At 36.5% G+C, this 288,358-nt stretch overlaps 1 protein-coding gene across 6 annotated transcripts; it reads left to right on the plus strand.

The window, feature by feature from the left end:
• Window positions 1-12,483: 12,483 nt before the first annotated feature.
• LOC144369072 (inactive N-acetylated-alpha-linked acidic dipeptidase-like protein 2) lies at window positions 12,484-238,725 on the plus strand. Of its 6 annotated transcripts, XM_078028135.1 has the most exons (5): window positions 12,484-12,606; window positions 90,327-90,422; window positions 193,056-193,149; window positions 207,184-207,382; window positions 238,484-238,725. In XM_078028135.1, exons 1-5 carry the CDS (start codon window positions 12,511-12,513, stop codon window positions 238,680-238,682), a joined length of 684 nt encoding a protein of 227 aa, XP_077884261.1. In that variant the 5' UTR covers window positions 12,484-12,510; the 3' UTR covers window positions 238,683-238,725. The 6 variants fall into 6 exon arrangements, 1 of the variants encoding a protein (XP_077884261.1); XR_013428527.1 differs by lacking the exons at window positions 90,327-90,422; window positions 193,056-193,149; window positions 207,184-207,382; window positions 238,484-238,725 and adding exons at window positions 16,419-16,478; window positions 16,952-18,205; window positions 18,317-18,637 and having other exon boundaries at window positions 12,528-12,606; XR_013428528.1 differs by lacking the exons at window positions 90,327-90,422; window positions 193,056-193,149; window positions 207,184-207,382; window positions 238,484-238,725 and adding exons at window positions 16,952-18,205; window positions 18,317-18,637 and having other exon boundaries at window positions 12,488-12,606.
• The last annotated feature ends 49,633 nt before the right edge of the window (window positions 238,726-288,358 follow it).

Consider the following 288,358-nt stretch of genomic DNA (forward strand, 5'->3'; position numbering starts at 1 on the left):
GAGCATGGGAGGAATAGATGAATTCTAGATAGGAAAGAGGGGTAAAAAGGAAAGGAAGGGGGCAGGGGATTAGCAAGGATGGTGGAATATGATGGACATCATTAATCAAAGTACATGTATGAAGACACAAATTGGGTGTCAATATACTTTATATACAAACAGAGATGTGAAAAATTGTGATATATATGTGTAATAAGAATTGTACTATATAAAGACATGAATTGGTGTGAAAAAATTCTGATATTGCACAGTAGAGTGAGTATAGATAATGTATTAGATATTTCTAAAAGGTTGGAAGAAAGGACTTTGGATGGTTTTTCCCCACAAAGCAATAATACATGTTTGAGGAGATAGATACTGATTTGAACATTACACAATATGTGTGTGTATCAAAGCACCATATGGTAGGTGTACCATAAATATGTACAATTTTTATATGTTTGTTAAAATAAGTACATACATATCATGCCTATATAATAGGGTTTGGTTTTCTCATTTGTATAGTGGATGAATCAATGGTCCTTAGTCCCAGTAGGGTAATGAGGATTAAAGGAACAATCTAGCACATAGCTTAATAGAATATAAGATCTTGCTTAAGATTACCCATTATTATTGTTAATATGCCTTTTATCACAAAGGCAGAATTATAATTATGGTAGCCAAAACTTAGCATTAACACAAGTATGATAAAATTGGAGTTGTCATCATTCATAAACCTGTGTGGCCTTTCACTGGACGCTACCAGTCTGAAGCTATGGCATTCCCCCATGTCAGCCACCCCTCAGCCTTCCTCTCTGCCTTCACTCAGATGGAGTGGCCAGTCTGCCTGCCCCTCAGAACCTCTCTGTGAACTCAACCAACATGAAGCATCTCTTGACATGGAGCCCAGTGATCCTGCCTGGAGAAACAGTACACTATTCTGTTGAGTATCAGGGGTGAGTGATTGGTTTTTGTTTGAATAATTTTTCCTCCCTCAGACAGCAATTAGTTCCTGGAGACACAGCCCCTTCCTTCTTGGCTCAAGGAGGCCTTGTGAGCCCAGGGATGGATTATCTCCAATGATCTGCCCCCTCTGTGTGAGTGGGCATTGAAAGAGTCAAGGAAGCAAGGAACCGCCCTTTGGTTTTGACAGTGAACTCTCTAGAAACATGAATGTGTAGACATACATTTTGTTGTGGCTTCTTTTCAACAGTGAGTCAGCTGTCCAAAGAGTTTGACCCTGACTTGAGATGGACAAATCATTGGAGACCCAGATCCTTTGGGAGGAGAGAGAGATCTCAGTTTTCTTGACTATATATAGTCTTGTACTTAGAAGCCAAAACAAATATTCACCCTAAAGATCAGCTGGCCCTGGGGCCTACCAGGCTCTAGTCTTCTCCAGGAATTTGCAACTGTTGAGTAGTGACAGCAGCAGAGAAAGTGCTCAATGTATTTCATTGGCAGTAAATACAAACTGATCACATTATTTAGAAGTGTGTAAGTATTGTAGGCTCAAGACACAGCTGACAACATTTCTGGATATAGGGAACTTAATATATGAAGGAGGAGATGGGCAGAAAATATACTAGGTCCATTCTTTTTCAATATGTATCCTTTAGCTACAGGGAGTTATTTAAGTTTAAATTAATTTAAATTAAACTCAAATATCTGCTTCCCAGTCACACCGGTCACATTTTGGATGCTCCAGGGCCATATGTGGCTAGTGGCTGCCATATTGAGCACTACCAGTACTGAACATTTCCATCAATTCAGAAAGTTCTACTGGGTAGCAATGCTTGAGGCAATTTTAGAGAGTGATTTGTGCTAGAACAACTGTAAGGCTGAGGCAAAAGGGCTGACTCTGCAGCTGCTTTATAATAGGTGGTTGGAAAGGCCTCTCTGAGGTGGTGATCCTTACATCAGATCTGCAAGGAACCATCCCTGTGAACAGCAGGGACAGATCATTTGAGAGAGTGAACAGCTGGTCAAAGGTCCTTTGGAATTAAGAGATCACCATTCTGGGAGAAATGACCAGGAGGTCAGTGTGGCAAGAATATCTCTCTTCTGAGCAGGGTGAGAGAGAAGGCTAGAATCTTATAGCAATGGGGATGAGTTTGGATTCCATTCTAAGTGCTGTAAAAAGCCATGGAAGACAGAAATGTCATGGTATGCTGAGGGTGGTGAATGGCTTGAAGAACAGCAAGAGTGGAGGCTGGGAGACCTCAGCAAGGCAGGACATGAGGGTGGCTGAGATAAGGGTGCTGATTGTGGACATGGAGAGAAATACACAGATTGGGGTTCATGCCTAGGTTTCCCTTGGCTGGTGACAAAAGGAGTGAAGAATGGATGGTTGGTGAGGGAAGAGAGTGGAAGAGCTGGGGGTGGGGAGCAAATGCTGACTATGAAGAGTGGGAGAATGGAGACAGTTCCCATCACCTTTGCGCCTGGGTCAAGGGGTTGGTGTGACGCTGCATCTTCTTTTCTTTGGCCAGAGAGTACGAGAGCCTGTACATAAGCTGGATCTGGATCCCCACCAGCTGGTGCACAGTCATTGAAGAACCCAAGTGTGACGTCACGGATGACATCACTGCCACAGTCCCTTACAAACTCCGCGTCAGGGCCACATTGGGCTCCCAGACTTCTGCCTGGAGCACCCTGAAGCACCCCTTTAATCAAAACTCAAGTAAGGCACTTTTTTTCCTTACTCTCTGCTCTACCATGTTCCCCTTCTCATGTTCACCAAGACTTTCAGGATCCTTTTTATCATCAAAATAATCTTGCAAAGCTAGAGTATGGTGGATGTAAACCACTCTTACTGATACATTTTTGAAAAATATTTTTAGTTATAGATGGACATGATACCTTTGTTTTTATTTGTTTGTTGATTTATTTAATGAGGTGCTGAGGATCAAACCCAGTGCCTCACATGGGCTAGGCAAGTGCGCGACCACTGAGCTAAACCCCCAGCTCGCTGATATATTTTTAAAATTGCTGATCACTTCCCTCTCTTTGGTTCTTTGACTTTGGATGTCGTTGCTGACTGTCTTGGTCAGGGTTTGTGGATGGTGGAGACCCTGGCATTGGGAACCTGGCTATTCCGGAAATAGGGAGATAGCTCTAAGATTGCCTCTGACTACACCACTCGTACCTCCATAAATCTTATACTTCCTCCCTTCTGGTGCCTCCTGAATTCCATATTTACTGACTGTCAGCAACTTTGTTGTTTAAAAAGATCTATTTCTTTAATGGCCATGAGAAATAGTACCCTTCTGTGGTTGCTGGGAAATGACTCTTCTAATTGCTATAGTACCTGGAAAATGATTGAAAAAGAAGACAAGAATCTGGGTAGGTGTTCACATATAGCTGAGTGCAAGCAATGGCCAGAGCATGACAGGATGTGCAGAGGTGGAAAACAGTAGAAGCCAGGACTTGATGGATGGCAGGGTGTAGAGAAGCAGCTATCCATGTGGCTTTGATATGAAGCTTGTCAAGTCAACAGAAGGTAGCCATGGAAGAGAGAGTGTCTAGGCAAGGTCTGTCTCACAGCACAATCCTTCTGGCTGCTGTGTGGAAAGTGACCTGGAATGGGCAAGCCTGTCCAGAGCAGCGGAAGAGTGAGGAGAGGGTTGTAACACTCCAGCTGATTCAAGATGGAGCCCAGTCCCAAGCGTGGAGGAGAAGGAGGAGGAGGAAAGGATGAATTCAAGAGACATGATGAGTTAGAAAGGACGGGGCTTGGAGACCAGTTATTAGGGGATAGGGCTGGGAGAAATGGTGATGGTGTCCAGCTTCTGATTAGAGTCAGAGAGAATGTCATCCAAAGAAGAGACACTGGGAGAAGCAACTGGTCTTGAGCAATGAGAGACATCTGTGTCTCTGTGCCCTTTGTGATGGAAGTTCCAGCAGAATAACATGCCATGGATGCCTGACTGGCAGCTGGACATCAGGATCTGGGCCTCAGAGAGGTCAAAGCCAGAGACACACAACACCAGAGTTGGTAGCTAAAGATTTGGGAGAGTATAAGATTATCCAGGGAGAAGATATGGGAGACAAAGAGATCCTGGGGTCTTGGGGAACCTCAGGGTTTAACATGTCTATGGAGAGAAGATAGATGGGCTGGAAGGTCATGGAGGGAGAAAAGGCTGAAGGAGGCCCCTGCACGGGTCCTCAAGAAAGTGACCTCATGGAATGGAGGGGATGACAGTGTGGTTGCCGGGGTGGAAGACTGATGGAGGTGGGAAGCAACAGGGCAGCTCTTCCCCTAAGCAGGTGTGGGTGAGAATGCAGATGGTTGGGAGCTGCAGGAAGAACAAGGGCAAGGGCCTTTGGTAGCCTTTTATTCAGAGGTGGCAGAAGATTCTCTGCTGTGAGTGAGGGCAGAGGAAGTAATGGGACAAGGTCAGGGTGGTTAAGGAACTTGTGACATTGGGTGGACCTTAGAAGGTGGGGGCTTAGAAGGTGGGGGCGCCCAAGCAAGAGGCTGAGGAAGATGAAGAAAGCTTTGAAAGGGAAGTTGGCTCCGTGGAACTTGAGGGATGTGGTTCAAATCCCAGTTCAGTCACTTGATGCTTGGGTCCCTGCCTTTTCCTCTGTAAAAGGGGCAACAGGTTGCTTCACTGGATAGTTGTAGGGACCACATGAGAAGAAATGTGTAAATTACTCAGCGGAGTGCTATCCTACCATAGCACTCAACTGTGGGTAGGTGTTATCACTTTTTGCTCTAGGGATGCCTGGAGTCGAGAGCCAGAGAACAGAGGAGTGGAGGGGTGGGGCAGGAACAGGATTGTTGGAATGAAATACCAGTAGGAATTGTGGTGCCAAAAATGGATTCCTCCCTCTGGCCTCCTTCCCAGGCAATGGGAGGACTTAGTGGAAATGGCAGGATCCTAGGCACTGGGGGAGGGCACTGCAGCTCTGCCTCTGCCTGCAGTACCCAGGTAGCACCCAGCACCACCTCCCTCTGGCACCTGGGAGATGCCAAGACTATTGCTGGGGATTGGCAGCTGTTGGAAGGAAGACTGGGGTCAAATAGATAAGGGAGTGCCTTCCAAACTATGTGGGCAGGGCTGTGCTGTCAAACATGGGCTGAGAAGGCCAGAATAAACAGGAAAAGGTCTTGCTGCAGGGGGAGCTGAAGAAAGGAGCCCGTACTTGCATCAGAAGGTTGAAGATGTGTTCTTGAGCTATCCCTGCACAGTTGAATCAGCAACTGGGCTGGGTGGCTTGGTGATCTCTTAAAGGCATTCCGTCTGTCCTTTTCTGTTTGTAAAAGGCCACTCTGACTTTCCCCCAGGAATGTGAAAGATCCTTCTTTAAGGCTCCCCTATAGAGGATCTTCTGCCCTTAACCTTGTTGGGAGCAAAGGTTCTTAGCCTCAACTGCATGTTGGAGTCGAGGAGGAGCTTGAGAACCACACTCCTGGGGCCCATTCCTGGAGGGTCTGATTTGACTGATTTGTGTGCATCCTGGTCATTGGGAGTTCAAAATTCTTCCTAGTTATTTTAATTATAGCTGGACTTGGGATTGCCTGGTACAAAGAATAAACACCCCTCATGGGGGAGCTAGAAACATAGACATGGGCTCAAATTCTGGTCATTAACTGTGATTCTGGGAAAGTCCCTTAACATTTCCATACAAACAGAATAATATTTACCCTCTTAGGTTTCCTGGGTGGATTAAATGAGACAAGTATGCAGAATGCTTAGGACAGAGGTTCCTGGCCCAACACTGACAAAAAATTCTTCTATGAACTTTGGGTCATTTTCTCTAATAATATCTATCCTCCATAAAGATGGAGGTCAGAGGACCTGGATCTGCAAGGCACATATGGATTTATCATCAATAGCGAGGGGGTGGGAGCTGCCTCTGTGACCCCTTCTGTTCTTGGCCTGCTGGTGGGGATTCCTCTCTCTTTGGGATCCAAGTAATGTAAAAGATGATATTTATATTTAAATTGTAATTTCTAGAGTCAATGTTCAAATTTGTAAAAAGCCTTTGACTTGCCAATAATATCCCTCTGTCAGGATGTGAGATGAGGCCTAGAACAGAATAGCTAACCTATCCAAAGGCCTCTGGTGGTTTGCAGATGTCTGAAAGTATTCAGATGCCTGTACATGCCACTGTCTATGAGAACTATAGGGATGCACATGCCCTGCTAGGTATGTTCATTCCTAAGGGGAAAAGATGGGGCCCAGCTATGCTCCACATAGATCCAAGTTCAGGCAGGTGTTTGGCAAGCATTAAGAAACGACATCTGCTCATTAGATGAGCCAAGGTGAAGAGCAATGTCTACTAAAATATTAGGTTAGTGGAACCTGGAGCACACAATTTTAGAAGGGAAAGTAATAATGTCTACTTGAGTATGTAATCCCTTTTTTCTCTTTTCTTGAGTATATATATTTCTGGAAAAGAATAAAAGACTTTATCGAAGTTAAGAGGCAAAAAAACCAAAACAAAAAAAAACAACAACAACAACAAAAAAAACCCAGAATCATAGTAAATCTTTGCCATTTGGGTTTCATTCATTCATCATTAAAAAAGTGGTCCTGCCTGGGACTGGCTTTGATTCTGCCCTTGTCTTGCCAACAACCATCCTCACCCCACCCAGGATGGAGGTGTCCAAGGATGGCTTCCACCTGGTAATTGAACTGGAAGACCTGGGGCCACAGTTTGAGTTCCTCGTGGCCTACTGGAGGAGGGAGCCTGGTGCCAAGGTGAGTCGGGCTTTGCGGGGAGATGGCACAGCTCTCTGAGGGTGGGTGAGGAGAGCCAGGTCCTGCAGTGCTCACTGTCTGGGCAGCCTGAGAATGAGCAGCTCTGGGTGAAGCCTGTGGAGGGAGAGATGACTAGATGCTGACCATTCCGTGGGGCTCTTTAAAAAATAAAAATGCCTTAGTCCACTTTGGTCTTGGCTGGGAACATTTTCAGGCAGATCTGCTGAAGTTTGGGGGACAGCCTCATGCCCCAAACTAAGCTAGATTGACCTGGAACATCTTTTGAATGGACTTTTCCCCTCTCTCATCAGCTGATCTCCTCAGCCAGTTAAGGGAAGCAGGCCAGGGTGTTCCAGATCAACTGGATGATTTCAAGAGCCTACGAGGCTGGTACAAGCCTCTTGAGGGTGTGGATCTTGGCAGGGAAGAGAAGGGGGCAGCCAGCCAGGAGCTGGCTTATGAATAAGCACATTTAATTAGGAGCAGGTAGGCCATGCAGAAAGCCCGGGAGGGAGCTGCCCCTCCCCGTGGGAAGGCTGCTGTAGTCCAGGTGAGTGGAGTCCAGCCCTCACAAAACAGCAGCAGCAGAAGGGGTGGGGCACCAATAGAAAGTGAGGGGACACTCAAATCCATGGAGCCCCTGTCCAAGCTGAGAGGGAGACAGGGCCTAGAGGCCCGCTCCCATCAGCACCAGGAAGTAATGGGCTTTCTCAGAGTATTAATATGGGCTCTCACAGAATCCCTGAGCAGAGCTGGCAGAGTCTCCTTTCTCCAGGGACCCCTACCTGTGGTGGCCTTGCTTCCTTCCACTGAGTCCTCTTCCTGTGGCTCCCTGCCCAGCTTACTCGCAGGCCCTGCCCTTCATCACACCTTCCAACATACGCCTATGATGGTGCCTCCCAGCCACTCAAGGCCTCTGAGCCTGAGGCCTCTCACAGTATCCTCTCCCCTTTATCCCTACTTCCAGATCTAGGTATTCAGTTTCCCAAGACCAAAGTCTTTGGAGAGGAATCCCATTGTTCATGCTCATCGGGCCAAGCTTAGTGGTTGCAGGGAGCTAGTTGGTCTCTGATAGGACCCTTCTCAGACCAGAGGTATCCCAGATCACTTAGTGGTGTCTGAGGGCAGTGCATATGCCCTGCCACACACTCAATAGGGGCTTTAGGTTGGGAAGTGTCCCCTGGAAGGTGGGTGGGGGCAGGTAGGGCAGGCAATAATACCAGCCCTTATCCCCATGAGGTCAGAGCCAACTGATAGGACATGGCATTGCCAACCAGACAGGTGGAGTGGTTCTGGGGACAGGGTCAGCACCTGGCAGGAGGCAGCACACAGCTCCCTCAGATTCTTTGGGACAGAGTGGCTCCCCACCCTTGTAACTGGCAGGGCCAGTGCTGAAAGAGAAGTATGTGCCCTGAGTCACCTAGGCTCAGCCTACACAAGCCTCTGGAGGCTCAGATGCAGAGCATAGGCCTGGGGCAGGCGGTGGATGTGGAAAGGTGGACAGCGGAGTACATAGACAGAGGGATGGATGGGCAAGTGGGGAGGCATGGCCCACCAGCTCTCTGATTTTATGCACTGATCTCTGTGGCAGCAGTGACCATGCCAAATCCTTGCCCAGTCAGATTTCCAAATTTCCAGTCTCTGCTCAAGTATCATCCTTTCAGAAAGGTTTCCACTAACCACATTGTCTAAACTAGTGCCTCCCTGTCACTCTCTAGCCCCTTGCCTTTTCTCTGCACAGCTTTTATGGCCACCTGACATGTATGTATATATTGTTGGTCTTCCCCACGACAGCTCTACAACAGCAGACTTTGCCTCATTCGTTATATGCTCTGTCCCTGTTCCTGGAACAGTGCCTGATACTTATTAGGTGCCTAATTAACGTGAGTGGATAAACGAGCAAGTGAGTGCAAACATGCGTGAGTAACAGGGAACATTCTGTATGTTCCCCAGATAGGAAATTTCTGCAGTGTTCCCTTCCTGGCTCTCCTCAACCTTTCCAGTCCTGCTACCCTCAGAGAATAACTGTGTTTTCTATTCTCCCAAAGGAACAGACCAAAGTGGTGAGGAGTAGGGGCGTTCCTGTGCACCTGGAAACCATGGACCCAGGAGCCACATACTGTGTGAAGGCCCAGTCTCTGGTGAAGGTCATCGGGAGGCACAGTGCCTTCAACCAGGCAGAGTGTGTGGAGGTGCAAGGTAAAGAAGATCTGCCTGTGCCTTGGGCCCCTGCAGAGGTGACAGCCCCTCTTGGTGCATGCTCAGGTGCCTTTGATTCTGAGCCTTCCCTTGATTTCACAGACCTGGGTGGGTTCCGGTGGTGAATGTGTGCAGGAGGCCATCCTAGTGCTGGGTGGGGATCTTTAGGCAGCTGTCACTCTCCCCGTGAGAGCTTCCTCCTCCCTGGGCCAGATGTGTCAAGGCTGATGAATACTGCCTGTGATTAGAGGTGGCTGCAGGAGAGGCCACCAGGTTTCTTGGCAAGCCTGGGAAGGAGGTCATACACCATACAATGCCACAATTTCTTTTATTGGAAGGGGCTTTATGGAGTGTCTCCAGAAGCCTCTTTTTTCCCCCCTTGACATTAAAAAAATCTTTTTTTTTTAGTTGTAGATGGACACAATACCTTTAATTAATTAATTAATTTTTTTATGTGGTGCTAAGGATTGAACTCATTGTCTCACAGTTGCAAGGCAAGTTTTCTACCACTGAGCTACACCTCCAGACCCCCCTTGAAATGTTATGGTCTAAAAACTTGAATAACTTGAAAACCCTTTTGGAAAAAATAAACCCAACAAAATTCTACATCCTATGATCCTACCATTCAAATATCACCACTTGTGTGTGTGTGTGAGTGATCTTTTAGCCTTGAATATATAGTACATTCATATATGCAAAAAATATAAGAGACACATGGAAATTTTATTTTCCATATCCATTTTTTCCACCCATAAAATTCCTATACCCTCTACCATAGATACGGACTTCTTGCATATACTTCTGAAGACTTTTTAATGCATATACAAGTAAATGAGAATATGTTTACATATATGGCCTTTCCTTTTCTTTGTGGGGTGGGTACTAGGGATTGAACTCAGGGGCACTTGACCCCTGAGCCACATCCCTAGCCCTATTTTGTATTTTATTTAGAGACAGGGGTCTGTCTGAGTTGCTTAGCATCGCTCTGTTGCTGAGGCTAGCAAAAATGGTGGCATGTTCTATACATTTTTCTGGATCTTGTCTTTTTCATTTTATGTATCTTATAGATTTTGCCGTATTAATGAAGTAGTTCCTTTATCCTTCTTTATTGCTACATACTATTTCATTATATGTATATGAAATAACTGATTTAACTAGTCCCCTATTAATGGGCACTTAGTTTTTCCCAAAATATTTTGCTATTATAGCCAATGCTCTAATTAATTTCCGCTAATACATTGATTATTTTGCCAGGGATGGGTGTGTAGCTCAGTGGTAGAGAGCTTGTCTAGCATGCACAAGACCTTAAGTTTGACCCTCCCAACATTGTGAGAAAAAAAAAGATAATTTTTCTGGTATACATTTATTTGAAGGATAAATTATTCGAGGTAGATTGACTTGGTTGAAGATATAGACCTTTAATTTTGATTGCTGTTTTCAAATTGCCCTCCAAAGGAGCGTAGCCCTCAGTCATTACCTACACGTCGGAGTTCTATAGCATATAAACACTGTGCCTATTTTTCTGTTTTTCCCCAATAACATATCTATAACTGTTCCCATGTAAATTTTCTGATTATTATTTTATTCACTTACAAAAAAATCATGTCTTGTTTAAAAAATTCAATCAACACAGAAATTTTAAAAAGGGTCAGAGTTAAATATTGTCCACTCTTCCCCATATACCACTCAGGAGGTTTCCTTTGGTGAGTCTGGCATTTAATCCTCCCAGTACTGTCTGTGTGATTCCAGTGCTCACACACACAAAGGGGCCTATCCCATACCTAGTGTTCTGTGCCTGGCTCGTCTTCACTTGGCAATATATCATGAGCATCATTTTATGTCAGTATCTTTGGGTCCACCTCAGTTTTTTTAAATGCTGCATAGTAAACCAGTATATTTACTATCTCCTTATTAATGAGAATATTTTGTGTTTTCTAGTCCTTTGCCACTATAAACCATGCTGTAGTAACCAAGTGTGTATCTGTCCCAATTCTCATTTTAATAGCTGAATGACTAGTCTACCATTCTGGTGAATCCCCTTTATTGGGTATTTGAATCACTTCTGTTTGCTTTTTGGGGGAGGGGAGGTACCAGGGATTGAACTTAGGGTCACTCAACCACTGAGTCATGTCTCCAGTCCTATTTTACATTTTACTTAGAGACAGGGTCTTACTGAGTTGCTTAGCACCTTGCTTTTACTGAGGCTGGCTTTGAACTTGTGATTCTCCTGCATCAGCCTCCCGATCTGCTGGGATTACAGGCAGGTGCCACCACACCCAGCTTTCATTTGCTTTTGAAGATGATATTCATTCTTTTATTAAATGAATATTTACTGAGTATTCACTGTGTGCCAAATCTTGGCCTGTGCACTTGGATACAGCAGGGAAATCCCTGCTCTCAAGAACCTCCCCTCTAGTGGAGACAGACTCCCAACAAGCAAAAGATGGGATGGTATCAGTGGGTTCCATGAGGAAAATTTACCAGAACATGCCTGGAGGGGTGGGAGGGGCAGGGACCACTCTGGGCAGAGAAGGGGGTTCTGTTGCTGTATTCCAGAAGTTTCCATGAACAGACTGATGCATATAATTGTTTCCTTTCTTGGAATTATTTTTTTGGAATTGAAATCACAGGAGTGGATTGAAAGGGTATGATGAACATTTGTGTATCTCTCAGTGTACACTGCTAAAATAATTTTCAAAATCTTTGAAACAATATGCATGGCCCCAGCCACTTGTGTGACTACCAGCTTCTCCACAACCTCCCTGGCTAAGTTACCCTTCACATTGTGAGCTAACTACCCGACCAGGGGGCGCTTAAATGAGCTACTCCAGGTTACACAGAACAGAGATGGGAAAATACTGCATTCCCCTTCTGCATCTCCAGATGCCCAGGTCTGGTCCTTTCTGCTACATTTACAATTACAATAATTATGGGCTTTGGAGCTAACCCTATCTGTGTGACCTGGGATAAATTGCCTAACCATTCTGAGCATAGAATCATCTTATAAAAGCAGAGAAACTCATGCCCATTGCAAAGAACAGGGGTTTACCACCCAGCCCCCAACATAGAGCTGGAAAGAGGAGCCACATAACAGGGGCTTGATATATCATAGTTATTATGTGACTGTTTTCCGGACTTAATATTCTCCTCCATAAGATGGATCAGTGCTAAGAGCAAATTGCGAAACACTTTGTTTTTGGTTACCACCAGCCAGTTCTGGGGCCTGGCCGGGTGCCTTCCTCTGGTAGCTGTGCCAGGTATGTGCTAACACCACTCTTGCCTTCACACACAATGCTCCTCCCTTCCCCTTCCTGAGAAAGAGATTTTAATCTTCTCTGGAGCTTTCTGGAAAGCATACCTTAATCTAGATTTTCTAGATTAAATCTAAAATTTAGATTTTAGAAAAATGGCGGCAATTTTGGTCACCAGGGCACATTATCAAATCTCAGGTTTCTGGCTTCTTCCGTCTTGATTGACATTCGGTGTCAACTCCAGGGGTCAGGGGAGGCCTGGGTTTGGAGGCTTCCCCTTCATTGTGGTTTCTAAGCGTCTTCTTGTCTTTCTGTCTCCAGAAGAGGCTCTCCTTCTGGCCCTGGCCCTGTTTGCCTTCCTTGGCTTCATGCTGATCCTCGTGGTTGTGCCGTTCTCCATCTGGAAAATGGGTCAGCTGCTCCAGTACTCCTGCTGCCCCGTGGTGGTCCTCCCAGACACCTTGGTAAATAAGCTTCCTCTTTCCTCAGCTGATCAGAGGGCTGTACCTTAGGCCTTAGGTGGGCATGGCATGCTTTTTGTGGGTTTTTTGGTTTTTAGAGAAGAGCACCTGTCTCAGTCTGTATTGCTAGAATAGAATATCACAGATTGGGTAATTCATAAACAATAGAAGTTCATTTGGTTCTGAGGAAAATATGACCTTTGACCTTTGGGTTTGACTTATTTTGCTTAACATAATATTCTTAAGTTCCATTCTTTATGACTGGCTGAAACTCCATTGTGTATATATACCACATTTTCTTTATCCATTCATCCATCGATGGACACCTAGGCTGGTTCCACAGTTTGGCTATTGTGAATTGTGCTGCTATAAACATGGATGTGCATGGATCACTATAGTATAACAACTAATTCTTCAGGATAAATACTGAGGAGTGGTATAGCTGGGTCATATGGTGGTTTTATTCTTAGTCTTTTGAGGAATCTCCGTGCTGATTTCCGTGGTGGCTGTAGTAATATACAATCCTACTAACAGTATAGAAGTGTTCCTTTCTCTCCATGTCCTCTTCAGCATTTATTATTGTTTGTGTGCTTGATGTTGCCATTCTAACTGGAGTGAGATGAAATCTCATTTTAGTTTTGGTTTGCATTTCTCCAATTGCTAATTATGTTGAACATTTTTTTAATGTATTTGTTGGCCATTTGCATTTCTTCTTTTGAGACATCTGTTTAATTCATTTGCTCATTAATAAATTGAGGGTTTTTTTTTGGGGGGGGAATACCAGGGATTTAACTCAGGGACACTCAACCACTGAGCCACATCCCCAGCCCTGTTTTGCATTTTATTTAGAGACAGGGTCTCACTGAGTTGCTTCACACCACGCTTTTGTTGAGCTGGCTTTAAACTTGGGATCCTTCTGCCTCAGCATTCCCAGCTGCTGGGATTATAGGAGTCCACCACAGAGCCTGGCTGAGTTTTTTTGATGCTGAATTTTTTGAGTTCTTTATATATTCTGGCTATTAATCCTCTGTCAGAAGAAGCAGCACAATTTTTCTCCTATTCTGTAGGTTCTTTCTTCCCATTCTCAAGTACTTTTACGATCCACATCAATCCATTGGTGAAAGTAGAGCCCTCAGCTAATCATCTCTCAAAGGTCCCACCTTAAGGCTGTTGTCTTGGGAATTCAGTTTGCAATACATGCTTTTGGGAGAACATATTCAAACCACAGCAATTTCTAATCAGAGGGTCTAGGAGAGATCTCCCTTCTCCAGGATATAGGCACCTCCCTGAGGCCACCTCTGCTTTCTCCCAGGACCTGGCATGAACACAACCTGGTGTTTGCCCAGCCCAGGATGCTTGCCATTTCAGGAGTCATACACAGTTTTTCTCTTCTGAACTGTCCTGCTGAACCTTCTTGGTCCCTTTCTACAGTTCCAACAGTGGCTACATTCAATAACATACTCCAACACAATATATTCAACTGATCCGCCAAGGGCATCAGGGTAAAGAGCATGTGTGGGAACATGGGAAGTCTGGACTATGCTTTGTCTTTGGTGGGGATGGCGTGGGGACATGGGGGGCAATTTGGACTTCATAGTGACTCCCAAAGACTAGGGGTCCCTGCCGGTGTTCCTAGCTCCGCACTAGCCTAGGATTCTTATTCTACTCCAGGGAACACAGAGCACAGGAGTGAGTGTGCCCGGGGCCATGGTGGGGAGAAGCAGAAGCCAGCAGTTCCCACACGGTGCATCTGGCCACCTCTCTAGATGCCTCCCTGGATATTCCAACTTCTATTCTGTTTTCTCCCCTGGATTTCTAAAGTGGACAAATTCTCTGAGTCAATGCATTTCCCGACGGTGCTGTGTGAGAGATAGATCATTAGTGTCCATTAAATCCCAAACACATTCTGGAGCTGGGCGTCACTACCACCATCCCCCTTCTCTCAGCAGAGCCTAGCTTCTCTGACAGTTGCATTGTTTATACATAATCCTCCAAACTGTTAAAAAAAAAAGCGATTTCCAGCCAGCCTTGCAAAATCCACTCATCTTGCCAATTAAACTGTAGAAAATTACCAATCTGAAATCCTTGGAAATTCTCCAAAATGTCCTTCCAGGTTTGTTCTTATTTTATCTGTGTGGGTAAAATGTTACATGTCTATATCTACAATTTTACAATTGGGATGGCTGCACTCTGAAATGTGCCATGAAGAATTCCTTTCCATTAAAGTTTATATCACCATGTAACAGTCAAAGCAAAAGTACCCATGCAAGGACAATCATGTTAATTCGGTCCAGTGTATATTCTCTATTTAAAAATATAATTTTCCCCATGTCTTTCATCCATAGTTGCTTCCCAGGGATGGGGCTTTGGTGCTAAAGGGTCTTTCTTTCCTTTCTGTGACTGACTTCATTCTTTCTTTTCTTGCTGTCATATTCTACTATAAGGTGGGTGGCAAGCATAGAGATGGCCCCAAGTTAGTAACAATGGACCACCCCAAATGTGGCCTTGTGTGCTTCACAGAAAGTGGCATTTGTGAGTTCAGATGCTTTTGGGGATCAAATAGGTACTGGAAAAAAATGTCAATGCAGTACAATGACCATCACTCAATAAGAAGAGGTGATGGACCCAGCGAAAATCATTCCATCTAAAGAAAGCAGCTGCTTTTTAGCTCCAGAAGGTTGCCACAAAGGTCTGAGCCAGTGCTGCCAGACCTCCAAGATTCATTTATTTATTTTTTGCAGTGCTGGCGATCAAACCCAACTAGACATGCATTTTCCCACCAAGCTACACCCCAGTCTGAGATCTCCAAGTTGTAAATAGGAAACCTCGAAGTCCAGATCCTTATGAGAAATCTCATGATTTTTAAATATTGAAAACATATTTTGGAGGGCCTGGGTTGTGGCTCAGTGATAGAGCACTCGCCTAGCATGCATGAGGCACTGGGTTTGATCTGGCACCACATAAAAATAAAAACAAATAAAATAAATAAACTACAATTAAATTTAAAAAAAAAATGATAACACATATTTTTAAAATATCATTGGAACCTTGCTTGAAAGTTAGTTCTAATTGTGCAACAATGTTTAAATTTTTTTTCAGGGGTACCGGAGACTGAACTCAGTGGCACTTGACCACTGAGCCACATCCCCAGCCCTATTTTGAATTTTATTTAGAGTCAGATTCTCCCTGAGTTGCTTAGCACACTGCTTTTGCTGAGGCTGGCCTTGAACTCGCAATCCTCCTGCTTCAGCCTTCTGAGCTGCTGGGATTATTTAATTTAAATGTTTTAGAATTGTGCTGTCCTTTAAAGTCATGTGTGATAGATTGGGAGGACAGTACAAAAGATTTGAAAAATTTTAGTAATTTTTTACTGCATGTTAAATGACAATATTTTGGTGTATCTGTTAAATAAAGTATATCACTAACAATAACTCCACCTATTTCTTTTTACTTTTTAAAATGTGCTTCTAGATTTTAAAAATTGCATATGCGGCTCTCATTGCTTTCACTGGACAGCACTGCTCTAGGATTTAAAAATAATCAAGCAAACCACTACAGGTTTGGCAGTCAGGGTCCTGAGAATCTGACTAGGACCAGCAGCAGTGAATTGATGGCTGCTCCAGGCTAACACTCCTGCTCAGAGAGCCCTTCTTGTATGATATCTTTTCTTATTGTCGGTTGGACACCAAGAGTAAACCCCTGAAGCTGCCTCTTTAGAAACAGGATCAAGAGTGATTGGCTGGATGATGCTGATGTCTAGGAGACCAAGGTGGTGGAAACCATCATGCCTGTTCATTTGTGTGCATGTACTTTAGGAGTGATGACCAGGAGGTCAGTGGAAGGTAACTATAGAAGAACACAGAGAATTTGTGGAGGTGAGCATACTAGCAATGAAGTCCCTTTGAATAAATGGGTATCTGCATGTTTGCAACTAGCAATGATTATGCACCAGGGTCTCAGGAAAAAAAATATGACTAAGAAAGAGATTGCATTTATGAGCACCTTCTCTGGACTTGGCACTGTGATAGTTGCTGTTCATGAAGCATCTTAGACTAGTTCATTGTTCTTCAGCTCTTGGTGGAAAATGGTTAGTTCCCCCCCACCCCTGCCCCCCGAATTCTGGAATTTTGGAGCACTGACGCATCAGGGCCTTGAGGGAATAGCTTGGCAGTGAACTGGGAGATGACCTCAGCAAATGCTGGAAGTCACTGATCTAGGGGTTGGAATTGTCTTTGGGATTTTTTTAACAGCTTGAAATTTCATCAAATAATTGGGATTTTTGTGACACTCTTTACTCTCACTACTTTCTATTAGTGACATCTAATCATCGATGAAAATTAATTTTCAGAAAGTAACCAATTCACCCCAGAAGTTAATCAGCTGCAGAAGGGAAGAGGTGGATGTCTGTGCCACAGCTGTGCTGTCTTCTGAGGAACTCTTCAAGGCCTGGATCTAGACCTGAGGAAGGGCCCACAGACTGGCCTGCAGGACACAGGACTCGTGAGGGGTGAGGCTGTGTTCCTGTTTTCCTCCACGGATGAAGGACAAGAGAAGTCTGAAGAGCCTGCCGTGTCCATGTGCGGGAGCAACTGTCAGAGGCTGAGTGTCGTGCCAATGGCACTGGTGAGAGTTCAGGAGATGTGACTTCCAGACCCAGAGCTGACATTTGCTAGCTGAATGACCCTGGGGAAAGTGACTTCATCCCTCTGGTTCTCAGGTTTCTCTTCTGCAATGGGGATTAACTACGCACCTGTCTCTGCTCTCTGTCTCTCTTTCTATGTATGTAAATACATTCAGCCCTTGCAGGTCTGCGGGTGGCATTCATGCTGGGAAAGGCCAGCGCTCCTGGAGAGCAGGATATAAATGTGGAGTAAGAAGGACCAAAGGCCATACGTGAGTTGGCTTGGGCTCCCCACTTTCCCAGAGGAAATGGAAGAGGAAAGGAAGGATGGGAGCAAGTATTGATCTCACTTCAAGCCAAATGCCTATGCAGAGGTGGAGGGCTCAGCTAGCCATGGTGGGTGACCTGGAAGGCCACAGCCCCCCAACGTAGGCAGTGCACCAGTGCTGGGGATCCACAGAACACCATCAAGTGTGGACTGAGTGCACATCCTGAGGACGGCCGGTAAAATGTGTGTGTGGTGTGATGAGAGGGCAGGAGGTGGTCGGTTCCAAGTGTAATGTTTGCAGCATCTGTTTTTCCTGTGGCATTGTCAAAGTGCAGAAGTAAAAATCAAAAGGGGTGGTCTTTTTGGTTCCTGCAAAAAAAAATGGGCTTTGGGGTTTTAGTTACATCACCAGCCTTGGGTCCAGAGAAGCGAAAAATACACACAGTTCTGGCTTCATGCTTCAGCCCATAGTCACAGGCTGCCTGCTTTGGGGACAGCTTCTACTGCACAAGAGCTCCAACTGACTCAGGTGTCAACAAGATCACCTGACCAGGGCACTCTTGGTTTTTCCCAGAGGCCCCTTTCCATAGGATTTATGTGGGGACTTCCTTTTCCTTTAGGCATTCCACTCAGAGATCCAGACTCTGCCTCTTCTACTCTGCTTTTCCTGTTCTCAACTCTGGAAGCCACTACTCTCTCCTCTCCCCAACCAGGTGAGAGAGAGCCTAAGACTAGAGAAGGAGTGGAGGGAGGAAGTTTCTTGAGGAGTGAAGGATTGATTGTTGATCAAGACCTGTACCTTTTTATTCCCCACTCCCTCCCAGGTCTGGAGCCTCTGAGTGGGTTCCTCTCTACCCCCACTTCCTGGCCCTTCCAGCCAACCTGTGGTGGGGACAGTCTAACTGCCTCAACTAGTTGTCTTCCCCTTTGTAACACCACCACCCCACCATCCTCTCTCCACCTGGCAGGGTCTCAAGTAGATTGGGCAGGGCTGTGTCCAAGAGTGAGATATCCTAAGTGCTTTGCCTTTATGTTCTTCTTGTTGGTTTGACTCCTTTATGTGTGAATTTTATACTGTGCCTGAACTGGAATCATGTTCATTTTATAAAAAATAAAGACCACATGACTACATGGGTCATACTTGATCCTTCCTCTTCCCTGCCTCTTTAATCTGTATCGTCCCTCCATCACCTGACCAAGCCCAGAACCAAGAAATGACCCCTGACCTCCTCTGCTTGAATCTCTCACAGGATTCCATCCATTTTTGCTAGTCTGTATAGGTACATGGAAATTTCTCTCAATTCTTTGTTGTCTCCCCATGTCCCCAACACATGTGTTTATTGAGCCCCAACCATGCACCAGGCACTGAACTAGTTCTTGATCATAGAGGGGCTGCCTCCTCTGTAGCTGAAGATTTCCTCCCTCCTGGAGCCTCTCCCTTCAACTAATTTATCCCTGTCACTTGGTCCTTTAAGTCAGGACGTTCTAATAAGTGGACGTGGGGTGCATTTAATGATAACAGGACAAGAGCTATCAACTGGGATTACTCTGGTGAGCCAGGAGTGAGGTCACCCTAGTTATAAGGCAGAGCTCTGACTTCATGCTTCTTCTGGAAGCTTTAGCCTTCCAGATGCTCAGTTACCAGGCCCAGGAGCAGGCTCAGCACTAATGCTGGCTTTCCTCTCACAGCTGTCATTGAGACCTACAGACTTCTGGGGAAGAGTTGGAGGGCACTGGGTGTCTGTGAGTAGCCCAGGGTGGCTTCTTTGGTTTCAGTGATGTCTCTTGCAGCTTTTGCCACTGCCCTCCTAGGAGCTGTCCCTAGGATGCCCCAGAGTCCAGCCCAGCTGTCCTGATTTTGCCTTCAGGGAACATCTCCCAGTGTCCAATGAAGAAACCCTATTCCATGAGGCTTATGTTCCAACAGGACAAGGGAAGAATACTAATAATGCGATAATAAAGAAGTATATTATTTAGTGAATTAGTATATTGGGAGTTTATGAGGCTTATGGAAAAATGAAAGGTAGAGTAGAAAATGGAGCCTGGCAGCCGGTTGAAGCTTTCTCAAAATGAAAGTGAACTCAAACAATGGAACCTAAGATATCTGTTGGGTAAGTTTTTTTCATAGCCATACAGTGTGACAAATTACCAGTGATTCAATAACAAAGCAATTTGGCAACAAATGTTTGGAGGTATGTAGACTAATGCAAAAATGTTGTTAAGTATTTGCATTGTTAATATTATTGATAGTTCATTTAAAAATGTTATTCTCCTAAATTATCAGTTAGAGCAAGAAATAATTGTTTATTTTGTTGGGAACCTAGCTTTCAGGATTAGTGAAAAGGAGGGCCAGTTGTTGATCTCACAGTTTGAATAAGAACTGTATGTGGTTATGACTGAATCAAAAAAGTTAATATGTAGTCATGCTTGCTTAAAACAGTAAATCAAACGTATTTTGGCTTTTTATTCCCCACTGAAACAGCCCGTTAGAAATGTCACTGCCAAAATGCACCCCGATTCCCAGATTTTTGGTTTCCGATGCTATTTTTCTACAAGTCTGGGGGCTGAAAGGTACAAGGTAATTCTAGAACACCTATAATTTGTTGGATCATAAAACAAAGCTTTAAATGATTGAGTCATTCAAACTTATCCACAACCCATCTATACAAAATGCTCCTACTAGCTAAAGGTTTGGCAGTGGGAACATCAGGAGAGGGTTGGCTGGCATCAATTGGTACAATACATTTGAATTCATCAGTCCCTAATGATATCCAACAAGAGCTGACAAGATGAATTTTCAAAAAATAATTGAATAGAATGTATTTCAGTTGGGTTGGGCTTATTAACTCATTTATTGTGTCAATAAAAAGTACTAGTAAATGTAAATGCACAATTCAGAACGTGTTTTCTCCTTCACCACCAATCTCTGGCCCCAGTCACTGCCCTCTTCCACCTGAAGGTCTGTACAGCCTCTCCAGAGGCCATCTCTAGTCTGCCCACGCCTACATCGTGTCCTGCCAAGAGGTTCTATGGCAAAGTTCTTTTGAGTTCCTTTTGTAGACACTCTCTGCCACTCCTCCCCATCTCTTTAAAAAGGGTGTCTTATTTCCTCCATGCCTTATTTCATCCTTTGGCCTTTGACTATGTAAGTGCTGATCTCTTTGAGTTTCCAGCGTCAGCTTCTGGGGCCACCTGGACGGGAGGACCTCATGACGTCCGTGGGTGTCTGGCGCCACCTTGTGGTGAGTCCTGGAAAATTCCTTCTGCTGTTTCCAAGCGCAGTGAAACTCCCTGGGCCTCCGGGATAAAGGAAGACTCTGACCATTTTTCCAAATGAGGACTCAGTTGGAAAACTCGCACGGGCTCTGCCTTTAACAAACTTCCATTGTCAGTTGTGGAGTCGAGACGTTAGTGGCCTATCTCTTCCCTCTGTGTCTGTGTTCTATCTGTCCCTGTCACATTGGTGGCTTCACAGAGTGCCTGGCTCGCCCTCTGTACTGTGACCATTCCCAACTTCTTAAAAAAAGAAGAAGAAGAAAGAAAAAAAAGACTTCTTTTGATGTCTTCCTTGCTGTGTGTCCTATTTCCAACCATCCTGGGCCAGACTGACTTTCTTGGGGGTGTTCCTCTGGCTACGGATCACTAGGGGGCGCCACTGTGACACCTAGTCTGTGAAATTGGGACCAGAAACATCAGAGCTGATCCCAAACTATGGCCTTCTTTTTCTGGCTCCTGGGACCTTCAGGTCCTCAAATCCTGGACAAACCAAGTGAGTCTGGAAAACCCACGCCTGCCTGAGGTGGAGAATGAGGCTCGCAACTGGAGGACAGCGCTTCCTCTCTGCCTCCTTCAGTGAGAGGCTGGAAAAACTGAGCAGGCTGCCCTCTCCCGCATCTAGGAGCGAAGTCCAGGCCCCCAGGCTGTGGAGGAGGTTCCTGGTCTCTCCACTGCACCCCATGGAGGACAAAAACAAACAATCCCCCCTCTCCCTTTTTTTAGTTTATTTTTCAGAATCAGCATTCTAACGTTTGAATCACATCGCAAGTTTGGAATAAAAATTCCAAACTTTTGCTTTGATGTTCACCTTACCTGTGCAAGTACCCATGGGCTTTTAATACTGGGTCAGGAGAATCACCTCTTAAGGCCTCCATACCCTGTCCGTGCTCTTCCTAAACCACAGATGGTCACGCCTGGGCACCAGTGTGGTCACTGCCACAAGGGCTGATCCTGATCCCTGCCAAAGTCTGGTCTTGGATGGGTAAATGCTTGTACTCTGCAGAGTGAATTGTCAGCTAGTGTCAATGTTATGTAAGCAGCTATTACTCTCAGAGCCCAGCACAAGCCCCAGCCAAGCACCCTGTTAGATTTAGTTCTCCCAAATCCTCAGACCCCAGATACTCTGTTGCAGCCTGAGTCCCCACCCCACCTTAGGCTTCCCTGCCTCCAGGCTTGTCTATCCTGACAGTTTTCCTAGCCTCAAGTCTGGATCTTAATAAACTTGTTACTCCTGCAAGGCTTGAGCTGCCCCTGCAAACTGTGTACCTCTTTTCTGAGCTCAGCAGTTCTAGGGGTCTCGGGCAGGAACATGTCTTCACAGCACGACAAAATCGTGTGACAGTCCTCCAGGGCATCAATGATAAGGGATTGTTCACCTTATGTCCCCGAGGGCCTCTGCATCATCTACTGAAATATATAAATATACATATTTACATAAAATGTGTAGCCTTTACTGGCATAACTAATAAGGATCTCCAAGGGTCCCAAGATGACATGCTATCCTTACCACATTGACAGTCAGCCAATATAATTTACTAGCTATTGGACTCACTTTTGGACCTACTTACAGTAAACTGCTTATCTTTGTGTTTGCAGACGCTCAAAGAAAAATCTCTAAACATTGGTTCTTTATTTGTTGATTTTTATGGAAAGGCACACAAGAGGCAATTGATGTTGGTTTTTAAATTCACAAATGCAGGGTGTTTTGTCTGTGCTCTGTAGAAGAACTGGCTGGCAGCTTGACAGGCTAGGTGGGCGGATGATGGTGCTCTTGTTAATCCTTTTCACCTCCTCCCACCATCTCTCCCTCTCATCCTTTGCCCTCTCTAAACCGGAGCATTCAGTCTGTTTGGGGGGCCTTTTTGTTGGGTTCCTTGTCCTGATTTCTTAGTGTTATTTGCTGCTACAATCAACAATGAAGAGGTCTTTAAACATATGTTGAGAAGAAGAATTGTCATTTGGGTCCAGAGCAAAACATGGGCACCCTGGCACAGTCTGCATGATACCATTTACTATGCTGCCAACAGCAGAGGGCTAGGAAGGGGATTTGTGGGTGTGTGTGTGGGGGGGGAATGCAGGAGCTTTTGACTGAATCATTTTATGCTCCATGTTCTGGAGAAGGCAACATAGCAACATAACTTAGGGTTCACCAGTGGGTGGAGAGTCAGCTGTGGATGGGAGCAGCAGAGGGCGGGGGATGGGGAGAGCTGGGAACACAAAGAGTTCTGGGCTGAGAAGAATTCTGTGGTCTGGATTGAGCTCTGGGAAGTGACTAAGACTCTCTCCTAGTGTCCACTCCTGTCTAGGACTCTAAAAACCGATCTCTGTTTATAGGGGGTCAAGTCTGGAGGTGGAGCACAGGAGGCCATTAGAGCGAAAGCCTAGTGCAGCCAGGAGAAGGACCCACAGAGAGAGAGAGAGCCCAGGGGAGGGAGTGGGGTGCTGAGTCTCCTCCCTTGGATTTCTGTTGTTTGAAATTTAAGCTGTCAGCTGCACCCTCTTGGGGCAAGTGATGAGCCAGAACACTCCCAGCCTCTACTGAGGCTTCCTGTTTCTTAGGTGGCTGGCCCTGCCAGTCTCACCACCTGTCCCGGTTTCCTAACATGTGCCTTGTGCTCTTTCCTCTCAGTATCAGTGCTCATCAGGCATTTGGGCTTTTCTCAGGCCAGAAGGGTCAGCCAGGGCTTGACTTTGGTCCCTGGCCAGCATTTCAGCTGCTTTCAAATGTATTAAGAGTGGCCATGAAGCCTGTCCAGGAGGATTGCGTGCATGCAGTCGGAATGTGGAAGTTGTCACTGGTCAGCTACTCCACTCCAGGACTCTCGCAGGTGAGGACACAGAGAAATGATATTCTCAACCTGCCTCTTCAGCCTCCATGAGCCTCTGGGCCTGGCTCTAGCTGCTTTGGTTGATTTCAGTATTGTTCATCTGCGTTCAAGTTTCTGCCTTCCTGGGTCCAGTAAAATGGGAAGCACAATTATTGTCCCACCACTGCCTGAACACCTTTAAAACTGGTGCTGGATTGTGGGTTACCGGCTATGCCTCTGAACCCCCAGGCAGATGGGAGTTTTCACCAGAGGGACATGACAGTTCCCCCAACATAATGTCATTGGGGCTCACACTGCTGAAGGCTGTCATTGGAACAGGCATGAGGTGGAACTGCCTCAGTTTCCCTGGGTGAGAAGTTAAAGAATAAATAGATGTTAAAGAATAAATAGCCCAGAGAAGATAGGAATATCTGCCCCTATTTTTCTACTCCCTGAGCTATTTCCTGAGCTAAAAGAGCTCATAACCAAATCCTCCTCTTCTTTTTTTTTTTTTTTTTTTTTGGAGGGGGGAACTGTGGGGGGCAGAAAACACCTCCACACATTTTAAAACAGTAATGACAGTCAGAATCATAACAGGAAGTACAGAGCAGTTCATTCAGCTAGTCACGCATCCTGGAAATACTGCTGAAGCACACCAACTGTAGAGAACTCCATTCTGAAAATCTCACAAATTTGACTAATGCCTGTTTGGTGTTCCAGTTTTATACATCAGGAATAATATGTGGTATGGGTTGAATCTGTAGCAAAACTTCTTCTTTTTTAAAAAAATGACATCCTGTGGTCTCTTTTGCTTTATTTATTTATTTATTTTTACCATGAGTACAATGTACACCGATAAAAAAGATGTACGTTGCATGTATCTGTGATAATAGCCATGGCAAAGGCAGTCTAGGCATATTAACAACAGACTTATCTATGGAGCAGCACCTTATGTAAGATGCATTTTCCTCTAGAGCCAAGCATCAAAAAATTCACCCACATGAGTAGATAAGTGGCCCTTAGGCTCACAGACAGTCCAGCACTGGGCCCTGAAGCAGGGGCTTCTCACCTACATAATTGGCTCAACAAGGGGAAGATTTCCATTTAACACCACAGAAGCTGACATGTAAATTGGGACCTGATGCTCCACAGTCTAGCTGTATTAATGTCACCCTTGAAACCCAAGTTAATTTCAGTGACATCTTTCTTTACTCTGGTGGCAAAATGTGCTTTCTGTCGGGGTCCATCTGACAAGCTTGGGTAAATATTTGCATGGCAAGTGGAGACATGTTTTTAGGTTTTGCTTGAATTTAGCCATTCAAGATGTCTTATAAAATTGTCCCCTTCGCTCCTCCTGAAAAACATAGAACAAAATAATGATGGAAACCTTGGAAAAAACTGATGGGATGACCTTTCCTTCCTGGTGGCCAGGGGCTTACTAGGCTGTGGCAAGCAAATCACAACTTCTTCCTCTGGCCTGATGACTCCTCAGATTACAGTGTTCTCCTCTTCTCCCATCGCTAGACTTCTCCAAGGAGAGGTCAGAATTTCTGCCTCCTTTTCTGTACCATCACACATACTCCTAATCTCTTGGCATTTAATTTTAACTCCTACTTTATTCAAGTGATGCTTTTGAAGAAAGCAGATCAGATGGTAGAGCCTAGACCTGGTGATTTTTCCACAGCCTCGTGGTAGGATTTAACCCATGTGATCATTGTATTTGTGTTGGGCCCTCTGTCCACGTCCTAACCTTGGAACCTGTGAATCTGTTGCCTTACATGGCAGGGACTTGGCAGGTGTGATTGAGTTAAGAATCTTGAGATGGGGAGATTATCCTGGATTATCTGAGGGGACCTAAGGTAACCACGAGGGTCCTTGTGAGAGAAAGAGGGAGACAGGAGAGTGTCACATCAGAGATGAGATAATAGAAAAAGAGGTAGAAATGATGCAAGGTCATGAAGCAGATGTGGGTGAGGCAGGCATCCCCCAAATGTGCCAAAGACAGTGGTATTCTTGGATATATAGACCTAATCTATGAATATTCATTGTGGAATAATAAGTGTGGGGCTATGTGCTAAGAAATGCTGGCAGCCTCTAGAAGCTGGGGAAGGTAAGGAGTGGATTTTCCACTGGACCTCCAAGTGGAACACAGCCCTGCTGATAGCTTTGTGTCTTTTTTGGGTACTAGAGAATGAACCCAGGGACACCTTACTACTACATCTCTAGTCCAGGATCTTACTAAGTTGCCCAGGCTGGCTTCAAACTTGCGATCCTCCTGCCTCAGCCTCCTGAGTTGCTGGGGTTACAGGTGTGTGCCACTTTACCTGCCTCTGTTGACATCTTGATTTTAGCCCCATAAGGCCCACGCAGACTTCAGACCTTTAGAACTATAAAGAATACATTTGCTTTGCTTTAAGCCACTAAGTATATGGTAATCTGTTAAAGCAGCAATAGGAGAAAACGACAGAGTGTTCAAACTTCTCCCAAGAGCGTCATAGCCAAACAATAGAAAATTTCTGCTTTTTCTGCTGTCCTTTTCATTCTGTCCTCCTAAACAGGGGAATTTTAAACCTCAACCCTCTTCTCTTGTCTTGCGTCTAGCACTTTCATAATGAATATTGACAGAATAAATCTAGATGTTTAAGAATATCACTGAATTTTGGACCCTTGGGGACACCCACATCACCTAAACCCCTCCTTTAGAGATTCTTTTTCTGTTCACAATCCCAGAGGAGTGAACAGCAGGCCACCTGGCCCCACATCAGTCACATCTGGCAGGTGTTAGGGTCTGCTCCATCCCTAAGGGAGCTCACTGAGAAGCTGGGCTGGCTCAGATGAGACGTGTTGGGCTGATCAGATCCCTATTCTGAGGATTCTATTAAGTGATCAAGATTTCCGGTTCATGGTTGGCACTGGAGCAGGAAAGCTGTGGTAGAGTCATGTCTGGAGTGGCAATTGAGGCTTACTGAAGTTAGAGAGAAGGGGACATTCAGAGCTGGCTGACGGGGAGGGTGGACAGGAACAGAGGGAACTGGAGAAGCTGAGGAGCCACTCAAGGGTGAAGAGGTGACAGTCTGTACTTTTATAGTGTGGGTTTTGTCTTCTCCTGGGCCCAGAGTTTTCTGTAAGTGGCTGAGATGGTTTAAGACCTCATAAAACCTTTGTCTAGTTTGCATGCATTTCTGTTGCTTGCAATCCAAAATTCCTGACTAGAATCTCTGTTTGTCCGTTGATGAAGCCAGAAACCTGGGGGTGGGGAGGGAGATTTGGCTTTGACTCTCCTTCCCTTCTCTCTTGTTCTGGGGGCTGAATACAGGAGAAGGGGGAGAACCCTAGGAGGTCCTAGGCCAAGTGGCTTTTGTTTCTATGTCAATAATAGTTTGGAGTGATTCGAGACATTAACTTTTTTTTTTTTTTTTAAGTTGGTAACTCAAAATAGGGAACCTAATGAGCATTTGGATAAAGGACACATAAGTCACCCTCCAGTGGAAGGCACGGAGATTCTTTATTAACACCAACTGCAAAATACATTCTTAATCATGATTTAAAAAAAAAAAAAGATGATGTGGGATTTAAAGTAGGTCTGGCCTAGATAGAGCTCCTCAGGGCAGAGTATGCAACTTATCCACCACCTACTTGTGGTACTTAGTTCAACACCTGGCATCTATTCATTTTTTTTTTTTTTTGCGGAGGGAGGAAGGTACCAGAGATTGAATTCAAGGGCACTCAATCTCTGAGCCACATCCTCAGCCCTATTTTCTATTTTATTTAGAGACAGGGTGTCACTGAGTTGCTTAGCACCTTGCTGTTGCTGGGGCTGGCTTTGAACTTGTGATCCTCCTGCCTCAGCCTCCTGAGCCATTGGCATTATAGGTGTGTACCACGGCACCTGCCTCTATTCATTTCTTCTACAACCTTTGTTGCATGCTGAGGCACTAAGCACATAAGCAGGCATTCAGTGTATACATATTGGATGAATTAAGCTGTCTATACATCATGTTCTGAAAATTGTTCATCTAAAAAGCTCCAGATTCGCTTGCCTGACAATTTTAGCTTGGGAAGAAGAGACAGTTTATTTAGAAGTACCACCATTTTCTATTTGCCCATGAAGAAATTCATATTTTGAGCAAGTCTTGAATTATGATAGTGATAATACTTAATAAAATTATTAATCTTAATAAAAACTCATAAAAATACTTAATAAAAATTGTTGTTATTGGATGGATCCATACAAATAAAATTGTCATCCTTGAGCAATTAAAAAAGGGATGTCCCTTAATCAATTTTTTTTTTTGCACTGCTGTGGATGGAACCCAGGGCCTTGCACATGCTAGGTAAATGTTTTGCCACTGAGCTACATCCCCAGTACCACCCCCCCCCACTTTTTAAAAAAAATTATATATGCTAGGCAAATACTCGACCACTGAGCTAAATCCCCAGCCCTCCTTAATCAAAATTTTAAGGATAAGTGCCATTTTAGTGTTGGGTTGTATGTGTTCTTTAGTGAAGGTACTACCCTTAATCTTCCCTATGGATTCCTTTGTCCTACGAGATGAGACTCAGTGGGGTCCTGGATCTTTGATAATGGGAAATAAACTCTCTCCTCTTTTTTGGCTCATTTCGGAAAAAAAAGAAGAGGAAATCTATGGTAAAATTGCTCCTTCTGGAGATTCTGGGAGCAGCGGGGTAGAAATCTTGCAGGTAGCCTGCTTGGGTTAGCACACAGCGGAGCATGCTGTCCATGGGATGCCCTCAGGTTGGCCGCAGCCTGGCTCTGTGAGAGCTGATTAGGATGTGGAGCGGAAATGCAGGCTTGTTCATAGAGCTTGTCTCACCTCTGCCCCTCAACTCTGCCTAGGCCCATTCCTAAGTGTGGAAGTTCCGATTGTTTTCTCGGTAACAGAATCCCATTCCTTGTCTGTTTTATTTTGCCCTTATCCTCACATTTCTTTGAATGTCCTTTCATGGGACGTCTTGATCTGCTCCCAAAGAAATGCAATTATCAGAAATCAACCTCTCTCACCCATTTCTGCCCTAAGCAGCTTTTGCCCACTGGTGAATTTCACATTGTACTGAGAAAGTCAGCAACTAATACTAATAACAATAAAATATGTTTGTATTTTTAGATGACTTTTTCCACTGGGGACTCCCTGGTGAGAGCCAGGCGCTGAGCAGAGTGAGGGTGTATATGAGCTGGAAATAGAGAGCTGAAGCCTTTTCTTGACAGCTAATTTCCATTTTTTTGTGTCAAGGGGTGTGTGCCAGTAATTGGCATGCAGATTGTGTCTGATGGGCCTGTTATACAGAATAAAGGAATCTGCTCCTTAGAATAAGCCAACCCCAGGCTGATGGATGGGGCATAAGGAGGTCATTGCGAAAGAGAAATTGTGTGTGTGTGTCCCTGTGCGTGTGTGTGTGTTTCACAAGAATTCCTACCCCCTCCTCTTTCCCTCTTTATCCAGCAAACTCTAATCTTTCAAATTGCATTGAGACAAATGTTGCTCCGTTTCTCTCCCTCTCTCTGTTTTTTTCCTTGAAGAGATATTTGATGGAACCCACTCTAGGTTTTAATAAAGTGTGGGGGCAAAGGAGAAATTAAAGCAGTGTCATGGTTTGTTAGCAGCCCAGGATCGTCCAGGATGGGCCCAGGCTACAAATTATACTCTGGAATTAATTGGCAGAAGGTAGCTCTCCTGTCCATCATCCTTAATCCAGCAGCCATGGGACAGCAACAGGAAAATGTGGCTGTTATCCATCTCTTTTTTTGCTTTGTCTAAGTCATTGGTCTGATTAGTTGGTTTTCCTTGGTCCCCACCTCACCCATCCATTAGCAGGTAACAGCTATCTGCTGTTACCTCTTAATGCTAGGCATCCTCTTAAGGGAGGCTGCTCCCAGTTCATCTGTCCACCTTGGGAGACAGGGGTCAGCAAGAAGGCTTCCCAGGGGCTGGGGTTGTGGCTCAGTGGTAGAGCATTCGCCTAGCACATGCGAGGCCCTGGGTTCCATCCTCAGCAACACAAAAGAATAAATAAGTAAAATAAAGGTATTGTGTCCAACTACTACAATATATATATATATTTTATTTATGTATATATATATATATATTTTTTTTTTAAAGAAGGCTTCCTATACCTATGGGAAGCTGCAAGAGAATTTAACTTTCTTTTTCATAGCTATGTTGAAATTGAAACCACTGCAGAGTTAACTCTTTAAAATTTTTTTTGTTGTTGTAGTTGGACACAATACCTTTATTTAATTAATTCATTTATTTTTATGTGGTGCTGAGGATTGAACCCAGCTCCTCGCATGTGCTAGGTGAGGGCTTCACCACTGAGCCACAACCCCAGCCCCAGAGTTATCTCTTATCAACACAACATATGTGGGTTAGACTACTATCTCTAGGATGAGTTTTAAAGAAATATAAAGAAGAAAATGGGAGAACCAGCCAGCTTGCCTGTCCATGGTTCCTACTCCCAGATGATAGTAGAGGATGTTGGCACTTTCTTGCTTGTTTGGGATGTGCCAGAACCTTGGTCTCAATGACATTTAGACAGTTTGGGGAGTTTCTTACTGTCAGCCCACACTTAGCTTCCCCCAAGAGCTCAGACCCCTGCCTCTTTGTACAAAGGAGAAGATGTGTTTGTATTCAGTAGATCTGACTCTGTCTTTCTTAAGCATTCTTGCATGTCTGACCCCAGAAATCTTTAGGATTGTACCGTTTCAAGTTAGAAAGGAGTAATCTTTTCCTGCCTGGTTCTTTTCTCTCTGAATACAAAAATTGAGTTTACCTTGATTATTAAGATGAAGTTTTGCATCTCACTCCAGTAAGATTGGCAGCCATTCTGAAGTCAAACAACAACAAGTGCTGGTGAGGATGTGGGGAAAAAAGTACACTTGTACATTGCTGGTGGGACTACAAATTGGTGCGGCCAATTTGGAAAGCAGTATGGAGATTCCTGGGAAAGCTGGAAATGGAACCACCATTTGACCGAGCTATTGCCCTTCTCGGACTATTCCCTGAAGGCCTTAAAAGAGTGTACTACAGGGATACTGCCACATCGATGTTCATAGCAGCACAATTCACAATAGCTAGACTGTGGAACCAACCCAGATGCCCTTCAATAGATGAATGGATTAAAAAAATGTGGCATTTATACACAATGGAGTATTACTCAGCACTGAAAAATGACAAAATCATGGAATTTGCAGGGAAATGGATGGCATTAGAGCAGATTATGCTAAGTGAAGCTAGCCAATCCCTAAAAAACAAATGCCAAATGTCTTCTTTGATATAAGGAGAGCAACTAAAAACAGAGCAGGGAGGAAGAGCATGACAAAAAGATTAATATTAAACAGGGACGAGAGGTGGGAGGGAAAGGGAGAGAGAAGGGAAATTGCATGGAAATGGAAGGACACCCTCATTGTTATACAAAATTACATATAAGAGGATGTGAGGGGAAAGGGAAAAAATCAAGGGAGAGAAATGAATTACAGTAGATGGGGTAGAGAGAGAAGATGGGAGGGGAGGGGAGGGAGGATAGTAGAGGGAGGATAGTAGAGATAGGAAAGATAGCAGAATACAACAGTCACTAGTATGGCAATATGTAAAAATGTGGATGTGTAACCAATGTGATTCTGCAATCTGTATTTGGGGTAAAAATGGGAGTTCATAACCCACTTGAATCAAATGTATGAAATATGATATGTCAAGAGCTTTGTAATGTTTTGAACAACCAATAAAAAAAGATGAAGTTTTGAACTTTTATTTACAGTATTTGTGGCCCTCCCAAAGCTTTATGTCCTTGTGTATGATAGGACTTTTGACAATAAGGTGTGGGAAGCTTTTATAAGGACCTTTCTTTAAAAATATTTGAACAGAATATTATAATATTTAAAAAATTATGGTAACTGATGCATAAAACATAAGAATCGTTCATATTAATGGGATACCATATACCATTTTGACACATGGATTCATTGCATAATGTTTAGATCAGGTTAAAATTTAAAAGAAAATAGATGAGTCTCTCATAGAAATTCTTTGCTTTCTTATATTCCATTAGATAATTCAATGTGTCATTGAGGTTCTAAAACCATCCTTTTGTCTTTTGATCCAGAAGGAGTTATCTCTTCAGGCAATCTTCCCCTAAGGATGCTGTAGGTGGTAATAGATGGATACAGAGGGCTCAAAGTCATCTTTGGCTTAGTCCTACTGCATTGCTTGGCTCTGCCATTACTTCTTGTATCGCTCACTCTCTGAGGTGTGGCCAGAGTCTGCTATTTCTTTTTTCACCTCCAACAGCATGTAGGAGAGATACTGCCCACAGTGGTTCTGGAGAGCAAGGAAGTAAGAGGGAGGTGGAGAAGAGCAAGGAATTGGAGGCTTAGGAATGGGAAGGAGAGGAGGTGAAATAAAGAGGAAGGGATGGAGATAGGACATGGAGAGGAAGACGGGAACAGAAAGAAAAGGGAGCTGCTCAGCTACCTGCTCCAGAGAGAGCTGGCCCCTCTCCAGACTCTCTGGGGAGTCCCTGCTGTCCTAGGATATTGCTGCTGAGCCACCTTTGGGGGTTTGGAGATCCATCAGAAGGAAATAGTTGTCTCTGCCATGATTTCTTTTCACTCTGACAGCCATCTGCTTTGCCTTTGCCTGCTGAGGAGAGCCACTTTCCTTTCTGCCAAGTACACCAGACAGTGCATCGTCGGATACTGAGTTCTCTCTGTTTCTCTCATTCAGACATACCAGCATCTGGGAGTGTTTGCTTTACCATTGGAAAAGCATAGAAATATTATTTTTTTTGTGAGAGGAGGAGGTAAAAGAAGAAGAGGAGGAGAACAGATGGGTACAGTTGTGTCTACCCAGGTCATTGTCCAGTTAGCTCAGGGGACTGGGAGTGAGGCCTCGTGGCTGGACTGGGGGTTCTGCAAGACAAGGGGATCCCTTCTGAAGCCTGGGTCTCTCTAGGCTGCTAGGCCCAGGGCTGAGGGGTGGAGTGGTCCATGAGTTGATGGAGATGCTCAATGAGGCTCTGGGTACCATCTAAGCTGCTTTGGGGACCTAGATGAGGAGGAGCGTCACAGAGTTGGTAAGGAGAATCACTTCTCCACTTCTACAAGGACCCCAGAACCTGGAGGGCATCTGAGGAAATTTGTCACCATTCTGAGGGATGGAAAGCCCAAGATCAGAGTTCTGGTGGATTTGGCCTATGACAAGACCTATCTCTTGGTTCACAGATGGCACCTTCTTGCTGTGTCCTCCCACAGTGGAAGTGGTGAGAAGCTTCCTTAGGCCTCTTTTATAAGAGCACTAATGTCATTCATGGAAGCTTCTCCCTCATCATGTGATCATCTCCCCAAGCTCTCACCTTCTAACGCCATTCCCTTAGGGGTTAGGATTTCAACATAATAATTTTGGAGCGACACAAACATTCAGATTACATTATCTGAGGAACAGGACACTTGTCAAAAGCATGGGGTCCCTTTCTAATGAGACCTCTTCCAGTGGACTACCATAGGCTTCTCAGAGGACAGACTCTGTGTTTGATGTTCAAACCCTGCTTCTGGATGGGGAGACGACTTCTTCTCCTTCTCCTTCTCCTTCTCCTTCTCCTTCTCCTTCTCCTTCTCCTTCTCCTCCTCCTCCTCCTCCTCCTCCTCCTCCTCCTCCTCTCCTCCTCCTCCTCTTCTTCTTCTTTTTGAGCCTCCTTCTTAAACATCCTTTCCCCTGTGTTCCTGTGAAATAAAAAATCTTGAACAAAGCTCTTCAGGGTTCAGGTTGGCAGCATTTTAGGCTCTGTTGTTATTTCATGTTCCTCTTCATCTTCCTCCTGGCTGCCATGACTATTGGAAACTCTGGATGGAGCCAAGACTAGCTCAAGGCTAGCCTGCGGGAATTCGAGGCAACTTTGAGGAATCTTTGGGCATGTAATAAAAGGAGCCTTTTCCTTGGGGGAATATCCCCACACAGGGTGCAAAGAAAAGTGAGGGGAACACAGGCTGAAATGACCCCCTCAATCCCCTGCCCAGGGGCCTTGTATAGAACCAACTTAAAGGGATGCCACCCTCTTCCACTTTCTTATTGTTAAGGGGACTGCCATTGTCGCATGATCACTATGTCTTATTTTCAATATGATCTTATTAACTACTTTGCATTGAAAATTTTCTACCTTTGTGTTTGCCATAAGCATGTGCTTTAAAACCTAACTTCCTAAGGGTATGAATTTATTATTGCTTTAGCCATATGGCAGTTGGGTTTTAACTGAGAAAAAAATACTTCAATTATTACAACAGAAAGACTTCAGTATAGGAAATTGTGTAAGCCAATGATAGAGGAGCAGAAAAGAAAAGCAGTGGATGAGGAAACCAGAAATTAACACCCCTAGTTTGGAGGAGAAAAACGGACAAGAGATGGTGTAACCAGCGACCATCATCATGCTAATGTGAGGCTGCAAATGTAAGAACCAAGAGCAACCACCCAGGATAGGAGCGTGGATGGAGAAAACTCTTGGTTCTCCTATAGCATAATTAGGCTGCATACTGACTCTAAAATCACCCTTTTCTTATCTTCTTATTTCCAAATCATAAATGTCTGCATATTTTGAACCTGTTAGTGATATTTTCTGTTACTTAGAGACAAATATGTCTGATGCAATATTTATCCAAGTCCTAGAAAAGTCTATTTATAATAATATTTGCATTACATTAAGTATCTGCACTTACAGTCAACCAATCCTTTGAAAGCTGAGGCCACAGTGACCTCTGGCCTGGCCTGTGGGTGCAGCTTCTGTTCCCAGGCCTGCAGGGGAAAGCTAGAAATGCTAGTCAGTGAGAGAAGCTGCTCTGTGGGGTGGAGCACACTGGGATTCAGTTCCAGGGTCTCTGCTGGACACCTTGATTGGGAGGCTCATTCAGCAAACCTAGCCTCTATATTCCTGCCAGGGGTCCCCAGGGATGTCACTTCCATTTTCTCTTGGCCTGCGTGCATGCAGGGCTCCCTGATTGACCCGCACAATATAAACACACAGTTATAGTATTTATCCTGGAAACTCCCCTGAGCCTTAAACTGAACAGTGCATTCAAAGATCTCCTCTCCTTTGTCTCTGGTTCTGTGATCTAAGAGAACCAGTTAATGAAAAGAGAGGTTCCTTGAGGCAAGGCCCCATGTCCTGTCTTTGCTGAGATTTGCCAATGGTGGTTGATTTTGCTTGTTTATTGGGAGCTCCTATGTGGTATCTGTGGGAAGTGTGTCTTGCAGATGTGATAGACATTCGTTAAAAGAATTATTTAAAGGTAAGTTCATTTTGCCCACCTCTTCAGTTTTGCTTTGCACAAAGTAGGCTGAAATGATTCTTAAACTTGTGGAAATTGGTCTGGCAATAACCAGAGAGTAAACACTTTTGGATGGATTCTGTATTCTCTTTCACGTTGTGTGTGTGTGTGTGTGTGTGTGTGTGTGTGTGTGTGTGTGTGTGTGTTTGGAGGGTACTAGGGATTGAATTCAGTGGCACTGAGCCACATCCCCAGGCCTATTCTGTGTTTATTTAGAGACAGGGGCTCAACAAGTTACTTAGTGCCTTGCTTTTGCTGAGGCTGGCTTTGAACTTGCCATCCTCCTGCCTCAGCCTCCGGAACCACTGAGATGACAGGTTTGTGCCACCGTACCCAGTCCCCTTTTGTGTTTTATGAAGTTTTTTTTTTTTATACTTTGTCTCACAGTCACTTAGTGATTACTCTTACTTTATTTTTATTTTTAAGTATAGGACATGAAAGTTAGGAAGTTTACATAATTGTCATCATTATCATTATAGAAAAATCTTTCCTATTTGCCTGGTACTGATCTAAACACTTTATAAGAACTAACTCATTTTAATCCACATAATAACCTTATGGGCAAGTGTGAGGGGTTGATTGTATTCCTAGTCCTAACCCTTAGAAAGTGACCCTGTTAGGAAGTAGGGTCTTCACAGAGGCTATCAAGTTAAAGTGAGGTTATTAGGGTGGGCCCTAACCCAATATGAATGGTGTCCTTGTATAAATGGAAACTGTAGTTATGAAGATATACATTCAGGGAAGATGATGTGAAGGGACACAGGGAGAAGGCAGCTATCTATACACCAAGGAGAGGGTTCTGGAAGAGGCTTCCCTCATGGCCCTTCAAAGGAACCGATGCTGCTAACACCTTGATTTAAACTGTCTGGAACCCTGAGACAATAACTCTCTGTTGTTAAAGGCACTCAGCTTTAGTACTTTGTAATGGCAGCTGTAGCAAATTAACATAGTAAATACACTATTATCACAATATTTAAATCTCATTTTAAGTCAAGGAAACCGAGGCAGAGAGGAGAAGCTATGGATCTAAATGTACAAAACCAAGTAGAAGACTGTGATTCCAGCCCTCTGGGTGGTAGTGGGGGGCAGGCTCTAGCTTCCCAGGCACCCAGATGTGTGGGAAGTAGTTAAATGGAGCAGCTGCCTGGCCACCAGGATTCCTTTATCCCAGGACTCTTCTCTTACTTGAGACTTTGGTTCATGTGTCAGTGGACATGTGTGGAGATGGAGCTGATGTTTGCTCAACTGAGCAACGGGGCTGTGTTTATGGTGAAATGTCATCCCACTGTGATCCAGGACCCTTGGAAACGTGTGAGCTCTGGGTTGTGGGGGTGTTCAGATGTTTCAAGCTGCCTCTTCCCTTGACCCCCCCCCCAGTGGGAGAGCAAGACACAGGTGTGAACATGTGTACACACACAACCACTTCCTCCCCCGCACCCTCCCCCCATACTTAGACCTGCATTTGCAGACAGAAACTCATACATCTGGACATACACACAAATGCAGGCAAACTCACAGCACACCTACACACGTCCACCCCTACACACAAACATGCCTGTTCTTATACTCCTTTCCACACAAATGTGCGTGTGCATGTGCATATACACGGCCAATGACACATATGTGGTGAACTGACCAACCCTCTGTCTCATCAGAGTGTAACAAGTAAGTGTGGTGCCTTAGATCAGGGTACCCAGGGGCAGATCTGAGATGGGGGGAGCAGGTGAGTGATTTATGAAGGCAGTGCTCCTGCGGGAGGCCAGGGAGGGAGTAGGGTGACCCCAGAAGAGAGAGAGAATGTGGCTTTGGGTGGAGCTGCAAACCTGCTGGATTATTGGTGCATTCAGGAGCCCAAGTCACCCCCATTTTGTTCCTCATCAAGGCGATGGAGCTGGTTTTGAGACCCTTGCCCCTGTCATGCATGGGCTTCAGGCAGAGCTGGGACTTACCCTCCGAGGTTCTTCTGTGTGTCAGTGTGGCTGGGGAAGGGCTCCAGCAGCCCAGGCATCATCCTGAGAAGACTGCAGGGTGAGAGCGCTCAGAAGCAAAGCACACTGGGGAAGAGGAACCCCGGGGACAGACACTCTGACCTGGCAAAGGGGGTCTGGGCAGAGATCAGTGTCTGTGTGTTGAGGAATGTAGGACTGGAGGTGTGGGGAGATTTCTTTCGAGGAGCAGAGGGATGATGCAGGGGCGTGGGGAGAAGAAGAGCCCTGGGTATTGGTTCTGGCCCAAGAAGACCAACTGAGCAGAAGCTTGAACAGGTAGATCAATGACAGTGGCCCACTGGGCAGAGGCTACTGCCCTCCAGGGTCTTCATGTTCTTTGCTAGATGTGAGGAGACCGAGGTCAGCCTTGGTGCCAACTGCTACTCTATGTGCTGGGGGAGAGGGACAGAGTGTGGGAAGATCTTCCCTATAATCTGTGAGGAGACATGCAAGCTGAGGATCTTGGCTCAGAGTCCCTGTCACCACCCTGTATCCCGGGCAGAGTTCCAGGCTGTCCCCACACTTGTTAAATCTCACTGCCTGCTAAGAACAGATTCTGCTGGTGTGTCCATTGGAAGGATGGGCAGGAATTTCTCTACTTCTAGCAGCTTAAAATATTAATTTTCCATATTTCAAGTCATTTACTTGAAGCTGGTGCCCCAGTTTCCAGGAAGTCTTCCAAGGACGACACCTGGGCTGCTGGAGCCTTTGCCCAGCCCTCTGATAGACTGGAGGGCAGCTTGTATGTACAGGATGGCAAACTCTCCAATCCAGGGCAGGGGCCCGGGAAAGAGAATAACTTTTGCTTGGCACCCCTCTAGTAAGTAACATTCCCCACCGCCTGTTTGCAGATGAGGAAACTTGAGACAGGAGAGGTAAAGTGAATTTCTCAAGGTCACACAGCTGCACCCTGGTGGAATTGAGGTTCAAATCTACATTTATTCTATTTGGATTGTTTCAGGGCCTGGGACTGCTGGGATGGAGGCAAAAATAGCAGAAGGGGCAGCGCCTCAAGTGTGGGGTCCCAGCTGGATAGGCCAAGGGAGCACTTGCTGAGCACAGCCCAGGTTCTGTCTCTGCATTGTGCCAAGGATATTAGGGCTTATGTTTCACCTGGCCAGGGCTGGTCTGGTAACCTTCTGGGAATAAGCATTGGTGACTTAAAAAAAAAGGAATTCTCTCATAAATAAGCAATAATTTTCATGGACCAGGACATTTAAATTCACATTTTAAAACAACTGATTTGTGAGGGCAGTCCTGTTGAGATATAAGCCAAATTTTCATGAGCGAAGAGAATACTTAACAATCTTTGTCCAAAGCACTGGCTGGTTCTGGGCTGTTCTCAGGAAAAAGAAGGAAGAAATTGCTTTATCAATCTGCATGGCTGAAAAGGTAAGCGGAGTGGGCCCTGACAGCAGAAAGGAAACCCGACCAAGGACAAATTCCTGCTGAAACTCAAGGATGCAAACCCCACTTGGTTACCCCAATGACAGCTACGCAGCTTCAAAAATTAAACTTCACCTGTAGCAGCTTAAAACATATTAATTTTCCCTGTTCCAAGTTGTTTACTTGACAGCTGGTGCCCCACTTTCAAACAAGATTGCTTGTTCTCTTTAATAAATATCTGGTAATTTGATAAAAACTAGCACTTCGAAACCTACCTTTGGCCTTAACATTGCAGCGTTGGAAGACGGATTCCTTAAATAATGGGAGGTTGAGGATAAAGACTTCACAACCTGGTGTCCCTTGCCTTGAGTGTCAGGCCTTTTATTGAGAGTCAGGGTATACTTTTGGAAATTTATATATTTAAGAGAAAACACTTTGCTAAATGTTCACATTAGCAAAATGTGTTTTTTTTTTCTCAAAATTTTCATTTTGAGGCAATTATAGATTCGCATGCAGTTGTAAGAAATAGTTCAGAAAGATATACAAAGTATGTGTGTGTGTGTGTGCGTGTGTGTGTGTGTGGTGTGCATTTATTTTTTAATCTTAGGATGCTTAAGTACCCCTCTACTTAGTCTTTCTGGTTACTAAGCACATTATCAACTCTTTGTCACTGTGATCAAAATACCTGACAAAAACAACTTAGAAGAGGAAAGATTGATCTTGTCTCTCAGTTTCAGAGGTTCCGCTCATGATCTGCTGCTCCAGGGTAGAAACATCATGGCAGAAGAATGTGGTGGAAGAAAGGTGCTCAGCACATGCAGCCAAGAATCAAAAAGAGGAGAGGAACAGGAAGGGGCCAGTGACAGATACAGTCCCCATGGCCACTTCTCCAGGGGCCTACATCCTCCAGCCATGTCCCCATCTGCCTGCAGCGGATACCCAGTAGTCCACTTAAATTATTAATCCTTCAAATGGATTAATTCATTACTGAGGTTATGTCCCCCATGATCCAATCATTTCCTAAAAGTTCTACCTTTGAACCTTGTCACATGGGGGACCATGCTTATAACCCACGAGCTTTTGGAGGGACCCTCAAGATCTGGACCACAACACTAAGGAATCATGCATATGGTACCACAGCATCCTGGACCCAGAGCTGCTCTGCACCAGCCTTCTCAGGGCAGAAACAAATAGCTGCATGCTCTTATTTGCAGGTTAATGTTATAAGGGAAAGGCTTAGCGATGCATTTCAGAAGTCCAGGAAGTAATGAAGTTTACCTCAGGTTTGCCATTACAAATGACCGTAACATAAACCATAAAAAAATCAAAAGAGGATGAAATAGAATAGTTATATCTACAGCGAAAGAGAAATATATTTGTGTTATTCAAGGTAATAGAAGATATCATCAGAAACAAGGTGAGTCGAATCAATCATTAAAAATTTTGACTTTTGAGAGTTAAAAAAAAGAAAGGACTGAGTGAAATGAAGAAATTAGAAAATTATTATAACTATTATGAATAAGGCTTACAGCCCAACATAGATAAAGAATTATATAGTCTTATAGTTAAGACCTGAATTCGGAATGATGACTTATCAAAGCTATGAAGACATTGCTTACATATAAAGAAATGCAGATGATATCTTTCACCTTTATAACTTATAATGTCACCAGATCATATAATAGATAGATTTGCTTTCTGGGCATGTGTTTTTTTATTTTATTGTTTTATAAATAGTAAATGAACATGAAGAAATGTTCAGCCTAAATAAGAATGAAAGAAATAGGGATTTGAACAGCTATGGAGCGTCAATGTTAAATTGGTAAAAACTAAATAAGATGGATAAAATCCACCGTATTAGACTCTGTGACAAAGACTACCCACATACATTGTTGGCCACCCTGCAAGGTGTCCCCATTTTTCTGGAGTGCAGGCTGGCAATTTGTAATAAGAACTATAAAAGCATTCATACCCTTTGACTTGGTAATCCTACTTCTGGGAATATGCCCTAAGGCAATAATCCAAATTGAAAAAAACAAGTCATCTGTACAAAGATATTTATGGCAGCATATTCATTCTAGGGGAAGATGGAAAGTGACCAAAATTCCCAGTGAATGGGAATGGTTAGGTGAACCATCGTGTATCAGAATTCTGTGTGATCACTAAAATTGACAAGTCCGTGAACCGTGCTCCTGGGTGAAAGTCTGTGTTCATCACCAGGCAAAGTGCAGAACAAGACACCCACTTCTACAGCTTCAAGGAAATGGTGTCTGTGCTTTCATGAGTCTTGGGGGGAAAATGTAGGTGAATGTAAAAATCTGGGAGTTTTAAATTCATGGGGGGGTACTTTTCCCTATAAATTTTATTTATTTAAACATTTATTGAACATCAATTAGATAAAGATGATAGGTTAGGGAAGAATAGACAAGTTCTTATCTTTTCTAGCACCTTGGTGTTTCCGGCTTCCTGTAGGGAACTGACCTCACTATCTCTATAGCTGGGTCATCCCTGTAGTAGAGCCTGAGGCTTGTTCAGGAAGCCATTTCAGGGAGGCTGCAAATACCTGGGATCTCCCTTCCTTCTCTGCTCCACACATTATTTCCTCATTTTTCCTCAAGTTAACATATCCTTTGAGTGCTGGGGAAGACTGATGTAATATTCGGCTGGGAAGCTAAGGGCCTGACCCTTGCTTCTGGTCTAGCAAACTTCTTGTCTTGCATGTACCTTATAGGACATGACTCTTAGGTACGTTTTGGCTGCAGGTTCCATAAATTCTTCTTCGTTGACTCAAAAATAGAAAAAAATGATGTCTCATCACAAGAAGCCCTGCACTCCAGACTGGTTTATTCCAGGGCTCCGGGTTCTATTTTTTTTTTCCCCATTCGCTCTGTGTCGGTGTTAGCTTTGTCCTCTGTGGGCTCAGATGGTGGCTGCACATGGCTGCTGGGGTCCCAGTCCACAGTGTGATGCACAGGACTGTCTTGTTCTCTTTCCTCATAAGAGCAAAGAAAATTTTACCAAAATCTGCCTTCTCTCCCTGCTTCTCAGAGCCTCTTTTCATTTCTCATTGGCCAGAATTGCATTCTAGGTTCATGCTTAAACCAATCCCAAGGTCCTCTGCTTCCGATCTTTTGGCTGGAAACCTCAGGTTTTAGTTTTCCCACTCTGCTACCTACTTACTGTGACCCTGTCTGCATCCGGAGCCATGGCGTGAGTGAATAGGTAGAGAAAAGCAAGCAAACGAAAAACCCGCGGGGTTCTCTTCATGACATGGAGAACCCAGTTTCTCTGTTCCTCCTCTTATGCAGGTTTTGGATTGGCTTTGAATCTAGGTTCAGAGATACTGAAGAATAAAACAAGGAAACTCATCTTTCTTTTCTTTTTAAAGATAGTTCCTTTACTCTGGTTTCCTTCCCTCATCTCTGCTCGCATTTACTTTTCAGAATCCTCAGATGATGGCTCCATGCCTTCTTTCCAGACAGATGTCATCCAGAGTCCTTGAGGGACAAATGGATTGTTTCTCAACCTCGATTTCCAAAGGAAACATCCATGTCTGTCCTGACTCATGTGACTGAGAAGTGGCAGAACCAGGAGCCATCCCCTAGTTGTCATACTACCTCCTGCTGCCTCTGAGTTCCGGTCAGGCTTGCTTCCTCCTCTTTCCTGTCTTCAGGGTTCTATTGCCTTGTGATATCCCTCTACAAAGAAATGTGCTTCTCTGCGGCTCTCATCACCTCTCTGGGATTTTCCACTGATGGGTCCATAAGATCTAAGGAGAAGGTTCTTTTTTAATTTTCCAGTTCTTTTTATTTGTTCTAATTAGCTGTACATAATAGTAGAATATATTTTGACATATTATACTTATATGGAATGTAACTTCTCATTCTTCCCCTTGTACATGATGTATAATCACATTGGTTATGTGATCATATATGCACACAGGATAGTAATGTCTAATTCATTCTACTCTCTTTTCCATTCCCATTCTGTCCCCCTTCCCTTCTTGACCCTTCTTCTAATGCAAAGTACTTTTATTCTTCCCTACCTGCCCACTTCATTGTGAAATTCACATCAGCATATCAAAGAAAACATTCAGCTTTTGTTTTTTTGGGGATTGGCTTATTTCACTTAGGATGATATTCTCCAGTTCCATCCATTTATAGGCAAATGCCATAATTTTGTTCTTTTGGGCTGGGGTTGTGGCTCAGTGGTGGAACATTTGCCTTGCACATGTGAGGCACTGAGTTCCATCCTCAGCACCACATAAAAATAAATAAACAAAATAAAAATATTGTGGCTATATGAAACTAAAAAGAAATTAAAAATATTTTTGTTCTTTTTTATGGCTGAGTAATATTCCATTGTGTACATATACTACATTTCCTTTATCCAATCTGTTGAAGGGCACTTAGGTGGGTTCATAGTTTAGCTATTATGAATTGAGCTGCAATAAACATTGATGTGGCTGAGTCACTGTAGTTTGCTGATATTAAGTCTTTTGGGTATAGGCTGAGGAATGCGATAAATTTTCTAAGGAAACTCCATATTACTTTCTAGAGTGGGTGTGCCAATTTGCAGTCCTACCAGCAATGTATGAGTGTGCCTTTTCCCCCACATCCTCCCCAACATTTATTATTACTTGTGTTCTTTATAATTGCCATTCTGATTGGAGTGAGATAGGATCTCAGTGTAGTTTTAATTTGCATTTCTCTAATTGCTAGGGATGTTGAATGTTTGTTCATATATTTTTTGATCATATTTCTTCTTCTGTGAAGTGTCTGTTCAGGTCCTAAGTTCATTTATTGATTGAGTTATTTGTTTTTTTTGGTGTTAAGTTTTTTTGAGTTCTTTATATATCCTGGGGATATATATCTGAGGTACAGGTGGCAAAGGTTTTCTCCCATTCTGTAGGTTCTTGCTTCACATTATGGATTGTTTCCTTTGCTATGAAGAAGCTTTTGAGTTTGATTCCAGGGAGGAAGTTCTTATAGAGCCATATGAGTGAGAGAACATCACCGGTCATTGTCCCAGCCCTTTGCATTTAGTAAGGCTCTCTCAAAAAGCGTATCTAGAAAACAGTTTGTGTTAGTGATTCATAAGCCTTAGGATATAAGCCTGGAGTATTCTCCCAGATAATTAAGTATATATTATGGGGTAGAATATAAGGATTGCATTACTTTCAGGCTTAAAGCATAAAAAAAGGTTGAACGTGAGGTAGGAAGGATGCTCCTGAGACCATCAAGTTTCCTGACTCCAGACCAGGCTCCAAGTATCAGCAATAATCATGGTAAAGGACTGACTTATTGAGGAATGTCAGGTGAATCATGGCTCTACAGTCAGTGTCCTTGTGCCTGAATTGAGGAGTTTGAATGGGAACCTTCTAGAAGCACTGCTGTCACTGCTATTCCTCACTGGACAGCTTTGCTTGCCTTCTATCCCATACACTGCTGCCATTTTCAGAGCCATCAACTTCATAAAGAGCACAGTACTTACTTCAGTGGCTGAGATTCCCACAGGAGACACCTCTAAGTAGGTGGCCCTTCACCTGCATTTGGTGTCATCTTGAATGCAGGGAAAGAAAGTTGAGTTGGTTCTTGTGTTGGGTTGAATGGTGACTTCAGAAAAGGTAGATGGAAACTCTGATCAACCATTGAATGTGACCTTATTTTGGAAATAGGATCTTTACAGAAGTGATCAAGTTCAAATGAGATCACTAGCATGGAGCCTAACCCAATATGACTGGTGTCCTGATAGAAAGGGGACGTTTGGCTACACAGAGACAGACATGGACAGAGAGAAGACAATGAAGGAGAAAATGGCGTAGGGTGAATACCAGGTGAAGATGGAGGCAGGGATGGGAGGGACGCATCACTGAACCAAAGATTCCCTGGAAACCACCAGAAACTAGGAGAGAGGCCTGCAGAGACCACCCCCCTCCCAGCCTGCGGAAGACACCAACTCTGCCAACACCTTGACTTTGGCCTTCCAGCCCCTCAGCTGTGAAAAGATAGATTTACGTTATTTTAAGCCATCTAGTTGTTGGTACTTTGTTATGGCGGTCCTAGGAAACTAATGTAGCTCGTAAAGGCTCAGGAGATGGAGGGCTTCTCAGATCCACACAGCGCAGAGTATTAAAATGCATGGAGGACTCCCCGTTAGAGAGGGTAGATTGAGGGAAAAGACACATATTTACCCCTGCTTCTTCCTGTAATCCCACTGACCAAAAAGTGATCCTTTTTTTGTTTTGAAATTCATAAATTCAACAAACACAAAGAAAGGAGAGTCAATCAGTTCATCCAACCAACCGAGCTTGGAAAGCAGATGGGCCAGTGATAGTGACTTTGTCAGACCCGAGGAAGCTGAATCTTAACCTAGTAATCGAGAAATCCAAGGAGCCACTTAACCCATAGTACAGGCCTCACCGCTCCTGTAGGAAACAGGAAGAAACTTCTCTGAGAAGTTTGATCAGGCTAAGGGGAAAGACTTAGGATCCTAATATCCGGGATGTTCTAATGAACAGTCCTAGTCCTCATCACCTGACTGTGAAGGGAACTGTTGAACTTCAGCCGCACATCCTTAGGACTTCTAGGGACCTTTTGAAAGTCACACTCTTAGGATAGCATAGGATCTCTATATTATTATTATTTTTTTTTCTAAACCTTTATCTATCTATCTATCTATCTATTTTTATGTGGTACTGAGAATTGAACCCAGGGCCTCACACATGCTAGGTGAGCGCTCTACCGCTGAGCTACAACCCCGGCCCAGGCTCTCTATATTATAAAGACATTTTCTTACATGTGTGAGAGAGACCAAAACAACAGATACAAAGACTTTTGCAATAAACAGTCTGCAGTAGGAAAAAGTGTGAAACCCAGCTATTTATAATATTTTCAGAGGTAAAAGAAGATATTTCATTCATGAGACAAGAAAAACGCTATGAATCTAAAACTATTGGAAATTTAAAAAGAGAGACAAAATTAAAAGCTCAATAGAAAGGGTAGGAGAAAAATTTGATAAATTTTCTCAAAAGGTAGAAGAGAAAGTCTGGTGATAGATGATAGGAGGATCCATATAAGAAAGTTATAGAACCAGTGCAGGAGGTCCAATACCCAAATAGTAAAAGTCAAAGAAAGAGAGAACAAGGACAATAAAGAAGACTACATCATTTAAGAAACAATTTGAAACTTTTTCAGAATTAAAAACTCAAGTATCCAAACTGAGAAGTCCCATCGAGTGTCAAACATGACACACCATGAAATTTTAGGACACTGGGGATGAGGAAAGATTTAAAAAGCTTTTAGAGACAAAATCCAGGCTCTCATTTCATTTCACCTCTAAACTTTCTTGCATTGTCTCACACATGAGCTTTGAGGGGGACACCTCATAACCAAACCATAACAATGGTAAAGGGAAATTTCAAGATCACAGTTGCACTGGATTTAGGCAGTAATTCAGACCATTGGAGAAGATCAGAAGACTAGGAGAGAAATATTCAAGAATGTAAAAATGATACACTGCCTAATGATTCTGAACATATTGAGAAGAGATTTCTGTATATAGTTGAATTAATGATAAGAATATAGAAAACTAAGCAGATGAAAGACCAAGACCATGTTAAAACTCCACGGAAAAGAAAATGTATTAGAAAATACAAGTAATCATAGCCTACAAACCTAAGGAATAAGTTGTGGATAGTATTTATATGATCATAATTATGTAAACATTGAGTTTATTGAATTTAACTAAAAATGAATGAACTTCATTAGGAGGTTGGGAATAGGAAGTAGCTGTGTGTGGAGGGGTTGGAAAGAATGGTGGAAAAGTCCAAGTAACACACAGTGTCAGTGTATTACTTACAGATAGGGACGAAAGCCCAAGACCAAAGTATCTTAAAGTTGAAAGTAGTTTTCTCTGCATGGTGAAATGGGGCCACGGGTACAACTCTTCTTTTTCATACCAGTCTTATAAGTTGCTTGGATTCTTGAAACTATACATGTAAAGAAAGTCTTAAAGCCAAGGATGGAAGAAACAAGAAGAAATGCAAGGCCATTTGGATATATTAGTTTATGTCTTCTCTCTCCCCAGTAGAAACCCAGTAGAGAACAATGCTAGCAAGAACACCTTGATCTTCAGGCTTTAGAAATAAAGAATCTTAGAACCTTAAAAAGCCTAACTCATGGAACCATAAGAATTTGAAATCTTTTATTCATAGAATCTGTTTTCTTCTTCACTGTGCTGGGGAACAAACACCTGCTAGGTAAGTGCTCCACCAGTGACCTACATCCCTAGTCCTTAACTCCTTCTTTAAACCTCAACTCAGGTGTCATTTCCTCCAGGAAACATTTACCAGCTCCTCCCCACATCCCAAGATACCTGCATTTCCAGCTATCCAAGCCCTCAGAAGCCTACAGTTCAGGATGTTTGGTTGTCCTCCTCCTCTATTGATGGCAAAACATGCAACTTAAGCATTTCCAAGTAAAGACGTTCAGCTCAGGTTTGAACATGATTGTTCAGGATCATCCCCTCAACTCCCACCGTCTCCCTGGAGTAGCATCAAGGCAGAGGAGTTGTAGATCCCTTGGCTTCATGGTAAGCTCTTGATCTCTGATCACAAGTCTATGCTAGCATCTGAGAGGTGTGCCTTCGACCTCTAGTTCAGTTTCTGGTATTGATCCTAGTGGCACCTGCTGAGATATCTGTGTCATTGGTCCAGGACGTCCTTGTCTTGACCACAGACCCTTCTTATCTTCTGTCCCTCCTCAGCTATGCCCTTTAGCTCTTTGGATGTACTCCTGAGCCTTGGCAAGGCTGACACAGACTTGGGGAAGTGATGTAGATACTATGGGCTCAAACATCTCCAACTGCCATTTTTTTTTCACTGTCCTATGTTGGACCTCACTTACCTTGCTGAATCTTAGCTGGAAGTGAAAGACATCCCATCTCCCACACATTTCTAAAACTAATCTGTATAATTTTCTATTTTTGCCTAATGACGTTACCACCAACATAGAGGCTCTCTTATCTCACGGTTTCCACAGGTTAGGAGTCTGGTCACTGCTTAGCTGGGTCTATTATAAGGCTGCAGTCAAGATTTCAGCCAGGACTGAGTTCTCATCTGGACCTCAACTGAGGAGAGATATTCCAAGCTCATATAGTGGTGACTGGCATTTAGTTCCTTGGAGGCTGCCAGATGGAGGTCCTCCTCATTTTCCTGTTGTCAGTTGGGGACTGCTCTCAGTTCCTTGCCACAAAAACTCACAATATGGCAGCTGGCTTTTTGTAGCCAACAAGATATTTTTTTCCTTGTCAATGGACACTACAATCATAGCAGCATATAATCACATATATGTAATCATGTTCTGTTGGAAAGTCTAAGAGTCCATCCATACTCAAGAGGAGGGGATTATGTGACAGCATGGACACCAGGAAGAGGGAGACCTTAGAGTCTGTCTCCTGGACCTAGTGCACCCACCTGGGGTGGGGGGCAGAACCTCCACTTTTATATTCCTTTTTTTTTAATTTCTCTGATTCCTCATGGCCAATGAAGTCTTCTTTGGGGGGAAATGACTTGCTCTTCCTCCAGTTATGTTCTACTGTTTGTACAATGCTGCCTTTTTTGTACTTAGAAACCAGGGTTTTGAGATTTTACAATATATTTTTTTTCTGCCAGAAGTTCCAAAATTTAAAAGCTTGAAATTAACTTTTTCATGTTTTAGTTTTTCCTTCCTTTCCAATGCAGTAAGTACAGACTGTCCTACCTGCTGCCTGAGGAGTGGGAAAAGGTCATGGGCAAAGGTGAATGACTGGGAATAACATCACTGTGCTTTGCTGTGATACCCACTGAAATGACCCGGGTGTTAGTCCCAGCTGTACACTACCAGCTCCTTGCTCTTGGGCAAATCTCTTATTTCCTATGAGCCTCAGTTTCTTTCCCTTTGAAATAGGGATACAATATCTATTCTTATGTTGTGAGAATAAGTAGTCATAAAGTTATTCAAAACACCTTTGTAAGTTTTAAAAGTACCATATGTGTATATGTTATTATAGTTACTGATTCTATATTGGGTGGTTGGAATTGGCCAAAGTGCACACATTGCCACTCTAATGGTGGTTAGAGATGGCGCTTGATTCTGATGAGTCTTCTTTGCATTCCTGGAATTGGCTGAGAGTTTCAGCACTTCTGCTGCAGGTTAAATGTGTGATAGCAGATGCTGACTGCAGATTCATTGCTGTGTCAAACTCTGATTTGACTTGAGACTTGACCAAATCAGTGTCACAATGCTAGATGTGTGTGGATGCCTCTGGTAAATCATACAAGTGCCATGAATGAACAGTTAGATTCTTAAACCCAGGCTTATCCACCCCTGGGACCGTTATTCCAAGATGCCATTTAGACAGAGTTTATTCATTCCCTGCACAATGTTCTTTCCATCACAACAGCATCATAACATATCCTGTTCTTGATCCCAGGCTTTGTGCAGGGAGAGTTATATTATGCACAGACTTGCAGAAAAATTTTCTTCACTTTTGACTCAAACAATATTATTTTTAGTAAGAATTTATGAAGGCCCTGCTGTCATTGGGTGGTACGGACAACATAGATAGGCTATAAAATTCCTTTAACTTTCTCCTGGAAATCTCATCTTCTGTTGCTTAGTAGCTCATCTTTTTCTAGAAGGAAAAATTGATGCACATTGCAGAACTGGCTGAAGGACTATAAAATGGGGGAAGCAGATGAATGCAATTAAGACCCTCAGGTGGTAGAGGACCTTCTAGACAGGACTGTCTCATTTTGGTCACAGAGGTTTTGAATTTGCCCTCCTGGAAGTTGATAGAAAGATATTCGTTCTCTTCAGTGGGACCTTTTCACACGTCTTTCTTTGAAGCAGGCTGTCTTGAACACTCCTTGCCAGAGTAAATGGCGTTACTAAATGTCGACAGCAGTGTGGCTGAGAGTTCACGTTGACTTGGGACAAAAGAAAGAGATAAGGTGCTCATTGGTCCTAAATGGTGGTGTTTTGGATCAACTGAGGACTCAAGCTTTGGTGGACAAAGGGACAGAATAAGTCACAGGAACCAGATCAAGAAGCCTAGCCTGCATGACTTCAGAGAAGGGATGTGGGTTTAGGGTGCCTGTGTCTATGAGGCTTCAGAGCCTGAGGAATATAGGTGGGTGGTGGGACTCCCAGCCTGGGAGTGTCTGCTCTCTGCAGGATTTCACATTCCTCGCTCTAGCCCATGGGTGTTAAGTCTGGAAGGAGGAGGGAAAGGCAGAGGGGCTACTAATATTTTTGAGTTTTTACTATGTGCCAAATCCAGGGACTTTGTAGATGGAGCCTCCTTTAGTCACAATAAAAACTATGTGAAGCAAGCACAATGACCATGACTTTAATAGTATAGTAGCCCATAAAACTCAGATGAGAAGAATCGAAATAAAAATTTTCTCATTGAACTCAGATGGCAAATCTCTATTTCTGCTCCTAGGAGAAAATGTAGTCTAATGATAGTTCAAGATTTCAATGCAACATGTGTATTTTCTTATCACTTCTGGCTCAAAACTTGACCATTTAAAGACATGCTGCTTGCTCCCTCATACTCCTGCATTTTGGTCAAGAGAGTCTTCAGAAACCAGTGGCCTTGGGGTGGGGGGCACCTGGCCTGTGGTCTCAGGGTATGCTGCTGACCTCCTCTTTATCCCATCTTAGTATGGCATGGTGCTCATCCTTGGAGCCTAGGTTTCTTCATCTGTTAGTTTAGCCCTACCTCTGCCCTGGTGTTACTGTGCTGTTGATACCCCAAATTCAATTTCAGAGAATGTCCCCCATTCTCAGCTCTCAGGTCCCCTTGCCTTGTACTGTCTGTGGTTACCTCCAGGATGGCTGGTGGTTCTTCTTCTCCTCCTCCTTCCTCCTCCTCCTCCTCCTCCTCCTCCTCCTCCTCCTCCTCCTCTTCCTCTTCCTCCTCCTCTCCCTCCTCCTCCTCTCCTCCTCTACCTCCTCCTTCTCTTTCTCCTCCTCCTCCTCCTCCTCCTCCTTCTTTTGGTACCAGTCCTTTTTTTATGTTTTGTTTTGAGACAGGGTCTTGCTAAGTCCTTAGGGCTTTGTTAAGCTGCTGAGGTTGGTCTTGAACTTTTGATCCTCCTGCCTCAGCCTTCCAAGTCCACTGGGATTGCAGGTGTGCACCACTGTGCCTGGCTCTAGACTGGTTCTTAGTGCTCATTCTCAGTGGCCTTCTGCCCTCTACTTGGGTCCATGCAAACTCTAGGAACTCCTACAGCCTCTCAATGTCATAACCGGTCACTGTCACTGTCACCCTCAAAGATCCAGGATGGGCAGTGTATCAGTCCTCTCCACTCTCAGAACCTCTCTGCCCACCCTGGGCTTGGCACAAGGATGAGGGACAGGGTGTTGGGCTCCAAAAAAGCATCTCCTTCCTTCTCCCCCAGCTTGGAAATCTTCCATTTGCTATAGAGTACAAGGACAAACCTGCTCTCTCTATTGGCATCTTCATTTCAAAGTTTTCCTGTCTCACACCTTTGGCCTCACAATATAAAGAATGCAGCCCCTCGATTCCCAGAGGTAACTAATACTGATAGAAGCTCAGTCAATTGGATGCCCTCTCCTGTTAAGAGTTGCAGAGCCTGGGTAGGACACCTGCTATCTAGCAGTACATCAGCAAAAGCTGTGAAATATTATTTCATGATTCTAATGTTATACCCATTTCACACTTGGAGAAATCAAGCCTTGGAGATGTTGAGGCCAAGTTGAGGTCCCAGCTGGGGCAAAACCCAGAGGTGTCTCAAAGCAGATGCTTCTCCCCACTGCCCCACCAAACCACGCTACTCTTCAGAGGAGATCGGTGCCAGGTTCTGAATAGCTGCAAAGAAGGCCCATATAATGAGTGACAGGCCTCCAAGCCACACTGAAATTGTTGGTCTTGAGTGCAACCGAGACAAGAGTCATCACTTGGAGACTTGGCTCTGCCAGGTGAGGCTGTGGGAACCATGGTAAGTGTGCAGGCAACAGACAGGCTCTGGCAGGCAGGACCTTGCTGCTTCAGCCAAAGCAGGAAGGAAAATCTGGTAAGTGAATTCCCAACTATTCAGACTGTGCTGTGCACTCAAGGAATCAGAAAACCCCCAGGAACTCCCAGTAGGTTCTGTCCAGTAACAGGGCTGCAGAGACAAACTAGGGAGAGACAAGGGGACATTGTAACTTCTGAGTGCTACCTCACTAGCAGGTATAGACACAATTGAGGGGCCCATAGACAGCACACAACCCCCCAATTTCCCAGAAAAAAACCATGAATTATCATAAATATAATAGAAGACCTGCAGCTCAGTGAGGTGGATTAAATCCATACACTTATTTCTTTTTCCTACTCATATTTCACTAAAATCATAGAAGGAATAAAAAGGTGTAACACCTCAAGGACAAGAGTACAAGAAAGAACAGACCTTCAGGTACTGCTATTGGAAACCCCACGCACAAAGTGGCTGTGTCACCATATGATCCTCTGCTGTGAAACCCATCAACCAAAAAACTCTAACCTGGCACAAGAACATTTTGGACTTCACTTTTAGATAGAAAACCAAAGAACCAAAGATCATCAGGCACTTGAGAAAAGTCTCCTATTGAAAAGATAGTGATCAGAACAAGCAAATAATACAAAGTAACTCCAAGGAAATGCCAACAGGAAATATATAAGAGAACTTCAAAACAAAACAAACAACCCTAAAACTACATAGCCTCAGAGAGATAATATTATATAAGGTACCTTTGCGGAGATAAAAGATGATACAGTACAGAAGTGCTTCTGAGAATTTAAAATATGATAAAATGATATATCCAATAAATGTGATGGGAGATAGCATTGAGGAAGAAAATGTGGAATATAATCCCTAAGAAGTAGAACAAAAAAGCTAGAGATAGAAAATAGTGGAAAAAAAGATAAGAAAACTGAAGAATGAGTCCAAAATGTCAACAGTTGACTGATAGAAGCTCAGAAGAGAGAACACTGAGGATAGAAAAGTATCACAGAAATAATACAAGAGAAATTTTCAGAAATACAGGACAGGAATTTCTGAATTTAAGCCCCAACAATGAATTAATGGGGTTTGGCTCTCTCTCATTCATCATCTTCATGTAATTTTAGAACACCAGGGATGTGGAGGAGAGTCCTAAACCTTCTACAGAGAATAAGCCTGTACATGTAGATAATCAGATATCAGAATGGCCATGGAGCTAATGCACAGCCTCAGGAGCTGGAAGACAATGAGTAATGCCTTCATAATCCTAGGAGAAGTTAATATTGACCTAGAATTTTATGTTCTACCAAACCATTGATCAAGTGTGAAGGTAGAATGACTTTTGAAAACATATGTGTTTTTAAACAAATATTTCTTTTGCCTGATATTCAGAAAGCTACGGAGTGTGTGTTCCACAAATGAGATTGCAAACCAAGAAAGAGAGCATGAAGACAATGTGAGGAAAGGGAAACAGGAAAGAATGGGAATTCCCAGGATGGAAGGAATAGAGGTTCCTGGATAGAAAAGTTAGCAGGTCTAGAGAGCCCCAGTTGAGATATTGTCTGAAACACAGACAATATCCAGCGTGCTTGGTGACATTGAGATGGTTCATGTCCCCCCGCCCCAGAAGCAAGTTCATATATAAAGTATAAAACAGAAATCTCAAGAAATAAGAACATAATATTATTATTATTTAGAAATAAGGAATCAGAAGAAATGGTTTAAACAATGAAAATGTTTCCCTCAGTGGAGTGTGATTCAGGGGTACAGAGGTCAGGGTTCCAAGAACCGATGTTTTAAGTCTATAGATCTATTTAAAAATATGTATATGCATTATTTTGAAATTTTCTAATATTTGGCAGTTTTAATCTATGAAAATTGCATTCTTCTATGGTTTAACAATAAAATTAAATAAAAGTGTGAGGAGTCCTTAGGTGTAAAGCAACGGAAAGACAAATACTGCTTGACCTCACTTATATGTGGAATCTAGAAAATCCAAATTTAGAGAGAGTAGAATAATGGTTGCTAGAGGCTGGGTAGAAGGGATTGTGGAGATATTAGTAAAAGGATAGAAAATTTCAATAGGAGGAATGAACTCAAGAGAGCTATTGTACAACATTGCAACTAAATTTAAGAATAATGTATCTTTGAAATTGCCAAGAGTAGATTTTTATGTGTTCTTACCACAAAATGATTAGTATATGAAGCAATGCATGTTAATTATCTCAATTTAGCCATCCCACAACATGTATGTATTTTAAGACATCATGTTTTATGCCACAAATCTACAAAAATATGTTAATGAAATAAAAATATAAAGGGCCTAAAGAATAAACCGAGCAATGCTATACATATTAAGATAGGTTTGTTACATGGAATTATAAAAGTCAAGAATTTCCCATCAAGATAGAAAAAGGAAAATAAAAGGAATTATAAACCGGTGAATGAGAACACTGCATTTCCGTCATCTTTGTCCTTCAGGTCAGGTGTGTTAATTGTTTTTCCATTATAATGTTGCAGTTCCCTTTACAATTTCTTCCATGGTTGTGGCTTCCTTCTTGATAAATCATTATTTAAAAGTAATTCCTTGGCAATCCCTTGATTTCCCTGCATGTTATCTCTCCATCTACCTATCTGTCTGTCTGTCTATCTTCACCTCTTGCATTCTTTTCACCTTCTCCTTCCTCACTTGGTTCAGATTTCCTGGGAGAGGTTGAACAGGACTCAGCACTGCTAGGGCTGGGAGAGGCATAATGGTGCTCTATACAGTGTTGGTTCAGGACCTCGGACAGCACAGGAACACCTGCTATCCTGGGAACTGCTTCTGGGTGCTCCAGGGAGGCCCTGAGCAGCGCCGTTGACACTGCAACGAGTGTGTTCCCTTAGCTGCAGCTGGGTGGAACAGAGACGATAAACTTTCACAGGCTGGGAAGGTCAGATTCCCTGCTCTGGGAATTCTGAAATAAATGCCAGTGTACCTCAATTATTTCATTTATTTGTGTAGCAACATGGTGTCTCAGGAACTCTGGGTAATGCCCCCTGTCCTGTGGACTGAAGATCAAGAAATGCCAGTCTGCAGTGACAGGACAGTGAAGCAGATATGCAAAGTGGGTCAGAGAGGATAGCTGGAATCAAAATCATGGTGATTTTCTAGTTCCACGTTTTGAATTCTTTCTTGAGAAAGGCTGCATTTTTCCTCTTGGGCTTTGTGATACAGCTTAGTGGTCTTGAAATAAATAAACATAATTCCCTTTCTCTGCTTAGGCTCGATGGAGTGGGCTTCTGTTACTTGCAGTTCTGAGAATTCTAATGGGCACATGTTAACCTCTAGATTTCTAGAATTTGGTGACATACAGGACTGCTGATGTTTTGGGGAGGTGGGGAGCGAGGGAACTGGCAGTTCTGGGCAAGGAGCTTTGCAGGGTACTTGGCATGGTTCTGTGAGGATGAATTGGACTGGATTTAGTGAATATGATCAGGAAGAGAGCCTAACTAGACTCAATCAATGTCATTTTTCCTTCAAGTTTTGACATCAGTATTTGAAGTGCTCAAAAGCCTAAATGAGCCCAGCTGGTATTTAGCTGTGGTGGGAGGAGATGCTTTTTTTATGATGAAGATCTTTCTTTCTGGTCTTCAGTGTATGCAGTATGGAATCCATTTTTAGGAAGTGCCTGTCTGTATTAATTTCTTCTCATGCTCAGTATTTTTCTTCCTTCCTCCTGCTCTTTCTGACCTGATGTGATGTCATTTGGGCTGTATTAAACATTTTTTTTAAAGAGTGAACATTATACATTTCATCCCCAAAAAGCTATTTCTGGGTCTACAATTCATCTCTGCCACGGCATTTTCCTGGTTCCTAAAGGACTCTGGTACAGGCGTTCCCTCTCCCCCTCCTCCCTTTCACCTTGGATTCAGCACTAAAAAATGTAAAAGATGTTAATAAGGCAGGAGGTGCTTTTATGCCACAGGGTATAGATGATACTACTGGAAATGATGAATCTTCTTCCTGAATGTTGTCAATTTGTTACTTTTTCCTGAGTCTGCTGGTAGCAGCTCAGCATGGGGCCCCCGTTATCTCCCGGCCCAAGCAGCTGGCTTTGGGCACAAGTCTGGACTGGGAGAGATTGCTTCATGGCCCCAGTGGGACATTTCACAATTTCCTTTTCCTGAGAAACTTAAAAAAGCCATCTAGGCTCTACCACCTGTGTACTTCATTTAGAGCTTTGACCATGTGACTCAGTTCAGGAAAAGTAGCAGCCAGATCCCCTGCTGTGGAGAGGGTGAAATATGGCACCCCGCTGTGAGCTTGTGCCTGGGACCTAGGGTGCAGTGGGTCTGGGAATCAGAACAGTTTGGCTCAACACTTAATTGACATCTTCTGTGTGTGAGCAATGATGCTAGGTCTAAAGATACAGAAGTCAATAAAAGGTGGTGCATGCCCTCCAAGAACTCACAGTTTACTGATGAAATAGAGAAATAAAGCATATATAATGGGTGGAGTTCAGGGAGAGAAAGTATTACAGGAGCAGGAGGAGAGTTATTGGAGACTGGTAGGTGTGGAAGGGTGAGAAATAGGTTCTGGAGTGAGGTGACTATCTGATTTGAGTCTCAAAGAGCCTGCTAGAGTATCCAGGACTAAAGATGGGGGAGAGGCAATCATGGCAGAGGGAACAGCATGGACAAACCATGGAGGTATGAGATGGAGTGGTCTTGTAGGTCAGTAGGCTGCTAGAGTGTTCAGGAGAGGAGGGCTGCAGAGGCAAGGGGGCCAGGCAGTTGGGTGCCATGTTGCACGGTAGAGGGTTTGGACTTTCTCTTGTAGGTTTTGGGGAATGACCAAAAGCAAGGGTGGGTCTTGCATAGACTGGGGAGCTATGCTGCAGGGGGAGCCTGAGGAGGGGAGACTTAGGCCCCTCAGGTGTTAAGAGTCTGAACAGTCTAGAGCAGGAGGGAGCCATAGGTGCACAGATAGGCAAGGAAGATCCCAATTGGGAACAAGGCCTTGAAATCCTGCATCTAAAGTCAGCACTGTGAGATTAAGTTTAAAGGTGGAGGCAGGGATTGAGTCAGAGCAAGCCTGAGGAGGGCAGAAGAGGTCAGAAGTCAGAGGCCAGCTCAGCAGTTGGAATAGGAAGGACCTGCAGGAATTGTGACCCCAGCCAATTCATCACCTTCCCCTAACCACTCCTCCCCTGACTACCCAATGTCAGGCAATGACAAAGTTCCACTAGCAAGTCCACATCTGCTGTGCTGCAGGGAACTAATAACAACATGCCTGATTATCAGATAGCTGAAGTGGTTCTAGTCAACAGATAATGGCCATGAGGTAGCAATGGAGGAGGAGAGAGGTGGACAGATTGAGATGTACTTTGTGGATTGACACACACACTTGGCTATGAGTTGGCGGTGGGATGGGTAAGATGTCTCAGGAATGACTCCCAGTTTTCTGGCTTTTAGCTACTAGATGTTGGTGGGGTTCTATGAGTTGTTTATATGGTGTATTCATTTTCTAGAGATGCAGTGAAAAAGTAGGTGGCTTATAAAACATGTTATTTTTTCTCATAGTTCTGCACACCAGAAGTTGAAGATCAATGTGTTGGAATGGGTGTATTCCCCATGAGGGATATAATGGAAGAATGTGTTCCTTGTCTCTCTCTCCTTGCCTTGCCGATGAGCAGCTTCTCCCGGGGTCTTCTCATTGTCTTTCTTCTGTACATGTCAATGTCCAATTTTTTCTTCTTGTAAGACACTACTCTTAACAGATTAGGGTCTACTGAAAGGGTCTTACTTAAGTTTGTCTTTAAAGATTCTATCTACAAATAAGGTCACATTTTGAGGTTTCGAGGGTTAGGAATTCAGCACGTGAGTTTTTGGAGGAGCACAGATCAACTTAGAACAATGGAGATGACCAAGAGGGGGAATAGTTTTGTGAAGAAACTGAGTTGTTTAGTATTTAACATATCAATTTCGAAATAACTTTCAGATATATAAGGACAATGTCAGGCTAGCAGTTGTGGATACAGAGTCTAGAGCTCTGAGGTGAAGTCTGGATTGGAGAAACAAACTTAGGAATGTTGGTGGACTTAAATTTTATGTAAAGCCATGGAAGTTGCCCCCATGTGTATATGTGGGGGGAAGGGCACTTGTACACCAGGAAGGGGATTCAAGTTTTTTTGCAACATAAGTCCACAGATGGTTCTTCTACCTACAAAGGACCCCTAATTTCCAGCATGCCACACAGTTGGTCCTGCAACTGTGACAGTAAGGTCAGTTACTAGTAGACATTGGCTTGGCAAGAATTGTGGAGTTTTTGGCAAAGGAATCTTTTATTGCAAATAGGTGTTTATTTAAAATGAAGGTTATATAGTATCTTTATAAATGTGACACATGCTGATTACAAAACATTCCAGCAAATTAAAGAGTATGATAAAAGTGAAAATTACTCCATACTGGACACTTTATATTCTGTTTGAGCCTTATCCCAGCCTCAGCTATGGCAAATGACTTTTTACAGGATTTGACCTTCTTACGTTAATAGCACATTGACTTAAGTTACTTGACCTAGGCCTTCTGTGACACCATGACATGGGATGCCAGTGGAAGCCTGCTTGGCACTCACACAGCCCAACACTGACAACTCAATCAGTGGGGATGGAAGCCAGCAGATACATAAAACTCCATGGTAATCATTGGGAGAGGGGAATAATTCTGAGAAAACTTCTGTTCATTTCCTCAGGAGAAACTGGCTCGATGGACCACCATTTGCTCATGGTGATGCTCAACTTGATAGCGTCCTCCTATTGACTTTTTCTCCTTCCCTGTTCCATTCTTCTTGGTTTCTAGAAATAACTTCTGGAATTAATTATCTGTTTATCATCTTTGTCCCAAGATGCATTTCAATCACTCAACCCAGAAATAATCTTCTTCAATATGAAAACCCTTCCAGAATCTATGTTCATACACAGAACTGTAGAGAGTTGAAATAAGTTTATAGATATTTTATATATCCCTGAATAGTATTTTTTTTAGAATGTCAAAAGGCAATCCTTAAAAAAAGCCAGGTCTGGGACTAGGATGAGGTAACAGGACTTGGAGGGTGCAAAAATTAAGGTGCCACTCATTCCTGGTGTCATATAGGTAGGTGCAGGGTCAGCCTCTCGTCTCACCTAGTCACAGCCCTAAGAGATTCAGTGGGTCTTTTGATGACTATCATTTCAAAAGCTTGTTCAAGAACAGGGCACAATGTTTGCCAGGTAGAGGAGAGCTTTGGGGACAGGATGTTCTCTTCCTTGTGCCATTTATGTGGGCAGATAAAGACAGCATAGTCGATGAGTCTCAAAGAGCACAGGTTTTAGAGCCAGAGTGGCTGAGCTCAAATCCTGGCTCTATCACTCACAAGACCTCATGCATCTACGTGAGAATTTATCTGTTCACAGTGGGCAAAGCCTGCCACCCCGTATTGTTGGGAGCTGGGTCTGCTTTACTGAAGGTCTGATTATGGCCTTCTCTCATGAGGTGGATATTCTGGGAATCCCAGGATGGTAAGAATTCCTCTGTCCTGGAGAACTGGATAAAAATACTGTATGTTAAAGGAGAGTACTTCTAAGTGCATTTTAATTCAATAAATAATCATTAAGGAACACAGTGTAGGATGCATTGAGCTGTAGAGGACGTAAGGACAGAGGTGTAGTTAAGGCAGTGGACATCCTTACGATCTCTTGTAGGGCTGTGCCTGCTCTTGCTGCTGTGGTGTCCTATGGGGGGTGGTGGGCCAGAACCTTCTACCCCTCAACTGTAAAGGAGACCAATACTGGATCCAGGGAGAAGGTTATTAGTGGAGGTGAAGAGGGGATGGGGGGAGAGAGAATAAATGTGAAGAGGGTCATGGCTGAATACTTTGGAGAGAAGCTGCTCCCCAGGCCCTGCTTCTACCTTCATGGCGTGCCTATGGTGAAGTAATGAGGCAGGTGCCCATCACCTAATATAGCAATCATCTTCCTTCTTCCTTCTCTAGGCTTAAGTATTCTTGAGGAGGCATGAGGACATTTCGTGGGGGCACAGTGGGGCTGAGTTTGGAAGTAGCCTTAAAATGACTACTCTTCATTTTACTAAAATATCAGCATAGTTTGGGAATCAAGCCAAATTTCTACCCTCCACTGCTTCAGATCAACTTTTTATTATTCTTGACTTTGCTGTGACTGACATCAAGTATTCAGCCGTGACCCTCTTTACATTCACATCTGTCAGTCACAGAATTTCACCCATAAACACATAGGTGATTCATGTAAGAAGTGTTGGCCATGACTACTTGTTGCCACCCACAGTAAGGCATATACAATTTTTTCTCTGATATTGACAAAATATCCTTCCCTGACCTCATCCCATTTACCTTTCTTTTTATTCCTTCCAAGTTCTTTGGAGAGAGTGTAATTTTATCATTTCCACTTTATTTCTTTCTACCTGTTTTTTACAAGGGTGCAATCACCTGGTCTTCTCCACAATCACCCCACAGATCCTTTTCTACCAAGATCCTCACTGCATCACTATATCCAAAGAGCATCTTTCTGGAAGTGCTCATTTGGTGGTATTGGATACTGTCAGCCATGAATCTCTTCTTGGTTTTCTTCTTTGCTTTCTTTACTATGGCTGTGTCCCCTCTATCTCTGACTGTCCTTGGTGGGTTCCTTTAATTTTGTTTGTCCCTCAGATGTTGTTGTTCCTTAAACGTTGGTCCTGACCTCTTCTTTCCTCCTTTACCCTGAATGTTTTTGATCATTCCTATAATTTTGACTGAAATCTATCAGCCATTGACACTCACATCTAAGTCTGCATCCATCTCACTTCTGAGAATTCATACCCATGTATCACATTACCTACAGAGTACCAGAAGTGCTTGAAACTCAAGGTGCCCAAATTGGACCCTTTTTTTTTTCCTAGGAAGCCTGGTCTGCATCAAGTACTACCTTTCTCAGTAAATGTTGATCCTGTGTATTCAGTTGCCAAGGCCCTGGACATCATCCAAGACCCCTTGCTTTCCTATTTTTCACACACAGCGATGACCACATTCTATTCTTTCTGACTGCTTGATATCTCTCCTGTTTGTTTCCTCTTCTCTATAATCTTTTCATTGTTCTCTTTGGAGTGAGTCTCACCACAGTCCATGTATTCTTCATTTTTTCCCCCTTGGTGCCAGGAATTGAACCCAGGGGCGTTTTACCATCGAACCCATCCCCAGTCCCTTTTAATATTTTATTTAGAGACAGGGTGCCACTGAGTTGCCTAGTTCCTTGCTAATTTACTGAGGCTGGCTTTGAGCTTGCTATCTTCCTGTCTCAGCCTCCCGAGCTGCTGGGATTACAGGTGCGTGCCACCACACCTATCATCCATGTATTCGTCAAACTCTTATCAATGTGATCTTTATACACATTTGATCATTGCTTATACAAATCTGACCATTCACTCTCTGTTTTAAAACTAGTGAGTCTTCTCACCACCTAGAGGAAAAACCTAGGCTTCTTAGACTGACCCACCTGAGCTGCTATAATCCAGCGTCTATTCATCTTTCCAGCCTCATCTTTAGGAGAGTTCTATGAACATACGATGCTCAGTGACAGAATGAATAAGTGAAAGAATCCATCATTAAAGTCACTAATAAACACAACAAGTGTACCAAGCAGGTCAAGATCTGCCCCTGTAGAAGCCCACTCATCAGGTTGATAGGTCTATAGGATATTCTGAATCAAAAAAATTGAAACCAGAGAAAATTTTATTCTTTGTGACTCTGGAGGGCAGGAACAAGGAATTTCAGGGATATAGGATCCAACTCAGCACAACTTTCTAACAAGGAGAACTTACCACACAGGGATGGATTTCCCTACAGTAGAAAGCTCACATTTGGAGGTGACTAAACAGGTAGGTGCCTAATGACCATGGCAGGCAGGATGGAAGAGGAACTCCTGCACTTTGTGAGGTGTGGGACTTTATTACCTCATCTCCTTTCCGTGAGAAGGGGAAATAATATTTATTTATTTAGCAGTACTGGGGGTTGAACCGAGAGCCTTGTGTGTGCTGGGTAAGTGCTCTACCACTGAGCTACGTCCCCAGCCCTTTTTATTTTTTATTTTGAGACAGGGTCTTGCTAAGTTGCCAGGTTGGCCTCCAACTTGCTATCTTCCTGCCTCAGACTCCTGAGTGGCTGGGATGTCAGGTGTGCACCACTACACCTGTCTAGGAGCTAATATTTCTTGAATATCTATGACATGCCTAGAATTGTGCCACACACACACACAAACACACACACAAACACACACATGCACACACACATACATATATTCATTTTACCTTACAATTAACCTACAGGAAGGTGCTATTATGATCTCCATTTGATTGAGGAATCTAAAACTCAGAAAGGTAAAATAACTTTTCTAGCACCACACAGAAGATAAGTGACAGAGGTTGGCTTAGACTCCCACCCTGGCGTGTGTTTTTCCCCTGAGTGTCACCATCACTATCACCTGGGATCTTGTTAGATGCAGATTCTCAGACCTCATTATAGATCTACTGAATTAGAAGGTCTGGGATGTGGGACCAGAAATCTGTGTGTGTGTGTTTTTTTTCCCTTCAAATTTTTAGAGAAATTAGAAAAAAAAAAGATGTGCTCTCACTTGTGTGGAATCAGCATCTTGGTCTGATGCCTTCTAGTGTGGGGCAGCCTAGGGGGCTTCATGGCAGGTCTAAGCATCCTGCAGCCCTTCAGCTGGCTGCAATTCTGCAGATTCCAGTTGGTAATTAGGAACCAAATTTTCTCTGAGAATATTTCCTTGTAGTTTCACATATTGTTCTACAAAAGGAACAATATGAATCTGAGTAAAAGAAAAACAAAACATTAAAAACAGAGAATGGTCTCCAAGTTAAAATACAAAGAAGATGCCACAAATCTTCTCATAATCTCCTTTTTATAGAATGAATTCAATAAAAGCAAGTGAGAATTTTGTGTTTTGAGAAAAAACCAGATAAAATTGCCGGTGGTAGGCTATCATTTATTTTGTTAATTCAGCAACATTTCGAGTGAGACCCAGACACTATAGTATTTAAAAATAATGCAACCTTGCTCCCAATGCAAGTGGCAAGAGTGAGAGGTCTCCATGGAGCTTTGCTAAAAGGGGGGGGAGAAAGAAATTAAAAAACATCCACTAATGTGCCAGCTAGTAATGAAATAAGAATCTGACACTTGGTGCATTGAAATGCAAACAAGATGTCCCTGTGTTACCCTGGCAATTCATCATAAAGGCCAGAGCATTGCTGCTTATTATACATGAGGTGCAGTGAATTATTACCAGTCTGGTTCTTCTAACAAACTTTTCAAACTACGTATACTATAGGGTCAAAAAAAGATTTATATATGTGTTTGCATATGTGTGTGTGCTCATGCTAGGAAATACACATTGAAGTGTATCTCTGCCTGTGAGTACATGGAGCCGAATATATCTGGATTAAAAATGAGAAATTCAGGTAATGACCTAGGTATTTGGAGGCATTTGCTGTCTCTCTCTCTCTCTCTCTCTCTCTCTCTCTCTCGTTGTCACTGTATATGCATGTAAGTATGCATATATGTGTATGCATGCATAAATTTTAGATGTATACCCACTGTGCAGATGTATCCCTAGATAAAATGCAATCTAGTGTCAAGGAACACTAATCCAAGCAGGTTCTGGAACATGTATTGCAAGTGGAGTTTTGGTGGGTTAAGATGGTCTCAGAAAACTATTGCTCGAGGTACTGCATCATCATACCAAAAGGAAGAGTTGGAAAATAAATTTGTGAAATTATGAGAGTTAAGAACAGAAATAAGACCAAAACCTGGGAAGTGACTGTCTGGTGGTTGTGCTTGGGACACATGGATATCTACATGAACATGTGTGTGTCCATTCCCATCCCCCCTCAGTGGAAAGACAGCTTTGTGTTGGGAGGAGGCTTTCAGTTATCCTACTTTTTAGTGAAAAACCCCCTGAAACTTTATAGTTTATTTGTGTGGTGTGTGTGTGTGTGTGTGTGTGTGTGTGTGTGTGTGTGTGTGTGTGTATGCGTGCGTGCATGTGCATAGAAGGTTAGAACTGGGTTTTGCGCTTGAGTCTGGCAAAAACACAGAGAAGCAAAAACATTAATGAGAAGATTCTGGACCAGAATTTAAACTTCAAAGATGTTACTTATCACTGCATCTTGAAGAGTTGGCTCTATTGTTAGTATCCTGACGCTCAGGGAGACTGAGTGAAATCCCCAACTACAAAATGGTGAATCTGGGATTTGGACTCTGTCTGGCTGCTCTCAAAGCCTTCAGAGTTCTTGAAGAGGGGAGAATCAGAAGAGAAATTGCCCTGTGGGCCGTAATGGCTCTCAGGCAGTTGGATTGGGAGTTCAGCCGCCAGCTTCTGTTTTTGGTTGGAGTGAAACAGTAGTTGTGGGTGTGAAGGAAACAGAAAGAAGGTGGGTAGGGGGTTTACAGTGATTTCCCCAGGAAAAATTTCTAGTCACATTTTCTAAACCAATTTCATTACAGGATCTGTCATGAGGTTGGCACCTATGTGGAATAAATAAATGGAGATTTAAATGGAATATACAGAAAAATATCTGGAAGGTAATATAACCAACTCCCAATAACAGTTATAACTGGGGAACAAGAGTGTGGGAAGGGAGAAACAGGAGGCTTTAGTTATTATTTACATGCCTCAGTTTTATTTTTTAAAAACTTCTAATCATATACCAATGTAGGATAAAATAATAGAAACAAAATAGAACACATTCTTAGTCCCAGGTTCAACAGTGATAATTCATGGATAAACTTGTTTCATTTGAACAGAACATCCCTCCTCCCAGTTCGCCCTCAACCTTCCAGTTTATTTTAAAGAAGCTCTCCAACACTATGGCCCTTTACCACTAATGTATCAAATTAGAAAAGAAAAATAATGTTCTAATATGAAAAAGAGAGAGAAACTAATTTGGCATCCATGATAATTCCAATAGGGTCGGAGTTTCCATGGTTTATTTAATTTTGTTTTCTAATGCATTGATTCTCATACCTGGCTAATCACTGGAATTTCCCAGGGAGGTTTTAAAACATGTAGACCCCAGAGCCAACCAGGACTCAGGGAATCAGAAATCTCCATGGTGAGTCCAGGTATCTCTGATTATAAAGTTCTCCATATGTTTCTGATGATGAGCCACGTTTGAGAATACTTGGTCTACTTAAGATAAACTGTTTCAAGAACCTTCCAGCACTTTGGAAAGACTTAATTCCATATAAGCAGTTGATACACTAATTACAAATTTGCCTTATCTAGTCATTAAATTAGGTTCCCTAAGGACTACTCTGAGTCTTTTGGATTAAAGGAGTAGTTGAATGTAGTTAACCTAGTTCTGATTAGTGTATAGCTATAACATAAAAAAACCCTTCATTTTTAAAAATAGTCTACAATTCATACATATTACCAATGTAATACTAGTCTTTGCTATAATTAGTGCAAAAATATGCCTTATGTTTATCAGTAGATTCCCTTATTTTAACATGAGAAAATGGAATCTCAAGGCAATTAAAAAAATTTGCCTAAGGCTGTGCAGCTGGTTAATGACTGATTCAGGACACCTTGCAAAACCCACACTGTGGTAGGCACTTATTGACCTGTGGCAAATAATATAGGGCTCCAATATTCCAGGAACTTAGGGCACAGTGAAAAAGCCTGACAGATGGTGTGGCCGTAACTCTCAGTCAATAGAGTTGAGAGATCTGTACCCTAGGGTGAATGACAACAGAAATTACACAAATTCAGGTGCCCAGAAGTGAAACCAATTTCTTGTCTCTAGAATGGAAATAAATTTCTATTTTGAGCTCTTATTCTTACGGAAAGTGAATGTTTTCAAACAATATAGATGGTCAGTTCAGATTTCCTGCCCCCTCCCCTTCCATGGGAATGCAATTGAGTTCTGGGGGTGGGGTGGGTATCCAAATGCCAAGACGTCAGGGAATGGAGAGATTGTCTTCCATCTGGCCTCCACTGAGCACTTCATGTTCATCTGGTCCCTAAGGGATGATCCATGTAGAATGCAGCTGTGTCTGTCCTAACCACAAGGCTTGTCCCAGACAGTTGGCTGTTCTTTGCACTGTGCTCAGAAGCTTGAGAACTCTGGGAGGAAGCTTTGGGCCTTCCTCTGGGAACTCCTGGTGGCTATTTTTGACTTTGCTTTTTAAAAAACTTATTTTCTTTGAATATTTTTAAAGTTGTCAATGGACCTTTTTTATTTCTTTATATGCGGTGCTGAAAACCAAACCCGGGGCCTCACACATGCTAGGAAAGTGCTCTACCACTGAGCCACAACCCCAGCCCTCAACTTTGCTTCCTTACACATTACTGGGCTTAGGGAGATTCCATGGTTTGGCCCAGTGCTGAGCACCACCTAGGAGTTGATTACAGATGCTCTTTACCTCTCAGCCTCACACCTATACGGGAATTCTCTTACATATCCTACTTCCAAAAGACTCTGAATGCATGAGGGTGGGTGGAGGTAGATGGGGTAGATGGGAATGTAAATGGCAGGGCTACTCTTTCAGGGAACCATCAGGGTTCAAATTTCTTCCTTCATACTCACTGTAATACTGTCTTATATCAACCTGTCAACCCAATATTCTTGTAGGATGTACTTATTTTTCAGTAGCATAATGCCAGTGTATTTTTCTTTTATCTCCTATTCCCTTTGTCTCAATTTCCTGAACTGTAGAATATTCAAAATATTATATGATCTACTGTGTCTGGGAATTGGAATAAAATTAACTTTGCATGACCACATAAATTCTTTAATTTTTTTTTGTTCTGGGGTTTGAACCCAGGGGTAGTTTACCACTGAACCACATCCTCAGTTCTCTTTCAAAAAAATATTTTGAGACAGGGTCTTGTTAAGTTGCTGAGGGCCTCACTACATTTTTGAGGCTGGCCTTGAATTTATGATTCTCCTGCCTCATGTTCCCAAGCCTGCCTGAGATTACAGGTGTGCACCACTGACCCTCCTTTACATCTTTTTATTTTTAGCATAAACTGTGCCTTGACATCTTCACGGTTCAGAATGTCAATCCACCCCACCCCCCACAGATAAGACCAAGGGGAATGCATTTGTAGTTGAACTAATTGGGTTTGTAACTCATTGCAGTGAGTAGGAGCATATACCACAGGGAATTGGGATATTGTTAGTAAGAGTTAGAAAGAACCTACAGGATTTGGGCTTGTGTTAAGAGGTTTTGGAAAGGGTTTAAGGAAATGGGGTATTGCTCTAGATTGTTACTGTCAGGAAGTAGGGTAATTCTGTGATTATCTTGCATCTTTGATCTAGAAGGAGGAATGAGTAGGTAGAGGCTAAAGCAATAGCTGGTAAAGAAGCAGCAGTTACTGGTATTACCTTGGAGAGGGAGATGTTGGGTATTTTTGTGGTTTTGGCAACAATCATGTTCTTTGTTCAGACGTGCCTATGAAGTGGTCTCGTGTTTGTCTGATCATCATGATCCATCACAGATCATCTACTGTTTATGTTCTGTGAAACTAGTTACGTTTAACAGGCTGCCTTCTTATAAGTGCCAGGCCACATCCTCCAAAACCAGGGCCAGGCTGGTAGCATTCATTTCCAAACATCAGGGGCAGTTTTTCTTTCTCCATACATATAAGCAAACTCTGAAATCTAGGTTTGTCTTCCCCAAATGGATTTTAGAAATACAAGAGCCAAGAATAAGGCACTTAGGATTTCCCATGTTCTCAAAGTATAGCTTCTCAAAATGGGGGGAGCTTTGAGGTATTGGGAAATCCTGCAGAAATTGCATCAATTAAAATACTGAAACATTGCCCCATCTGCACAGTGATGACACCAGATGGTTGGTGCTTCGACAGAGGAAGCACTGTGAAGGGGGAATGTAACACTCTCTTCCTGGAAGAGATGACTTTTGAGGTGGCCCTTTTCAGCAGAGAAAGGGAGAGGAAAGAAAAGGATCTCTAGGCAGAAAGAAAAACATGTATTTTTTTTTTTTTTTTTGTACTGGAAGAAACAAGCCAGATGTAGAGTTTTTTTTTTTTTTTCTCACAGCCCCTTCTTGGAAAAAAAAAATCAAGAATTCTCCTTGTAGTTCACTCAATAGAAAGTGCTTACTAATCTCAGGGCAGCCAAGTGGTGGATCCTCAGCAACCTGGGAGGTTGCCCTGCCCACAAAAAGGAGCTGGGCCAATCAGAGTCTCTCTCAGGACCTTGGCCTAGGAAATACCAAGACAAAGAGGCTGTGAGGAGCCAGGAGGGGAGCTGAACAACTGTGTAAAGAAGAACCCCGAGGAAGAGTGGGAGCCAAGAGGGGCCCTGGGTTGGTGAAGTTCTGAGGAGGCAGGGACCAGAGGCAGAGAAATGGCATGGGGTTGCTGTGACAGACAGAAGCTACCTGACCGGAGCCGAGTGCTGTGATTGTGGAGTGGCAGAGTGGAAAACACTTTCTCCGGTGGTCCCCCCTTAATGCCGTTGGGACCTGACTTGACTGTTATTAGATATGGAAAATGACACCCCCCCAAAAAAAATGTGAGGCCTGGGAAAAGGGGAGTGAGAAAGAAAGCCACACCTTGGTGGCACTGATCCTTTCCCAGTACATTCTTTGCTGGAGATAAGACAAACCCAGGGGAGGAGATTTCCATCAAATCTAGAAAGGCAGTCTTTGAGAAGAGGCCAAAGCATTGATCCTTCCCTAAATAAATCCTTTCCAGATACCAACCACTGACCCCAGGCCCTCCATCTGGTCCAGTGAGAAAAATCCCAGATATTGACCAGTGACCCCAGACCCCCTCCCATTTTTCCCAGTAAAGCAGACCCCAAATTCCTGAGTGTGCAAGCTGACACGCTCATTAGTTAAGTCACCTCTCGGTATATAAGCCCAGTCCCCTCTATTGTTCAGTGGCTTATTTTGCAACAGGAGAGTGGATCCATTCCCATGAGTGCAATCCCATTCCTAAATAAAAGGCCAAGATGATCCATGAAGTTTGCATTTGGCCTGGTCTTTTGTGCTAACAACCAGACTCTCTGGTCCTGGGCTCCTGGTCCTTTCCTCTTCCTCACCACTCCACATACATCCTTTCAACCCCCAGCCCCCTAACTTATTTGAATTCTTTGAAAGAAACTAATTAAAGCAAGAACAGGGGGAATCAGGACCAGACCAGTGAGTGCTGTCTGCTAAGACCTGGGGCTTATAAATGTTCCCAAAGAGCTCATTCAGTTTTAAGGGACAGAAAACCCAACTCAACTTGACTCAGGACCAAACATCCGTGTATGATCTCACAGAACTGATAGGCCTGGGGGTAGTTAGCTTCAGGTATGCTGGATTCAGGGGCTCAGAGATGTCAGTGAACTCAGTCTCTCTCTATTTCTGCACATTTTTTTCTCTGCGTTGTCTTCCTTTGGGCAGACTGTCCTCTAGATTTTCATTCTGTGGCTACACATGAAAACAGCTGGCTGGAAGTCTCTGCAAGGGAGCCTAACTGTTCAGCTGGGGTCTGCCCTACAGTCATTTATTTATTCATTGCACTCTGTCTTCTTCTTGGAAATGGACGCTTCCTTGAGTAAGAGTAGAAACCACCGAGGGATTGGAATATAGATGTATCCCCAAAACTCAGCTGACATTCAGTATAATTGGTTATAGAGTTCTAAGACGGAAAACACGTTGTTTCTGATGAAGGGAAGCATATTAGCACATTGGGAGACAGATACTATCTTGTGATAATTTCTATAAGTAATTGCTAAACGAATGTGTTAAGTTCCTCTAGTTCAGTGGTTTCTTAAGTTTGGTGCCTGGACCAGCAATATCAGCAGCATCCAGGAGCTTGTTGGAAATGCAGACTCTTAGCCCCTCCCCAAACCTATGAATCTGATACTCTGAGCAGGGGGCCCAGACATCTCGGCTTCCTCAGGCCTACCAGGTGACTGATGGATGCTCACGTGTGAGCGTCTCTGCTCTGCAGGTTGTGCCCAAGTTCTTTTTATTGCACTGAAGCCCACCTGCCTTCTTCAGCAACCTGTGAATGCATGTGACCCATTTCTTGGTTTTCCCTAGGCCTCTGGTCCTTGTATTACTCTGCAATAGGGATGCCAGAATTGTCTTCCACCAGTTAAATTCAAGTCCCATTTGTTTTTAGGAAGTTGATGGTTGTTTTTGGAGGGTAAATTCTACCAGAGGTCTTTTCACCTTCAGACTTGTAGTAATTAAAGATGAATGCTCTGCTTATTTTAAAATATTTTTAAAAATTTTTATTGATTGATTGATTAGATACCAGGGATTGAACTCAGGGACACTCAACCACTGAGCCACATCCCCAGCCCTATTTTGTATTTTATTTAGAGACAGGGTCTCACTCAGTTGCTTAGTGCCTTGTCATTGCTGAGGCTGGATTTGAACTCATGATCCTCTTGTCTCAGCTTTCCGAGCTGCTGGGATTACAGCTTGTGCCATCGCGCCTGGCTTCTTCTGCATTTTTTTAAAAACTGTAAATCTTTGCCAGTGTTGTCAGGGAAAAACATATAAAATACGACTAGTACAATTTATTCTCAGTTTCTTGCTTACTATGTAGTTTACCATCTTATTAGGAGTAGAAGTTTCAGTTCTATCTAGTAAATCTAATCAAAATTTCTAATTCTAATTGTTTTTGTCTTTTCTCTTAAAATCAGCACATTAATTCGTTTGGATATTTTCAGAACATCTAGCTTTTCCATTTCTATGGCATTTTATGTGTTCTATTTTTTTCCCCTAAAACCAAACACAGTGAATCATTTTATTAAGAGAAAATGCAAAACCAGACAGTTGACTTCAGATTAAAAGACAACTTCAGATTCAAAACACTGAGAGACTCAGTGTTTTGATTTTTATTTAGGTTTATCATATTACATAGACTTACCTAAAGCTTATTACAATGTTGAAACACCTTTGGGGATTCTATACTTACAGTATTTAAAAATGTTGGCCAATTCCAAGTAGAATATCATGTGTGTGATCTTTCTTCTTTAATTCACCATACCAAGAACAATGCCATTTATGTTCTCTCTGGGTACAGTCTTGATTAGTGCAGTTATGTAATAAATTTTGAACTTAGACCAGTTCCTCTCACTTTTTTTTCCTTACAAATATTTTTAGTTATTTTAATTTCTTTGTGTTCTATATAAATTTTAGCATAAATTCTTATTGGAACTTTGGTAGGAATTGCATTAAAGTATAGGTAAATTTAGAGAGAATTGACATATTTACTACACTGAGTTTCTCAATCCTTAAACATGGTATGTTTCCCCATCTATTTAGATCTTCGTTGATGTCATTTGTCTGCCTGGTGGAGTTTTCAGTATATAAATCCTATTCATATTTCTTTAGATTTATACCTATTTAATTTACTTGAGAGATTAGAAATGGTATTTTATATATATATATATATATATATATATATATATATATATATATATATATATATTTCAAAATACCTTTATTCAATTTATTTATTTTTATGTGGTGCTGAGGATCAAACCTAGAAAAATGGTATTATATTTTTTAATTTGAGTTCCAAACATTCATTGGTGGAATATAGAATGTACAATTAAAATTTTCTATGTTTATCGTATCGTGTAATCTTGTGGAACTCATTTATTAGTTCTTAAAAATTTTTTTGTGATTCCTTGGGATTTTCTATGCAGATCATCATATCATCTGAAAACAGGAAGAGATTTATTTCTTCTTTTCTAATTATTTGTATTTTACTCCGTTTTCTTGCTTTATAGGTCTGGATAGAACTTTTATCATTCTGTTTACTAAGAGTGGAAAGAACAGAAATCAGTGCCCTGTTACTCCTTTTATGGGGAAAGCATTTGTATCTTACCATTAACTGTGCTGTGAGCTGGAGGTTTTCGGGAGTGTATGTTCTTTATGAAGTTTAGAAAGTTCTCCTGTATTACTATTTTTTTTTAGTGTATCTTGTTTCCTTTTTTAATTTGTTGTTTTTAGACATACATGACAGAAGTTATTTTGACATATAATACATGGAGTACAACCCATTCCAATTAGGATCCCATTCTTGTGGTTGTACATAATGTGGAGTTACACTGGTTATGTATTCATTTATGAGCAAAGAAAAGTTATGTCTGATGCATTTTACTGTCTTTTCTACTCCTATCCCCCCTTTCTTCCCTTCATTCCCCCTTTGTTTAATCCAATAAACTTCTATAATTCTCCTCCTTATCCCCCTTGTTGTGGGTTAGCATTCATGTAGCAGAGAGAACATTCTGTCTTTGGTTTTTTGGGACTGGCTTATTTCACTTAGTATGATAGTCTCCAGTTCCATCCATTTACAGGCAAATGCCATAATTTATTTCTTTATGGCTGAGTAATATTCCACTGTGTATGCTTTAGTCAGATTTTTCACTGCTGTTGCTAAAGGATCCAACAAGAACAACTGTAAAGGAGGAAAGGTTTTTTTAGGGGCTCAAGGTTTCAGAGGTCTTAGTCCATAGAAGGCCAGCTCCATTCTTTGGGGCTTGTGGTGAGGCAGAACACCATGGTAGAAGAGTGTGGCAGGGGGAAGCAGCTCATGTGATGATCAGGAAGGTGGGAGAGAGAGACAGACAGACTCCCCTGTCCAGATACAAAATATATACCCCATAGCCCTGCCATCAGTGAACAACTTCCTCCAGCCAAACCCCACCTGCCTCCAGTTACCTCTCAGTTAATCTCCTCAGGGATCAAGTCACTGATTAGGTTAATGCTATAACCCAATGATTTCTCCTCCAATCCTTCTTGCAGTGTCTCACACTTGAGTTTTGGGGGAGCACCTCACATCCAAACCATAATGTGTATATGTACCACATTTTATTTATCCATTCATCTGTTGAAGGGCATCTAGGTTGGTTCCATAGCTTGGTTATTATGAATTGAGCTGCTATCAACATTGATGTGGCTGCATCACTGTAATATGCTGATTTTCAGTCCTTTGGGTACAAACCGAGGAGAGGGATAATTGGGTCAAATGGTGGTTCCATTCCAAGTTTTCTAAGGAATCTCCATATGGCTTTACATAGTGGTTGAGCCAGTTTGTATTCCCACCAGCAGTCCTTTTCTCCACATCCTCGCCAACATTTATTGTTGCTTGCATTCCTTTTTCCCCCTATGTATTTAATATTCTGTGTACAGTCTAAATTAGAACTCATTTAAAGAACTTCATAGAATCATTTATGGGATCACCAAAACTTTTTTTTTTAAAGAGAGAGAGAGAGAGAGAGAGAGAGAGAGAGAGAGAGAGAGAGAGAATTTTAATATTTATATTTTAGTTTTCGGCGGACAAAACATCTTTGTATGTGGTGCTGAGGATCAAACCCGGGCCGCACGCATGCCAGGCAAGCGCACTACCACTTGAGCCACATCCCCAGCCCGAAACTTTTTTACTTAACTTCAAATGAGTGAGTCAAGCATATAACTTAGCAGCTTTTCACTTAGAATGAACTCCTGAGGTTGTCAGATTGAACATATAAATAAGAATAGTTACTATTCTGACTTACTGACTATAGCTGAAGTATAAGGCACTTTCAAGAAGAATAGATTATTTTCATTTTACTTATATAAGACAAAAATTTGCAAGTGAGATATAGTCATTCAGGTCCCTCTGCAAATATTTTATATCTAACATAAAATTTAGATGGAACACTGATCTTGGGTTATATTTATTTTTACACAAATATTTTGAACTCAAGAGTTTGCAGAATGAGTATTTCTTTACATTTAACAAATAACTAAAATTGAACAGCAAATAGTTTATTGGTAAGTACATGGTTTCAATTGCAGGAATAAATTCACTTGAACAGGAAACAATAATCAAGTTAAAAGTAATAATGCTTGCTAATCATCAGAAAATCTGTGGCCATTTGGGCTGTCACATAGAAATCCAAAATCACTTAGAGGCCAGATCTTAAAGAAGATTCATCCTCTTATTAGTCCATATGGAATCGGTCCATAATACCTGGAATCTGTAGAATTCTGTAAATTGTCACCTTCTAACCAAACATGACCTGTTGGCACATAAATATGGCTTTTAAAGAAATCTGATGGACTAGTGGTGAGGATTTTGTCTCCTTCTAAACCAATTACTTTTTTACAAATATTTGATTTTGGATCACTTGGGCTTTTTGCAATCACAATGTCACCTTTTTGGATACCAAAAAATGTTGGCTAAGCTTTTCTTCAAAGAAAATATCTGAATTTTGAATTGTTGGCTCCATTGATGGTCCAGAATACATAGGTCTGTTCTGCAATCCATTCAATTTTAGGGTAGTTACAGGGCTTCCAGGAAGAAATCTAGAAAATGTCTCAAAGCTTATGTGGGTGATTCATGGTTTCAGGATTCCTTTGGCCCCAAAGAACCCCAGGAGACCCTCACCCAAGACTCAGGTAGGCCTTTCTCACCAGGGTTCGGCAGAAGTCCTCCCGTTACTTGTATTCTTGATAATTGCCATTCTGACTATAGTGTGATAAAATCTAAGTATAGTTTTAATTTGCATTTATCTAATTGCTAGAGATTTGGACATTTTTTTATATATTTATTGACCATTCATATTTCTTCTTCTGTAAAGTTCCAGTTCAGTGCCTTTGCCCATTTATTGATTGGGTTATTTAATTTTTTGGTGTTAAGTATTTTGAGTTTTTTGTATATCCTGGAGATTAATGCTCTACCTGAGATGCAGGTGGAAAAGGTTTTCTCCCATTCTGTAGGTTCTTTCTTTATAGTCTTGATTATTTCCTTTGCTGTGAAGAAGCTTTGATACCATCTCATTTAACAGTTCTTGATTTTACTTATTGCACACTCCTATATACTAATGACGAATTAGCCAAAAGAGAAATCAGAAAAACTATACAATTTAAAATTCTTGTTAATTCTTTATAGCTGAGTAATATTCCACTGTTTATGCTTTAGTCAGACAAACAAAAAACTTGAGAATCAATTTAACAAAAGCAGTGAAAGACCTCTACATTTGTAAACTATAGAACACTAAAAAAAAAATCGAAGACCTTAGAAAATGGAAATATCTCCCATTCTGGGATAGGCAGAATTAATATTATCAAAATAGCCATACTGTCAAAAGTGCTATACAGATTTAATGCAATTCCTACTAAAATCCCAATGATGTTCTTCATAAAAATAGAAAATGCTTTCATGAAATTCATTTGGAAAAATAAGAGGCCCAGAATAGCCAAAATAATTCTTAGTGAGAAAAGACTGATGTAGGTAGCATCACAATATCAGATCTAAACTCTTAGTACAGAGTTATAGTAACAAAACTGCTTGGTGTTGGCAGCAAAACAGACATGAAGATGAATGGAATAGAAGACACAGAGACACACTCACATAAATACAGTTATCTCATACAAGTGTATGTTTAATACACGGGAGGAAAAGACAGTCTCTTCAACAAATGGTGCTGGTAAAACTGGAAATTCATATGTAGTGGAAATTTAAATTGAACCCTAGATTGAAATTGAACCCTATTTCTCACCTTGCACAAAACTTAACTCAAAGTGGATCAAGGACCCAGATGTTAGACCAGAGACTCTGCACCTACTAGAAGAAAAAGTAGGCCCAACTTTCCATTATACTGGCTCAGAAACTGACTTCCTCAGTAAGACTCCTAAAGCATAAGAAGTGAAACTGAGTGTTTTTCTTTTAATTCATGAGTGGGTATTGGATTTGCACTGATTAATATGATCATGTGATTTTTCTTCTTTAACTTGATACTGTAGTGGATTACACTGATTGACTTTGAATATTGAAATAGCCTTGTATCCCTCATTTGGTCATGGTATATAATTCCTTTTATATACTACTTAATTTTATTTGCCAATATTATGTTAAGAATTTTTGCATCTATTCTAATGAGGGATATGCTTAGATGTATACTACAGTTTGATATGTTGTACTTTAATTTTCAATCAATTCAATTGTCTTTTGATTTCCCTAAATACTTCATCTTTGATTCATGCATTATTTGGAAGTGTTTCTTTTAAGACTTTTCTGTTATCTGTTATTAAATTTTAGTTGATTACATTGTGGTTGTAGACACACTCTCTGATTTATTTTATGTTTGATGAAGTCCCATCTCAAAATAAAAAGGGATGAGGATATACTTCAGTGGTAAGAACAAAGTCTAATTTTGTATATACTCCACAAACAATAATAATAGTCAAATAGCATTATTAAACTCCCGGTCCCAAATTCCCATTGAACTTAGCATCCCATCCTGCCTGCATTGAGCAGTTTGATGGGCTTCACTGCCCTCCATCTATCCAATTATACCAGGATAATTTAGTCATTTTATAATGAGATGAGAATCTTGATCAAGAATCTACTCCAAAGGCAAATAAATAATCTCAAATGAAATTAAATGCAAACACTCAACTTTTCTGAAAATACTTTAAAAATGTAAAATTTTCTGAATTATAACTGCATTACTTGAAAGAGAAATGAGTCATTTGTAAAATGTTGGTCATAATTTTTTTTAAAACAATGGCTTTTCTTTTTCCAACCTGAAATTTCCCTTCAATTGATTCATAAATCAATTAATTACCATTGAGAGACCCGAGGGCAGCAGAAAATCGGGTCCAAATTAAAAAGAAAAAGAAGGCAATTTGTTTTAAGTCTGAAAGTTTAATGTTCAATCGAAGTTTAATCAGAAGTGACCCATTGTTAGAAAAGGAGAACGTCAATGTCTTTTTAATTTCACTGTCATTAAATGAGGACATTCGGGAACATGGAGATAACTGATTATTTTCAAGTGAAAATTAAGGAAAGATAGTATCAGAAGTCAACTAAAAACATATTTTCTTTCTTTATATTTTAATTCACAGAGGAAATAGTCTGTTCTATTGGAGGTTGGCTTGCTCTTCCAAGTGGAGCTACATAGAGTCCTTAGAGACAAATGTAACCACATGTGCTTTATCTACGGGGACGAAGATAGCAGTGCGTTTCTTTAATACCTATTTATTCAATTAAGTGGGATTTTTGCTTTAGTGAATTGCAGAATTAATTTGGTGTCTTCATTGATTTCCAAACAAGTAAATGGAATGAATGACTAAAATGAATGCATTTAGCCAAAGGAAAACATTGCCCCAAACTCAAGATATTCAAGAAATCATTCTTAGTCTTTAAAATTAAATCTACCTGTCGTCCCTGAGATACAAAGAAAAATAAAGACTTTCACTTAGCTTTTAATTAGTAATAGCTATAATAGAAATACATAATTTGCCCAGGGATATCTGACAGCATTAATATGAAGTCATTCATAGGTAGCTAAATGAAATAACAGTCAGGGTCAGCTCCATGAGAAGGGGAAGGAGGGTTAAGAGGGATTTCAGTAACCAGTCATTTCCAGAATCATTTCTCTGAATTCCCCACAGCTAGTATCTATACTGAATTTAGTATTTGACAAAAAATTTTAAGATGATGCTAATAATAATAGGATGAATGGTAAAATTTTGATAGATTACTGTTTCAGCTTTAATTTCCCTGGTTGTTTTCACCCAGATTATGTAAAAGGAGGTCAATCCTATAAAGCTAATGTCTTCCTATTTCTAGCCAAAGGACTTTGAAAAGCTAAATATGTCTTCCAGGATTTGAATAATGCATTTGTTTCTTCTTAAACTGATGTTTAGATTCTTTTTCCCTTAACTTTAAGACCTTCAAATCCCTCAATTTTTTCACAGTTGATTAAGTACAGCCCTGAGAAAAGCACTGCCTGACTGTTCTATAGAAAGCTTTTCAGGAGGCTAACAGGCTCTGACCTCAGAGAAATGCTGCAGTTAAATTGACTTGAGACCTTACCAGAGACCAGATTGTTCAAAAGACCACAATAAGTATGGAGTCTTCATTATTGAGAAAACTTCTGCCCCCCATAAGATCTGAGAACAACAGTTTTTCTTTTCCTACCTTGCAACTTATTTGTGTAACTTCTACATTTTAAGTGATACATAATGCTGCAGTCTGGCTGGGCACAAATCACAAGCCACTGAAGCAGGAACAAACTTTATTTCTGAACTTCACCAGCACACTCCACACACGCTCCGGGGAACTCTCCCCAACGCCACGTGGCTCCTCCTGGAACCACACATCGGAAATCCCTCCTCCAGCCCTTCCCCAGCCAATGCGAACTCTTCAGGAATCCCCGTTGAGCTCAACTGGAACTCAAGGGGAACTCAGGGAGAACTCGCTGGCATCACCTCTCAACCCCTACTTCTGGCAAAAATGTCATGTGTCATCCCAACTTGGCTATGGCCCTCAACAACATAAAATGCTAATTGTGTCACTATGCCATGGGGTGCAGTGCCTCGAACCTGTATGTAACAAATATCTAGCAGTAGAGTTGAACCCATTATAATAAAATGCATTACTAAAAATGGTAAGTAGCTGCTGCTCTGAGACCCTACAGGCCTTTCTCTCATCTACTCTGGGTCTGACCTCCAGGATCCTCCAGGAACCAGCTGATTGATGGTTAAATAATCCTAGAATCATCTATTAGTGTATCTGATACTTAGGAGAACATCTTTCTCCCTCCCAAAAGGAGACAAGTTGAAGAAAAGAGTACTCGACTAACCATTTAATGACTTGGAGTTATGGGACTACCTCCTTCACTTCACAGTCATTGAAACTTCATGTGAAAATAGAGATAGAATCATTATTGCTTTAACTCAGCCTTTAATGCAAGGGTCTGCAATATTTTGAGGAATTTTAGTTTCATACATTCTGTTTTTCAAACTGAAATATGATAAAATACTGCATGGATTTAAAGTTAGGAAAGAAGAGATAAGTTTCAAGGCTAAGATAAAACAAGGGCAAGAAAAGATTTTTAAATGACAGTATTATACAGTTGTGATTTTTATTCATATAAGAAAATTATAGGAAGTGAATGTAGATTTCATTTTTTTCTCACCTACCATCATTCTTGAAAGCATATAAGTAAATATTTACAGTATTATGATCTATATGCTGCATTTTCTAGACAATGTATTTTATAATGGTTAATAGCACCGATACTATCTGGATTCTTTCTCCATATTTAATGCTTAGGCAAGATATATAAAATGAATGTGCCTCAAATTCTTTATTCATAAAGTGAGTATAATAATGTATTTACTTATTAAGGATTTTATACAGATTGAGCTATATTTTCAATGTGTTTCATTAATATTAGATACTATTCATGATGCATAAAGTATGTTTTATCTATAGATAGTTCCTTATTTCATCTATAGACAGGTATATTTCTTTTGCACATCAGTGATTTTCAATTGGCATATAATACCCCTACCTTCCCCCCAATATTCTACTAACACAAAATTGGCTTGCAGAATCTCTGAAACAATCAAGACAATTAATACTTATTTTAAAATGGTACTTGGCTTACATATGTTTATAAACTCAAGCTTAAATTATAAGACATCTTTCACAATAAATTATATTTAAACATTGGGAGTGCTTATGACCTCCTGCTAAGTAGTATTTAGCATATATATTGAAAACTCTGTTAAGCCTTCCTACCAATCAGAAAGTCTATATTATCTTGACATTTTGCCATGTAGCTATTACTTCTGTAGAAAAGTGTTCCCGTTAAGTGTTTTGTTTATTTTTAATGTTATGGAGTCATGAAATTGCCTACTAACCTTCTAAAGCCATCTCCTACTGAAGGTGTAGAATTGTGTAGTTGGATGTAGGGTTGTAAGTGTAAGGACCTCTGTAAGACTCAAATGACCAAGGTTAAAGTTTCAGTCCTGACCCAAGGTATGCAACCATGAAAATATTGAATAAATTCACCAAAAAGCAATTTTTTAACCTGTAAAACTGGCATGATGCAAGATACTAAAGGATTTAAAAGTGCTTCTCAGATTTTCATCTTTCAGGAAAATTGAATTAGAAAATCAAAATGCTCAGACTGACCTAAAGTATTAAATCTAAATTTACCATGTAAAGACATTAAGAGAAAACAAATAAAAAACAAAGACTGCAATCTACTCTCAAGTTTTTTTAGGAGAGAAAAAATAAATATTTTAATATCAAAAGATGAAAATACAACTTCAGGAAAATGGCAGCTCTTTGATTTAATATATTTAGTTTTATGAAAAAAATTAATTTTCTGCATTTCTTGTTTTGTCTTGGACTAGACTACAACACTAACTTTTTCCACTAGCATTTGACTTAAATGAGAGTGAGTGAATCCTGATGGATCAATAAATGTAGTTCCTTAAGCAAACACCGACATCCTTCTTAGCCTGTTACCTTCCTTTGCAAATTGGAGAAAATAGTACCTTAATGTTAAAGCTATTATATGGATTGACAGTTCTAGACATGATTTTAAAAGTTTTATGTGTATTAGCACATTAAGTTTGTATGATGATATCCTGGGAGGTAAAATTATTTTATTAATTCTACAGATGAGAGAACTGAGGCACAGAGAATTTAAGTCACTTGCCACATGCCAAATATTCAATAAGTATTGGTAAACATTCAATAATATTCATTAATATTAAATATTTGTTATTTATTATAGTATATAACATACAGTATATATAGTATAATATATCATATTATATATTGTTATTAATTTATCATGGAAGGGTTATTGTATATTTATTATAAATATGATGCATTGTACATTTATTGCTTAAATAATAATATTTCATTATAAGCAAATATAAATTTAAAACAAACATTTGATTAAACTTGTATTTTAAAGTCTCATATTTACTCAATATTTATATACTTATTTATTTGTTCATGTTCATTAACATTCACTTTATTGTTATTGTTATTAAAACATTTAGTGCTGATGTGGGTTATAATCTTTCTATATATATTATCCCAAATTTTAACATGAATTCTATACAACAATATTTAAAATTATTACTTATAGCAACCATATTGGTTTCTTTTTTTCCCATTCTTTTCCCCATTCTGGGATGAGGCAGTAAGAGACAGACAAATTTGCATGCTGTATGTAACACAGTATAGGAACCCTGAAAATATGAAAATGAGAATTTTTATGCACGTCACCTTCTCCCTTCCTGAAAGAAGGAGATGAACAAGGGAAAGAAGGAAAAGTTCTAAACTTCTTACCCTCTGGATATACTGGAAGTCATGAGTGTTATGTATGGGATGGAATGCTGTGTTTGTTCTGGGTTTTAGCCCCTTTGAAGTGGAAACACATACCTACAGGGAGGTAAATCTCTCTGGTTTTCTATCACTATTCAGTCATCATTTAACTTCTAAAGCTTATCCTTTAATCCAGGTTTTAATAAAGTTTTCTCAGAAAATCCTTACCATGCAGAATATAGAAGTATTCACTGCCTGACAGTGCAGTTCATATTAGACATTTAGTAAGTGAGAGCTGTATAATCACTATTTTTGATCTCATTCTCTTAAAAGAAACTTCTTGATGTTGCTATAGTCTCCTACTATTAATGGTAGATGCCAAACTTTAAGGCTTTCATTTTAATTTGTTGTTTCAAGAGAATTAATAAATGTATTATATATGAATATATGAGTTTTTATAGATGCTTGAAATTTTTTGATATTACATGTTAATACTTGTACAAATTAAGAACATGTTATTTATTTGGACTGAACCCCCCCCCCGCCACCCCATTCTTGTGGATAGTAAGATGGCAGTGATTTCAATAGTAAAACATCATTTAAATCTAATGCCCACTTAGCTAAGTCTTAAAAATATCAAGAAATCCTTAAAGGGACTTTAATACTTTGTCTCCAACTCTGATCATTCAGAGAACATAGCCCAAAAATCTCTCATTGATGTGGAGAACTTTATCATGGATCTTTACATCTTAAAAGGAACTTTGTTGCGTCTAGCTTAGTTTAACAAGCCTGAGCTCTTTATTTTTCTTTTGATTTCTGTAATATCATCAGGATTATCTAGTAATCATTGCCAATTTGGCTTCATTTAGGCATTTGAGATACAGGGATGTGAAATTTGAGTAGCATCAGATGAGAGTTGAAGATTCAGAATCCACCAATGACCAGCAAAATCTGGGAAAAAAATATCTCTGAATCTCAGTCTATTCACCTAGAAAATGACAGTAGTCACAGAACTTTACTAATCTTAAATGGTTGTGCTATCAAAAAGTAAATATTAAAGGAACATGGAAGGCTTTAAAACACTGAACGCATTCATAAGAAATTATAGGATTAACAGAAGAACAGCCAAGATTTCAGTTAACTTAAATAGTTGATAGGAGAGAGGGAAAAAATTACCCATAGTAGAATGAAATGGGGATGCAAACTAGATCTTATGAAATGGGTAGTAAGAGGATATTAAGGACAATTTTATAACAAAATATAACAACATATTAGATAATTTATATGAAAGGGTAAGAAAGATTTTTTGACATGATAGCTCCATAGAAATATTATTTTCCTTTGAGATATAATTTATACATAATAAAATGCACAAATCTTAAATATGCTTTGACATTGTATACTCATGTGACCATCATTCAAATCTAGAATTTTAAAAAAATTTGTAGATATTCCATAACTACTTGGAACAGTAGATCGGAATTACCTCAAAGAAGATTACCTCTTCTTTGGCTGAAACAAGAAAATACAAATTAATTTCGCCTTATCTCCAGGATTTTTAGAAATTTACAAGTCTTCTATTTTATATCTATTCCCAAAAAGAGAAGCAAGAAAATGTCTGGATTGGAATTGAAATCTTGCAGTTTGCTGTTAGAAAGAACTTTCCCATGCTCTAATACATTGAAGATGTGGGATTGTACTGCTGATCCCAAGAATCTGTACCCAGAAACCTGTGAATGTGACCGTATTTGTTAAAAGACTCTGAGCAGGTGAAATTAAATTAGGGATCTTGAGATAAGATAATCTTGAACTACTTGAGTGGGCCCCTATCCAGTGACAAGTGTTCTATTAGAAGAGAAGACAGATGGTGGAAAAGGAAACATGATCACCAAGGCAGAACCATGAGTTATTCAAGCACAAAGAAGGAATGCTTGAAGCCATCAGAATCTGGAAGGGCCAGAAAAGTTTGTCTTCTCAAACCTTCAGGTGTTGAATGCAGGAATGTGGGGCCCTTGGTGGTAGGTAGACAGCAAGGATATTACAGGCAGTCAAGGAGTGATTGACAGTAGAAAAAGCCTGCTGATTTCTCAAACTTTATTCTATCTTATACACTGGTGGAGATTTTGTTTGTTTTCGAGGCATAAACTAAAGAATATAGCTCCAAAGAATCCTTAGTAAAGTCATATAGGACATTAATACCAAAAATAGGGAAAAAACAACAATGAATATTAACATAATTTTCTTTTTTCCTGATGTGAACACATACACAGTGTCAAGTGCCCACTTTGGCTGAAACAAGAAAATAAAAATTACAGGAGTGTTCTCAAGAAAGTTTCCAGGTTAGGATATTGGAAGAGATGAGTTATCCCTTTAGGATTGATTTATAGAGCTAATAATTCTTCATTGAGTTAATATTATGAGATCTTCGAAGTTGTGAGTCTGGTAAAGAGGACTTTGAACATATTCTACATCTGTTCTTTTGTTATTATGGGTTCACTTTTCCAGAGTGTCTCCTCATCTGCCTTATCTTTATGCCAGGTCCAGTCTTCCATTTATAAAAGCAGAACAGACATGGCAACATTAAAAAATATCAGACAATTTGTTTTTTTAATGTATATGAAATAATAAATACTTGTTAAGAAAACATAATGGTTTGACAATATCTGCTCAATCTTAAATTATTTACCATTAAAATACTAACCTGAAGGTATTTATTAGAAAATGTTTCTGAGAGCATCTTTAATGTTTTCCTTGTAGTTATCCCTTAGCTTTCCCAACATCTCATCTGCCTAGAAAGTATACTGTTAAAAAATATTATAATAACAACACATGATATGTGTAATGGCTAAGATAATGATTAAGATATGAAACAAGGCAATAAATATAAGGGATATTAGTTTGAAAGTAGTCTAAAATGAGAAGACTGTATCCTAAGGAAATATTTGGTAAGCATATGGGACTTTAATACCAAAAATACATGTGGGTTCATTGGAATGATTCACATTGTAAGGCTTACATTTGTTTTCCCCATCTCAAGTTACCTTAAAAGAAGTGGCAAAATATTTTAGAAAAGCATAAACATACCACACACACACACACACACACACACACACACACACACACACACACATATACTTTAGCCAAATTTTAGTGTTCACTTTCCTACAACAGTTTCATGACTTCATAAAATCATTCAATTATTTGAATATTCCATGCTTTACTGTGTATATTTGGTCGAATTAAAAGTTTTAATGTCTTTCTAGGTCTGAAATTAGGACACTAAATCAATATGAATAGAACTATAAAGGTACTTTGACTATTTTCCATAAAGCCTATAGAACAGAGTTTCTTAGAACCTGAAAAAAATAATTGAAATATAAAAATGAGTGTGTTCAGAAAATAATGTGCTAATATTGTTCCTCATTTGACCCTTGGATGGTTACACTTCTATTTAAATTCCACATTATCTCAGGTCTTTTTTTTTTTTACTTTTAATAGTGATGAGAACGTTATGTTTCAAAAATTATGACTGTAATTACCTTCCTCTCAGTCTAGCACATTATGACTGTCAGTGCCATTCAAAGGCTGCAAGTGCTTTAATTTCACATATTAAATTTAAGTATTGATGCGTATGTTCTCTGACTTCAGAGAGAAGACTATTGCAATGAGGGACCCACACTTGGGGCTTTTTGGATAACAATTTTATTTAGAATAAGCAGGGAGTCTTTGATCATATCCTTTAAATTGTACCTTCTGCTTATGCTGCTTATGGAGAATAGATGAAGGTTTTAAGGAAATTAGAACAGAAGGTAGGCAAATCTTCTCTGTTAACTAAATACACAGAATCATTGTCTATGAGAAACTTGGGCAGTAGGGAGGGTGTTGGTGTGGGGATGTAAGGGTGAGCTATGAGGTCAGATAAACTGGCTTTGTTACTGATTTATGGTATCATCTTGGGCAAGTGCCTGAAACATGTTTGTTCTCATTTGTAAAAGTGTGTGTGTTGGGGGGGGTAATAATAGCTTCTACCTAAAAGTATGCATGTAGATTAAATTAGGTGATGCATGTGGAACACATGACCTGGGGCTGTGATATAGAAGCAATACAATTATCCTGTTCATCTCAAGCTGTACCTACTGAGGGTTGACCAAAGACTAGGGATGTTTAGAATGGTTTTGCCTAGTGTCTCGACTCAGCCTATGTGAACAAACAATGTTAAGTGATCATTTCTGAAAAATATGCAAAATAATATATTTATTTTTTAATGGCGAGTTGATGTTTATCTGTCTCAATTGAGGCTAAAACTTAATTAAAAATAACTTCAAGTTTTTCTATTCTTTTCTTCTGTGTATGTACTAATACTGTCTCCTATTATATTTAAATCCTACAATGTATTTGTTCTCCATTCATCATATACTTACAATTCTGTTTTCTAGGTAACATTATTTTCTTTCCTCAAGTTCATTATCTATGAATTCCCTCAAATTTTCTTCTTTAAAAAAATCTCTACTTGTCTTTTGGGTACTTTCTATTACATTACAAATACACCCATGCCGGTTCTATCTAAAATACAATGAATACACTTTTCCTACCTTGATTCTTTAACTCTTTTAATTTAGCCAATGATTTATTTTTCTAACTTCTCAAGATGATCTGTTTTTTTTTTTTTTTAGAGAAATGTGATTTGGTGTTGATGTCTACTTCTCCTTACATTTTGTCTGCAACAAATTGCCTTCTGTCTCTTTCACCTATTAGAACTCCTCAGAGACCTCTCTGACAGAAGTTCAGGGACCTCTGAAATTCCACCTCCAACACATATTTTTCTTCTTCATCTTAATTTACTTCCTCTACTGTATCAGTTTTTCATTCAGAGACATTATCTACTTGTCTACCTTCCATGACATCAAATATGCATGTTCTCTATACACTTCTCTGATATTTCATCCATAATATTTTCAACAAATTATACTTTATCCTCCTACCTCTTAAACATTGGTGTTATTCAGAGTATTTTTTCTAATTACTCAAAACGTGTTCTACGCTGTTACATTTTAGCTACCATGTACATATTTCAAAAGTTATCTTTATGTCTCAAATCCAGAATTTGGTCTGAACTTCAGACCAATATTGTTATTCACATTTAGATGACTTCTTTGGAATATCTCACAAACATCTTACCTTCAATGTTTAAAATTAGATGACTTTTCTACCCCAACCCCTCAGGCATTTCTATAATTTCTAAATAAACAAATTTCTAACTACTCAAACTATCAAATCTAGAAACACTTGAAATTTTGTCTTATTTTTAAGATTTCTGCATCCAATTATTTTCCAATATTGCTAATTTCAGTTATTAAACATTTACCAAACCCATCTCCTCATCTCTTTCTCTAATATCACTCTTTGGTTTTAGTCTCATGTTATTTCTCACTATATTAATGCAATATCCTTCTTTCTAAATTTTTGTTTCCCAGCATATATCTTAAATTTATCCACCACATATGCATTGGTAAATGCTATTGTCAATGCAACCTGAAAAAAAAAATCACTGTTTCACTCAACAAATACTTTACCCCTAATTCCTGTCACCTGCCACAATTAAAAAGCAAAATTTCACATAGAATGCAATATGTAGAGGCTTATTTTTAGTAATTGAAATTTTTTAACCAACTATAATTCTTGGCTACATAGAAAAGTAATTCTTGATCAGAATGGCAAATATCAAACACATTCACCATTAGAGTCACTTCTTCCTCCTTACAGAATAATTTTGTATGGGTTTTTTGTTTGTTTGCTTGATCTTGAGGATCAGGGAAAAAAATCTGGTGAAGTCTGGTAAACAGATGAGAGATGAAAGACTATTCTAGGCAGAATAAGAAATAGCATAAATAAAAAAGCAGAGATATTAAAAGTATGGGTAGAGCTGGTGAATACCCTGTTGCAGAAGAAGCAGAAACAATATAAAAATGGTACAAAAAGAGTTTTGAGAAAAAGAAATGATTAAAGTCTAAAGAAGAAAAATAGGGTTGGGACTTGGTTGTGAAATGACATACTGATGAATTTGGTACACATCTAGATAACAGGAAGCATAGTTGGCTGTAAGTTACATATAACTGGGTTATGACCAGAGGTAAGAACTTGTAAATGATTGTTCAACCGTAGTGTAATTCTATGGTTCTGATGGTAAAGGAAATTGGAGTCAAGAATGATATAGATTTTCATATTTTGAAAAATATGTGTGCTCATTCAAGATAAGAAATGAAGGCTACAATGAAGGAACACATGATCATGGTTCAGAACATTATATATTTATGCATTTGAAGGGTCTTGTGGATAAACAGAAATGATAAACTGAGAACAGGGATCAGGCATAGAGATAAAGATATGGGAGTTATCAACTTGAAGTTGATAGGTGAATCCAGACAAGCAGACAGTTCCACCCAGGGAGTTTATGTAAACAAAATGATTGAGTAATACTAAGAACAACATAAAGACTCAAAAGAACAAAGAAAATGTAGTTATAGGAAGGTAACAATATGCAAAAGAAGAATCAGGAAAGTCAAATCATAGAGTACAGGCAAGAGAATTGGTAAATACTGATAAATGTTACAGAAAGGAGACATAATTAGGGGATATGGGAGGCAAATTGGATTTTACCCCACATCTCAGAAAAAGTTTTATTGTCAATGTTTATTCTTGTGCAGTATTTCTAATATGATCTCCAAGTGGCATTCAGTCCATATTTGTTCAAGAATTGCTTAAGTTCAGTCCATGAAGGAATTATTCTAAACAAAGCACTTTCTTAGTGGTTAGTATTGCTTTACTGCCCTGTCTCTGTGAATATAAAGTACTATTTAAATAGTAATCATGTACAGTTAATATAATAGCAGTAGAAAATTTTCATAAAGTGTATTTTTTTCTTTTAAATCATTGCATTATTTTTGTAAGGCTATATAAATACTTATTTACTAAACAGAATTGTTATCTTCACATGTGTATGAAGTAGTGGTTTTGTCTTATTGTTTTGAACAAAGTAAAGTTTGATCTTTTTTATGTACAGATCTCAGTAGATTAAACATCATAAGATTAAGGACTATGGACTGCATTTAGCACAGTCCCTGGCACATAGTAAGTGTTAAATGAATATTTTTTTAAATGATTATATAAGTGAGGTAGTAAACACAAAGAAGAGTAATCTATTAAAAGATAAATGAAGGAGCAAGACAAATAAAGGAACTGCATTAGAGAATAAGAACCATATTTATAATTTAAATTAATAGGGTTTGCCACTGAATAATTGAAAGTTCAATAAAAATGGCGGTAATTATAATTCCCAGCGTACATCTTTATGGGATCATTCAATTTGAGGCTGGCTGATATTTTACCTATGTAATATTTATGAAGTGTTATTTTTTAAGTAAGCTAATAAGATAAAAACACTTCAAGAAGTTCATTTAAAACTATTTGTGTGGCAAACTTTTAAAGATATCAAAGATGAATTATAAAGTGAAAATGAATGCAACAGATTATCCATGTTATGCATACACTAATCTAGTTTCAAAATGATCTCCATTTAGAAAATAAATATAATTAAACGCGAGTTGCTTACTGTCCCTCATAAGATCATGGATTCCCTCTAATTCAACCATCCTACCATAATAAGAAATCCTCTGTATAATGTCCTTGACAAGCTAGTAATGCTCATATTGCCATCAATCTCCACCTCCCTTTCCTTATTGTGGTGTCTATGGGTTTTAGCACATCAACAATGCCACAAATGTGGTGTTTCCATGGGCCAGGCACCCAAGAACTTACATATTTCTGAACTATATAATATTTTCCATGTTTCTTATATGAGGTAACTTATCCTTTAGAGAATAAGACACCAAACTAATGAAGTAGAAAAATTAAACTTTTATCCAACGTTTAGGTTGACTACCCAGAATATCTCTAAAAATATGTTGATAAGCAAAATTAAGTTTATTAGGCCTATCGCTTATTGAAGAATGAATGTGACGTGGTAGTTTGATAGGTCTACTGTAACAAAATCCCACAAACAGGGTAAATTAATAGAAATTCATTGTCTACTGTTGTGGCTGTTGTCAGGGTTGATTCCTTCTAAGAGATGTGAGAGAGAACCAGTTCCCCTGCCTCCTGCATGGATTTTGTGAGTTTTCTTGCAACACCTTTGGTATTCCTTGACATGTAGATACATGATCCCAGTCTCTGACTTCATGTACACATTACATTCTCTCTGTGTGTAATTCTGCCCCCAAATATCTATTTTTTAAAAAGACAATAGTCATATTGCATCAGGGACAATTACCATTTTTATATGACCTACTGTAACTTAACAGGTTACAGTTACATCTGCAGTGAGCTATTTTCTAAGTGTGGTCATGTTCTTAGTCGGACTTTAAAATGTACATTTTTAATGGATTCAATTCAACCCATAATACTGTGTCTTAGCACGCTTTCTGAATGAGGAAATTAGGAAAGATTATTTATTAAATTTTAGGCATGGATCATATGAATTTTATGGTAAGTCTTTACAAAGTGGAGTACTGGTTGGGACTGAGCAGATGTTCTGACAGTTTTTAGATTAGTGGGCAAATGAAAAGAGGAACATGAAACATGTTTTTGTTAAACAAACTGTTAATCCTGATAGGTACTAACACCATTGGTTGATTCATGGTTTTATTTAAAATTGGGAATATGTTGGACCAGTCAGATTAATTTTGCCTGATTTCAGTGTTTTTGTAAATAGGGACTAAAGCATATATCTTGTCACAGAATTGATTAATACATAAGAACTTGGGATTCAGTTGATTTCAGTCCTCATCTATATTAACTTCAATTACATAATCCTAACTTCCCACCATTGATTGGTATAACCCAAAGTAATCTGTTCTGATTCTGGAAAGCTCCATGAATAATAAAATTTAGCCTAAATTTGTAACTCTGCTGTAACTGTTGTTGTAGATTGCTTTGAATCTTTCTCCTCCATGATTGTCTCCAGAAAGATTATTAATTCATTGGTCTCTAAATCTGTTTGTCTATCTAGCTTAATTTATCAAGTCCCATGTATTCTATTTTCTAGCCAAATAATCTAGTTCCTTCAGGTTTTCAAGTAAAAGCTATTACTGTAAATAATAATAATTTTATAGGATGATGATTTTGTTGATATGTCTAATAGCATTGATTTGGGTAGTAATATCATCATCATTACATATATTTTTGCTTCCTAAAACCTGGTTACACATGTAACCACAAAATGAATTAGAGTTTGTCTGATTCATTTCAATCATCTTAACACTAAACTTCTAACACTAAGTGTTACCATTTTAATGGCAGCACAAATAACCATATGGGATTTCTACCCCAAATTCATCTTCCTATTATTTTGAAGTTAATTTGAAAATATTTGAAATACTATATACACTTTGTCTAAGATATTATAGGTGATCATATTTGTCAAAACTATTCTGTTCCACCTGTCTTAAAACAGAAAATTCTAAATTTAAAACAGAATTTCAAATAGGTCTTTTGTAATCAAAGCAGATACATAAATATCTGCATTTCAGGGGAAAGGGGTGACAGATGTTAAGATTAATCTCTCTTGCTAAGAAAACATTATTTTGTAAATACAAACAATGTCAAGGTTTATAGAATTCTACTCATTTTAATTTACAAATATTCAGTGATGGATAATTAGATCAGTACAATGAAGTTCAACAATCAACAGGAACCTTAAAGCAATTTAGAGTCACTTTGAATCTTTAAAGAAAATCCAATAAGCACTTGAAAAACAAAATCAATGGTGAGTTTTAAATGTTTCCTTTTTGATTTGCCACAGGGTCCAAATTTTCTCTCTGAGGCCGTTTTTCCTAAACATGCAACAAAAATTGAAGAAATGGATCCTTTTTTCAACCTTCATGAAACCATAAGCAAGGTAGGGGAAGAGTCCATCCTGAACTCATAAATGGAATTGGAAAGGTTTTTTTGTGACTTATTGTTTATGTTGGCAGATGCAAGAAAGAAAAATAATCGTGAGAAATAATTTGTAAAGCATGCTAGAAAGAATTTTAATGTATCATATTGTTTTTCTAAGGAGTAAAATTAATAAGCAAATATCCAAAAAAAATTCATTCAAGGTCATACAAATCTATAACTGGTATTTTATACTAAAATATGTCCTTAATATAACAATTAACTTTTCATTTATAATCTGAAGATAGGTTTGTGTTATATTCCTAATGCTCTTCATCACTTTAGACATTTACATCAATGCAAAATGGGTCTTTGAATTTCTCTGTCCAAAGTTGCTTTCAATATTCAAGATATTTCTTTGTGGTACTTACTGGTTATAGTAAGAAGTGATTCTTTTTTTGAAGGAAGAGGTTAGTCTGCTTTAAAAATAAAACTTGTTTTTACTCTATGGTAGGTGTATTTATATCTTTAGTGCATTTCCTTAACCATAAGTTTATTGTGAAGAAAATTAAGTTTTACAGTGTGAAATAAATAAATTTAATGTTTCTGGCATCACATGACATCATACACATTTTTACATTTGCCAATTATTTATCTGAACTGTCAAAACCTGCCTTTTGGGATAGATTTTATAAAGGATATTGGCATTTCAGTACTTTAAGAATAATCCATATTTATATGTGCTTACTTGAAAGATTTAATCATCTTTAAATCTTAGTGAAATTTTACAAGGTTTTTTTTTTCTCCTTCAAAAAAAGGAAGTGTGGCAAAATGAACCAAGCTTTGGTGATGGAGTGAGCTCAGGAGAGAAACAGGAGTCTAAGGTCATCTCTGACATTTAAGAGCTAGAATTTATTTTATTTCTAAACCTTTAAAATAAGAGAAGTGTGAGTTATATTTTATTTAAAATTGTTCTAAGCTTGAAATATCTGGATCTTAGCTAAATGTTTATCATAGTTTTATTTCTAGTCTATCCCAGTTCCATATTTTACTTTTTAATATCTCCATCATTTGATTTTGTATTATTATTTGGATATAAGAAGAATAGAAATGAGTTTAACTACTTCCTTAGTATCCACAATCTTAAAACTTACTGATTATATATGTGTGTGTATATACCTACATATTATTTCACACAAGTATAAATAAATATAAATATGTATATATATTTGAATCAATATATACATATATTTGGGTGAACATATGCATATACTTTATGACAAATAAATGTATATTTTCAGATATTCTGGCTACTTAGAATATAGGTTTTTTATTTATTTTTAAGCAAATAATTTGAAGATTTAAAGGTAATGGAATAATGATATTTTCTCCATTTTTCTTGTTTTTCTGATGATCAGAAATATCAAGGATTTTGGTGGTAGGGGTGATTTGAGACCATATTAACATCAGATATATAATGAGATGAGAGTATTTTTAGCAAAGAAACCGTTGGCTCTTTTATTATAAAGGTATACACACACATGCTAATTCTCAGATCTTAGCTGTATTTAAGAACAGTGCTGAGAACATGTTGAGAAATAGGCATGTTGAGAAATAGGAAGGGAGAAGGGGAGCCTTGACATTTTTAAGAGGTCAGTATTTAATGTGAACTAGACAGAAGATAAGAGATTATTAAAAGAGAAGGTATAAATGTTTTTATATATTTTCAAAAATATTTGATGTGTAAATGGATATTTCATTAAACCAATGAATATTGTGAAAAATCCATGTCTGTGAAAAAAAATAGAACCCATTTAAAGGCAGAAACAAGAGTTCTAGGAATTTTTTTTATGACCACATGTATGATCCAGATTTAATTTTCTCTTCCCAATTATAGTGGATACTTTCATTGATATTGTAGACATGGACAAAGGGAAGAAAAGGATCTTTACAGTGTAATCATTTTACAAATAACAGAACTGAGGACCTGTACAAAGAACTGTTTAATAGTGTCTGAATTTATTTCAATGTGAATTTTTTGGAAAAACAACAAAATAAAAGCGCCTATTAAGTATAGAATAACTGAACAAAATACATGATGAGAAAATATGGAGCTTAGATTTTAGTTCTGTTTTAGCTACCAAATTGCCATCTCATTTAGTACAATGTTATTTTTTACACCAATAAGTCATATACTCCCAGTGTTCTTCCTCACTTGCAGTCTCTGAAGTCAGAAGACACTATTTATTGTGTTTTCTCTAGAAATGTTGCATGTGTGTGATTCAGTACCATTATTAACATTAAAAAATTCTAGGGCTAAAATCTTTAAATAGATTGTTACCTGCATTTTCTGAGTTTTGTTTTTACTTTAAGGCAAAAATCTGTCTAATTCATGCTTTCTTGCTTTTTCTCAAAGATGTGAAAATATGTATGTATTTATCTCCAAAGTATGAAAACAGAGAGCTAAAGTAATTAATTCAATGCTGAGAATACAGGAAGTGACCCAAATGGACTTGTGAAGAATTGAAGTCTTTAGAATGTCTCATTTCACTAGGGGTAATGCTGGTGTTTTCACAGCATGTCACATATTTATGACATTCCTGTTCCACATAATAGCACAATATGATAAAAACAACATTTGACCTATATTAAAAGACACACTAGGATCAATTCTTGTCTATCAATTATGCCAAACTGATATAAAATATAAGAAATATTTGGTAAAATTGTGACACATATTTAGTACTAAATATTAATATTTAGTACTAAGGAATAACCAGTAGTATAATATTAATAAATATTAAAACATTTTCAAGAAGCTAGAGTAAGTGAAATATTAGAGATATATTCCTTGTTTCTTCCAATAAAATTTTGTATTTGACATAACATTGTAAGTCACATATTCTTAGTTATCTGTTTAAATAACATAATAAATACATGCATTTAGTATCATCAGTGATGATAGTGATATCATCTTGTATCCTTTCCAAGTGAGTAACAATTTGCATTCTAGACTTTCTCTTACATTATATATGCTTTTATGTGAATATAAATAATTTCTGCATATAAGAATGTATTATTTGTGCTGTGCTGGATTTAAATAATATTTTTAAATAAATGTCATATAGTATGTGAGTTGTGAGTCCTTGAAGGTGGGTATTCAATGTCCTGTAGTGTTGTTGTTGTTTTTTTTATGAAGTTTTAATTTGTCTTGGCATTTGTCTTTTTGATGTAAAGCATGGAACCTTATAAAGTAATGAGTGAAGCTCAATATTGATACCAAAAGGTGTAATCCATCATGGCTCCAGTGACTGTCAGATGGGTCCATATACAGTTGCTGAAGGGCGACCCATGCTGCAGCAATGTTGAGGCTGTTTTTCTTATCCTCTGTAATTACCTTAAAGGTAGTATTTATTCTTAAAATTATCACAGAAGTCAAACATGAAATTAAATATCAGTATAAATCTTAGCTGCTTAATCTTTCAATAACTGAATAAAAACCAACATGGATTCATGTTTTGAAGTAGGCTTATTTACACTCTCCTTTTACACCTAGGAATTTTCTAGCTATGTTTTCAAATCTTCAGCATTTCACTCGTAAGCTGCTATTAGTTATCTAAGCATTCTAGTAGTCTACTGTAAATGACACAGGGAGTAAAAACACTTGATATTCCAAAACAATTAGTACACAGGAATTGGTCCCAGGTAATTAGTAAGGCAAGTAAATTATTTCATAGTGCGTTACAGGAGGTGATCGTAATGTGGTCAAAATATGGAAGGGGAAAGAAAAGACTAAGGATAGAATGATTTATGTAATCTGTGAGGAAAGGATGGAAGGAAGAAGATGGAACCTGAGATTACTATTAGAAGATTTGAAGAATTCACCAGAGAAGTGACATTTGAGAAATTTAGTAGTTTTAAACTTTGTCTTAATGTCATTGAGCTTCCCCTGAGAGTGATTTAAAGATTGGGCTGTTGGTGATAGTGTGTGAAAAATAATGATGTGCATTTTAGAAAAAAATGACAGGTTTGTGGGACAATTTTAAAATCAAATAATATGTTGCATAATATATGAAACACAAAGAAGAGTGAGGAGTCAAGAGTAATTTTAATAGTTCTATCTTAAGCCAAGTTGACATTATTAGTTAATTATTAACTAAATCAGGAATTGGTTTGGAGAAAGTGATGACTTTGACATTGGACATGTGGATATTTGACATGCTATGGTACATCCAGGCAGATGTATTCAGGAGGTAGCGGGACACATATGCGTTTCCTTGGGAAATCCTGGCCTACAATGCACTGTAGAATATATATAGTGTCCACTACTCACAAATCAATTTAAACTAAAAATTAATTTTGATTAAATTAGAATTTCAATCAGAGTTTCAATTCCTCAGTGACATTAGCCACAACTCATGACGGGTGTCTAGGTATGCCAGTAGCTACTGTGTCTCAGCAGATTACAAAAAAATTATAGCATCATTGACAATGCAGGTGATGTTACCCTGACAATCAAGCAGAGGAGGAAGAACAAAATGAGATGGAAAAGTCCTAGGATAAAATGGCACTTGTAATATGCAAAAAAAGAATAATTTTTAAAGGGGAAAATTTTGAAAACTACATCCATTCAATCAACTTTTTACTCATATAACTTTTAAGCCAATTATTTGGATTTCTTTTATGGTTTTCTTCCTCATTTATGCCTGACCTTCAGATCATTGCTATATTCAGTAAACAGGTTCACATTGCTTGTTATTCATTCCTTAGACTATTTTAGTAGATGTAATGTCCTGTATTTAATATTTATTTTTTATTTAAGTTATTTTATTAGCACTTTATTCCTAAAATTTTGTTCATAACAGATATCTAATTAATGATGGGCATAAACTTATATTTAAACAAAGCAAAAAATAGTTTATCTGTATTTAGAAGACTTTACAAACAAATGGGAATATAGGTTATTTGGGGTACCAGAGGAAAGGTATCATCTATTATGTTATTGGGTTGACATTACATTTTATTTGGCACTTCAAATACTCTATATTATAAGTAAAAATCTCTGAATATGAACGGTACATCCAGTGAAGCAAAAATATATGTGGTATCATGAAAACCAACAAATTATCTAATTATTTTTGCAAGTTTTTCAAGAAATATTAGTTTGACTTTTTATTGTCTTTCTAACCCTATTTTAGAAAAGAATGTCATTGTTTTTCTTTAATATTAGATATGCAGTAATAGTATAAGGCTTTCAATAATACTTCCTTAAGAAGAATTACATATTTCCTTTTCCTTTATATAATGTCCAACTATGATCTTTTACTAAAAGTATTTAGCGGTGGCCAGGTGTGGTGGTACATGCCTGTAATCCCAGTGCCTTGGGAGGCTGAGGCAGGAGGATCCTGAGTTCAAAGCCAGCCTCGGCAAAAGTGAAGTGCTAAGCAACTCAGTGAGACCCTGTCTCAAAATAAAATACAAAAATAGGGCTGGGGATGTGGGTTAGTGGCCAAGTGCCCCTGAGTTCAATCCTCAGTATCCCCCAAATTATTTGGGGGTATTAAGGGTGGGAGGAGGGATGACAAATGGGAGATCAGTGGAATGAATCTGACCAAACATTTCTATGTACATATATGAATATACCAAAGTGAAATTCACCTTTATATATATTCATAATGCATTAATTTAAAAAAAAATTATAAATAAGTAGAAGAAAGATCAATAGAGTAGAGGAAAGAAAACAGGAGGAGAGAGGAGGGAAGGGAAACAGAAGTAAAGGGAACAGAATTGGAGTAAATTATATTCCATGCTTATATAATTATGTCAAAATAAACCCCAATATTATGTATAACTATAATGAACTAATAAATATTCTCAGAAGTAAAAGAATACATTAGTAAACATCTGATATTTGAGTGGAAAGGAGTGGCAAGGAGTAATAATATTTAAAAAGTAAAGATAGCAGGGGTGCGGGGGGGCTGGGGTTGTGGCTCAGGGGTAGAGCACTCACCTAGCATGCTTGAGGCACTGAGTTTGATCCTCAGCACCACATAAATGCAAAATAAAGATATTGTATCTACTTAAAACTAAAAACTAAATGTTTTTTAAAAACGTAAAGATAGCACTGGCTGTGCATAACTTTGTATGTTATTTAAGTATATCTATGTACCCAGCAGAATAGAATAGTGACAAGTATCAGTGGTTCAACTTAGTAACAAGAAAACATTAGCAAGTTTTGCACCTGCTCCAATTTGCACCTTGTAAGTTTGCAAGACACACTGCTTCAGATCAATTTTACCTTAGTATTTCAGGAATTCCAGATATTTTGCTAGTCATGATAAATAGCCTTGCAGGACAGTTGTCATTAATTAATATTGAATATTAAGAGTAGGCAGTGTATTCAATCTGCAGTGCATGCATATAATCTGTTTTTTTAAAATCTCTATTTTTCAGGGAATCTATAGCATTAATCCTAAATGTACTCTCTATTTAACAACAACAAAAAGAACTATTGGGTATTACAATATTACAAAGAAAATATAGTAGGAATAGTGTTTTTTTCTCATTATGTATGTGTAGAAATATTAAAGTAAGATTAAACTTTAGAGTAAGGCAGTGTTGATCAAAGCCTAGAAATTATGGTTAGTAATCCTTATATAGTTTGTATCCTATAATACATTTATATTTTCTTTTTTTTGGATATAATTTAAACTCAGTTTTATAGTGATGTAAATAAAGATATAAGCAAAGGTTAATGGTGATGTCTTTAGTGATGAAAAACATTTAAATGATTCTAAGTTTTAATGATTTCAGCTAATAATAATTGCATTCAGCTATAAATCATCCTTTAGAGTTATAAAACTGTAATTATTTTGATTAATGGAATCATATTTGTTAACATTATGTGGCTTTTGAAAGATAAATTTTCTATTTTTAAAAAATATCATTTTGAAAACATGTTTATACCAGTTGCTACAATATTGTTAATATTCTTAGAGCATGTTAACTGAAAATTTAAGAAAATCTAATGATTTTATAATTGTAAACTAGACAGACTAAAATACACAGTGATTTAAATTCTCTTAATCATAGCTTTGCAAAAAGAGTTGAGTTGCCTTATATAAACAAAGAAAAAAAAGAGACCACATCCTTTATTTAGTTTTTTAAGTTTCAAAGGCATGTTGTATTCATTAGACTACTATAATTTCTGATATAATACTTTAAAATGCTTAGAAGACCTGGTTGTGGTTTCTAATCTAAATGCCCAAATATAAGTGATTTCCTAGTTCTCTAATGTTGATATATTGTTTGGATAAAATATGAAAATATATTTTCTGTTTAGGAAAGCAAGTTCAAGGATATTCTATAATGTTGTGTATGTATACATTTGAGGTTATTCTAAAAAAATGAGGATGTAAAGCTTTTGTTTTAAAAAAATTTGTAATTTTCCCCTGCTATATTAAATTATTGGTACTATATTCAAAATGTTTCCATAGAGATCTACACTCTATATTTTCATGACATTGAGCTAAACCAGAAAACATCCCAAATATGTACTTTCAATCCAGAGATTGCATGTTGTAATAAAAAAATGTTGGTTGGAAATACTCGAGGGAGATAATGGTATATTAAAACCAACCCCTTTTGCTTTGAAGAGAAAATATTATAGGTGTGCATTTTCTTCATAAATGTATAATTAAACTCAATATCTTCATTTATTGAAATTGGAGACTGTGTTATGACTATTTTCTCTTGCCCAGAGAGGTTTGGTTTATTGTTTTTCATTATGCTGCATGAACATTATAGTTTCTAAAGGCATGCCTTATACCCTTATACTATCATTTCTTTTTTTTCTTTATGTTTTCATTACTCAAAGGTGAATTATCACATAATAAGAAATTGTTAAAATTTGACTCTCTTTTTAACCAGAAGTTAGTTATCAAAGTGAATATTTTACCCAATGGTATAGTATATTAAAAGAGCTAGTACTGCATATTAAGTTAGGAACAAGTAGGAAGGCTGTGACCGAGTATACATTTACATAAAAACTAATTTTCACATGTATTTGTATTATAATATTAATATGTTATTCATATAAATCAGAAGATGAGTTATATGATCACTAAAAATAATGTGCAATATTTTAAAGGCACAATCTTTCAGGAAACAGTCACATCTAATTGGAAAGAAGTAGGTTTATTCTATAAAGTAACATTTTTAGTGATAAATGAATTTTGTATATTCTAAACATAAATTCTTATTTTAAGAACCGGTTAAGAAGTTGAAAGTGAGTTTTTTTATGTTAAGTTCTGCATTTTTCCCTCACTTTGAAGAGGAGACTATCTTTTCAAACTATTCTTAGATAATACTATTCTCAAAGTACTACAGAAATACAAAGGCAAAGGGCAGAATAATCAATGAACTAATCCAAGGTAGGCAGGTTGAGTGTCTTTTCAAAAAGTGTTGTTGAAACAAACTCCTGTATAACAAAACTATTTAAAGCCTCCAGACACTATCTACTTAATAAAAGCACATTGAATATAACACAGCATATCAGAAGAATCTGAGCCATCTTGAAGTCTATTATTATAGTAGATTTTAATCTTGAGACTGATACTGAGGTATCCTGGGAATAGTGCCTCTTATCCCTATGTATGGCTATAATAAAAGATGCAAACACATACAAATGTACACAAACTTATATAGCATAGACTAAAAATGGTACATATTTTCAGTGAAATCACTCTTGATATTCTTCCTTGGAAAACCCTAAGACACACACACACATACATAACACACACATTAAGAAAAAGTTTATATTTATAAGTCTCTATCTCTATCAGTTTCTATGTGTATCTATGTCTTTCTTCTTTTCTAGGAAGAATCCAAATTTGGGCATGAATAAATGTCTTACTATTGTTTCTGTTTGTTTACTGACCCTTGGTTCTGTATATTCTGCTGCTTTTGGTGTGATACATAAAATATTCAAATTGCAGATTTCTTATAGTATGTCACCATTTGAATGATGCAATGGTTTTTGTTCTTTTTTTTTTGTTTGTTTTTAATGCATGCCAGGCAAGCACTTTATCATTGAGTCATTTCCCGAGCCCTGATGCAATCTTCTAGTGTGAAATGAATATATCCCCCAAGCAGGACTATTTTATTATAGAATTACAATTCTTACCACTAAATAAGAATTATATTTGGATAAATCAAGCAAATTTATGTTTTAAAAAGCATAAGAGATAACTATTTTGGTGTAATTATATTTACTTATTAATAGGTTCATTTCATTTTTAAAAATTAAGGCTTAAATTTTGAAATTACAGTGGCTTAAGGTAATTTAATAAAGATTCAAATAGTAAAATTTCTGCATTTAAAAATAAAATTATAACAAATAATAGCTATATTCTTAAGTCTTTAAGAAAAAGTGTTATGATTCCTAATAATTCCAGACTTTTAAAAAGGTAAAGAAAATGGTATCCAGTTCAAACATTTTCTTTAATGATAAAAAGATACATATCAGATAGAATGTTTTTGTTTGCTTTTTGTTAAACACTCATAAGCAATCTTGTTTAATAAAAATAATGAAATTCTATTGACTAATGTAAATGAAAGTTCTAGAATAGACATTTATGAGGTGTGGATCAAATTCAGTGCCAGACCCACTATCTGTTTTAATCTCAGTTCTGTCTTCTATATTGAACATTTTATCATTGGAATTTCTTCATATTAAAAAAATACTGTTAGTAATTTGTGGGCTTCTATTTGCACATGATTCTGTCAAATCAGGTGAGAACCTTTGTTCTGGTGACTTTCTCAAAACAGCGACTATGCCAATTTCTAGAAAGCCCCAGAAAAATTAGCTTTCATCTTAGTGTTCTGAATTGGTTTCTGGCTTCATTTTTTGAACCAGTCTTTATGAACAGGGATATATTGTTAACTGAATAAAGCCTGGTTTGCATAAACCAATCACTGTAGAAAGCAGATTAAGGTTACCCTGATGAATTTAGGAGAGTCACTCTGGTGCAAGGGGGATCATTTTGGGTTTAATATGTGGATGCAAAACAGTATGAGTTGCAGAGCAGCAAAAATGTTGTACAGGCAACTACCAAAATCCACTACTGATTGTAACAAATGCTGTTGTCCACACAGGAGTAAGAACCAGTATTTGGAAAATGCAAAATCAGTTCTCAATAATGGAGACATTTTCTGATGATGGGATGCTGTACGCTTTGGTATATTTAATCATCATAATCACCAGAAATGGAACAGGAGAGGTATATAAAAGTTTTTAAAAAAGGGTAAAATATGATATGAAAATTATTCATAAAATGAATTTGGCTAACTGCATTTATTCCCATAGCTTCACTGCTTTTTCTGTAGAATTAAATGAAACTAACAAGAGTTTTTTTTTTTTTTAAATAAATAAAGCTCACTGCATTTACCAAGAAAATGTCTTTTCCTGCCCTCTTCATAGACATCTGAGGATAATCCCCATATTCACCCTGAGACTCAAAGTCATTCTCAAATATAACAGCTTAGACTGATGCAACAATGAATTGATTGGATTTGACAGATGAGCAACACCTGTTTGCCAATCTGGATCTGAGATAATCATCTCTTATAACACTATGCTCTTACAGAGGTGGGTGACTCTCAGAACCTTAAAGAACTCTGATTGAGTACCCCAGCTACGGACAGGGACTCTGCAAGCCCATGTAGTAATTGAAGGAACTAATAAATATTTTTTATAGTAACTTACATTCAAAATATGAGACATTTTTAAAAATTAAAACTGTTTAAAGACACAGTATCTTTCTGCTCTTCAAAAGGAGACATCTTGTCAATGTTAGAAATGTTTAAGAGCATGCCACTATGTGTAACACATATCTAAGTGTTTTATTCTATTGCTTACTCAAAGACTTCACACTTAAAAGACTTTGATTATAGATCAAATGATAATGTACTTACACTTTTCACTATTTTAAAATTTTAACCTTGATCCAGAATTTAACCAATTAGCCATAATTGCCAATTCAATGAAATAAGCATACAGATGTTGAAATGCTTTACACTCTAAATATCTTCCAATTTAGCTATCATCATTTATTCATGCCCAAATTTGGATTCTGAAGTTCCCATTTGAGAAATTTGTATGAGTATTTTATATATGATATGGCTGTCAGTTATTGGTCTACCAAATTAATTCCTCATATTTCTGATTTAGCTATAGTTTATAAGAGGTTCTATGTACTAGCTTTCTGCTACTATAATAAGATACCTGAAATTATTGTCTTATAAATAAGAAGGGTTTATTTTGGCTGTCAGTTTGGGAGTTTTGAATGCATGGCCAGTTTTACCCATTGTTTTGGGGGCTCCAACCAATAATTGTAACAAATGCTGTTGTCCACACAGGAGTAAGAACCAGTATTTGGAAAATGCCAAAGGGTGTGCTAGGGAAAACCCACTTATTTTTGGCAGGGAATAAGAAAAGAGAGAAAGAAATTACTGGGGGGGTCCCATAATTGTCTTTGAGGGTAAACCCCCAATAACCAGAAGATGATCACTTAGGTCCCACATCTTAAAATTTCAGTACCTCCTAATAGTGTTGTGGCCTGGGGACCAATCCTTTATTTATAAACACTTGGGTTTTGGGGATCATTCTAGACCCAAACTATAGCACTTTATAAAGCCCACAATTTTTCCTGGCCATATAGTTCAAAGATACTGAAATTCAATTTAGTAGTTACATGTATATTTTCAGTTTTGTTTTTGAACATTAGTAACAGTATATTTCATAGATTTAGGAGTTAAAAGATCAGAGTCCATATTTAGGAACCTATAGAAATATTACACTAGTCAAAATTTATATTTAATTTTAATAATAGCTTAATATGTAAAAAATGAAGGAAGGGATAGGAGAAATTTGTGGAATTTAAAATAGTTGAGAAGGCAATACATATCAAACTATTTAAAAAGTCGTGGCAAACATGAAAAGAAAGATTTTCAAAATAAATAAATGAGCAAAACAAGATTATTACCTAAATCATAAGTTTTTTTATAGGGGTATTACTGGAAATTGACCCTAGGGACATTTTAACAGTGAACTTAATCCCCAGCCCCTTTTTTTATTCTTTATTTTGAAATAGGGTCCTCCTAAGATGCTGAGGCTGGACTTGAAATTGTGATCCTCCTGCCTTAGCCTCCGGAATTGCTGAGATTACAAGCATGCAGCACCATACTAATAAATTTCACTTAAATACAACAAATTAAACATTATCCACAAGTCCCGAATGTTAATTAGACATTTATCTGATCCAAGTATTTGACCAATTTTCAGGGCAGTGGAAAGAAAACATAGATTCTGTGATTCCTTTTCATTTTTCCATATCAATTTCTATCCTAGGAAAGATTCAAGGAGAAGACTCAGGTGTCTTTACTGAAATAGTTGATTCCCATCCAGATTTTTTCTGATACCAGTGAGTTAATTATGAAGTCAAGCTATTTTACTCCAAGTTGCCTCTAGGAAATATGGTCACTGTGCCTAGAACTTGAGCTTTAAAATTTTAATAGTTGTCACAGATGGCTTATTCCCTCAGTTTGGCAGCATGTGTTACATAGGTATAGCCTCTCTAGGTAGTACATATGAGATCAAGTGCATGAGCTTTTTATAAAGCTACCTTTACAATTAAATTCAAAATATTTTTATTTAAAAATAAATCACAAGATTATTTTCAAGAAACCTACACAGATTAATATATACCATTTGGAGAATTTGAACAAACTTAAGAATCTAGATATTTTAATGCATATAGTAGCTTTTCTGAAAAATCCATTGCCTAGTATATGCAAGGCCCTTGGTTTTATCTGCAGCACTGGGGAAAAAAGAAAGAAAGAAAGAAATCTATACAAATCCCCTGTGTGACACTGATGATAAAATATTTCATATACCAGTCTCCAACATTTAGCCAGCTTTATTGGGAATTGAAGTTGTTCTTGTATATACCTTATATCTTCTAACAAGTTATAAGATTTGGACCAAAATTTATCTCTTCTAGTCCATCGCTTTATATCCTATAACGTTTGTCACTGGTTGGTTATATTAACCACTAGTTACATCTTTTATTAAATAACTAGAGTCTCTTTGCTCTGAAACCCTCTGCATTAGCTGGCACTTTGTCCCTATTTCAGCTACAGCATAAAGCATCATGTTTACACTGGCACAGATGCAGTCGGGAGTCACAGTTAAGTAATAAGAATTATGCCCTGCATGAAGCTTCTGTAGCAAACAGTCTGACCTGGTGGGTAACTACTTCACCTGTTCAAAGTGGCTTAGCTATCAAACTGGCTTCTGCTCACAGCAGTTTTTCCAAAAGTGTTATCCTTAAATGTGATCTATTTTTAAATATATAGAGCATAGCAGACATTTCTATAGTTGATAAACTGAATTGTTTTCTCCACACCCTTACTTACTCTTTTTTTTTTTCCTTTTTGAAATAAGATTTCACTGCTTGGATATTTTTAAGTTCTATTTATTGAATGTCTTGAATCTAAACATTTTCCGAGGCTCATGTGGATGTCTTAAAATCCCCTGGTTTGGAAGAATGAGACTAAGGAATATCAAGTAATTATGGTTCATTGTTTCTGCTTGTAGTGATTCATAGCCTGGCTAATCCAGAGTGCGGATTACCTGGAGGGAGGATGGTTGTGGGCAAAATAGATATGCCAGAATGGATGCACTAAATGTCTGGGTACAGGGGTCCATGTAGTGAATGTATAGAAAACAGTTTGACAAGAGTCATAGAAAGCACAGATACTTCAGATTAGAAAAAAAAATGTAATTTTCATGTTGGAAGGCTTGAGGAAATAATAAAAACACTCTAAAATAAAAAGAGAGAAAAGTTATTGCTTTGTTTGTAACAATACGGACTTTATTGAACCCCTCTAGGTCACATTTACTGCTTCAGTCAAATAGTAGAAAGCACTCTTCATCTAGATCACCCATAGATGTACAGTAAAGAGCAATAAATATAGAATTGTGAAGAAGTGATGGATCACAAGTAATGTAGAAAAAATATTTAATTAGAGACAATGCTAATTATATTTGTTAGCACCGTTCATTGTGAAGAAATGCAACCATTTAGTGTTATCTGTTTACTGGCCAATTTGGAAAGCAGTACAGAGATTTCTGGGAAAGCTGGGAATGGATCCACCATTTGACCCAGCTATCGCCCTTCTCGGACTATTCAATGAGGACCTGAAAAGAGCGCACTATAGGGATACGGCCACATCAATGATTATAGCAGCACAATTCACAATAGCTAGACTGTGGAACCAACCTAGATGCCCTTCAATAGACGAGTGGATAAAAAAAATGTGGCAGCTCCACACAATGGAGTATTAAGCAGCACTAAGAAATGACAAAATCATAGAATTTGCAGGAAAATGGATGGCATTAGAGCAGATTATGCTAAGTGAAGCTAGCCAAGCCCTAAAAAACAAATGCCAAATGGCTTCTTTGATATAAAGAGAGCCACTAAGAATAGAACAGGAAGGAAGAGCATGAGGAAAAGACTAACAGTAAACAAAGACGAATGGGGGGAGAGAAAGGGAGAGAGAAGGGAAAGCATATGGAAATGGTAGGAGACCTTCAATGATACACAAAATTATAAGAGGTTATGAGGGGCAAGGGGGAAGGGGAAAAAAAGGGAGAGAATTGAACAACAGCAGAGGAGGTAGAGAGGGAAGATGGGAGGGGAGGGGAGGGGAGGTGGGATAGTAGGGGATAGGAAAGGTAGCAGAATACAACAGTCACTAATATGCCATTATGTAAAATTGTGAGTATGTAACAGATGTGATTTTGCAATTTGTAGTTGGGGTAAAAACGGGAGTTCAAAACCCAATTGAGTCAAATGTATGAAAGATGATATATCATGAGCTCTGTAATGTTTTGAACAATCAATAAAAAAAAAGTCAAACCAGGTGGAAAGGACTAACTTTGTTGATTATGTACGTGTTCTCATATTATTTTCATAATAGGTCTATAAATAAAATATTGTCATGCTACCATGTTCTATTGATAATAAAGTGATACTCAAAATGTATATGGGTTTTGGTACGATAGGTTTTGAAATCTAATAGAAATAGAGAACCAGGAAATATGGAGTGTGGTTTCTTTGCTGTCATGATAAGGAAGTGTAAGAGACTTTGGTATTGCAAAAACTCTTAAGAGGGAACAGAGAGCCACAAGACACATGCATCCTTGGGTTGATTATTTTAGCAGAAAACTGCTTTCTCAATCCCATAAAATTGACAGAGAATTTCCAGGAAAGGAAGGGTAAGAATGCATTTATCCACTGGCCCCCATACCTCATTGTGAAAGGTTCAAAGTAAGCAAGCCCTATCTGACTTCATCTCCCACTTCTCTTCTCACTCTCCTCTAGCCTCATTGAACTCTTCATTGTTCTTCAAATGCAAAAAGTTCCCTTCTGCTTTCTCCACAATAGTCTACTTTTGAATATCCCAGTGGCTCACTCCAAAGCTTGTTTTATGTTTCCTTTCAAATGTTACCTTGCCTCTGAGGCAGTTCTTGGGAACCCTATATAGTAGCACCCATTTCCTCATCAGCTTTTTTATTTTAAAAGCCCTTACCTTCTCTGACATAATTTTTTTCTTTCTCTTTCTTTTCTCCCTCCCCTATTTCCCCAGTCCTTCCTGCTTTCCTTCCTTCCTTTTCTTCTTTCCATTCTACTCTCCTCCTCCCCCTCCTCTTCCCCCTCCTTCTCCTCCTCCTCCTCCTCCTCCTCCTTCTTCTTCTTCTTCTTCTCTCTCTCTCTCTCTCTCTCTCTCTCTCTCTCTCTCTCTCCCTCCCTCTCTCCTCTTGTCTCCTTCTCTCACCCTTTTTACATTATTGTCCTGTCATCCACTAAAATATAAATTCCTTAAGGGCAGAGACTAGGTCTGTTTTCTTCCCTGCTTTACCTACAGAAGCTGACCCATAGTTGATGCTCAAAAATTGTTTGTTGAATAAATGACTAAAAAACAATTGACAGCATAGCATGGAAATAAACTAAAATAGTGTGATTCTTTGTTTCTGTACACGTCTTATTCATTCCAGTGGTGATTGACTTGACCTAGCACATGACACAAGGACACAAGGCAGCATGTTATTTCCATGTCAACTTCACGTGTCTTTCAATTTTAATACATATACATACTGATTCCATACCCTATAAGGCAGCCTTATATACCATACGTATCAGTGAAAGGACACTCTCAGAGTCCATGCAAAGTCCAAGGACCATGCCACATACCAGAATGTCACACAAGAGATTTATTGTCAGTAACAGTAGTCATACCAACAAGGCTGTCTCTCTGAGGAGGAACTTTTCTACTTATAGCCATTTTGTAGAGTTTTAAAAATTATAATAAATTAAATTTATTCAAGAAAATGTGAAAATAAATATTAATATTTAAAATTTATTTATGTTCATGATTCCAATGTCAGATTTACTAATTATCAGTACATGCCATTGAAAATGAAACAAATTTATATTTCTTTTTTATCATAAAGTGGATCATATGCACAAAAGCAATTATATAACATATGTGCACCTTAGAGAATTTTCATGAAATGACCTCATATACAACCATAATCCAGGTTAGGAAACAATGCCAGTTTCCTAAAAGACTACTGCTGAAGTGTCCCTTCTCCATTACAAATCCAAATATTTTTACCAGAGATAACTACTAAGTTGTATTTTAAATTATCCTATCTTTGCTTTTCTTTATACATTCATCTCCTTAATATGCATCCTTAAATAAATATATTGTTTATCTATTTTCAAATTTCTAAAAAGAGAATTATAGATTTTTTTGTGATTTGCTTCTTTATTCTCTGAAACTTTTTTTCTACAGAAAACTATAGACAGAAGAATTAAAAATTAAAAATAATGTTGTTTCCCTTAATTTTTACTCAAAATAAAATGAGGGAGATTGACAATCAGGAAGAACCTGGAGCCTGTAAATATCTCAAAATGTAACACTTAAGTTTTACAAGTTTTTTTTTTTTAATAGATAAATATACCCATGATATTCATCACCCAAAACCGTTCTAGGAAAGACCAACAGAGTAGAGCAGCCCTATTCCAAGATGTACAAGCATTAAATGGCTACAATTATACATTTGTGTTAGGGTCTGTAAACAAGTCAGGATGGCGCCTGGCAAATGTTAGAGTCTGTAAACAAGTCTGGATGGCGCCTGGCATTTTGCCAGGGGGAGTGGTTTGTGAGGTGGTGCCAGCGAGCCATTAAGTGTGGAGAGATTTCCTATTGGTTGACTGCTGCTGTATCTAGTTTATGTTAATTAAGATAAGCTGTGTGGAATGTATAAATACCTCTGTTGTTCTACAATAAACGGCTCTCACTCCTTCTGTATTAGTTGATACAAGTTGCTTGTCATCCCCCGTCAGCCGGACTGCAGCACATTTGAAAAGTGATTCAAACATATTTTAGAAGCAGAGGGAGTGATAATATGATCAGATACACATGTGAGAAGAAATTATATTAAAATATACGTTTTGAACCCGAGAGAAGCACAGAAACTAAAGAACTAAAGTTAATGCACATTTCTAAAAGGAAATCCAAATAGTTGTTTCGAAGGAAAATGAGTCAGTATCAGTTCAGAATAAAGGTGCATTTGATTTTGAAGAATCAGCACTGGAGATGTGTATTGGCTATGTTTTAAGTTTTTGAACAAAAGCATAAACTTTTTTTTTTATACTGGGAATTAAACTCAGGGACACTCAACCACTGAGCCACATCCCCACCCTATTTTGTATTTTATTTAGTGCACATAAACTTTGATAATAAAAAGAAGACTTATTCCCTTATCTTATACATGTTGATATGTTTGACAATAATTTGTTTATTTTCATTACTATAAAACATTCTGTTGCATAAATATATCAAATTTTGTTTGTCTATTGCTCTACTGTTGATGGGTATTAGGACTCTTTCCAACAATTATTAAGAATATTCTCGTAAATAAATATCTCCAGTATAAGAGTTTCTCTAGGATATGTACACTGGAATGGATTTACTGCTTTATAAGAAATGGATATCTTTAATTTTACTGGGGAATGCCAAGCTGGTAGAACAGTTAAGCGCCAACACCCCCAAAGAGCAACTGAATAGTCTATTGATCAAGTGGAATTTACTACAATTACTTCACAAAGGGAGGCTGTTTATGGTTTGGATCTTTAATATCCTCCCCAAAAGCTCATGTTTTAGAAGCATAGTCCCCAGCATAGCAGAGTTCAGAGATGGGGCTTTTAGGAAAAGATTGGATGATGAGAGCTGTTACTTCAGTGGATTAATCCATTTGATGGATTAATAGTTTAAATGGACTACTGGGTGGTAATTGTAGGTGAATGGGCATGGTTAGAGGAAGTTGGTCACTGTTCTGCTTCACCTCAGACTCAGAGAAATTGAGTTGGCCAACAATAGATTGAAACTTCTGAAACTATGGGACATGACCAACTTTTAATCCTCTAAGTTGCTTTTGTCAAGTATTTGAGTCACAGGGAGAAAAAGATGAATAACACAGGCACCAACTTGATGAAAACTTAGTAGTATCTCAGGATTTATTGAGTACTTGGGTATTTGAGCTAAAGTTTTAAGGTGAATGTCTTAAGTCAGAAAAATATTTGTGGATTGAGAAGTATGGTAAAAGAGGATTATTTTATAAGAAAACTCTTCTTTCAGGTGAGCAATAAAAGATGTGTTGTCCTGTGAGAAGAGGTGTTTGCTCAGAATAGCAAGTTATTTGTTTGGATATATTTGTTGACAGAAATTTCTCGAAGCAGCCATTCTGAAGTCAAACAACAACAAGTGCTGGCAAGGATGTGGGGAAAAGGGTACACTTGTACATTGCTGGTGGGACTGCAAATTGGTGCAGCCAATTTGGAAAGTAGTATGGAGATTCCTGGGAAAGCTGGGAATGGAACCACCATTTGACCCAGCTATTGCCCTTCTCTGACTATTCCCTGAAGACCTTAAAAGAGCACACTACAGGGATACTGTCACATCGATGTTCATAGTAGCACAATTCACAATAGCTAGACTGTGGAACCAACCTAGATGCCCTTCAATAGATGAATGGATAAAAAAAATGTGGCATTTATACACAATGGAGTATTACTCAGCACTAAAAAATGACAAAATCATGGAATTTGCAGGGAAATGGATGGCACTAGAGCAGATTATGCTAAGTGAAGCTAGCCAAACCCTAAAAAACAAATGCCAAATATCTTCTTTGATATAATGAGAGAAACTAAGAACAGAGCAGGGAGGAAGAGCAGGAGGAAAAGATTAACCTTAAACAGAGACATGATGTGGGAGGGAAAGGGAGAGAAAAGGGAAATTTCATGGAAATGGAAGGAGACCCTCAATGTTATATAAAATTACACATAAGAGGTTGTGAGGGGAATGGGGGAAAAGAACAAAGAGAGAAATGAATTACAGTAGATGGGGTAGAGAGAGAAGATGGGAGGGGAGGGGAGGGGGAATAGTAGAGGATAGGAAAGGCAACAGAATACAACAGTTACTAATATGGCATTATGTAAAAATGTGGATGTGTAACCAATGTGATTCTGCAATCTTTGTAATGTTTTGAACAACCAATACAATAAAATAAAATAAAATTTAAAATTAAGCTTAAAAAAATTTCTCAAATCAAACAGTGAAGTTGTTTTTTAAAACCTTATCTTCATAAGCAAGAATATCCTGAAATAAATAGCTATGAACACAAGTAGTCTTGTTTTTTAGTGTTGATCATCAAACTTAGTGGTTACAGGTAATCTTAATCCTTGAAACTATGTTTGACAATTATCTTTGATAAAATCCTCTACTAAATTTGATTTTGTTTTAGTTTGCTCTTTCATTTTTGCCAATCTGAAATGTATCAAGGCCGCTGAATTGTGGCTTAAGTTATTTTTCTCTTATTGGTGGTGAAGTTGAGGACCTTTATATATTTGTACTGGCAATTCTGGTATTCTTATTGTTTGCATGCATGTTTTCTAAGTAACTATGAAAACAACTATAACACTTATTGGATTGTTTTTCTTGTTTACTCATAATGTCTTTATATTCCAGCAATGAGATTTTTATTAGCTAGATGTGTTGCAAATATTTTCCCCCAGATTTTGACCTTAACTTACACATTTTTTTTTATGAACAGTTAATTATTCACTTCAGTTTTACTTAGCTTACCATGTCTTTCTTTATCTTTAATGTTTGTAAGGTCTTAAATTCTTACCTACTATGAGGGAATAATAACATATTATCTTATAAATATTTATAAATTTTCTTTTTTATTTCAGTTATTATGATGGTTATTATGATGGTAATGAAGATGATGATGGCTGTGATAATTTAAGTAGGAGTGTAATTTCCATTTTCAACCTCAACTTTGTGAATTACATCCTACTTCAAAGGTTATACTATGAAACTGTAGCATATATGAAGTTTACATATAAAAGATTGTTTCTGGACTCTTGAATCCTTTCTTCATTTTATTGTCCATCTGTATAAGCTCAATGCTGTTTAGTCTCATACTTCTAAAATAAGCTGTTCTATCTGATAGATCATGGTTCCCTATTTAATTCTTCCTTAGGAATATATTGACTGTTCTTGCTCTTTGCACTTCCATAAAAATGCAAAAATCAGCTTGCCAATTTCTAAAATGTCCTGTTAAGGTACTTATTTGAGTTAAAGTCAATATATAACTTTCTAATAAATACTTTCTTGCTCTAATGCTATTGATTTTGATTGTTCTCATTTACCGTGCAAATGCAGTGATTGCAACAGCAAGGTAAATAATTGAAAATTCTAGATTTAAAGATGATTAGTGTTGAAAGTATCCTTCAAAATCATCATTTTAACAATCAATTTTTAAGATACTTAATTGGAGGTAAAAAATACAGAATGTAGGTAGCTGAAGTGAGACTTAAAATTGTTTTATCTCCATTCCTATTCATTCAAACAAAAAAGACATTTAGCACTTCTGTATGTGCAGGGATATAAAATGAACAAGATAAGAAACTGCACTTTCCAGGTATCTCACTATATAATACTTCATAGCCCCAATTCAATAAACCCAGTAGACTTATCTTTACTAACAACCTTCTAAGTGACTTCGTTTCACAGGATATAGAAATAAACAAAAAAACAAACTGGGTACAAAGGCAGACATTTGTAATCCCAGCAATTTAGGAGGCTAAGGCAGGAGGATCACAGATTCAAGGCCAGCCTCAGCAAATTAGTGAGGCCCTAAGCAATTTAGTGAGGTCCTTTCTCAAAGAAAGGCTGTGGATATGCCCCAGTGGTTAGGCACTCCTGGGTTCAATCCCCGGTGCTTAAAAAAAAAAAGTTTAATTGTCTTCATAAAGCTAAAAGTCTATGTGAAATTAATATAACAAAAATAAATTCAATACAAATCTTGCTTGAAGGAAAGTATACAATATCACTGGGATGAAAGTAGGGCTACGGGGAGTCCTACCTAGTCTGGGGTACCTGGAAATTTTTGCTAGAGATGTGATTGTTTAATTTTGAAACAAAGAGAATGAAATAATTTTATAATTAAACAGAGAGAAGAAAAGGAAAAGAGTCAGGCAAAGAAACCTGTATGACTAAAGTTGAGTTAGAAAGCACAGTTCATTCTAGGAAGTGAAAGTAGTTCATGTCACTGGAAACCAGAGCCAAAGTGAGGTAGTGTGACTCCCGACTACAGAGGGAGGCTGGGGTCAGTTGATAAAACAGGACTTCACTGTGCTTCACATTGTTCCTGAGATAAAGGAAGTTCCCAAGACAATATGAAAAAGGTTCCAAAAATGAATGAAATGGGGGTTTGCAAAATCGATACTCACATTTCTTTAGAATAGATAATGATGACTGATTCTATTGATTTTCATTTGGCAGTAAATAGCTCCAGTCAGTAGAGCTGACATGGCTGAGCAGTAATTGATTCAATGGTCTGACAATGATTAAATTTTAAATGTAGGAGAGGGATGGAGAGAAAGAAAATCCAGTATAAAATAATTAGTATCTGTTGACATGTAAAACCTTAAACTTGATTTCTAGCTTCGAATTAATTTAGATGTAATTATGAACATAAATTGTTTAAATCACTATTTTTTTGTCTTTTTCACTATTCTTTTAGTTCATTTCATGCACTTTATGTTCAAAAACTTTAAAGTGACATTTGTTCTAGCAAGTATAAAACAGTATTTTAAAACCTTAGCTTTAATAAGTTGACATATTTAAAAGTAGCATTTCACATTTAAAATACTTGAACAATATGTTCCTAAATACTCAAAATAATACTAACAATTCCCCAAATATTATCTAATATTTAATTCATTTTGGGATTTTTTTTTAGTTGTCTTCCATATAATTTTCTTAGCTGGCTTGTTCATAACCAGATGCAATTTACAACTTTACTTTGCATTTGGGGTAAGTTCTTTGTGTAGTTTAATGTTTTCATCATCATTATTATAATTTACAAAACTCATCTGTTGAAGAGACCAGGCTACTTGTCCTAACATTGGGTTTTCCAACGGGTTTTGGGGTACCATTTAACATATATTTCATGTATCCTTCTAGCCTCCTGTAAACCTGAAGTTTGGTTCTGATTACATTTGCATGAAGCAATTTTTTTTTTACTGTAGATAATTTTATATCCCATTGCATTCCATTAGAGACACTTCTTTGCTGGTCACCCTCTCATCAGTTTACCTAAGATTGAGCATGTGATGAGGGTGACAACATTCTCATCTATTGTACAGTTATTCTTCTCCTTGTTGTCAGAAAATTATATGTTATCTTGATCACAGTCAAGGGTTCGATTCCCCATTACAATTATAATAAAAGATTGGGTTATCCTGGAAGATAAAATAATTCCAAAATCTAGGTGACTTAAAATGACCAAAAATATATTTTTTCACATTACAAATCTACACTTTTCAACATATGATGACTGTTAAATATGTCTCTACACCAACACCCTTTATAATCACCAAGGTAGAGAAAGGGCAAAATCTACAAATATGCAATCTCCCTAAATGTTTCTGCCCCCAAATCATACATCTTGATTCTATTCATATATTTTGGAACAAAACAAATTATGTAGCTATGCTCAAGTTCAAACCACAGGAAAATGAATTATTACTCTGCCTTCTTGACAGAGAAGTAGAATAATGGTGATCAGCATAAATCACACCTTTTAACAATTTACTTGGTAGTTTTTAAAAAATATTATTTATTTATTCTAATTTGTTATACATGACAGCAGAATGCATTTCAATTCATATTACACACATATACCATAATTTTTTATTTCTCTGTACAGAAAGTAGAGTCCCATCATTTTTGTCTTCATACATGTACTTAGGGTAATGATGTCCATCTCATTCCACTGTCTTTCCTACCTTCATTCCCCATCCTTTTCTTTCCTTCCCCTTTGCCCTACCTGGTAGTTTTCATGCCAATTCTTAATTCTTGCCAGAATGACTAGCTTCATTAAATATTATAAATTGCTGATTTTCTAATTCTATTATTTATTCTGTCATTAGTAGTGGTATTCTTCTGTAAAATCTCTATTTGGAGACACTGAAATATAGTTATTATGGAAATGCAGGCTACATTTTTAATGCCTTTCTTGAATAATTGATTTTCATGGATTTGATTTACTAGCTGCTATGAATGGTAAGAAAACAAATGTTTCTGGTTTTCTTACTTTTATGTCTTTTAAGATTTATATATTAAAACTCCCAATTATGAAAGCCTATATTTACATTCTCAATGTGAAGACTATACACAGCAATTACATCAGATTATCTGGGGGGAAAAAGGAGAATCTCCAATCAAATAATTTTTGGAAAGGTTTTATGTATACACCATGCTACTGGATGATTATGAAGCACATTATTAAATCAGAGACTAAAAACTGTGAAGCAAACTCACCTGTTTAACTTTGTTTAGAGCAACATTTCTCAAATGGAGCTGGATTTTAATTTGGGAAACCACTAGTGTAAATTAAAGTTAAGGACTAGGCTTTCCTTCATGATAAGAGCCACAGCCAAAGGGGCCCCAGCAAACTTCCAGCTGCCAGCAAACTTCCAGCTACCGGCTGATGATTGGCTCACAGCGGCCCCAGCAACAACTAGCTGATTGGCTCCTCCATGGAGCTGCTCATTGGGCTGTTTCCCTGCCCTTTCAGACCACGGAGCTGCTCATTGGGGGACTTCTTTGGCTCCGCCCACGCGACCCAGCCAATCGGCCTCAGGAGAAGGAGGATTGTGGGAGGTGGTAAGGTTTGTGTGGGTGAGAGGCTTGTGGAAGCCGGTGGTGGCAGTTGGGCTCCGAGGGTTTTTTTCCTGAGGAGCTGTTTTGTTTGGGTTTGTAGTTCTAAAAATAAAGTTAGTTTCTTTTGACAAGTGGCTCCTGAATTGTGCCCAGACAGACTGCATGGGCACCTTCATAGTTCAGTCTATGTATATAGTAAAGATCTTCTATTGTTATGCACAGTCTAAGATGTCTTTCAAATACATACATGTGAAATCCTCTATGTTAATGATTTTCAGGAAATTTTTCAATTCCAGCTAAAAAAGCAATACAAATTCTGCTAGATTTAAAGAACTGATTTAAAATAAGCCTTCTCAAATTCTGTGGTTAGACACTATAAATAGTTCTTAATATTGTTTTCTGTGTCTTTGAACAGACTTCTAAAATAATAGCTGAAGGTAAATAATTTTGTAAACCCATCTATAGAAAAATTCTTACAGTGTAATAAACTTCTATAGTTTTAGACTAATGTTATATGAAACCTTTGGTCTCTTGTATTGACAATAGTATATGATTCTACTGTTTTTACTAAAGAAATATTTTTGGAAGGAGACTTATGTTTTTAAAAATAAACATACAGCCATATAAAATGAGTAATTAGACTCCATATAGAGTCTTCACAAAGTACGATATATTAACCATAGCTCTATCATATAATATATTATGAAAGTACGTAATAGTTTATAAAATATTAAGCATTTAGTTCTACAAAAATGTAAATTAAATTCATCAAAAATTTTGTGCTAAAATGTTATGCTTTTTAAGGCAATTAACACTTATGGTTATTTTGAATAAGTATGTTAGTTTCCCTATGAATTATTGAGATTCAAACACAAAACCACACATATGTGTTAATGACTAAATGTGACGATACAGCATGTGCACCTTGAAATGTTTCCTCCATGTCTGTCATGAGTGATGTAATAAAAAGGAGGAGCTTTTCTTTGGGGTATTATCTAAACTCTCAAAATTAAACTTTATTCAAAAAGACAGAAATATATGTTGATGTAATTCACCATTTGAAGTTCTTCTAAATTAAGATACAGATGCCTGCAACTTTTTTTCAGACTCTCACTACTACATTCAAAATATTTTTCCATTTATTTGTCTTGATGACAATTGAATTATCTTTAAATATTTGATTTCAGAATTTTAAATATTAAAATTTTCAAGAGTGTCTTAATATGACTGGGAAATATAACTGGGAATAGTTTCTGAGGATTAAGATCTAATGGGCAGTTTTGTGTGATATATTTTTTATTTAAACTTCAAAAAGGAAGCATAATTCACTGGAAAGCACAGTGATTCCAGGTAATGTTTGTGCAGCGCTTTGCACCTGGAGTCCTGTGTAAATGCAAGAGCTCTCTGAGAAAGACGCGCCTCTGTAGCACTTAAATGTGTGTCCACAGAGGACTTCCTTGACAGTTACTATGGCATCATGGCAAAAAGAAAGTCTCTCGCCAGCAGCTCTCATTTCTTGTGCTTGTTAACTCTCGGTATTTATTGTCTATGGATTTCCCTGAGAGCAATCAGAGGCAAAGCAATTACTTTACAACGTTGATTTGGGCAAGATCGGGTGTGCCCCCAGTAGAGCTTTGTAATAACGTTCAGCACTGAGTAGTGCACACTAAAGCCATGTTTTGTCTTTCCATTCTGCCTCTTGCTAGCTCCTTGCAGCCAGGTTCACCGGACTAGAGATCTAGTACTTTCACTTAGGTACTTTTCTAAAAGCACAATTGAACCACAGGGAGGGGGTAAAAGGATTAATAGACTATGAGCACTTATACTAAATTCTACTTTAAACCAGGTAAGGTGGAACAGGCCTGTAATTCCAGTGGTTTGGGAGGCTGGGAAGGAGGATTGCAAGTTCAAAGCCGTCGGCCTCAACAAATTACCAAGGCCCTAAGCAACTTCAGGAGACCTGTCTCAATATAAATAATAAAAAGATCTGGGTCTGTGGCTCAGTGGTTAAGTGCCCCTGGGTTCAATACTTGGTACAAAAGAAAAATAAGTTCCACTTTATATTGACTTCAATTTCACTGTGGCATAACTGGAGAATGGGTGACAGTTTCTCTCTTTTCACTATTTCTCCCTGGTTTTCTCCTCCGTAAGAAATGGGCACAAAATGCAGACATAAAAAGATTCTTTGGGGGAATATTTACTAGATAATTATATAAGAAAATGCATAGTATGTAAAAGTTCATTCCATGATTGTGCCCAATATATAAAAAAATATTTTTAAAGTCTGGGTATGATTCTTACTTAAAATACATAAACTAAATGAAACTTTAGAACTATACTACTCTTGCTGGCAACAAATGAAGCATCTGAAATTCATATAATTTTCTTTACTTTCTTCCATATTTTAATTTTTGTTGAATTACAAAGAACACATTACTTTTGAATATGTGCCCATATCACATATATTTTAGATTGTTATACTTTGCCAGCAATTGCTTCCAAACACAGTGTTTGCTTTAACTAGCTCTTTTAATTATACTCTCATATATCTAGTCCAATCCATGTGCACTCCAGAGAACTTTCCTTAGATCTAAATACTTTCTATTTTAAAAACATCATTACTAAGGCTTATTGCATCTCATGAAAGCTGTACAACTAAAAATAAAAAAATAAAAGTGAGAAAATAAAAAGTGTTCTTTTTTCTTTATAAATTCCAACTCTAAAAATAATAAGGTTAAGCCTATTTTTCCAATAAGAAGAATCAAACAATCTGCCTAGGGTCAATTGTCTCCTCTCTTCATATCTTTAGTGCCCCTTTTAGAAATTAGTTCCAAATATTTAATTCAGGAATAAAATATTAAGTGTTTTTAATGTTGGTGAATACATTTGTCCTGCCAAAGGCAGTTGCTATTGGCTACAGAGCTAATTCTTTTGGCAGAAGCTTAATTCTTATTGTTTGCATATAATTAGTGAGTTAGATGCCTGTGAGAACAAGATAACTTATAAAAAAAAAAGGAATCTACAGATGGACCACCATAGCAGATATGGCATCAACAATTTTATAGTATTTTAGCTCTCGATATTCCTGCATAACCTTTTCAGTCTGATTGCTTGTTATTATTTGTAGTAAAGATAGTTTTGCATAAAATATGACAAAAATAAAAAACATGATATTATCTAGTTACATTTTAGAGGAATTCCAGACTCTAAACTTCTACTGGCTCTATCAAACATTTGGTGAAGAAAGATCCTTTTCTGGCTGTATTATACATGCCAAGTTCTCCATGCTATCAACTGAATATACTTGGTGTGTGTATTAGTCTGCTTCTGCTACTTTAACAAAAATAGCAAAGACTCAGTGACTTAAAAAACAGAAATTTAGTTTCTCTTGTGAAGGCTGGACATCCAAGATGAAGGTGCAGGCAGGACTGGTTTCTGGTGAGGCTCTCCTTTGTATGCACCTGTAGACATAGAAAGAGAGCATATATTCCAATACCTTTTCTTATCAAGACACTAATTATATCAAATCAAAGACCCACCCTTATGACATCATTTGACCTTAACTACTTTCCTAGAGGGCCCATCTACAAATATAAACACCCTGGAAGTAAGGATATAGACATATGAATTAGGGGAAACATAAAATTTCAGTTTATAATATTCTGCTTAGCACCCAAATTTTAGAGAAGTTTACTATTTATATGAACACTTGTGTTTTATGATATTTAATTCCAAAATAAAAATTAAAGCTGTCTTAATATACAGCTTGTGAGTCCGTTTGGCAGTGTCTTAAAAAGTTGAATGTAAGTACTCTGTGATTCAACAATTCCAATCGTAGGAATCTATGAAAAATGCGAATGTTGATTTTTTTTTGGCATTCTATGTTTGCAGAAATACATGAAAACAAATGTTCAAAGCAGCACTATTCAGAAATCCCCAAACTCCAAACAATCAAGATTTCTATCAGTCAATAGTAAAAAGAATGAAGTACTACTACATGCATCTGTGTGGATGAACTTCCAAAACATTGTTCTAAGTAAAAGAAACTAGATGCAAAAGACTACTTATTGTATGATTGCATTGGTATGAGCCATCTAGAAAAGACAACTTGTAGAGAAAGACAACATAGATAGTTTGTCTAAGGCTGGATTTGGGAGCCTGTGAGATCCCATTGGATGGCTTACATATGGGACTTGAGGGAATTTTGAGGAAGTGGTGGAAATATTCTAGAACTGGATTGTGGAGATGGATGTATTGCCCTATAAATTTACTTAAAAGCATGGAATTATATGCTTGGAATGGGTGAAATTTATGTTATATAAATTATACTTCAAAAAACTGTTCAAATTAAAGTTCCCTCACATAAAAGATGTGTCCCTAACTCATTTCAGTACTTTCAAATTAAATTTTTGTCAGTGTTCACTAAGATTCAGCTTTATTCTTCCTCTGAAGTGATCTTTAATTCCGGGAGCCTGTATCAGTGTTGTCCCTAACCCTTCTGTTTTCCAGGAAGAAGTTCCCAGTCTGAGTATTAATGTCCCTTAGAGGATATTTTCTTCTTCTTCCAAAATTAAATTTCTCAGTATTTCCTTATATGAAATATTTTGTCTTCTATTAAGGATCACTGGCATTCACATCTCCTGAAAGATGCACTAGAAAGGGAAACAACTCTGTGAGTCTGGGTGCTGCCATATGATGTAGCTCAAATTGCCTGGACCATTCATTTGAATCAGAAAATGTGGGTTCAGATCTTTGCTCTGCTTCATGTTGAGTAACATAACTTCTCTGAGCTTAGCTCCTCATCTCAATAATATGGATGACATCAGGAGGATCACTAGTATATATATACTAATAAATTGTAATGTCTCTAGTATTGCTGGTATAATATTGAATGGGCCTTAAATGTTTTCTTGTTTCTTTCCTGAAAAAATATTTTTTCTTTGAGAGAGAGAGAGAGAGAGAGAGAGAGAGAGAGAGAGAGAGAGAGAGAGAGAATTTTTTAATATTTATTTTTTAGTTTCGGTGGACACAACATCTTTATTTTATTTTTATGTGGTGCTGAGGATCGAACCCAGCACCTCGTACATGCCAGGCGAGCGCATTACTGCTTGAGCCACATCCCCAGCCCTGAAAAAAATCTCTTAATGTATTATTTTAAAAATATTTTGGAGGGCTTGGGCTGTAGCTCAGTGGCAGAGTGCTTGACTTGCATGCATATGATGCACTGGGTTCGATTCTCAGCACCACATAAAAATAGACAAAGACATTATGTCTATCTACAACTACCAAAAAATTAAAATATATATATTTGTTTTAGTTGTAGTTGGACCCAATACCTTTATTTTATTTTTATGTGGTGCTGTGGATCTAACCCAGCACCCTGCACGAGCTAGGTGAGCACTCTACTGCTAAGCTACAACTTCAGCCCCTTAATATTTTATTATTTTCTTTAGTATGTTGTATAATTCATATATTTCTCTAATTCAACTTCACATTGTCTTTAGCTTAATGGAATTTCCATAATTGAAGAAAACTATTAAATCAATGTCAAAGGATGTGGAGACAACAACAAAATAATTATTTGAGTATAATGAGTGCATGAATATAACTTTTTCAAGGACAATATAAGTAGGAAATTCATGTCAAATATTTGTGGATGATTTAAGTCTTTTTAGCTGAAGCTTATGAGTATGAACGGACATATTGCATTTAATGATTAAGTGATACGATCTACTAGCATGAGCCTTTGTGGGAAGTGACTGGTTGGCTACACTCTAATTCATTTCAGAAAGGTTTTTATCAAAGCTAATCCAGAGGAAAAAATAGTTTAGAGGATTCCTATTATTTAAAGATAGGACAGCAGAAGTCACTTGGGATTTATAGGAACAACATAATAAAAATGGGGATTCAAATGTTATCAAGAGTTTATGCAAGTTCTTCAGCACAACCCACTTGATCTTTTCAGGTATAAATTTGTTTTCTACCTTCAATAATAGAGACTAACCTTGACATAAGACATACATTTGAAATGTTTCCAGTCCATTTCTTAGCATTCTGCAAAAGCTTTGTAATATGTGCAGGTTTTGTTTACAGCAGATTTAACTTTTTATCAGCTATTAAATATAAATCCTTCAACAAGTGAGAGACCATATGACTCTGACAACCAACACGGGCAACTATTTTCTATTCAATAGACTTTTAAAATGCCTGGAACAAAGCAAAGCAAAATAGAAACTAAGGAGAAACTTGCTCATAAGCAAAGTTTTTTGGATTTTGCCTACTGTGTTTGCTTATGGAATAAAAGAATTATTTCTTTCAATGGTTTATGGTTCATGAGCAGAAATGGTGAGATGGAAACCATACCTAAAAGTTCAATGTGGATGTTAGCTTATTAGTCTTTCTTTAAAATAATAACTATTCTGTAATAAAAAGAAAAGTATTATATGACTCTCTTTGTACCTATACACTTTGAAAAAGTTAACTATTTTCAGTAATTTCCCACTATCATCAGCAATAAATCCTTGTTTCTGTAATATCCCCCTTGCATACATCAGAAGAAACTTTAATTATTTATTATGGGAGAGGCCATGAGGACAAAGCAGATGTTAGAATGAATGAATTTTATATTTTCTTATATACTTGAATGAAGGAGGATTCATCACTACCCCAAAATGGATCTCATATGAGATCCTCGGGCTTCACAATGAAAACATAGCACAGTAATAATATATCATGCTCACATTTTTCATCTTTCAATTAGAAAGAAAATCATTTCTAGACAATGATTTTTACGTATGATTCAAATGGTACTATATATACGTTATATGGAATATGTGGGGTTTTTTTTTCATGATGTTATATACTTTAAAATGTGAGTATTTTCTAGGGGTAGTGATGCCTATAATCCTGGCTAACTTGGGAGCCTGAAGTGGAAGTTTGATTCAAACCTCCATAACTTATTGAGACTCTGTCTCTAAATAAAAGAAAATGAAAAGAGTGGAGATGTGGCTCACTGATAGAGCATCCTGGGTTCAATCTCCAGTGTGTGTGTGTGTGTGTGTGTGTGTGTGTGTGTGTGTGTGTGTATTTTTTTTCCTAGAATATCTGTCAGCAATAGATGTGAAAATTGTTTTGCTTCAGAATATCAGAACTTTATTATTAGCTCAAAAGGACTCTTTCTTTAAATACCATAATCATTAGTATCATAACTGGTGCTGAAGAGCACGGTCAAACTCATGTCCTTCTTACTTTTGGGCAATGGAAAGAAAGTGAATAAAAAAATGTCATTTTAGTGTGTTTCATTAGAGTTATTTCATTTATATATACACACATATTGTATATATGTATATATCAAACAATGCAAAATTATTACTATTATTATGTTTATGTATATTTTTTCCTAAGTAGTGAAGAACACAAATGCTATTACAGTCTTGGATTGCATGGTATGTACCTTGTGATTGCTAAAAGAAAGTGCTTTTGAGAATCACTAGAAAATCACTTTTGAAAATCACCAAAAAAACATTCATCAGCAAGAGCGAGTGATTTTCTCCTATCCCAACAATATGGAGCACTACTTCAGAGTTAAGTATTAGGAAACAAAGGGCACTGGAGTTGTGCTTCTAAAAAGCCCCCTTAAAGTATGTTTAAGTGACAGATAAGGTTACCATATTGCTTTCGACTACCATTATTTTCCTATTTGCTATTTTCAAGGTTTGACTGATGCCTGCTATAGATGCTGGAATTTGCAGCTGGTTCCCCGTGAAAGGAAAATTAATATAAAAAAGAAAGCAAATAGTATGTTCTTTGTATGTCTAAAGTCACTTGCTACTGGCATTCTTATTGTGCATTGAAAGGAGCTTAAGAAATTGTCCATTCTGACCCCTTAATTTTACATATAGGTGGCTGAAGTATAAGAGTTTGAAATGGTTGTCTAAAGTCATTTGGCTAAAGTCTCAAAGCTAGTTAATCCTATAGCTGAGTTGCAACTCTTAAAATGCTGATGTTTAGTCTACTATTAACTGTTCAGTTTGCTGTACCTTCCTCTCAACCTACATTTTAGATGAGAGTTTTGTTCAGTGATAATACCATATGTGGGTTTGACAGAGAACAGTACAAAAGTATATAAGTGGATATTCAAGAACATTCACCCCAGAATTATTTGAGATGGGGAAAAAATCTACAAAGTTGTTTGCTGTCTAATTCCATATAAAATTACTTCTCAGTTTAACTGAATAAGGATTTTCTGGAAAACACAGATTTACACTTAATTAAGTTATAATTCATTTATGCTTTCGCCCTTCTGAGAATAAACAGCCCCATAAAAGGGAATGTCCTTCTTGGGAATTTACAGTCAAAAATTTTGCCTACTGTCTCAAAATCTATTTTTATATTTAGACAAAACTTCAACCAACCAAGAACATTTTGTCTTATATCCAATTTTAGCAGACATATAATACCATACTTGGGAAATCATTTTTAAACATTAAGTTCCTTAGAATAGGTAGAATATTGTCTGATCAGAAATATAAACTCTTTTCCTAAAATACTCCAGAGGAAATCAAAATTTTGTTGTCTGGGGGCAACCATAACCAAACCCACTACAACTCTTAATCAGAATTGTCTTCTTAAAAGCAAACATTTAGCTGCAACATGCCTATCACCTTGTTTTATATCAGATAAATAGAATTAAAATTCAAAGTGAATGTATCTTAACCATAAAAATGGCCACCATAATTGAGTATCTACTATGTTCCAGATATGAGACTAGGAACCTTCATTTTTCCTTTGTCTTTGACTCTTCCACTCACCTTGAAAAATGAGGGTTGATTTATCATCTCACATCTAGAAAAAGAAGATTCATTAAGTCATGGTCATGCCAACAATGTTTCAAGGTGACTTTAGAAAATTAGTTTTAGAATCTCAGTATTTTTTTCCCCTTATGAGAGTTATACCAGTTCTTATTTCTGCATTCTAAGTTCCACTATAATTTCAGCATTCTAACTATTTGTTAAGAACTTTTGTCTGGGTGGATGTACTATTTATGCAATTGTTTAAGTGAGTATATAATAATGGAGTCTGAAAAAGCTATCTAATTCAAAGGCTTAGTCACTGTAAATTGTGTTCTAAAATCCACAATAGGACTGCAAATGTAGGATAAATATCAGAGAAATTAAAGGCAAAAGTAGAATTCCATTTTTATAAGTCATAGTGCTCTCGTGTTTCATTTGTTAGCATATTTACATAGGTTTCAGAATGAAGAGATTGAATTGACAGGACTTCCTCTAAACAGAGTAGTTTCTAATTGTTGACTCTTGGAGGTTTGGATGAGAAGAGAACCTCACAACTTTTTGAACCATGTCATCTCATCCCTGGGTGCAAGTCAGAAAGGAAGAGTGCTTTTACTGTTTCTAATTAGGACTTTAGAATTTCTGTCCCTTTCAGTGTTGCCAGGTTACAATCTCTGCCAAAGGACTCAATCTAATAGGTATGTGAGATGAAAATTTTACTCGTTCTCTAAAGGCAAATATTGTGGTTCTTTGTCGGAACATGATCACAAACATTTCAGCATTGTAGATTCTGAAATTACTCTCTGTAATTGGACTGCTACATTGGATGAAATTAACATTTTATCATGTCATTATAACCTCAGAGATATTTCTCATGTATGCATTCCTCACTTGATGTGGTTGCTATGGATTATGTAATACAAATGAAGTGGTTGCTATGGGTTTTGAAACCTAAGTGACAGGGACCGAAATATAATCTCTTAGGATTTTTTGAAGACTTCCTCAAAATTAGTTAATTACTCTCTGGGGAAAATGTCTGAGCAAAGAATATATGATCTAATACACTTATTTACAAGTCATTAAGAATGATGTTTTTTTTTTGGAGTGAATCTCTGATGTTCACTTGACTGGACTTCTTTCTTCTGTTCAAGTAGTGATTATGGTTAGCTGGTATTTAGGAATACAGAAAGAGTTAGTTCTTTAAAGTATAAAATATGCAGCAGAGTAGAAGTTGACTATGATAGCTTTGCTTTTTCCTTGTAAAACAAGGAACAATGTACAATCAGAAGGTGTCAGAATTCAGAAATGCTTTTTAAGGTTTCATAACTGATTGAATTACATATTATTCTCAGGATGCAAAAATCAAAAAAGTACATAGCGACTAGAAAATGTTTTGATACATCCAATCTAATTTTGAAAGGCCATTGTAACTTATTATTCATTCATTCAAGTTCATTGTACCTTGACCTTATTGAATAATAATCAATTTATTATTCATTCAAGTTAATTGATTATTATTCAATAAGATCATTATTTAAAGTTGTACTTCTGCTGTTATTTACATCAAAATTGTCAAAGCAATATTTCTGAGTATCCCATAGATAATTATTTTACTAGGTCTCATAATTTCCACTATTTACTCAAAGATAATAAACACACACACACACACACACACACACACACACACACACACACACACATTTGCTGCCTACTGGATTTAGAGTTCTATGGCTGATGTGTGTTGATGTTAAAGATCTGTACACAGATGTGATCTTGAATTCTAGGTAGTCTGTTTATTAAGCATATCACTTTGAAAAATTTAGGTAAACTCTCAAACTCTCTGGTCCTTGCACTATAAATCAGTGATAATATTATGTGCAAATAGGGTTGTTTTGAAGATTTTATGTGTCATATATAGTAAAAGCAAAATCAATGTTGGTGTTATATATTTATTAATATTTCTTGATTAAGTTTTTAACATTACCACCCAAATTTTGATTATAAATACTATGAGCCCAATAGAAACATTACCACTTCCCAGTGATTATAGCATGATGCTTTTAATGGATTCTCAGATTTTAAGGAAAATTAAGATTTTGTTTAGATTTTTGAACTAGGTCATCTCATCCCTGGGTGTCATTATTATACATCCTGTAAAGTGTGCATTATTTCTTAATATTAGCAGTTACATTGCAGTCTATCTTTATTTATTCAAATTTCTATGACTTCCATTGTTTTTTTCCAGTTATTAGAACATTGAATTGCTGAAGAGCACATAGTATGAACATCAGTAAGTCCCACTGTTAAATTTGACATTTTTCAATTTAAAAGCATTTAAACATTCCACTTTATACAATTGAATTGATTGCATTCAGTATTTGATTTAAAGAAACTTATTTCTTAGAAACTTTAGACTTGTTCTCAAAAATAAATTATATGAACTCATCATTTTATAAAATTGAATTTGATCTTAACATTGGTACACACCCAGCTACCTAGCTGAAGATGAGTCTAGATTTCTATATGTATCATTTCTGTTCTTTGTCTTTTAATAGTTAGTAAAAAACGATACTAAGGAAACTGAATTCATTTTTTTTCAATTGGGTACTGTTGTGGTTGCTATCACAAAATACCTTCAATTGGGAATTTATAAATAACAGAAATGTATTGCATATGGTCCTGGAGTCTGGCAAATTCAAGATCAAGCCAACCAGCAGATTTAGTGTCCTACAGGGGCTTCCATTCTGCTTCGAAGATGGAGTCTCCTTGCTGCTTTCTCTCTTGAAGGAATAAACAAGTTCTCTCTTGCCTCTTCTATAAGGGAACTAGTCCTACTCATGAAGGCTGCATCCTCATGAAGACGTTAAAAACCTCAGCTTTTAATACTACCACATTGGAGTTTAGGTTTAGTGTGTCAGTTTTGGAGGAACACAATTATGGAGACTGTAGCACTGCCCAGGGGAAATATATGGTGTATCTCATGATTTTTTGAATCAAGGCAACATACAATAGTAACAATTTAAAGACTTTAAAAAAATCTACCATGGGTTGGGGATGTGGCTCAAGCGGTAGCGCGCTCGCCTGGCATGTGTGCGGCCCGGGTTCGATCCTCAGCACCACATACCAACAAAGATGTTGTGTCCGCCGAGAACTAAAAAAAAAAATATTAAGAAAAAAAATTCTCTCTCTCTCTCTCCTCTCTCACTCTCTTAAAAAAAAAATCCACCATCCACCATGATACTAGGATAGACCCTTTACCCTCTCCCAAAAGACATTGTTTCTTCATTTTGGGTTGTTTGTTTGACTACATTACTCTTGGTTATTATCAACACAAAAATAGCAAATAATATAAGTTTCTATAAACTTTGTGATATGTAAGGAGGATCAGAATTTAAAAAAAATATATTTCATTTTACCTTTATCTCTATCTTAAAGACAGAGACATGAGTTACTATTCCCAAAGTATTGTTTTTATTGTGTAATATGTTCTCTCATAATTTAAAATTCTTACTTTTTGAAAATTTTAGTGATTACACAAAATTATTATTCCATAATTTGTTGAAAACGAATATGATTAAAGTAAATTGTATAAAATATTTTCAGAGTTTTATGAAGCATCCAATACTTCAGAAACTTGGCATAAGTATGACAGGATCCAACTCCTCTTTTTAATCGCAATTGTCACACTATTTGAAACTTTTAATTTTTATTTAGAGAGAAATACAAAATTTGTTAATTGAGTTGGTACTGTTTGTAATATTGGAGAATACCCAATTTCCAGGAAACAGGAAAAAAATAACCTGAAACTTGGGCCTGAAGGATATATATAGATACATGTTAACTGATATTAATATGATGTAATTTTGTGACATGGCGAGCCTCCTTTTGAATTAGTTGTTTGCCAGTGTAAACACTTTCAGGGAGAAACACAGTGGAGGATATAGAATAGTACAATTTGTTGAACAATAACAGTGGGAGATGTAAGAACAGGCATTAGACAATTTAGAATAGTTTTCCATCTTTAGCCAGTTATAATATTTTATAGTAGATTCTGATTCCTTTTTCTAAATACCCATGCTTGTAAACAGCATGGGTATTACATCAATTCTCTAGTCTTAAATAACCTGGTTTAGTGAATCCTTGGGAGCACCATTTTAGGTTGTAGAGAGTACAATATTATTTTGGGGGCAATTTGGTAAGGCACAAAATTATTTGGAATCATCTGACTTCCTCCTGAAATTTTCTTCATTATTGGATAGAGCTGGATTTTTGTGCATGAGATATCTAATGCTTTAACCCAAGATTAATTCATATTTTCATTAAGAATCAGAAAAATACAAGGACTATTTTATAAAAAACAGGCTTCTTTAGGGAAGTCGTTTTTTTAAAATATTTTAATTGTAGATGGATACAATACATTTATTTTATTTATTCATTTTTATGTGGTGCTGAGGATTGAACTCAGTGCCTTACATGGGCCAGGCAAGTGCTCTACAGAGCCATAGCCCCACCCAATAAGGAAGTCATTTTTGACTTCTGTTTTTTTTTTCCATCTTTGCTATTTGTAAGACCTGAAATGGTGCCATAATCCTGTGCCCATAGATTGGACATCTGCTGAAAAGACTCTAAATTAGATATTCGTATATTCTAAATATCCCTTCCATAGAGGGATCTTTTTTTTTTCTTAAAGCAAAGAAAAAAAAACAATGTTTAATTTGAATGAGTGGTCAAACCTTATTGAAATTAATTTATAAGCCTTTTATCTGCTCTTTTCCACCTAAAAACCTTAAATTATTCTCATGTTCACTCTCATTTGTATTAAGAAAAACTAATCTTAGATGAAGAGGAAAAAATATAATTACTTATATTTGAGTAAATGGGTTGAATTATTCTCCTCTATCTAAACCTACCAAAGGTTGTAACTCATCATATTTCCAGCTTAAGGTGACAGTTCTTTTACTAATTTCCTATGACACACTGAATTTCTCCCTCTTCATTTTGATGGTCCCTTAACTTGTATTTTCATCACCTGGGTAATGCAACTGACAAGTGTGTGTATGAACACTGACACATCTCATCGATATATATTGTAGTCAAGGAGAGTAATTTGCCCAAAGATCATAGCCTGCCCAGCAATTTATTTCACACCTGCCCAGACAGACACAACAGTCTAGCTCATCCATCAAAGTTCATGATGTAAGCTCAGTGGGATTTGAAACTTACAATAAGAAAATGAGATTGGTGTAATCAAGATTATATATGCAAGGTGACATAAAGCAACCTGGTCCAAGGCCATAATTTAATACAATTATTTGTCAACATCTAAATGTTCAAGTAAGGCTGAAAATAGATATCCTTTTAAATATATCCTTTTGCACTGTGGATCCAAAACAACTCCTTATGGATTTCAGATGTAAAAATTTTCAAACATAAAAGATGTGAATCAAATTAGAAGGAAACTATTAAAGATTTTGACTTCATAGAATTATAAATTACCTAATTTATCATTTACCTAATTTTTTAAGTCCTAATGCATAGAAGGGTTTATAGAAAGTAGACATTTCAAAATTTTTTTTATATTCTCATTATGTTTAAATGGTAGAATAAATTCTGACATCATGATTATAATAGCATCTTAATATTTTTAAAACGTTTCATGCATGAGGTCCTGGATTTGATCCTCAGCACCACAAAAAAAGAAAAAAAAAGGTTTTGCATACTTTCCTGATTTCAAAATCTTGATCAGAAAGAGTGCTTAAAGTAGACAGTACATAGATGATCATCTCTATTTTATAGATGAGAAAACTGAAATTTGGAGAGGTTTAGAAACTTGTTCAAAGTAATATAACTGGTACTGGAAATATTAAAAATATAATTTAGCCCTCCTGAATTCAAGACTTTCAGTCAGAGTTCAGATTGCCTTTTTATGATACTTTGGAGGTTCAGAAAGTATTGGCATATGGCATTAAGCAGAGCATCAGAATTTGAGAGTTAAAATGGACCTTGGAGATCTACATGATTTGATTGATAAGATATTGAATTTTAGGGTGGGGAAAATAAAATTAGGATTAAAAATTCCTAAATTCATCAACCAAATATTCTTTCCAAAATGCCAAGCTTCTCCTCAAATACTCAGTTTAGTAATTTCACATTTTAGAGCATGTAAATATATTATCTCTATCATATCATTATAACATTTTTCCAAACAAACAATACCACTTATTATTATAAATGCTTTCACTGAAAGATGCTTATTCTCAAAACTTGCATGTATCTAGGTACCAACCTAACATAAAAAAAAACTTTGAGTTTGAAATTTAAGGTAAAATATCATTATTTTATGCTATGAGCCCACAAGAAAGAGTTCAACTTTTGTTTTCCCATTTATCTTAGCTTTATAGATGTGGAATTAGTCCCTGGAGCATATCTATACCATTATAAAACTATTACTGCAGATGAATATGACAACTTTAGATATTGATTCTAGCCTTTATCTGGAAGGTTTAGCACCTTTGTAGTGTGAATTATCTTTTTATATAAGTAACTGGATGGATAAATAGAACAAAACCTATGTTTAGGTAGTCTGAGAAAAAGTTTAACAAAACCAGTGATAAGATCTTAAGTATAATAACACTTAATTCTCTTTGAGTTAAATCATTTAGTTATTCTTCTATTTCTAGATTTCAGATACATGTAGTTGGCATGTGTGTACTTTTGTCAATTAAAAAATCATACAGGGTAAATTTTAGGTAAATACTAATAAATAAACATTTATTAGGTAAAGATCTGGTTTTAATTTTTAAAAGGCTTCTTTTATGTAAATCATTATAGAACTTAAGTCTGTGCTAGCAAGAAACAAGAGGGTGGGGAGGACCTCAAGGGATTAAATTAATGAATTTCTTTAGATTAGATGCTTCAAAGTCCAGCATTAACCTCAGCTCTAATATTACAGAATATGAAAATGTTTGCAAAGTTCCAAATTGTCATGTATTTTAAAATCTCAGTAGATGGCCTCATTTATTGAAAACCATTTTTATTGCCTAATGAAGGTTGGTGATTAGGAGGTGGAGAGCAAGGCTGACTTCATTATGATTATGTTCTGTTGCTGTGGGAATGTTTTCCTTGCTTCTTCAGAGTACTATTTTTATTACTGCTGGCACAAAGAATAGGCCATAAAGATCCAATATCGTAACTCTTATGCAAATATTATCAGGTTTAGCAGCCAGAAGGACACTAAACTGAAAGTTAGAACATGTACATCTTGGTTTTCACTTCTCTTTGAGATTCTTTGGCAACCTTAGATACATAACCTCAGATATCTGTTTTTTTTTTCCTCCTTTTCCTCTCTTACTTTCTTTCTTCCTTCCTTCTTTCATTCATTCCTTCCTTCTTCCCTCCCTCCCCTCCCTCCCTTCCTCCCTTCCTTTCTTCCTCCCCCCCCCAGTTACCAAAGAATAAAACTAGACCCAAGGCTGTGTTTTTCCTTTAAATTTGTGAGTCTGTCCTGACACTCAGAATATCTGTTTGAATTTGGGTATTTACTGGTTTTGACACCCTTGAAATCTACCATGATTTCTACTCAAAGATGATTCACACAAGTATAGCTCCTTGGTCCCTTGACTAATCCACTGGGCATTCACTGACTCCTGGACTGTCCAGCCTGCAGTGTTGTGGGTGCACCCATTTCACATCACTAACAGGTGGTAGTCTTAAACTGGCCTCTTAGTGAAGTTTATTAAATTAATAATTACTCAAAGAGATGGAGAAAACTGATTACCTTAGTCATTTTAGTGCTTTTATTCTTTACAATAAACTTTTGTAGCTGCTATGTTTACTAAAATGTTATAATCTTCCTTAAACTTGGTCTATGTAACTATAAGAAGGAGATCCATCAGGGCATTTGATAGATTTTGTGCTATGACCACAGACTTTTCTATGAACTATTGTTTGCTATATTATGATTACCTTAAGAATAGTATTGTAATTTAACTGTATATTGCATTTGACTTTTACGTTTTCAGAGATTTTTATTTTTTCAAGAACAAAACGGAAACTGCATAAAAATTGTAGCTATGCCATATGTGAATAAGTTTGGTCTTGTTTAAGTGACCACAGAATAAATAACAGCCATCATACTGTACAAGGAAACATTAGTGAGATGAAAGAAAATTATACATTCAGCCCTTCTTTTTAGTTTATAGTCATATCCAATCATAATGAGATTTCTGATTCTTTCTTATGATTGCTGTTCCCTCTGCAACGATGAATTTCCCCTCATCAGATTCTGCCTTGGTAGCAATGTCAGACGTGTTTGTATATGAAAATATTTTTTTCCTTTGAGACAAACTACCAGATTCCCTCCATTTTCCTTTAAAGGTAATCAATTGATAATGACCAAGAAGAATTTCAGTGAGGTAAGAAAACACACTTTTATCTATGATTTGATGTTCCTTTTCCAATACAAATTTTGTGCAAGTTAATAATCAGTATTTATTAATAACAGCTATTATTTATTGTGCATTTACTCTGTAGCAGACAATGAATCATGTGCTGCTTATTTATTTATTTAGTTACTCATTTTTTAGTGAATATTTACCCAATTTATCAATCAGAAACAGAGACTTAGAATTTCTACTTTGGGATGATTAATCAAAGTTATAGTGGATAGATATTTTATTCTATTCTGGTCCTTTATTAATCATTGATAGCAAAATTATGTAATTCTACATTCTCTTCTAACCCTAAAGCCATTGAACAAAAGGAAAATATATATTATAAATAAATATTTCAGTTTTTGATTTATTATTACTTATGAAATTCATGTGAATTAAAGGTACTAATAAAATCAAGTGACATTCTATTTTAATCAAAACACTGAAATATATAATATGCAGGGATGTGTATCTTTCTTAGCCACATTGGTAGTTATGACATGAATTGTATTATGATGTGAAAACTTCTATGGTCTCTTTGTTAAAATCATCTCTAAAGTGTTCATCACATCCTGTATAATGTCCCAATTATATGCATATTTATTCACTAAGGATAAAAAACATTTTTTCTCAAATTGTTAATGAAATAGGATTATAGCCATATAATATTTACTATTGTACTTGGTGATAAAATATCAGTAAATTGGAGCTTTGCTATTATTAATATGTAAAAACCAAGTTGAATAGCTACATTGAATCCCCAAACTGGGAAATACTGTTTGTAGCACCTTGAATGAGATTGATTTCCTTATTTGGCTCTGGGATGACTTTAAGTGCAGCTCTAAAATGGAAACATCCTAACTGTCTTTTATTTGTGGCAATATGAGGTAAGTGAATACTTTCTCAGGTGATACAATAAAATTCATTGGAATTATTCAGATGGTTGGTTAAAACACTCTTTTCAGGCTTGATAATCATTTTATAATCAGTATTATAAATGTAATAATAAAAACACGTAGAGAAGACCAGACACTGTTCATTCTACAACAGTTTATTTCCTATTCATAGATTCATGGGGCTAGTCCAGATATTGTGTCCATTTTACAATTGAAGAAAGGGTTATGTCTGAAAGGTAACTTGTCCAAGATATTAGAGTCAGAAGTCACAAAGTTAGCTTGAACCTATGCAATCAAGCTCTAGTGTGTATGTTCATTCCCAAAACTAGGCACAATCAACAATAACCATTTTAATATAGGGTGTAAATAAACTGACATCATGAAGATTGTGAAATAAAGTTAAAGATAATTAAATTTAATTGACTTTTATTTTTAGATTTTAATAAAAATTACTAGCATATAAGTTTTGTCTAAATGTGATAATAGAGAACCATGTGGCTGTTTTGACCTATGACAGTTTGAAATTACTGTACTAATTGTCTAACAGTTTGGCAAATTGTGTTTCTTTATGAACTTTGTTGTTTTAAAGTATAACATACCTCAATAATGTTATAAATAAAAATGTTATTTGTCCTATTTTCAAAAAATCATCTCAAAATAACATATAGATCAAATGTAAACTACTCTATTTTGGGCTTATGAGTAATTTATGATATCTAGTTATCAAAAAGAAAAAAAAGAAGAAAGAAAAAGAAAAATTTTAAACCCTTAACAGTGAAAGGATGTTTTATATGTATTTCCCAAGAGAAATACTGTCTCATTTTAAATAAGCAAATTAATTTATAGTGTTTATATATGACTTAGGATTTGTGAATTTGAAATATTCCATGAGAGAGTAAAAAGATAATTTGAATTTTTTTCCTTTTTGCATAAGTTCTAAAAAAACATTAATTCCATTTTTTAAATTAAAATATACTTTGAGGGCAGGTATGGGCACATACCTGTAATCCCAGTGGTTCTGGAGACTGAGGCAAGAGGATTGTGAGTTCAAAGCCAGCCTCAGCAATAGCAAGGCTCTAAGCAACTCAGTGAGACCCTGTCCTAAGTAAAATACAAAATAGAGCCGGGGATATGGGGCTCAGTGGTTGAGTGTCCCTGAATTCAATCTTCAGTAACCAAAAGTAAAAAATAAAATATACATTAAATGATTTTTTCTGAATATATCTGAAGTTTGGATGTGTGAATAACCTCTTCAATATTGAAAGAAAAAGTGTATGGTTGCCCCAGTAATGGTATTCATCTGTGTGAATTTAACCCATTGTTTTCTCTTTAAGTTGCTAGTATTGGCTGTCTTTCCTCAAAGATAATCTCAGGCCTCTTTGGAAATTTGTTGTTGAAATAATACTAACATGTGATATCCATTGTTATGTGTTGAGTTTATAAAGAGCATATTGCTTGCATATTTAATGCATTCATAATGAATCTTTACCTATTTCAATTTGGTTTCTGGTTTGCCTGAAGAAGTTAATTATTAGGAATCCTAAGTGAGCTTATTCTGTGGAGATTGGTGCCTCATTTTACAAACTTGTTCAAAGAAAACTCAAAGAGTTGACAGCTTGTTAAAAATACATAGCTAAATTCTTTTAGAATTATTTAGAGGAGCATTTCTTGTTAGAGAAAGTCAAATTATGTACACTGAATTACTATTCTTTAGAAATATTTAAGGAGACAATTATTACCAAAATCTAAACTGCTTCAAGCTCACAGGAATTGATCTTAATATTTTTAAAAAAATGTTTTTTCCTCAGTTTTCTGGAATGAATCATTGAAAAAATCAGTTGTTGTAAAATAAGTTTAAATTACTTCAATTCATTACTATGCCTCAATTTTTTTTTATAATGGAACTTTTTCTCACAAATTTCTTGTAAGATTGTTTTATTAACTTCTAAACAATATTAGCAATAGTAAGCTTTTAATCAATGATTAGTTTTTATTAAAATGTTACCAAAAGAGATTATTTTTCCCGTCTTTGGCGATGCTGTGATGGTATTTAACATTACTTTAATTACCGAAGCCTGGTAAAGCCGGAATCGCTGAGGGAGGGAAGTGTTGTTGAATTAGAACTTGAACTGGATTCAAGAGTTCATCATTTTTAGAAATTCTGCTGGTGTCTCATTGGTGCTTGGTTGGAACTGGCAGAAGCACATTCCCATCTTAACCCCATCAGGGAACACTGGTTTGTGACTAAATCATAAGTGACAAATAATGAGCAGCATGCATAAATACCAAGTCTGGAATTACTTTGCTATTTTTCTGCAGACATATTTTTTTCTAATAATGGGAACTGATCCTCTTATCCTGCGTATTCTATGGAGAAAATGAACCTGTTAGTGTCATTAAATGAAAATACCACTGATCAAGACTTCTTATACTTGGCAGCTAGACAAGGGAAAAAGGGTGTTTTGTTTTGGCTTGGGTTTGAGCTCTAGAAAAAAAGACAGGCAAAGTAAATTGCATAACCTCTTGTGGAGCTCATTATAAAATCGAAACTTCAAAAGACTAAACTAGCAATACAAAAAAGAGCTAGTTAGGATTTATAAATCAGAAGTTTAAAACAAAAGAGTTGGATGTATAATAGCATTTGAAATGACGTAAGTCCCAAAACACTGCTTTGTAAATCTGTCATTGTTTATTGTTTATCCTTAAGGTGTACAGAAAAGATTTGTAAATCAAAAAGATTTGTAACTTAGGATTTTTTGGCATGATTAGTGACTTTCTTAGATTTTGTGAATTTGATGATGGTCTTAAAAGCACAATAAAATGTTTGACATTTTATTATACATAGATAGATAGATAGATAGATAGATAGATAGATAGATAGATAGATAGATAGATAGATAGATAGATATTATAGAGATATGTTGTTTATAGATTGTTTCCTTAAAATTCTCAGGTTCATACTGGAGGGTAATCTGCCTTAGATATTCTCACTTTTTAATAGCTGTGCTGGTACTAGTCATAGTTACTTTAGGAGGAATGCTAGTGAGTTTTGAAGGAGTATGTGTAATCTTTCATATCAAGTATGTATCTAATCTTATGAGGTAGTTTCCTTCTTAACTTCTCTTTATTTTCTACCTATGTCCAGCTGACTCCCTTCTGTTGTCACCCTCTAACTTCATTTTACTCACACCAGGAATCCCTTTTGCAGACAGAATCATTTGTATTCTCTCTTCTAAAAGTCAGATTTTTGTACAGAACTTGAAACAACTTACCACATCTGCATATCACAAAGTATCTTACATAGAACTGGGCAGTGCTTTCCTGTAAAGTAAATTGGAAGTCATAAGTCGGCAAAGTAAATAATACCATTAACATAAAAACAATGTTTTTGTTCTTTTATTAATCATAAGAATTTATTCTTTTTTATTGGTTTGCCAGTGGCTTTTTATTGATAGAGCCATATATGAATAGAATGGTAGAACATTTGGAATATAATTAGACCTTAAGTTTCAACTAATTTTAAATATTAGTGGTTTTTGTTGTCATGTAAATTAAATAAAAGTACTAAAATAATTTTAGCTAATTTTTCAATTATGAAAATATTTATAAGATTCAAATTTTAAAGTTACTGTTTCCTCATTTCCACATTCCCTAATCACATAATTCCCTTCTTATGGAAACTAATATTCTCGATATCTTCTGACAAAATTTTACTATAAAATTTTCAATCAATAGAGTTTAAAAAATAAAACTTTTAAAGATTAACTGATATCTTACCTTCCCAACAACCATCATTAACACTTTATGACGATTATTTTAATAACCTTTCAATACATAAACACTGTTAAAAATAGATTAAAATAGGTGAATATATATAAATATATTAAAGAAATATTTACATGATATAAGAAGAAAATATTAAATATTAATTTTTTCTTCATTATATTATGTATTAGCTTCCAAAGAACTTTGTTACAAAGGACTTTTTTTTGCAATGTTATGTTGAAAAAAAAATCTGAAAAGTTTTGAGAGCTTGGATTCATTTTGCTGTTTTTGCTACCTGTTCCAATTTAAGATAATATCCACTAAACCCCTGCTTCCACATCTAGCTCTCTGGAAGCCATTGCTGAAGTAAACAGAATAGGAAATTTTCCATGTTTTAATTAATTTAGAACTCAGACACATTCCTGTTGACTCTTGTCCCCATGAATACCCAAGGTAGGCCATCTGTCTCCTCTCATTTTTCTGATAAGCTCATCCCATCTTCTTTTGCTTTCATCAGACAAATACGTTTTTCATACATGTCATTACATACATCCACACTATGAAGAATGTTTTCATTCATTCCAGTTCATGAATTTCAGTTCTCAAGAATGTAGGCTTTCAGGAAGTTCTCAGCAGCCTGTTTTACTTTTGGCAAGCTACACCCTACTTTGGGGTTTCCCTATCAAGTTTTAAGTTATATCTAATCTAGTATAGGTTAGTATTCTGAGTTTCATCAGGGAAAAAGTAGACAAGCTTCTCAGACTGATTTTCTCACACACTTATAGTTGATTAGTCTTCCAGGTGTTACAATACAGATTCCACATCTCTCTTCAAATAACATTTGTGGTCATTGGGGGGCATCACCATAGCTACAGATAGACTCTAAGTGATATGCATAATAGTATTCAGCAGCTACTTCCTTCACTTATTGGCCAGTTCCTTGGCTGTCAGCAGCACCATGTGAAAAGGCCCATGCTTTCTCTCTAGAAATAGCTAATGATTGACATAAATTTTGCTGATAGCAGATCACATGTTTTCTCTGATCCAGTCTAAGCCATTCTAATATACCCAATTGATTTGGAACAACTGACTACCCCTTAGTTTAAAGGGGTAGTAATAATTGAAGACCTCAATGACAAGCTACAGCACAACACAATTAGTGACAGATCTAAATCAATTAGATTATTTTATTTTTGAAAAACATGTTTATAGATACCTATGTTTAAATCCTTGAAGGAATCTGTGTGATGCCCTAAAAGTTAAAGGATCACTGGCCCTTTTATTCTGATAATTATTGTAAGATCATTAAAATAATTGACGTTTGAGTTTAGATGTCTAGTAACAGTTAAATAGCATAATGTGTGTGTGTGTGTGTGTGTGTGTGTGTGTGTGTGTGTATGTGTGTTCATACACATGATATATCTACAGCAGGGTCACTTAGATAGAAGGATAGAGCTCAGAAAGTTAAAATAGCTTATTTATGGTTCATTGTTCATTTCTCCATCTTCACTATGCCCTTCAGGGGACCCTTCATTTCATTCATTGGGAACTATAGCTCTTTAAACCTGTGAACTTGTTTCATCAATAATCCATAGAGTATTTTGTAAACTCGCACATGTTTGAGAATGCCTTGTGTGTTTATTTTTAATAGTAACAAGGCTTCGTAGGCAAAGTGGTGTGAAAGAGTGAGTTGATGGATTTAATTATTATAGATAGCCTATCTGAGTAGTTCAAGCAAACATTATCTCTTCCACAGTAGGAAATGTTTCTGCTTGAATTACTCTGATAATTGCCTCAGGTCTCCACTTCACCTGAGTAGGGGGTCCTCAGCTGTCTCACATAGTCACAGATAAATTATACTTGACTGAAAAACTCAGCCTCTCAGGGACTCATTGGGGAATTCTGAAGATTCAAAGGGTTAGACAGAGCCTTGTGGCTAGACCACTAAAGAACAAAACCACAGCATTCTTGTAATTTCAGTGAAGTCCTGTGTTCCCAACTGCAAGGACTGGGTTTTTCTGTACATGTGTCTCTTACAAATGTATGGTTTATGATTGGAAATATAAAAGAGGATACCTTTAGCAAGAAACATTACATTCTGCCTAAGCTTGATATTTAACAAAATAAGAACAAGTTAAAGCAAAAAATAGCAGTTATTTCCTCCTTCTGTCTCCAGAATCAGGAACACAGTACAGTGTACTCATAAACTGTGTTTGACAGTGGAAAATACAGAGGGAGTTGTAGAACTTCAGCCTACACTGAGACAGTATTTATTATGCTGAATGAGTCTCAGATGCTGTATTTGAAGACATACCCCAAAAAGTGAGATTTAAGGTAGCATCTAATGGCTGATAAGGAATACTTCTATAACAAGAGAGAAATTACTCAAGTAAAATGTGATTTTTATACTCTAAAGTGCATTTTCATTTCTCTACTGAGCCTTTCAAGAATGAACTTGAAACACTGGAGTGTCGAACCACTTGTGAACTGGAGCATAGATAGCTGGATGCTATTGCATCTCGCTTGTTTTAACTTGGGTTTAATTCTATAGTTCTTTTTAGTGGTCTTAGTTTGAATACTATAGTCTTGAATCAAACCAATCAATATGAAATCTATTTTAACCATGATAAACAAATGACTAGCTCTTATCAACATCAGCACTGCTGTGCCTGAGAAGTGAAAGAAGGCTATATTTGCTAGTAATTTTCTTACCATGAAAATTGCCTTGTCAATGCATTTCAGAGACCCAATTTGAGCAAAGATTTCTCAGTGAAGAATGTAACAAATAAGCAGAAATAGAATTTGGAACTTGAGCTCAGACAACTCAAGATAGTCTGGTGGAGAATTGAGTTGATAGCTGAGAGAAGGTGAAGAAGGGGAAAAAAGGATGATTTCACACATGATATGAATCCAGGATTGCTATTTACTGCCTGAAAAAGGAAAAGAAAGAGTGATGAAAAAGATTTTTCTTTCCTTTGTAAGAAATTATCATTACTGGTACCAATTCTTTGTGAACTTTGAATAACCCAGAAGCGCTTTGAGAATTATAGAAATTGCTTTGAGATGTTATAGGCTTAGTGTTATTTTAACCCTAACATCCCATTTTAGGAAAGACTTGCTCCTTTGGTAGCTTAGTATCTTTAAAGCTTTTCGTTGTTACACTTAAAAAATGTTCTATAGTGATTCTGAATGTATAGTAAATGTCCAATGTTTCAGTGAAAAGATTTTGTTTCCTATATGAGAGCTCTCTAAAGGAATGTGTACGTATTTTCCATTGATTTATTGATCTGCTATAGGCACTGCTGGGCACTGATGATCTAAGAATTTCTTTTCTTGAAGAACTTATGGTCTAGGACCAGTGATAGCTGAGCATACGCACATTAAAACTCAGAAATGTAAAAGATAATAGATATTTACACCTCGGTAAAGGGGTAAAAAATGTAAGTACTAATTTGCTGGTTTTCAGAATAGTAATTTTTGAGATTTGCCCTAACTTTAAGCAAAATGTTATGTGCTTCACCTTCATGATACCATTTAAACCTCATGACACTCTTATGAATAATAACTAGCATCTCCACATTGACTGAAATTAAAAATAGCTGCATACCTGAACTAAGGGCATGAGTGCCCATAGAAAATGGCAATCCTGGATTCATATCGAGAACTGTTAGATATCAGACTTTGAGTGCCAAATCACTATTAAATTTCTTCTTTATGTAAAAACCATATCATATCACATACAAGTATTAGAGAATGTTTAATGGAAATCTTTTAAAATCTTTATGTTCATTTTTCATTGTCAATTTGCATCCTCTTCTTTGTTTCTTTCATTGATGTTATGCCACCATAGAAATGTTTATCTATGATATTGTTTAAATATTGTTTAACTAGCTACTCACAAAGTAAGAACAGTATAATTTTCTCTAGATGTTTCAAGTTAAGTACTTGCAATCTCATGGCTTACATCTATACCATGATGCATGGAAATCTCCTTTATTGCATTCTTCAGAGCATTTCTAATTTTAACTGTATTATTAGTTTAATTCTATTACCACTATCATAGTTTCTAAATATAAGCCAATTCCTTACACAATACTGATCCATAATATGCTATTTTTTTTGTCTGGAACTTATATGATTTTTATTATAAAGCATTAAGGCCATACCCTTTTGTTTATATTATTTTATAAAAATAGAAGAGATATAATTAGAGTAGAGGAAAGGGATAGAGGGAGAGGGATGAAGGATGAGAAAATGGAGGAACTACAGAATGAAATTGACCAAATTATGCTATGTACATATATATAGTAAATGATGTATGTATATGATGTACATAGTAATGTACCACAGTAAATTTTACCTTTATGTATATCTATAATGCATCAATTTGAAAAATAATGAGTAAATAGAAAGAAAACCATTAGAACAGAGGAAATGGAGCAGATGGAGAGAAGGAGGAAGGGAAAGAGAAAGTACTAGAACTAAAATAGAGCATATTATATTCCATGCACATATGATTATGTCAAAATATTCTATGTAACTCTAATAAACTAATAAAACATTTAAAATGTAATAATTTTGATTTGACTAGACAAAGTTGCAGAAAGAATAAATTAGAGGTTAACACTGAGAAGCTAATCTATAACACATCCACTGAGAGATAAGCATATAATAAATATAGAAAAGCAATTATAAAATACTGTAGACTAGATTAGGGAATTCTAATATCTACCCAAAACAAAGTCCAGGAAAAAAAATGGAGATGACAATAGAATTTCAGTTTTTAAAAATATAACCAAAAATAATTAAAGAAAATATTTTAAAAATAATTTTATAGCAAAAAATTCTTTTCAAATCAATATTCATTACTTATGGTTTGTCAATATTTTTATATTATACCAGCTATAATACTACTGGATGAGTCTAAGAAGTTTTAAAAGGGGATATTTAGATGTGGGACATAGACACATTTCTGCTTCTATTGGATTAGAATTTGCTGTCAAAACTAATCTCTATTCAGATTCTTAAGGTTTTAATGTGATAAAACCCCTAAAGATTTATTTGTCCCTTGGTGTATGTGATTTATGTTGCAGTAATGCTTATTAAGGTACACAAATATTCCCTTTATCAAACAAACTCCAAAATGTGTTAGTAAATATTGGAATATTTAATAAAACTTTAAATGTGTTACATCATTATAGTCAGTAGTACTGTACCTATTTAAAGCCTTCTTGTACATATATTTTGATTTTTTGGTTTGCTTGTTGGTTTTGAGAAAAATGGTAAGAAGTGTTAGGAATCAGCAGAGAACTCAGTATTTGGTAAATGAGATCACAAGATATAAGTTTCCATTAAATATCTTATTATTAAATATATAAAGAATATAAAGCTATAAAGCAGGGCTGGGGTTGTGCCTCAGCGGTAGGGTGCTCGCCTAGCATGTGCGAGACCTTGGATTCAATCCTCAGCACCATATAAAAGGTTTAAAAATAAAAGTTGTAGATTTGAAGATTGTGTATTCTGAGTAGCAGAAGTTAATATAGTTCCATTTCTTATTCAAAAATAAAATGGTTACAGATTTCAGATTTTGGCATCTTGAAATCTGACTCCTGATTCCTATCTCTTAATAGTTATTGGAATACTAGTTTAGAGTAGAATTCAACTTTGATATTTTTACTCTAATTTTGAGATGACTGTGCTTCTAATTTTATCTTCACTCTATATTCAGTAAAGCCAAACTATTGTTAGCTTTGGTATGCCATAATTTTTATTATTTCAATTTCAGAAAAACATAATTGTGTTTATATAAATTAGTAATATTACTCTTCTACTTGGGAGAGGCTGTTTGTTGCTTTTAAAAATGTAAGGCAAAAATATAGTTGTATTAACTTAGAGGCTAAATATGTTTGTCCTGTCACCCTACCATATAACACAATATCATAATGATTTGCATATTTGTTTGTCCCTTGGTGTATGTGAAAAATAGGCTTCAGAACCCCCATGGACTCCAAAATCTGCAGATGTTATACTCTCTTATATAAAATGATGTAATATTTGCATGTAACTTATACCCATTGTTCCAAGTACTCTCCATCATCTCTAGATTAAGTACAGTATGTAATATAGTATAAATATGGTGTAAAAAAAAAGTTGTAGATTTGTTTCCCTCACAGGTTTTCCAAAACTTAACAAACACTATAAATTATAGCATACAAATTATTGAAAATAAGAAAGAAAGTAGCATGAAATATTAGTAATATCTTTAATATAATTTCCCACATCCCCAGGACTAAGCTGTATCAGCATTGACTATAGAAGCCTAGTAATTATGATAGAACATTTTATAGTAGGAACAATTTCATAATAAAATTTTACTTTTGTAAAGGAGATGCATTCCATTGAAAAGGAGTTAGTTAATTCATAGGATATAATGGTCATTAAAAAAATATTAACGAAAAATAATGCCACATAACATAAAGGAAAAAATATTATCCATTTTATTCCTTTTTGATCGTTTTTTAAATATCAATATGAAGTAAGTTAAATATCATCAGATTAATTACCAAAGTCTTTAAGCAAGCCTTTTGAACTGTAGTACAACTATCCTCATGATCCTATTCACATTTCTGGGATTTTATTTTTATAGTGACTATATAGACTCTAATTTCCAAAATATTATCATACAATATCACTTTATAAATACAAAATGCCTATGTAGAAATTCTATGAATAGAAAAATATATTTAAAGGTACATATTAAAACTGATGTTTAAAAATCTTCTGTTAAATACCAGAGAATATTTTTCTTCCTCATTTCTTCTAGAAAATTTCTTTGACATGCTTATCATTAAAATTTAAGTTTTAAATAAACTACACAGCGAAAGAGTTAATTTTCTCAAAGGTTATTTATGGACAAGTAAACTATTTAGCACAATTCTAAAATTCAATGCAAAGTTCTCCTAGCATGATTAACTTTTTAAAAAATATATTTTTAGTTGTCAATAGATCTTTATTTTATTTATTTATATGTGGTGCCGAGAATTGAACCCAGTGCCTCACACATGCTAGGCAAGTACCCTCCCACTGAGCCACGACCCCAGCCCCATGATTAACTTTTAATACTTTATTTCATTAGTGAATTCAAGGAGAAACATTTGTTGAATAATTATGTACTAGCTTTTTATGTCTCTCCTATACCTCTTAGGACTGAGGATTTTGATAGACAAGTGCCTTACTGCCTAAGGCTCTGCCCACCTGTATCTATGTGAATCTCAGACTCATCAGATTTTTTCTGATCCCTCATATCAATTCCAATTGTAATCTGCCTGAATTTTCAATTTGGTCCTGGTCTGTGATTTTTTTTCATATTCATTAATAGTAAAATTAAGGAGAAATGCTTCTTAACTTTGGTTTTTTCACATTTTATAGAAGATATATATGGTGCAATATTCAAGGTTTTCCAGAGAAACAATCAATAGGATTGTGAGTGTGTGTGGTGTGTGTGTGTGTGTGTGTGTGTGTGTGTGTGTGTGTAAAGAGAGAGAAGGAGAAAGAGAGATTATAAGGAATTGGTGGACATAATTAAAGAGGGAGGGCAGATTCCCAAGATCTGCAGGGTGAGTCAGGAAGCTGGAGATGAATCCAAAGGCCTAACAGCCAAGAGAAGTAATGATACTGTTCCCATCTGAAGGACAACAGACTTGAGACTCAGGAAGAACAGGTGTTTTTATTTGAGTCCCAAAGCAGAAAAAAGAGCCACTTCCCAGGCCCGCCCCCCTGACCCCCTAGGTGGAGGCATCAAGTAGGAAGGAATTCTCTGCTGGAAGAGTCTGTCCTTTTGTTCTAGTCAGGCCTTTAATTGGTTGGATGAGGGCCATGCACATGAGGGAGGCAAACTAAATTATTCAGTCCACTCATTTAAATGTTGATCTCATCCACAACAACTATAATGATGTCTCATTAAATATCTAGGCACTCTGTGACCTAGTCAAACTGACATAAATAATTAACCATCCCAACCAGTAAACAAACAGTTGTCCTAATTACTATTTCTGTGTTCCTTGAGTTTAACTGCTTTTCCTACATCAAATTCTGCCCCATTGTTCTTAAATAATCAAAGATGCTCCCTCCATGAACATTACTGAAGACAAATTTAAAAGAAAATTGGCCAGTGTCATGCTGTAACATTACTTATTATAGCATTTGTGGAGATTAGATGATACATAACTATTACAGAAGTAATGATGAACAACCTCAATAATTAAAAGTTAAGTTAATCCTTTATTTGTGAAGTATATTAACAGGCTAGTTTGAATAATAACTGTATTCCTTAATTCCAGGTATGTAGATGTAGACAATTTTACAAAATATAAGAGATATAAACTAACGAAATGTCTTATATTTTATGAATCATATAATAAATATGATTTTATAAAATATAAGACATTATGAGATATACTTTGTGTTATAAAATGAATTTTGATTCATTATACACAATTGCAGCACAACTCTATATTTCTATGGTTGTACAAGATGTAGCATCCCACCATATGTGCAGTCATACATGTACCTAGGGTAATGATGTCCATCTTATTCCACCATATTTCCTGCCCCATGCTGTCTCCCTACCCTCCCTTCCCCTTTGCCCAATCAAGGTTCCTCCATTTTTCCCATGCCTTCCCCCTCTCCATTATGAATCAGCATCCACTTATCAGAGAAAACATTCAATATTTGGTTTTTGGGGATTGGATTACTTCACTTAGCATGATATTCTCCAACTCCCTACGTTACCTGAAAATACTGTGATTTTATTCTCTTTTAATACTGAGTAATATTCTGCTGTGTATGTACACCACAGTTTCTTTATCCATTCATCTATTGAAGGGCATCTAGGTTGCTTCCACAGTTTAGCTATTGTGAATTGAGCTGCTATGAACATTGGTGTGGCTGTGTTATTGTAGTATGCTGATTTTAGGTCCTTTGGGTATAGACTAAGGAATGGGATAGCTGGGTCAAATGGTGGTTCCATTCCAAGTTTTCTAAGGAATTTCCATACTGTTTTCCAGATTGGTTGCACCAATTTGCAGTGCTACCAGCAATATGTGCATGTGCCCTTTCTCTCACATCCTTGCCAACATTTATTGTTGTCTATTCTTGATAACTGCCATTCTGACTAGCATGAGATGAAATCTTATTTTGATTTGTATTTCTGTAATTACTAGAGGTGTTGAACATTTTTTCATATATTTGTTCATCAAATTTATATCTTCTTCTAAGAAGTGTCTGCTCAGTTATCTCATACTAGACAAAGACACCAAAAATGTACATTGGAGAAAAGATAGCCTCTTCAACAAATGGTACTGATGGAACTGGAAGTCCATATGTAGCAAAATGAAAAGAAAACCCTATCTCTCACCATGCACAAAACTCAACTCAAAGTGGATTAAGGACCTAGGAATTAGTCCAAAGACCCTGCACCTAATAGAGGAAAAAGTAGGCCCAAATCTTCATCGTGTTGGATTAGGCCCCGACTTCCTTAACGAGAATCCTAAAGCACAAGAAATAAAATCAAGAATTAATAAATGGGAAGGAGTCAAACTGAAAAGCTTCTTCTGAGCAAAAGAAACCATCAATGAGGTGAACAGAGAGCCTCATTTTTGGGAGCAAATTTTTGTCACACACACACATCAGATAGAGCACTAAACTCCAGGATATATAAAGAACGTGAAAAACTTAACACCAAAAAGACAAACAACCCAATCAATAAATAGGCATATGTGTTTTTATGGACCCAGGGATCCAGAGGAAGGTGGCAAATAGAAGTGGATGAATAGAGGCACTGGGAGCAGGGAAGAGTGATGTTCGTGGTTTCCCCTTTCTTCCCTACACTCTAAAAAGTGGCCTTACGGAGGTACCTGAAAAGGACCTCTACCCAAGGCCTCAGATCAAGAGGCACACAGGTTAAAGATGCAAATATGCAGCAGGTGGGCCTGAGTTCTTGACTGCAGCTCACTTCAGGGACTCCAATGTACTGTCAGTGCTAACAGTCTTATGTGGGCAGCTTTTCCCCAGACACAGGTAGGTCCTTTGTAATTGCATAGGGCCTGGTCAAAAATTATCTCATAATTATATGGGGCTTTTTGTTGTTGTTCTGCTTTTGTGGATGAAGTTACTTTTGTTGAAGAATCTGACAAAGATGTAATGTATGTTGGGCAAATAAGGAAAGGTAAAATATGGCTTCCATTAGAAGATAAAATAATAAACTAGTGCAGGTGAATATGATAAAAAAAAATAATATGTGGGATAGATGTGAAATATATCACTAAGGGAAACTTAAAATCCCCCAATATAAATAATGTCTTGCCAGAAATAAAAAAAATGATTCATCATCCCATAATTATGGACAATTCTAATGTACTAATAAAAAAATTTGGGAAAATGATTCATCATTTGAGCCAGACATGGTGACGCTCACTTATAATTCCAGCTATGTGGGAGACTGAGAGAGGATTTCAAGTTGAAGGCCAGACTTGGCAATTAAGATACACTGTCACCAAACAAAAAATATAAAAGGCTGGGGTTGTAACTCAGTGGTAGAGCATCCTAGGTTCAATCCTCTGTACAACATATACACAACAGGAATGCCAGAAAAAAAGGCAGAATGCAAAATAATGATGATAATAATAATAATAACAACAACAACAATAATAATAACTCCCATAATCGAAGAAGAGCACACATATTAATTTTTAACTAGAGTTTGACTCCTCACATACAACTTGGAATATAAAGTTGTTTAACCCTCCCTATAACAATACTCTCTGGTAAATGTAAACATTTGTTATGAATCCTGCTGGAACTTACTGGAATTCGCAGGATAAATGGACTTAAATGCTTCCTTTCCTTTTGATGAGGAGGGTTTAGAAAATTGACATTCTAACCTTCATAGTCATTATGTTCGCCTTCTCCACAAGCTTCAGGCTAAAAAAAAATCTGCAGCTTTAAAATGCCTTTTGCCCAGTGAGCATTATTAGCTATATTTCAAGTGTAGTCACACCATCCCTTTTTTCTATCAACTTCAACTCCCTTTTCTCTTTCTAATTCCAAATTCCATCTTTGGAATTACTTCTAACTGAGTTTAATTAGATTTTTAAGTAAATATATTAAAATGCCCCTCAAAAAACCTTGGAGTTTAATATTTCCTGCACTGAGAATTATACTTGGAATTTTAGTATGCAAAGAGAATATATAGAGAAAAGAAAGATACATTGATTCTATTAATATACATGGAAGGTTTGATTTTGTAGTCTCTCATAGCACCTGAAAGAATTTTTATTCCAAAGTTAGTATTGTGACTTGTAGGTCACTGGCATTGGTCAAAATAAAAATTTGGTTATGAATGAAAAATGCAAGAAACAAACAGTAGAAATAATGTACCATTGAGGGGATAGAGGAAGAGGAAGAAAATATCCTTTAAGGTATTCTCACATCTGCTAGGAATTGAGGATAATTAGGTACATCTTAGGAGGTTCCAAAGGTTCAAAATGTAGAACATTTTTTAACACTGCTAACATAAAGCAAATTCAAGAAAAATCTATTGGTTGTGCCAAATCTGTTACTTAGATAGATCACCCAAAGTTGTTTTTGTTTCTGTTTTTTTGTATTTTGTTTTATCTTGTCATTCAAATTACATTACTTCCTGGTTATGATAGAGTCTATTGTATAGGAATCATAAAAAAACTGAATAATAAAATCAGGAAGGTAGTAATCAATTAGACAGAGGACCACATATGGAGAGCGGGTAGCAGGCAGGCTGGAGGCACATTCTCTGAATCTTTAAAAAATAGATGTTTAAGAATCTCTTTGGAATTACAGAGGGAGGAGATTAAGGAAGGTTTTAGCTAGTGAGGGATGATAAATGAGAATTAATTACATTAATAATTTAGGCTGTATAAAAATGTCATTCATAGCATTTTATTTAACAAGCTCTCTTTATTGTTTTATTTTAGTGTAAAAATAGAGCCAAGATTTTTATGGATTTTCTATTACCCTAGTCCTCAAACTCTATTTTTTCTGTAAGATCTTAAATACCTGCATGTCAGTTCTCTTATGTTAGTAATTTTTCAAGATCCTAACTCTCATATTTGTGAAAGGCCTGTTATTGATCCACAAGTTACCTTTGAAATATGCCTTTACACTTGTAGTTGAATCACTTTGTAATAATTACATTTATTGAGTTACTGTTATGAGTTAGGTACTTTACATACATTATTGTATTTAATCCTTAAAACAATTCCATAAGAAATATTATTTTCCCTATTTAACAAATGAGAAAATTGAGGGTAAAAGGAGTTCAGGTACTTGCTCACATGTTATATATATAGATTATGTCACAAGATTGATATTCAAGCCAAATCAGCTCCAAATCTGATTTATACCACAACCGTACACTTTGCCTCTCTCTCCTACAATTCAGGGTAAATAGATAAGCCCTACAAAGAAGGTAGAAATACAGGATTCTTAACCAAAATCATATGGTATATTTGGAAAATCTTTACCTTGTGAAAAGGTTTCAGTGAGTGAATCCCAAGAATTTATTTGTTTTATTGTGCTTCTCCTTTACAGAATGGAGATTTCATGTTGCTTTTCCTTATACATTCGTTGCAGATAGGGATGGCCAATCTGGGGAAAACTAAATAATCAGCAAATAGAAGGAATGAATATTCCAACTGGCTAAAAATGGAAAATTCAACATAGTGCCCTGAGATCTGTGAGACTCAAGCCGTATCATTTTGGACCTTCTTATCTACAGTATGAATGGGTCAGTGATATGGAACTCAGAAAATAAGTACTGGTTTAATCAAACTACTTAGTAGTAGCTTACTGATGGACAGTTTTGAATCTGTAATTTCTTTCCCCATTTCCATGAGAAATTCCATTTCCATGCAGACTTAACTCAGCTTCACAGATCATACCTAGATCTACTCCAAAGTCAGGGAGGTTTATTTCACTTTCTTCTTTCTCTTGAATTTTCAGTGTATTCTAAAATGCTACCAGATTTACAAATTCACACAATTCATACTTGTCTAGGAAAAAGAACACTGGGAAGTAGGAAAGACAAAAACTTGTTTACATTGCTCTTTAAAGTGACAGATTTAATACCAGATTAAAATCTAATTTATCATTTAATAAATATTTTTATTGGATGTGTATCTAAAAATATGAAAATTTCATTATTTTTCTGACTAGGTTTTCTTTTTTTTTTTGTATACAAACTTGAAATTCAGCACCTAGTTATATTGAAGCAAACAGAGAACTAATCTATTGCTAATTCTACTGATAATAAATTTAAATTAATTTACCTTTGAGGGAATGGTGCCTTCTTGAGGTTCATCATGTTTCTCAAGAACATGCCTCATCTTTCATTTGTGTTCAAGTTTTTCTTTGTGTCCTTTAGTACCATTTTAAGATTCTAGCCAGGCATGGTGGTGCATGCCTGTAATTCCAGTGACTTGGGAGGCTGAGGCAGGAGGATCAAGAGTTCAAAGACAGCCTCAGCAATTTAACAAAGCTTTAAGCAACTTAGCAAGACCCTGTATCAAGATAAAATTGGTTAAATGCCCTTGGGTTCAAACCCAGTACAAAAAAAACAAACAAACAAAAAAAACTTCTTTCTATATCTAGGTACATATTTTCTTTACATTTATTGATAACCATAAATTTAATTATATGTTCTGATAAGTTAGTACATATGTGTACATATGTGTCTCCATATATCCATATTCATAAATATATAAATAACTGATCAGGATGTATTTTCAAATGTATACACATTCTATATGAATGTAGAATAGATATTTACATATAGAACATGCATATATATAGAACATATATGTTCTATCTACATGTATATAATATTTGTCTCTAAAGTTTTACATATTAGGAAACAATTAATTAATTATATAATTATTTTTTTGGTGAAAATATTGTGACCTTTATTATAAGTGAGATAAATTTATGTATAATCCTGTTTTCATATGACTTTGTAAACACATGGCAGCTGCTCTCTCATAATACATATTACTAAAATTATTTTTCAACTCAATATTGGATTTTTCATGTAATAAAATTTATTATCTATTTTGTTCTTCCTTGTCAATTTTATATAACTTACTTATATTTCTTTCCTAATTATATAGATTAATTCCTTTTTTAAAAAAAAGTAAAAAATAATAGTGCTGGTACTAAGCATTTTGAATTATTTCTAACTTCAGCATGAGGACTTCCAGTGAATCCTTATTAAACCTGGTGCTGTTTGCTAATATGTTAGGATTTTTTGCAATATCATTTGTGAATTAGAATGGATTACATTTTTAGAACACAGTCTTCTTAAGGATTAGGCTCAATACTAAACATGTAAATGTAATTTAGAAGTTTCTTTCTGTGTGCTCTGAAATAATTTGTCAATATTATACTTGATGCTATTAAAAGGATGTAGTTGTTGCATTTTAAAGTGAACCTGTCAGCTTCTGAGATTGTTTTGCTTCTACTTTCTAAGCAAAATCTGTTAGTCTTTCACTACTCTTCCTATTTCTCTTCTAATGTCCTTTTGTATAACTTTGCTTGGTCTCTGGTTTTGCACCTCTTTATGAATTTTTTAAATCAGAAATTTTCTCTCTATAGAATTTTTCTGAAGACAAAGTTTGTTGGTAGTTTTTCCTCATTGTTATAATTTATATAATTTCTAAGACAAAGTCAAAGTTAGATTACTAAGCATCTTTGTTTTGGTTTTCTATATTTGTTTAGTTTTTAATGCTACAAATCATTATTTATATATTTATATACTTATTTTTTGAGGCAAGGTCTTGTTACATTGCCCAGGCTGGCTTCAAATACTTGGACTTCAGCAGTTCTCCTGTTTCAGCCTCTCAAGTGACTGTGACTACAAGCAAATGCCATCATACCCTGCATAGAAATCATCCTTAAGCACATCCTGAATTATATAGATTTAGCCACAGAAACTCAGCCTAAAGTAGTGAGGGATGGTAATATCCTAGCCATAGTAGTTTGTTTTTCTTTTTAACCCAAGAAAGGTATATGATGATACAAAATAGATATAGTAATATTTTTATTTGTGGTTGAGTAGTGAGGAACAAGAGACTTTCCAAAGCCCTTCTGGGTTTGAATTGGGAAGTTTTCATTCACCCCATGGCCAAAAGGGAAATTGAGGCTTATGAATGAAACTGGGAACATGGAAACATGGAATAAAAAATATGAAGAAAGTAGATATATGAAAATAAAATAAGTTCTGTTTATACTCCAATCAAGTTGTGGGAGCACAATAAGATTAAATTTCCCCTAATTAATGATTTTTTTCATCAGTTAACTAACAATTTTTATGTCACTTTTTCTTGGGGGAGTGTGCGGCAGAGTCAGGAAGCTGTCCACAAGATCACCTCACTCTGACAATGTTGCTATTGAGTCTATAAGTACAGCCATAGATACACTATTGCACTGTAAGAACTCTGAGAACTCATTAAAAGTTGTTATTATCAAAGTTACAATTTATTGCAGCAAAGGATACAGACTAAATTCAGGCAAGAAAATAAATGCAGTGAGCAGATTCCAGGAAATGGCCAAGTGGGACACTTCCAATTCTTCTTTCCTACTGGAATCATGTTCCCATTGGAATCATGTGATGTTATTTCTTACCACAATGATGAGTGAGAATAAATGTGAAGTACTGCCAGCCAGAGAAGCTCATCCAAGCTTTGGGGTACAGAGATTTTGTTGTGGCTTTTCACATTGGCATGGTTGACTGACTGGACATGTGGTTGACATCTATCACCAGCCCTCCCAGAGGATGAGCTGATCCCATGGATCTAAACTGCCAGCTCTAAATCACATTGTTAAACTAGCTGCTTTGGCTAAACCCTACACTAAATCATACTGTTAGACAATCTACTAGTAAGGAAGCACTATACAAACAAGCAAGGATAGTCTACCAGGCAAAATAGTCCAGTGGCATAGGTATTACCTACCAGAACATGAGGACAAAGACCAGGTATTTCCTTAGGCAAAGTTAAACTCTTTAATATATAGTAGACAGAGGTAGGGTTCTGGTTCTCAAAATGTAAGAAGTTATATACCCTGACTGAAATATAAATGCTAGAAAAGAGACTGATAAGATGTTATAAGATTTCACTCATTTAAGATAGTTCCATCTCAAAATAAGAATTTTTGTACTCTGACTGAAATATATATGCTAGAAAAGAGACTGATAAAATGTATTATAAGGTTTCACTCTTATTTTAGATAGTTTCATTTGGAATAGAAATAGTGATCAGTGAAATAAAACAGAAACATTCTTAGCAAAGCGAAAGGATTTTTTTTTAAATTTCTGTTTTGGATACTGGTAATTGAACCCAGAGTCACTCAATTACTGAGCCACATTTCCAGCCCTTTTAAAATATTTTATCTGGAGACAAGGTCTTGCTGAGTTGCTTGGACCTCACTAAGTTGTTAAGGCTGCCTTTGAATTCATGATCCTCCTGCCTTAGCTTCCCAAGCCACTGGGATTATAGGTGTGTGATGCTGCAACCAGCATGAAAGGATTTTTTAAAACTTTTTAGACATTGATGGACCTTTATTTTATTTATGTATTTATATGTGGTGCTGAGGATTGAACCCAGTGCCTCACACATGCTAGGCAAATGCTCTACCACTGAGCCACAACCCCAGCTCCATGAAAGGATTTTTTATAACAGAAATTTTTGAAGTCTTTCCTTTCAAAAGTTTAAGCCTAAATGTATTGAGTTTGTCAACATGTTTTACTTTATCTTCACTAGTGTTACTGTCAACTTGCTATGACTGTGGCAGAATATCTGAGAGAATCAACTTAAAAATAGAAAAAGTTTATTTTGGCTTATATTTTCAGAGGTTTCAGTCTGTAGTCACTTGACTTTGTTGCTTTGGGCCAATACATGATGGTATGAGCCATGTACCTTACGATAGCCCAAAAGCCGAAAGAGAAGAAGGAGGGGATCTGGGATACTAATATTCCCTTCAAAGGCATGCCCCACATGACCTGACTTCCCTCTACTAGGTCCTACCTGCCAAGAGTACCACAGTCTAGGAAACAAGCCTTCAACACATAGGCTTCGGGGAGACATTCATGATTCAAATGATAGCAACTGATAATATCAACAGATTATTCATATTTTTAAGAGGAAGGTAGAAATAATTTAAACATTATCTGATATTGCTGTGGAATGTTGATGAGTAAATTTCTGACAACAAATGATAAGCCAATCTTCAAAGGGATGGGAAGGAAGAAAGCTGAGCCTGGAAGCAGCATCCTTTAGCTCCAAAGAAAGACTTCCCTTAGGGTCCTCCTTGCATTCCATTAGACTTATCTTCTAAAGCAGCAGCGCCAACTCCCTAAACTGAAGAGGTCCTCAGAATTTTGTATTTTGTAAAATTTGGATACACATAATCTGTTTAATGTAGATTAGAGACATATTTTGAAGTCAAATTAATAGGCTAACAGGTCCTTTGGAAGCTCAGTTACTGAATCATTTCTAATCCCTTCTTCAGGGTTCTTCATATTTAAAATTAAACCTAAGTGAACAAAAAGGTCAACCCCACTTATGTGTGTATTCCTTACTAGATACCAAATAATGGAAAGCAGGTTATTAGCACATGTGCAATATAAAATGATGAAATAAAAATTCAGAGGAAAAGAACATAGAAAATTAAGCAAAAATTAATAAAAAATATTACATCAAACCCAGTTGTTAAATACATAAAATTCTTATTCTCCACACTTGCTAAAGTTGTTTAGTCAGAGATGACTGGGAAAAAGAAAGTGTTGGGGAATCTGAATGATTTTCAGCAGTTAATTCTTGGCACTTAATTTTATATTTGTTTTCCTTTTGTGATTAATAGTCAAAAATGAAAAAAAATGCAAATTATTTGCAATCCATGGATCTACTAATCTGTCTTTAATGGTTTAAAAATGAATAAATATGTCAAAATTTAAATTGACTTGTAGAAAAAAAATTATACAAAAGCTATGTTTGTAAGTATGTAATTTATAAGGAAACTGAAATAAACATAAAAGTATCAGTTGTAGGCAAACTCCATATAAATTTTTTTCCCTTTTTCTCCATTTACAAATTTAGGTAAGTGTACATAATTTTGTAATTAAGAATTTTTTAAAGTAGCCATAAAATTAGGCTTATTGTCTCATAAAATGAGTATTAAACATGGTAATCACTATAATAATTTTATAACTGTAGTACCCATATATATATATATATATATATATATATATATATATATATATATATATATATATATATATTTTACCTGGAATTGAACTCAGGGGCACTTGACCACTGAGCCACATCCCAGACCTATTTTGTATTTTGTTTAGAGACAGGATCCCACTGAATTACTTAGCACCTTGCCTATGCTGAAGCTAGCTTTAAACTCATGATCCTCTTGCTTCAGCCTCCTGAGCCACTGGGATTACATGTGTGCACCACCATACTTGACATCTATTTATATTCATAACCCATCAAAGTGATTTTTTTTATTTACTACATGCACTAAAGAAAAATAGGGTATATATTGCCACTTGTCTCTAAAGCTCTTTATATAAATGAATCTTCTACCCATGATATAAACATTTTGAAAATATATTTTGGGGAGCTATAATAACATCACTTATTTAAGATCTTTATTACAACAACCAATATTGTAATAAGAGTTTTAGAAAAATTACTGTAAGAACCATAAAACGAAGTACAAAAACATTGTTAAGAATGAATATAATTTTACACAGGGCTCTGTGTGAATTTTAAAAATTCAAAATGCCAGTCTAGAAATTCTCTTTATAACTTAAATAAAAAATAAATTCAAGCAAAATTTTTCATGAATGAATAATAATGTCTTTAGTTTTTCTTATATATGTTCCCACCTGTTATATTACTCATAGAAAACATGACCCAATTTAATGTGAAACATTAATCCATTTGAATAGTTAATTTAATTCTTCATTTATTACCAGTTACTTTTTATTACTTGGAAGTGATTTTACTTCTAGCAACAAAATCTTGCTTAATTTTTTTTAATTACAGTGGGTATATGTAAGGCATTCTAGAGAACAGTAGTAAACCTTGTGTGAAAATATTGACAGAAGAGTAGAAAAAACAACCAGGCCCTTTGACCTTTAACTCACACCTATAATCCTAGCTATTAGGAAGGCTTAGGCAGGAGGATCACAAGTTCAAGGCCAGCCTCAGCAGTTTAACATGACCCTGTCTCAAAACTTAAAAAAAGGCTAGGGATTTAGCTCCCTGGCAGAATACCCCTTGGTTCAATCCTCAATACTGGGAAAGGAAAAAAAAAAAGAGTGATAAAAGGTAAAATTACACACAGGCAGTAGTGGTCTATTTCAGTTATCTTATTGATAAAATTAACTTTGGGTGGCATTCAAAGCCAAGGAATTATGCAGGAGCTCCAATTTTACATTTCATCTCAATTTTTTTTTTTTTGATGTGGTTGTTGTTGTGTGTGCTTTTATGGTTTCCTAAAGATGATGAAGGAATCAGCATCGGAGAGTGCAGGGAAGGAACTTTCAGATGCCTTTATGACATCTGTTTTTAATCTGTTCATATTAAAAACAAAACATGGAAATGCTGACTTTAGAGAGTCTCTTTTGCTATCATCTTTGAGTCCTTTGTCTTTTGTCAGTATTTAATAAAAGCGGTAGTCCTCTTCAAGCCCCCATTTTACCAATTATATTTTTAAGGATGTAAAAACAGAAATCTAGGTAAATAAGTTATGTAATTTAGTGATAGACCTTTCCCAGCAGCGTACAAGTGAAGCTTTTGAGGGCTTTCAACAATGTAGTTGATAAACACAAAATTAGACTCAGTACTCAGCTGTTAATGAGCAGTTTTGACTTCATTGCTGTTGGACTTTCTGTGCCTTACCGTGTTTGCATCACCTAATTTGATGTGCTTGTGGTGAGATCCATATAGATGCCTGAAAAACCCTGGGATAATTGGGCATTTTTGTACAATACACACTGGTAATTTTATGTAGAGTGATTTTTTCCAATTATACATAAACCATGGTTTCTAACAAGATCCCTTCAGACTTTGAATAGGGACTTTCTGTTTTCCCCCCTTCCTTGCATCAAAATAATCTCAAATTGTAGACTCCACATTGCAATTTTGTTGTTGGAGTTTACTTCCCAACATCTGTTGTAGTGATTTTCACAGTGATGTTTAAAAAAATACTTGTTGAAGAAATGTACTATAATCTTAGCCTAGTGATATATGCAGGGCTGTAGCAGGCACAGTGTCACCCTCTTTATCTTCATATGTGCAATTAGTGCTCTTTATTTCCTTTAGTATCAAAAATAATAATTGGAAAACATCATTTTTAGGCAATAGTACTGAAAAAATAGTTAAGATAATCAAATAAAATATTCTTAGAATGGCATATGGTTCCAAAAATAGATTTAAATGTATAGGAGATAGTTGGGAAAGTATCCTTGGAGAAATAAACAATTAAATGGTTAAAATTTTTAATCATCAAAGTTAATAATATCTATTACCCAAAACCTCATAGATGGTAATGTACTTATTAACAATAATTGGCTTGACTGTCCCTTTTGAAATTAAAACAGTAATACAAAGCCAACTTAAAAAAAGAAAAACAGGATGAGGCAAGTGACTGGCCATCTCACTAGGTATGAAAACAAGAAATAAATGGCATTGTGTTATTATTGTCATTCCCCAATCTTCATCTTTGTGGTTCTGTCTCTGAAGGAAGGGCATGGTGAAATATTCTCTAGTTTAGCCATAAACTTTAATAGCAAGACAGAAACACATTTAGATAAATTTCAACACCCTCAGAAAAGTAGTTTGCTTCCTAGTGTTTTCAGGGAACATTTATTATCATTAACATTTATTTAGTATATATTACTGAACATCTAGTATGTGCAAAGTATACCGCTTGATGCTATAGAAATAAAAATGAGCCAGATGTAGGCCTTCTCTTAAGGAGGTTAGTATCCTTGAAGGAAGACCAGACTTGCAAACTATATGATAGCAAGAGGTGAATTATTGTGCTGGAACATATATAAATAAATAATAAACAATTATATATAATAAACAATTCAGAATAGAAAGTCTGTTTTCCTCCAGATTGGGGATCCTTTGGAATTCCATAGAACAAGGGCTTCAGAAAAAAAAGAAGAGAACAATTGAGGTTTTTAGCATTCTATATAGTAAAAAGAGTGAACAAGTCCAGAGATGCAAACCCATGGGCTGTGTCTTTTTCATTGAACCATAAAAGAAATCCATGGCGCAAAAATTGGGGAAAATATTGAAATGTGTGTTGTGTATAGCTAGATTATTGTCTCATGATATTCATTTCAGATGTTGGTCTGTTGGTCTCTCAGCAATGGATTTTAACCTAAGAGCACTTGGATATACCAGTCAATCAGAAGCCTCAGACTTAAGTCTTATGATGACGCTCTAACTAAGTTCCATAACATGTAACTCTGCCTGTCCTCTTGAGCCTATGCAGCTGGACTGTAGGGGCAGGAGATTCCTACTAGATGTGATCCTTCCTGTGTAATGGGTATGAATATTCTAAATCCTATGTCACAGATGCATGCTTTACAGACAAGGCTCACAAGCTGCTTTCCCTTGGAAACTACTTCCAGTGTGCTGGTGGCTCAAGTTACACCAAAACAACTGAATATAAAAACTACCAGCATATTGTTATTTTTGCTTTTCAGATGTAGATATTAAATTACAGTTGGGGGATAACTCTAAAGGATTGAAAATAAGACTTAACTTCAAAGCTAACTGATACCCTCTTCTAATCTCATGATCCTGCAAATCATAGTTATTGTCAAGATGATGCTCAATTGAATTTTTAAAAATGACAACTGATGATAGAGATATCAGACAAAGCAGACAGAAAGGCAGGCACATAGCCGAGTTAACTCTTATATAGATAGACTACGGAAAGATTGATTCTGATGACTGCATTTTTGAAAAGAGAGTAAGAATTTTGTATCCTTAGACAGTGTGCATCCTTTGAGAGCCCTTTTGGTTTTATATATTAAGAGTAAATGAATTAGCTAAGATACATAAAATTTTAGAGTTCTCTTGCCATGTGCCATGAGTTTGTTATTTAGGGTACAGACTACCTTGGTATGTATATGGCAGCTATTACAGAACATCATAGACTGATTAAATTACTAACAATAGATGTTTATTTGCCTCACAGTTCAGGAGGCTGGAGAGTCTAAGGTCAAGGGACTGCATCTGGTGAGGGCCTCTTGATGCCTCATACCATGATGGAGAACATTGTATGGTGAGAGAGCTCATTTTTCATAAAAAAAAGTCACTTTCAGGATAATGGCATCAGTCCCTTTATGAGGGTAAAACATGGTTTAATCACCTCTTAAAATCCTACCTATCTATACTATCACAGTGGCAATTTCAACAAGAATTTGGGATGGACATTTAAAGGCAGCACAGGCACTACTATAACCATCTGTACACATTAATACAAGAATCTCTAGCTTTCTTATCTTCATACAACACAGAATGTGGCCAAATAATATTCTGTCATGAAGATCATATAACAATACACTCGGATTGATTTCAATATTACTTCCAATAAATACTAGGAATCCCAAAGTGAGATAGAAAATCAAATGCTGTGAAAAGCTCTAAACACACATACACTTTTCTGGCATTATTTCAGGTATTTTAACAATACCTAAAGCCCAGAATTTGAATTGTTAGACTCAAAGTTTTTGATTCTACAGTCTAACATACTCCTATAGAGAAGAACTCCAAAAAGCCTCCACAAAGTAGATTTTTCTTTAAATTTTTAAGTTTTAATAATCATTTTTCAATTATATAATTAAATAGTGAAGCTATGTCATGGATGGGATATTGTGGCAAACTGTCTAGGCTTTAGGTTTCACATCTTTGCTGGAAATACTTAATTTAAATGTTACCTTAAATGTTCAAAAAAATAGAGGATCCACAAAAGCAGTATTAAGGACATATAAGTGTGAACATAAAGCATTACATATGTGATTTTCTAAATTGAGTCTTTTTTGTTTTTCCATTATCTATATAGAGGACAGGCAGCTAGGGATTAAGAACAAAGGATGTTGCTATTTTGAATATTGCTTTGCTTTGGATGCTAATGTTTAAGAGGTAGTCAATAGTTTCTAGCTTGATCTTTCTCTAATAGCAAAGTAAGACGTTATCTCTATATTTAAAAGCATGTCCACAGCCTCCACTGAGATTCTGTGAGGTATTTCTGCTTCTCTAGTCCTGTTTCATTTCTGCTTGAGAGACCATAGATTCATGTGTCCTGCAATTATCTGCCATGAGATTAATACTCTAAAATTTGGTCTTGCAAAAATAAATTCTCTTTTAATATTTATTGAATGCCCATTGTGTATCCTTTATAGGACTACATGAATTAGAACAGAGTTATATGTACACAAACACAAATAAATCATTATATTTATTGAGTATCACTGAGTGACAATTTAGATATTTTTGTATGCTATGACATATATCATAAGATTTTTTTCTCAGCACAGTCATTATTATAATAGGTCCTCTTTAAATAATTGATAAATGCCAAATCCTTTAATACTTAGTTTCAAGCCATTTTAAACAATGTTGTACTTGTAATGTCAGAGGACAGGAAATTCAAAGACTTGGCAGAATGTCTAAGGGCATTTTCTATAGTATAGTTAAAATACCAGAGATGGTAAACTTTTATGGTTTCCAAGTTACATATTGAGGTTTTGCTTTTAAATTTCTCATATGAATTTTCTGAAACCAAAATGATTTACTGAAACCAAAAGGATTTACTTCTCATATATTTGCAATAAACTGTGTACTACAGTGCTCTTTTGAAAGCTGAAATAAAACTGTGAAGGCCTTGTTTGTATTTGTAAATATAATATGTTGAATTTTGTTTATTCAGATTTGTTAGGTGTGTGTAAAAAAATAAGCCTAGATTAAAAAAAAAATCAAATTGCTAAGTTTCCCCAGTTTCAATTGAGGCAGTTGATTGGAGTAGATTAAGAAGGATCAATACTGTCACCAGGCTGATAGGATGTGAATCCAGTAAAAGCTCAGGAACCTTCTGCAAATGACATTGAAGATCATAAAACCTTATGTGTTCAGAGGAAAAAAAGCTACTGTGGCAAATTTAATTGGAAGACAGGTACTCCTTTAAGAAGAGTTACTCAAAGTAACCAAATATTTGGTCTTGAAGATCATATAACACTAGATCAGATTAATTTAAATATTACTTCCAATAAATACTTGCAATCCCTAAGAAAAGCAACCACCTTTTCTTAAACCTATTGAAGAATCTTACAAGAACTTTTGTTATTCTTTGCAAAGCATATGAGATTAGCAATATATATGATTTTTTAAAGTCAGAACTTTTGCTATTTAAAACTGCTTAGAAAAGTCTATGTATGTAATTTCTTAAGAGAAAATATAGGATCATAGGATTTTAGAACAACCTTTAAAATTTCTAAACAATCCTAATTATCTTAATGAGGAAATTATTACAAATGACATAAAGTAAGTCCCAACCCTTTTTTCTTCATCCTTTCTAATCTTACCTTGGTATGTTTTTATATTTAAAATAATTATGGTTGATTAGTATTCTTCTATTGCTTTTGCATAAAATGCTCATTTACTTTTGAAAAAATACATTAGAGCAGGGAGGTATTTTATGGAGTCTTATGTTGTGGTGTTGGTAAACAGTACTGTTTTACTTGGTAACAAGACAAGGAAAAAGAAAGTATCACAGAGAAGCCATCACAAAAATTTCTAGGATGCTCTACTCTGAGTCATACTGGTCATGAATATTGCTTACTGCTATGGAAATAAATGAAGATCACTCAGATGAGAACAAGTAAAGGCTCTTTATTGAGAACTTATTATAACTGGGAGCAGTTCACCATCACTCCACTTTGGCAGAGAACCAAAAACAGGCAAAAGAGTGTAATAGTTTTATAGTAGAAAAAAAGGGAAAGTTTCAGAAATGTCCTGATTGGAGTCTGTAGGTTTGGGGAAGTTGCAGGCAAACTGACTAGAAGTGGGGCATCCTGTTAGGTTAGAGGAATATATTTGACTTTTTCTGCTTTGTCCTACATTGGAAGTAGATTGAAAATTAGAAAAGCCATCAGTTATTCATTAAGAAATGTTGCTTTAATTTGATAGCATGGAATTTGGAGCTTGGCTTCCTGGACTTATTGTAGCAGATTGTGAGTCTGAGTTCTATTTTTATGTGGGTCTGGTCATTGTTTATTTGTATATTCAGTCTCTGATGTGCCCATGTGTACATGTAATTAGCAGCTGATTTCACACATGTGTTTGCCCAGAAATGTCATTGTTTCCATTGAAAAATTGCACTTGTGGGCATGGGAGAAACACAGCACCAAATGGCCAGTTGGCTATGATTCCACTATGTTGGATGTGTCTAGGAGAAGAGACAGCAGAAAAAGCCAGGGCCAGTGCAAATAGATAGGTAGCAAAGATGTTAATATCAGGACTGTGTTTACTTATGGAAAAGAATAAAAATATTTATCAAGCCAACTTTTTTAAAGTAATACTTCCATATTTTAACATGATAACATTGTTGTTATTGAATAGGCTCCTCCATTGTAGGTAATACTACAATACATTCACTTTTTCTATATTTTTGTACTTCTTCTGCCCTTTTGCTTAAAATTGCATGTTTTTCAATTGTATTATGCATTTCCAAATTTTGGAACTAGATGAATACCACACTAATTTCCAAAATTTCAATTTTCTGAACAATGGACTTTAGCAACCATGAGAGCTAATGTATCCAGCTAAACGTTTAAGATCCTGCCTCTCAAATAGTTATTTACAGTTTCCTCTGATGTTCCTTTCCTCGAGGAAATAAATTATAAATATATCAAACATTTAAATTCTAACATTTAACAAGATAATAAATGGTCTTATAAAACAACACTAAAGAAAAGAAAAAAATAATCTTGCAATTTTGTGCTAACAGTAGTTTATAGAGAAGTCTAGAGCTAAAGTTTTTTTGTGTTCCCTCTCTGTGGGTCACAAAGCATCAAGAATATTTTGATCCAAAAATAATAATTTGTTCATATATCCTTAAGTTGAATTGTCACTGATGAAACTTGAAGATACAGATAACCTAAAGGTCTCCTTCAAAGTGAATTCTCTTCATAGTGTTGACCTTCCTTTTGTTACCAACTCACTCAATGAAAACATCTTTATAGAGAACTTACTACGGACAATTTGCTGGGATTTATGGAAGTTAAGAAAACAGAATTATTGCCTGTAAAGTTACAGAAAAGCAAAGCATACTTGAATTACGGGAATTAAGAACACTCTATTAAAAATGCTCAGGGGCTGTAATCTTGGCATCTCTGTTATAATCCATTGAAAGAAACATAATAGAAATTGTTTTCCAGTCCATTAAGAGTTCTGATATTAGTTCCTAATTTTAGAACCCAAAGCTACTAAGAATGAAACTTTCCTCAGTGGTCAAGGAATCAAAACTTCTTCATCTCTCTCAGGTACTTACAGAAACTCCTTTATTTGCCAAACATTTATTAGTGAATTAAATTTTCAGCAAAATTTTCTGGATGAACTAGTGATATGGGTGAGAAGAGTAGATATGTCGATCATGTACTTCAATTGGAAGACACTTGAAGAAAAGAAATAAAACAAAATAGAAGAGGATGTCACATGATTCTCATACAAGAAGAGGATGGGGAATTCCACCAATGTGGAGATGTCCTCTGAAATATGCATACTAGTGTTTTACCTGCTGCTGTATAAATTATTTTAATTAATTGTAGTCCCATCATTGACCTGTCTCCTGAAAGCTTAGAAAAACATTTCACTGGAGATCTAATCTAGGGTTAGGATAACACTTAATCAAAATGTGCTAGCACTCATAGCATTTCTCTGATAAATAACTGTAAATATAATGCATTCTCAAACTCTGATTTCCCAGCTTATGGTTGTATTTTTTTTTTAAAGTAGAGATTTTTTTTTTCCTTGCAGGTGAATCTTAAACCTTGGGAACAAGCAGAGTAATTACAAAATACTTCAGGAGGTCTATCAAACTGTCTAGAGATTCCCCGAAGGTGCTATAAGTCTGACAGGTTTGGTATTTTTTACTAGTCTGAGGAGAAATTGGACAGTCCCCAAAACATGGGGACCATAATTAATTTGTTCTTGAAGTACCTTCCTTTCCTTCTTATTTAACCTAAGTGTTTAACTGTGAGTCAAATAAATCAACCTGTATTTTCTTTTTTGCCTTTTTCATCTAACATAACGATTACATTTTATTTTTATAGAAACTTTCAGTGACTGCATACATTCATGAAAAATAAAATGGTATGGGTTGATCTAAATATTTAATTGACTCCTGAGTTTTCCTTGGAAATACAGAGCCAAGCTTATAGAGATTATGATTCTGTTATTACTTAAAAATCAAATAAAATTGATTTAAATTTTTGGATTTAGGAAGAAAATAGTAATTTTCTAACTATTTTCTCTGTAAAGAGAGCTTTATTTCACACTTCTCCCAAGTGCCTTCTAAGACTCTCTAGAATTCTAGTGGTATTTATGCAATACAGTTTGAAGATTGCAAAAGTTTATACACACATGTATATATAATGAACTTCATATATATTACATATAACAGTGCTATGCTTGTAATATACTAGATGTTACATACATGTTAGCTATTATTGTTATAAGGTAAAGCTATTTGCTGTATGAAAAAGGATGTTCCTCAGTTTGTGTCATTAAGTACAAACATTTGCTCACACAGGTGCACTGTCAGCTGTGGTACCTGGCCTCCTCATTTCTGCACTGTATCTTGTCAATCTTTGCTTTCAGCACTAGGATTTGCTCTTAATATGGTGATCTGGACACAGCTGGTGTTTCTCTGAGTTCAATGTTAATTTAGTTTGCACCTGTAAAGTCCCCTGAAAACTCATGTTTGGTGACTTGGTGCCCAGTTGGTGGTGCTCTTGGGAGGTGATAGAAAGTTTAGGAGGTGGGATCTAGGTGAAGAAAATAGATTACTGGAGCTGTAAAGGGTAAATTGGGACCTTGCTTTTTTTCTTTCTCTTGTTTTGCTTCCTGAATACTTTGAAATGAGAAGAGTTTCTCCACTGTGCATTTCTGCCATAATTACTCCCTTGACACAGCTCTAGAAACAACAGAGCCAACCAAGCATGGGCTAAAACCTCTAAAACCTTTCTTCCTCTAAGTTGATTTTCTTATGTATTTTATCACAATAACTAACAAATTGACTAACACAATTTGAAAAGATCTGGAAGATGTAATATATAAAGTTCATTTGCATTCCATGAAGTCCATTAAGAACTATGTCAAAGTCATACTTCTAATGGTACTTTCTAGCAATACTTTTGGAAGAGTCACTTAGCTTATGTTGATGACATAAATAGGACTTAAAATAAGCTTTTCACAGATAGTATTTTCCCAACACAAAGATAATATGAACCAGACAGTTAGATAAAGTTGTTTCTTTATCCTCTAAATTCCTTTATCTCATACTGTCTCTCTTTTTTTTTTCATCTCAATCCTCAATGTGTCCTCACTACCCACAGACTCTCAACAGAATCTTTCTTCAAACAGCTACAAGCTTTGCATTTATTTACACTTTTGTTATCACAAAACCTTAAAATTGGATACTTTGGTGATTTTAATAATTCCCAAGCATGGAAATTCAAACTGTTCTTGAAGTCTGGGGTCTGTGGGGAGATAATAATTTCATTTAAATATGTTAAAACCCTCTGCATAGAATCCTGTGGGAATAAAGACAGGAGGAGCACCTGTATTTCCAAAGGTCAATGCTAAAACTATTTTCCAAATAAGAAACATTTGCCTGATTCTTTAAAGATGAATCAGAGCTTGATGTTGAAGGCACCCCTCTAGGTGAAGAGAAAAAGAAAACAAAAAATATATATTGTTTGGGTATCTCACGTAAGCCACAGATTTTATTATTTTGTGTTGTATTTTTTATAAATATTTTACCTATCATATTATTTTAGTGCTCACAACAGTTTTGTGAAATTGATGCTTTCACTCATTTTCGAAGATGAGGAATCTTCAGATCTGAAAATTTGCTCAAGTAACTTGCTCAAAGTCTTATAGCCAATTAAGTGGTAAACTCAGTTTATAATCTAGGCCTGCTTGACCCAGGTCAAAATCATCTTGTTACCAAGCAGCATGAGGTTCTTTTACCCAATTCAGGATATAAATCATGAGAAGGCAAAGAGTGGCTCTTTTTGATGTTATCTGCTCTTAATGTTTCTAGCTCATCTGAGGGTTTTGTTGATCAATTTGAAATAGAAATAACCAAGAAGCAAGTGATGCCATCCAATGAAGGCTTTATTGGAACTTGTGCTCAAGTACCAGGGAAACTGCATAGGATAAGATTCCTAGGACTGCTTGCTCTCTAAGGACATAAGGAGCAAAGCTTATATTGACAAAAAGGGTGAGCTCACACAGGTGCACTGTCAGCTGTTGTACCTGGACTCCTCATTTCTGCACATATCTTGCCAATCTTTGCTTTCAACACTAGGATTTTCTCTTAATATGGTGATCTGAACACATGCATTGAGTTCCTCTGCAATTTGCTCTCAAAACATGATAGAAGTGCTCATTACCACCATACCAGATAGGTTGAATATTGGTAAAGTTCAGGCCTATGGCACTTGCAGGAGTTGATGTCAGCAGCTACTGAACAAACATCTTTTGTAAAAACAATTTTTTGAAAGTAACTTGTGTTAGACAGGAAAGCTTCATGAGGGTCAGGGCCCTTCCTGTTCTGTCTCAGTCTCATCAACTTATCCAGCTGGTGCTTCTGTAAGTTCAATGTTAAGTTTAAAACACAACCAATCAGTAAATTGAAATATTAATGAAGGAAAAATTGGGGGATAGTATCGTTAGGAAAAAACATACCTTAATAAATGGAGTAATTGAGCATTTTCAACTTAATTTTACATAAGCAATCTGGTATTTAGGTAGTGTTGGACCCCAAACTTACAGAAAGAATGATGGGGTCAGAAAAATATATGAGGGACAAAATAGGTCATGAGGCAGCATGAAAAAGAAACAGTGAGTAAAAATACTTACACTGCAGAAGAGGACAGTAGAACACCTGGTTATCAAGAGCTCCATTTGCTTGCTTAAAGTGTTATCTGGGTTGCAATATACCCCAAAGCCGTATTTATCAAAGGGTCAGTATCCCATATGGTCTTGTGTCCTGAAATCCCAAATAGCTAAGCATTTTAAAATTACAGTTGTTGACCAAGCCAAGTTATAGGGCAGATTGATATTTTAGCAGGGCAGGCCAATTAACACAAGCTCCAAGGAGGAAAATACTAGTGTTTGAGAGACTACTTCTAGCAAGAGGAAAGAAATTCAACACTGGTCTGAGTCTAATCTAGTCAGCTTCACAAATCTTGGATACTCAAGTTATTTCTTTAGCATTTAGCTGTCTTTCTTGGAGATTCTGATCTTGGAGGAATATCTCTGATACATATTCATGGAGTCTTTTTAAGCATATTTTATTGTGCAAAGGTGGAAAGTGAGGTAATTTTTTAAAAAAGTAAAAAAAATTAAATCCCATCTGTAGGAATCATATTAAAAATCATGTAAATTCTTTGTATTTGTAGTGTAAGTGTTTTTTCCCACTAAAGGCAAAACATTTGGTTATTTGACTATATATTTATTATATATTTATATATATAGAGAGAAATATTATATGTATAAAATGTATTACATAATACAAGAACAGAGAACTTTATCATAGTTTTTATTGTCAGAAATTTTTCGGGTAGATGAATTATAAGTCACTTAGGGTATAAAGAAACTTGTGATGAGTTTTATTAAAAATAATATAATATCTTATTGGATGCGTATAGGCACTGTTCTAAACCCCAGGGCAGATAGTAAATATTTGGAGTTTGTGGACCATTTCTCTTATAATAACTCAGCTCTGCTGGCACAAAAGCAAACATAACAATACCTCAGTGAATGGGTATGGCTATGTTGCAATAAGATTTTATGAACAAAGCGAACATTAGATTCCATATATTTTAACATTATAAAATATGATTCTTATTTGATTTTTAAAACTACTTTGAAAATTTAAAAACCTTTCTTAACTCATGATCCATCCAAAAGCAGGCGGTAGGCTGAATTTTCACATAGCTCATTGTTTTTCATTCATTGTGTGTACACTTAGCTTTCTAACCACATCTCCATTTCTGTCACCTGTCTCCAGGTAAGATTTATCAGCTCTGTTGCATACATGATGCAAGTGAACACCAGGGACATTAAATTGACATGAACATCACATAGAAAGTGATTACAAACTTTTCACAATTTTCTTGACATATTTGAGTCTTCTCTCTATATAAACTAGGGAGAAATGTGCACATTTGTAAAGTTATTATGGGTAATGAATAAAATTATTCATTCAAATATGATTAAGTTATTTCTAGTTGCAGAATTTTTCACATATTACAAGGGAAAGTTGAATTGTCCACATGAAGCATGTAATTAAGTTTGTAAGCTATACAATAAGAAATCATAATAAATGTGATAAACATCCAAAGGGAAAAATGGGGTCTAAGGGAGAACATAGCATATGTACATATCCCAGTTGGTATGAAAAGACTTCTGGAAAACAATAGTGTCAAATGAAGCTGTAAAATGATAAAATGAAATATATATGTGAGAAAAAGTTTTCCAGGCAAGGGCAATTCTAAGTTAAGTCTCAGAGGTAGAAGGAGTTGGCTCATTAAGAAACTGAAACAAGTTAGACATGACTTGGTTATAAAGTTCAAAACATAAATAAAGCAAAGTTCAGGACATATTGTTAGAGAAATAAAAAGCACATAAAGACATGTTAATAAGTCTGGGCAGTATCTTAAGAACAAAGGAAATTAACTGAAGAAATTTAAGCAATGAGGACACATGATTAGACTTTCATCTTGAAAAGGTCATTCCACTGCAAAATGAAGAATAAATTGGAGAGTGGCAAGAATAGGTTCAGGGAGATCAGCTGAAAAGTGGATGCAATGGTTTAGCTGAATGATAGTGGTTCAGTCCAGAATGGTGACAGAAGGAATTAAGAGAAACACATTCAAGAAATACTAAGTTATTGAACTCATTTAAAATATTTATTATATACTTATATATTTTATACTCTGCTCTAGGGATGCAATACTCAAAACAAATTGGAATCTCAGCCCCATTATTAAAATGATAGACAATGGGCTGGGGATGTGGCTCAAGCAGTAGCGCACTCGCCTGGCATGCGCTGGGTGCTGGGTTCGATCCTCAGCACCACATAAAAATAAAATAAAAATGTTGTGTCCACCAAAAACTAAAAAAAAATAAATATTAAAAAGTTCTCTCTCTCTCTCTCTCTCTCTCTCTCTCTCTCTCTCTCTCTCTCTCTCTAAAAAAAATGATAGATAATGTACAGTTAAAGATTATCTCTAGGATTTTACTTTTAAAAACTGGGTGATTATAGTAACAAGAATTGAGATGAGAAAACGAAGAAAGAAATTTGGTGTTTGTTATTAAAAATGTTGACTAAGTTCCTTATAATTCCATCTTAGCATATCACCCCACAGACATTTGGAGTCAGAAGCCAATATAAAAGATAGAGTAAGTTTGTGGTTCTCTAAAAGAATCTTCCTATTCTTTTAACTTTCTTCTAACTTTTATATCCAGAAAATAAAGGAAATTTAAAAAACAGAGGAGAAAGAATAAAATAAATAAAAACAACAACAAAAGAGAGGAGAAGAAATATATGGATGGAGGTATAAAGCAAGTGTAGGTATAACTAATGGACAGATATCAGAGAAAAGTACTCAGATATTGTGCCTTTCTTACCCACCCCCAAAATAGATTTTACCTCTGAGGTAAAAGCTTCACTACTTTAAAATAGTGTACTGGAGATTTTATGTACTAATTGACTATATCACTGAAGATCAGAATCTTGACTTCTTAGGTAACATTCTTCATCCAAGGTGATCCCTATCAATATATCAAGATCCCCACCAGTCTTATGGGGCCACCCTACCTCCCTTCAGCATTCCCTGGGACCTTTGAAAATGGTAAATACCACAGATAATTTTCCTTAGAATGATATTTTACCAATTAATATAGTTCAACTTCACCATAATTTTTAGCTAATGATTATTCTGCCTTAAGCTTAAATGGTTTCCAGAGGTGCACTTATCACTATTGTTAAACTAACTCACACAGCTTCACGGCTTATACTTTTTACATACAATAAACCATATTCATAAATATTTCTAAAATACTCCACAGCTAGAAGTGAAATCTTTATAAAGTACCCTAGTTAGGTGAACAGAAAAACTTAGCAAATGGAGCTCTCTGTTTAAAAAATGTACGGAGTAAAATGAAAAGTTTGATTCTTGGCATGTTAAGTTAGAAGTATCTATGAAGCCTTAACCCCCCGGGGGATATGTCCATTGGGCAGTTGTATATACTTATGTGAATGTAAAGAAAAGCATTGGGCTTGAAATATGGACTTGCAATTACTCTATTTGTATGTGACATTTAAAACTATGGTAGTAGAGGAAATACCGGTCTAATTATCTGGAGAAGTATTATTAGCACAAGGCAACCTGTTTTACGACTTCCTAAAGATCTCTTGGGTTTAGCAAAACAGTTGATGACAGACTTGACCAAACTGGTGTTAATAATGAGATTGGAAATCTGATGCAGTGTGCATAGGAGTAAGTGTGATGGGATGAAATCAAGACTGTGAGCATAATAGTTTTGTAAGGAAGTTTGGTCTAGAACGGCTAAAAATAAGATAGAACAATTATTGCTATCTAATCCTCCACTATTAAAAAAATGTTTGCTTTTTGTTCAGCACATTTTTTATGAGACACCAAAACATGTTACATTGGTGATAGAAAAGTCAGTAAGAAGAGATGTTGAAGACTGTGAGTGAGATGGATAATGGATAAAAACCACTGGTAAAGTAGGAGGGGGATGGATCTAGAAAAGATGTAGAAGATATTCTGCCAAATAATACCTTTTAATTGATTTTTTAAAATAAATGACAGTGAAATGCATTACAATTCTTATTACACATATATAGCAAAATTTTTCATATCTCTGGTTGTATATATAGTATGTTGACACCAATTTGAGTCTTCATACATGTACTTTGGATAAATGATGTCCATCACATTCCTCCATCCTTGCTAATCTCCTGCCCCCTCCCTTTCCCTCCCACCCTTCTGTCCTATCTAGAGTTCATCTATTCCTCCCATGCTCCCTCTTCCTACCCCACTATGAATCAGCCTCCTTATATCAGAGAAAACATTTGGCATTTAGGTTTTTTGGATTGGCTAACTTCACTTAATATAATCTTCTCCAGCGCCATTCATTTACCTGCAAATGCCATGATTTTATTTTCTTTTATTGCTGATTAAAATTCCATTGTGTATACATGCCACTTTTTTTATCCATTCATCCACTGAAGGACATCTAGGTTGGCTCCACAGTTTAGTTATTGTGAATTGTGCTGCTATTGAAATAAAAGGAGAGTAGGAAAGTATAAATGCAAGATAGATGTACTTATAAACTTGATATTAGGCAGTAGAGAAATTTCACCTCTGGAGAGATGTTTTTGTTTTTGTTTTATTTTGTTTGGTGAAACAGTGAAAATTGGAGGGAAAGGAGTAGGATATCAAGATGTTTGTATCTCAATGTCATGTTGGAGGGTGCTATGTTATTATGAAAATGCCAGATTGAAATTGGCAATCATGAATTAATATTGCAATTAAATATGCTTTGATTTAAAGTAATGAAATTCTTAGAAAAAATTTTTTCAATATAAGGTTTTCTTGTAAATATTTCTATAGAATGTATAAGTAGCTTTAATTATATGCATATATCCATATATGCATACATATGCAAATATATTAATATTTATACACATACAGAAATAAAAGAATAGAGAAGATGCAGAATACATATGTATTTATTTCAGGATTTTTTCATATCTACATATGTATTCCTGATATATTTAGAGAGGAATAAATATAGGTGCATATACTGACACATATATACAGATATATACATGTTGTGATTGTACATAATGATGTATATGCACATATATTAAACATAAGAAATATAGTCACATATTTTTCTGTACCCTCAGAAGTATATTATTTACTATATGCTTTGTATGGTTGTACTGTATACAAAATGGCTTGATATATATGCACTTGGTTAGACAAAATTATCTCATGGTTTTTCTATTTTGGTTGCTCAAAAATGAGTTTAATCAATAATTATTATTGCTTTGTGAACTCTATGTATGTGCACAATTTACTACCCTGTTGTTGAATTTTGGTGTATATGTCTAATATACAAAGATATGATTCAGCAGATTACTGGTACAGGTATTAATGAATTATTTTCAAATTTCTATTTGCTCAATGCTAAGAAGAAAATATTTTCTATACATAAGAAAAGATAAAAAGGCCATAATAATTCCAGAATAATTACCAAAGAAGAAAGACATCTAAGATTATATGCATTATTTTAATTAAGGATGCTTGAAAATACATATGGCTTTCTTTGAATAATAAGCATCTACAGATGAAGTTTGATTAGAAAGTGCAATTTCTTTTACAGGTTCAATTAAATCAATGTCATTTCAATAATGGTGAGTGATTAAAGAAATTTTATCAGAATCTTACTTTGAGCATCATTCAAAGAACCTATTTCATTTTTAAAAAATTCTGCAGTGTAGTTTACTAGAAAATGACTACAAAGCTTAAAATTAATGGAAATAGTTAAAGAGTGATTAAATTATATGTCTTCATCAGTCTAGGATTTAATATTACTGATGGATTTAAACAATCTCCATTTATTCACAAAATAGGACCATCTCTGCCAGTCAACCTTATCATTCACAAGAAATATGCCTCAGAAGTAAAAGTATCACATAAAGAACAAACTTTGCATACCACCTATAGCCCATTGGCCTTCACATTTCCCTTTCTTATAAAGATGAATTTTACTTTAAGGCATTCTACTATTTGACTGGTAATATTTCAATGACATTAATGTTGTTTCTGGTTTTTGTTTTTTTTTTTGTTTGTTTGTTCATTTCAGACAAAATCAGAATGATTAGTTATGAGGAGAAAAAAGCATTATGTGATAAATGGTCATATATTTACTTTAAAATGAACACGGGCTTTCAGTTTGTTTGTTTGTTTTTTAAATTCAGCTTAGCATGCATTTTCAAATCCATTTCAAATGCAATTTCAATGTGCATTTATCTCTGGGCAGTTGAGATATAGTGTTCAACTTTATCCAACTGTCTTTCATTATAGAGAAATATACAATTCACAAAAGGTTTTCTTTTTGAAAAGTTACACTATTTATTTTTTTAAGAGATAGAAAGAATGTATAGAATCTATTTGTCAGAAATGATAAGGTATATAAAATAGGAGATGATTTGAATTTATAGAGAAGTGCTTTTTTTGTTGGAATACATGTAGAAATATGGTTATGGTTATATCGGAAGGTATAGTAAAGTAAAAAAAGCAATAATCATGACATTTTATTAAATATTCATATTATAAATATGTAAAAGTTAATTAAAAATTTGACTTCAATTGTTCACTTCCTTCTCTGTTGATTGACAGTTCAATGAGATCAATAACTTTCATATTATCAATCTGTACGGTAATATTAACATACACTTTCAGCTTTTCTCATAATCTATCTAAAAAGATACAAAAAAACATCAAATTTTATTCTCTATCTCTTTCTTGCTGAGGTAAAGTCAATATTTGAAAGCAAGAAATCTCAGAGTGAAGCAAGATGGTAAAAAAGAATCCCTTTAGTGTTCTCATATTGGAGTCCCCAGAGACAATGTGGATTTGATTGCATTGCATTTGGGAAATGCAATATACAAATTAGTACCTGTAATTAAGAAATAAGTTTCATTGATCTCTGAATCCAGCAGAAAAGAGTCAAACCAGTGATAGCAATTATTTCAGCAACACACTTTTATAGATATGTGCATTGATGCTTACTATAATTCCTTTACATATTAACAACTGGCACTTGCTTATCATGTTATATGGTACAAAGCTTTAAGTTCAACAGAAATATGTTGAAAATCACTATATTAGTTACTATACTGACTTTTGAGGAAGCCACATGGTCCATAACTTTTAGGGCTCATAGTTTAGAAAAATTAGAAATATGTCACTGTGTCTTAGTCTGTTTTCTGGTGCTGTAATAGATTGGGACAGACAGTCTGGATCATTAGTTAAAAACAACAGAAGTTCATTTGGCTCACAGTCCTGGAGGCTGGAAGGTCAAAGAGCATGATTCTTGCATCTGGCAAGGGTCTTCAAGCTATGTCATAACATGGCAGAAGAGATTACATACAAGAAAAAAATAATCAGGCTGAAATAATCCTTTAGGAGCCAACTTCTGTGGTAAATAATCCACTTTCTCAAGATAACAGCATTATCATTGTTGTTTTGTTTTGAGTTTTTGTGGTTCTGGGGATTGAACCCAGGGCCTTGTGCATGTGAAGCAGGCACTCTACCAACTGAGCTATATTCCCCCGGCACTTTCTTTGTCTTTAAAGCACATTAGTTTAAAAGCTTCTTCTCAGCAAAAGAAACAATCAGTGAGATGAGTAGAGAGCCTACTAATTGGGAACAAATTCTTGCCCCATGCACATCAGGTAAAGCATTAATCTCTAGAATACATAAAAATCTCAAAAATCTTAACACCAAAAAAACAAATAATCAATAAATGCACCAAGGAACTAAACACAAACTTCTCAGAAGATATACAATCAGTCAACAAATATATGAAAAAATGTTCAACATCTCTAGCAATTAGAGAAATGCAAATCAAAACTACTATAAGATTTCATCTCACTCCAGTCAGAATGGCAGCTATTAAGACAACAAACAACAGGAAGTGTTGGTGAGGATGTGGGGGAAAAGGCACACTCGTACACTGTTAGTGGGACTGCAAATTGTGTAACCAATATGGAAAGCGTTATGGGGAATCCTTGAAAAACTGGGAATGGAACCACTATTTGACCCAGCTATCCCACTCCTCAGTCTATACCCAAAGGACTTAAAAATAGCATTCTACAGGGACATAGCCACATCGATTTTATAGCAGCACAATTCACAATAGCTAAACTCTGGAACCAACCTAGATGCCCTTCAGTAGATGAATGGATAAAGAAAATGTGGTATATATACATAATGGAATATTATTTGGCATTAAAAGAAAGTAAAATCATGGCATTTGCAGGTAAATGGATGGAGCTGGAGAATATAATGCTAAATGAAATTAGCCAATCCCAAAAAAACAAATGCTGAATGACTTCTCTGATTGTCAGAGCGACCACCAGGCATGATGAAAAATCAATATGATATGAATATCCATGTCTCAAAAATTAATAGGTTGAAACCTAATTCCGCAAATAATGGTATTGAGAGGTAGGGACCATAGGAGGTGTCTAGGGTCACCTTCATGAATGGAATTAGTGTTCTCATGAAATTGGCTTGCAGGAAGTTGTTTGCCCCTTCTAGTAAGTGAAGACTTATGAAGAAGTCTACAGAGACTGGGCCCTCACTAGACACTGAGTCTATCAGTGCCTTACATTATGACTTCCTAGCATCTGGAACTGTGAGAGATAAAAAGCTTTTGTTTTTAAGCTGCCTAGTTCCTGGTATAAACAGCCTGACCAGATTAAGAAATGGACTCTAAATTATCCTGAGGCTAAAATGACCATTCAGTACAGTTATAAACCTAATGGGCCATTATGGAATTAAATGACTGAGATCTGGGGTTTCATTTGCTATTGCAGCACAACCGAGACTGTAACTGTGGTTCATGACCAAACAAAACTTCAAAGTCTGTGCTCTTCATATAAATGCCACAATGGTGGTTCTGATTTAATAGCAGAAGAATCCAAACACAACTTCATAAATGGTTTTATTTCTAATACATCCTGAAGTTAGAAGTCAAATATAGGTTTCATTTATATATATAAAATTGAAATTAGTAGATTTTCCTATAAGATATTAATGGCAATATTAAGATTTACAGATAATCATAATGTTGTAGTGAATTGGTAAAATTGTTAGTGACTAAAGGCTGTAACAGCTTAGAATGAGTTGACTTTGCCAGTTATTATTTGCCTGCCCAACACATACTTTTCATCAACTATTTTGAACTCAATTCATTTAATGTATACATATTGGTTTTTGTTTAGAAAAAAAATATTCTAGGAAGCCTATGATTCATACATTTTTGTTGTGCAGACATACCTAATACCATTAATTTTTATAATGTCTTCAACTGCCTTAAAGTATAAAAAGTGTGATAGTATGCATGTGGAATTGGCCACTAAAATATGTTTAAAATAATTCTGTCTTCTAATATATGACTTTTTGAGGAAGAGTTTAAATGTTTAGTATATAAAGTACATATGATGTTATTTAGTAAGAGTTACTAAATAACCTTGAGATTCTGCTCAAAGTAGACGTAAAAAATCAATATTTTATATTTTATAGATTATACATTCACTTTGAAAATAAGGATAAATATTTTTTAAAGTTCATTTTTTTCTAATACTTTTTATAACAAGACTAACACCAGTAATACATTGAATATTTGGAGAATATTCCTTTGGTATTGTATAAATGATAGACTGTCCTCAAGTTATGATAATTTGTCTTACAGTTTTTCAACTTATAATGGTGCAAAAGTAACTATACAATTATTGCTTTTCACTTTCAGTACAGAATTAATATAAGGACTTTGAAAAAATACATCAAAGCATCTAATAAGAATATCTTTCATTTCTATGCAAAAAATATTCAAGTATAATACACTGATAATTCTGGTGAGTATATGCATAGTAAACACTAAAATTATCAAAGTGTTATTCCTGGAGTCTTTTTTTGCATTAAAATGGTAGATATTCTTATTAGATGTCTTGATGTATTTTTCCCAAGTCTTTTTATAGTCTGGTGCTAATTGATAAAAGAATGTCAGGGGTCGAAATATTTAAGTAAATACCATAGGGTGAATACTCAAATACTTGAAAATATAAAAATAGCCAGCTTCACAAGTCCTTTACTCATGTGGTCAGCACATGTTCATTTAGTGCTTACTTTAGGAATGAGCTGTGGATAGGTATAGGACATATAGCCATAAACAAATACGTAAGTTTGCTGATCTCCAAGAACTTAGATTCCATAGATAGTGACAAATAAACAAACACAGTAAACATAAACATACTTGAGAAAAGCTCTATGAGGGCTGGGGATATAGCTCAGTTGGTAGAATGCTTGTATTATATGCATAAAGCACTCGGTTCAATCCCCAGCATCACAAAAACAAACAAACAAACAAACAAACAAAGGTTAAAAAAGCTCTATGAAAGTAATAACACAGCTCTTTAAGAGAAAAAAAAATGTTGGGAGAAGTAGGGAGGACTCTTTCTTCCCTGTGGTTGACATGGAAGATCGACTAAGAAACTCAAAATTATGACAAAGTTAAGGAGTCAACTCTGCAAAGAATAGAAATCACAGCATTCCTACCAGTGGGAAAAGCAGATGCAAATGCCATCAAGGCAAGGGAGACCCTAGAAGATCTGAGAAATAACAGTGACAACGGAAAAGTGACTTCCCTTGGCAATCCAGTCTTCAGCCTTATTTTGAACTATACTTAGTCCATTCGGGCTAATATAGCAAAACACCATAAACTGTATAGCTCAAAAGAAACATATTTGAGTCTCATTTCCAGAGACTGAGAAGCCCAAGATCAAGGAACTGGCAGATTCATTGTCCCTTAAGGGCAACTTCCTGATTCATACATGGTCCATGTCTATTTGTTATGTGTTCACAGAGTAGAAGGGACTACCTGCTTAGATTCTTTTATAAGGATACTAATTCCGATGATGAGGGCTTTGCCCTTATGTTCTAATCCCCTTCCTCCTTCCCCCTTCCCCCCTCACGGAAGGCTTCACTTCCTAATATCAATACTTTGGAGATTGTAATTCCAATACAGGAATTTTAAGAGAACACATTGATTGAGACTATAGCAACCTCTTAATCTTGTTCCTTAGAAATATCCAGATACATATATGCACACACAGTTCTCTTTTGGACCATCTTATTCTAAATGACCCCCAAAAGTGACTGGGGAGAATGAGTGAGAGGCAGTATCTAAAGATAAAATGGAAGAAAATTAACCCAGATTTAATAAAGATGTTAATTTTTTATTTTAGCGATTACGTGGCAAGTGGGATGTGTTGAAAACAAAATGCACATCTAAACAAATTGGGGTGAAACTACTCTTAGAAAAGATGGCAAGGGGCTGCAATGGAAGGCTCCTCAGGATCCAAGCATCCCAGGGGAAGAAATAACTGTGGAACTCCAAGGAAAAGAACACGCCCCCCAGGGTCTACACTCATGCAGAGTGCTATTAGAAAGAGAGGAAGAAACAGAGATACTTTTAGGAAAAGGCTAAGAATATCGCAACTTACAGGTGTTCCACGAAATAGCGTTGAGTAGGAAGGAAACTGAATCCCAAAGAAAGCTGCAGGTTTCAAGGAGCAAACAAAACAACAAAAGCAAAAGAAAAACCAGGTGAACTTGTGGATAAATCTAAATAACTGGTGATTGCAAAGGAAATCACATTAGCCAGAAGGACTAGTTTGTGATAGTTTTAAAATGTCAAGAAACACCAACATAAGCATGTGAGGGAGGAAGACCTTGAATATTCTGAGGATCTTGCTGAGTTGCATGGTTGGGAGCTGGAGAGAGAACTGATGGACTCTAGTCTCTGTCAGTCTGAGCTTACCTAAAACATAATGTACTCATTAAAAAAATAAAGTAGAATATACAGTTCCTAAATCTACAGAGAAGAAGGGAAAGACAGGCAGGAAAAATAAAAAAAAAAAAAAGTCAAGTGAATAGAGCTTAAAAAGGAGAAAAGGAAGCAAAAAGAACACACTGTCTAGAAGACACAATAGAATAAATGAAGCACATCTGTGGTTATAATAACTATAGATAAGGCAAATCAAGGGAACAAAAATTTCTGACTGGATTGTTGAACTTTCAAAAATACCGTTATGTGCTAATTTCAAGTTTTACAAAATATTAAGAGAGAGAAAACTGAAAGTAAAAGCAACTGAAAATAAGATGTATTAGACAAATACTAACCAAAAAAAAGCTGATGCAGCAAGATTATCATCAGACAAAATAGACTTCAAGGCGAAGCTCAAATTTAGAGGCTTATCTAATTAGAGATTATCTCACAAGAGGATTAAGCAATCAATCAAGAAGATTCAGCATTTCTGGATATTTACCACCTACCAACATGTACACAGGACAAAAACCAGACACATTATAAGAAGGGATCAATACATCCATAAGTGAAATATAGGATTTTTATCCATGTCTTATCATCTATTTTTTTGTGTTTACAATTATGCTCACCAGATTTTTTATGATTATTTCATATTTTTATCTCTCTCTCTCTCTCTCTCTCTCACACACACACACACACACACACACACACACACCAATCAAGTTTGATCCTACTTTTATGGACAACAACTTTGTTGTCCATAAAAGCAATGAATTAAGATCTTTAAGGCTATTATAAGTTGAGCTGCTAAAAACATTGATATGGCTGCTTCACTGTAGTATGCTGACTTTATAAGTCCTTTGGGTAAAAACTGAGGAGCTGGGTCAAATGGTGGTTCCATTCCAAGTTTTCTGATGAATCTCCATACCACTATTCAAGAGTGCTTGTACCAATTTGCAGTTCCATCAGCAATGTATGAATGTAATTTTCCCCCTTCTTGCCAATATTATACAATAGTTAAACTATGGAGCCAACCTAGATGCCCTTCAACAGATAAGTGGCTAAAGAAAGTGTGGTATATGTACACACTGGAATATTATTCAGCCTTAAAGAAGAATGAAATGATGGCATTTGCCAGTAAATGGATAGAGCCTGGAGAATATCGTGCTAAGTGAAATAAGCCAATCTTCAAAAACCAAAGACCAGATTTTTTCCCCTCTGATATGTGGATGCTAATTTATAATAAGGGGTAGGGGTACGAGGGAAGAATAGAGTTACTATGGATTTGGGTGAGGGTAGTAAAGGAAGGGGAGGGGGTATGGAGTTAGAAAGGGTAGTAGATTGAATTGGACATTATTACCCTGTGTGCATACATGATTACAAGACCTGTGTGATTTTATATTCTGTACAACCAGAAGAATGAGAAGTTATACTCCATTTATACATGGTGTGTCAAAGTGCATTCTACTGTCATATGTAACTAATTAGAACAACAACAACAAAAAGAGCTCTAAAGCCTTAATCCCACTTCTGGTTTTGCCTCTGAACAGTTGTGTGGTGTCCAGAAAGTAATCTTAACTTTCAACCCCTATTTCTTTATCTGAAAATTGAGGTGGTAAGATCAGACAGCCAAGATTTCTTTCATCCTTTGCTACTCCATAAATTTATGTAAAAAATTTGATCTTTTGAGAATTAATTGTGTTGCTTATAAACATATTTAGATTATATATTTCACAGAAGTATATTGTCCTGCAATTCATTGTTCATTATGAATTGAGGAAAAGTAAAGTTGTCTTATTCATTCCATGAATCTCATAATACAGATCTAAGATAAAACCCAGTTACTTTTTAATCTGCCTAAACAAAAGAGGTGGTTCAATACAGCATGACCATAGGAAGTGTCCACAAACTTCTAAATAAGTTGAATGATAGACGATCACTGTTTCCTGTCACCTTAAAAAAAGAAATCATTAGTAGCTAATCATATATTACTAAATATACTCTCTTTTGGTGCTGTTTTCTAGTAAGTCATGTTTTAAAAGGAACAACCTATATTTTTACTACTTGATAAATTTTTCCATTTTAAAAATTACCTAAATGATTTGATAAGCTTTTCAAAAGTGCTGTTATTGCTTTGTCCTCAAGTTTATGAAAGTTTTCTTTGCCTCATTTATTATATGTACTTTGTTACAAACTATTATGACACCTCACTCATATTTACATTTTAAGACTTTCAACATAAATTCTGAAGACATTCTGAAATATATAAACCTGATATCAATTTCCTCTCAAACATCCTTCACTGGATGTGTATGTCTCTATTTTGTGTTTTCAAAGTATGATCACTTGCATCAAAATCATTAGAGGTGTTTATTTTAAAATGATGAATTCCATGATCTTTATCCAAATCAACTGATTTAAAATTTTGTGTGTGTACATGAGAATCTTGCTTGGGAATTTGCATTTCAAAAAAAGTTCCTTCATAATCTTTTCTGATGTAAATAGTCCAGCAATCACATTGATATTTCTACTCTGTAGTACCAGGTTCAAACTCTTTATTGTAACCTACCAGATCCTTCATAACCAAACTGCATTATTACCAGTACCGTTTAATATAATTTGGCAGGTATGCTGGTAGAATTAAATGAAATCAGGTATTCACAATCCCAGTGACATGCCTGCTGCATAGTAGAATTTTAATTAACACTTAATCCTCTCCTCTCCCATCTTTGGAACATACAGTATTGTATCTTTTTATTGAACTGGTGGGCCAATTTCATTGCAAAGAATGAGCAGATAATACAATAATGGATAATCTAATGTGATAAATTTCTTTGTGCATCTAAAAATGCCAAGATCACACAAACTTCTGAGGACAAAACGACCTTAGAAACATGGAGTTTGTTAGGATTTGTTAAGAGTCATTTCAGCTTCTAGAAGATAGTCACACTACTGGGCTCTTTAGATAGCCTCACATATTCAGCATTAGATTAAGTCCCAGTACTCTCAGTGCCCCTAGATAACCAATCACATGCTAAAACTACAAAGAGAATATTGTGATTGGACTTAAATGCACGTAGGGGTTCAAAGACTGAACCCGTACATTCTAAACTGAAGGCCATTGTGTTTTCATCAGCTTGTATTATAATTTTTGGTAATGATAGAAATATGGGAACAGGAAGACATGAAAACAGTCCTAGGTTTTCCCTGTAGCCTGTTTCATGGAATGGCTTAAGCCTTTTCCAGCTTAATGTATTGGTAATCTCAAAAATCTTTTTAAAATATTTTTGTTCAGTCAAGTAATACCAAGATAAATGGAATATGTTTCTCCTTTACAAGGAGTTTGTTGACAAGTAAAGAGATATCTTACAAAACAGTTATCATCTCCAATTTTATTTTTCTTCTCTTCTTTAAAAGAATCCTCCTTCCATCATACCTGACTTACTCAGTGGTTGGAGTCAGAGTTTGCACTTGCCTGTTCCTCTTCCTGAGAGTGCTGCAGACAACTCTATGTCTTTCTCTGTGTTGTCATTTGTCTATGGACCATTGTGGTCCATAGTAACGACTGTGTTCCTACTCATTTGACTCTTTCTATGGTCCATTTTTATGCTTTTTTGTTTTTCTTTGCTAATATCTTAGCTTCCAACCAATAAGCCCCTTTACTATTGGAACAGCTTCACATTTTAGTGTTCAACCTACAATCCTTCAATGGTAGGTGCTGTACAGCATTTCAGCAAGATAACTATCTCTCAAGATGAAGTGTTCTAATGAAATTGCAGGATCCTATAACACAGGTTAATTGGTTAACTAAAATAAGATTTATCAATCCTTGAGATGTTGCCCTATGTTGTTCTGTAGGCCATTCTGTGATGTTTGAGAAACAAGGGACCCTAAGAGTCCTATCTGTTACCAAGCAACATGTGGAGAAAAGGAAAACCATGAAAATTCTAGAGTTTGACAGTGTGCTTTGTTGTGCAAGTCCTTATTTACATGCATTTTTTTTTTATTCAGCTCAACAATATCCTGTTTCAGAGAAAGTTGCTATAAGAAACTTGTCATGAATACAATTGCACATCAAAGGATCTAAAGCCCTTGTGTTTCTCTGACTATTTTTAAAATGTCAAGTCTCACTTGGTAGGATGCAGTCTGCAACAACATTTATTGTGTTTATAGCCAGAAAAGAAACTGCATTAACAATGTAATTGCATCCAGTAAGGGTCACATATATTTTGACCATTATTTAACATCTCTCTGGATAGAAGCAGCAAGTTCAAAAGAACAATCTGTTTTTCATTCACATATTTTCCATCCCTCTCCATTGCTTTGATTGCTTCTATAATATAAAAACATGATGTCATTATTTTTCAATGTGAATATTTTACCAATGTCCCAATGTATAATAGGACAAAGGTTGGTCTCAACTAGGACATACAGAAGGAAAAATTATATTATCAATTTATATCTAAATGATAATATTGGTTAATTAATTAAATAATTGCCTCTGTGTGTGATTGAATCTACTGTTACCAAATGTCCTTTGCTTAATGGTTGGGTCTTATAAAAAATGATGTTTATCTTTTACTAAAGCACCATTTTATTACTTTTTATTAAAATTATTAATTTTTATTAAATTCTTAAAACCATATTATTTTGCATATACAGATACCCAGCATTACAATCTGAAAATACAATTCCTAAAAATAAGCTATAGGTAGGAAATCATTGGCCTCTTCTGTCTTGCTGCATTACGTAGACTTGATGTATGTTGGGTTAGTATTATTAGGAACTCTGCTAAATCAGCTCTCTAATCTTTCTATGATTATTGGATTTGGATAATTTATCAAGCACATGATTTAATAAATGCACAATGACTCTTTAAAGATAAACAACCTCTAGCCTATTTGCCACACCACAGCTATAGTGATTGCAACTACAGAGAACTTGATTTCTTTTTGTGGTAGTCATATGGGAGGTGCAGGGTGAGGATAGCCACATCTCCCCCTCTCAGAGAATGAATCTTCCTATACAAGAAATTTTCAAGAAATACATGTGATATGCAATCGAATACTTTTCATTTTTAATTTTTATTGTATATAGATATATAAAATATATAACTAAGCAGCCTTTTGTAAACTGATGTAAGAAGATGTGCTTTGCACCAAATCTGCTTCTAGTTCTTTCCTGTATGATATAGAACCTTGTATAGTACCTTCCTGATAGAAGAAATTTTGTCCTGGAAGTCCTTCCTGATCCCTCAGATGAGTGAGGACCCTTGTAGACCTTTCCCTAGCACCATGTAGAAATTATTTTATAATTAAAGTCAATACCTCTTCATAAAAAATGTTTCAAAACCTGTGGGGACTTAGTCCCTGACATATAGCTAATGCCCAATAAATATTTAATTAATACTGGAAATGCCTTTGAGCAGTATGAACATGGATTTATAAATGATCCCTGATAGCAATTTGGTAGGTGTTCACATTAGTTTCTAGAACTATTTCTCTGAACCTTATCCAAAGTCCTAAGTTGAAGTAATAATAAGGTACAATATAAGACAGGTCAACACCAATCATTTTGCATACCAACTTGTCTTCCTCTTTTGTTATCCCTCTTGCTGCTAGCTGTATTTGATATGTATTTAATAAATGCTATATATAATAATAAAGTATCTTTATTTACTTAGGGCATCTTAGGTAATTGCATAACTTTATTAGCCTTTACATCAATTTTAGGCAGGAGAACAGGAAACCGGAATCTACAAACATGCAAATTAACAATGGCAAGTGTCAAAATGTATAACCCTGATGGGACCTCTTGCTCAGGTCTTTACAAATATCACTGATAGGTTTTCTTAGTTCTTGATTATTCTTTCGAATCCTATGTTCAGATTTTGGAAACATTGTCTCAGTAGCTACTGCTATTCCTGAGTTGTTAAAATTAGGAAAGAGATTGAAAAATAAAGAAAAAAGATGCTAATTGGTGTTTGAGAGTCCAGATTCTGTAGCCAGAATACTTAAGCTCAAAACACAAAATTACTATCCTGACTAAGTGGCCTTGGGATATTTAGTTAACTGTTCAATGCCTCTGTTTTCTCATCTGCAAAATAGAATAAAGCTATTGTAAGGACAAAACAAATTAATTCATACAAAAATTTAGACTAATGCTTGGCTGAGGAAAGAGCTTAACCAATGTTAGTTGCTATTACCATTATTAATATCATGCTGAAGTTAGTTATTAGCAAAATGTAATGAAGATATTTAACTTTTAATTTGTCAACCAGTCCAGGCAAAATGCTGCTAGACATAGTAAAACAAAAATTGTTTCCTTGAAGCTTCTCTTCTTGCTAAGAAATTCTAGCATACTGTGTTCCCTCTCTAGGAACAGCACGACTGGCAGAGAAAACAACTTGTTTTACAGTCAAAACAAGAGTATAACACTTTTAAAAGTCATTAAAAATACCCATAAATTATTTCCAAGTTAATATGTAAATATATTTTGCTTGCTACAATTTAACAACAGATGAGTGATGACATTCCCTGAAAGAGGAAAGATATCTCAAAAAAGTGAAAAAATTAGATCCATTATATTTCAGTGGTCTGATAGAAGACAGTAAGCATTCTATTTCAGTAAAAAGGTTTCTAGATAGCAAGCTTCCTCTCTTAGCCTGGAGCTCTCTACAGCCATGGAAAGTTGCAAGTGCAGAGGATAATCCTGAAGGAGTAACTTTCAGTACCTCCTTGGAGCAGCCCTGCTCTCTTGGCTGATGAGGATTTAGTGACTCAATACCCAGCTTCCTTGCCCTTTGGATAAGAAAATTCTCACACACCTTTTTGATACTGGATTTTCAGTATTCTCTAGCAAGATTAGGTTCCAGTCTTCCAGGGTGGAAGATGGTTTGATAAGATGCCTTCTATTGCCTGTCTTCCCTTTCTCACCTCTCCTCTTTCTACTATCCTCACCTATTTGTGAACTACTTACATTCAAATTTTGTCTCTAGGTCTGTTCTGGGGGTAACCCAAATTAAGACTCATGGTAATCTCCAGGTGTGTCTTCAGAGTTTAGGCTCAGAACATAGGAGGTAAGTTTTTTTCAGCAAGAGTAGAGAATAGGAAGAATAAAAATCTGGAAGTTTGTGTCCCTGGCTGTTGGTTTCTCAATTGTTGGGGCTATTTTCTTCCTTGAAGGCTTGGAATTGACAGTTGTTAGTGCATATTTATAGGAAATCTGCTTCTATCAGTGTATGGGACAAATTAAAGGCCCATCTCTTTCATAATCAAGTCAAATTTCTGGGGAGTCATAGCTTCTTTGTGTCTCTTTTTTTTTTTTTTTTTTTTTTTTTGCTCTATACCCATCTGTTTCCCATCAAGCCTAAGGAATCCAGCCAGGCTCTACATGGTCTGTCAGCTGTAGCAATTCTGTAGTGAAAGGAGTTACCAGCCCCAAAACAGGTGTCCAATAATCTTGCTCAGCCCTTGACAACAGCAGGTAGCATTGTAGGGACTGAAATAATTCCTCAGGGTACTGGAGAGGAAAGAACTCTTTCTCCTCTAGGGATAGCCACAGCTATGCAATTTCAACAGCTGGATTCTAAGTTTACCACTGTTTGCTAATATAGTTCTTTAGTGTCTCATGTACTTTCCCTGTGGTGAATCTAAGGACCAGACAGGATAGGTCACAAGGAGTTCCTAAGAAGAGCCCCACGTTTTGGAATCAAATATTTGATATACATCTCTAGGGTTAAAATCTTTCTTAAAATAAATTGCTATCTCAGAGGCTTTTGGAATTCTTCAATGACTTTGAAATTCTCTGCTACTAGGAAACTTATTTAAGTCTATCTCAGTCCATCAAGAATATTCTAGTATTTTCAAAATCTTAAGAGGGAAAGGGTTGGGTCTCAAACCATTTTTTTTTCTGAAACTTAAGTCCTCCATAATAATATATCATTTTCTTCTCCTGCTATTGGCCTTTATGAACGTAAGCAAGATAAGCAAGTTCTTTAGCAAGACCTCCATCAAAACCTTTCTGCAGAAAGATACCCTTGAGTTACTCACTGGCAACAACAGGAGATATCTTCCAGGTGCCTGAATGTCTCTACTTCCACATGCAGCTCTTACATGGTGGTTCTTCTTGGGCTGAGGGTAGGGAGCAGGGTGACTTGAATCTTGCTGATTAAACTCCATGATGTGAGTTTTCTCAGAAGTATCCATTTGGTAGTTATCAGGATTATATAAGTCCTTCATTTTCTAAGAGAGTTTAACTTTCAAATAATTTTTGTTTAAGTAAACTTTGTCAAATATAGACATTGAAGTTCAATACGGATTCCATTACTTTTCCTGTCAAGGGCAAGCAACAGAAAGGAAGTAACACAAATATGGCTATTCTTTAGAGGGGTGCACACAAAATATATTTTGAATATATAACTCTAGCTATACTATGAAGAATTGGTAAGATATAGAATGTCAGATCATTTAGAAAGTTTATGGAACATTCTAGATGAGAGGTAATGGAAGGCTTAAAGCTATATTTTAGCCATGTTATGAGTGCCTAGATTTGTGTGTACTGGTTTTGTGTAACACTATATAATTTCTCCTTTTTCTGGGAAAATACATCAGGTATGTCAGAAGTAATATCTTTACTACCTCTCCTATACTGATACCCTAACTTCGGAAAAGGATCATGAGAACTGGAAGGTCTTATCTTCAAGGAGATTACCCCCAGTCCCCCAGCTCCTGGAAGGCTGCCATGAAGTTTGTTGTCTACAAGGTATTTGTTGGTAAATTGGGGGTTTTCTAGTATTAAGAGGCTATAAATCAGAACCAGGCCACTTCAGGATGAATGTAACAGCCTGAAGGTCACCATACACCACAAAATCATGCTATGCAGACTCTCACCATACCGTAATTTATCAGATAATACTGCTGCTCTGAAATTTAGGAGAAGGGAAAGGACTCCCTGCAGATCACTGAATCATGGCCCTATGCACTGGTTGAGGTTCAAGTTTTCTGACTCCCGATGCCAGCTCCCTTCCCACTAATCAAGAACTATGCTCCAGTCAAAAAAAGAATTCTTCAAGTTTGTATAAAAAGTCTGTGCTTCTTTCTACCTCCAGGGTTTTGCTCATTCTCCTCCCATAGTGTGGACTACTTCTCCTCTGTTACCCTCCACCTTTCTGAGCCCAAAACACATATATGATGTGTAATTACCTGATGTCTTCAAGATAGAATAAAACATTGTTGTTTGTAGGAAACAAAAGCTTCATATTTAATAACTTTGTGCTACTAAATTCTTTCTGCAACTGAATAAACTGATGTTGCCAGTGAGTAACTCAAGGGTGTCTTTCTGCAGAAAGGTTTTGATGGAGGTCTTGCTAAAGAACTTGCTTATCGTTCTTACGTTCATAAAGGCCAATAGCAGGAGGATAAAATGATATATTATTATGGAGGACTTAAGTTTCAGAAAAAAAAGCTTATGATTTATCTACTTTTTGTCATATTATGTCACACCATGTCCTAGTGATACAGTTTCTCTCAATGTCTTTCTCATGCTACCTATAACACAGGTGTAATGATTATCTCATAGCATCAACTTCTGCAGTAGGATTCTGTTGCATTTTAAATTTCACTGAGGGCTTAAAAACAATCCCACAATGATAGTTTTAACTTACAGCTCATGTATGAGATATGAACTCTGCTTACTTTACTATGAATTTACAAAAATGAAACAAACCACACAATGTTCAATGAGTTTCTTGGCCTGCAACTAAAGAAAAATTACATTATAGAGCCTTGGTATTGTTATTGCTTTAGTGAACCTATTTATATCCAACTACATTGTTTGTGCCTTGACTAATAAATCCATTCGAAGCATTTACTGCAAATACAATCACCATGCTGAGGAATGGGCTAAAATAATTAAGGGTAGAAAAATAGCCCTATTTTCTAAATATTCACAGTTTATGAAATAAAGATTTATCTTTTTTCCCCTCCAAACTGATCTAGATTTGTGACAGAGTCAGATAAATAAGCACATCCCATAGGGCAAAATGAAAGAGGTTATTATTATTCTTTACTAAATTTAAGAAAAAGTCTAAAATGTATGCTACATCTATGTGTGAGTGTATATAATATTTTCACCCAAAATGAAGCTTTCCTGTGTAAAACTTTCCTAAAATACTCTTAAGAACCTTTAAATACAACTAAAATTGTATCAGGTTGGAGAAAAAGCAAACTTTATTTGAGATAACTATAATTTTCCATTATTACCCTTAAAATCTAAAATACTTGATGTATAATTAATAATTTTTTTTGACAATCAGACCTTGCCCAACCTCAATGAGACCACTAGGGTCAATATTATTTAGTAATAAAAGAATGCCTTTGCAATGTGGTGATCATTAATTTATTTTATAATTTAAAATATTTTTGTTCTGCATAATAATTTTTTTCTTTCCAATTCACTTTTTCTTCATCTTTTGACCAGGAGTAAAATGGTCTAAGAGGTGTATAGAAGGAAGAACACCAGGGTCATGAGGCATAGTTTGTCCTTGTAAAGTTATAATAATGGAATTTGACAGAATTTGAATCACTCTTTGCTGATGAAGTGTGCTGCAGTGTCTTAGTCCACTTTGTGTCATTAGAATATTGCAGACTGGGTAATTTATGAACAGTAGAAGCTTATTCAGCTCACAGTTCTGAAGGCCCAAGTCCAATATCAAGGTGCTAGCACCTGGTGAAGGCCTTTTTGCTGTCACAGCATGGTGGAAGACATCACACCATCACATTGTGAAAGAGCTGAAGAGGGTGCAAGCCTGGGTCTCTTTCTCCTCTTACAATCACTAATTTCATCACGGGGACCCATCCTCAGGAACTGATCTAATTGTCATGACCTCTCAAAGCACCCCCCCACCTCCATTCACATATGAATTAGAGACTGAGTTTCTCATACCTGTATTTAAAAGAAAATTTCAAATACTACACATGGAGATCTAAATATCATAATCATTAAGGGGCTGAGATAAGATAGTATAGATACTGGCCAATATTACAAATAATATATATATATTAGAAAAGATGGTTGTATAGTAGAAAGAACAGTAAAGGAGCCAGATCCACTGTATTTAACCACATAATCATTGCAGATGATTATGGAAAATTGCTTTGCAAGAAAATGGGGGACAACCAATATGTAAAGCTTTTGAAAACAACTGTGCCAGTATTACTTGAAAATCTTTATTACTAAATTGTCTTTGTTGTGAGATTAGAATACATAGAATTCCCATGAATATACATTAAAATCGAATAATCCAAATCAACATACATTGTTTCTCTGTGATTAGCAAACATTTTTCCACCCTGGGGGGAAAATGGTAACAGATTAGATGTTATTGATTTGTGAATTATAGTCAAACTGAGAAAATGTACTACAGTGTTGCTAAGTATAAACTTAGAAACTTTTATCTTCTGTTAGAAGATTCTCTACTGCTTTGGCCCATTTCATTCCTTATCATTGGTTTCATTGTGTGATGTGCTGTCCATTGCACCACTCACACAAGATGTGTTTGCCATTAATACTGCAGCACTCTGAATAAACCCTGCAAGTGGGCTTTTGGAAAGCTACTGACAATGTGCATGAACTGATAATTGTTGGCATCGTGCTTTCAGTGAGTGAGAAGACAAATGCTCATCCATTTTGTGCCACTGGTGAATACTTTGCAGCTCTGTTTACCACGTATGCAGAATTATAGGATGCAACAACCACATAATGAAAGGTTATAAACCAATGTTTGAATGAAAAAAAAACAGAATTCGACAATTATGTAGTGGCAATGATTGTGAGGTGAAATATGGTAGTTGTAGTTTTTTACAAACAACCAGCTGAGGGACTTCTGCTGGATCCTACTATACATTTTATGCTACAGCAAAGCCAACAGCATAGACCTTCAAATCAGTCAGACTTGGGGAATGACTTGAGAAAGTTACCTAATCTTTACAATCTTCAGTTTTATTTTCTATGATATGAATGGAAAATGCTTGCCTTGCTGAGCTGTTGTAAAATTAAAGAATCATGTTTGAAAATATCTAAACTTTTGAAAAGCACCGGATATATCTAGAAGATGCTCAGTAAATTCTGATTATCAATATTTGGGTTTTGTTTTATTATTATTTTTCTATTAATTTATTTATTTACTTGGGATTGAACCCAGGGTTTCTACTGAGCTCTGTCCACAGCCCATTTTATATTTTTGTTTTGAGACGGGGTTTCACTTAGGGTCTTGTTAAGTGGCTGAGGCCAGCCCTGAACTTGCAACAATCCTCCTGCTTCAGCCTCCTGCATTGTTGACCTCAGTGTTTTTAGCATAAGATATTGATTCTCCCATTACCAGCCTCTAAGGCTGTCAGCATAATGCAATGAGATAAGTATAAAGCACTTGGAAAAGAATAAGGTCTTCCATAAACATAAGGGGCAGTTGCCCTGGTGTGCCCAACAAATACTGAATTCCAGAGTGCGTGAAGAAAGTGTGCAGCTTGGCTCATCTCTTCTCACATGGTGACAGGGCTGTACAAATTTCCCTCGTGCTTATGAAACTGCAAATAGGCTGATTTAGTCTAAGCATTTTATCATGGGCCAGGTGCCTAGGAAGTCCCACTTTTTATTGCCAGGTTCTTATTGAAAGAAATAGAAAGGTGGTTGGCTTAAATTCCAGCTATAGGAGCTGCCAAATGAATTTAAAAAAAAATAACAAAACAAGTCAGTCTCTCTAGCAGCACACAAGGTCGCCTTTCTCCTCCTTCCGCCTTCTTTCATTTTAATCTTCTGTAATGTGTGGTTTTCAGATTCCAAAAGTGTAAACAAAACTTGTCTGTTCTGTAGTTTCTATTATCCAGTGCAAATTGGAAAAGGAAACCATAATGCTTCTTAATCTTCTTTAAAAATTTCTTTTTACAAATAATTTATTTCCAAATATCAGTGTCCCTTACACAATTTGGATGGGGTGGGTGGAATAGAAAGAGGATTCATATCAACCTATTGCAGACAATTCTCCTTGCCTGTAGCACAGCATGATCCATGCCAGCAGTTTCCCAGAATATTTGTGATCACTATGCTGGGGAGAAAACTCTGCAAAGACATCCCAGTCATTGAGAAAGTACTGGTTACTACATTTGCAGGGAAACGTACCTCAAAGGAATGAAGGTGGATCAAAGGTGCTTCTTTCTTTCATTTGTTTCTAGAAAACACATTTTCCCAAATCAAATTGAATTATATTTTTATCACGATGTGAATTTTACGAACAATTGAAAAATATAATTTTAAATGTTAAATGAAATTTTGTTCTTGTTGAATATATATATATATATATATATATATATATATATATATTTGAATTATAAAATTTTATTTTCCTTGTAAGTTTATATCTTCTATGTGTTCCTTACTGTCTCAAGGTGGTATGCTGATTTCCCTGTGTGGTTTCACAACACAATGTCTTCATTCATTACTCACATTTCATAGTGCATTAATAATCTCAACACAAGTCATTCCCTGGGCGCTGGATTCAGAGTTTTAAAAGATATAGGGAGATTTCTTAAGCCTAGGTAAATATTAAATATCAGTTATGTGAGAGAGGGAGAGAGAACAATGACATTTGCTGCCAGCCTTGCAGTCCTTTGAGATGTGTGTTTGAGCACAAATGACTTGTTGAGTCTATTAAACAGATCTGGTTCAGCTGTGGTGCTTATGTTGGTTTTCAAATATAAGTTCAGATGGGTTGTTGGTAGAATATGCATGTACATGAACTCGAGATATGAACTTTGGAAATGCAGTTTGAAATTTTATTCATTTTAAAAATTTAAATACTGATCTGAAAAAAATATATAAATAGAATTGGTTTTGACATTTGGAAACATGGTTAGGAAGAGTAAAACATTAAGGAAAATAGTTCCTAAAATATTAAAGGAATGCTTTATATTGAATTATATTTTAAATGAAATAAATTGAGCATTAATTCTGTCTGGAGTTTTAATTAGTCTGATAAGCAGATTGTGGATCTCAACTGTTCGTGTGATAGTGATCTGAACTATTGTATAAGGAAATATTTTAAACCTGGTTATGGCTCCTTCAACTAGAGGAGATACTTCATAATAGTTTAGCTCAAAAAGAAAAGGAACAAAATGTTATGTTTATATAAAAGGGAGTTTAAGAAAATAGAGATTTTTATTAAATTCTATTTTTCCTTCTGTGTTTTTATACTCTAGATGTATAAAATACATGAAATAATAATAATAATAAACAAGCAAACTCTTAATTACCAAATGCTAATTACTTTTTCTTTTTCATTTCAGCTCTCAGGAGAAGTGATTTTGCAAATTGCCAATGAACCAGTTCTGCCCTTTAATGCTCTTGATATAGCTTTAGAAGTTCAAAACAGCCTTAAAGGTAATTTTTCTTTAAATTATAATAATTTTAGAAAATGAAAAATTATTCAACTAATTTTCAACAAGGAATAAATGAAGTCACCTACTATCTCATTAGCTATGGCAATGATGTCCCTCCCTTCCTATGGAGACTTATCATGAGAAGGGCCTGGAAGAATTTTAACTGATATGTCAACACAAATGAGATGTACACAGTGTGAACAGAAGAGTTTAAATCCTGGTCTCCCTGCTTTCTTTAATCAAAGAGATTTCTAATTCTGTTTCTGTCATTATTTACCAGTTACATATGAGATAATATAGTTCAGAGATCTGATCTATTTTTTTTTAACATTGTGCCTAACACCCAGTCATTCCAAACAATGATGCCCCAGAAATTTCTCCTTTGGGTTTCTATGGAGTATGGGCCCCATTCCATTTGACTGAAATGTTGTCTCTGGTCAAAGATGATAAGGAGACAACCAGAGAAGTATTTCCACAGACTCGATTTAGTCCGTTCATGTTTGAATATGGATCTCTCTGCAGAATTCTGACCCCACCCTAATAATTACTCTCACTTCCTCTATTTCTGTATATGAATCTTTCCATTAGGTTCCTATTTCCCTTCATTAACCACACAACAAAGAGCAATATTATAATTAAAGATTTCACTCTTGTCTTGAATCACACATCTTCCTATTAGGTCTTTAATGAGTCATTTGTAGACAACTACTTCTCAATGCAAAAGCCAATATTCCAACTACAGTGCTTAAGTGGTTATCTCTGAAAAACAAATCATTCTAGAGTCAGAGATTTCCAGTAACTAGAAATTTAGTTCTTTTTATTTTTTCCTTAACTACCTGGATTGCCATTTTACTCAGAAAATTCTCCAACAATTATTTTTTCCTTCAATAGTTCATAAAGATTCTTTACTAAAGTGGCTGAACAACTATGACTCAGGAGCAATAGAGCCATAGGTCTGTTTGTGTCCCTCATGGTCCTCAACATGCTCTCCATTTTGTATACTTAAGTCAGTCTTCATGTAGTTGTGTTCTTTCCTGCTTTTATCTGACAGTCTCCAGTGTGGATACCTATAGCAGTAACTCTATCTCCCATACTTCAGATTTGCTGTCTAGAATATTTTGGGTTTAAAAACTGGATAGCTATGCATATAACATTTTGCAAAGTAAGAACAGAACAGGTATAAATAAGAGACCAAATAGTTCTGTGAATAATAACTTTTCTGCAAGAATATATTTTAGAACATCTATTTTATTTATTCTGTTGATTATTTCGCTTTTTCTTTGGTTTTCCTTTTCATCCTGTAGAAAATTGCAAATGATACTTTAAGCTTTCAGAGAATAAAAAGAGGAGGTCATTATTTACATTATGTAAATACTGTCCATCTAAAAAGGAGTAGCTATTATGCAGGTTAAGGATACCCAAAGAGCAGACTTCAAAATGTTATAATATAATAGAATTATAAATGATAAAGTTGTTTTCTGAGTCTAAATTTTCTTTGATAAATGTATAACATCTTAGTAACAAAGACATGAAAAATTATATTTAAGAAAGGTTAAAGCAATAAAGCCAGCAAAAACAAAAGTATTAGCAATAGTATTTTAAATGCTAAATGCTATCATTTTTAAACAACTGAGTTTATTTCTAAAAATCCATAACTAGACCAATATTTCACATTATAATTGCTATGTGAACATTTTTGGTAAAGTAGGCTAATACTGAAGCTCAAAAAAGGACCTATTGTTCATCATTAGAATTATATTATTAATTTTGTTTTTGGTTAAGGACCACTTTCAACATATGAATTATGATCTTTTATTTCATAAAGTAAAATATCTACAGATTTTTTTTCATGTAATCATTATGGACTTCACAGGATCTCTTGAATTCCTTATTTATTAATTTAATAAAATAAAAACCAACTTAAAACAAAATACAAAAGCTAAATACAGCCAAAAAACAATTAAAATTCCCACTTCTGAGAAACATACATTCATATATAAATAGTTTTCTGTAATATAAAAAAGAGGCAGAATTTTTTTAAAAAAAGAGCAAATTTGAAATTACCATTATGCTTAAATTTTGCCCTAATATCGATCAATATCTTTTGATCAAACTTGCATTTTCAAAATTAATGTTACACTAGAACTTAGCAGTTGTGTTACAGGAGAAAAGATGTCTTTGAAGAAAGGTTCAATGAGTTCCTGGAGATAAGGGGGAACTTGGCTCAGGGAACAGGGAGTTCTTGGAATACCCTGATGGAAAAGAATTTCCATACAAGCCAGAGACATGGACAGAGATTTATTTAGGAAAGCAAGGGAACATTCAAAGGAGAATGTGGACCATCCCTAGAGGGAGAAAACAGAGCCAGTTGGTACGGAGTGTTAGGGGCTGGACTAAAGTTGGACTCAGTGTGGAAGTACACAATTTCATGCCAGTTTTTCCTGGGCTTGCACATTGCCCTCTTATTTTTTGCAGGCAAAGACATTGGTTAAGGATGAAGACAAAGGGTGTGGGTTGGGTTACTCAAAAGTGCAACAGTCATGGGCATTTCCTGCCACTCAATGATTCTTGGTGTTTTCTGCATTTTAGAGTTTTATGGATGTTTCATTTGAGACAGTTTCTCTACTTTTATCTCCAAATCCCTATCTCAGCTGTATCCAGAGTACCAAGGAGAGATCCAAATGGGGAGTGTCAATTTGGGAGATGTCCTAACTGAGTTGTTAAGAATTTGAATGAAGGTCTAAGATGTCTGGGGAATGCTTGGATTTAGAAATTGGGAGAAGAGGTGCAATCAGAGGAGCTCATGAAGGAATAACCAAAGAATAAGAGAAAAAAAAAGTGAATGTGAAATCTCAAAGCCCCATAAATTAAAAAAGAAGAAGAAGAAGAAGAAGAAGAATAAGAAGAAGAAGAAGAAGAAGAAGAAGAAGAAGAAGAAGAACAGGGAGTAATGGACCATGGAAGATGCTACTGATTGGCTAAATGATGTGAACACAGAATTTACTACTGTATTTAGCAATTTGGAGGTCACTGCGGGTATCAGCAAAAACAGACATTTTCATGCCTTTTTGTTGTTTTGGGTAGTGGTGGTAATGGTATAAGCAAAGCTTGATAAAAGGGATTCAATGGAGAATGGGTAGGAATAAACTGAATGCAAGTGATGTAATTATTAAGAATTATAGAGCAAAGAAACTTTATCAGATTTTTCCTTTGATGACAATGCTACAGTGGATAGGGAAAATTTGTTCAAACCAGAGAGAAAAGGAGAATTTCTGGACTGATTTTCTTGAAAGTGGAAGCATAAGTTTAAACGACTTTGCCTCAATTAAGAACTGTCTTGGTCCCTTTAGGGTGCTATAACAAAGTCCCTTAGATTTGGTAAATTATAAAAGCAGAAATGTCATCACTCAGTTCTGGAGGCTGGAAGTCCAAGATGAAGGCAAAGCAATACAGGTATCATTTTGCTCTATAACCTCACCTGGCAGAAGAGGTGAGGTAGCTGTCTTTGGCTTCTCTTATAAGAGCATTAATCTTATTTTTGAGGGTTCTAGCCTCCCTCATAATCAAATCATTGTCCCAAACACCCAACCTCTTAAGATTGGGAGTTAGGATTTCAACATATGAACTCGGGGGGAACATAACCATTCAGCCCAAAGCAAGAACACAGTAGTACATCCATAGCCATGTGCAGAAACACAAAGCTTATTGTAGATGGTTTTATGGGTTTGGGACAGCTCTTGCTAAGTCTCTATAGTCTGAAAAAGCAGTAAAATTGCTCTGTAAGGGAGTGGGAGAATAAAGAACTATAAAAATGTGACAAGTTTATTGGGCACACTAAGGGTCCAGAAGAAATAGATATTTAAATAAATATATCGCCAGCTGTGGTAGAGCATACCTGTAATCTCAGCTGTTCAGGAGGCTGAGGCAGGAGGATGATCCATTGGAGGCCAGCCTAAGCAACTTAGCAAGGCCCTAAGAAACTTAATGAAACCCTCTCTCCATACAAAAAAATTAAAAATCCTGGCAGGGATGTTGCTTGTTGGTAAAGTATCCTTGCAATCAATCCCCAGGACCAAAAATAAAACAAAACAAATCGCAAAAAGAAATCTGTAATCATAAATGTAATTCAGCATAAGTATACATTTCTTCCAGCCTTCAGATGGACATGAAGGTGTAAAGAATAAAAGATTTCTTTCTTAACTCATCACCATGTTGATAGTTGTTGAAAGACAGATTGACAAGAACAAAGCCAACAGATTTATTTAATATAAATTTCATGTGACAGAAGAGCCTTCAGAAATGAAGGTCCAAAGAAAGAGAGAAATGATTATATTTTTAAGCTAATTTTAATGAAAAATAGACAGTTGTATAGGATCGTGGTGATTGTAGTACAGAAGGTTATGGCCTAATGATAATGAACTATGGAGGTGGGTGGTTACCAATGATCTGATCTGTTTGTTCAGATTATTCTCTGAATTCCTGTCTCTTCAAGGAAAAGAATGTTTCTTCCTCCAGGTACAGGCAAGGCATCTTTGATTGGAAAGTTTTACAACCTACTTCATAGGAAGTTCAGAGAATTCTTTTATGGCCTGCTTCAGGGGAAAGTAGTGGGAGACGATCAGAGAGAACTTCTTGTTTTTGATATTTCCTCAAATGTCAAGGTGCCAAACTTTGGGATAATGTGTCCTGAAACCCATCATAGGCATAAAGCCAAGAGGTTTAGCTTTAACCAGGACCAGGGTTTTTCTAAAAGGATAGTAAACTAGTTAGATCAAACTGAGATTGTATGCAAAGGAGTGTTTCTTGTGATGTATCACAACACGGTAGAACAAAGTGAGTCTATGCAGGAGTGAGAACAAGGAGGGGGAAGAAGAGCCCACATCAGGTCTTGGGCAATTCAAAGAATTGATTCTAGAAAGATAGGAAGGGTGGTCAGCAAATGGGACCCTGGAAAAGGAGAGTATGGATATTGGCAATGATAGCATCCAGGCCAGCGTGGGACCATGGGAAATGTGGCAAGTGGTCATGAAAGCTAAACTGGCTAATATGAATGAAGACCAGAATACATCAACATGGACATTGAAATTGCCAAGAATTAAGACAGAAGTGGTGGAAGAGGGAGCGACTGTGAGTCAGGAACTAAATTCTTTAGAGCATGAACAGTAACTTAGAAATGACTCAGAATATCCTCCAGGGGCCCATGATAGGAAGGGCATGGGAGAAATTGAGATCCGAGAGGACATTGTCAATAGACAAAAGCCAGGTTTTGACTCAAACAAAAAAGTAAATATCCTGAGAAGAGGCCACATTGATAAGCTTTTCTTCAGTAGTTACATTCAAGAACATGTCATTATGGGAGGAAAAAGACAAAATTAAAAAGCAAGACTTCAGTTTTTCTCCAAAGATTCCCTCCCCAGGTCCGGCACTGCTTTGTACAGATGAGGCTCTGCCTGAAATGCACGTTCTGGGTTGGATGAGCAGGAGCCCTTTGGCTTCTTGCTGTTTTAACAGACTGCTTCTGCTGCAGGTGAAGAGCTCTTCCTTTGGTTACTTCTGTGTTTTGTTTTCTTTTGATGTGAAATTCCTTGAATCTCTCTCTGTCACTTTCACTCAGAAAATGTGGCCAGTCTTTGAGGTGCACCCATCTTAAAAAATAAAAGCACACTAAAACAAAATGTAATAGATAATATGTTCAAAAAATTCCTTTTACCATGTCCTGGAAATGAATGAATATTTGATCAAAGTCCCATGGCTGATCCCCTTTAAAGGATACATTTTTGTAGTTTATCACTACCGAATTAAAATTATCATGGTCAAACATTATTTAAATGTTAGATAAATTGTAGGCACCTGTTCTATTTTTATTATAATGGTAATGTCTTTGTTTCTAAAATAGAATACTTTAAAGTACTAATTGTGAATAATGGACAGGATTTACCAACACCTAAATTAATATTTCATTTTTATCTACAATGATAGATAATGTCATTATCTAAAAAGAGTTTTCATATTGTGTTAACGGGAATATAATTTTACTGCTTAATACAAACTTAAGTTGTTGATATATTTTTTAGTTTGTTATGACAGTTAGCAGTGATTAGTCTTAAGTTGTAAATTACAGTAGGAAAAAAAAGTGACCTTGAAGGGCTGAACTATGAAATACTGTTTCTCCTTCCTGCAAAGTGTGTAAGGATGAAGGTCTCTGAAACCCAATTGCATTTTCAACAGTGTAATTTTTAGCCCTTGACAACCGGCCATCTTGTTTATTTATTACACTAGTTTACAGTAGCAGCAGACCATTCTCCACCGTTCTCACAACCACCCGAAAGAAGGATAATTTACCAGTGAATAATTTGTTTGAGTTGATTTATTGTGTCATTCTTGGAAGCTCATTTTGATGAGTGACCTTGGCTCCTAATATTTGGTCAATGCCAAACACATAATATAAAATGAATATTTATATGGGTTTATGAAGATAGAGCACAAATAGTAACTGAAAAGGTAACTGACACACTTCAGATATATTTGTGACAAAGAAAAGTTTGCACCAAAATGCACTGGGACTGGTTTGTGGGGTCAGAGGGAGGCATCAAGGAAAAAATTAAAGTATAACCATATCCTGGAACCTGAAGCAGACTAAGAAGTGATCTTAGTTCACTATTTCCCACTTTATCTGCTTTTTAAGCATAAAGCAACACTTTAGATAACAACTGTAGAGTTCTGATGCTTTTTGTTTAATATTTGCTATTTTTCTTTGTCAAATTTCTGAATTTTAATTATTTAGCATTATTATAAAAATGTATATGACCAAATAAAGGAAAATAAATTTTTATTTGATTTCTAACTCTGTATACATTTATTTAGTGCAAGCCAAAGACTTAGCAAGAAACATAATTTTGAATTCTATGGCTTGTTGCCACCTCCTGATTCTCTCACTAAATGTAAAATAGTTATTGGCAGCATTTCCTCTTGTTCTTTGAATAACTGACAATGCTGATTTGATCTGATTTTTTCTTTTTTTATTATCTCTGATAGTTCATTAATGCCCATAACTTTATTTTAGAAGGGACAGTATTTCAAAGTGATCCTACCACTAAGAGAAGCATTTTGTGTCTGTAGTTTCAACTTTTAAGTGTCACTGTTAACTCCTACAATCACAAGTGATATAGACATATCTACTGTATTTAATCTTCTTTTTGAGTAATATAGAATGAATTTTCCAACTGGTAAAACAAAGTTCTGTGCTATACAAATTGCATGTCTCCAATCTTGGTTTTAATTACCACAAATTCCAACTCTACACAGTCCTATGGATAGTGAGGGATCTGTACACTGCTTACCTCGTGCTCTGAACTCCCTAAGAAGCCCAAGGCACTCTGTTAGAAATCCAAGCAACTCCAAGAAAGACTTTGTTCCCATGGGAATTCTGAATCCTGCTAGATGGGTAGCCATTGGAACCTGAATTGGCATTTTGAAAACTGACCTTTAGGTCACAAGGAGTTCAAAGCATTCTCTGAGAGGTATCTTAACTTGCTTGCTTGGATTAATGAAGAAATCTGATAAAATATTTCTAACAACAAATTTAGTCTTGATGTTCAATATAATTTTGTATGAATTCTAACTGTACAGCTCTATTAAGAATTGTATTGCCTTTGTTGGTAATCCACACCTAATTCAGAAAAAGGACTTGAGACTATTGGATCTGTAAGAGAATCTGTTTTTTCTCCACATTGTCTATATTTGCATCTAGAAGGAAGCTTTTCTTCAACACCATTTCTTATATTTTTATCACATACTATCCCTTAATTATTATTCTAATATCTCTGTTCCTTTTCTTCTCCTTGGAACCTACTTCTTTTATTTATCTTCTGTCTCACAGTCAGCTTCTCTTTGTGGTCATCCTTTACTTACATGCTCACCCAAGTTTGCTCTTCATTTTTAGTTGCTTACATGTGACAGTATGGGGATTGAAAGCTGCTAGTGAGTTCTCATTTTTTGTACTCTTACATTATAGTAATGGTCTGTTGTTTGATGACTTTTCTCTCTAAATGTATTTTTAGGATAAATTTCTTTGCCCATGACAGTATAGAACCATAATTCTTTATTCTATGTATGCTGTCTCCCTGGCAACACTTTTAAAGTTATTTCTATTAAAAAATATTTTTTGCACAAGGTCCTGGATTTGATCCCTACCAAGAAAATAACAACAACAAAAAAAAAACTTTTTATCTTGGCTTGTAATAGAACATAAATACCCTTGCCCTCATTGTGATTAATTTTGTTTTAGCTCCTTTTTTTTTTTTTTTTGGTCTTTTTCTATTTCCTGGTTTAGCCAATACATAATTAAACTCACATATATTATTAAACATACAATTCCAGATTTCTGCTGCAGGAGGATAATGGTAAGAATAAACCACACATAAATGTAATTCATAAGAATGTTTTGGCTCATTCTTCTAAAGCAGCCAATAACTAGATCATTTAATCACAAATATATCACAGTGACATCTATGAATGATAGAAAGAGCCCAAATTTCACTTTCTGCACCAGGCTGACAGACTGGTAGAACCCGTGTCATGTAGTATATTGAAATCTTGCTAAATTTTTACTTGCTGGGGCCATCTAGATTATTGGAAAATCTTAAAAATTTATAAATATTTTTTGTCACTTTGTTAAAAAGAAAGTGGCTACCTGAATTCTTCTAAACCTGCTGATCTGGCATTTTTGCAAAAAAGCATTTCTATTGTATTGTTTAGCCAAATTATCCATTGTCTTCTGTATATAATATCCTGTATATACATGCATTATAAAATCAGTGTTAGATTCTATGAGTATCAATACTCCACTAGTTGACAGATTTCTAGCTTTACCTGAGTTTTGCTTGTATAACATCGTTTAGTAACCAGCCAAGGTGATACAGTGTGATTCATACTAAAGAAGGCAGCATGAAGAATAGAAAAATGTAGAAAAATGAAGGACTGTTGATTCCACTGGCTGAAATCATATTGGCAATTTTTTCTCTTCTCTTTAGTGATGCCACAAGATATTTTGAAGATGACATTAAATAACATACATTTTCCTCCCCAAATAATCTCCTATTCTGCTTTTAACCACCATATTATGTGCAACATAAATCATACTTTTTCTTGTCACTATAAATCAGTGAAGTCTAAGCTGTGATTGTGCAATTGTTAGCACCTTTAAAACTGTGATAAGCTCATCCATAGAAGAATAGGTACTGTGAAATACTTTAAAGAAAAAGGCTGTGTTTGTTTGATATAAAAATGTAGTTTTAGAGTATGACCAGTACATTTCACTCTTAATTTAAAATGAAATTGAGTGGGTTTTTAAAACTACAGCCACAAAATAGAACCAAAAGATAGAGAAATAGAAATAAACTAAAATCCAAAAAACTTTTGGAGTATAAAGCCCTGAAGAGACCATAATAATAGACAGTAAAATCACTCTTTAAAATAGGACTGGTATAAATTTGTCAGAAGTTGTAAAACAGACATAATACACAGGAGTTTATGCCAATGAAACTCATCACACGGTGAAGTGTTTCAGATGAGAGTTGGTGCCTGCAGGGCCCAGACCCTGGCAGGTGGGAACCTGGGTGACTCAGTGGATGCAGTCAGCCCTGCAGGTAAAGGCCTTATCTGGAAGTCATATGTGGATAGGAAGTTGCTGATCTACACTTGAAAGACACTTTGGGAGTACCTTCTGAGTCAAGGGAAGCACCTAGGCTATACTATCAAGGTCACTTTACAAAGCTCTGGCATTGTGACATTTCCACCTCACTCTAGCTCAGAACTGAGCTGGGGATTAAGTCCAATTTATAAATTAAGAAACTGAGCCTCAGAGAGACATTGTGTCTTGGCCAGATGTATACATTTAGTAAGTCCTAGGTCAGGCCTGAATCTGCCTTTCCTACTGCACCTGGCTGCCTCATGAACCACACTGTCTTGAGGGGAAGATCTGCAGTAATCATAAAAGTTGGCTGGAAGGCAGAGGATTCCCTGATTTGTTTCCTCCAATACACCTTTAGGTCTTTTCTGAGTTGACCTGTTCAGATATCAAAATCCATCTCAGTGTCCATTGTCTCTTTTATAATATCCACCTCCATTCTCTCCACAATAAGCTATGAGAGGAAAGTTTTATGTAAGAATTAGATCCATCCACTAGAAGGGTGAAGATTCAGGGAAGAAAGTAAGATATGAATATTGTTGTTTACAGATAAAACAACCTCTTTCCAATGCTTCAGTGTAGGTAAAATCCTAGGACTTTGAAGAGCTCGTCTTAAAAGTTTGATGTTTAGGTAAATTCATGATCTCAACACTCTAGATTCACTCCTTTACTGTGTTTAGTGAAATGATCATTTTCCCCAAACATACTGAAGGACAGTATTTGAGTAATTTATTCAAGACTGCACTGATAGAAATTATGTTCACTGGCCTCTTTTTTATCTGTCTTTGAACATTAAGTGCTTGGTGTTTAGAATCCGTACATATAACTTAAAAATAACCCTATCTAGGACAAATCTCTAGTTTCCAGTTCAATTTCTTTAGTCGAATGGACTTATTGTTTTATTAAACTTAAACTTCTAATAGCCTCTTCAATTCTGTGATTTCAAAATTCACTATGCCTTAAGTGAAATTTTACATATTAGTTTTTACAGCTTATTTGTAAGGAATATTTTAATTCAATTTAGTTTAACTTTTCATTACCTTGAATTACCTCTTCTCTTTTAAGTTTCTTTCTTTTCTTTTCCAACAATTGATTTGTTGCAACCAAAGTAAATTAAATAGTATTTCTTGTTGCTCATGATGCACCAAACATCTCCCTTGAATGATTTTGTGGACATGGTTTAACATAATAATATATCTCAAAGAAGGCATTATCTTATAACTCAACATTCCATCAACAAAATTTTTAATAAATAACTACCATAGAACAGTTATTATGCAAGCATCTGAAAATGCAAAGACAAAACATTTGCTGACCATGTGTGATTCTTTTCAGTCAAGAAAACAAGAGAGACAAGGCAAATGAGGATAAAAATATTGCAAATGCTTTGATGCTATGATAAAAGTACACAGTGCAATCACTTGTTGGTTGAATGAAATGCCTGGTACAGTTTCAGTGTCAGGGAAATGACAGTGCATCAGACAGCAAATTGGACATTCTACTGCAGGTCCCAAGGGGCACAAAAGATCAGTCCTTCTGGGTCACCAAGGCTCCAGTGAAGAAGGGGGCATTTCTTTCTGGATCCTGTTTAAAGGGGGAAAAAAAGCAAGCTCTTATTGCCAGAGAAATGGTAACTAGGAATTATGTGGAGAATTTTATATATATATATATATATATATATATATATATATATATATATATATATATATATCAGAATGATTGAGGGTACATGGAAAGCAGAGATGCTTTTTAATTTGTAACCTTGAACCCTTGAAGCAATGCATACTGTACCTGTGTGGGGCAGGTTTCTATGTCAGGGTTCTTTGTGGAACTAGCTATTTCCTGAAGCTGTGAATTTTCTAAATCTGCTCCACCATGAAAGATAAATTCATTTAAAGCTAAATAAGGTAGAATGGTACAATTTGTCTCACTTGATTCAGTAGTAATGCCTTCAATTCTGTAGAGTATGTTAGATCAGAACAGATTTTTCTTTCTTAAATGGAAGACACTCAAGGATGTCGAAGTTGTTTTTTCTGTTGTTCAGTCTTTCAATTCCAGTGTACTCTGAATGTGAGTCATTCATCTTATGCATTCCTTGTACAGATACTCCCTCTAAGTTCGCTATATATTAACTTTGGTGAATCATTATAACTTAAGAAAAATCTTTATAAAATAAGTCTGAGCAACATATTTGGGATTACATTTGCACAATGAATAAAAATACTTGCTCCAGCAACCTCAAGTTTTGCTGTAAAATCAAACAAGATAATGAATGTGAAATGTATTTTAAGAATATCAAAGGCCAAAACTTTGTGGACTCCTACAAATGACTTTACTCATATTAATTTCAGTAAACAGGGAACTACATATTAGCTTCAAGTATCCTTTTTTTCTTCTACCAAAGTCTTTTACTAGGTTTGTGCATATATAATAAAAACAATTATTATATTTTCTGAAAATGCTCCTTATACCCTTATACCACTGCCTGTGTATCTCATTGTATCCTTTACAAAATGATTATATATTTACAAAATTTTATTTTATCATTAGCCTTTTTCTAAACATGCTTTATTAGATTTATTTAGTAAGCAATTATTGAGTGTCAGTACTCCATTGGACTCTAAAGAAATTGACATGTAAATCAGTCCCCATTAAATTTAAATGAGAAATAATAAAGATTATTTTGTTAGAGGTTGGTTATTCTATGATTCACCTATTCCATGCATCAGTACTACTTCTAAACTTATTTTCCTTTTCTTAATTTATTATTACTTTTCTGCAGTGCTTCTTAAATTTTAAGGTGCATAATTGGAGTAACATATTGAAATGGGGATTCCCAGGCTCTACCCCTAGAAAGATTAAGCAGACCTGGGGATCTGCATTTTCATGAAGTGTTTGGGGAGCTGGTGATCTCTTGGATTTCACTTGGAAAGCGTACTTACATGATGTGTCCTTTTGATCCAGGACTCTTCCTAATGAAGGCAACATCAGACCTCCTCAAATCCCTCCATCTGCCTGTCTCACTGTCACACTCTCAGACTGCCAATTTAGATTTTTCAGTCTGTATTCATTCATCACCCTGCCTTGAAATAGTCCTCTGTTGTGATGCACTGACCTTGTTGGAGTCACTTGTACCGAGTCTCCTGAGAATGACACCACCTTTTGCTTCACTTAAAAACTAAGAGATGTGGTGGAATGTCTGGAAGAGAATGAAGGAATGCCCCTGTCATGATATGACAAAAGAAAGAGTTTTAAAGGATGTCTCAAAACAAATCACCTGGGAACTGCTTACCCATAGGGAAAATCCTTTATATTTATTAATTAGTGAATCTTCATAACAATTCTATAAAGTAGGTTCTATCATTACTTTCATTTTATAATTAAAGACACTGAGGCTCAGTAACTTTATCAATCTCACTCAAATAGTATAGGGTGAAGAAGGAGTTTAGGTCTGGTGGACTGTCTCATTTAGGGTTCAGGGTCCATTACAGTTCTAGTGCTACTTTTCTCAAAGGAGTGACTTTGTGCACCTCTTGTAACCACCATTAGCATAAGAAGAACTTTCAGTAATTTGCAAAACAAGTAAAAGAAATAGAAACAATTCTCAAAAGAAAATCAAAACAAAACTGACACTACACCAGATAGTTTTTGATGCATTTTAAATTCAAAGATTTATTTCACTGTCAAATTACAGAAAATCTCTAGTAAAGAAAAAAAAAAGAGTACACATACATATAATGACATATAGTAATGTATTTCATGTTGTCAGAAGTGAAGATGACTCTTTTTATATTTTTCTCTTATTAGAGAATATTCCATGGTAAGTGTAAATACTTGAATCAGAAAAACTGGGTTTCTAATTGTGGACTGTTACTACCTTACTTGATGACCTATGAAATTTGCTTACCTTAATCCATTCTCAGGTTCTAATAAGGTGAATTGACAATGCAAGGTTTGGTAAATATGAAATAAAATAATTAAGTAAGTGCTCAAGATAATGTCTGTAATATAGCAATCTCTAAACAATCAGTACCTATTTACTGCTACTATGACTGGTAGTAATAAACTTAATTTAGTATTACTATGAAAACTAGGTTAGACAACACTTTTGGCAAAATGAATACATTATCAAAGTTTAATTGATGTGGAATCTTTTCCTTTTGATGGGCAAAATTCAAACACCTACATTCCTTTTTATGAAGTGACAGGAAAAAAAGTGAACTGTCACAGAAAATACACTTCTTCTTGGGTGGTCTGCCTAGTTTACAACTTAGAGTCACAATGGCAGAAGTGGACTTTGCTCCTTTGAGTGTGTCTCTTCTGAGATGGCTCATTTATCTTCCACAGGTGATCATCCCAATGCTCAGCACCTGCTAGCCATGGCATCACGACTTCGGGAGAGCGCTGAACTCTTTCAGTCAGATGAAATGCGACCTGCTAATGATCCCAAGGAGAGAGCTCCTGTCCGTGTTCGGATGCTGAATGACATCCTCCAAGACATGGAGAAGAGCTTCCTGGTGCAGCAGGTGCCACCGGGTTTTTATAGGTAGGATATTTATTTCCAAATGTATTTATTTATTGATTTTTGCCCTTGATTAAGTTGTTTTAATTTTTAAAATATGTATTTTCTGTGAACACGACACTTAAAAAAAATAACTATGAGGCCGTAACATCTACAATTTGAAGGCTATCCCTCTGCCAAAGAAAAGTTCAAATGTAAAAATAGAGAATAAAGAAAACTTATTTTAACAGTAACCATATAGAAAATGACTAAGAATATTTTTACATTAATTTCAGCATCAGTCAAATGTGATATGGCTACTGAAAAAAGCAAACAGAATTAAAGCTCTGTGGATATTACATCCTAGTCTGGATGCCTTAAGCATCTGAATATTTGGGTAACACAAGGTTTTTAGGATATTGGCTTTTAGGACAAAAGTTCTGTGATCCAACAAGCATCTAAGCTCCCTCCACATCTTAATTTCTATGTCAATAAAGTGAGACAGTAAAATGAAATCTTTTTATTAAAAAAAAAGCTTTTCATATTTCTGATGTTTGATAATTTCTCTTTATGATTTTAAACTCAAATTTACATTTAAAATCCATAGTTATATAATATCCTTTAAAAAAAATTGTAGGTAATAAGGATTAAACCCTATGTCCCCAGTCCTTTTAATCTTTTTTTTTTTTTTTTTTTTTTTTACATTTTAAGGCAGGGTTTCACTAAGTTGCTTAGGGCCTCGCTAAATTTTTGAGGCTAGCCTCAAACTTGAGATCTTCTTGCCTCAGCCTCTTAAGCTGCTGGATTACAGGTGTCTACCACCATGCCCAGCCTTTATATAATGTCTTCTAACACTATGATCCAGTAAGACTTTGGAAAATAGTCACTTATTAAAATACTTTAAATGAACTGTATGCTCCAATGCATTCTTTAAAAGCATCAGAAATGGAGCATTCCCCTTGTTGAAAACACCTGTTTTTTTTAAAAAAACAGGTTCTTCTAGTGCAGGAATGGGAAACAGAAAGAACAAGGTACTTAAATAAAATGTAGTGATGGTAGATATTGTAATAAGAACTAAAGAGAAAAAGCAAACCACATAAAATCCAGCTTTATTAAAAAGCCCTTAGCAGGTTAGGCATGTTATGTTTTGGGATACATTTAGTAATTTTTTCTATTTTCTTAATTTATTAAGAAAAATTTAGAGGCTAATAAAAATCATACAAGATGAATATATTTGATATATGACAAAATAGTAAACTTTCCTCATTTGTTTTTCCTGGCACCTGCACTAGATATAAAAGACACCTCTATAAGCTAAGTTTCCCATCTAGTAAATTCTTTACCCTTTCAATAACCTGTATGTACTTAATTTACTTTATCAAGCATTTTTTAATAGAAAAGTAAGTATTTGCCTGCCCCTGAGTTAATAATGAGCAAACAAATGGTATTGTTTTTTTCAGTGAGTAATATTATAACAGAGTACATTTTATCCCAGCTGTACAGGCCTTGAAATGTTGATTATGAAATGTCCTGATTCATATAACAAACTTTAGGGATGAAAACTTACTGTGAAATATTTTGATATTGTGCTAAACTTTTGCTACTGTTTTTAAATGGATATATATCTGACATTCTTTTCCCGAGTTCAAATGCTAGATCATATGAATAACTGATATTTAGCTTCATAAGAAAACTGTCCAATTTCTTCCCAAGTGGCTCTACCATTTTACATTCTCACCAGTAATAAATGACACTTTTGGTTGTTCCACATTCTCACCAAAATTTGGTATTGACGGTGGTTTGGGAAATCACTATTTTAATAGTTATATATTGATCTGTTCTTTTGAACTTATAGTTCTCTATGACACATGATTTGCAACATCTCTTTGTATGCTTATTTTCCATCACCATAGCTTCAGCAATGAAATATCTGTTGCAATAGTCTGTCCATTTTTTGAAACTGAGCTGTTTGTTTTCTGGTTGTTGAATTTTAAGAATCCTTCCTGTAACTTGGATATAACATCCTATTATCGGATATATGTTTCATAAAGAGATTTTTATATCTTTGCTGATATAAAGTTTGTTTAGTTTTAATGTCATCTAACTTATTGGTTTTCCCTTCACACATCATGCTTTTTTGCGTTGTATGGAGAAAGTGATCGTCAAACCCAAGGTTACCTAGAGTTTCTCCTACGCTATGTTCGAGAAGTTTTATTATTATGTGTTTTGCACTTAGGTCTATGATCAGTTTTGAGTTTATTTTTGTATATAAGTTTTGGCTTATATATAAAATTTTCTTTTTCTGCACAAAAATGTTCCATTGTCGCACATTGTTTAGACTCCACCTTTCTTCATTGACTTGCCTCTGCTCTTTGGTCACACAATGTAGTTTTAATATTGCCTTTTGCCGGCAGCATCTTACTAGTTCCCAGTAGAATAGCTTTCAGAATTAAGAATGCCATATAAAAGTGATACTGGAGGGGCTGGAGTTGTGGCTTAGTGGACGAGTACTTACTTCCTACGGGTGAGGCACTGGGTTCGATTCTCAGTACCACATATAAATAAATAAAATAAAGGTTCAACAACTAAAAAAAATATTTAAAAAAAGAAAAGTGATAGTGGAGAAAGGGCATTGTGCTTGGGATTTACAAAAGTGAGAAGACGTTTGAGCATTAAAATGTGTCTTTTCCATTCAGATGACCTGCAAGCTAATTAGTACATGAGAACCAGATGCTCATCTCTAAAATAGAAAATCTCAATAGGCTGTTAATATTAACATAAAGTGAGATGAAATGAGAATAAGATGTGAGATGATTCATAATAATAATAATTCATAATTACAAAATAAAATAATTGTATATCATTATGCTGTTTTTATTCCTGACTATCTAGTGTTCTCATTTCCAAACCCTCTTTTCCATAAAGCCTAGGGAGAGATATTGTTAAATTAAATGACACAAAAGGTTCTTTACTGCCAGAATCACTATAGTGAGGTACATATTTCATTTAAATTTTAAAATATATATTATATATTTCTTTCCATTAGTAAACATTTGCTAATCACCTACCATTTGAGAGATTTCCATATTCCACAGAAAGTAAAAAAAAATTGGAGAGAGGGGATTGAATTAAATATGGAGTTAAAAAAAGAGTAAACAGATTATTTGAATATACTAGCTTCTAAAATAAATCAAGGTACTTTAAAAAAGAGGTTAAAAACCATTTTTTAAAGTGTTCAGGGAATGTCACTGTAAGCATTTTGGTTTCCTGACACAGAGTTTGTTACATGTATTAATGTTTAAAATTGGAACTACTTTTTAGAATTTGGCATCAGCCATTTTGTGATTGAAATGTTATCTTGTGTGTGTATTCTTCCTAGCTTATTTTAGCAAATTTCAGCAAGATTCCTGGCCTTGTCATCAATTATTAGGTTTACAGGCATGCATTCTTGAGGCTGAGGTTGTATCTATTATTTCCTTTTTTTCATTCACTGATACATTCAGTCTATATAGTCTTTAAAGTTAAATATTACCAGCTCCTTCATTTTAAATGAGTGGAAACAGAGACTTTTGATTTGAAAATTTTAAATGTTCGACTAGAAACCATGGGATTTCAAAACTGCTTTCTGCAAAAATGATTAGCAAAGGTTTTCTGTTAATAGGCAGCCCAAATATAGGGGTCCTAGATATAGCAATATGAACTCATATTCATGCATTGGGGTAGAATATCTGCATAAGATCACACATTTACTATGTTTACACATTTAAAGGATAGCAATTAGAAAGAAGTAATTTCTCTTCCTTCCTATTCCCCTTTCTTCCCACCCTCACACATTTCTGCAGCATCAACTGTGGTTAGGCAGAATTTTAAGAGAATTTTACCAAAGTTTAAGATATTTGATGTGGTTTGGGGGAGAAGCATCAAAGTTTACCATTGCAGTGGTTCTAATTGAAGGATATAGGAATTTGAGAAGGAAGCAGACATGAGCCAGTGTCTAGTAATGGGTACCAGGTAGAAATGGTACTTTTAGAAAAGTGAACATCTTAAGCTCCATCATTAAAACTGAATTAAAGTCTAAATGTTACCTTTAAAAGAGATCCACTGATTAAGTTATAAAATCATCCTATTCTTTCAAAATCTGATTTTTTTAGTTACATCTTGGTTAAGTAGAATGTAGGAGTCTCTAAGTAACTATATTTCTAACATTATTTCTCCAAGGTTACATCAGAGTACACAAAGATGGCTATAATAAGTGACTTAGGGAACACGGACTATTTGTAAGTTGGGGGACATTATGTCCATGTGCCTACACATGTATCCTTATGAAAGATGTGGCAACAGGTTTATGATAAAGTACATTCTTTTGGAGATAGCCAAAATGGCCTTGTGAAAGTTCAGAGGACCATTTCAAGCTAATCCAGGTCAAGGCAATTTTTTTGTTGTTGTTAGAATCCCTGAAAGCAGGAAAATAGCAGTGTAAATGTCAAGATGCTTCTGCCTTGAACTAAGAATAAATAAACCAAGCAATCCATTAAAAGTAGTTTTCAAACACATAAGCTACCAAACTTTGTTTTAAAAAAATGTTAGAACTATTTATTCAAGGAATGACGTTACACAGAATTATTTTAAAAACACATTTCTCAGAAACCCTGTGATCAGGTTTCTAGCTATACATTCAGTATATACATTTGATTTTAAGTAATTTAAGATATGAAAATCCAAAGCCCCAAGCATTTCAGAATAACAATGATCTCATTATACAGTTTTCATGGTGTTTTAATAAGAGTTAGTTATGTAAGTACTAATAAAACCTTATGTTCAGTTTTTGATTGGGATAATGACTACTTTGTTCGGGTTGTACTCTTTCTTTTAGTGAGGTGTGGGTGGTCTGAATGGAACTAAAATCTCACCATTGTTTCTCCTGTCATTAATTCTATCAGCAATGCCTCTGATTTCTTTAGGCTATGAAAAAAATAACTAGTGATTAAGAATTACCATAATGCTTTAAAAATATTTTTAATAGCCACCACTTGCACAAAAGAGTCTATGTATGAATATGGATCATTGTCTGCACAATGTAAAATTTCCAAAAGGAGGTTGAATACCTGGCTTGTACACAAAATTTTTACATTGATGCTCATTGTATACATTCCCTTTTACATTTTTATGAATAAGTTCATATGTTAGCTTTATAGTTACATATCCCTTTCATATTTTAAAAGTTTCCACTTCTATAAGGAGCAAAGAAATAAAAAATAAAATTCTGAGTTTTAAGAGAAACAAAATTAACATACTGAAATTCTGCCTAATCTTTTGTAATCTCTCTTTTTATTAACATTAAAATAAACCATGCATACCATACTGACAGAAAATATTCAGATGCAATTTGGTTAGACATGTATCCCCTTATTTAAAAAGAGAGTGTTCAGTTTATAAGCGTAATTAGTCTTCAATTCAGTCTGCCACTATCAAAATAGAAACTCATGTACATATTCTATTTGGATTTTGTAAAAATAGCTCTTTCAGGTTTGAGGTTTCTTTCCATTTAAAGTGAGGAGAAACACTATCTTTGACATATTAGCAGGTCAAGACACATTTCCCAATCTGGGGCGGGGGGAGTGTAAATTGGATTTCATGTTGCATTTAATAATATTAAGACTGATAATAATAATGATTCCTGTCACAAAGGGTGATTTACTTGTACCAGGTGCTTTGCTGTACATTTGTATATGCATATTGCCAGTAACACTTGTAAAAATCCTGTCAGATTGTTTTAGTTTCCCCTTATACAGATGAGAAAACTGAGGCTTTGGGAAAGTTAATATGTAGAAGAATTAGATTTGAACATGGAATGTTTGCTTTAAAACCACTGCTAATTCTACTAGATAGTCACCCCTAATATTTGACCAAAAATTTTGGTAGTTTACTCAGCAGTCAGTAAAAATTTTAGACTGCTAATATAGTCAAAAATTGTATAAGTTCAATTTTCTTAGGTGCTCATTAAATTTAATTAGTTCTACACTTCTGGAATTGCATCTTCTAACCCTGATGATTGCAAAAATGCTTTTGTGAGGTGCCAAATCTAACCCTGCTTCTGGGGAAAAGATATGCATTATTATCTCAAATCAGTAAAATTGCCTTGTCCCCCAATATTATTCTACCCCTTATGTTTCCATAAACCAGATGCAAGGGTAGGGAAATTTCTCTGATAAATCTCATATATCATAGTTGGATACTTTTTTCTAACCTAAATAACTGTATTTTAGGGGAGAGATCACTAGGCTAAGAATTTAGAGATGTAGATTTGAGACCCAAAAGGGCCACTTATCAAGTTGCCCTAGAATCTTCCACTTGTCTTCCATGTTATTCTTTTAGACAATTATGTAAGAGATAATAAAGCAGTGTATCTGTAAGTTCATAGAAATATTAGTTGTGAAAATATTTAAAGCTAATAATGAATTGATTATGATTTTTTTTATTGCTGATTTCTTCTCAATGCATTTCAGAGAAATAATGATTTCATTGAATGTAGATAAATGATAAAATCAGGTTCTACATTAAGGATTTTACCACATGATTTTCTCTCCTTTATGTTATCTGATTTTACTATCATCAACACAGCATTTTCATGTTTACAATCGTCCAACTAATTTAATATGATCCAAAGAAAATTGAGAGAAATGATCATGCTCAGTGTTTTCTTTGTAACCACTGAAGCACAAAACATCTCCTTTTGCTAAAAATGAAAGTACTCATAGATTGCATGTTTAATGGATCAAATGCTCAGGAATTATTTTGTTCTTAACAATAGCTAAATTATTAATACTCTCATTTTCTTCCTGTAAGAAGTAGATCTTTATTTCATGAGTAAGTAAATATGTAGTAGATATAGTGTATTGAGACAGAAAGGACTGAGAACCAATAGGCATGGTTCTTTAGAGTCATATTTGTTTCTGTACCCTCACCCTCAGTGGAATCCTTTCATGAAATGAAAGTTTACATGAGCTCCTCTAGTTGAGGAAGAAATGGACACATATCTGCCCTGTGCTCATGGTCATCTGAAAGGCCTTCTCAGGCCGCCAGAATGACATCAACTTGGAAACTTACAAGGACAATAAAAGATGAAATGGTAAACACTCATTTCATAGTCTATAATTAGATCTAAACATTCAATTGAATAGATAATTGTCATTCTTATAAAAATACAACAAACCACCAAGTTATATATGGCAGGGTTCTAGTATGTCTTATCAATCTGCCTTTATCAGATTTTTCTATTTTGTGAGAAATAGAAAGTAATCTGTGAATTCAAAGTAGGAACAGTCTTAGTAGAGAGAATTAGAAGTTTGTATGTGCTTTCAAAGTGCTGGAGATATACAAGTCAAAGACAACAAAGGTTGTCTCTTAAATCAAGGACCATAGAACTGAAACAACACCCGCCCTGACAGTGCTAGCTGCCTGCAGCTCTCAAGCAGCCAATTTTCAGTAGCTCTCCATTAAAATCCATGAATCTCCTTCTGCCTCCAGCTTACCTGCCTTCAACCACTGCTGAGGGATACGGATTAATTTTCTCTTCTGCCTTCTAAGTCTTTCATTGTGCATCTTTTCCTGTGCTCTTAAAAAGGTTACTTGATACCCTTCCTCTACCCTAATGGTTTCTCTTCTCATTCATGATGGCACTTGCTCCTTATTTCCCTCTCTGTCTTCTGCATAAGAGAGAAAACTACTGTACTTGTTGGAGACCAGCTTATTTCACTTTACATGATACTATCCAGTTCTAAACACTTTCTTGCAAATTAAATTGTTTTTTCTTTTTTTATGACTGAATAAAACTAGATTTTTGTATATATTCCACATTTTATTTATTCCCTCAGCTGTTGATGGACATCTACCCTGATTCAATAACTTCAGAGTTGTGAAAGAAACCATGTATATGCATGTATCTCTCAAGCATCTGACTTTGATTCTTTGGATAAATAGCCTGACCATATGGTAGTTCCATTTTTAGTTTTTAGTTTTTTTTTTGAGGCATCTCCATCCTGATTTCCATAGTGGCTGAACTAATTTAAACTACCAAGAGTATATAAAAGTTCCCCTTTCCCACATCCTCACCAGCATGTATTGTTATTTGTATTCTTAAGGATTGCCATTCTGACCTGAATAAGATAGTTACTGAATATAGTTTTGATTTGCATTTCCTTCATGGCTCAAGATGTTGATTTTTTTTCATATTATTGTTGGTAATTGTACTTTGTCCTTTGAGAAATGTACGTTGAGCTCATTTGTCTATTTATTGATTGGGTTTTTATTTACTTGGCATGGAGTTTTTTGAGTTCTTCATATATTTGGAATATGAATCCTCTGTGAGAAGCAGAACTAGCAGAGATTTTCTCCCTGTCTGTTGGCTATTTCTTTCGACTGCTGTCTGCTTTGCTGTGCAGAAAAATTTGATACCATTTATGGATACAACTTATTGATTCTTGTTATAATTTTCTGAGTATACAGGAACTATTCAGGGATTTTTTGCCTGTGCCCATATGTGGAAGTGTTTCCCTTGGTTTTCTTTTGGAAGTTGCCAAGCTTCTTAGGCCTCAGTTTTCATCCATTTTGAGAACTTCTGTATGAGATGGGAGACAGAATCCAGTTTTATTCTTCCTGGATCAGTTTTATTAGTGTTATTATTATTATTATTATTATTATTATTATTATTATTATTATTATTATTACTATTATTATAATTTGTGTGTGTGTGTGTGTGTTTATGTGTGTGTGTGGTACTGGAGATTGAATCCAGGGATACTCTACCACTAATCTACACCCACCCTTATTTATTTATTATTTATTTGTTAAATTTGAGACAGGGTCTTCTTAAGTCATTAGGCTGGCCTCAGACTAAACCTGTGCTCATCCTGTCTCCTGAGGAGATAGAATTACAGATGTGTGCCCCTGTGGGCTTCCTCCTGGATTTGCTCTATGCTGCAGTGGTGGTAGTGGAGGTAGAGCTATATCCCGTGCCAGATATTAAATGGAATGTTTAATTTATAATATATTTGTCTGTCAAGCAGAAGTTAGAAAATTTAGGGAATAGCACATCAGAATTTTAAAAAATAAAATAATCATCATGTATCGTGTACCTAATGTGCTTAATGTATATCTTGGTTCTTCACAACAGCATGCATGATCTCGTTGGAGCTGGTAGTTTTGCCCAGATCCCTTATTTCAAAGCCTTCTTTCTTCTTTACTACACTCTCCAAAGTATTTATGTAAGATCCTATTTTTTTCCTTAGTTGCTCTACATATGCTCTTTTTCTTGATCTGTGAATCATTTGGGTTCATAGTTTACTCATTATGCGAGTAGACTGTGTGAGGCTCAGAAAAATGAAAACTTTTTTCCAAAGTTATTAGGGATGATAAATGGCATATACTGGTGAACCAATAAAGCCTGGTTGCAGCCATTCTGGTTTATTTTTTAACCAAATCATTGACTGCTTTGGTAATAAGTTGACAGGAGTAAAATTAAAAAGGAAACTTTTTTAAAAAGATGAGTGATTTAAACAATCATATTTCAAGCTAATAAGGCAAGCAGAATATATTTTGTCTAACAAAAATTGGATATGAATCACTTTGCTTAGGCTCTATAATTAATAGCAATGGGTTAAGTGAATAATTTCTTCCTTGTATTTGCCCTTTTCCTGAATTTAATATTTTCATTTTTCATCTGTGAGGTAAGAATTGGTGCCTCTTCTTCAATATATGTACCCAGAATAACTACTGATAATATTAGATCCATTAATTCATCAAATATTTAGAGTTCAACAATTGCCAAAACTAGCCCAGACATGGAGAATATAATGTGCATAAATGAAAAGATCAGCCCTACTCTGTGGTCTTTACCCTTTTTTGGAAAGAAACAGAATAAGAAGACAAAGGATCAAATAAATATATAATTAGAAACTTTAAATTCTCCTTAAGAAACTTTTTCTTTTTAAACAAAGCCTAATTATTTGGGGGAAGTAATTTAAGCTGAAACTAGAGAATAGGCAAGAACCTAGAGGCCATGGGGAAGGGCTTAGAAGCTATTTCAGTGCTTTAAAAATCTGAATGTATGCAGATAGTAGCAAAATTTTATCTACCTATTAATCAGTCTATCCTCCCATATCTATGTATTACTGATGTGTAGAAAAAAAGATTATTAAGGTAATGAAAGAAATGAAGAGGTTATAGTAATGTATGATTTTAATAATCTAGGGGTATTGGTCAGATTTCTCCAGGTAAACAGCAGGAGAGAGGCTGGGGGGAGAAATGAGACAAACAAAGAGAGAGAGAGGGTGAAAAACTATTTTAAGTAATTGGCTCATATGATTGAGGAGGCTGCAGAGCTAAAATCTGATCTATAAAGTAGACAGACTAGAGACTCAGGGAAAGAATTGGTGTTGTAGTCTTGAGTCCAAAATACGTCAAGAAAGGTAGACTGAACATTCAAGTGGAATTACTATCTTGCCATCTTGAGGCAGAATTTCTTTTTCTCTAGGTAGGGTGGGGGTAGAGGATTTTGCTCTTTGTCCTTCCACTGATTAGATAAGGCCCAGCCACATCATCAAGGGCAATCTCCTTTATTTAAAGTTAACTGATTGATTGTAAATGTTAATAGTATGTACCAAATATGAGCCTAGCAATATATAGACTAGTGCTTGACCAAATGACTGTGTTACATAGCTTAGCTAAACTGAGGCTTAAAATTAGCCATCACAGAGATCATGTTGGTGGAAATGGGAATAGAAAAAAAGCAGTTGAATTTGTAATATTTTGGATATAGAACCTACAAAACTTTGTGATGGATAAGATCTAAGAGTGAAGATGAGAGGAGAAATTTAAAAAAAAAATAACATCTTTCTCGTGAGTAGTGAATTTTAATCACTATGAGGTAAATGGAATGAGTCTAAAAGAGATTCTGCTGATTTCTGCTCAAATAATATGATTGACAAGATAAGAAAACTCTTGTTAAGTTCGTTAAGTGGATGAATATTCTTGGAAAGAAATTCTGTTCATATCTGTCTGGTTATATTTGGCTAATTCTAACGTCGACAAAAAAATTCACCTTGCCTTCTCTTTCTCATCCAGAAGTAATTACATGCAAATAGTAATCGGCTCTTGGTGCAATAATGTGAAATGGGAGGAAATGTGGCCAAATATTTTTGGAAGGAGTAGCTCTTAATTTTGCCAGTTAAAGAGTCTCCAATTTTTATTTTTATTACTAATCATAGTAGGTTCACTTTCTAATCAAAGCTCACATATGCTACACCAGGGAGTTTTGAAGATAGACTAACTCATCGTAATTTTATACAATATCATTTAAGATCCAATAAAATATAGCCTTGCTTGATACAAAAGTTTTGGAGGAAAGAAAGTATATTGTATGTCACCAAATGTTACATGTATTTTTTGAAGAATCTACCCCATTTCTCATTGTTCATCTCGTCCTCTTTTTCTTAACTATGAAATTAAATAGTCTTGAAAAAACAAAGAATAGACGTTTTCTGAAAGCAGATTCATAGCCAGTTTTTTTTTCAAAATGGAATATCAAATAGATAAACAGAAAATAATTTTGGGCATTCAACTGCCAAATAAGATGAAAAAAAAAAACAGAGTTACAGAGAAATAGAGATAAGAGAAGTTTCTTGTTTTGTTTTCTTTAATTGGGGTAGGATCCAAGCAGATATCATGTTGGTAAGTCTTAAGCAAGATCTTATAAACTAGTTGACCTGGTCTTCCAAAGATGGGAATGAACAAATTGAAGGGTACTTCCCAACAAAGGCTTCCTAAATAGTATCAGGTTTTATGTTTCTCACAATCAATTTGGTAACACTTAACATTTTTCACTGTTGATTGAGATCATCAAAGTTATATGTTCTCTTAGAATGTGATAAAGCCTTCAAAGAGCATTGAGTCCCTTGCCCCTATGCCTAATAACTATGAATAGGCTGCTGTCAAAAACTGGAAATAGAAGTGAACAGTTTGATGTTTTGTCATTATTTCTTCTTCCCTGGGTTTTATTGATTACCTCTAACTGCTGGTGATTGCTGCAGTTATTCGGTGATATTCTACCTCTGTTAATGAACAGTCTGTTGAGCTCTGTGCAAAGTCATTTGCCTTTGAAAGTGCTCTTTTAGCTTATTTCCGTTTGATTGGTGTGTTCCAGAGCATGACCTCAGTGTAAGGAGGAACGTTACCCTGCATACATAAACTCATTCCTATCTCGGCTCGCCCTTTCTGGCACAGGAGAGAGCAGTTTTAACTTTAATGAGGTTCTGGAGTATTCATGTTGGCGTTATAATCAGCAGAAACTTTGCGGAGAGACCTTTGAGACCTCAACTCTTTCGATCTCTAGGACAATATCTAAGATTTAGAAAATGAACCCACATTATGAGATCATAAATAACTGAGCTGAAGATAAACATTAGGATTTTGCCACACATTGAAGATCAGTGTGTAAATGCAAGTGAATTTTTTGAGTAGTTTGAAATTGAGCATATGAGGCCAACTACATTTTCCTTTCTTATCCCATATAAAATATGTGGTTTATTGTGTCCACATAGTCTCTTTCCAAAGATTGTAAATTATAGTTTTTATGGACTCTTGATGATTGAAACATAGTTGGAGCTTGAAGGTCAAGGCAGCAAACTGTACCCTAAATTTCTACTCATTGATGATGTATGGTACATTTAGTGTTACACTTTTTGCTATTACAATTAAAAATCTGTCAATGTACACTATTATTTCAGGTTTTCATAACATGATTGGTTATCCTTAATCTTTCTTGAATTATGTGATGCAAGGCCTTAACCTTGGGAGAGAATCTTCAAGTTCTTTAATAAGATAGTAAGATATTTATTTGCTTTTTTTTCCCTACTATAATGTTAAACCATAAAATTTAGGCTATGCTTGTTTTCAGTAGTGTCATAAGCAAAACTACATAGAGGCAACATTCTGCCTGTAAAAATGCTTTATTTACATGAATGTTAAGAAACAATTATTTCAGATTTCAGTTTTTACTTATTTAAAAATAAATTTAAGAATATTTTAAAAAGCAATGCTATTTTAAATTCCTGGCTTCTTACTATTCCATTATCAGATGTCTATGTAGACCTAACAGTACAAACAAAGTATATATTTTGATTCATAGGATTGTTCATAGGAAAATATCATGAATCAAGTTTTTAAGGACCTCAATTAGCTGTTTAATGCAACAACTGCTTATAATTATGTGACTGAAATCTATAAATCTATGTTTTTTAATATGGTAGTCACTAGCAACATAAATCTATTAAAAAGTTTGAAATGTAGTTAGTCTAAGTTATGATGTTAAAAATATAAAATGCACAATGAATTATGGTAGACTTACTATGAAAAAAGATAAATGAAAAATATTGCTAATAATTTTTTATTGATCCATGTTCAAATGATAATACGGAGATAAACAAATATAATAAAAGTACTTGACATTTCTTCTTTACATTTTTTTACTTTTAATTTATTCTAATTAGTTATACATGACAGTAGAATGCATTTTGACATATTGTACACAAATGGAGTACAACTTCTCCTTCCTCTACCTGAACATGATGCAGAGTCACACTGGAAGTGCAATCATACAGGTTTATAGGACAGTAATCTCTCATTCCAGTCTCCTTCCCATCTCCACACCTGCTCCACTCCCCTTACTCCCCTCTGCACAATCCAAAGACCCTTCATTCTCCCCCATCCCACCCCATTATGGATTAGCATCCGCTTATCAGAGAAAACATCCAACCTTTGGTTTGGGGGGTTGGCTTATTTCACTTAGCATGATATTCTCCAGCTCCATCCACTTACCTACAAATGTCATAATTTCATTCTTTTTCAAGACTGAGTAATATTACATTGTGTATAAATACCACATTTTCTTTATCCATTCATCAATTGAAGGGTACGTAAATTGGTTTCACAGTTTAGCTATTGTTAATTGGGCTGCTATAACCATTGATGTGGATGTATCACTGTAGTATGCTGACTTTAAGTCTTTGGGATATAAACCAAGGAGTGGGATAGCTGGGTGAAATGATGGTCCCATTCCAAGTGTTCTGAGGAATCTCCGTACTGCTTTCCAAAGTGGTTGCTTATTTTGATGACACAGGGTCAGCTGAAAAATTACAATATGTAAGCATTGTGGGAGGCCCTGTGGGCTAGAAGTTTTGTAGCAATGCTTGTGCAGGATATTACACACCGTGGCTATCAGTGAACACTAGTGAGCAAATGTTAAAATTGAGATGAAAATATTTTAACCAAATTAGCTTAGTAACTTTCTTTTTATTAATTATGAATTATTTTTTTGCTATTTTTACCCTCTTTTTTTCTTCTGACTAAGATAAAAATATGACCTTTTCAACACTAACTTGGTCATGTCCGTTCTTTAACCCTTTCACTCCTGACCTTACTCTACCAATTTTCCAAAATCCTCCCACCTCTATTTCTACACATTGATTATCAGTTTTGGTTGCTGCAGTGATTTCTACCTTTTGCTTTGAAAACGTATTCCTAAGGCCTATGTGAAAATAAATCATTTTCCCCAACTCTTTTACACTACCATACCCTTCTTTATTCATTGACCTACTTTCCCAAAGCCTGGTTTACTTTACCTGGTTACTTTAATCCTGCATTTTAAAGTAGGATTAAAGTTTTAATATACATATATATATATAACTTTAATATATATATTATATATATATACACACACACACACACACACACATATATATACATATTCTTTTATACACATATATATTTTTCTATGGCTTCTCTCTTCTCTTTTTTAATTTGTTCTTTTTTATATATATACATGGCAATAGAGTGTATTTTGACATATTATACATACATGGAGTATAACTTATTCTAATTAGGGTCCCATTTTTGTGGTTGTACATGATGTGAAGTTACATTGGTCATGTGTTCACAAACATGTGTAGAAAAGTTATGTCCAATTCACCCACTTATTTTTTAAGCCTGTAGCGTTGGCTCCCCTTCCTCATGTAACATTGTACTGCTGTTATTATCTCCATATCATTGAAGACTACCACTCGGTTTTCAACTCTCTTTTGGAAGCCCTCCATTTTCATCCTTGGTGGAGTGTACCCAACTCGGGTTGCCTCAGTTTCCCCATTCTGTTTTCAGTTGCTCACTTTTATCTTAGAAGTTTTTCTTTCAAGTTACTTGTTAGACTCTCTTTAAATTAAGAAGTACTTTTTCCCAAAGTTAACATCCAGAAGTTTGGACTCATAGCCAATTTTGCTTAAAATAAATAGTTCAATATTTTATGATTATTATTATTACTATTTTTTTAACAAAGTCAATACTGTGGTTCGAATGTCTCCTTCAAAACCCGTGCTGAATTTAGTTTCCACTGTGATGGTATTGGCAGATGGGATCTTAAAGAGTGATTAGGTCATGCAAATCTGCCCCTGTGAAAGGATTAATGCCTTTATCAAAGGACTGGGTGGTTAGTTAGAGTGGTCTTGCTGTGCATGTGAGCTCTTTTACCCCTATGCTCTCTTCCTCCCAGCCTTTTGCCCTCACTTGCTTTCTTGCTTTTTTTCTTTGGACATGTTAAGATGCAGCAGGAAGGCCTTCACCAGAGGGCGCCCTTCAATCTTGGATTTCTCAGTCTCAGAATTGTGAGAGAGGATTTTCTTTATAAATTACCCAGTCTGTGATATTCTGTTTTAGCATCAGAAAATGGACTAAGAATTTCACAATGATAAAATCCCAATTAATGAGGTTTCCTATTTTTTTAACTATCAAAAGAGGCAGGGATTTCACAAAGATAGATTCAATAAGAAGTGAATAGAGTCAGAGGTTATAAAGCACATACTTGAAGGTCATATTCTTTTTTATGTTCCTACTTTCTTTTAGAACAATGTCTTTATTATGCTCGAAAAGTTTCTGCTAGTTCAACCCTCTATTGGTGTGTTAAAAGAGACATAGATTTTAAGTGTTCAGAGTGGGTGGACAAGGTTTAATGTCTGTGATAAACTGCTGCTTTTGTTAGAAAACACCCTGAGGCAAGTGTCTCTGCCCATCTAACATGATGTTTGAAAGGAAACCATTGTCATGAAGAAAGGAAGAAAATTTATAAGCAGTTTTCTTATTGATGAAGCTATGAATTATTGTAGGTTTGGGACATGCTATACTCTGGAAGATTGGAAAAGGTTTATTTTGTTGTTTCTGCTGGAAGCCTTTTCTGTGTGTGAGCCATGAATTTCAAGTTTCATATTTGTTGGACTATTGTTTTAGCATAAGTATAAAAACCCATAAGATATTGGGATTAATACCCTTTCCACTGTATGCTTTTATAAATCTCAATTCTGCTCCTCAGGCCTGTGGATGTTAGGCAGACTAATCTCTCCATGTCTAGTTTCTTTCTATACAAAAAAAATGCTATAAACTGGGCACAGTGGTGCATACCTATAATCCCAGAAGCTCAAGAGGCTGACGCAAGTTCAAAGCCAGCCTCAAAAATGGTGAGGCACTAAGCAACTCAGTGAGACCCTGTCTCTAAATAAAATACAAAATAGGGCTGGGGATGTGACTCAGTGTTTAGGTGCCCCTGAGTTCAGTCCCTGGTAATCCCCCACAAATGCTATAAGAGGCCAGGTATATGCCTGTAATCTCAGCAATTTTGGAGGCTGAGGTAGAAGGATAGCAAGTTTAAGACCAGCCTCACAATTTATCAGGCCCCAGTCTCAAAATAAAATTAAAAAGGTGTGGAGCTGTAGCCCTGGGTTCAATCCCAGTACAAAAAAAAAAAAAACAAAAAACGCTATAAAAATAAGGCTGCTTACATTAAATTGTTTTGAGAATTATATGAGTTAAAGTACACAAAATGCTTAGAATGTTGTCAAGCATACATTAAATGCTCAAGGAATCTTAGCGATTACTACTATCACCATAAATACTTTATATAATCAAATTTATTTGGTGTGTACTTGATAGAAACCTGAGAAGATAAACAATGAACAAGAAACTCTCTTCATTCTTGAGCAGTTCTGCCTGAAGAAAGATAAGTATCAATAAAAGAGTCACAATGGTCTGTGATTAATACTATAGTAGATTCATCCAGCTCTGTACCATGGTGGTACTGAGGAAAGATTAATAAACTTTGCCTGAGTTTGTTGCAAAGTACTAGTAGCAGGACTCCTTTCTTAACTACATCAAACGTGTGCTGTGTTCATTCAGACCATGAGGAACTTCTTTTCCCATTAGTATCTCTGATTTAGCAGTTGGATTCCAAGTCACAGAAATCGCATTCGCTAATTTGCTACGATCATTTAAAAAATTACAAAAAAAGACCTTCCCTATCAATCTACAAATGTATCTCAGAAAACTCTACTAGGGAAGTAGAGTTACAGGAAAAGCAAACAGGTATGTGATCTAGTAGTTAACGGCATGTTGAAGTACAAAGGGACAGGTGGTTTTATTTGCACAGACACTTGCAGGGCATATGTGTCTTGTAAAATCCATGGAAGTGCCCTTTCCCTTGTTCTCTAACTGTTGCTTTTGATCCACATTTTTCTGGGCAAGAGAAGTCATCTAATGATCTCAAGAGTTCTATGAAACTAAGAGTAAAGTCAGCTGAAAGTTAAGGGGGTTAGTATGTGTGTTATCCCAGAAAACAAAACAGAAATTTCAAATAACAACAGAAGATAGAGCATTTTGTTGTTGACCCTACCAGGTACTGCGCAAAGCATTTCACATGTAATAACTCATTTATTAGAAATACGTATATTTAGAATAACAAATAAATGATATATTATAAACATTGTAGGAACTGGTGTTTCCCATTTTACAAATGAAGAGAAAGGGTTTCAGAGAAGGTAAATAGCTTCACAATATTCTAGATCATCAGGCCAGAACATGGTGGTGATGGGTCTGGTGGCTTGTGTTGTGGGCATAGAGAGGTAAAATAGAACCTCTACCCTCTTATCATTTCTGGCTGGCCCTGAAAATTAACATTTGAGAGATTAATAGAAGAAGGCATACCACAATTTGTTTGATGATTTTTTAAGTACCTTGGAGCCATAAAATGAAATTGAAGACTCAAATTGAGAGCCAAATTCCTATACTACACCAAGAAAAGTGAGTATTTATGAAACTGTGGTAAGACAAAGGGAACTGGGCTAGGACAATGAACTGTAGAAAGAAATGGCTCACCTGGACACAATTTGTACATTTCCCTTGGCCTCTACTTCTCATTGCTCATGACAAAATGTCTCCCCCCTCCCACTGTCCAAGGAGTGCATCTTTGTTCTATCTCAGGCATTCAGGAAGAAAAATAATGAAGAGAGAACCCTTCATGTATTTGCTGCTTTTCAAGTGTGTTCAGCTAAAAATAATTATAGACAAAGTGATATGTGTTATAATGCCATGTTTGGACTCCTTGATTTTAGACCCAGATGGACATAATTTTGATACGGACCACTTAGTATTCCCCTCTTAAACTTCCCTCAATTATTATGTTTTAGATGTAGTATATATTATTTTCAAATATGTTCCTTCTTTAAATTGTTCTTCCTCAATAGGGAATAAATGAGTCCATTACAGCATAAATCATAAAAATTAGGTATATTGGTGAACCTCACACTATGCAATCGAATGAATTGATTACTGGTATAAATAGCACTTCCATAAATAATGTCCTATTTTGATAAAGCATATGTAATGAATATTAAGATTTGAAGATGGTTCTTGGAATGGAAAGAAGAGTATGATGATTTGAGAGTAAATACCAAGACAGGCTGCTGTGGAAATATTCTACAGCCTGTAAGAAATCCATGGCTTTCTACCTCCACATATTTACATTGGTGCCCATGAAACAATACAACCAGCACTTTACCTCTTAAAACACAGTGTGATATATATATGTGTATATATATATATAAAGAGAGAGAGAGAGAGAGAGAGAGAGAGAGAGAGAGAGAGTTTGGAATGTCTTTTATTCTTGATTTTTATGAGACTAAACATAGCATTTTACAGTATAATAAACAGTTTTCTGTTCAGTTATATGATTTGGGGATGGAGGCACAGAATTTAGATTTTTTTTCATATTTCATCATAGGAAAGAATTACTGTACATATACACACATATATTTTGATTATGTACATATATATATCTATTCTTATCCATACATATATGTATCACATATATAAACATATATATGTATTTACACACATAAAATACATATATATATACAAAATGTATATACCTCAAAATGTATATACAGATGATAAATACTGAAATAGCAAGAATAAGGAAGAAATGGTTCCAAAATGCTATCAGATATGAAGTGTTTCTCTGAGTTGATACTTTATATGCTAATAAAACCACAGGGGGGAAAAGCTTGTATGGCTTATCCTCCAAGTCTCTATTTATTCACAGCTGTTCAATAGTAGCACTAATGATCGTTATCATTGTACCTCATTTCCATTCAGAAAGTGAAAAACAATTTTCAAATTCTATTACAAAAGGCAAAGCAAAGTTTACCTGGCTGTATAGAGCTAGGTAGAGAGATTCAATGAAATATCTTTTAAAAGTCTTCCTAAATTTTCATAGGTATGATGAGAATAATACCATTGTAACCACCTTCTTCTTTTTCTAGCAAAATGTAGGCCATCCTGAATTCATCTTTTCTAAGTGTTAAAAAATAAAAATTTTATAATCGAAACATCATGAGACTTAATCATCTTATTGTATTTTATGAAATTCAAAAATCATTTCACTGACTACCTGACATTTATATAATTTCGACATAGAACACACTTTACTATTAGAGGTCTTGGCTTTTGTATGGCACAGAATTCAATGAGTGAAAGTGTTTGGGGGATATTGGGTTATTATGTCTGCCAGAACATTCACTAAGCATAGAATAAAATGTCAAGGTGACTTGTTTCAAGATGTTTAGTGCAAAGAACCCATTAGTTTTCTCCCTCTCAACTCAGGGCCACAGTTCCAAAGGGTCTGGATAAGAGATCCAAGTACTATTTTTTGCACAGAGTCAGTCAGTATAAGGCTTCAAGAGAGAAACGGGATGGACATAGATTACCAGAACACAGTCAACTGGAGAAAACTAATGGCTTCAAAAACTAGTCTGTATTTCAGACATTAACATCTACATTCTGCAAAAGAGCTAACTACCCACTCATAATATATAGTTATTAACTAAAATACACATAAATTTTAATCAATTTATTTAGGTATAATTTAATTGATTAAGAAAAGATAGGATTAATTTTTAAATAAACAGTGACCACAGTATCTGGTTTCTTACTAAAGGGGAAAGTTAGCAATTAATTAATTCAAAAAGCCAGTCACAGTGGCACAAGCCTGTAATCCCAGCAGCTCAGGGTGCTGAGACAGGAGAATTGCAAGTTCAAAGTCAGCCTCAGCAAAATCAAGGCACTAAGCAACTCAATGAGACTCTGTCTCTAAATAAAATACAAAATAGGGCTGAGGATGTGGCTTAGTGATTGAGTGCCACTAAATTCAATCCCTGCCCCCCCCAAAAAAATTGATTCTGATTTTATAACCAGCAAAGTCAGAGAATTTTGAATAACATTTAGAAGAAATTACTGGGTTTGACTTAACCTTAATCAGCAAAACCAAATGATTATGACTTTCTCCCTTCACTTTAATAATGTGATTTATATATCCTTATCCTTTTCCTTGGCATAATTACAAAGGAAATGGGCTAAGCAATCTTAAATGAAGTCAGGTCTGTGAATATAAGTCTAAGTAATGAGCCCCTCAACAGCCCATATCCACTGTTCATCGAAAACTTCAAGCCATCACTGCTAGTCCATAAAGACTGAAATTCAAGATTATGGCTGTTTTGTTTTTAAGAGTAAAGCATTGGCTGTCCAACTGCCCGGAGGGTGAACGTCCTTGAATCTGAAACAAGCAGAACTAGTAGATGTTCAAATGTTTGAGAAACCAATTTGTTTTAACTGAAGCATGTGTCACCACTCTTTTGATAAGGGATGAAGCACATTTTTAAAGTATTTTTCTGACAATTGTAATTTTAGATTTTTCTCTCTTCTTTAAACTGCACAAGTGAGACATCATCTAAAATTTCCAGTTTCAATATCCCCATTTTTTGCAGTTTACTTGCAAAACAGTCTAAATGCAGATTTTTTTTATGCATCACTCTACTCCTCCCTTCCCTGATAATCTTTTCAATTACCTCTCCACATGTAATGCACCAATACTTTGTATCAATTAATCTTTGTGAAGTTTCCCAAAACATTCGGGTTCATTTTCACAGAAATAACTATTTCCTTCACACTTAATATGTAACTATTTATACAGTGTTAATTAAATCATGTAATTTTGTATATAATTACGTAAGTCCCTGGAGGAAACTAGTTTGAGAACAAAATAAGACCAGTTGCTAAATGAAAAACTCACTGGAGGGACTGTGGAGTATATGTACGTATTGCTTAATATGGGTAAGTCAGGGAGAAGGAAAAAATATACAAATTCATGGAAGGTATCTCAGATCCATTGCATCAGAATCTTTTAAGCAGTTTAAAATTTCTCAGGTTATTCTTTTTTTAATATTTATTTTTTAATTGTATTTGGACACAATATCTTTATTTTATTTATTTATTTTTATGTGGTGCTGAGGATCGAACGCAGGGCCTTGCAGGTGCTAGGAGAGTGCTGTACTGCTGAGCCACAATCCCAGCCCTCAGGTTATTCTTTTTTCTTTTTAAATTATTTTTAAAAATTTATTTATTTGTTTGTTTGTTTAATTAGTTACACATGAAAATACAATGACCTTGACATATATCCTATCTGACTCAAATGTATGTCAGGTTATTCTTATTCACATTTAATTTAATAGCCTCTGCTGGAATATTACAGAGTACTTATCAACTAATTTGAGGAGGAAAAACACTGTCCAATACAACATCAGTATAGAGAATAATTCTTTTAAAAAATCCTCTTGAAATTCACTTTTCTTTCCCAGCAACCAGTGCAGTGAATATTGTCTGGGTTGCTGTTTTTTAGATTATTTTTGAGTGTTTGATATCAGAGCCTCTTTCCCATATGAGGGGAGACCTAGAATTTAGTGACAAGACATATTTTATACCTGATCTACAGTACAGGCATGTGACCTTAGCTCAGCTAATTGCATGAGAACCTCCAAGGACTTCAAATCTGAAAGAAGTGAAACAAAGAGGTAGAACTATTCCAAATTATTCATTGAAGATGGGATCAAGACTGGCTGGGGTTGATCGAATGCTGACAAACAGCAGTATTTCCATGGTGGAGTGTTCCCCATGCAATGATGGGGTCTCTGGTATCAATGCTTTAAACTGACTATTCCTGTAGAAGATTTTGTCAGTGCTTTCGAATATTCGGCTTCCTTTGATTACTGTCGGGTTTTTAATATCTTCCATCACATCTGTAACCATTAAATGATTTATGAAACTAAATGTATAGTATACATGTACATACATTTATTTATTCTTAAATAAGACATTATTTTTTTTTTCTGGATGGTATAACTAGATGCGCTCCTACTTTGTGTCAGAGACTCAAGAGCCCTCTTTAGCCCTCTGACATTCTTGGCTAAAATGAATGAAGGAATCTCCTTTTAGAATTCCCAAAGCATAAAACTATTTCTACTATCTACTCACAATTTGTATTTTTTTTAACTTTAACATAATCAATAGAAGTTTGCCTATCTAGTACTTTTTTAAAAATATTTTTTCAATTACACATGGACACAATATCTTTATTGCGTTTATTTATTTTTATGTGGTGCTGAGAATTGAACCCAGAGCCTCAGGTGTGCAAGGAAAGTGCTCTGCCACTGAGCCACAACCCCAGCCTTAGTACATGTATTTTGAGAAAATTAATAGTACTATTAAATCAGATGATTTTAGCTTTTTTTAAAAAAAATACATAGTAAATTGTTTATGCTTCATTTGTTTACAGATTAAAACCAAAGCCTTTTTATTTCCTTATGCTAAGAGTTACAGATAGTAATGTATCAATAAATTTTGAGCAAATTGTGAAGGAACAATGCCAGAGAGTTCATTTAAAATATTATTTCTTATCACATTTTCAAAGTGAATATTTGGTACTTCAGCATCTGTAACAATTTCTTAAAATATGAAATGCAATATTTCTAGTCTCTGAGTAATTTAATATTAAAACATTTGTCCATTAAGTACTTTCAAACTTTGAGATCAATATTTATAGCTTCAATAGGTCAATCACTATACTTCATATTTATTTTTCCTTCCAGCTAAGATTAAGCAAACATTACAATATTCTGTTGATTTTGAAGTGTTTATCTTGAATAATATGTTTGTTATAGAAAAGAAACCATGCCATTTTTATCCCAAAACAGTCATATTTAAATGTCAAGTAAATGAATTTTCCAAATTATTTAGTTCAAAATAAAATCACATCTACAGCTATTAAATAAATATGCACATGTTCTAATAATCACCTAGCAAATCAATAAATATTGTAAATATGGATACATTTGATTGAAAGTAACATAAAACTGGTTGAAATTGGCTTGAAGAGTAACATAACTTTACCTACTGTTTTAATCAGCTTTTTCACCCCTGTGACCAAAAGACCTGCAAAGAACAATTTTAAAGAAGGAAAAGTTTATTTGGGGCTCATGGATTCAGAGATCTCAGTCCATAGATGGAGAACCACACTGTTCAGGGCACAAGATAAGGCAGAACATCAAGGTGGAAGAATATGACAGAGGAAGGCAGCTCAGGAAACAAAGAAAGAAAGTTTTCTCACCAGAGACAAAATATGCACCCAGTGAGCCACCTTCTCCAGCCACACCCTACCCAGCCTACAGTTCCTACCCAGTTAATCCCTATCAGTGGATTAGCTTAAAGCCCAATCATTCACCTCTGAATGTTCCAGCATTGTCTCACACATGAGCTGTTGGGGGATACCTCATACCTAAACCATAATACTCCTCAAATTGAAAATCGAAAGGAAGGGAAGATTTTAGGTTAGTTTGGTTACACATATCAATCATATCAGTAAGATTTAATTTACTTTTATTTCTCAGCTTTACAGTTGTCTTTTGTTTCTCTGAGCATGTAACACAGTGACTTACTCATCTAGGATGTTAAATACCCTACAGGATACTGTATCAGCTTCATCTAGAGACTGGTTTTCCATTGGGGGGAAAAAAATCGTGGCATTTACAGTTTCTGATTCTGTTAACCATGCTATTGAAAAGGAGAAAAAGGATTAGCTTTTATTACTTTTCTCAGAAATTGAAGGAATTACCACTCTTACAATCCTGTAGAAAGTTTCCCTTCTAATTTAATTTCCCAAACTTGGTCATATGCCTATTTCTGAAATCCATATTATGGCAATTGGAATCAGATCACCCAAGTTAAATTGATATTATCAAGAACTATCTCTGTAGTTTTCTAAACCAAAAGGCAAAGAATCTCTACTATGAGAAATAGTTACAGACTTTTTACTGCATTATGGCAAAGGCTATAAGATAGAATACTTATATTGAAGCAAAATTTTCTAATAGTTTAACATGCATAGAATAAGGGGAAATTGTAAGACATAAAATTAAATAATATTCCACATAATATTTTAAACATATGGATAATAATATGAAAAATAACTTTATATCTATAATAATAACTATATAAAATTATAATTATATGGAAAATAATGTTTATAATTATTTATATAATATGCTTAAATAATATTTTAACTTTTTGTTTATGTCCTTTGTTTCCAACACAGACAATAAAGTTGTCTTTTGTTTCCCTGAGCACGTAACGCAGTGACTTCCTCATCTAGGATGTTAAAAAATGCTGTTAAGTAGAATAAGCAAAAAAGATCAATATTGACTCTGTTACTCACTTTATTTAAATAGATATAGCTAAATTATGAACTTTTTCCTTTAGAGTGAACTTTCCAAAACAAATCCATCATATCCTTCTCATTGGAATCAAATATAAATGAAAGAAAAACCTGAATTGCCCCTTTTTTTTGACCTGGGCATTACTGTTTACCAGAGTTAATGAAAGTAGCTAAAAGAATAATGGAGAAAGGGCAAATGCAAATATTTGGGGTGTAAGTGTAAAGGAAATGCATCTTTATTATTTGTCAAAAGACCTTTAGGGTATTCAAGTGAAATTGTCTTTGAAGCGTAAAGGTCTTTTCTATGGAATGAAAGTTGAAATACTAAGAGATAATGGGTTCCAAATAAGTTAAAAGAAAGTTATCTAAATATTAAGCTTCAGGTCATACATTCGTTAGTGGTGGGAAAGTAAGTAATAGCAGTGAAAAAAAATAAAAATAAGAGACCAATTAAAATAAGAAACCAATTATGTGAGCATGAAATAAGTAGTAAACAGTACTACCATCTTCTTAAAATTCTGGAAGGTTCTAAGAATTATGATAATCTTCATATAATTTCTGTTTCCCCTTTGGAATTATCAGAAGGTTTCTAAGTGTAAAAATATAATTTTTCTTGTTGGCCAGCCATCATGTACTCTATCGCATGGAAGGAGAGTCTTTCTGAAATATCCTAAAAGATAACCTCTTATTCAGGAAACTTCTCTTGAAAAACAATGTAGTTATGTGGACTGAGATGTCTTGACAATAACTAAATAGAAAAATTGTTGTTTATCTTTGATATTAAATATAAAATATAGCAGAATAAGAGTGGAAACAAATAGGATAATTTTTGTCCATTTCTTGGGCTATACCACAGCAAAATGATCTATACTTTATATTTATATAATTTTCTTAACTCAGACTTCCTAAGACAAAATAGCATAAAATGGATGACTTCAACAATACACATGTCCTTCTGACAGTAGAGAGCCTGGGAAGTCTATGATCAAGGTACCATCATGGTTGGGTTCTGGAGAGGACTCCACTTCCTGGGTTGCAGACCATTGCCTTCTTGCAGTATTCTCACATAGTGGAGACAAGAAGCTGTGTTCTTGCTTTTTCTTCTCATAATGGCAATAGTCTTTTGCTGGAGGTTTCACCCTCATGACCTCATCTAAACCTATTTACTTTCCAAAGCCCTCATTTCCTGGTACTATCACATTGTGGGGATAAGATTTTAATATATAAATTTGAAGGAACACAAATATTCAGTTCATAATGTTGGTTGACTTTGTGTGTGTTTAACGAAAAAAAAAATCCCACTTGGCACTCTGTAAACAACTTTAAAACTGAATGAATCAACACAAATAAACTTTGTAATGTGTACCTCATGAGGACTGTTTGACATGATTTTCTCATTGTTCTCTGAATTTAGTTGGTCATTTGAAGACTTGTATAATCCTACTACACCTTGTACCCTGTCAATGTGTTAAAAGATAACAGAGAACTCATTCTTATATCAACATAAACCTTTCTCTTCCGGAAAAGAAGCACTACCAAATTATATCACCTATCTTTTGAAAATCATTCCAAAATTTAGTGGCTTGAAATGATAATTGTTTATTTTGTCCATATTTCTTTAGCTTGACCATTTAGGCTGATGTCAGTTGTGTGGTTCTTGGTCTGGGATGGAGAGGTTCTGTCCTAGCTGTGTTTGTGTCTGTAATCAGTGAGCACTGGTTGTCTTAACAAGATGAGCACCAACTCATCTGATTTTTAACTGGAAAAGGAAGGCCTTGCTGTTCAGGTCTTCGGTATTCCGTGTGGTACCTGTTCTTCCAGCAGGTAACCCAGTATGAATTTCACAATAGCTTGGGGAAGAGACAGAACGGCAGCATGTAGGATCTATTGAGGCTTTCGCATAGTAAGTATGCCACACTCTTATTTCTCAAAGCAAATATTAAGGCCAAACCAGTTTCAAGCATTCAAATAAATTCTTTACCTTGATGGAATGAGATGCAAAGTCAAGTTTTAATGGAGTCTAATAACAGAAAGAGGACTCATTGTAGCCATTTTTAAAATTTATTTATTTGTTTGTTTGTTTATTTATTGGTGCTGGAGATTGAGCCCAGATCTCATGCATGCTAAGCACACACTCTACCACTGAGCTAGATCCCCAGTCCATTTTTTCAAACCATCTACCATGCATGTCTTTCTGTCTCAGATGTCTGGAGCATAAGTTTAAGACTTGACAATATCAACCATGGTCTTAATTTTCCTTCTGCTTTGACTAGGAGAGACAAAATTCAAATTTAACTGAAAGGATATTTGTTTGCACTTTAAATAGGGTAGACATGTGTTTAGTGAATTTTCATCCAAGTCAAATAATTTTTTTCGAATATTGATATAAATATAATAGTCCACTGTTAACTATGGAGTACAGTTAGTACAATCCCTAAAATAATTAGAAACAATTATGAGAACTAGAGCTAGCCCTTTCTCTTTGCATTCAGCATGTATACACAATCAGCTTTGCAAGACATGACTTATTATTTAGTGTGATTTCATTAAGAGTTTCTCAACATGAGGTATAATGAATGTTAATTCAGGTTTACAATGAGTGGCATCCTGTGCCATTGATGAATATACAAAGGAATATTTGAAAGAGAGTTATCATTTCCATAATTAATTGCTAATTCACACACAGGGTAATGACTCATGAAGATTTTAAATGCCTTTATTTCAAAATTCATTTTTTTCCAGTTTTCTTTTGCATTAGTTGAATGGGAAAGATTTGTCAGTTGAGTAAAGACACTTCATCTCCCTCACCAATGCTGCCGGGAGTTATTAATTAGGTTTCTGAGTTTGGCACTGCTCTTTCCTGGTCACCATGATGTGTCATTGAAACAGACCCATTAAAATGAGTGATGTGTGTTGTAATTTCTTTAGTGTCATCAATAATGTATTACACTTTCCTTTTAGTAGTCTCTTTGTGTTGTGTGTGGGTCAGGATGACTGTATGAATTACATTTATAAGATCCAAATTGTTACAGATGAGGGGAGATAGGCATGAGGGTGGAATTAATGTTATTTTAAACATGATAGCTACTAAAATGATTTCAATTAAATAATATTTTAATTAGGTCTGATGTCTCTACATGCCATGCTGAGATGCATGTTGTGTGTATGCAAATAGGATTCTGATTTATTGATTTAGAGCCATGCTAATACAGTCCATTCTTTATGTAGAGAAACTTTCTGAAATGTACTGAAGCAGATGTATCTAAGAGCATGAATGGTTCACTAAGTGGTATACATTTTTGTGGTTGTAAAGTACAGATTATTGACATAGAAACTCTTCAAATGTATTTTTTTTCACTTCCACTCAGTTTTCCTTCCAGACCTGTGACTTTTGACAGACTATGGATCCATTCCGGGTCTGACCTAATTGGAATAATATTGATCCATAATTAGAAAGAAGAAACATTTAAGCAGCCTGATACAGATATGCTGTTGAAATCTCTGCATTTTGTTGGACTAAAGTTCAATTTTGGTGGCATCACGTGGTAATACAAAGATGTTTAGAAGATTTAGAGGTTACCATCAGAAGCATTGATTTAACTAAAATATTTAAAAGAAAAGAAGCATTTGCATATTAAAAATGGTACAGTCATAGTTTTGGTACTCAGAGATTATCCTGGAATATGTAAGTTTAATGGTTGAGTATATAAGAAAGATCTCAGAACTAAGAAATATGTAAGAATATATGTGATGGAATTTAAGCATTACCTGGGTTTTGTTTTAGGCTTAATTCAAATATTAAAAATAAAATAACATAATGCTACCTTTCAGAAAGGAATGAAAATGCAGAATTTTATTTTATGTAAGCAGGAAGCTATATGGTTTTTAGTACACACACACACACACACACACACACACACATACACACACACAAAGAAATTGGAAAAGATGAGCTACTTCTGCAAATCAGTAGGAGAAATGATCCATCTAATGAAAATTTAAAGATTTTTTAAATTTTTGTTATCCATAATTTGTTTTTCAGGTAATGCAGTCTTTCAAGGTGGAAAATGAGCTTTTGTTATTATAATAATGATAAACTAACTTAAGTTACATCGGCATCTACACAAATGAAGATTTTTCTCATAAATTGAGATGAAAACATTTTAGTGTCTTGTACTCAACTAGAATCTCAGTATCTGTAGTTTTATTCTGATTTGTATCCAATTTTGGTAGAAATGGATATGAGTGTTTATCTGTATAATAGCTTGCTATAACTTTACTACTCGATTCACGTAGCATATGGAAAATGTGGTTAGCTCCTTGTAGAATTTCACAAAGCAAAAAAGATTCATTTTTATTCACATGGAATGTTTACAGTCATTATAAAAGCATGTTACTATGTAGCTTCCTAGTTAGGAAGAGCAAATGTGGGTATTTAAAAAGTAATTATAATCATTGTATTTTTTGTTCTTTATACCTGGACATTCATTGTAGGATGTATTTTTATTCTTCCATATTATCTCTCTTCTAGATATTTTGCAGTAGTTAGGACTAAAATTTTACATAAATATATTAGAGACTATTCATGATTGAATGAATTGTCATCAAGGGATCAATCCTGTAACCTTTATGAGCATGTTTTATTAATATCATCTTATCATTTGACTGAATATTAATATCTAAAATTTAATAGGCATAGACTGTATAAATATGAATGTACTTTATATCGGTTTTTAAATAGTGGAGAAAATCACTGTAATAGCCTAAGAAACATTAAGTAGGTTCTTCATAATGTACTAACTGCAGTGTTACAGTTCATTTAATGAAGAGTTTTGATAATAATGATTATAATATTTTTGTTTGTGAGCAAGCTGAGCAATATGTCCTCAAGGAATAGAAGTATTTGATACAACTTTTGAAAATATCTATTTACTTTTAAGCTCTGGAAATATATTTGCCACAAATTTGCTGAGGCTGGTTTTGATCCTTCTACTTCAGCCTCCTGAGCTGCTGGGATTATAGGAATATGCTATTGTGTACCTAAATTCATCTTTCTCAATCATTTGACTAAGTATCAGGAAACCATCATATTACACACTAAGACAATGTCATTCTAGATGTCAAACATGTAAGAAAGAAGAGGGAATAGTATAATAAATTTCATTTCCCACTTTTGACAATTATTACCTAATGGTTCATATTATTTTATATATACTGTTTATAACTCCACTCTATATTTTCCCTCCAAGTATTTTTAAAGTAAATCTCAGAAATCATAACATTTATTTGCAAATATTACTTTACATACTATTGTAAGACAACAGCAATTTTAGAAGACATGCTAATGATACCATGATATCTAAAATATTAATAATTGCTTTTTATCAATCAATAATCAACATTCAATTTTGTACTTCCCATATTAATGTATTTGTTTGCATAAAATCTAACAAAATCTTTATTTTGTGACTGGTTGACATGTTTCTTTTAGTCTAGAACACTAGTTCTTAATTGGGGTTACTTTTGCCCTATTAGGAATATTTTGGCAATGTTTGCACACATTTTCATTTCTTGATACAAAAAGAAGGATGCTATTAATAGCTAGCCCATGTAGTCCAGGGATACTGCTTATCATCCCACAGTGCATGGGAGAGTCACCACAGTAAAGACCCATCTGGCCCAAAGTGTTAGTAGGACATGGTTGAGAAACTCTGGTCTACAGGTTCCTCCTTTCTCTACTTTTTAAATGAAATTTAGTAGTTGAACAAACTGAGTTATTGGTTGTCTAGATATTGTTGCAGTCTGTGGTTTTCTAGAACATACTGTGCTATGATTTAGCATAATTCTGTCCTTTGAATTATTAGCAATTAAATTTGGAAGCTTCATCAGATACACATCATTTTTTTTTTAGCAAAATTGTTTATGCTATTTCATAATGTACCATACTTCCATCAGGAGGCCCATGTCTGATTATCTCCTCTAATGTCATCAAAATGGGAAACTACTAATGGTCAATGTCTCAATCTCTTAATTCATTAAGTATCAAAAAATAGCAATATTACCTTTATAATGTCTTCATATATTGCAAACAACACTGCTTCTGGCAGTATTCATTACGGTGTTTGATATGAAAGTGGCATTGTGCATAAAACATTTACATATTCCTTTTTTCCTTTCAGAAACATCCTGTACCACACTGATGAGAAGACAAGCCAGTTTTCCATACTCATGGAGGCTTGGGAACACTGCAAGTCACTTACATCAAATGAGACTCTTCAAGAAGCCCTGTCAGATGTGTTGAACAGCATTAATTCAGCTCAGGTTTACTTCAAAGCAGGACTTGATGTATTTGAGAGTGTCTTGGTTGGAAAGAACTGAGAAAACTCTCAGCATTTTAAAAAGTTTGTTTACAATTCTACAAGCAAAAGATCTAATCAGACCAGATTTTCTGAAATTGAAGACTCTCCCTCCTATGATTCTTTGACATGTTTAAAGCTATTATTACATTGTATTTTTTTAATGTACATATAAAAGAGCACTTTGCACATTTAGTATTTTTCTTAAATCTACATTTCTGAATATGTAAAGGCAAGTTATTTGAAAAAAATAGTTAAGATTTATCTGTTAAAAAAAATCTGCTGTATTTTTATATATAAACTATTTGGGGGGAAAGTTCCAAGAAGTTCTGTATATCTTCACTTCTCTAGATAAAATGTGTAGGAGCACAAGTTATTCTCTCTGATAGAACTATTAATGATCGAGTTTTTATAATAGAAATGTAGAGTTGATATGGTTTCAGATTAACTTTACTATTAAGTGTTCAATATGAAGAATTCTAGTATTTTGACTGAGTGATTGGTTGCCCAAAACCACTTTGAATGTTTCTACTTTATGAAATGAAGTTCCCTTTTTTTAACACAACTAGATGTAGTAATACACTGGTTATGAAATTGTATTTTTTAAGTATTAATGAAAAAAAAAGAGCCATAAACATTCCAGGGGAAAATCTCACGGTAGCTGCACAGAGCAATTTAAATGCAAATTTTTTTCTGAACAACTTATAAGGTGACTAGCTTTGAAGCCCCTAATTTGCCTCAGTTGGTTTTGTAAGAATTTGGGGAGTGATATATTCGTCTTATGAGGGAAAAAAAAACATTTCTTATTTCTTTTTCTGTGGTTTCTGTTGGAATCAATGAAACAGAGGTTACTTCTAAAATGAAAACATCTCACATGGCTTTTCCTTCCCATCTTTTCTAAAACTCCTTGCTGTAAGGCAGTTTTCACAGAACACTATATAATTTTTTCAGCAAAATAGCAAAGTTTCTCTTTGAAAACCAAAAATATCACCAAAGTGCTTTTTATGCTCCTGACAAAAAAGAAGTTACTATGAAAGAAATATTTGTTTTCGTCAACGAAAACTTCTGTAAATCTATTAAAAAAATTGATTTTTTTCCTTCTTTATCCATAGTTGTGGCTTAGGTAAAAATGTAGAAAATATGCATACTTCATTCTTGCACACAATGCCATGTTTCCATAAGGGTATCTCTCCCTCACTTCTGTTCTTCTCTCAAGTAAGAAATTCAGCTGTTCACACTGATCTTGTCATTGACTAGCTCCAGTATCCATTATCCCCACAAATTCTAAAATAATTTTCTGTTAATGGACAGGTTAAACTTTAGCTTACCTTTAAAAACTATTTGTAAAATGTTCTTCTGATATTGGATAACTCCTTACAAATGTCTGTTAATACATTTTCCCTCCCAAACTCAACATTCACACACACTTCCCCGTTACACATTGCCAGAACAACATTGTAGACCATCCCTAGACATCTGAATCTTTACTTCTTATGGAGAAGCATAAACCTAACCTTAGTTTAAGATAAAGCTGAAGGGGAAGAATTAATCAATATTGATTAATTGATTTATATGATCTGCTGCTTCTACCCTAAGTAATATTTATATGTTCAAAGCAGAGAATTAAGGCAATTAACTAGACAATTCAAACAAAAATTCTTTTGCATCTGAATTGCCTGTGTGCACATATTTTTACATGAAAAATATAAGTACTTTACAATTCTTTTTGACCCATTTACTTATTTGAAAATATTTTCCATGTTGAAGAATGTGTTTAGGAAAGGGTTAAAAGTATTAGGTTCCTGCGTGCATTGATGTCAGCTCCCTGAATGCTCTGCAAAGATCAATAGCACACAAGCAGTCAGACTACCCACACAGACAAGTATGGGCCTATGCAGAACGCCTGATATCAGGATCTTAAATATTCAGTCAAAGTCCAATGTGTTCACTCAGTTTCTCATGTGGAGTTGAATTATATAACAGATAATGACAAACTATTATCAATTTGGTAGTCTACCACTTTAGGAAAAAAAACATAAAATAAATTCACTCCCATAACTCACAATAGTATTGAAAGCAGAAAATTGTTTTTCCTCTTTATTTTTTTAAAGACTGTTTACATAGGTAAATCACCTGGCATACATAAAAAAAAATCTCATTATTTTACGTTCTTTACTTCTATATCATGAGGTATTTGTTATATGAAAATACTGCAGTTAAGTATATGAATTAACATGTCTTTATTAGTTTATTTAAGAGATTGTGTGAAGAAGCTTAATCACATTTACAATAGATGTTCAGCAATTCTATAGATTCTGCTCTACACCTTTCACTATGACAATCCGCTTCACTAACAGCATTACAACTATGATATGATTACCTCAAGGCCCCCCTCCAGATTTGTATTGTTTTAATTTCTCCCCACAATAAATCCAAGTAAATAAAAATCCTGAACACACACAGCAAGTGTTATGTGAATTCATAGTAACATTTAAATTGTTTCCAAGACATCTAGGTGTCTGGTACTTCTCAAAATACTTCATAGGTAGAATTGTGCCAGGAGATAATGAATCATAAGTGATTATTTTCCTAAGAAAACATGGCAAATGTGTATCTCTGGAATTTGTGTTCAGGTAGAGTACCCACTGCCCTTTTATGGAAAGCCTGGGTCCTAGAGATGTGAGGAAGCCTGAGAGACACTTTGATCTAAGCCCTAGGATCTTGCCTTCAACCAGAGAAGGTACTGTCATGATACAGTGACTAAGAAATTTAGAAATAGTCACATATTTAGTGACAGGAAAAAAACCCAGCTGGAATGTCAGATTCTTTGCTTTCTTGTGCATCATGCTCTCTCCCTAAGGAGACAAGGTTACATGACCTCATCCAGTATATTCTATGTACCCAGCCATTCTGTCAAATGTTGTCTGGGCTAGGCACACCACTTTTTCATTCCACACTGGCTTACTCTCTGACTATAACTGACAAATCAAAATTTCCCAGGGAATCCAGGCAAAGTACAGAGACTGGTGACAGGGAAACAAGTGGAGAACCTCTCTGCAGGAAGCAAGAGACAACAGGAGGGAAGACATTGAGCATAATGTTTCTACAAATGAACACTTCAGCCAGGCGTGGTGGTGCATACCTATAGTCCTAGTGACTTGGGAGGCTGAGGCCGGAGGATTATAAATTCATGCTAGCCTCAGGAACTTATTGAGGCTCTAAGCAACTTAGTGAGTCCTGTCTCAAAATAGATAAAAAGAGCTGAGGATGTGGCTCTGTGATTAAGCACCCTTGGGTTCAGTCTCTACTACCAAAATCAAAAAAAAAAAATTATGAAAGCACTTTCAGCTCAGTGTACAATCAGCAATCTAAAGTAATATTTCTCAAAATGTGAAAATTGGGATAAAAAGCCTTAAAATATCTTTTGATTTCTGGATGATCCTTAAGCACACTAAAGGTTAAGATTTTCTCATCTGTATTAATTCTGGGTCTTGAGAAAACATTAGTTGGAACATAGCTAAGTTAATCAGAAGGACCATAAAGTTTTATTAAATGACATTATCTGAAAGAAAAAAAAAGGTCCTATTTTATCTCTAAGAAAACCATTCTGAAGCAGTCAGCATTTGTGCCTGCTACATGTCAGGCATGGTTGATTTTTTTTTCCCTAATTGAATCACTTTAACAACCAATTTTTAAAATGAGGAAACTAGGTTAAGTGACTTGTCCAAAATTCCAAGGTTAATAAAAGATAGTGAGGTGTTTCCCTTTTCTCTGCGGAACCTTCTACTGTCCACTCCTGTGTTCTTCACACTGAGCACTACAGAAAACATCAGAAGAATCTTTTGATTCGAGAAATTGATATAATTGAAAGTTTTAAAACCACTGACCAGATTGTCTTATCTACTTCTTCTGTAATATGGTGAAAGAGTTTGAAGAAAGGAGTCCTTATGGTGGTAGCCTACCTCAATAATGATATGCACATGTGAGTAAATTTGGGGATATATCTAGGCATCAGACGTATACTATTGTAGACTATCAGGGCAACTAGACCCATAAATAGGAAAAGGAAACCAGAAACCATAGTCACAATTTCCCCTTCCAAATGCCTATGTGATTTTGTTGAGATTAAAAAAAAAAAGGCATATACCGTGATTTAGAACCACAGTTTTATATCAGTTTTAAAACCTCAGAACAACTAATCGACTTTTTAAATTAAATAAATATATAGCAGACAGCAGTTTCCCCACTGGAAAGATGAGTGTCACAAAAATAAATTGTTTGTTGCAATCTTACTAATGATGAATCAGCATCTTTGCCTCAAATAAAATACTATAATTATTTGCACGATAAGTTGATAGGCCTAGTCAAAATGTTCCCCTGAGACATTTTGTGGTATGTGTAATTAATTACTTCAAAAATTAAACTTTCTCTGAGGATAGCACATTGTCATCTCATTGGTTTAATAGGCTGTTTAAGTGTGCCTTAGTCACACATTTGCTTAATAGAAAGGAATTATTTTAAACTGCTAATCCATGTGTTGAGTGGAAGGGAAATGGGCCCAAATATTCCAATAAACATATCATCAATGTAACACTTTGATAACAGGATCATGAACGCAGCCTGGGGTGGGCAGGGGGCGGGGAGCAACGTGTTATTTTAGAAAAGAAATAATTTGCCCAGTCATACTTGTGAATTTGTATTCTTACATGAGTTTAAATTGCTAACTTTAAAAAAGCCTCATTAAATTTTGCTATTCTAAAAGATCCTAAAAAGCTTCAGTGTTCTAAATATCCCCATTAAATGTGAATATATTTCAGATAAGTGGATTTGTTTTGTACATCTCAGAATTATAAGTGGCATGAAGATGAGTAGCAAAAGAAATTTGTAAAATGTAGCCCTTTCTAATCCTCTCTCTCTGTCCACTCAATTTTCTGTTTTCTTTTTCCAGGTACACTCTGGTAATGGGGATAGACATTTTTTTTTTCTCACTGAGAACTAATTTTAAGATCTACCCAACACAAGATAAATACATGTTAATCAGTCAGAGTTTTAGTTCTATAATACCTTTCCTTTATCTTTCAAAGATGTAAAGTGCCTTCACCTAAAAATCTTGAGACTTGGTTTATTGAAAGATGACATATTTCTTAAAGGCATTTATAATCTCATACTCAGATTGAGTCAGAATTCGCAAAGTAAAATATTAAATTAAGGCAGTTTCAAGTAGCTTGAAGAAAAAGAAGCTGCTTCCAATTTTTAAGCTTCTGATTATATTATTTTGTTTTCGTTACACCTTTATGTAGCTTGCTGTAACCAAAATGGTAATTTTGATGTCTTCAGCCAAAAATCCAATCAACAAGGCCAAAGAAATGCATGGCTACTCTGTTTCTTGTGCAGGATTCAGTCAAGAATTAATTCAGAAACAGTTGATTCAGTGTCTACTTCTAGTCAGATCTTTAATGAGTGTAGACAGAGCCAAGCAGTATTCCACCTGATTCCTTTGATGTCTGCAGCCAATAAGCGCTGAGGTTGTTTTTCTCAGAGGGAAACAGATTTTATTTTCCAGGGGCTAATTAACATGCACCACCTCAGTCCCCAAAGGACCACACAGGTGCCTGTACTATGCCATATGTCATGTGCTATATTCATGCAAGCTCAAGAGATTAATATACAGTCATTATTATGAATGATTATGTTGCATTGAAGTTAATGTGGGTCTTTTGTTCTAATTAAAGTACAAACTTGGCATCTGAAGAGAACTTAGCTAGAGAAGTAGACTTAGAGTCCCTGTCTTAATGAACTACATATATTTTTTAATCAAAATGTGTAATTATTTAATGATCTTGCCTGCTCAGTAATTATAACTCTCCAACTACTTCAAAGAACCCTTATTCAATGTGTTACCATGCAGACGGTTAATACTTATATGTCTATCTTTGGAATCTCTCTGCCATTTTTGATCATGTTTTCAATGTGTATGGTAGTATTTTATTATGAATAATAATAATTTTTATTTCATTTTATATCAAGCTGCTGAAAATGGACTACCTTACTCTAAAAGATAGAATAAAATGTTACTATACTATGAAGATGATTTTGGCATATCTGTTTAATATAAAACAAATATCCAAACAAAAATATTTTACTCCACCATTGCAAATTGTCTGCAAGAAACAAAAAGGCACAGATGGTTAAGTGTAACTCACATGAGTATATTCCAAAGACGTCATAAATAATTCTATTTAGCAGCTGAAATAGGACTCTATTAGGTGATTTAGTGTTTGCATTGCAAACAGAAAGGTTTAGTGGCAAATATATCCCACACACTCTAACTTGCTACTCGGAGAATAAGAATTTGAATAGTACTCAGAAAAGAATAGAAATGTACTCAGAAAAGACAAAGGCTTTGTAGGACACTTTGAAGGGCTAACTTGTTTTGTTTTGTTTTGTTTTGTTTTGTTTTGTTTAGAAATCCAGAAAATCAGCATTACATTTTGATAATGGTTTTAAATATGTGCTGGGATTTCAACATACTCCATGTATTGAATATTTTAATGATATCTGTAATGTAGCAACATTAAAATATACAAGCCTTTGTAAAGCAGAAATTTCTCAGTGGTATAACATTAAAAATAAAATGCTACAATAAAAATTAAGGATGAGCAGGAGACTATAAACTAACATGGGGTAAAATTTGAAGGGTAATTTCTTCAAGTAAATTTGCTGTGATTAAAAATAAATACTTCTCAAGAGGTGGGCCAATTACTGAATTGCACTGAACTGCCTTAGTGTTGAAGGTTTTTTTTCCAATATAATTTGATTATCATCTGTGATTCATTGTACAGAGATTTTCATTGTCATTGTCTTTGTTGTAATTAATTTTTACTGGCATTAATTTAGAGGCATGTGTCTGTAATTTTCTAATTACAATGTATGGTTGAATGTCTAATTTCTATAATGTGTGGATGCCTTCAGAAATGTAGGGCTTTCTGTATTTAGTCCAAGTGTGATCTCAATTTATTGTATGACCATTTTGTATTACTTAACATGACTCAATATGCAGCTTTTGGTGTGATTTGGAGTGGCAAAAAAAAAAAAGGAATTGGGATGTCATATCCATATTCATTAAGAATATAAGTGGATATTTTATCTTTGTTGCTTAATATTTGCACATAATTAAAAATATAGTACTATGAAATGAAGGCATCTTTAGAAACATGTTTTGATTCATTAATGCAATGAATATGTACAGTGAAATAGCAATGTTTAAAACACCCACTTAACATATATTAAATACAGGTGAAAATCCTTGGTTGCCACAATGTGCTTTTTATCACATGATATACAGAATGTTTCATTAATGAGTTATTTTTACATACATGCATCACACTAAAACAGGTGTCCCCTTGTTTAGAAAATGCTGTAAGATAGTCATCTTTTTTTCTTCTTTACTTTGGTTCTTTCCTTGAACTTTTAGTTCTCATATTGGGTCATTTAGATTTCTAGTTTGTGAAAAATTATAATATCAAGGAATATCAACTGTACCAATTCCAGCATTAAGAATTTTATTTCCTCAAATATACTTTAAAAAATGCTTCAGAGCTGGGCACAGTAGTACACTCTGTTATCCCAGTGACTTGGGAGGCTGAGGCAGGAGGATGGCAAGTTTGAGGCCAGCCTTATCAACTTAGAAGACCCTGTCTCAAAATAAAAATTAAAAGGACTGGGATGTGGCTCAATGGTAGAGCACCCCTGAGTTCAATCCCTAGTACAAAAAAAAATTCTGGTAATTATTTATCACACATAGAGGAATCTCTGTTTGCATGGAACAGCAAGTTTTTTGCATTTATTCATTCAAAACATACTAATATTCTATTTTAGGCCAGGTACTATATTAGGTGCTAGAGACACAAAGATGATTTTCACAGTTTGACCACCCAGAATGTCACAATCAAACAGGATATAACAATTGAATTTGAGAGCAACACAAGATTTAGAAATACTCACAGAGAGTATAGTTTATCCCAAACCTATTGACAGAGTATATACAGCTGAAATTCTCCAAGCATTCAGGCCACATGCCTGACCCAGTGGGCCTGCCTTAAGTCTGTTATTTTGTGGACTGGGAATTGAACCCAGGGATACTTTACTAAATCCCCATCCCTTTTTATTTTTTATTTTGAGAAAGGATCTAACCAAATTTCTGAGGCTGGCCTTAAACTTTCGATCCTCTTGCCTTAGCCTCTCCTCTCTGATATTATAGCTGTGCACCATCATGCCTGGCCTTAAGATATTTTTAAAGAAGATTTTTTTTCTCCATCAGCTCCTCTCTATATAATATCATCTGTTAGGGGCTTATGTTATTGCTTAGGATCACCTGGATGATATCTTTTAATCCTCAGAATATCTTATAAGATAGTTATTCTTTCCATTTGATTAATGAGAAAACTGAGGATTAGGGAAACTAATTGTATGTAATAGTTTTACTGTGACATACATACACACATATAGATATTAACAATTTAGAGAAATCTATAGGAAAAAATTATTCTGCTCAGGAAGTAGAATCAAAGCATCAACACAATGTACTCAATTATATAGTCAGGCATCAGCTAATGATAGAGATATGTTGTGAATATTGTTGAGCAATTTTATCATCCTGCAAACATCGTAGAGAATACTTACACATTCTAATGGGGCCACTGTGATACATGGCAAGATTTGTCATTGACTACAGCAACATTCAGCACACATATAGATATGTATATATGTATTCAAAATATTAAAATATAAATAAAAAACTAAACACCTAATTTAGTTCATGAAAGTAGGACAACAAAACAAAGCCTAATATACAGAGTGGGGAGGTAATTTGATAATCTTGCCAGCTTTAGTGTTGGGCCAATGTGTATTTGTTATATAATTCTTACTAGTTTTTTGCATTAAAAGTAAAATCTTGGAGCTGGGGATAAAGCTCAGTTAGTAGAGTGCTTGCCTTGCATGCACAAGGCCCTGTGTTCCATCCCTATCATCATAAAAAATAAATTAAAATAAAATCTTCAAAATAATTAAATCCTGATACAGTGTTCTGATCTTGAAGTCCAGTAACCACTAACCTGATCTAAATGATAAAACGTATATGTTCAGTCCCTTTCTTGTCCCCTGCTTCAACTAGACTAAAGTTACAAGGACAGTTTCTGGGGGACATTCTCTAACAACCTGTTAGGGTCTGTAAACAAGTCTGGATGGCACCTGGCATTTTGCCAGGAGGAGTGGTTTGTGAGGTGGCACCCTTGAGCTATTAAGTGTGGAGATTTCTTATTGGTTGACTGCTGTATCTAGTTTATGTTAAGATAATCTGTGTGGAATGTATATATACCCCTCCTGTCCTACAATAAATGGCTCCCACTCCTGTTGTATTAATCTCCACAAGTTGTTCCTCAACACACCCCCCCCCCCGGCTATTTTGTTGCAGCCAGACTGTGGCGGATGGTGGCCCCTTACGGGGAGAGGGTAAGTGACGAAAAAAAAAAAAAAAAGATGCTCATCCCTAGATAGGACGGGAGCAAATCTGCTCGTCCCTAGGCAGATAGGGTGAGAGGAAAAATGGCCATTTTGAGAAAATGGAAAAGGTTGAAACAGTATGTTTGTGTCTTGTTTTGTCTCAGTGTATTGTATTGTCTTTGTGATGAAAATATGGAAGGGGTTAGAAGTAAATTACTAAGGGAAGGAGGCACCCCTGTGGAACCAAGAATAGTTAGGGCATTTTTTGATGGAAGCCCGGGAACTCTAGTAAGAAAGAAAAAGAACATTCAGAAGAAGAAGGATTATCAGGAAAATAGTTGCAGCAAAAGGCTATTAGTAAATACTTTTCTTTACCAAAGGGTGCGTGAATCGGCACAGCGGCTGCCATGTGCGCGAGCCAATCATGGTGAAGCAAGGATTTTCCAAGCAGCAGCAGCTGGCTCCTCCCTGCCCCCGCCCGGAGCGGAAGAGCCCAAATCCAAACCTATCCGGAGGCACAGTCTGGCGGGCTCTTGCTCCCTGTGCCCAGTGGCAGTTTGAGTCCAGAACATTCCCCCCCCCACTTTTCCCGGGCCATCTGGGGCTGCAGGTGGAAGACAGCCAAGGCCAGTAACTACAATGGTTCTCCCACACCTGGAGGCTGATAAATAATGTGCACCATTAAGGCTTATTTCAAATGTAAAAAAACTTGAGAAAATGTACGAAATTGTTCAGAAGGTTGTTTTCTTAGTGGAATACTACAGGATTTTCTTTAACATTTGCCTGAGTTCCCGCCTTAATCTCAGTGCCGGTGAACACAAAGGTGGAAGAATTTCCAGTGTTGCTGAAAACCGGACTTGAGACTTCAGATCAAGCTAGCTGGCTGCAGAACTTACTTGGACTGTGATTTAAGCTAGCTGCCTGCAGAACTTACCTGGACTGTGAGTTAATCTATTGAGACACTGCTTTACCTGGACTGAGACAACAAACTGTAATCTACAACAAATTGTAACTCGGTATCTTTGCTAACGGTGTCATTGCTGGTATAATTTTTCCAAGGGCTTCTTGCATGGAGCCATCAAGTGTCTTGGTATTGTGGCATTTTGTATCCTCCCCTTCTGCTTGTAGCAGATTGTTTGTGGTGTTTGTGTAAAAACCCCTATAGTTGTTATTTAAATTAAACAAAAGGGGTAAATATTAGGGTCTGTAAACAAGTCAGGATGGCACCTGGCAAATGTTAGAGTCTGTAAACAAGTCTGGATGGTGCCTGGCATTTTGCCAGGGGGAGTGGTTTGTGAGGTGGCACCATCGAGCTATTAAGTGTGGAGATTTCTTATTGGTTGACTGCTGTATCTAGTTTATGTTAATTAAGATAAACTGTGTGGAATGTATATATACCCCTCCTGTCCTACAATAAACGGCTCCCACTTCTGCTGTATCAATCTACACAAGTTGCTCGTCACCCCCTAAATGCTTCCAGATATAATTTCAGTATACTTATATTCCTTACCCAATTTGTTCCTCTTTAATTTTTCCCTATCAGTAAAACACCAAAGAGTGAGAATTATCTCATCATTTTATTTACCTCATTCCCTAAGTCCAATTCATCAATGAGTTGGTTAGTTCTGCTGAAAAACAGAGCTCAAATCCATATATTTCTCTGTCGCCACTGTTACCATCCTCTCCGTGCCAGCATCTTCTCTCCCCTGTATTGAGTAGTCACTGTAAGTATTTTAAACAGAGGGGAATTTAAAACAAGTAAATGATTGCAAAATTATTGAAAGGATTGGAGTAAAAAAAAAATTAGAAGCATTATTTCTCAGATAATAACTGCAGGAAACTGCTACTGACCTTAAGGCTGGAGAAGGAAGGAGAAAAACTGTGATAACCCTGTAGCCAAACTGTCACTACTGCTGGTGGAACCCCTGTGCACAGCTGTGAAGGATTGCCACATGGCTGAACAGAAGTCTGGGAGTCGCCACTCCCTCAGGCTCCCCTACCAGAAGCAGAGAAAATCAAGATGCCTTCCACATTTTTGTGACTTTTACTCTCTTACAAATGTCTGTCATAGGCAGATCAAACTAGAATCCAGCTGGCATGAGGGACTGCTCAATGAGTTTTCACGCTCCTGGCCCTGGTATTATGGGGGCAGCATGTGGTTGGGTAGATGAAGGGTTGAGTTTATTTTTTTATGTCTCTATTGGGTCTCTTTTTTTCTGTGAATGAATCAGTGAATAAACATACCTAACTCGTACAACTGCATATATCAAGGTCCCTTGAAACTATTTCTCTGAAGGTATGCAAGTTTTTCAGCCACATAATTTATAACAAATTAACTTGAAATGGTTTGTGGTGTATTTCCTCACCTACTTCGTAACAAACTGAATGACTGTCTCTGGTGCAGAGCCAAGGGAATAGAAGGGAGGCAAACACACAGCTGTAATGAAGCCCTGAGTCTTAGAACAGAGTTCTACAGAAGGAAAAATGAGAAAAAAAAATGAAAACAATTAAGTCTTATAGAAGTCAAGTCAAGATTCTTAGTGAAGGAGAGATTTGAGTTGAGTCTGAAGGGTGAATTCTTAGGGAGAAAAGGAAAAGAATAGCATTATAGAAAAAAAAATGTACCTTGAGCAAATCACACGAGAGGCATGACAGAGCTTTCCCTTAGTTTTCTGAATTGAAGTTTCTGTTTCTTTTTTCTCAGCTTCAGCAAATATTGTATTTTTTTCAATTCATCGTTTTTGTGGAAATAGAGAACTTCAAACTGCTTATCTGTTAGTTTAGACAGCACTTGATATTATAAAATACTTAGTAAAATAGAACATATTGGTCAGATTTTCATCATAATATAGAAATCATAGTATTAGTAGGTTCCTATCATTTTCATCATAAAACCTAGGATGATGTCCAATCCTTTAATGTCTAACTTACACCTTCCCTCTCCTTTTCACGGTATAGCTCCTGTCCCACTCACACCTGTGTCAGTCACTATTGAGCATGAGGTTTCCTGTGTGGGCCATGACTTCTCATGTCTGGCTACCCTTGTGAATGCTCTCTTCTTTCACTTCCTGTGGAACTTCCTTCCTTCATTATCTGTGTACATGGGTGCAGCATATGAGTGAGTGTTTTAAGGGTTGATGAATACATCTCTCTTTCCAAAGTAAATTTTAAGAAGGAAGTCATTTAAAACCTTGCAACTATGGAGAATCATTCAAACCTGACTCGCAGCACATGATTTTATTATTGTGGGTCTTATGTTTCCTGGGATCTGATGAGTTAATTATTGATTTTCTGTTACATTATAAATGAGGTTTGGAAGATTGTCTTTCATTAAGTTGTTCAGGGTTGATTTCTATTTTCTTCACAGAAGAAAGAAAACAGAAGAAAAAGTAAAAGACATCCTATCAGGTTCCTGGGAAAAACAGACATAAGCCCAAAGAAAAAATTAAGAAATAACTTAATTGTATTTCTACTTGGGATATCGGCCCCAAATCTTTCTGTTTTTAAGCATTTAGACTAGATTCCTTGGGAAAATTCTTCACTTCACTTTGTTTAACCTGAATGAATTAGGAGCATGGAAGTTGTACTCTCCCTGCTTAACTTTAAAACCCAAACTCCTTGACTATTTGAATCATTTTTGACTTGTTTTAAACATGTGGTACTCACTTTTCTCCTTTTGTTTTTACTCTTCAGAGATCATTTCACATATTCCTCTTTCAGACATAGAAATTTAACTGCATTTCTATGCAAAGCATCCTCCTTTCTTACTACAATGTTAGATAAGTCTTGAAAGTTTAATCCCATCTAGGAAAGAAAACATCATTATCATCAACATGAACAATCTTTCCAAATTCTGCATTCCCACTTACACACTTGCTTATCTTTTGCCTTCTTCTCATAAATTAACTTCTTTTTTTTGCATACTTGCTAATTATCTTGCCATTTTCTTATCTGTCATGCTTCATTCCTTCAGCGTCTAGCTTATATGCTTAATTCTCCAGGTTTCAATAATTTTCAGATAGTATGTCTAATTATGGTGAACCATATTTTACAAATAATTTAAAAAATAAGTAAAAATAATCATTATTAATAATTATTGTAGAAATCATCAGCAATATCCCAGTTTTGAAGATATGGTCACCTTTTTTTATCTCTAAGGCACTAAGTCCAAAAATATGTTTTCATTCTCAACTTTTACAACTCGAATAATGTTCAAGTCTTTTAAAATTTCCCCTTCTTTGAAGTATTTTCTTCTGGATTCCATGAAACAACAATAATTAACCAAATTTTCACCATTAAAGTGATGCTGGAATTGGAATTGTTTGAATGCAGCAGCCATTAAAAACAAAGGAAAGGGCAAGCAGCTTGCTGTAGCAATATCTCAGTGAGATTTGGAAAAGACTCAAAATTTATACTCAGGGGGGAAGGGAGATAAGTACACTATGCCTTGAAGATTGAGAGCCATACTCTAGCTGACAAGCATTAGAAGGAACAAGAGACTATAAATGACAAACAACAACAAAGAGAAACCAGTAAATTTCACTAATGAGAAATATATGAGCATTAATCAAGAGAAGAAACATATGTATAGTTTGAAAGGTTCCCAGAACCTCTAGTTGGGCTGATTAGTGAATGTCCTTCTTTGTTGAAGTCCAACTCATAAAATTTGAGAGAGAAGACTATTCACATGTGCAGAGAGCAATGGAAAACTATAAAGATAAAAAGAACCAGGGAAACATGATTCAATCAAAGGAATACTATAAAATCTCCATAACCTAAAGGAAGGAAAATCTACAAATTTTCTGACAAATAATTGTCTTAAACTCAGTGAGTTATAAAAGAACATAGATGACAACAAAACAAAATCAGGAAAATGATATATGAACTAAAGGAGAATACCAACGGGACAGAAAATATTTTAAATAAAATTAACAGAATAAAGATGAGTAATACAATAACTGAAATAAAAAATCACTTTCATTAAAGAAGGATTAGGCTAACAAGTGAAATATTCATTTTTATTGAATAATAAAGGAGTTAAAAGCAGACTCGATAAAATATTTCTCAAAAGAAGCAACACAAATGGCCAAAAAATATATGAAAAATGTTCCACATCTGTAGAAATGCAAATCAAAAGTCCTCAAAGATTTTTATCTCACTTTAATCAGAATGACAATTACCAATAATATGAATAATAATTAATGCTGCCAAGGATGTGGGTGAAAAGGTACACTCAAGTGTTGTTGGTGAGACTACAAATTAGTATGACCACTCTAGGAAACAGCATGGATATTCCTAAAAACAAATAAACAAATAAAAAAAAAGACAAAAAAAAATGAAATCACCATATGACTCAGCTAGCTAGTTTCTTGGTATTTATTTTAAAAAACTAAAATCAACATACTATAGTAATACAGCCACTTAAATGTTTATGACAGCACAATAGCCAAATTATGGAACCAGTCCAGGTGCTGATCAATACATGAATGGATGTAGAAAATTAAACACACTAACACACACACACACACACACACACACACACACACAATGGACTTTTACTTAGCCATAAAGAAACAATGAAATTATGGCATTTTCCAGTAAAATGATAGAAATGGAAAACACCATGCTAAATTAAATAAGCCAGCTTCAGAAAATCAGGGATCAAATGTTTTCTCTCATATGCAAAAACTAGAAAAAAAAAGGGGACCAGGGGTGGATTGGATATCATAAAGATTTAGAGAAGATCAGTGGAGTGGAAGAAGGAGAACAAGAAAGAAGAAATAGACATGGGGAAAGAGAGAAAATGTGAAAAATTTAATCAAACCATGCTGTGTTTATGTATAAATATATCACAGGGAATTCAATTTTTATGCACATGTAACTATCCAATAAAAAATAAACAAATAAAGGAGGAAAACAAAAATTAGTAGAGGAAGGGCAATAGAGGAGGGAGAATTGGAAAGTGGTGGAGAGAGCCAGGATTGACATGGAGTAAAATTAAATTCCATTCATGTATGACTTTGTCAAAATGAACCCAACTATTATGTAATGCTCTAAAGAAAGACAAAGACTTGCTGATGATAAAACCTGGCCCCCTGTGTAGTGCACTGAAAGGTAAGTAGGTAGGTGTTCAAAACATGTTTCACTGCTCTCCTTCACTTCTAAGGGAAGAGTCTCAGGTTCCACACCCTCTCCCAATCTCACAGAGATGTACTAATTGCAACAAATCTCCTGCCTCTTAATTCTTACCCACCCCATGACATCTAAACTGCTTGTTTAATCTGTGCCGTAGATGAAGCGAGACAAAAACTGTCCTCTGGTAGCATCCTGATGATATGAGTTGGTTGGACAAATACTCTATTCTCTCCTCCTCTTTGAGGAAGAAGTCAGTGACTGGCAACTCTCTTAGTTCTGAACACCACCACCTTGAGGGAGGAGCTGACACAAGTTATGTAAAATTGTCCTCACACATTTTTATGTGAGTATTTACAGATTTGTGCTTTCTGAGGATACTGAGGCTTCTTCACTGAATTCCAGATTGTTTATTTTAGTCTTATATCACTGTTAAATTGGAATTTCATTGGGGAACAAGGGCAGGGACTCCCATCCCACTATATTGCTGATGTCACTCCTAACGATATTTAATATTTGTTATGGTTTGGATATGAGGTGTTCCCAAGAAGCTTACATGTGAGAAAATGGAAGAAGGTTCAGAGGACAAATGATTGGGTTTTAAGAGTCTTAACCCAATCAGTGATTTAATCCCCTGATAAGGAATAACTGAGTGATGACTGAAGTGGTGGTGGGGAGGGTGGGGCTGCAGGAAATAAGAATCAGAGCACAGCTTGGGTGTATACATTTGTATCTGGAGAGTGGAGTCAGAGTAGAGTTTCTCTCTCTGTGTTTCTTGATCATGTGGTGTGAGCTGCTTCTCTCTGCCACCCTCTCCTGCCATGGTGTTCAGCATCAGCTTACTCCCTAAGGAATGGAGACAGCCTTCTGTGGACTAAGACCTCTGAAATGGTGAGCCCTCAGATAAACTTTTCCTCCTCTATAATTGTGTTCAGGTCCTTTAGTCACAGCAGCAAAAAAAAAGTTGACCAAAATAATATTTTAAGAGATCAACATTGTTCATTATATTAATAGATCAAAAATGAAAAAAAAATTCCGTCTCTAGGAGAAAATAAACCATGAACTATATCTCAAATATTATGTAAAATTTGCTTAAAATATATCATACACTAAAATATATAAGGAATAACTATGAAACTTATGGATGAAATAATATGATAAAATCTTTAGAATAGGCAATGATTGTTTTATAAAAAAACAAAGCATAAGCCATAAGTTCTTTAAAAGAACAATAAACAGACTTATTAATGGTTAAATTTTGCTCTTCAAAAGGCATTATTATTTTTTATTAGTTCTTCTTAATTATACATGATAGTAGAATTCATTTGATAAAATCGTTCTAATTAGGACTCCATTCTTGTGGGTGGGCACAATGGTAGGAGTCACTTAGATATTTTCTTATGTGTACAAGGAAAATTATGTTAGATTTATTTTACTGTTTTTCTTATTTCTATCCCTACTTCCTTCCTTTCATTCCTCTTTGTCTAATCTACTGAGCTTTATTTCTTCCCCTCACCTACTTTATTTGTGGCTTAGCTTCCACATATCAGTGAAACCATTCGACCTTTGGTTTTTAGGGATTGGCTTATTTCACTTAGGATGAAAATCTCCAGATTCATCCAGTTAGTCACAAATGTCATAAAGTCATTTTTCTGTATGATTAATATTTCATTCTGTATCTATACAACAATTTCTTTATCCACCCACCTGTTGAAGGATTGGCTCCATAGTTTAGCTATTGTGAATTGTACTGCTGTAAACATTGTGTTGGACCTGACCAACACAACCTGTGTCAGTAATATGCTGATTTTAAACTCTTTACTTATATGCCAAGGAGTGGGATAATTGTGTCAAATGATGGTTCCATTTCTAGTTTTAGAGAAATCTACATACCGCTTTTCAGAGGGATTACACTAATTTTGCAGTCCCACCAATAATGTATGAGCATTCCCCTTTCACCGTATCTTCACCAACATTTGTTGTTAGTTGTATTCTTGATAATTGTCATTCTGACTAGAGAGGGGTAAAATTTCAATGTCATTTTAATTTGCATGTTTCTAATTTTTTATATATAAATTATCCTTAAAAGGCATTCTTATGAAAAAGATAAGGCAAGACAAATGTTGGTAGAAATTATTTTCAAAACATATCTAATAAAGTTATTGTACCCAGAATACATAAAGAACTGTTATACCTCAATAAGGCCAAAATATCACAATCATTAAAGACATTGGCCACAAAAATTTTAACATGTATACCATTAAAGAAAAGCTATAAATATAAAATATATACAAAAGCCACACTGTGTTACTACTGCTCCAATAACAATACCAATTTCATGTGTTTGTGAGTGTGTGAATGAGAGATCAAATCTGAGGCCTTGTGCATGGTACGCCAGTGCTTTGCCACCGAGCTACATCCCCAAGTCAACTATCCCCAATGTTTGCAAGATTATGGAACAAGTGAAACTCTCAGACATTGGTGGGAAGTAGGCAAAAATGTTAACAGCCACTTTTAACAGTCTCTTAAATTTAAACATATATACCATGTGACTCAGCAATATCACATCAAAGTCATGACTTTAGAGAAATAAAAACTTATTTCTAAGTAAGAACATGCTTGCACAGGTTCATAATAGATTTTTATAATAAACTGAATACAAAATATTCATGAACTGTTGAAATGATGTAATATATTATAGCTTAGCTATGCACTGGATTGCTACCCTGGAATAAGAGAGAGTAAATTATTGACATGTGCATTATGAAAATGAGTTTCAAAAGCATTACGCTAAGTGAAACACATCATATTTAAAAGACTAGTGTTGGGACATAATTCTTCAGGGGATTTCTATAAATTTTGTGACAACTTTTGTTGAGGACTCTTTTCAAGGTTGTGTATTATTTTAAGCCCTCAGAAAGAAAGTGACAGAATTCCCCTCTCTGTTGGAAAACAGACTAGTTTACTGACTTGTGAAATGAAGACATTGTCTCTCATCAGAGTGGGGAATTTGCCAACAGCACCCTTAAAAGATTGGAGGTAACTAAGCTCTGGTTTCTCAGTTGTACATAGACCCGACCTCTCGAGTCTTCCCTCCTTCCATCCCCATGAAACTTAGCAGCACACAGTGAATGGGAAAAAAATCATGAGTTTATATTGCCTGCTATCTTTCTATATCTAATTTGAACACTGCTTGCTTAACTGGTCAACTTTATGAGCTTATGGCTATCCAGCTAAACCACTATGCCAATGCTACTTAGGTGCTGATGCTTAGCTTTGCAGGCATAATGTTGTTTGCATTTATGCAAAATTCTAGGAAAGGAAAAATCATGATGACAGAACCCAATTAGAGTTGGCTAAGGCTGAACAAATAGATAAATGAATAAAATTGCGTGAGGATTTGATTGCAAAATGTCAAGAGGTAGCTTTTGAATTGATGTACATGTCCTATATCCTGATTTGGATGGTGGTGACATGATGGTATAAATTTGTCACAGTTCAGAAAATTGTATATTTAAAATTGCTGAATTGTATTATGTTTAAAATTTGATAAAGCTAATTAAAAGAATCAACCAAAAGTTTGAAAGAAAAAAAAGGAGAAAATTGGAAGAAGAAAAGTAACTAAAGGTGATGGAGGATATAATTCATTGTAGTCAAAGAACTGTCATATTAAGGTCACACTGATTTTACAGCAAAATGAGGGTATAGTTTATCATTGTAGACATGCCCTAAAATTCTAAAGTGCTAAGTTTAAAAGTAAGAACTGCAGAAAATAAAACAAAATATAAGTAAATTTAGTACATAAAATTACAACAATCCCCCTGTTTTAGTTTTACATTGCTGTGACAAAGACCTGACAAGAGCAACGTAAAGGAGGAAAAGTTTTACTTTGACTCACGGCTGCAGAGGTTCAGTCCACGGTCATCTGACTCCATAGCTCTGGGCCTGAGGTGAGGCAGACCATCAGTGTGGAAAATGGGCATGACAGGGGGATGCTGGTGAGGCAAGCACCTCAATTCATGGCAACAGGAAAGCAGATAGCTCTTCTCATCAAACACAAAATATAAACCCCTGAAGTCACATCTCTGGTGACCTACTTCCTCTATTCATACCCCATCTGCCTAGACTTACCACTCAGTTAATCCAATTATTCCATCCCCATAGATTTATATAATAATCCGGTTAGATCAAATAATCTAATCATTTCACCTCTGAAAATTCTGGAATTTTTGTTCACATGAACTTTTGGGAGACAATTTTTGTAGGAGATGTGATGGTTCTATCCAAATCCTATGCAAAAACCTATGACCTACTTACTCCTTTTTTTTTTCAGAATGGGATATTGAACCTAGGCACACTCTACCACCCAGCTACCCCCCACCCCCAGACCTTTTTATTTATTATTTTAAGACAGGGTCTTATAAGTTTTCCAGTCTTGCAGTCCTCCTCTATCAGCCTCTGAGTACCTAGGATTGGAGGAGTAAACATGTCCTCTGGTGCCTTATGTTCTCTGGCCTTACCTCATTGCCAGTTTTCTGTGGTTTAGTCTGATTGGCACTCTGATATCATCTTGAACTTTCCCAGAACCTTCACAGCACAGTTTTATACACACTGTTCCCATTGTGCGCTTCCATAATCTATTTGCTAGTTAGCATCTTCATATTCAATAGATTTCAGTTAAATTTTCAACTTTTCAAAAACTGTGCAGAATGTATCACATACCCCTCGTTCTTTATTTTTATAGCAACATGAACTTTTCTATCAGGAATTGGTTCAGTTGAAGTTAGAATTTTACTTATTTTATATGTGATTGCTTCCTCTATTAGAATTTAGATTTCTTACATATTCACACTTTTATTCCAAATGCTTCAGCTACCTGGCATCAGGTTGGCATCCAATATGTATTTGTTAAATGGATGATAAAAAGAAAGATGCCACGTTTAGCAGTTTGGGTGGTGTTGTTGCATCTGGAGAAGTGGGGAGAAAGAGTGAAGCACACTTTAGCCTGGGGAAGCTCCAGCCCTCACAGAAGGTAGAGTGTCAGTCAAATCAACCATAGTAGGAGTGTTCTTCATGGGAGAAATGAGGAGAGATAACTGGTAAGAGAGAGGAGTGTCTATGTTTCCTTTTCGTCTTCACCAGTATCAATTCCATAATGAGAAGTACATGCATCTATTTCTACTACTCCATTTTGTACTTTAACATATGAAAAACATTATTCAAAAATACTCTATTGCAATTCTATTTATTGCTATGAATTTTTCACCCATTTACTATCATTTCAATGAGTTCCTTAAAGAGCAAAATATTTCATGTTCAAGACTCCATCTTTAAATAAAAAATCTTCATAAATTGTAAATTTCAGTAACTTCCCATTTTTTTATTTTAAAAAAATATCAATTTTTACTGCAACTGACAGTAAATAGAAATGCTCATTTTTTTCTCATAACTGATAATGAATAAAGGAGATTTTTATGGCGATACTAAAATGCACAAATAATATAAGATTAGAAGCTAACCTTGTAAATAAGGGATTCTTGAACAATTCTTGGATAACAAAAATCTGAAACAACATTAAAACTTGAAACAAAGTTTAAAGAAGATAGATTTAAAACTGTACAGTCTTCAAATTTTGCTAAGGCAAGGTAGTTATTGTTAGTACAGACACATACATGTACATATATGTATATACTCCTGCCTCAATTTCTCTATTATTAAATTATTTGGATTATCTACAACAAAAAATCAGAAAGCTTTTGATCAGATTCAAAGTAAGCATAAAACATATTGGCTATATTTGCTTAGTGAGTGCAACTAAACATGAGGTACATAACATCAGCCTATTTTGGAAATATAGTTCTCACTTCCTTAAGTTACCTTAAGGGGCTTCCCTACTGGGGACACTTGATGACATTTTATTTTGAGGCTATAGTTTTTATGGCTCTGTGGTATGTGAAAAGTTGTAATTACAAAATTTTCTGGTAGTTTTCTCAAGTGGTGTGTACCTGAAGCTTTCTTATAAGTATATAATGTTATCCTGAATAGCAATGAGACAGTTATTAGGAAGAAAAAATCAAAAGTATCTAGGCACAGCCTATAAAATCTTCTTTTTTTTATTGTTGGTCGTTGAAAACATTACATCTAATTTGATATATTTCACAGTTTGATTCAAAAGGGTTATGAACTCCCATTTTTACCTCGTTTACAGATTGCTGAATCACATCAGTTACATCAATTACATTTCCATTGATTTACATATTGCCATTCTAGTGTCTGATGAATTCTGCTCTCTATCCTATTCTCTACTATCCCCCCTCCCCTCTTCTCCCCTCCCCTCTTCTCTCTCAACCCCCTCTACTGTAAAACACTTCTTCCACTTGTATTATTCTTTCCTTACCCCTCACTTCCTCTTGTATGTAATTTTGTATAACCCTGAGGATCATCATCCCTTTCCATGCAATTTCCCTTCTCTCTCCCTTTCCCTCCCCCCTCTCATCCCTATTAATGTTGATCTTCTTCTCCTGCTCTTCATCCCTACTCTGTCCTTAGTTACTCCCCTTATATCAAAGAAGTCATTTGGCATTTGTTTTTTAAGGATTGGCTAGCTTCACTTAGCATAATCTGCTCTAATGCCATCCATTTCCCTCCGAATTCTATGATTTTGTCATTTCTTAATGCAGAGTAATACTCCATTGTGTATAAATGCCACATTTTTTTATCCATTCATCTATTGAAGGGCATCTAGGTTGGTTCCACAATCTTGCTATCGTGAATTGTGCTGCTGTGAACATCGATGTAGCAGTGTCCCTGTAGCATTCTCTTATTAGGTCTTTGGGGAATAGACCGAGAAGGGGAATAGCTGGGTCAAATGGTGGTTCCATTCCCAGCTTTCCAAGAAATCTCCATACTGCTTTCCAAATTGGCTGCAACAATTTGCAGTCCCACCAACAATGAACCAGTGTACCCTTTTCCCCACATCCTCGCCAGCACTTGTTGTTATTTGATTTCATAATGGCTGTCATTCTTACTGGAGTGAGATGGTATCTTAGGGTGGTTTTGATTTGCATTTCTCTGACTGCTAGCAATGTTGAGCATTTTTTCATGTACTTATTGATTGATTGTATGTCCTCCTCTGAGAAGTGTCTGTTCAGGTCCTTGGCCCATTTGTTGATTGGGTTATTTGTTGTCTTTTTGTCTAATTTTTTGAGTTCTTTGTATACTCTGGATATTAGGGCTCTATCTGAAGTGTCATTCTACGAGGCCAATATCACTCTGATCCCTAAACCAGACAAAGACACTTCAAAGAAAGAAAACTACAGACCAATATCTCTAATAAACCTAGACGCAAAAATCCTCAATAAAATTTTGGCGAATCGGATTCAAAAACATACCAAAAATAATCATACACCGTGATCAAGTAGGATTCATCCCTGGGATGCAAGGCTGGTTCAACATACAGAAATCAATAAATGTTATTCACCACATCAATAGACTTAAAAATAAGAACCATATGATCATCTCGATAGATGCAGAAAAAGCATTCGACAAAGTACAGCATCCCTTTATGTTCAAAACTCTAGAAAAATTAGGGATAACAGGATCATACCTCAACATTGTAAGAGCAATCTATGATAAGCCACAGGCCAGCATCATTCTGAATGGAGAAAAATTGAAGGCATTCCCTCTAAGATCTGGAACAAGACAGGGATGCCCTCTCTCACCACTTCTGTTCAACATAGTCCTCAAAACACTGGCCAGAGCAATTAGACAGATGAAAGAAATTAAAGGCATAAAAATAGGAAAAGAAGAACTTAAATTATCACTATTTGCAGATGACATGATTCTTTACCTAGCAGACCCAAAAGGGTCTACAAAGAAACTATTAGAGCTAATAAATGAATTCAGCAAAGTGGCAGGATATAAGATCAATACGCATAAATCAAATGCATTCCTGTATATCAGCGACAAATCCTCTGAAATGGAAATGAGGACAACTACTCCATTTACAATATCCCCCCAAAAAATAAAATACTTGGGAATCAACCTAACAAAAGAGGTGAAAGACTTATACAATGAAAACTACAGAACCCTAAAGAAAGATATAGAAGAAGACCTTAGAAGATGGAATAATATACCCTGTTCACGGATAGGCCGAACTAACATCATCAAAATGGCGATATTACCAAAAGTTCTCTATAAGTTCAATGCAATGCCAATCAAAATCCCAACAGCATTTCTTGTAGAAATAGATAAAACAATCATGAAGTTCATATGGAATAATAAAAGACCCAGAATAGCAAAAACAATGCTAAGCAGGAAGTGTGAATCAGGTGGGATAGCGATACCAGACTTCAAACTATACTACAGAGCAATAGTAACAAAAACAGCATGGTACTGGTACCAAAACAGGCGGGTGGACCAATGGTACAGAATAGAGGACACAGAAACCAATCCACAAAACTACAACTATCTTATATTTGATAAAGGGGCTAAAAGCATGCAATGGAGGAAGGAGAGCATCTTCAACAAATGGTGCTGGGAAAACTGGAAATCCATTTGCATCAAAATGAAACTGAATCTCTTTCTCTCGCCATGCACAAAAGTTAACTCAACATGGATCAAGGAGCTTGATATCAAAACAGAGACACTACGTCTGATAGAAGAAAAAGTTGGCTATGATCTACATACCGTGGGGTTGGGCTCCAAATTCCTCAATAGGACACCCATAGCACAAGAGTTAATAACTAGAATTAACAAATGGGACTTACTCAAACTAAAAAGTTTTTTCTCAGCAAAAGAAACAATAAGAGAGGTAAATAGGGAGCCTACATCCTATAAAATCTTCTTAAGGCTGGGGTTGTGGCTCAGTGGCAGAGTGCTTGCCTAGCATGTGTGAGGCACTGGGTTCATGAAAAAACGATCAAGGCCTGCCGTCAGTGAAAATGCCGTTTATTGAGGAACAGCTCTGCATATTTATAGAGCCGGGAGTGGTTTGACAGTTGGCTGGGGTGCTTTCTGATTGGTGGATAAGAATCATGTGAGCCAGCAGGGCTAGTCTGATTGGTGGGTAAGGATCATGTGAGCCAGCAGGGCTCACCAATGGACGGCTCTTCTTGGGGGATAAGGAAGTTAGTCTTTGGAGCCGGGGCGACTCCCAACATTCCCCTCTCTTTGTTATTAAATGAGAGTGGGTTTCGACTCATTCTGGCTGCTTCCTGCTGAGATGAGGTGGTGTGGGAGAAAGAGAGGAGGGAAGTAAGGAGCCCCCACAGGAGGGCAGAGAAGACTGGTATCATTGAAGGTTTCTTGCCACCACAGATCCATGATGATGTCAGTTTATTCGGCATAAGTCTCAACTGGAGTATCATCAGTATCCAGGAGTTGGTAATTTCTGAGAAGAAGCTGGTTAAAAGCTTGATTAGAAATTTTACCCACCTGAGTCTGAATGAACTTTATGATAAAGGGAAGGGACAGGCACAGGGAGTTTTTATAGGCCAAATCTAATGGGGTCTCTGGGTCTACAAGTGCCTTGTTGGCACAAGGGCGGTTAAGTGTTCAGCTTTGAGGGGGGGCTTGGGCATTTGGGCTTGAAGCAAACAGGTGATAAAGAACCAGACAGAGGGTTTGAGAAGCCAGGTCATCCTGCAGCTAACTTTGTTTGGCATGCCCTGCAGACCAGCTTGTCCTGCACCTAACACCCTCAATTCCACTCTTCATTCCTAGTCCAATCTAGCTCCTTCCCATCTCTATTAAGCCTGCTCTTCAAACTTTCTCCTACCTGGGTGTACCAGCTTGCTTCTCTCTTTGCCCTTCTTGAAGGCGGCCAAGGGAGGATGATGGCCCATTGTTACCATATTTCCCTTTGAGATCTCTCCAGGTTTTATGTGAAACACTTCAACTTTAAATACTGTTACTTGAAATTCTTTCAAAACTGGGAGGGTAAACAAAACACATGTTCTTCCTTAGGCCCAGAAGGCAACTGGTAAAGTGTTCTCTTATGATCACACTTATTCAGGGGTCACCATGCTCTGGACACCTAAGTGGTTTGTCAGAAGGATAACCCACAACAGTCCCACTACTGGCCAGTTTTAAGCAAGTAGTGGGGATCTGGCTGGAGGGGGCCTTTAGGGTCACTTGCTTTAAATCTTCAGACATAGAGCGAAGAGAAGACCCAAGAGGGGCCAGAAATGAGGGGAGGCATTGACAAGAGTACTTAATGACATGTGAGGATCATTGGCTCTTCTGATGAAGGTGTAGGAGTGCTGGGCTTAAGCCTGGAAATATGAATCTATGGGGTAAGTTGGTTATTAGGTAGTTTGAGTTTGGCCACCGAGGGAGTGCACATAATCACCTGAGCAGGACTCTCCCATTTTGGTTTTAGAGGGTTTTTTTCCCCTGGTGGGCAATAGTAAACAAGTTGACAAGGTGTTAAGGAGGTAGGGTTTTGAGAGAGACTGAGGTCAGGAAGGAGCCAGCCTTGATAGCACCAGAGTTCAGAGCATAGATGGAAGAGGAGGGGCAGTGAAAGAACAATCAAGGCTTGTTTTTTACTTGGGGCATGTTGGTGAAATCAATCTGCTAGTCTGCAGCTGGGGTATGACTGCAGGCCTGATGAGAAGGGAAAGGTTTAGGTTTTAATGGAGTATTGGTATTGGTTCTCTGGCAGATCTGACAAGCGGAAGTGATCTGTTGTAGAAGGGTCTTATTGAGTGGGGAAAGGGTGAAAAAAGAGTGAAGGAAAGTAGTGAGACTCTGTGGACTAAAATGGAATAGAGAGTGAAGAAACTGGAAGAGTTGCTGGGGATCTTTGGGCTGATCCCCAGTGGTAACGAAGAGTAGCAGAGAGGAGATAAAGCTCTGTAGGGCAGCAGATCAAGCCCCTTGATCAGCCTTGGAATTCCCCATAGTAGTAAGGGAGGAGTCAGTTTGATGGGCCTTGCAATGGATTATTCCCAGTTGGGAAGGCAGCCTGGAGGCTCATAGTAGGCCAGAAATAAGTGTGGAATTAATGACTGCTGTCCCTCTGGTGGTCAATAGCCCCCTTTCTTCCAAATGTCTGCATGGGAGATCGGTATATAGGGGGAGGGTTTTTCCCTCTGATAGCTCGTATGCCTTTGTGGTAGATATGAGTTCAGCTTGTTGGTTGGTGGTATTGGGTGGGAGAGGTTTTGCCTCTATGGTGGAGCATACCTTGCCACTTTAACCCCTTCGTGTATAAAAGAGCTACCATCTGAGAACCAGACGAGGTCTGAAGAGGGCAGGAGTCCCTCAGAAATGGTGGTAGGGCAGGGTAAAACCGTCTCTAATACCTCCAGGCATTTGTGGATGGGATCTTGTGAGGTAGAAGATGGGAGGAGGGAGGCAGGGTTTAATGGAGAGCAGGACTGAAAAGAGATGGAGGGACTTTCAAGGAATGAGACAAGAAGGAATAGAACCCTGGAAGGAGGAAGTGACTGTAGCCCCTTGTAAGTGAGGAAATCCTTTAGATGGTGAGGAGATGAGATGGTTATCAGTGAGCCAAAGGTAAGCTTGTGTGCTTCTTTCTGGAGGTCATGGGCCGCTGCTAGGGCTCTGAGGCATGGAGGTCAGCCCCTGAGGGTGGGGTTGAGCTATTTGGATAGGTAGGCCATGGTACAATTGTGGGGCCATATTCCTGACCCAGAACGCCCAGACTTTGTCTCTGTTTTTCATGTACATAGAGGGTGAAGGGTTGGGAGAGGTGGGGGAGATGCAGGGTGGGTACCCAGAAGAGGGCCTTTTTGTAAAGGGCTTCTCTACCACTGAGAGTAGGTGTTCATCTTGGGGGCTCTTGGCCAGATTATATAGCAGCCTGGCGAGGAAGGAGAAATTCAAAAGTAATCCAGGCCCTGAAGTACCCAGCCAAACCCAAGAAGGAGAGTCATCTTTTGTCTTTGGTGTAGGTATAGACACAATAAGCTGTTTTCTGTCTACTGTAATGGCCTTTTTCCCTTGAGAGATAAAGAACCCTAGCAACATGCTATTTGGGCCTTTTGTGGAAAGGCCCGATATCCCTTTAAGGCCAAGAAATTAAGTAGGAAAACTGTGTCACCTATTGAGCGCCCTTTGGATGAACTAGAAGAATTTGTAGAGGTTTGCAAGAGGTGCAGAGAGCAGGATTGGATAGGAGCAAGAAGAAAGCCTGGACATAAACGATCTCTACCCATTTTTTTTTAACTCTCATAGTAATTGTAGAGATCCCTTAGAATGGAAAGATCCAGAGACTCAAAAAGGGGCCATCTGCTTTGATTGTCTAAGGGATAAGTGGACCAGGCCTGGGTGCTATATTCCAAGAGGAATTGTAGGGGAGAGTCGACCGGCAGAAAGGACACATTACCCATGTAAGGAAGAGAAGGAGGAAACTGATTTACTGGCAAAAGGGGCATCCTTGCTAGAGCCAAAAAATCAGGAGTGCCTAAGTGGCAGGTTCGAGTTGCAGAGATTGGTTGTCACCGAATCCTGACAGTCGAAGCTCTTGTCCTGGTGGGAGCCTTGGGAGACCTTGGCCAAATTATTTGGACTATCTACAACAAAAAATCAGAAAGCTTTTGATCAGATTCAAAGTAAGCATAAAGCATATTGGCTATATTTGCTTAGTGGGTGCAACTAAACATGAGGTACATAACATCAGCCTATTTTGGAAATATAGTTCTCACTTCCTTAAGTTACCTTAAGGGGCTTCCCTACTGGGGACACTTGATGACATTTTATTCTGAAGTTATAGTTTTTATGGCTCTGTGGTATGTGAAAAGTTGTACCTACAAAATTTTCTGGTAGTTTTCTCAAGTGGTGTGTACCTGAAGCTTTCTTATAAGTGTATAATGTTATCCTGAATAGCAATGAGACAGTTATTAGGAAGAAAAAAATAAAAAAGTATCTAGGCACAGCCTATAAAATCCTCTTGGGGCTGGGGTTGTGGCTAAGTGGCAGAGTGCTTGCCTAGCATGTGTGAGGCACTGGGTTCATGCCTCAGCACCATATAAAAATAAATAAATAAAAAGTAAAGATATTGTGTCCATCTACAACTAAAAAAAATCATATAAATTCATCTTATTTAATTCTTGGCAAAACAATAATCTCTTGGTGAATTATTCTGTGGTGTGTGTCTGTATATAAACTGTTTCACTCCTCAATTATCTGCACAAGAACATTTTAACTTACTATGTGTCCAAGATCTTAAATGTGGCTTGTTGCTCAATGAATACATATTGAAGAATATATTAAATACCTAGGTTTATATTTTCTCTAGAAATTTAATGGAAAAAAACAGTCTCTCCTAGGGTCATTTGGCTAATGGAATATGTGAATTGTATATTCAACAACTATAAAATACAGTGGGCCTTTGAAAAATTGTTTTTAAGTAATCGTAATTAATATGAAATCAGGGAGCAATAAATAATAGGTTGAATAATAAACCAAATTTAAAAAGATTGGTGCAAAATAATGAAAATTCAACTGCACCAATGAAAGATATAATATCTAGGTTAGTCTTGGTATACCTACAAAAATGATCTACTAGAGTTAATTGATTTGATTTCTATAAGAGCAAATGTAATATGCCTGTCAAATGTGTTAATTTAATCTTATATTGTATTCACAGAAATGTAGTTCAGGGCAAGGGAGGTGATGGACCACATGTTTTTTATGACAGCAAATAAATTATTTTATTCAGTACTGTGAACCACTTAAAAAAAAAAAGAATGCTGATAAACCAGACTTCATCTAAAGGAACATGACAAGAATTTTTAAAAATGAAAGAAACCTATTGGTTTCCAGATAAAGGTAGCAGTCTAAAGATACATTATGACCTTCTAGATTCAACTTGAATCCCAAGAGAGTGTAGAAAGAAATGAATAGCAAAAAGGGAATTGGGAAAAAAAAATTACCTGGGCAGATGTAGGATCACTTAGGAGACCAGAAACCATGAAAAACTGGAAATCCAAGGGTGTATAGAGAAGAGCAAAATTTTTTAAAAAAATGACAATTATAGCTTCCCTCAAGGATAAGCAGAGCTAGAGAAGAGTCAGGAGCAAATAAGAGGTGAAAATCACTAACCAACAGCAATAGTAAGTGTTGGTCAACAACTGCATGGAAAGCTACATGTGAATGAAGCTTTTGTTCATCCAGCTCTCACTGGGGTATCTGTCTCCATGTTTAAACAGTGGGTGGAGAATCTGTCAGAGAAACAGCAGAATTCTCTGGAAAGTTGATATTGCCAGGAACACATGGGGAGTATCCATGTTCAGAAGACCAAATGATTACCCCCCAAACCCTGATGTTTTGACATTCTCAGAAACTCCCCTTCTTGTCCAACCTTGACATTCCAGCCTGTACATACTAAAGGCAACAGCATCCAGATGAAACCTCAAGCACCCAAAGCAAGCAGACTGGAATGGTATTTTTATATGCATTTAAAATTTTGAGAGATATCAGGGTATTGCCATCATATAATTGAAATGTGTGTTCCCAATGGGAAGTTTGATTTGACTATCCCCAGATTTTCTTCTGAAAAAAAGGTGGGGGGGTGGATAAAAATTTTAAAAAAGCACATCAAAATTGAATGGTTAAATTTCACGAAAACTTATGACTAGCATTGTAGCCGTACATGAGGTGCTAGGATCAACTCTCAGCACCAAAATAAAAAATATAGAAGAGAGAGAGGAAAGAAGGAGGTAGCGGGAGGGAGAGGAAGGAAGGAAGTAGGGAGGAAGGGAAGGAAGAAAGGAAAATGAAAAGAACAGTAACAAGCCACAAATTACATGCAAACGAGCAAAGTCAGAGTCTGGCAAGAGGTTGACATGATATTGCAAGGAAAGAGTTACCACAAAGGGATCTTTCCAATGGAAAATCTGAGAAAATATTCATATAAAAAAGAGAAGGGTGTCCTCCTAGGAAGATAAATGCCCTGAGCTCAGCTAAGATAGATCAGTATAAACAGTTAGAGAGAAAGAATGAGTAGGCTTAGAGATTGCTCCAAGAGGAGGTAGGTTTCAGAAAATATCAGAAAACTGTGACAAAATCTGGGTCAATTACTAATGGTAGCCTGTGAGAAAATCATGAAGAGAAAAACTGGATGTATAAGATTTTCTAAACCAAGACAGGGTCTGATTATTAGACGGTGTATATAAATTTATGCTATATTTACAGAAGGGAACAATCCACAGATATATAAGGAAAGAAAGGAGTCTTTGAATTGGAAGTCTGAACAACCCAACAGGTCTCTGCCTGCTTTACTTGCAAGACTATTTGCTGAGGGACCAAGAAAATTCAACTCATGTTTTATGAGAACAAAAAGAAATATACATACAAATTCACTGTGACTAAAAAATAAAACAAAAGAGCAGTATGATTTTCCAGTTTTATGAAAATTTTGTAGATAGTAACCAATATTGTCTATCTATGTATTAATTGAACTCTTGGTCTAGATCTTGTTTCAGGACCAACACAATGAGAAGATAAAGAGCAAAGATAGAAGAGAAGAAATTTGAAGGTTTTACACAACAACCTTCCCTCTCTGCCTTCCATTTCCTACTATAATCCAAAATTACCTCTCTCTGGAGAAAAGAGGAAAGCTCTGAATCAAATATAAAATAAAAAATGTTACAAAGTTCAAAACAAGGTCTTGATTTTCAAAAAGGTGCTTTGGGTTGATATTAACATTTTAGTCAGTAGACTGAGTCAAACAGATCACCCTCCCAATTGTTGGTGGGCCTCATTCAATCATCAGCTGGAAGTCAGAATACAACAAAAGAGAATTTTCTATCTCTACCTGACTGTTTCTAGAGGGGCATTGATTGTCTCTTGCCTTTGAACTTCATCTTGGGCTATAATTTAAAGTAAAGGCTGTATTTTGTCTCTTTTTTAATGCATTTTTTTGGTACTTCTGACTCTATAACCATCTCATAAATAAATCCCTCTCTTTTATTTTATATGCATATTATTACATTTTTCCTAACAATACTTATAACAACCCATCAGGTTGTGTAGGTATCATCAATTCCCAGTACGTGGGTTTTCTGTTGTGGGGCAGGTCGCTCAGAAATCACACCACGTCTCAGTTTTGTTCAAATTGAAGAGTCTTTATTTAGCTGGACACCCAGCGACTGCTCCCCACAGGACCCATAACTGTCTCTGCGAGAAACAGCCCGAACCTGAGCATTTTAGAATATTTAAGGCAAAAATTGCAAAAACCATATTCAGGTTGACGTAGCTGCATGAAGCAGGTATAGAAGCTGAATTGGGCAGTTAGTGAGACAATGCAATGGTTATATTGGTATTTCCCACCGGACTTTCCAGTTTGGCATAGCAGCAAGCAAGCAGAAGGGAAGTGGTTTAAAATGACCCTACTTCAGTACAAGTTAGAGAATGGCTACTAACATGTAGATAATCAATCTCTGAAAAGGTACATTGCACAAGTAAAATGGAAACCAAAAAGAACACCTTTTCATTAGATAAGAATTGCTATTTTGTGTTGCCAATATGTTATACTAGGTAACCATTAATGGGTACGGAGGTGGGGCCTTCCCATGGAAGAAGCATTTCTTACATGATATGAAATCTCAGGGTAAAATGGAGTCTGTTTGGTCATTGCCCATATAGCCTAGCCCATAACATTTTCTATTGGAGAAAATTTCAGAAATTAGGGTAGTGAAGAAATAAGGTGAGAGGAGAGAGAAAAAATACCTAATAAGAAAAAAAAATTGGAATTAGTTGTTGCCTATTGGATTTTAGTGTGATTGAAAGAGATGGAGCAGGGTGGGGCATAAAAAAGGAAAGAAAATAAATTAAAGATTCGAGCAAGAATATATTCTTTATTTGATAAATATCATTGAATTCATCATGTGTCATCATTATTTTCTGAAGGACTGAGTCACTAGAAATAACATTTACAGTGTTACACTGAACTATATCATTGGAGAAATCTCTCAATTTTTTTCCTCCTATCCACAGTCACTTGTATTTTATATAAATCTTTATATGCAGTAATAGTCAGAAATACAAGCAATCTATCATACTTGATCAAGACAAGCATAAATCATTTATTCATGATTTACCATTTCTAGCTTGATGCATTGATTCATCTCTAGACAAGACAAGGTCAGTATCAAAAAAAAAAAAAGCATAAAGAAAGAAAATAAAAAAAAGAATGATTAAGCTTCTTGCCCTTAGGAGAGAGCCGCCTAACTGACAAATTCATCTTCACATGTGACCTCATGAATCTCGACACTGGGAATACTGTAAGAATGGAAATCACCCTTATGGATGGCTCTTCACATGGAAATCTCTGTGTAAAGAGTACAAACAAAGTAGAAGGACTAGTGATGAAATGTGATGGGTGTGTCACAGTTTTCCTGGTCCTTCACAGTGAGAAAATCTAACTCACCTCACCTGAAGTTACTTATTATCAGTATTATTTTTTTTTTCCATTTTGATTCATGATTCTTGCATCTTTACTCCTCCGTCTCATTCATATAATGGTGTTTAGCTATGAATTAGGGAAAACAGGGATGGTAATATTTTTAAAATCTCCCAATGATGCCACAACAAGCTACCATCAGATAGACCACAGTAGGAGGCTTCACCCTGACTGCCAAGGTCACGGTTCTCTGTAGCTTTCTTCACTCTTCCTCTGGTTGCCAGCCTAACTTTTGCACTTATTTCAAACACATGGAGCTATAGGTACAGTAAACTTTCATACTGCCTTTTACTGCTGTAACAAAATACTCTGGGTTAACTGAATGACCCCACAAGATATTGATTTTTCAAGTTCCAGTGGATGAAAGTCCAGGTTGAGAATGCTAGCCAGAGGAGGACCCAATTCCTGATTGTGGACATAGAATTCTGGATGTGTCCTCACCAGGCAGAGATGGGGAACTCTGTCCTCTCTTACTCTGACAAGAGATCCTATAATTTGGATCTTACACTGATCCTATAATGTGGGCTCTAACCACAATACTTCATCTAAACCTTATTGCCTCTCAGAGTCCCACCTCTAAATAGCTCATCAGTGGTTGTGGATCCAACAGATGAATTTTAGAGAACACAATTCAATCCACAGCATATACCTATAGTTTTATGATATACAAATTATGTTAAATGTAGAAAATAGTCCTACGAATAAATCTGATAATTTCTTTTCTATTAAAAAGTGTTTGCATGACCAATATGATTCTGCAACCTGTACACTCAGAAAAATGAGAGATTATATCCCATCTGATTCAAATGTATGATATATCAAGGTCATTGTACTGTCATGTATAACTAATTAAAACAAAATAGAAAAAAATAAAATAAAAAGTGTTTGGGTGGATCAACTGATTTTTCAGGGAACTCTAGTTCATTTCTAAAACTTTTAGCATAAGAATACAAGACAGTTTTACAACCTGACCCTGATTTACTTGTTTTCTATATTCACCTCCTTACTCTATGCTTTAGCTGCATGTGACTTTGGAAGGCTTTTTGCCTTTTTCATTCAGGTAAACCGTCACTCAAGCTTCTAGACCAGTTCCTACTGAAGTAATTCCTGACCTCTTCTTTCCCCCAGTGGAGTTAGCTACTCCCTCTTCCATTTCCATCTCATTTTGCTCATTCTTCAATCACAACTAGAAGTCATGTCCTACCAAACTCTGATCCCTTCAGTTTAGGGCTGATTTCTAATAAAACCTTTGCAGTTGGCAAACTCATTTCTGATACACAGTAATACTCAGTAGATAATGAATGGATGGATGGATGAACTGTTAACTCAAGCCAAAAGAAGAAGTAAGAGATCTGCTGTTTTTCAGTACTCCTTGGCCTTTGAAACATTTGTGCCTCATTTCATACCATCCCCTCTTTCTTGGTAGTCAGCACAGTTTTGTAAATGGTTGTACTACCTCAGCCTTGCAAACCTGCTTCTTAGTTTCTTCTTCCCTCACTGCCTGCTACAAAAGACCATGATGCTCTATGTCACCTAAGCATGTGACCCATGTTTTTCAAACTTGGTCTCATTATGAAGCTCAACTAAAATGATTATATATAAATTTTGAAGCCAATTTCAGACCAGTTGAATATGACAATGTAGGGAATGAGCCCAGTATCTAAATTAAAAAAAAAATGTTCCCTTGATGATTTTGAGGACAGTATATAAGTGAAAATAGGATTGATTTACCTGTTTCAGTACTACTTCCTCTAGTGCCAAAAGTATTAGCTTGGGACCTTATTAAGAAATATTTTCTGCTTCCTCAGACCTATAAAGAACCTTTTCACTTCCGTGTCTTTATGTGGCTTGTTTCTCAGCATTTAAAAAATTGAAAATTCTTGTAACGAGCTAACACTATTCTATTCCACATTGCCTAGGTACACACCACTGCAGAGGCTTCATCTGGCTGATTCTCCTACCAGATTCTTTCCAAATTTTTGTTTTACAGGTGCTGTTACTGCTGTTGACCCGTGAGGAGTCCTTGCTTCCCCAATGTTGAAGAATAACACAAGAGAAGCAAGCCAAGGCAAGGTCAGAGTGGAAAGTTAGAAGTTTATTAAAGGACAGCAGAAAAAACTTCTCCCGGAGGAGAAAGGGGACCCAAGAGGTGGAATCTGTTGAAAGGCGAATGTGTTCCCCTTTTTATAGTTTCTGGTGATGGAATGTAGGTGGGAAGGGTTGGGGAACAGGTGGGCCAAAGAAGCAATCTGGGCATTTCTAAGTCAAGTTTGCTGTTCATTAACATTTCCTTGGGATGGGCTATCTCCAAATCTGTTGGGGGCTGTTTCCTGGGCTTCATTAACATTTCTTTGGGATGAGCTGTCTTCAAATCTGTTGAGGCTGTTTCCTGGACTTCATTAACATTCATTCTCAACATGGCCTCCATTTTAGATTTCAGATATTAGACAAGATTTACCTAACTACAGTGACTACCTAATTTTAAATCTGGCTTCAGTGCTGTTTCTCTTGTTGCTGTAAAATCCTAGAATGGCTCTAGATATTGGCAGGCTACAAAATGACTGTGATGAAGTGTGATAAACCCATGCAGTGTGCGTTTATCTTTAATTAGACTAGACCCCAAAGATGTATAGATTTCCTGTAGAAAGCACAGATTGGGTGTCACCCAAGGTTAAAAAAGAGAATGAAGACTAAGTACTTATCATAGAGTTTGGCATAGAGTAAGCACTCAATAATACCAATTAGTGATACTTCTGTTGTTGGACTAACTGCATCTATTCTTCTCCCTTTGATCTCAACCAGTGGAGTTTTATACTATAAGATTTTTAAACCTAATTCTTGCAAATATGAAAATATTCTAATTATATAAACTAGTTAAGCTCCTTAAATTAGTTTTGATTAACTACAATTTATGCACATATAGATATTTTATACAGAATGCCAAAATCCAAGGCATTTAATTCACAGCATTAAAATTGCAGGGTCATAAACTTGTTTTGATGATCTAATAAGCATATTAATGCTTTAAGAACACTTTTGTGAATACTAAATGTTACTGCTTGTATTAGTTTACTATTATTATGTGTCAAACCATTCTAAAACTTAAAGCAACTGCCTTTATTATTTGTCATAAATTTGTGACTTGACTGATGATCTGACTCTGGCTGAACTTGGCTGAGTTAGGCTCAGCTCACTTACATTTATGATCAGCTAGAGGTTGCCGAGTATAGTCCAACTGTTCTGGTAGTTTCTCATCTGAGATGCCCTGTTTTGATCTGTAAGAGGCTATTCCAAATGGTGGACATAAGAATCCAAGAGAGAAAAGATGCATGTAATGCCTCTTGACCTATGTTTGGAAAAGAAACAATATTGTTTTTGCCATATTTAGTGGGTCAAAACAAGGTACAAGGTCAGCCCTAATGGAACAGGTGAGAAATAGACTTCAACTTTTAATGGAAGTTGTATTGCAAAAGACACAGTGAAACTACTGTTTGGGATTGCCAGTAAAATCAACCTGCACATTAATCATTGCAGCCAAATATCTCAATTTTGAAGTTCTATAGAATTGTATGTAGAAGAAAATGTTAGGTTCTGAAATTTATGTTTCATGGTTCCTTTATTATTCAGATGGTTATATGAAAGCTGTGAAAAAGTTGAGAACATCATTTGTTCATCTTTAACATAATGGTAGCAAAAATATTATATGTTTTTAAGACTATTATGTTAGATGTCCTTATCAATAAGGACCTAACATTGTGCCTAATAAAGGAAACATATATATTCATGGAAGTTTTATCTAAGCAAAAAAAAAAATGAATTAGGTTTATTGTCTTCAATGGGCTTCTTTATTAAGTAGGGTCAGTTTTGTTTAGTTTCCTCCATGTAGCATCACTATATTAGTTTTATGACATTTGATTTTTAATATCATCAATAATGTTTTATCATTCTGCAACATAAGATTTTTCAACCAATGCTTTCATCTTAACTTATGAGTAAACATCTTGCTCTTTTTTACCAATGGAACTTTGTGTTTTTAAAGAAACAGGAAATATCTCTTGCAAATTTAAACAGAAAAGAAATTTATACAAAGAATTTTAAAGATTAACAGAATTGACAAAAGTATGAGGTAACCAAAGTTGAAAAAGAAATAAAAATTGTACTGCAAAATCACATCAGGAACCATTTCCAAGGACACTATTTAAACTCAAGGGCTGTTGATTGCACATTGGGTGCTCATTAGTAATTTAACTTTCCTCAGAGCTCTGTGTCAACCCTCATGCTTTAAATCCCATGGTGGAACATCTGATTGACTGAGCCTAGGTCACATAGCCCTACTACAGCAACAAAGAACTGAGAAAAAAGGAATATACGCCCTATTCAGGCTTTCATTGTGGAAACTAGACCTCAGGGTCTCATCTTTCAATGCCATTAAGCTTTCTGAGGTTCCATCAAATAAAAAAGGATGTTTGAATGCTTGGCAAATTAAAATAAATGTACATTGTAATTCATTGCCTTATTTTCTGAGTACATACCCACAATACCCTTTGTCTCACAGTGTTTTCCAAGAAATAATTCCAGGGCCGGAGCTGTAGCTCAGTGGTAAAGCGCTCACCTAGCACATTTGAGTCACTGGGTTTGATCCTCAGCACCACAGAAAGATAAATAAATAAAATAAATGTGTTATGTCCATTTGCAACTAAAAAATATTTTAAAAAGAAATAACTCCACATTATAGCATAAGGCAAATATGTCTTGTGTATAGTTACACTGTTCTTAAATGATAGTCCAGATGATTTTCCTTATTCAATTTCCTTTCCTTCTTACATCTTCTATGAGTCCATCTCAGTATTCTCAAACCTGGGCAGTTGGCAGCAGGAGGGGGAGTCTGTAAAATAAACCACTAACAAACTTGCATAGTAGCAAAGAGGAACAGAAATTAAAAACAAGTGTTAATCTGTATAAAATATGTAAATATACTCTTTTACAAAGAAACAACCCTAGATGCTATAGTTTTATTTTGTATAACTGTTTATTAATCACATTTAATATAGTTGGTTATAACATAATTAGTATTGATAATTTTCAGTATACATCAACAATTCCATGTTCACAAGAGCCCAAGAAATCCCTAACCTTCTTTTTTTTATTGACCCAAAGGCAGGTGAAACTTAAAATGATATCAATAACCATTGTTATGTGCCTTGGTAAAAGCATCTCTTTTGGATGATACGTTAGTTGTATATTGCTAAATTAAAAAATATACCCTACAAAAAATATATATATATACCCTAGAACTCAGCAACATGAAGCAAGAACATTAATGATTTTATATCTCACAATTATTTAGAGGCAACTTAACTGGTTCTTTTGACTCAGGGTGTCCCACACAGCTACAGTCAAGGTGTGTACCAGGTTGTTGTAGTCTCATCTGGAGGGTCTACTGGGGGAAAACCCTTTCAAGTTAACTTATGTGGTTCCTGGCAGAGTTCAGTGATTCATGTGCTACTGGAGTGAGAGTCTCAGTCCTTTTCTATTTGGGCTTCTCACTAGATTAGTTCACAACATGACACGTGCCTTCCATCACAAGCAAGTGGGGTATGAGAGAGAAGCAAGAATAAAGCCAGAGTCTATTTTTAACTTAAGATAGTAAATTACATTCTATTACTTGGCTGTATTCTATTTATTAAAAACAAGTCCTTCAGTCTGGCACATGATCAAGAGAAAGGAATAATACGAGAGAGTTCTATATGAGGATGCATAGATCACTGGAAACCATCCAACACTAAGTACCACCAGTACTATAACCAGCAGAACTCAGACTTGGGTATAGAAAACAAAATAATGGGATGTGTTGTTGAGTTATTTTACATCTTATTTTTTATTTAGTTTTCCCATCAATTGGTGAGAGAGGTTTATTTAGTCTATACTATTGTAGATTTGTCTATTCCTCCTTTATTTTGCATCTCTGTTGTTTGGTACATATACACTTAGGATTGCTATATCTTCTTGGTCAACTGATTCTTTTGTCATGTAATGGCATTTTCTATTTTTGGTAATTTTCTTCATCCTGAAGCCTACTTTATATGATCTTAATATAATCACTTCTTCTTTCTTTGATTAATGTTTGTAATATATATAGATAACATACCCTTTAAAAACCTGTATTTGAAGTGAACTTCTTGTAGATAGCATATTGTTGAGTGAGGTTTCTAGATACACTCTGCCAATCTCTCTTCTGATTAGTATATTTAAACAATTTACATTTAATTATTTATTGTTAAGAGCCACAGCCAAGTCGGGATGGCGCCTAGCATTTTGCCAGAAGGAGTGGTTGAGAGGTGACACCAGCGAGCCATTAAGATGATGATAATTAAGTTAAGCTATGCATAATTGCTGTGACTGGATGATGCTGGATTGAAACAGGCTGTGTATTCAGTTGTATATAGACCCCTGCAATAGTGCAGCTCCTGCTGCCTCGGGTGCCCACTACTTTTGAATTCTCTTGGAGCCCGGTTGAGGGTGGGAGAGTTCCCCCCGGAGCACGCATGGAGTGCCGGTGAGAGTTCAGACAATAAAGTAGTTCCTGTCTGAACCTACAAGTGCCTTGTGGCGGCTTGGTTATTTGTGCCCAGCCAGACTATGGCAATTTATATGCAGTTGGTTAAGTGTTTTATTTATTTATTTTTGTTTTCTATTATGTTTTTCATTTCTCTGTTTTCTTTGTCCTGCCTACCTGTGGGTTTCTTGAACACTCTTTTAAAATGGAATTTCTTAGAGCATTTTCAGTTCACAGAAGCATTGATTGGAAAGTACAGAGAATTCCATGACATCTCCAGCACATACATATGCGTAGATTCACACATTATCAACATCTCCCAGCAAAATGGTACATTTGTTACAAATGATGAAATGACATTGACATATCATTATCGTGTAGCATTCATAGTTTACAATAGGGGCTTCAACAGCAAAAAAATTCCATTTTAATTATTCTATAGTGCTTTTAGGTATAAAGTTTTATATAACTTTTCTATTAGTTTCTTTAGGAATTAATTTCATATATAAGTGTGTATATATATATGTATGTGTGTATCTATTTATGTATTATCCATCTATCTGTCTATCTATCTATCTCCATAGTCTTTTGCTCTTGTCATTTGACTAGTTTGAGTAGAAAATAGAAACATTGTTTCTCTCTCTTTTTTAAAAAAAAAATATATATATATATTTAGTTGTAGGTGGACATAATACCTTTATTTTATTTTTATATGGGGCTGAGGATTGAACCCAGTGCCTCACACGTGCCTGCCAAGCAAGTGTTCTATCAACCCCATGCCTCCTTAGCTATTTTTATAAGGTTAGCTTGGCTGATGGCAAATTCTCTAAGTTCTGCTTACTCTGAGAATGTCTTGATTTCCCATTAATTTCTGAAGGATATTTGTGCCAAGTATAGATTTCTAAGTAGTCATTTCTTTCCTTTGAGCACTTGAAAAATATTGTGTCATTTTCTTCTGACTTTCATAGTGTTTGACGAGAAATCTGCTGTCATTAGAATTTTTTGTTTTTTAAACATATAGATAAGGTCATTTTTGTCTGATTGCTTTCAAGACTTTTAAAAAATGTTTTCTATAGTTTTTAGAATTTTAACTATGGTACAAGTTGGTATAAACTTATTTTCTTTCTTCCTTCATTTGCAGTACCAGAGATTGAACCCAGAGGTGCCTTACTACTGAACTACAACCCATCACTTTTTATTTTTTATTTTGAGATGAGGCCTCATTAAGTTGCCCAGGCCAGCCTTGAACTTGCAATCTTTTTGCCTTACCCTCCCTAGTAGTTGGGATTATGGGTGTGCACCACTGCACCTATTTCTTTGGGTTTGTGTTCTTTAATATTTGGTCATTTTCTTAAATTTGTAGTTTTATGCCTTTTGCCAAATATAAAAGGTTTTCAGCCATAATTTCTTTTCCAAAAATATCTTACCTTTTTTCTCCTCTCCTTTCGTGACTCTGACAATATAGATATTTTAGTCTCATGGGTTCCTGAGGCTCATTTTCCCCGCTAGTCTTTATTTTTTTGGTGTTATTTAGATTGGGGAATTTCTATTGTCCTCTCTTCCAGTTCATTGCTGCTTTCCTATATTCTTTCTGTTCTCTATTGAGCCTATCTATTGAGTTTTTAATTTTGGTTATCGTAACTTTTCAGCTATAAAATATCCATTTGATTTTGCTTTATATCCTTTACTTATTTTCAAAGAATTTCTGTTTATTTGCTACAGATTTCTATTTTTTCATTTGTTTCACATGTTTTTGTAATTGGTCTTTGAAGTATTTTTGTTACGGTGGTTTTAAAATTGTTAGATAATTCCAACATCTTGATTACCTTGGTTTTTTTTTTTTAATCTTTGCTTGTCTTTTTAAATTTAGTTTGAGAGTATAGCTTTTTCATTATTTTTATCAGATTTTTTTCTTGAGTGTTTTATTATTTAAAATTAGCTTGGGTGCCACATTCTGGGACCTGAGTCAGGATGGGATTGATGAAGGGTCACTGCATAAATGACAGTGATTTCCTGGTCTTGATCCCTGAGCAGACCTTGAACATTGACCTCGCTGCTGGTGGGGCTCCCACTCTCTCCTGGAGGAAATGGTCGGCTTAAGGTCTGGGGCCAGGTCTGAACCAGACAAACCCCGGCTGTCTCCTGGGGAGGGCAGGGCGGAGGTCAGTGCCTAGGGGTCATGTCGGAAGGACCTGGAGAGACACAAAGAGATGGGGGATGCTGAGCATCTACGCGAAGAGTAACTGCCCTGATGGAAAATCTGCAGGTTCTCAACGGTAATCAGATAAAAATCTTAATGGTCACTTTTTGCTGTTGCTAGGAAATTGACTCATGGTTTTGAGAACTGGCAAATGAAGGAAAAGAGTCAAACACCAACCTTTCTTATTGAATATGCCTCAAGTAGTGGAGTAGCTGTGCAGAAGATGCTCCCTCTGTGGAACATTCCGGATGGAGAGTGGAGACTAACTGACGGGTTAGGAATGGACGTGGGTGCTACAGGTTCTGCTAACTCAGGGCACAGAGCATATCAGGGGCCAGCCCTGCTGGGGGCGTGGTAGACCAGATCCTCTTAGCGTGACTCCGGCACGGCACAGAAAGGCAAGCAACTTAAACGCTGATTTGCCACCCAAGAAAAAAACATTTACACCACCAGTCACAGCAGGTCTGCAAACAGGGCAGAAAGGGGGTACACACGGGCAGCAGGAGCTGGCTCCTGTGTCTGCCATTACCAGGGTGGCCCTGGGCAGGGCCCTGTCCAGAGGGACACTCAGTTTCTCACTGTGAAGTCAGGTTGGGTGAGGACCCTCAGGCGTCCCCAACAGGAAGATGTCTCAGCACTCCAGGCCCCTGGCGGGACGCAGGGACATAGCGCCTGTCACACTCCCATGCTGGTGGCATTTTAAAAGGCAGGGACCCTGAAGGGCACGCAGAGTGATCCTCCGAGCTCTGAGCATGTGCAGGGGCCTTCGGTGGCCACAAATGCCCAACCTTCATAAAGGACCTGCTCCTTGGTGACCTCGTCCAAAACTTCCTGAAAAGGTCATGTGAATTTATTGTTCCCTGGATTTTATAATTACAAGTTGTGGTCTCTGTTCCCCATGAAATTTTTGAGCTTTAGCAAATCTTACATTAAAAACTTTATACATGTTTCAAAATGTCCTTCAGAAAACTTTAAATCCATGAGTTGAGAATTTGGTTTGAAAATTCCTCCACATGTATCTAAATAAACACACAGATCTGACCTAACATGTTTAAAGCAATAAACTTGGAATTAAACTTGTGTGTCAAAACTCTGATTGTATCTCGAATATAAAAACACATCAAAGACATCTGCTGGGGAGCCCTCTGGACGCATAGCAAATTTCTCTTTTATGGAGGTCACCAGAGCAGGCAGGCGCGGGCTGCAGGCCCCTCCCAAGGGACCAGGAGAGAGCTCAACTGGATGTCCTGGTTGGAGAAGGCGCGCGAGTGTGTGTGTGTGTGCGTGTGTGTTGTCTGTGTGTGTGTGGGTGTGTGTGTGGGTGTGTGTGTGCGTGTGTGTGTTGTGTGTGTGTTGTGTGTGTGTGCTGTGTGTGTGTGTTGTGTGTGTGTGTGTTGTGTGTGTGTGTTGTGTGTGTGTGTTGTGTGTGTGTTGTGTGTGTGTTGTGTGTGTGTGTTGTGTGTGTTGTGTGTGTGTGTTGTGTGTGTGTGTTGTGCGTGTGTGTGGGTGTGTGTGTGTGTGTGCGTGTGTGTGTGTGTGTGGGTGTGTGTGTTGTGTGTGTTTTGTGTGTGTGTGTGTTGTGTGTGTGTGTTGTGTGTTGTGTGTGTTGTGTGTGTGTGTTGTGTGTGTGCGTGCGTGTGTGTGTGTGTGTGTGTGCAGTTGTGCAGGGATGTGTGTGTGTGGGGGTGTCACTTCTCCGGGCTGTGCTTTTCATTTCATCTCTTCATTCTCCCCAGTGCCCGGCCTGAGCCTAGGCCTCTCACGGGCGGGTGGAGCCTGCCCTCTACTGCCGCCACACCCAGCCCCAGGTTTTACGTTTTTAAAATCTTTTCATTACTCCACTTTCCCTCCTAGTGTCTCCCAGGGGAGAATCCATAACAGCGCAGGGGCACCCAGCTCCCCGCCACCGGCCCCAAGGGTGCACAGGGCCTCAGGCCCACACCAGGCTTCCGCCCAAGTTCCCTGAGGATTCCTCTTCCCTGCTCTTCCCAAGTCCTCACACCGAATCCCGGGAGATGTTGTCTGGACTCTGAGAATGAAGCGGAACTAGCTTTATTTATTCTTTACTTTGACAGATACTTGCCCCAGCCCACCCCGCCCTGGGCCCCAGGAACACTCACGGACCCAGCTTCAGAGGGTCGGAGTCAGCTTCTGGCCCTGGGCCACGCAGGGCCACTTCACTTGTAAGCCAAGATCCAACTCTAAGGCCGCAGGCGGCTCTGACTCCCACTTGCTGAACCCAGCTGTACTTAACCCCAGCAGCTGGGCACAGCCACACCCCCTGCCAGGGGAGATAGTGGAGGTCTAGAGGCTGGAAATGCCTAAGGGGAAAAATGTTTGACTAATCTTTCTTCTTTAAAAATATCTGTGTAAGGAGCCGGGAATACTGTATTTCCTTCTAGGAGGTTTCCGTGAATAACTACCTGGGACCTTCAGACAACTAGATGACTTTTTGTTGGGCTCAGATTTAGAGAGAAAAAAGTCAATTTGATGAGGAGGGAGGTGGAAGAAGAGAAGGGGAGGGAGAAGGTGACTCCTAACACCAAGTTTAAAAAGCAGCCTGGTGTGTGTTTGCTGCCTGTGGGCGCTGACTCGGTTTCCCCATGAGAACATGGTCCCTGCACTCCCTGGACAACTCCAGACACTGTGAGAGCCTCAGCCAGCGAGCAGCTGCCCATCCTCTGGGAGAAGCAACAGGGCACAGATCCTTCCAGAGTGTGGGGTAGAGAACTCGGTCTCCTGCACCTCTCTGGGGGAGTTTACCTGCAATAAAATCCACCCATTTTAAGATCCGGTACATTTTGGTACACACAGAACCATCTCCACTGTTTACGCCAACTTTTTCGCTGCTGTGACTAAAAGACCTGACCAGCACAGCTGCAGAGGGGGACGTTCCCTTAGGGGCTCAGTTTCGGAGGTCCATGGAAGGCAGGTCCGTTCCTCAGGGTCAAGGTGAGGCAGGACATCCTGGCGGAGAGTGTGGCACAGGGAAGCAGCTCCGCGGGGATCAGAAGGCACAGAAAGAGACCCACTGGCCAGATACAAATATGTACCCCAAAGTCACGCCCCAGCGCCCCCCACCCCCAGCCACACCCACCTGCCTTCAGTCACACTCAGTTACTCCCAAGAGGGGATGAATTCACTGATTGGGTTTAAGGTTCTCATGACCAAACTGTTTCTCCTCTGAACCTTCTTGCATTGTCCCACATGTTGCTTTGGGGGACACCTCACATCCAAACCATGACTTTCTGCCTGGCCCCCAAAGCTCACAACCATCTCACAGTGCAAAATACATTTTGTGCCTTTCAGAGTCCCCATGGTCTCAACAGTTCCAAGATTGTCTAAAAGTTCAAGTCCAAAGTCGTCTCTGAGACTCAGGGCAAGCTCGCACGGGGAGCTCCGGTAAAGATCAGAAGTGCCTGACAAGGGTCCAGTACGTGAACGTACTGAGTGAACATTTCCATCCACAAAAACAGGGGCCCAGAAAGAAGGGCTGGGGCGAAACATGCCCGACCCCCAGCTGGGCAAGCACGTCCTGTAGTCCACGTCGGGCATCTCTGGCTTGGTAGCTCCGGCCATGCCTCTCTCTTGGCTTGTCTCTGCTCCATTCCCGTAGCCTTCCTCAGTGCACACTCCACAGCACTGGGCACAGCCCAGGGGTCTCCACTGCAGTTCCCTGTCGCACATGCCATCATGCCTAGGCACACCCTCACTGACACACCCAGAAGCCTCTGTTGGCATCTCTTAATCCAGTCGAGTTGACCATTCAAAGTAACCATCACATCCACGATCAAGAAAATCTCCATCACTCCAGCACGTCCTCTTGAGCCAGCCCCTGGGCAGTCCAGTCCTGCTCCTCCCCAGCCACTGGCCATCAGTGATAGGATTTCTGTTTCTGTTTTGATTTTTCCAGAAGGTCCAAAGAATCAAGTCACTGGTCCTCCTTCGCACACTTAGAGCCATGTTGGAGACCCGCTCCCATGGCTGCGTGATTGACCTCCGTGGCCGAGCGTGCCAGCCGGATGCACACGCTCTGTTATCCCTCCATTGGTTGATGGACAGGTTTGGGTTGTTTCCAGGTTGGGGTGATTTTAAGTAGAATTGCACTTGGGTCTTTGTGTAGACATGTATTTTATCTCTGCTGGGCCCCTCTCAGATGTGATTCATCTCATCTCTTTAGGAGGGCCATTACTCAGTCCTGCGTACGCATACGCTGAACTTTAGAAGAAACCACATGGCGGGACCGTTTGTCCTTCCTCCCAGCAATGCACAAAGTGTGGCCACAGATGACTATAAATAATAAACAAATGAAATCAGAACTATAACAGTCAAATCAGAACATAACCAGTCTGGAAGGATGGGAACACCTGGGTCCTCATACCTGCTGGCGAGACTGCAGGGTGGAACAGCCACGAGGTGGCCCATGGGCAGTGCCTCAAAGGTAAACATGGAGCACACACCCAAATCAAAAACAGGATCCAGGTAACACTGTGCACAGGGACGCTCACAGCAGCATTATTCCTTACAGAGGAATGTGGAAACCCCTAGATGCCCACCAGTGGCTGGACAGATAAGCCACGTGTGGTACAGCTGCCCAGCGGAGTATTATGCTGCCATGGAAAGGCAGGAAAGATGCCACTACAAGGAGGCTGGGATCTGAAAACCCTGGGTTAATGCAAGAAGCCAGACACAGAAGACCACAGACTGTATGGTTCCATTTACAAAAATGTCCAGAATAGGCCAATCCAAAATGACAGAAAGCAGGTTAGCGGTTGCAGGAGCTGGAGAAGGGAGTGTGTTAATCATGGCTTTTCTATTCTGTATCATGTGATGCTTTGACATCTTGGCTTGTTGCAGACCCAGGGAGGGACTGCCCCTCCCAGAGTTAGCTAATTCCTCCAGACAGCACACAGCTTGCCAACCGAGACTCCCACCCACTCCGCTTATCAGGCTCCTGCAGCCCCGAGCACTGCAGCAGGGCCTCCCTCCCCCCAGCCTGCGGAACCATCCAGACTGTCACAACCCTAGCTGCTCATTTGCATGCTGTGCTTTCCCTGCTCCTTACCAGGAAAACCGCAGTCGAGACTCCGACACACTTTCCTCTGCCTCCGGTTCTTCCTGGGGCTTCCCCACGTGGTCCTGCCTGGCATCCATGCCTGCTGGATCCAGGGACTCGTGACTGCAAAGCTTCCTTGTGACTGTCACTTCTGTGCCTAGTGTCGAGCCTGGTTAGGACAATCCCACATGTTAGAAAGCAGGGAGCCCGAGCGGCTGCTGGATGGGTGTGGGACTTCCCTTGGGCTGATAGGTGGCCTGGAGCTGGGCAGCTGCTGGTTGTGGCTGCAGCCCTGCGGATGTGCAGAATGTCTCCAAGAGTAAACGTGTGTTCTGTGCCTTGAGCCCAATACAGAAACTGAAACTTCAGCTTATTCCCACTTTTGTCAGCTCCGCTCTCAGTGTCACCAATGGGAGCCACTACCCTAGGTGCGAAGCATCCTGCTGTAGTTTAAATTCTCATTTCCCCAATGACTAATCACACTAGCATTTTTCTCCCAAGTGTCATTTTTATTCTGAAATAATTTTAGATTCATATGTGTTGCAAAACTCCTGCAGAGAGCTCCTGCAAGCACCTCGTTCAGTGTCCTCGAATCTTACAAAGCCAAGGTACAATGGAAAGTCACACTGATCCAGTGCAATGACCTGACTTACAGACTCAAGGGAATTTTACTCAGTTTCCCACTAACTTCTTTTTTTCTGGACCAGGATCTAATTCTCAGTGTCAAATGTCCTTGATTTCCTCAAATCTGTAACAGGTCTTAGTCTGATGCCTTTGATGACTGCAGTCAGTCAGTTTTAAGAACTTACTGGTGCTTTATAAATAGACTGAGGTTGTGCATTTTGCATGAGAATGCTTCTGAGGCAGTCTGTCCCCTCAGGTGCCGGGTGCTGGCCTGTCCTGTCACCTGGTTGGCCTCTCTGATGCCTTGGTTGAGGGTTCTTTACTGAGGAAATCACCCATGCCTGCATTGATAAGAACCTGTGGGTTCCTGCAGACCAGGCACAGCCTTGTTCCTGCCTGTTCCTCTTCGTCATTTCCTATCTAGTCAGGTTTCCTCCAGCAGCTACTACTGGGGCACTTGCCCAGTGCTGGTCTTTCTCTTTCCATTATTTCTTCTACATTCATTCAGTGGGAATCCTACTCTAAGGAGGAGTGGTTTTTTTGTCTTCAGATTATTTATTTGACTGTCTATTCACACAGTATTACTTTATATGATGGGTTGCATTCCAAAACTACCATTATTTGTTACTGCCTCTGCTCATCACTGGGACCAACCCCCGTGGACACCCAGGTCCTTCGATACGCCTGCACCGGCCGTGTTTGGAACATTGCCTTCCCTTGGGCATTAAACAAGCATAGACTTGTGAAACATCTTTTAACGCAGCTATTTTATGTCCTCCTTGATGAAATGTCTGTTCAAATAGTTGTCTATTTTAACCTGGATACTTTGTCTTCTTATTATTGAATCATTATCATTCTTTATTAATTCTTTATACAAGTTCTTTATTCAGTACAAATCTTGCAAATATTTTCTTTCAGCTGCAGCTTGTCACTTTGTTATTTTAGCAGTGACTTTAAAAGAACTAAATTTTTGATTTAGATAAAGTCAAATTTATCACTTATTCTTTTCTGACCTATGCTTTTATATCATACCTAAGAAGACTGTCTCACCTCTGGAGAGATCTCCTGCCTCGCTGAGAGCCATAGCCCAGTCGGAATGACGCATGGTTGAGAGGTGATGCCAGCGAGCCATTGAGATGACCATGGTTATGTTAAGCTGTGTATTCAATTGTATATTAGACCCCTTTGGAGTTCTCGCGGGACTCCAGGAGAGTTCCCATTGGTTGGGGAAGTGCCCGAGGAGGGATTTCCGGAGGAGGGATTTCCGGTTGGTGTGTGGTGTGTCCCGGGAGGAGGCCGCGTGGGTGGCGTTTGTGGGAGTGCGGAGAATAAAGGAGTTCCTGTTTTGAACCTACAAGGCAGTGTGGTGGCTCGGTTATTTTGTGCCCAGCCAGACTTTGGCACTGCCTAGTCTTCTGCAGGTCTGAATTCAATGTAAAATTTAATTTCCAGCTAATGTTTACATGCAGTGTGAGTCACAGCTGGGGGTCATCTCTCTTCAGAATTTTGTTCTGTGGATTAGAATATTCTTTACTAATTGGATTTCTTTGCCAATTTGCCCAAAGTCAGTTGACCATACACGTTGGACTGTCCACTCTGTTCTGTAAGGTATATACCTCCGGTTACAGCAATAGCCTGCAGTCGAGATTTCTGTAGCTCTCTCGTAGGTTCCAATCTGAATAAGAGAGTAGGAGTGTTCCAATCTGGCTCTTGCCAGATTTTGATAAAGTAAAATTTATCACTTATTCTTTTATGACTTGTGCTTTTATGTCATATCTAAGAAGACTGTCTCACTCTCAAAAAGACCTCCTGCATCTTCTTCTACAGGTCTCGTTTTGGTCCTCTAGGTTCTTTGCATTTTCATTTCTTTACATTTTAGAATCTGAATTTCTACACACAAAAAAGATAGTCTGCTGATGTTTTGCTGTGGATTGCATCGCTTCTATAGATCAGTTTGGTGAAAGCCGAGATCTAGGAAATAGAGAGTCTTTGAATCTATGCACTTGGTGTATCTGCAGTTACAAGGTTTCATTGGTTTTTTCCATCAGTATTTTACAGTTTTAAGCATATGGATCCTGAATATGTCTTGATAGATTTAGATGTAGGCATTTACTTTTGTCTGTTTTTAGCTTATGCTATTTCAGATAGGACTTTTTAGTTTCTTTATTTCTGACTCTGCTGAAAGTATACAACAT

This window comes from Ictidomys tridecemlineatus, chromosome 12 (assembly GCF_052094955.1).
Source record: "Ictidomys tridecemlineatus isolate mIctTri1 chromosome 12, mIctTri1.hap1, whole genome shotgun sequence".
NCBI lineage: Eukaryota > Metazoa > Chordata > Mammalia > Rodentia > Sciuridae > Ictidomys > Ictidomys tridecemlineatus.

What these genes read in the sequence shown, in the direction of transcription:
- LOC144369072 (XM_078028135.1), top strand. Translation starts at nt 12,511, where the DNA reads ATGCTGATCCTCGTGGTTGTGCCGTTCTCCATCTGGAAAATGGGTCAG. An exon ending in TGGTCCTCCCAGACACCTTG is followed by an intron (nt 12,607 to 90,326) that starts GTAAATAAGCTT and finishes GATTTGCCACAG; the next exon opens with GGTCCAAATTTTCTCTCTGA. An exon ending in TTCATGAAACCATAAGCAAG is followed by an intron (nt 90,423 to 193,055) that starts GTAGGGGAAGAG and finishes TTTTCATTTCAG; the next exon opens with CTCTCAGGAGAAGTGATTTT.